Below are 206,712 nucleotides of genomic sequence, written 5' to 3' on the forward strand. Positions count from 1 at the left end.
AAATAAAACGTTTCCCCTGTCACTGGCAAACTTTGTTTATTTTGCATTTGTGAAAGAAAAGAATGCCGCTTATTTCAATCTGGCAATCATTTTTACAACTGCAAATCTAACTTTGTCGAAATGACATTCCAATGTTGACATAATGCGACCGAGTTCCGTTTCTCAAAATATTAGTTATCTTGCATCGATTTATGTTTTGTCCTTTTCTATCTCATAGTGTAGAAAGAGACTGCTACTAGAGAAATGTTAAACATTCAACAAATTTCTAATGCTGTGATAGAAAATTAATACATGGCGTTTGTCGTCCAGGGAACTATTTTTCATTTCTATGTGTCCCAAATAAAGTTTATTTATAATGTACACGAGTTAATTATGCCAGTGCTGATTTCGGCGTGAAGTTGCACGGTCTGGGCGAATACAGATATGTTCAACATAAACAAACTATGTCTGTTTTCTTGTCTCTGCGTTATTGTTATTATTGTCCTCTATTTTCAATCAGAAATCGCTCGTTTGGAGGATAGTTATCGTAAATTAGGTAATATAGCAGATCTGTAGTATGTTAAAAGTGAGATTTTTGGTGCTTATTGGTTGAAATTCTGTTAAATTTTCAGAGTTTAGGCTGGTGCAAACTCATTCGGAATCTCGCCAGTTTTTCCCTAAAGTACCGGAGAAAAGTGACGATGATACTGTGGTGATATACAACAGGGTCCCGAAGACGGGATCGACGAGTTTCGTGGGCGTAGCATACGATTTGTGTAAGAGGAACAACTTTAAAGTGTTACATATCAATATAACTGCAAACAGACATATCATGTCTTTGAACAACCAGTATAAGTTTGTTCAGAACGTGACCAAATGGCAGGAAGTGAAGCCAGCCTTGTATCATGGGCACATGGCCTTCCTCAACTTTGATAGGTGAGTTACAAACTATTTTTGTAAAGTTAATTCAGTTTCCGGAAGAACCTTTATTAGTGTTATGCTTTCTCTGTTTCAAACCATAGATTAAAGTTACAGTAAAACCTTCATGGTCAAACCTTCATGTTTACTGACATAAGATACAAAAAGGATAGGTAATATGTAAAGTTATTCGTTTTTGGAAAGTAATTGTGCCTTATCAATAGAATAGAATAGAATAATAGTTTATTTGCAGCGGAATGCTGAAGGAAAAACTGACTGTTTAATATGTTATGTTAATAATATACTTACACACATGTTTCTGGATATTATGCCATATTATTATTTTGCTACATTATACCAAGATTTCTAAGAAACATTGCTGGCTTGAGATAAAAACATTATGTCATAAGTTTATGATATGTTTTGATAGTAAAGTAAACACAATTCTTTGGCTTATAGTAAAACAAAGGACAATTGACGATTTTTCAGTAAACATGAGACATCATAGTAAAGGATAAAGTAGTGCTACGATAGAGATTTCTTAAAAAATTTTGAGACTAGAAATTCATACACTTCTATGCTGAATTACTGAACCGGTTTCAAAGTTAAATGTTTTTATTACAAATAGGCCTTTGCAGGCTCTTATGAAACATCACATTAATAATAAACATCAATCACATTAATGCATGGTTCTTTGGTTGACTGTATGCAAGAAGAAGTTCCATTAGGATGCAGGTGGGACTTCATCAAACAGAAACTTTTAATGCCATTTATAAGTAACTGTATAAGCCTAACTTTATGCTATATATAGAACCCAGTAACAAGATATAAGCACTGTTCTGTTCTATAGAGCAAGTTTCATTTGTATTCAAGAACACGCATTCATATACCCATATTAGCCTTTAACATTGAAGATCTTGATAAATATCTTAAGTTCTAGGTATCTGTTGTGTATTTGTGTAAGGAATATCAAACAGCTGTTGTCTTTATACATACATGTATAAGTATTGCATTTTGTATGGCTTCATTCTTATAAATAATTAATTTACCTAACAGAGATAGACTGATCTCAGATAGGATTAACAAGGCTTTCATAGAGGTCTATTATAATTTATACAGAAGACTTTATACTGAGGGGACAGTTGAATACACCTATCTTCTAACTAGTGCCTCTGGTTGTCATTTGAATATAGTTATCGGCACGAATCTTGAGCTCTAACCTACATCTGCGCAGAAGTGATTTATTAGCAAAGAACCAATCCTGAGTGACGGCTATGACGCGATGCACTGCGGGCCAATCACCGCTTAAGTCCGCCCCCGCGCCTCACTTCATACCACAAAAGGGACCCAATAAATAACTTCTGCGCAGGTGAAGGTCAGAGCTCAAGATTCGTGCGCATAATTATATCTTTGGGAGTTGCCACTGGCCGTCAAAGACAGAAACTCTGACCACCTATCCTTTGATAGGATATTGGGATGACCGGGTAACTGGGTTGTGGAAATCAGATAAGCAGTCACTTCATGTAAAACTCTGGTACTCAGCTGCATCCAGTTAGACTAGAAGCCGACCTCAACATAGTTGGGAAAAGGGCATATGAGATGACTTGTGACAATAATTTGTATTATCACAAAAATTCATGGAAAATAATTAATGAAATCCTCTCTGTTTTCAGGTTGGGAGCCACATCAAAGCCTATATTTGTTAATTTAATAAGGAAACCTCTCGATAGACTAGTATCATATTATTACTTCTTAAGAAATGGTGACAATTACAGACCGCATTTAGTGCGGAAAAAGCATGGTGATAAAATGGTGAGTTTGCACTATTTGTTAACCGACTTTACAAAAAAAGAGGTTTTCCAAGGCATTGGTTGCGGAATATAATTGCAATTTTTTTTACTGAAAATTTTATAAATCAGAAGCTGCTTCCACCCTCGCACATAAGATGCGATATAAGCAGAGTAACATATTTATATAATATGCTACCAAGTTTCATTAAAATCCATACAGTAGTTACTAGTATGAAGAGTATCAAACATACAAACATTGGCAAGGACTATATGTATTAATATTTATCACATTGTTGTACCAATTAATCAATATAATTGTGAACAAACGGTCGAGCCTATTATTAAATGTTTGTTACAATTTTAATTAATCATTAGTGCAAGGCTAGATTAATCATATAGTTACAAATATAATGATGTAGCTATGGTATGTCATAGAAACAATATATGGGTCAATGACCATAAATTGATTTGTATGAACATTATGTACAGCATTATGTGTTAATCGATAATCGTACTAACTATATAAGTCCAAAAGTTAAAAGTATGACTATTTTTCGCGGTTTCACGTCAAAACTACTGAACCGATTTCAAAGTACACAGATACACTAAAGAATGACAGGTCTTAGACTACTTTTTACCCGGTTGCGGGATCTAGTCTCCATGAGAAGTGGGTGGAACCACATTCAACAGCAATCTTTACCTACATACAGATAAATAGAAGACTTTGAAGGAAAACGAATCTAAATCAAATCGAAAGTTTTTTTTTTTGCTCAATTTTCACTAAATGTCTGTGCGGTAATCTTAAACAAAACCTACTAAAATACCTAGCCATGACGTAATCCACAATTCCTAGACTCATGATAATGAGCGTTTATCTTACAGACGTTCGACGAATGCGTGGAGCGGGGTCAGCCGGATTGTGACCCCAACAACATGTGGCTGCAAGTGCCCTTCTTCTGTGGACATTCTGCTGACTGCTGGTATGTATGAGCCCTTTAAATACGGGGTCGAGGGCTGATTTTTTTATCGCCAGATTAGTTTTATCTGAAGAATAGGTTAAGACAGCTTTTGTGGAGAAAATTTGCCATTTGCCATTTATAAACCGCTATGTCTATTCCTTAGACAGAAGTTAACTGATGGTTGAAAAATCGGCCCTTAGTAGAAAAAATGTTTTGAAATCGCAAGCTCTTGGAATACTTAACTTTGCAAACAAATTGTAGAATTATCATTTAAAAATCACGTAAAATATCAGGACCTAACATAGATTCCGCGCCACCAAAAAAGTTTCGATAGATGCGGCGCTAGTATCTATGCCACTGCTTAAAAATAAATAAATCCACAATTTTTCTTCGAGTCGTGGCGCATTCTCTGCACTTCATAAAGTTCTAACATCACATCTTTTCAAATTTTTTTTTACTTTACACATTTCAATTTAACACATACACTTCTATTCTAGGAAACCCGGCAACCAATGGGCATTAGACCAAGCGAAACACAATCTAGTCAACCATTATCTCCTAGTAGGTGTTACAGAACAAATGCTCGACTTTATAACTGTTCTAGAGGCTACTCTACCTCGCTTCTTCAAAGGAGCCACAGAATATTACTTAAACAGTAACAAGTCCCATCTAAGACAAACTAGCTCTAAGATAGAACCTAACCTCCTTACTGTAGACAAAATACAACAATCGACAATTTGGAAAATGGAAAACGAACTCTATGAATTCGCGGTAGAACACTTCAATTTTGTCAAAAGAAAATTGTTAGCCAAAGAAGCTAATAATGTCGCCCAAATATATTTCTATGAGAAAATACGGCCTAAATAAGGATTATTTTAATGTTACTTTTGTATAGCGTTCTTAAGGTATGGACACATTATACCTTTTTGAGGTAAAAATATTTTTTGTCGACTTAATTTTTTTTGTTCCCAATTTCCAGGTGAAATAACTACTTAAATATATTTTTGTGTACTAATATTTTTTTGTTAATTATCAAGTTATTTAGTGAATAAGTTTTTTTTCTTGATATTATTGTCCGGACTATTTATAGAATTGTGTTGATCATTCCAGGTTTAGATTATATTAAAGACATCGGTTTTACTGTGTGGACAGGGAAAGTAGGACGAATTGAAATATCGTGGCTATGTTGAGCGTGGCTAAATAGTTAATCCCATTAACGTGAAACAATGACCTATATTTTCGCTTGAGTTAAAATTAGATAATGGTCACGATTAAATAAACTATTCTGCTTTATGATGCTATGAAGGAACACAAAACAATAATAACCTACAATAATGTGTTTTTGTCTATGGCAAGCACAACTGTTCCAATTTTGAATTTAAAAAATGCTGGCCATTAAAAAAAATTCTTGGCACAGAAAAAAAAAGTTAAAAAAATGGCCCAAAAATGTTGTCACGCTCAATAGCTACAATTAACTTTGTGTTCTTTTTAGAAAATATCTTATTAGGTACTTAAACTTAGGCCTTCTAATAAATTAGATAACGAAATTTAGTTAGTAGAAAAAGTAGGCCTTAATACTTAATAGACAATCATAGGAATTAGTTCCTTAAATTATCGAATTTAGAGTTTAATTTCCAGTGACATGTTTATACTTACACGAAAAGACATTTTTCATAAAGATTTCTCTTGTAGAAAAATCTTTGTATATGGATTGTTAATCATGGAGAACAAAATGACTAGCAGAGATGTCATAAGAAAGTAGCGCGCCAAAATGCGTACTTGGTGCTTTAAAAAGTATCTCATCTAAAAGCACAAACAATAATAAATATTTTTTACTTTTGTATATTATTATGAACTTTATTATGGAGCTAATTTCTTCAATAAATAATTATGAAATCGATGTCATAAGAAAGTAGCTCGCCAATATTCGGGGGACGACGAACGTTACTAGCTCCGCCCTTACATGCCTTTTATGGACCCCGCCCATTATTTTCAAAATAAAATCACCAATCAATCAAGACCAATCTATGCCAGATTGGTTTTGATATGACAAGGAACCCGAACGCTTCGTTAGTTCTTGTAACTGATCACACCTACCATACGTTACTTGACCTACAAGAAGGCGCCCGATCTACCTTCCTTATGGCATCTCCGCTATCTTTCCTTTCTCTGTGTTGTTAATCGATTGGAATGAAATAAATCGTCACCTTATAGATAATTGTAGATTTTATGTAAATAGATTGACGATATTATTGAATATATTTTTGTGCTTAATTTTTTTATTTGCGAACATATGATATTAAGAACTGTTAATTTTTCAACATGTAAGTTACCTGCAGAACTTTATCACAAGCAAATGTACAGTCAGACAGACAGACATATTTTTTTGTAAACAGATTTTTTATCTAATTTATAATTTCCTTGGTGCTTTACAGTTACTCAGTTAAATGCACAAACAATAATAAATATTTTTTACTTCTGTATATCATTATCAACTTTAATACTGAGCTAATTTTGAAATCGATATTATTTTCATGTATTAATTTTTCATTGGTGCTCATTGTCTCTTTAATATGTTTTACTATCAATATCTATATTATTATAAAAAAATGTGATATTTTGAAGTCCATCCAACGACTTGTTATCTCAATATATTGCTATAATTTGTTTAATGTTATTGAATTTATTGCAATAGTCTTTATTTGATATTTTAAAGAGTTTTGTAAGCGTGTGTTGCGGTTTCAGACCAATAGATGGCGCTGATTCTTGGGCATGTACGTGTAGCATATAAAACAATATTGTATCTCCGTATAATAAAATACGATAAATATCGCACCACATTATTTGTTTTGCGAAAAATAATATCATATAATTAAAGCATAGGTATGTATGTACCTACGCATAAAGCGTAGGTACATGACTCATGACTAGATGTTATTTAAGACACTTTCTCCGTAATTATCATGTATGAAACAATATAATTATTTCAGATTTTTGTATGCCATACTATTTCACTGAAAGCCATGAAAGTTATTTATACATTTATTTTTTCTAACAATTTATTATTATTATTTTACAGTTATTTTTGTATGCTTATTAATCATTAAATCGCTTATTTGTCCTAAATTAAAGACGTAGTTATATTAGACAATATTGTAAGACATTGTATACTCATTATGTAGTATATAATAATTATTATTGTAAATAAAAAATACGCATTTATTTAGTGTAAGTAAACAAGTTCTTCCATTCGTGTTATCTTAGTTAGCTAATCTTTCTATGTATATAGACTTTTTATGTATTATATTTTGTATCTTGAAACCACTGAAACAATTTCATGAAAAGCCCCAATTTCTCTCAACACTACGAAAAAAAAATAGTGTCTGATAGGAGTTCTAAACCCTTTCCGTCGTACCACAAAAACTTTTAAACGTCAGTTTAACACTTGTCTAAAAATGACAGATTATGACGTTATTATAAGGTCCATATTACAGCCACACTTTTTTTTTTTTATTATTTATTATTCAAAATATCAGATTTACAATTTGGTTACATAACAGTAAATATACCGACACAAACCATCGCGGGTTTAACAGTGGTATGTCAGCCACGGCAACTCGGTGACACATTTATACATAGGTATACATTATATATACATAAGGAGTTACTTTCTAGATCTCACTGCAGTCTAGAAAGTACTTCTTTAGTATCTTTTGACAGTTTTTAGGATTTATTTTACTGCAGAGTTCAATGGGCAGGTCATTTAAATATGATGGTAGCATACATTCCCACGTCCTTGCTCCATAGATATTATTAGATTTAGGTATGATAAATGTAGGTAAATATGTTAAACAACGCAACGACTTTAGCCTTTCGTATTTACGGATTTTGAGAATATTGTGACAATTTTCACTTATAACGCGTAAACGTACCTTATCAAATACATTAACAATTTGACAGTGCTTAAATAAACCCGAGTCATCATCTTGGAATTGCTGTTTTATTTTTTGGGTACTATCGTTTTAAAATGCGTAACTGTAACTTGTAAATGTCTTCAATATAAGTCTTGTATGTTCGTCCGTAGCTACTTAGGCCGTAATCAATTACGGAATCAGCCAATGCCAAGTACAATGTTCTAAGTATTTTATATGGTAGTTTATACTTAAGTATCGATAGTTTTGCTATTATAGACCTGAGCTTATTGCATACATGATCGATGTGCGGCCTCCAGTGGAAGTTACTATCTATTATCAGACCAAGGTACATATGCTGAGTCACTAGCTCCAATGAGGAGCAACTACACGCTTTGACCGGTCGGTGAAGACACAGGTGCTCATGAGCAACGACAGAAGGCACACAAGACGCTGTCAGGTAAGGTGAGTGTATGTAAATTAACTTAGTTTTTGTATTAATTACAAGACCAACGTCATGGGCCCACTTGCATAAGAGGTCGAAGTTACACTGCATCACTCTCTGCGCCTCACGTATGTCTTTATGTGCAGCAACCAAACATGTGTCGTCAGCAAATTGGTACACGGAGCCTTCTGTGAAAATGTTACACATGTCGTTCACGTACAGTAAGTATTCAGTTGGCCCGATAATTGAACCTTGTGCTGTGCCTTTATCAGTTGAGACCATGCTACTTAACGAACCCGCGACACACACCGACGTGTAGCGGTTCTTGTGGTAGTTTTTGAACCAATCTAATAATGGACCCCGTATACCATTTTGCTCTAATTTATTAAATAGTGTATTATATTCCAAACAATCGAAAGCTTTACTAAAGTCAATGAGGACAACAAGTACATGTTCGCGATTGTTCAGGCACTTGTTGACCCCATTACTAAAATTAGATAATAATTGTGAGGTATTTTTATTTTTTTGAAATCCGTATTGTTTATCATTAATAACATTATTTTTTGTCAAGTAATTGTTAATTTCTAGTCCGAGATACCTCTCAATTATCTTATCGATACATGATAAAATAGTAATAGGCCTGTAGTTGTTTACATCTTTGTACGAACCATTCTTATGGATAGGTCTTACTATACCAATCTTTAATTGATCAGGGTACGAGGACGTGGCAATGCATCTGTTAATTAGGTGCGTTATAACGGGGTAATTTTTCATGAATATATTTTAAATCTTTGACGCGGATGCCATCGAAACCTGGACATTTCCTCTCATTGAGGTGTTTTATAATAAAAGATACAACCTCCTCTTTGGCCTTCTGTAGTCTCATTGATAAGTGACATTTATTAATATAGCAATTATCGTCTAAAATAGGTGTGTTACACTGAAATTTGCATGTATTTTTGACATTATTTCTGAATTCAGAGGCGAATTTATTGGATACAACATTTGGCAATAATTTAAAGTGTTTTATAATTATTTCATCTATAGATTTATTTATTTTTCCACAAAGGGTATTAATAGTTGCCCAAATTTTTTTAGAATTATGAAAATTTGATTTTACCTCTTTCATAAAGTAATTATTTCTTACATTATTAATATGTTTATTTGTTTTATTTCTGTACTTATTATATAATAGTCTGTTTGCCAGATTACTTTTATCTTTAAGCCAGATATCTAATAATTGATCTCTTTTTCACACATTTTTCTATTCTGGTACTTTTCCATATACAAGTTTGTCTTTTACTAGTTTTAATTTTTATATTATACTTGCATTTCTCGTACACATCAGAAAATTTATCCAAGATAAAACATAAAATATCTTTAGGGTTGTCGTAATCCAAGGCCACACTCCAATTAATATTAATCAATTCATTTTGTAGCTTACAATTATCTAATTTACTAATGGTTTTGTATTGAGTGGCTTTGTTTACATACGTATTGTCGACTAGCGCGCAACCGGTTATGAAGTGGTCGGCTAAGGCATTTTTTATAACAGCTGTTTGTGCAGTGCGACAGTCGACACTACGTATAAAAATATGATCAATACATGATTTTGTTATGCACTCACCTCGCTTATCTATTCGGGTAAACTGGTTTATTCCACATTCTAGACCCAATTCACAGAGTGTGTTTAAATAATGATTTGTTATCGAAGATTTTTGTTTCAAATCGATGTTCATGTCACCTACCAGGATGAAATTATTTTTTTGCGAATATTTGTTTATTAGCCTACCTAACTCTTCGATGAACAGTCTCTTATTTGTATCAGGAGGATCTATACACAACACACAAACCAACAGTTGCACCATAGTCCGTTTTTAGCTCGCCGTTTATAGACTCGAAGTTTAGTGTACGCGAAGGTAGTCTGGTGAAGCAAATGCTCTTGTGCACATACACGATGACACCGCCTCCTTCCTATTATCACGCAGCTGAGTCTCCATGTCGTAGTTGTCGAGCTCAAACAATGATTTCGTCCAATCAGAGATGTTTGCCTCGGTGATAATGACCAGGTGAATAGTCTGAGGGCAGTTCGTAACGACGTATTCGAGTTGAGAGAAATTCTTCAACATCGATCTGATATTTACGTGAAGCATTGTTATTGAGTTATATGTATATGGTATATCTTCTGTGAATTCATTCCAATGTTTGTATGTATTTTCAAGTAATGTATTATCTAGAGTGTCATCCATTTAAGGTGTTATTTAATTGGCAGGGGGTAGATAATGTGATGAGGAACATCTTCAAGTTTCTTGATTATTTTAAAATCGGAGACAAGTTTATGTATGTCCTTCTCCGATCGAATGTTATATGTTTTCCCCTTTTCGTGCCTTTTGACTAAAATGTGACCATTTTTACACCAAACGAATTTACATATGTTTGTTGTTTTTAGAGCATTCTTAGTTGCCCAAAGTAGGTAGGCCGTGGTGGGTGATAGACTTTCTCTTAGATATATTTTAGTATCCTCACCGCTACCTAAATCCTTTCCAGAGATGGTGTGAGTCTTAGCGACTTGCAGCCATGAATCCCGACGGCCTTCCTTAAGGGTCACGACAATTGGTGGGGGGAGTTTCCCTTGTTTGGCTTCAGGTCGGTTACTTTTCTTGCGATAAGTGCAGACGACATCCTCCGCTTTTAAATTCAGTTTAATACATAAGTTCTTCACCATGCCATCCACATCCTCTGTTTCCTCAACACCACAAATATCAATATTGTTGGCTAGTTGGCTTTGTTCAAATGCGTTAAGTTTTTGTTCCACTACCTCGTATTTAAGTTCGAGGTTTTTATATTTATGTTTTAGCTCCATGTTCTGGTTATCGAATAATTTTATTTTATTTTCAAATCCATTTATCTTTAATTCGTACTCATCGATTTTGTCCGAGTAGAACTGTAGGGTACTTTGCAGTTCTTCTTTAATTATGTCCCGTACCTCTCGCCGTATATCGCTAAGGATGCGTTGGGTTATGTTATTATCCATGAGGTTCTCCGTATCTGTGATGTCTTCGTCATCAACGTCGGGCAGGATGCAGGATAGACGTTTGGGTTTGCCGTTACCCATACACGGTCGACATTTCCAATCGACAGCGTCCGTTGAATACAGTACGTTTAATTGATCTGCAGTTATTGACGCACATGATGCATGAAACCATTTACTGCACTTTGAACACTGTATACCAGGATTTTTTTTCGTCACCATTTTTCCGCACTTAGCACATTTCACCATGTTTATAGATCGATGGGACGTGCAAGTTGTTTACGAGTAAAAAGTTGGAAGCGTACGCGCACGTAAATGAGCGATAGATAGTAGATACACGTCTAATTGCTTCCGCACCGAGTGCGCGACTTTTCGACAAGTATTCAACAGATAAATTTAAGTTGTCGTAGTAAGGCTGTTTCGGTTTTAAAGTCTCCCCTTGGACACTTAAACCTTCTTTTAGGGTCACAGAAAAAAACATTTTAGAATTTAGGACACCAATTTGACTTGAGATGTCAAAAGAATAGAGGTGTGCTTCTCTAGGATTTATTTTTATCGATATTAATATTTGTAATCGATGATGACTTATGGACCTGTATTCATATTTTGTTTGTAATTATTTCCCAATTGATGTGCATTTTGTGTTTTTCAAATCTGTATTTGGTTGTGTCATGGAAATATCAATTGTCAATTTCTATGTTTTTATATTATTCAACAAAATTAATATTAAACATTACTTAATTAAGTATAGAACAATTTAAAGTAGTTATTCGTTTTTTAAGATACCTATATCAAGGTATATTAAGTATGTAACGAATTTCCAAACTGACTCACGCCAGAAAAATTGTTAAGCACTATGTGACTTCTTACTGTAAATATTACATTAATTATTATATAAAAAATGCTTCAAAAATGTTAATTCTATACGTACAAACATGTACTTAATTTTTAAAGCAACCAGAATTCTAGACCTTACCCACTTAGACTTAAGGTTGATATTTATATAATTTATAAAACAAATGTGATTATAGAATCTGTTATTTTTAATTTTCATACTGTTCCGAATCTCTGCACTCACTAGTTTACCGTGCAATGGAGTTTCAAACGAAATATAAACTTAATGTTTCATAAAAATATGTATTTTTTATTTATTTTTTTATCCCAAAATCGTTATGATTTCTTTTAATTGTGCCTGCAATAACTGTTATTTAATTCAATATTTTAATTTATTTTTTATAACCCACACATTTCCTCGTGCCACAAAAAAATTGTCACGAAAAGCTTAGCCTACAACAAAACAAGGGCACCAGCCACTATTCAAACAAGAAAACACTCAAGGAAAACTTTCCCGGGCACCAAGAACCGTGAGCTGTCGATGAATCATTCAAAATAAAATTTTAATAAGGTAATTACACACCAGTACAAACTTCTACTGTATTGAATATTTACCAATCGTACCCAGTAATTGGGAGCATACTTTTCATAGAATTGAAAAGTTTTGAACGTGACAATTATCGTAAATGTAACAGTTATGAATAAAATATTATCACCTTGGGGCTGTCGATCTGAAAAATTATTATGACCCTAATCGAAAGTGTTTCTTAGTGAGCAAACATCGTCATCAGTCACTTGCAGGAGTTGCTCTTGCAGTTTGAACTGTAATTACTTTGTTTCAATGAAGGGGGACGCGGTTTTAATTATTCAGCCGGTGACTTGTCCCACTCCCACGCCCGTATTGTCACACGTCAGACAGAGACAGCTGGTGTTCTGTCAGACGTGCCCGCGAGGGAAGGTGTTCCTTTCAGTCGTGTGTGAGAGCTGCGACGGAGCGGTTGGCCCGCGATGCCATTAAGATTCAAACCGCTCGCAGAAATGCTATCACGAAGGCACAACTTCCGAATAACTCAAACCAAGTCGATCAGTTAAAAGTTTTGTAAGATGAGATAATTTTCCATTTAAAGAGTTTTATGTTTAGTTTCGTTTTGAGGTTCGTCCATGAAGGTCGCGTCCTTCAATCGATAAACTATTAATTGCCGCGTGTGATTGCCCGTGGCCGGTAGACAACGGAACTACACGCGTGTTTTGGATGTATATTTTATTTGTAAAGTGCCAATTAAAAACATTAGTTAAGTATTTTTTTATAACGGACCCTGTGTCGAAAAGTTTGTTGGTGGAAAGACTTTGAAATTAATTCGCATCTTCATGGAATATGGGCATCTGCTTAGACACTGGTAAGTGTATTTTTAAAACTGTCCTTACACGTGTGGTCCCAGTGTGGGCGCCAATAGCAATGTACAATTATGTTGATAAGATCGGCGGGAAATAGAGAGAATAAACATTTAGGTACAGTAATAATGATTTTGTACGCACATGAACGTGCCCGTTTGTTGTTTGTTTGTCAATAGTTCGATAACAGTGGGGTCCCGGTTGGGCGCCACTACAAACACTGACTTGCTGTTTCACGTATCTAAGGTTTGTGATACGTTTGTCTAATAAATAATCCTGATAATTCTAAGTAGCGTATTATTATTGATTCTCATACTGCCAGGATTAGTCATTGCCCGTATTGGCGGTGATCTATTATATAAAAATAAGTCGGGTTTTCCTCCCTGACGCTATAACCTTAGAATGCACGAACCGATTTCCACGGTTTTGCATTCGTTGGAAAGGTCTTGGGCTCCGTGAGGTTTATAGCAAAGAAAATTCTGGAAACTCGATGTCCGAACTCTACGCGTGCGAAGCCGCGGGCGGAAGCTAGTGCTTAATAATAATACTAAAGAATTTGTCAGTTTTGATTACAATCATAATATTCCCCGATTAATTTGAGTGTAAGAATATTTGTTTGTCACGCTTTTTAATCATGACCGCTACTTTTATCAGAACGTAAACTTATTACCTAGGGGTGCTGGAAAAAGAAAGATGAAGGCACCTTCTTGTTAATTAACTACTTAACTATGCCTAAATATTTCGAGATTATGCAAAAGGCAAACGAAAACTCAATCCGTAACCTGTTCTTTAGATATTTTAGTCCTAAACACTTACCTGGCAATAAAGTGTTTTGAAATTTCAAACTAAGCGTTTCATCTATTCACTAAATGCCGTCAGGTTGCAGGCGGTTATCTTGAGACATTTAAGAAAATGTACTGAACAAGAAAACACGATCAAAAACAATCCCCAAACTTTCCACGTACCTACTAAGTTTTATCTTTCAATAAATGAAAAAGGTATAATTTGCTTTAATACATACTTCATCTTATCTAAGACAGTTCTAATAGTGTTTCGCTGGCGAATGCAAAATCAAAATATTTTTATTTTACATAGGCCTTTGCAGGCACCTATGAAACGTCACACTATTTGCACGGTTCCAAAAAGTTGGTCTCATGGAGAAGAACCGGCAAGAAACTCCATAGACACTCTTTATGCTGAATGATAAGCGCGGAAAACAGCAGAAAATCTGCCAGTCTGAAAGTGATATAAGACTGTTTCGTTGTTAAAGAAGTCGCCTCGCGCAGCTTCTACGCTCAGGATCTCGGGTTCGATTCCCCGTTCTGCCCGGAATAACTTTGTAGGTATTAATAATCTTCATAAAACAGCCTGAAGTCTGATACATGTTGTAAAAAACGTAAATAATAAGAAAATGCAAAGCCTGTCAAAATTACAATTAAACAAACAGACTTCTGCAGCGTCATTTATTCATTGAATCGAATTTGCAATTCCTAGTAGCCAATGGCTGTCATTTGAAATTGAAGGTATTTTATATACGTACCAACCCACGTATTTCTTTTGGAATGTATACGTATTTCTGTAGCTCAACGTATTATTTTGAAGTTTTATTCAATGTTGGCTATATCCCCGTGCTTTTCATCTCTTTGGCTCAGCCATTTTACCGGGATGGCGTAAATAAGAAACTTACTTTCTAGTTTGTAATAAGTAGATAGGGATTGTGATGAAAAATTTGCCACTTAGATTTATAATTTGCAAGCTTATTGCCTCCCTGTTTTGCAAAGAACAAACTTCTGTATTTCAATCTCAGCATGTTCTTTCAGTTTTGGATATGATCAATCAAGTTAACTTTACAAGGTATTTGTAAATCTCTCTTTTCTAAAATGAGTTGAAAGTGTGTAAAACTAAATCTTGAACATAATGCAGAATAACCAACAAGATATTTCGATATATAAACGAAATAAACTATCGCGAAATATCCAAGAATTGCTATTGGCGCCCAACAAATTTCCTATGACAATTCTTACAACACACATTGATTTCATTTATTAATGACTCATCATCTGGTATTATTCCTGGTCAAATAAAGGAAGCATGATCCTCCAAACATTGTTATTGGCGCCCAACAAATCTGATTGTTACACTGTGGACACACATAGAAAATGGCTTTAGGTAGCGATGACACAAAGTGTGGTCATATAGAGTGTGTTCTAAATGATATTTCTTATTGAAGAAAACATGTAACGTGTAGCATCTCCAAACATGGCATGCTATTGGCGCCCAACATATTTCGTATCCCTTCAGATCTTATGTAATAAAATTAAATGTGGCAATCTCCCCTGACGTTGCGATGATCCATAGGTATTCTGATACATTCCGAGTCCCATAAAGTTCATAGTTTAAATACCAACCATATCTGGTAATTGTCCAGAACAAAAAAATGAAGAGTTGGAGACGACAGGCGGGGAGCACAGCCGGGGCGAGAGTGCGTGGGCCGGCCGCGCCACGCCGTCAGTCGCCGCCTTCCCGATGCAGAACTCTAGCCACGTCAAGTTCGAGCCGCCTAATGTGCCTGTTATATTTGTGTTGGGTAAGTTATTAGAAATGTAGAATTAGGGAAAAGCTCCCCTTCGGACAGTGGGCCTGATTGCATGGAGTAATAACAATTGGAAAAAACTCGGCCGAATGTGAGGGCCAAATTACCATGAGAATTAAGTAACGTAGGTAAATCGACGCATTGGGATTTGACTTATACTGTAGGTCAACAATGCAATGTGTTCAGGATAGTTAACTTTTCACCTGTTTCACCAATTTTGTGAAAGATGAAAATCTTGGTTAAGTATTAACTATTTTTCAATGTTGAGGTTCTGCATGAATAGTACCTATACATATAAAAGTTGTAGATCTTTTCATCACCATGTTTCAATCAACTTTTTGCATAATTTTGCCAGAAATTATGATAACCCGTTTGTTTGACTCTTCAGACCCGGTCTCGGAAGCCTAGGTATGTATTAAAATCGTATCCATCACCTATACAAACCTATTTTAACCCCAACCTACTTCCCAGGCGGCCCAGGCAGCGGCAAGGTGACCCATTGCGACAACCTGATGCAGGAGCGTCGAGGAGTGGTGCACATCAACATGACGGACCTCCTGCAGCAGTACGCCATCGGCAACGGTACTGCTAACCCCGGTTTGCACTTTATGTAGTTTAGTTTAGAGTTCACTTTTGTTTGGCGTGGAAGCGTTGGCTATAACGGACTTTAATAAAAAAAGTATTAGTGACATGGTGGATCTTCTACCCGAAACGATATAAAAGAAATTATATTGTTAACCGGAAATAGTGTAGCTTCTCAACAGTGAAAGATTTTTTCTAATCGATTCAGTAGTTTCGAATCCTCTGGGGTACAAACACACATTTATTAAATGTGTACCTATATAATTAATACAGCAGAACTTCGTGTATAGTCAAACGCGGCTATGCACAACATCTATTTTTCTTTCTTCAGTTTTTCTTTACACGACTAGAATAAAACCTACTTAGATACAAACTTCGTAATACACAAACGTAGAATAAAAACACCGTAATTGGAAAATAGCTAACAAATTCGCACCACTATAGAGTAGAATATGCATCACAGTTATGTAGCATAGTTTGTAATTGCACCCACGAAACTTAAAATACAAAACACCCAAACCAATGAACGTGAACCTTAACTTGTACTCCTTGTATGCTGCAAAGAATTTTCAGTACCTAAGTACAAAAGTAGATTGTAATTGAACCATGTAGCTTATAATAATAAGAACCCCCAAAATGTTGTTTTCCAACTCTAAACAAAATAGTGTCATATTCATATTTTTTTACGACCTTGGCAATGCTACTAAGTTTATAATTGATCAATAAACAAATAATACTATAAATGATGTATTCATACAAACATTTAAAATAGTTAACGAGCAACAAATTCATAGTTTCGTGACTATATTAATAAACAATAAAAGCATAATGCAGTTCTAATAATTATAACTATGAAAATAATGGCACCTACGTCAGTAACGTGTTTAAATTCCGCAATAATTATGTGCTAAACATTTTATATGTAGTTACTTTTATTTTGTGGTATTTGTTTCATCATTGTTTCCTTCCTAAACTATGTATTTTCATTCGATAGAACTTTGACATACAAAAACTAGTACCCGTACTGGGATAAAATCTATACTTAATATTATAAAGCTGAAGAGTTTGTTTGTTTGTTTGAACGCGCTAATCTCAGGAACTACTGGTTCGATTTGAAAATTTCTTTCAGTGTTAGATAGCCCATTTATCGAGGAAGGCTATAGGCTACTTTTTATCCCGGTACGGGAAGTAGTTCCCACGGGATGCGGGTGAAACCGCTGGCAGAAGCTAGTAAAGCCTATGTTACTCGAGAAGAGTGTGGCTTTCCGACATTGAATAGAATTTTTCAAATCGAAGCAGTAGTTGCAAAGCCTTTAAGAGTACCAGCAAACAAACAAAAAAATGTTTCCTCGTTATTATATTACTATATAAAACACTGCTTTAAAACCTAATTACAGAGCCCAGCAGAAAGTCCTTGTTTGAGCGTTAAAAAATCGCTACGCGTGTACTTCTGTGTAATTAAAGCAAAGAAAAGCATTTTAGAATTTATTTTATGCAAATCAAGTGCATGTGGCGTATGGTATTTATACTAATTAAATATTTGCGAAAAATTATACATCAACACGAGACTTAAAGTTTCCTTATTAGTAGGTACACTTTTAAACGCCAAGGGCTATTTGGTTAAAATGAAATAAAATATTATTCTTATGTCAGGGTAACATCTTGTTAAAAAAACATTAGCATCTGTATAATAATGCGATACCGAAATAAATATCAATGAGTTCATTTTTATACCATTTATAGCTACGCTACGCCTCGTAGCACGCGTCTACGGCGTAGCACTTATTGCTACGGGTTGGTAACTTTTCAATTCTAAACAGATAAATTAACATGTGAAGTCAAAGTAATTTCTTCATGAAATCAATGATTCTTCAAATTCTTGATATAAGTAAATTACTTTATAAATCACAAACAAAACAGGCTTCTTATTATTTCCATGTATGTAGGATATAGGTAACCATCTAATTGGCTAAAATGACAAAAACACATCCCAAGTACATGACCAACATTGAGTTCAAAGAACCCCAAAAAAAAAAAAACAATAACAATGCCCACTGAAACACAAATGAAAAGAGATCTTATCGCCTTGTGATAGTCATCAAAATTGATTAAAAGTACCTTTCATTTGTTTGCTAGAGTACCTACATGGTTATGTGAAAGTACATTTTTTTATTTTGTGATATCAACTGTTGGAAGGGTTGTGTATTACTATTGATTGTATATTAATTTACGTTTGCCCTCGACTCCATCAAATAGGAGACGAGAAGTTTTTAAATGACTAAGAGAATTTCGTTATTTGAACAGCTCGTCTTCTCCTACATAGTAATATTCCAAAGTGGTGAAAATCTATGGGTTTTGCAATATTGAAATTGCAAAAAAAAGTCGCAAAACAACTGGTGAGGGGGTTTCGGGCTTGAGTCCCGGAGCGGGCCGAAATCGCTTTGTAGGTTCTAAGACGACCTCGATGGCGCAATGGTCACCATGCCGGACTGCCGAACCTGAGGTCCCGGGTTCGATTCCCGGCTCGGTCGACATTTGTGTGATGAGCATGCTTGTTGGCCGTGGTCTGGGTGTTACAATATGTATTTATAAATATGTATATGTGTAGCTATATGTAGTTTATCAGTTGTGTTAGCACCCATAACACAAGTTAATCAATAACTTACCATGGGGCTAACCAACCATGTGTGAATAAGGTGTCCCAACATTATTTATTTATTATTTATTTATTTATTTAAGAAAGTTTCAGAAAGCAGCCAGTTTGAAAGTTGTTGGTCATGCTCCAGTATATCGGACAGCACGTTAATGTGATTCTGTGATGTAATTCTCTCGGTGGTGTCGGATTGCTATTCCCTCGGTCTATGAGAGTTGAGGAATAGTGAGTGCATCTATGTCAGCGCAAATGCTTGTGCCTATAATATATATGACCTGTGTAACTTGCTGATCTTAGGGGCAAGAACAGATGCCGTGGTTGAAATTCTGCCTAAACACCATTAATATTGTTTGTAAAACGATGACTTAACGATAATCAAGGGATTCGTCGTTCTTTATGATTATTTATTCATACTTTCACAACGATAGTTTAGTGTTCTGTTGTTTTGGGGGAAAGACATAAGTAATGCATTTTTAACTGATTCCTAAAGTGATGTCATGCTTTTGTCGAAGAGTTTATCGATTGAATAATGTTTACGGATGGTATTTTTTGACGGTTAATCCGTTGAGGCTTGACCAAGTAGAAAACAAACAGGAGAATTTTTTGTTGAACCAATTTTTTGTTAAATAAGAATGTTATTCGAAGAATGGATATACCTATGTTCTCTTGATTTCTATAGTTAAGGTACCTAATAACGGCTATTTAAAATATTTTATTTATCTGTTGCTTGGTTTACATTGATGATAGAATTTTGTCAGTCGCTCCAAACAAGTATGGTCTAGTATGCAAAACAACAGATGCATACAATATTGGAAAGTAAATCCTCTGTATCAGTATGACTGCAACAGTTTTTGCCGTGTACTTAATAGTAAAAAGCATAGATGATGACGAAAATTACGTAAAGCTTAAACTTTTTGAGCCGCGTTAATTCCAGTAGATTGACAGAATGTCTTGTCCTAAATTGTGAGCTTTATATTGAACCCAAGCTAGACCTACTCGAGGTCTCAAACCAAGGCCAGCTTTACAAAAGACGAGGTTGGAATTAGTCGGAAACTATCAAGTTTAGGATATAAAGACTGCCTAGTAGATTTAATAATAACTTTAGAAGGCATTCAAAATCCTGCTATTTCCTTGTGAATATTCATTTTGACGAATCAAGTTTTTATTTACTCAACTGCATTCCATATCCTACTATTGTTTCGAATCATCATCATACCCAGCCCAGATAGATTTCCAGGTAAAAAAAAACAAAGTCAAATTATTTACTTCATCTTTAAGCCACACAAGATTATTAACAATCATATGGTAGCTTTTAGCCATCACGGTTTTTGTTCGTATTCACAGACTTTCGGGGACTGTACCTACAAAATACAGAGACATACTTACCTACATCTGGTCTTCTCAACAGACATGCAAGACTTCGGCACGCTGTCCAGCAAGACGGTGACAGAGGTGCTCATGCTGGAAATGAAGATGGCTCCCACAGCGAAGACCTACCTCGTGTCGGGGTACCCGCGCTCCATGCGGGATGTTGCTGAGTACTCTGATAAGGTGAGCTGCGTTGTAGTACCTTTAGCTTTGCCTAGCTTTTGATTTGACAATGGTTTCAGGCGTGTCCCGCGGGAATTATACCGCGTAGCAGGATTAAAAACCTAGCCTCTAGCCTTCCTCGATAAATGGCCTATCTCCTATAACTCCGAAAGATTTTTTCATATCGGTCCATTTCCTGATATTAGCACGTTCAATATACTGGGTGTCCCAAAAGTACATTAAGTATAATACCTATACATAGAGGTATGGAATATATTAAAATTGATATATATTATTTTATTACTTAAAGATTGGGTATTAATCTGAGGGAGTTGGAACGGTCAGAAGATAGCGGGCTGACCATTGATTGATTTTTATAAAACTTACTAGCTTCCGTGGTTTCATCCGTATTCCGGGGGAATCACTCCTATTTCCAGGATAGAAAAGTAGTCTATGTATCTTTTCACAGGCTCTAGATTTGTGTACCAAAAAAACAACCAGTTTAATAGTTTTAGCCTGAAAATGTGACAGACAGACATAGTTACTGTTTACGAGTTACATAAGGATAAAAATAACATTTGAAACAATATTCTGATTGCTATTGTCTAGTAGACGAAATAATTATCCTTCCAAAACAAGTATGGCGGCTGTCGATTTTATAAATTGTTACTTTGGCCGTTGGGCCCGTCCTTGACATAAATATAACGATTTTTATATCCTAACCGTCTTCAAACTGTCGATTGAAGTAAATCATTGTGTGTGTTTAAATAAAGTTTTTATCAAGATGGTGAACTTGTTTAAGGGTGTGTCTATCAAGATTAAATTGGCTTATAAATCGCGAAAAAAATATGCCTTGAAGTTTATTTCTAACGAAAACAAAAAAAGTGAGGAATTCAAAAAAGTTTAAAAGCGTATGCTCGGTCGGGCCGTGGATGGGTGACGTGTATCATGAGAGTTCCTCCGTGTTTCGAAAAGCACGTAAATTAGTTTTGTGATGCCGACTTCAACATATGTAGTTGGGAAAAGGCTTGGCAGATGATGAGTTCAATACCTACTGTTAAATATATTAAACCCTTTATACACGAGTTCCATTGAATTAATATCCATTATCATTAATTCTATCAAGTACATGACTTTTCAATTTAACATAAACGCTATACATTTTATTCTAATGGAAATACTCCCAGAGGCAGGAAGAATTACTGCACTTTCTTCTTAACAAATGGTGATGGGGTATCATCCATATTGCTAGTTGATAAAAGGTCAAAGGCCTTGTGTATATAGGGTGTTACGATCATTGTAAAGGGTGTTCAATAAATGCAAGTCAAGTTGTTGATGACTTGTGACTTGTGAGTCATAGGTTGCGTTATGTTGGTGTGATTGATGAAATATTGGATGATTTTGATGTTTTTTTTTAATTTGATGTGTCTGGTAGTTGCTGTCGTGGTAGACTAGTGGTTTAGAGCACCTGTCTCTCAAGATGAGTTAGCAGGCTGGATTCTTAATCAGGCCGGGGTAAATGTAACTTTTCTAAGGTAAATAAAAGTCAAATGTAAAATGATTTACAAATGAAGTTGTTAAATTATTTATTCATTTTATTAAAGTGTAGAAGCAGTGGAGGCCTTTGCCTATCAGTGGGACATAATATTCTAAAAATAATAAAAAAAACAGAGACTGAATGTAAAGGTGAAGGAAAAAATGTTGAGGAAATCTCTAGCACAAGTCTGATATCCTTGCCTAGTCTTGAACAAGCATGGTGATTACCGCTCATTCTTTCTCCGTATTAGAAGAGACCTGTGGCCAGCCGTGGGACAATGAAAATGCTGATGACGATTCTAATAATTGGTTACCTGCAACCATATCACTTCACCATTTCACAGTAACCGCCAACAAAATTGATATAATTCACGGTGTTAATAGCCAACACAACGCAACCCCTGATTATATATTAATTTGTCACTGTATTCGCATGAATCGCGTGTGTGATTCACTGGTGGTATCGACTGATAGTTGATGATACAGGGATGGACTAGGAAGTGTGAGACCTGTAGAGATAAAACGGTAACCCGGGTAGCGGAAAGCGAGGCAAAGGCTTTAGACGACAATTTTCACTGAATATTTTTTTCTCAGTTCGGATGCTTTCGTTGAGTATCTAGATCTCTTATGTTCATTTTCATTGGTTGACGATCTTTTAGCAGAATGATAATGAATTGACTTAATAATTACCAAAATTCGCGGGTCTGAAAATGACTTAGGGCGTTTTTGCATCATTAACTTTCCCAATTCTTCGTATCATTAAGTTTAAGACTGTGCCCACTTTGCGGTTGTCTTTAAACTAGGGTTAGTAACAATTTCTACTTTCTCTACGATTATAAATCCGTCCCTGTATAAAACACGTGCTACATATGTGACACGGCAATAATGACGTGTTTGCTCCGCCGTGTATTTATTTACAAATGTTGCTATATAATATTTATTTAGCTTTATTCCATAGAAAATGTTTCCAATATTTTTTAGGTGTAGACTTTTGGTCTGATTGAACTTGGGTGCTATTTTCGTAATAACAAAATTCTGATATCTTAAGGGTCATCATTCTAAGACTATTTTAACTTTGAACTAAAATATTGATAGTAATGCTTTGCCACACCAATCACCATGTTCAAGTTATCGAAGAACATTATCAACTTAAAATTGAACTCGAAGTAAAAAAACGTTCTGAAGTGTTGCAAGCTTTAGTATATCAGTAAGTAAATAAGTAGTGCCTTCGTACTTGAATATTTCTATTGGTATTGTCTTGTCAACTCTTCTTCTTCTTCCTCCTGCCCTGTTTTCAATTTTATTTGGGGTCGGCGCAATATGTCATCCTCTTCCATTTTCCCCTGTCACTCGACATACTCACACTCACTCCCTTCCTATTCATGTCATCTTTCAGGCAATCCATCCATCTTTTCTTAGGTCTTTCTCTTCCTCTACATCCATCTACATTCATACTTAGCACACACTTTAACTGTGTACAAAAAATGTAAAAAGAAAACTATGCACAGATGACGAAGAAGCGTGTATACCACATACATACAAACACGCAACTATTGAACTAGCTAAACAAACCATACCATGACATTACTATGAGTCACAACACCCTTGTTGTAATTATTCTGCAAACCATGACAGTGCGAATATTGGCAGCTTAGAAGTCTCATCATCAAGTCTAATATTAGGTATCTTGGCTATTGTAGGGTGTAATGATGTCTTATGACGTCAGGGGTCTATAGAAAAATACACTAACCTATTGAGAAAAGTGCTTATAGCTGTCGCAATGGTTGTACGAACCTACGTCAGTAAATTCTTGCTAATATCAGGCCTCTGTCACTCGACGTACTTGCGCGCGATAAATGCCTACCGCTCGCTGGGTTACCGGTAGCCCCACGCGGCACAGGGCTTTCGACAGCCGCTCGCGACGCGCGCGTTTTATGTTTATTATTTTTATTAGTGGAGATGTCGACCTCTGGCCAGTTATGTACTGTGCTTGGTTGCATGCAGATCTAGTAAAAGAAAAAATATAAAGCTTTCGTTTTTCCGTTTACCTAGAGATGTAGACAAGTCAGTCATTGTTTATTTTTTATTAGGTTTTTAAAATTATTTAATAAACTGAAGAACTATTTTGATTTGTGTAGGTAGGAACTATTTAGAAATATTTTATACCTATGTTTGAATATACATAGGCTTCTATATTTTTTAAAGTAAAAATACTTATCTTCTTTGTCATTTTAAAAATAAGCGACTTACTTTAGATACTTAAATTATAGATACTTATACCTTATACTTAGTTATACATGCAATGATTACCGAGTTCTGGATAAAATGGGAAAGAAAGAGGCAACCCTACGCTCGCTGTCGGCATGATCGCGGTCACTGAACTGTGCGCTATCGCATTGAAATAACAATCGAGCGCTGGAGCTTTTAAGGTTCATTTTCTAACGCAGCTATGAATTTGTAGGTAGTTTAGGAACTTGTAGGTGCTTATAACAGTAGGTATGGACTTTTTTGTATGGAGTGATTTATCTGTTACGTAGTAACTATTATATAATCTGTGCTAATATTTATAAATGCGAAAGTGACTGTCTGTGGTACTTTCAGGTTGAAACTATTGAACCGATGTACTGATTTTTTTGGTACATAAATAGTCTTAAGTTTCAGAAGTGATATAGGCTCAACGACTATAAAACCATATGGCTATAACCTTTATAGGCTCCTTATTACCCGGTTGAAGGAAAATGGTTCTCTAATAAGGCGATCCGCGGGAAACAGCTAGTTGAAAAATAGGTAATTGCGTCTAACCGGTACCTATTTGAGATACATACTTGTGTTATTCGTAAAGATATATTTTACTTATCCATCCGATTTTTTTTACTAAAGTTAATAATTGATGTTTCCAATTAAACTTAAAACTATTTTACGGTTTATCTTTCAGTTTTTTAACCTTTATTTCTATCTTTTTCCTCCTAGATCCAGACAATAAACGGCGTAGTCCTCGTAAGCTGGCGACAACGAGTACTGGAGCGTCAGATAGAATATGGCGCCCGACTGGGCCACGTCGTGCTGAGCCTTGCTAGAATGGAACTCAACAACTTTTATAAGAATGTCATGCCGGTCGCCGATTATTTTGATCAGACTAATATGTTGATTGCGGTGAGTGGATTTTGTTAATTAATTTATTTTGCTTGAAAAATAAGGTGTAATTTCAATCTGTTATCTATCAGTGGATTTCTAATCTGCGATTATAGATTGAATATTGGCATTAGCTATCCATGTCACTTTATTTTCGATCTCTAATTGCCAAACAACGGATACTTAGACAGGTAAAAAAAATCTGCAGGAAAGCATCTTAGGCACCAAACGGAATCGGATGTTGAAAATATGTTTTTGGTTTGCCTACTTTACTATGTAAGAATGTTAAACATGGTATGAATCTTCACATAATGACAGCAAAAAAATATCTCCCTTTAAAATTGTTTCGTAAATTTTCCAGCTTTGTTTTGTAAAAGCGTGCATTTTATTCAAATCTTGTATGATAGTATTAACTTAGTAAAACTGCTTTCTTCTTAAAAGCCTTGAGAACTCCTTATCCTTGACCAATGGGATTGTCTTTACGTATCAAAACAAAACGATTTGTCGGCCAAGGTTCTCAAGCTTTTCGAAGGTTGAACACATTACAATCATTATGTATTTAAAACATGTGAAAATCATTATCGTCTTGAAATTATTATCTTTTAAAGTTATCATTTTGCAAGTTGATTATCTAAATCCGCATTACGTTGAAACTTCGTCAGTATGAAAGAAACAATTACCTTCTGTCAGTTGAATTAAAACCAACAAATCTTTCAGAAACTACTGAAACTGAAATTCCCTGAAAACTAACCGCCTTTAGTACCTATCTATCTAGCAGACAAGACAGTGGGATTTTCTTGTATGTGGTAGCTGTAAATAAATAAAGGTTAGAAACTATTTGGAATGTTTCCAAATATACATAAACACAACGTACAGAATTACATCTATATCATCATTATAAGCTGTAATAATGTCCAATGTATGCAAGATTTGGCAACTGGTCACCTATTTCGACAGTGTATGCAACGGCCCATTAGCTCAGTTGGTTAGAGCGTCGTGCTAATAACGCGAAGGTCGCGGGTTCGATCCCCTCATGGGCCACATAATCTTTTTGCATTTTTAATTAAATATAAACTCTTTTGCAAAAAAAACGGGCACCTATGCGAAATCTTAGTTTTAAGGACTTTACGTGTATTTCAAAGGGTTTTAATGATTGTTGTATGTTTCTAGCATCGAAAGAGTTAGCCGAGCATGCATGAGAGTGTATTCTAAATTTGAATTTTGTACAATTGCTAAGAAATTGGTTAAACCTTGTTTTGGACTAATTGCTGGCAGAAAGTTCGTCGGTGTTTTGAAAAGTTTTTGAAGTGATTTTCAGGAAAATGATAATGCAGTTTTAATTAATGATTAATGTACTTTTTTGTTAGATCAAAACATTTTTGAAAAACTATGCGTATTTGATAAAATTTTCACCTGCTCTAAATGGGCTATACTGATGATTGATGGCAATGTTAAGAGTTTCGGTATTTTAGTGTAAACCGTTCTATTGATTAGATATTGTACCCACGTGTTTTAAAATATGGCTTTTTCATAAATAAACACTATTTAGAAGAGTATCAGTACCTTTGGCTGCGACAAAACAAAATTAAAGTAAGCAGTGCCGATCACAACCCGTCTCCTTTTGACTTTGACATTTAAAAAATACCAAATTTTGTGATAAATGTTAAAATTAACCACATGAAAAATGATGAGGAGGGTTAAAGCTATCTAAAAAGTCAAATTATTGCCTCGTTAAAGCTCTCGATAACTCCATAGGTATCGGGTTACTAAACAACGATTTAGCTGAAAGGGAGTCAAGAATTCAAAATTATTGGCCAAACGTATGTTTCTTAAGAAATGAGCAGCTAGCCAATTATTGTTATGATTTAAGCAGGAAAGTGCTGCAGATGCCAGAAAATCTCGGTGTAGGCAAGTTTATTTAATAAAATATCCGTGGGATGAAAACACGCTATTTGAACGCTCAGACTCATAGATCTTCAGAGGTCTACGGAGTTTCCCAAGAGACGGGGTTGTTTAAAAATCAGTAAGTACGAGACCTTAAGACCTCGTGCTCACAGTCTATGCGCTATTTTCTGTATTTTAAAGAATTTCAAGACTTTTAAAAATGTCAAAGTCCTATAGGAGACGAGTTGTGATGGCACTGCTTACTTTAAATTGGTTTTATCGCAGCCAACGGTACTGATACTCTTCTAAATAGTGTTTATTTATGAAAAAGCCATATTTTAAAACACGTGGGTACAATATCTAATCAATAGAACGGTTTACACTAAAATACCGAAACTCTTAACATTGCCATCAATCATCAGTATAGCCCATTTAGAGCAGGTGAAAATTTTATCAAATACGCAAAGTTTTTCAAAAATGTTTTGCTGTAACAAAAAAGTACATTAATCATTAATTAAAACTGCATTATCATTTTCCTGAAAATCACTTCAAAAACTTTTCAAAACACCGACGAACTTTCTGCCAGCAATTAGTCCAAAACAAGGTTTAACCAATTTCTTAGCAATTGTACAAAATTCAAATTTAGAATACACTCTCACGCATGCTTGGCTAACTCTTTTGACCGTAGAAACATACTACAATCATTGAAACCCTTTGAAATACACGTAAAGTCCTTAAAACTAAGATTTCGCATAGGTGCCCGTTTTTTTTGCAAAAGAGTGTATTTTTACTTTTTCCATGTTTATTTATAAATTCCCGAAACAGGCTTTCTTTTTCTTATGTAGCATAAATTATGACAGACTTCTAGCAAACGCTTATTAAGTTATCTACGTAATTAAAGCACCTGAAAAAGTTTTCAAATTCGTTCTGAAAAATGTAACTTACACCTTACACCATCTTACACTAAGTTTCTTCAATCTTCAGTAGTTGAAGGTGTTTAAAACTTATAAATTAGACGCTAAAGCTTTCAATGCACCCCTCATGCTACTTCGCGCACCTGGATAAAAAGCAACCCCTTTACAATAAATGGGCTTTCTAACACTGAAATAATTCTGTGAAATCTCAAACCTGATCTTTTCTGAAAATACTTTCACACAAAAAACAAACTAACTCTTCACCTATCTAAAATATCAACCACATCGTTAGTTAAATAAAAGCTTGTAAAATCAAACAGAAACTGTAGCGTCACATCGACATTCACAGCAAGTTGATATTAACCAAATTGTAGGTTATTATACAAGCAGCTCTTGCATTTATAATGACAAAATCACCAGTTAGCTGCCCATCGCACGGCCGAACGTTTTACTTGCACTGGTTAAGGATTTAGCTGTCTTTCTAGAAAGTTCCAAGAGTTATGGCAGGCTCGACAAAAAGCTTTTAACCTAAAACAAAATTAACACTCAAACCAGATTGACTGATTGATTGATGGACTGAAGAGTTCGTGGCTAAGTAATAGCAGCACTGGTCCATCGGTCATAAGGTTAAGCAACGCTTGACACGGTCGATCCTTGGATGGGGTTACTTATTATGATGAATTCGGTAGTAGGGGAGACCGGGGCAAAGCCGTATAGCTAAGGGTTTGTGGATGCTGATCAATAATTTTAAAACACAGATGTACTAAATCAACATTTATTTTTAACCAGTCTCATAAGGTACGCAATCACAATATTTTAACTTAGATAATTAAAGCGTAAATTGAAAAAAAATTGCAAAAATAATTCTTCTACGTTTTACGGTTTTGCCCCAGGGCATGGACAAAACCGTATACCGTATGGATTTCGGCACCTGATATATTTGAGCAGCTTTGAAGTACCCCATAGTGCCATCAAACACGGCTTGAACAGCTTTTTTCATGTTTTCCGTGTCCCACGATTGTCTATTAGTCGTCCTTTTATAATCACGAGGCATCGTGGCATCTGTCTTAAAAAATAAAAGGTTAATACACTTAAGTACATCCGGGTCAAAATCGTACATGTACGATTTTACCCCATACGATTTTGACCCATACTATTGTATGTATAAATACGTTACTCACTACTACATTCATAATTGATTTCACCGGTACAAATGTACTGAATTACATAAAAATATACACACTTTTAACATGACTATTAGTTACTTACCTATTGTACACGTAAATTTAACGATTGGCACTTCTTATTGCACATAAATTACATAAAAACCACTAAAAGTCAATAAAATAAAATATTTAAAAAACGCGCGTGTCTGTCGCGACAAGTGTTTGTTGACAAATAGCTGTGATTGGTTGACACCGCTGAGCTGCAATGGCGCGGGAAAGGACAATGGGCACTTTGTATGAGATTTGGTACCCGATCCAACAGTAACGTATGATATATCATTAGAAAGGTATTTACGTGAAGAATAATAAAAACTATGGGGCTTGCCTCAATTAGCTGTCCGATCCGAGTAACGACAAAAATTGAATCGACATAGAAACAAGTATATCATCCATATATGCAAACTCATTAAGAGGCAAATGTCGTCAGTGTAATAATTTTAACCTCAGTTAATAGACATCTTACATCGTTTGAGATACACTCTATTATAATCTAGAGGTTGTAATAGTCTATGGAGTCATACTACGGAAACACAATCGTCATCTGATTTGACAAAAGTTCAAAACATTTCTATTCGTCTTTTTTTAAGAAGAAATTCATCATTATCTCAGCACCTCTTGAGGAGCAAGATTAAGTCGTAATATGTACTATGTTAACATCGTCTCCTGACTTTTCAACCTTAATTGATTGTAAATACTGAAAGACTTTCATCAAATACATAAGCTAGTTCTGCGTGAACTGCAAAGGTTTGCACAGTCTTTTTTTAAAGCAGTCGGCAGGCAAACATTTTAAGAAGGCCAAATTCCTGTTTTTTTGTTACTTTACCAGTTTTTATTCAATACAGTTGGATTTAAGAACTACATCTACGTTGATGATTTATGAACATTACACATTCTATTAGTCGATGTCACGCGAAATGGACAAGGATTTGGGACAAGTCGTCATAGTAAACATTTTTTGCCTTGCCAAAACCTACGCAATGGTACTAGAATCAACACTGTTGGATAGGGTACCAAAACGCCCATCGTCCTTTGAATTATTAACAGAAATACATACGCTATACGGTTTTGCCCGGGTATACGGTTTTGGACAGGTCTCCCCTACGTTAAATTGGTGGGTTCCAGCTGTCATTTGAACATCTTTGGCAGTACTTACGTGTAGCTAGTTTAACAAGTTTAACAGCCAGTCTTAAGAAGGACCCAGGTCACTGGATTGATAAATATTGGGAAAAGGCTAGGCACATGATAATACCTGGACTGTTACAGCATATTTTTTGCAAATAAATAGATAATTGTCTCCTAGATTTTGAGACTACATAATTAATTAAGATGACGTTTACAAATGAAATACTCCCTTGAACTAAAAATAATTTGACATGTCATAGCTCACTGGTTATCATGCAAATAATTTCTTAAAACAAACATAAAAAAGTATGTATTTCTGTACGGATACTCCGCTTGATGAGAAATATTTGTCGATTATTGAATTTATTATGAACGTTCATGATACCATTACGGAGCTTTATTGCTGACTCATTTTGTTTATGTTTTTACGTAGATTATGGTTTTTGTGACCCTGCACTGTTGGAAATTTGAATATTAGTTGGTTTTTATTAAACTATGTAACTCCTTTTATATGGAGGAAATCATAAACTACTCACAACGTTTTTGGTAATTTTTTTCATAGTCGATTTTGTTAAGTGATTTTCAAGAACTTGTATCTTGGAGGAAAATTATCGGATCAGCAAATTGTACGTTCAAATGCCTAGTTTTGAGATCTGTTTGTGCATATTTTTTAAAATCATAAGTTTTGCTTATCTTTTCATCGTTTCAAGATATACCAAACTAAGCAAAGCACGTGGCCACCAAGAATACACTAACAAAAAACAATTGTTATTGACATTTTTTATTCATAAAAACACAGACAGTAAACAAATCGATTATGCATTAAGTATAGAATAAATTCTCAACATTTGTGAAAGACTATTAATTTATACTTATGAATCGTAATATTTCTACAACTGCGTCATTATTTATTGTTGCGATAGAAATGCAATATTGTTGTCTGTAGTGACTCATTATTATATATTATGTTGTCATTTCAGTACATAACTAGGTATTTGCAGCATATTGTGAAAGTAATCACATACATAGACGTAGGTACAGTTAACTTTGACAGCTTACAATTAAAGATCTAAAAGATACAAAGTTATGCTGAAATATATGTTTAATTCTCTCAAGAATTGATCAATGAAATTTTGCAATTAAGAATTCGTAAAAAGTTGAAGATTAAGAATCTTACAATCATCGTAGGTATTTTTAACAATCCAACTGTCCAGTACTGTTGTTATGAAACTCCGGAATTGGTTGTTACTCTTTTACGCTAAAATTACTGGATGTATTTATTGTAAAACTTGGTAGGTACTAATTGAGCCTAAATATCAGCATATCACATAGGCTTCTTTCTCTATCCGTACCTATGCGAGAAGTAGGTACTTAGTTCCTTCAGGACGCCGAGCCAGTGCTGCGCCGAAGCAAGTCATCTATCGACTATCGCAGCTCAAAAAATCTGCTCACATTATCAAAATCTTGTGACACATCAAAAATACTTTTTCCAAAATCTAAAGATAAAGTAAGTGGCATCATTAAACGCCAGTAATGTCCTACCATTGTCAATCACATGTATTGAATAAAACACCGAGTGTGTGTCGCTAACAAACCCTAAAAGATACTTACAAAATTTTGCTGTGCTCAAAGAAGTAGCGAAAACTAGAAGACTCAACTTTAAAATTATCTTAGGTATTTTAAACAGTCCAACTGTTCAGTAAAGTCATAACTGTGAAATGGTTGTTACTCTTTCACGCCAATACTACGGGATGAATTTTAATGGAACTTGATAGCAATACGAATAGCACATAGGATATATTTTATCTGGGTGCGGGCTGTGTAGTACCCTCGGGGCGCGGGTAACATCGCTAGCGGACGCCCTCATCATCCATAAAATCTTGTGACACATCAAAAATACTTTCTCCAAAATCTAAAGATAAAGTAAGTGGCATCATTAAACGCCAGTAATGTCCTACCATTGTCAATCGATGGTATTGAATAAAACACTCGTGTCGCTCGCCTATCGATCGAGTCGTGACGGTCAATGTACAATGTCACTAGTGGTGGACATGATTTTACTTCGTGGTTTGGTGGTGGTGGTGTCGGGTTTTAGCCGACTTGTCGAAAAAAGAGGTTTTTAAGTTTGGTAATGGGATTTGTGGTTATTTTGGTGGTTTAATGAGTACCTACAAAGTTAAAGTCAAAAATGATTGAAATAGAGTTTGGAATGTTTTGAGGGGTTTATTTATTTATTATACTTTTTGCAGACATTTTCACAAAAAAATAATGTACAAAAGCGGACTTAACGCCTTAGGCGTTCTCTAACAGTCAACCTTTAGGTGGAGGAGAAATTTCATGGTTTAAAGTTGCGAAAATATATTGTTCTTAAAAAGAAGGGGTTATATACGGTTTCACTCGGTTATTTTATGAGGTCATTAATATCTAAGTCCAAATCATCATCATCATCCTGCTGCCCTTATGCCAATTCTTATTTGGGATCGCCCTACGGAGAATAACCAGCAAGAAACTTCATGTAGACAATATAAAAAAAATGCAATTTTTATTGTCTTCCCAAAAGGAATCAATCCATACCTTCCGTTTGCCTTATGAATCCTTCTAGACTCTTCTAAAACTTCTTTACGACATTCTACGTATTTCCATCCTGCCCTTTTGATCATGTAGTGGTAAGTATCTTACCCACGCGACATCCATCACCTATTCTCCCGTTATTTATGCATGATAGTGATCTTTCACCTCTACACGATACACCTACCTGTGGCTTCTGTCTTTTGTTCAAATTTTTTAGGTCCTGTAGATTATTGCAGGGTTTTTTGAGGGTCCAATTTTAGGGTCTTTTGATTTCTCATCTTCAAATTAATGGAGGATTCCTGTGAAGTCAAGTATTTAGCACATCATGCATGGTATTGTTTTGTTTTACATTTTGACTATCATGAAGTTATTTGTGACTAACTTCGGAACAGTAAAGATATGTGATGAGAATTGTTCTTCTAAGGATAGGTACTTCAGGCACAATCAAATTGCAATGAAAAACATAGGCAAAACAACACCTACATATAATTTCGTATAGATAAGGTACCTATGTATCATTTCATAAATATCCAACATTATGAAATAAACTGCGCCTTTCTATTGTAAAACAAAGCCCACCAAATGAATTTACCTATTAAAACGTTTGTTTACAAAAGGACCTATCAGTACAATGTTAACATTCAATATTGACTCTTAAAGTAAGAGTTTAAGGTCGAATATTAGTTTGGTAAACATATTTGTCCAATTACAGACTAGTTTCATGCATTTTTAATAGATTCTAGGGCTAAGTATGACGAGACTATCGATAGAGAACTGTCTGTTTGATTTTTTTTCATGTAGGTTTTGTGTCTATGGTCATGGACGTTCTTTGCGTGTTCTGTGAAGCCTTGTTTGTGGTCAGCGGGTATCTGCTCTTTGAAGTTATGTAACCGGTCTTGAACTTTGTGGTACTGATAGTTCGCTTAGCAAAACCCTGTGACTTTTTTAACACGCTTTTTATTAGCTTCACCTGTATGTTTGTATGTTTGTAGGTTTGTATGTTTGTATGTTTGTTTGTAACCGACTTCTTTGGGCGCGATTTTGACCCACTTTAAACGGCCAGATTTCGTTCAAACTTTGTAGATTTATTGAGGACCGATGACAATACACTAATTTGATAAAATTATTCCATTTTAACCGACTTCCCAAAAAGGAGGAGGTTACACAAACACATCGATTACTCCGAGGTTTATAGACCGATTTACGTGATTCTTTTTTTGTTCGACTTGGAATAGCTGCCAGTTGGTCCCATATTCATCAGGTCAGGATCTGATGATGGAAACCTTGAGAAATCGAGGGCAACCTTCAAAACTTGTAGGCATACATAGGGTAAAAACTTGACGCTTAGGTGTACGCCTAAAAGCACTATTCAACTGTGAAGATTTGGAGCTGACCTGATGATGGAGACCAGAGAGGGTCGAGGGAACTCGACAACTGAATATGTAAACTACCTCGTGTTTGGGCTTAAATTATTTGTATTGACAAGACCTTTGCAACAGTGAAGGTTTGGAGCTGACCTGATGATGGAGACCAGAGAAAATGGAGGGAACTCGACAACTGAATATGTAAACTACCTCGTGTTTGGGCTTAAATTATTCGTATTGACAAGACCTATGCAACAGTGAAGGTTTGGAGCTGACCTGATGATGGAGACCAGAGAAAGTCAAGGGAACTCGACAACTGAATATGTAAAATACCTCGTTTGGACTTATATTCTTTGTATTGATGAGAACTTCCCACTTGTATGGATAGTGACAACTATTCGTATCACTGAAAAGCTTTAAATAAATAACCTTTTACAAAAAATTAAACCGAGTTCCCAAAACACTAAAAAGCAAAAAAAACTAATTTTAGGTGCATCGGCCTAGAAGTCGGTGGCAAAATTAACTTAGTAACATCCATTAGACACCGACTTCTAGGCTTTTCAATTTGCAAAATATGATCTTTGTTAATTTATATAATTTTCATCTATAGTCGATAAGGTAAGAAAATTAATTAAAATTTTCTAGAATTTTTCTCTACAGTCGATAAGGCAGGACTCGATGTTAATTTTTATTTCCAATAATTATCTTTAGCCGTTTTCTCTAATATTGACAAATTTTTGTATACTAAAGAGAATTTTAATTCTACAAAACAAATAATAGTTTGAAAACAAACTAAAAAGTAGAAAATAAATAATAGTTTAAAAAAACTAAAAAACACGCTTTTTATAGAACAACGAACTAAAAAATAGGAAATAAATTTTAATGAATTTAAATTAAGAAAACAGTGTTAAAAATTTCAATGAATATAAATTAATAATAGTGTGAATACAAAAAACAAATATTTAAAAAAAGCGTGGGGTGCTTTTTAAGATATTATCGAAATGAAAATCACTGTACTCATATCTGTCAATAAAATATATAACTATTGACACCATGCACCCCACGCTTTTTTTTAATATTTTTTTTTTGTATTCACACTATTATTAATTTATATTCATTGAAATTTTTAACACTGTTTTCTTAATTTAAATTCATTAAAATTTATTTCCTATTTTTTAGTTCGTTGTTCTATAAAAAGCGTGTTTTTTAGTTTTTTTAAACTATTATTTATTTCTTCCTCCTTTTTCCTAATCCTGAGCGGATAAAAATCGTCACAATTTTAACGGTATCGAATTATATTTGCTTGCCTATCCTAATTTCTAATTTGGGGTCTTCACAGCTCGTCTTCCGAACCTTACTACTACTAAATAAGCCCATGTGACAACCAAACTAATAGGTATATCTTTTCACAAAGTTAATCAATACAACAAAAAGGATTAAGCCAGAAAAAGGCAAGTTTTACTCAGTGACTACTAGAAGAATAAGGACACACACTTATTTTTCACGCTAAAGTACAAACTAGGATATTTCTACGTATAAAAACATAACCGTTGATATCCTTCTACATTAGTTCTTTGAAAACAGTGTAGAAGCGTATATAGTGAAACAAAACACGAGCTACAGCAATCGATTACTGTAATTGACACTTGTACAAGACAATTAGTTGATGTTTGACGAGCTTTTACATACATTGTCTCTGTTTCAATATTTTATGTAGAGCGAATGCTACTGGGTACTGGTAAGCCAGTAAAAATGGCAGCAGCAGTGGACCGGTGGATCTTACCAGCATGAAAATACAGAGAGATAGGTAGACACACTGTTTTTTATTGTACACCATGGTAAAAAACTATTAAAAATAAGTAAAATTACGATTGGCGGTCTTGTCACTGAAAAGCAACTCTTCCAGACAGGAGCTTTAGAAAATTTTAAGATGATATTGGCGAAATTAAGTAAAGACCCTGATGATACGTTTTATTACAGTTTCTTAAAATCTTCCCTCTAGAATTATGGGGTCAATGTAGAGTCGTAGTACAAAGTATAATTAAACACAGAATGGTATTAAACTAAAAGTCTGATAGATGCACAAAAATAAGCCTGAGTCTGAAATCACCTACCAGCATTGAGCAAGCGAGCGTGGTGATTAATGCTCAATCCTTCTCCGTGCGAGAGGAGCCTGTGCCAAGCAATGGGACGATAAAAAGGCTGTAACAGTAATAGATGCCCAAAAGATACCTAAAACACGTTATATTTTCATAGAGACAGCAATTTGAGGCAGCTACCTGCAAAATGCGTTACCTTGAAGGTAATGTGTGTATGTAATGAAAATATCGATACATTCCACCGTCGGTATCGAAAGTAAATAAAGGGGTCAGCTGGCATGAACTAATTAAAAATACAGGAGCCGTTCGATTACTTCGTCTTTGTGGAACACCTATAATGTTGGGGCGAAAAATTATTGTTTTTGTGTCGAATAATTTTATATGTTCGTAAAAATATATACCTACGGATTTTGAAAACAAGTAGGTAAGTACTGTTAAGTGAATATAGCTAATAAAAAAAAAATAGCATACCTACCTAAGGCATAGTTCGTGCCAATTAACTTCCATTTCTCAGGATTTTTACACCTTTCGCATTTGTTTATACAACTCTTGTTGAGATTCTTTGCTTGTCCAAAGTTTACCTACTATTCATTTCATAATAATGATCATCTAAGCATACTATTTTTTTACAACTGAAGAGTTTGTTCGTTTGCTCAAGCATTGTTATGCTATGATTAGTGCGTTCAAACGGTACTAATCTCAGGAACGACTGGCCTGAACGATTTGAAAAATTTGTGTTAGGTAGCCTATCTATCGAAAAAGCTTTAAGCTTTTTATTCGGGTTTATGCAGAAGTTCACGGGATGCGGGTGACACCGCTGGCAGAAGCTAGGAAATTATATTAACAAAACATTACTACGCATTCCCAGAATTGGCGCAAATTGTACCTACCTGTATGGAGATATTTTAATATAAAATTATTGACAGTTTATTCAGCATAAACTGTGAACGCGTTAGGCAAGATTATTGATAAAATGAATGATTGATGACAGCCATTCATTGTAATAGCAAAAGATTTGATAAAACCTGCTTTTGTTGTGGACTGTTTGGTTTGGTGTCGACACACATGTTATTTGTTAAGTAATTAATCTTTCCCGCCTTTTCGAAGTCGGAGTTAGAAAACCTATTGAACGTTTCTTCATGTACTTAAGAAAATGTATGGAGAATTTTCTTAAACTCGAGTCGAACGACTGTTTAACTTCTTGTAGTAAGACCATGACAGTTTTAACATTATTTCAGCTGTATAGACTGTAATTGATACTTATTCATCTGTTTAGCCTTTTCCCAACTATGTTTAGGTAGGCGTTCAGTCTACCTGGATTCAGCTGATGAGGTACCAATATTTTGCCTGGACCAACTGCCTATAGACCTGACCTCCATAACCCAGTTACTGGGACAATTGATAATTACTTTTTTAACAATAATTAATTACTAAAATCAAAATCTTTTTATTTCACATAGGCCATGAAACGTCACATTAGTTGCACGGTTCCAAAAAGTTGGTCTCATGGAGAAGAGCCGGCAAGAAACTCCATAGACACTCTTTTTAAAAAGTAATATAGTCACAGTACAAACAGTCTATTACATTACAATAGTAAGCTCACAGAATTATACAATGCAAGAAAGTTAAACTGTAAATCTATACAATGCAAAGGGAGAAGAAAAAGTCGTTTAATTGCCAGGGAAGCCACACATGGAGAGATGAGTTATCGCCATATAATATCTTTATCGTCAACAAAGTCTTGAATTTTATAATAAGCTTTTTTAATTAGGGTGGATTTTAAAGTGTTCTTAAATTTTATATCCGTGAGATCGGTTACACACTTAGGCAGCTTGTTGTAAAAACGGACACAATTCCCTAAAAACGATTTATTTGATTTCGTTAATCTGAATCTCGGAACTACTAGCTTGTGCTTGTTTCTTGTATTAATGGAATGTATATCACTTTTAACACTAAATTGATTTAAGTTTTTGCGTACGAACATGATATTTTCTAGTATATAAAGAGAAGGTAGTGTAAGTATATCAATTTCTTTAAATAATTCTCTTAATGACTCGCGAGGGCCGAGGCCATAAATTGCACGAACTACCCTTTTCTGGAGAACGAAGACTGAGTTTACGTCAGCCACTGCCCCCCACAGTAAAATACCATAGGACATAATACAATGGAAGTAAGCGAAATACACGAGCCTAGCAGTAGCAACGTCAGTAATCTGTCTTATTTTTCTGACTGCATAAGCTGCGGAACTCAGCCTCTTTGACAGTGCTAAGATGTGGGCACCCCATTGCAATTTAGGGTCAATGATGATACTAAGGAACAAGACTGCTACGGAGTTACGTAACTGTTAAGAATATATTTATGACTTTGCCACCACAAAATAATTCGTAACAAAGACACCAAAAACTATATAGATATCCCTCTAAAAGAAAGCATATTTTTTTCGAAAATACGAGAATAGTTATTAATTTCTAGACACGCGGCATAAAATATTTATAACCACTTATGGCTTGGAGTTTTCGTCACTGACCCCAAATACTATGGAAGAGGCTCGAAACACGACGATACCATGAGAAACAACATATGTAATTGTCACTCCATGTTTTAACAATTATGTCTGAATCACCAAGTTTGTCCATTGATTTTTAACCGACTTCACAAAGAAGGAGGTTTTATTTTGTGTTGCGTTATATGGAACGTGGGCGTCAGAACGTTTTGTAGAACTGTAGTTCGTTGAACGTAAAGAATTTCGGATACTTAAGTGTTTATTTTGGTGGAGACATCGAAGGCATTTGAGGTGTTGTATTGTAGATAAAAAATATGACGAAGAGACTAGGAATCCCCTTTCTCGTCTATTTCTTTTGTGTCACGTAGTAGAGATACTTATATTAGGGATGCAATTTTTATGAGATTTTTCCCTGAATTTTGTGTACCTTCCTTTTTCGCATGAAACTTTGTAGATTTAATTTATTTAGATGCGAATATTTACTCCTTTATTTTTAGAAAATATACAGAGAGGTTATTTCATTTTCTGTGACCTTCGGAACTGCATAGGTACTTATTACTTTATGTGGGGACCACATATGCGTTGGTTGTTTGCCTAGAAATACAAATGCAAAAATTATCTGACTACGTACGTTTATAGATACATTTTGCGAATAACTTTAGTATTACATGTTAATTAAATCCATGTGCCGTATCTCAATGTATCTGTAAGCTAGATTTTAAGAGATTTCTGCGTGAAATACATAATGAATAAAATAGAAAGGACATATATAAAGGGCGCGGAAAATATTCGTTTCCTATGGACCCTACAGAAACCGCCATGATCAGGTTGCATATAACCAAAACTTTTTCAATAATTGGAGTTCCAGATTTTTTTTTCATCACCGTCATAAAAATTAAAGCAAATGATATTGATTTGTTAAAAAAAATAATTGAAACAAAACTCAACATTACGACTCAAAATATGAATCACTATTAAGTATAGGACTTAAAAAGTAAGTAGGTACTCCTATACCAGCCCTACAGTCTGATGCATAAATAATGCAACATTTGTAGGTTTACGGTACACCGTGGGACACACCAAGTGTACCTGATAGGCCACTGACATTTTCCACATAAAACAGTGGCACTTTGATGCTAGGGGCCACTTGGAACAGGGTGGGGCCCACTTGAAAGGTGGGGCACATTTGAAAGAGGGGGCGATGTATTCCAATATTTGCGGCCGATATTATTTGCAGAGCATTAGCTATTCGACTTGCAATTGATTTGAAAATGCAAGGTCGTGTGTTTTTTTTGTTTAAATCGGTTTTTGCTAAGAATTTACAATCATACGTTTTCCATCGAAAATGCGAAAATTCTGACCAGTAGATAAATAGGGTATTAATCAAAGACAATGGCAATTTGTTCCTGATTTTATCTTGGCATTTTATTTACGTTTAATTTATCCGACATTACTCGAATTGTAATATTTGTAATGCCATTCTAAAACATGCCGATTAGGCAGTCGAATTTAAGTATTATTCTAAAACGGTTTTCAACATTTTCCTCAGAAAAAAACAAAACAAAAGAAAAATATAAACAATGGGCCGTTCCATTTGACAGCAGCCTTGTAATATGTTACTTCATAACCGAAAGGTAATAATCAAGAAGTTAATAAATAAAAAGGCAGCAAACAGTTTGTTTCCTTGAAAGCTCATGAATTTTTTGTGATATCATTTCGACCTGAATTGGCTTTTACTCGTGCCTTTTAGAATTATGAGGAATTATTTGTTTTGCTGTTTTGCTGACTCGTGGCTATGGGCTAAGTAACAGCTGGGATCGATCATAAGGTTAAGCAACACTTGGCGCGGTCGGTCCGTGGATGATGTCTATGTTTTGAAGAGTTCCTCTGTGCTTTGGAAGGCTCGTTAAATTGGCTAGGTTCGGGTAGTTATAAGCCAGAGAATCTGGCAACAAATGTTACCAAAAGCACATAACTGCGTAGAGGAGGTAATCAGGAGCCAGTCGCTCCATGTAAAACACTGGTCCTCTGATGCGGTACGGTTACACTGGAAGCCGATCTCAATTTGTTGGGAAGTCTAGGTAGATGATGAGTAGTATAAAATTATAACTTTGGCTGGCGTTAAATACATCCCATTACCAATCCAAGCTCCTGGTCCCGAGATATGTAACTTCTTGAAAGTTTTTCTTTACGGTTGTAAATTGGGTTATTGGCTAACAAGATCATTAAGGGCTGTAGTCCAACGGGTCACATATATGATGCATGATATACCTACTAGCCCGAATATCTGTGTCAACGGGCGTGCATCTTTAACGTGCTCTTAATTACCAGTAACTCTGTGGTAATCAAGAATTCAATGTACCTCTATGTATGACTCCAGTTAATTTGTTAGGAAGTTGGCTGTGGTAATTGAATGTACTTATATCATGTTTTGTAACTGTGTGAAGTTTTTACTTTGCCACTGAAAGTGTAATATCTAGGTACCACATGCCGTATGTAATGATATTAAAAAAACTCTTCCTCCTTCTCTCTTATTGTTTCAGATCCCTCTTTAAAAAATATTAGTTACATAGGTATATGGTGGAATATACTCGTATTGAAGTGACAAAATAAACATACTTTTGTCAGCTTCATCCATTTTAAATCAAAAATTATTTTCCAAAAAGGAAATAAACCATATTTTTTTCATTTCCCAATTCCGTTAGCAGTTAAGCCCTCTAGGGTTTCCGAAAGATCTATTAGGCTACAGAGCCTACAGATATTTCCAATTCAAACCAAATTCCTCATTTCATAACTCTTCATCAAAATCCACAGGTAAACGGCGAGCGCAACCCCGACGAAGTATACAAGGACTTCCGAGCTGCCGTACTCCAAATCCTGGGCACCACAGAAGACCAGTCCACGATGAACGGCGTCAGCGGCGTCGGAGTCGGGGCTGGTGGTATACCTGGAGAGATCGTTGGAGTAGAACCAGCGCCTGCACAAGAGAGGAATAGGAGAGAAGAGAACGTGGTACCTGCTGTGGTGCCTGTAGCTTTGCCTGTGATGCCGGCGATGCCTGTGATGCCAGCTGCGCCGGCGCCTGTGAAGGAGGTTTCTGAAAGACTGGTTTCGCCAAAGGTACTTTATGGAGCAAAATCAATTTCTAAATCTTATGTGTTTTCAAAAAACAACTTAAATTATTTATGCCTGATTCAGGAGAGCAATTTTCAAAACTCACTGGATGGAATACCACCAGGATCTTTGAGTAGATAACGAAATTCTATTTTTTGTTTAAAAACTTCTCCTGTCCGTCTGGGCTTGTGACGCAAAATTTATACGAGAGGCAAGGATAACCTGAAACTGTGATTATTTTATTAATCACTATAATTACCATAAGGAGGACCTCAATTATTATCAAAGTCAGACTACCATCAAAGAATCCGCAACCATCCACCCACGACCTGTCGATTATAACGATTTAAAAAAAATACATCGCCCCATAGACAAGGGCGGTGACTAAACAGAAAATATGTTTTGTGCATTTATCAACCTTTGGAACTAAAGAGGTCAGAGCGAACACCTCCTTGACCTAAACACGTGTTTTGTAGATTTTCTTTATTAAACTTATAAAATAAACTGAAATTTCGTATCACAGGTGTCTTTTCCCACAAAAAATGGTTCGATTTAAGTGTCAATTCGGCCCACGTTTATAGAAAAACTGTAGAAAAATATTACCGTTTCTAGGTACTTTTCTAGGCATACTTAAGTCCTAGTATTGTAAGATATAAGTGATTTGTTCAAGGTTGATAAGAACCTTCACCGTAAATGGAGACAATCGGAGCATTTTATCTATTTTTGCCGATGTTGTTGATTTAAGAGTTCTACGCTACTTCTAATGGTTGCTTTATCGGGGTCGCGATTGAGAATATTTTAAAGCTCGGACTCGGGTACATTTGGCTTAGATTACGAGGCTTTTAAGTTACAAAAACATGCCAATAAATAATTGTATACAAAAATCATTTTTTAACGACTTTAAAAATCATCAAACGACCCTCCCGCTGTGGGTTAGCAGCGGTGAGGGAGTGTCAGACTCTTACTGACTAAAAACCGTCGTGTTCCGTCGTAGGCCTTTAATGTACCACGGCCGCGGTAACTCTTTCAAACAATCCCGCAGCCCCGGCAGACCTTGGCCCTGTTGGGCACCGCTGGAAGCCTATGTATTAAGACGCACATATATTCGTAGGACCGATTCATTGAAAGATTGTCATAGTGTTATAAATGCTTTCTCTTCTCCCTACAGCCTGAAGTGATAAGAGTCCGTGGAGAGACGACCACGCCGCCGCTGCTGTGGGTGGTGGGCGGCCCTGGCAGTAACAAGGCGACGCTCTGCCAGCGAGCAGTCGCCCAGAGGCAGGGATGGACGCATTATAGGTAAATTATTACTCATCTGTTAGTCTTACTGATTCGAGGAGACATAATCCTGATAAGAAAACAGATGAACTTCTATGTTCGAAGCATAGAAATATTCCGTCTTGGACTAGGTGTGCGTTTGTCGGTAGTAAAGACTGTTCTTTACTTCGTAGTCAGATAATATTAGTGTACATACTAGTAAAATAAGTTAAAAACTGAAATATTTACCTATAACGAATATTAAAGAAATGGAACGGACATAAATTCAAATCATGAGCAAGGAGAGAAGAAAAAATTCAATATACCTACAATTATCTATATATGTATAAAAATGGAACCCGCTTTCCGTTGTAACATAACATGAAAACGGCTTGACCGATTTGGCTGAAAATTAGAGGGGAGGTAACTTAGACCCGGGTTTGAGGGAAGGTTTTAGGGTAGTTTTTGTCACCATCCGGCTACGGGACGCGGGTGAAACCGCGGGCGGAAGCTAGTAATATTATATAATTCAGCCATTAAGACTTTGATATTCCATAAACCAACACCACTAATTACCCAACTTCTTCCAAACCCCCAGCTTAGGCCAGCGTCTGCGCAGCCTAGCAGACGCGGGCGGTAGACCAGCATCAGACGGCGCCCTCGCCCGCTCCGCCATCAGCGGCGGTGAGCTGGCTCCCAAGGAGCTGGTCAGCAAGCTGGTGAGGAATGCCGTGGGGGATGCCGGGAGAATGGGCCATGGGTTGGTGCTGGATGGATATCCTAGGGATATGGAGCAGATGGAGCAGTTTCAGACTGAGGTAGGTAACACATATTTTCATAAGCAATAAGAAGAATAGAATGTAGGTGAATTTTTACCTTTTAGAATTTAATACGTATCTTCGTGGAAGAGCCATTATGCACTTTTGTGTGTTTTATAACTTCATATGAATTATTTGCTAACGTAAAATAGTATAACGCAGTATAACATCTGCACAGCAGCCTATCAACTTCCTCGAAAATTAGTAAGTTTGTCTTCGCTCCTTCACGCGTCTTGCTGTCTGTACTAATTATTGTATCCTTTGTAGCTTACCTAGTAATCAACCTAAATAATAGAACGCTGAAACGTCCAAGTTAAGAAACTCTCCTTGAGAATTCAGTTTAATAACTTGCTCTCCACATTCCAGTTCCGCATATCCCCTCGCATGGTACTCCTGGACTGCTCCAAGCTGCAACTAGGGCGAGGCAGACGCGACGACTCGGTGGCTGCCTTCCGACGGAGGCTCGAGGTCTTCCGGGAGCTCAGTCTGCCGATGCTGAAGAGCTTGGACCAGGATCATCGGCTGGTTATTGTAAGTTGATTATCAGTATCTAGTGGATAGTCAGGTTATATCAGAAATGGAGTATTTTCAAATATGCTGTTTGTGTTTGACGAGAAATTGTGCTCTAACAATCTATAGTAAGAAGTTGGTTAAAAATACGACAGCAATAATATCGAATATCAGCAACTGACAAAAAATTAGTTCCTACACAATTGCTTATGTGCCATGAAAAGATATAAAAAACTAAAAAATGGCATTTACAAAGCTTTGAAATATTACACAACTTATTCTTCTGCAATCTAAAGTGTCTACATAACTTACTTACCTCAACCAGCAGAAGTTTCACAGGTAACCATATCCCGCACTCGGATAGTTTCTTCAAAATCCGTTGAGCCGCTTGCGCGAGAAGAAGTAACAAATATTAGTCTTTATAACATTAGTGTATTGATGATATGATGTAATAACCAATCCCCAGGTGGACGGCGACACGGATTCTCCAGAAGTGCAGGCGGAGTTCTCCCGCGTGCTGCTGGAAGAGATGGAGAAAGCTGAAGCGTTGGCCGCCATGCCCCCACAAGAACCGCCCAAGAAAGGTGTAGTAAATTTAGAAATATAGGCCATTTACTTTTTCTTGACAAAACTTCGTCAAATCAATATGCATTAAAAACCAGTAGGTAAGTACAGTTCAGTCAGATAATGGCTACGGATCTTTTCGGGTATAGTTCAGCGAGCTGTTGCGATTATTTTCTTATAGGTTTTGAAAATGTTAACCTACAAAATATACCTTGACGATTCATTCAATCGTCATAATACATATACATTGTTTTTTCATCCAGAATGTATATTATGCTTGAACGAGGAATTGTAAATGATTTTCATGCAGTCATATAAATTTTGAAATGGATATTCGAATCGCCAGTCTGAATGGGAATTACCTACTTCACGCACCTGGATAAAATGTAGCCTAAATAGCTATTTATCACTGTACAATTAATTTTGTGATCCAACCAGTCTTTCCTCAGATTAGCATGTTCAAACAAAAAGTGTAGATAAATCAGTCCTAAAGGCTTTTCTATTCTTTCGTTACAGAAGTATCAAGCATGCAGCAGTTCGCGACAGCGGTGTCTCGTATGGGCGGCGCGCTGGCCAACGGGCACGCCAACGGTGCCGTGCCGAATGGGAACGCGCACAATGGAGTGGGGAATGGATTCATTGGGATCACTGGGAATAAGGTACGATTGGGAACTGGTTTAGTTTTTAGTTTGGTGGGTTGAAATCGAGCAATAAAGATATAGCATATTTGTTACTTGTATCAAACTAGCGACCCGCTCCGGCTTCGCACGGGATAACAGTATTTCCCCACTATTTAATGTATGTTTTTATACATGTAAACCTTATAAACCTCTTTAATCACTCTATCTATTTAAAAAAACACATGAAAATCGGTTGCGTAGTTTTGAAGATTTAAGCGTACAATGGGACATGGGGACAGAGAAAACGACTTTATTTTATACTATGTAGTGATGCAACAAAGTATATAGGTACTAAATTCCTTAACAAATTATATAGACCTTTATGAATGACTAGCTGTCCCTCTCTTTTCCAACTGCGTCACGATGGTCCTTCTTCACGCACCGGGATAAAAAGTAGCTTGTGTACTCTGTCAAGCTGTAGAGTCTAGATGAAGTATATTGGTTCTGCCTGGGCTGCGGGTTGTTCGAAAGAGTTACCGCGGCCCTGGTACATAAAAGGTCTACGACGGAACACGACGGTTTTTAGTCAGTAAGAGTCTAACACTCCCTCACCGCTGCTAACCCACAAATGACCCCTCATTTGATGATTTTTGACGTCGTTAAAAAAAGTATATTGGTGCTTTTACAAAAAAGGTAAAGATACGTTTAACAGGTGCTTAACGCATTTGACTAATTTGTTTGTATTATCATGATCTGTGTAACAAATCTCATTTAAATCGGTTTACTAATTTCCACGTGAAACCCAAAGTCGAGAGGGATAAAGTTTCTTTCGTATTTATTATATTAGGTACTATGGAACTTATTTATTTGTTTTTCAGGTAAAACCCCTTCTGAACAACGTGTCAAAGATCCCGACAGTGTCGCAGATGACACACGACGACGTCCGCGCCCTCTATGAGCAGGGCACCGGAGAGATAACACTGAACACACACATTTAAACTATTTGCCTAGCCAGGTGATTAGTCAGCGAGCTAAATGGATGATGATGTGTAAAGTTGCTGTTTTTATAGTTAAAAATACAGATATAATTTATGTCAGAAATGTTATGTTGCAGAAAAATAAAAATAAGCCACATTTTAAAACAGACAGTAAGCAATTTAAATTTGAAGAAAGTGAGGCAAATCAATTTATGATTTTGAGATAGATAAAAGAACAACTTCTCTTGTCAACGGTTATTAAAATTTGTCAATATGTGGCTTATTGCCGTGTCAATTTTGGCGCCCGAACAGGGACAACAATACCAATATGTAAGCCAGTAGGTATCTACAATTAAATTGACTATTGAATTCATGCTTTTCATAACACGTCGTATGTCCTTAAAACAACTACAAACTATTAAATAAAAGGTAAAAAACATTAAGATAATTGAAAAAATATTGTATTAAATAACTAATAAACTATATAAAGCAACGACACACAAAAACAGTGCTAACTATTGATATAAAATATCAATAAGACGGACTCTTCGAGAGCAGTGAAAGTGCCGAATAAGATAGATTTAGATTTAACATTAAAATATCATACAAAAAACTGGGATATAAATTATTATTACATTTTAGAAGTAAGGAAAAATTTAATCTGTAAGAAAAATAATTTAAAGTTAAAATTAAAAGACTTGACTAAGTTTGATTTAGTCGACGTTAATCACTAATTTACATCTTTACAGAAATATAAAAAATTACATAATAAAACTTTAAGGCCCGGTTTCACTGGTTAGGGTCCGTTCAGATAGACCGGGTCGGAGAGCATCGGCGCGCATTTTTCTTTTCACACAGACCGGAGCCGATCGGCTGCGCGAGCATTAAAGAGCATGCAAACGGAGCCAAATGTCAAGAAAAAATACACGATCGGAGCCGGTCGGCTCCTCTTATAATTTCCCACCGAGCGCATTCGAGCATTCTCAATGACAAAAGCAGTGAGCATGCAAAAATAAACCTTACTTCAAATACTAAGTACTCAATTTTCAACGTGTTAAGAATTTGCTCTGCTCTCCGAGCCGGTCTGTCTGAACGGGCCCTTACCGACAAAGCGCCAGTTGGTTATCTGATAGTTAATGCTATCTGCCAGATAAAGGCTGCTTATAGTTTCTGCCAGATTCAAAACCTGTGAAACCAAAACATATAGTTCAGTGAAGTTCTTAATAGGCTTTCAGAGACTTTATCAGTATAACCGGTGAAATTGTCAGTTATTAATTTAGTGACTGACTATTTAAAAATAACGGACTACAAAATCCAAAATGGCCGGTCACTGGTCAGTGATGAAGTCGACAAACCAAATTCAGTCGTAGTCAGCACAAAAATATAAGATATAAAACACGTTTATTATAATATATTTTATATCCAAAATATTTTGTAAAAACGACGCACACACATATGTAAGAAGTGCCTTAGTTTAAGATCCGTAGCTATTTTTAGAGCAATTTAAAAAACATACTGTAGTACTTACTATTATTAATTTACCTAATTAGTTTTTAAGAAAAATCTTTTTAAAACAATAAATTGTTTAAATGAAAAAAATATTACACCTTATATCAAGTTTGGTGTAATTACCTATGTTTAGTTTATTTTAATTAAAATTTAAGTACTTATAGATTTTTTTAAATCGAATCTTTGAAAGCAAACTTGTTCTCAATATTTAATTAAGTTGAAACTTTTATGGTCCAATCGAAACAACAAGTCATCGAAGTTAACAGCGTTTACAGTCTAGCGGATTTTCTGCGCGGAATGTGTCGCACGTTAAAAAAACTAGCTGAAAATCCGCTCGTGTGAAAACGCTGTAAATGTCAAATGTACGAACGCACCCCGCTTTTGAAATTGTTGAGAAGTATTCCAAAAGGACAAAAAGATGACGTGGAGATCAATTCAAGATTGAAAATCTAAAAAACTATTGAGAAAGCCTGGATATTCAAGTGGTTAAATAACCAAAAAAGTTGATAGCAAGTTTGCTTTTTTACAAAATATAGCGTGCATCACACACACACGTACAAAATATAGATTTAGTTAGTCTATAACTTAGTTAGACTAAGTCACGTAGTTAGTATCACTAAAGGGGCCAACTTAGATTTAGTAAATAGAAAAATATTTAGAATATATTTATTGTAGATAGATAATATTTTCACTCGTAACTTTATCGAGCACTTTTTATATGAAATGTCATAATTGTGAAAAAATTAGAATATTTATACATTTACGTTAGAATACTCATATGAAATGAAAAATTAATAATAATATTTTTGACGCTACTGCGCACATTGAAGTGACAAAGATGGCATTAAAAATGGCCGCTCGAAACTAAATGTCATGTTGACATTTGGGTAAAAGTCATATTATTATCTGCAAGTTTATAGGTACTCAATTTGAAGATAATCTACCATTTTAAGTAATTTTTCATGGATTTGTTAATTTGAAAAGCTTATTCTTAGGTGCTCCAGAATAATTATTGTCCCTCAAATTATTGTTTTCCCCTTAAAGATTTTGGGGTGTGTCCCCAAATCCTTGTATAAAAATATGCCGCACAAGAAAGGGTTTACAAAAGGTTCTTGATAATTGGAGATTTTAATACAATTATATAATTATTTTAAATTAATAATTTATTACTTTCGTTATTAAATTGAATTTAAGTTTGTTAATAGAGGAGGATATAAGTTAGATACCTGCCTATATTTTTTAAAATCAATGTAAAAAATCCATAAATAATCACTTCAGTTGTGATATCATTTTGTTAAATTACAATAATAACTAAACTAATGTGTTAGTAGACGTCTTATTTACCATCATAAAATAAATAAGCACACTTTTGTAACATCGAGTTTTATTTTAGTTTACTAGCGGTCGCCCGCGACTTCATCCGCATACAATTTGTTATATCCCCTATAATTTCCTTATAATATAATATAATGTCTGGACACATTTTCACACACGGTCGGTTAGCCCCATGGTAAGTTATTAATTAACTTGTGTTATGGGTGCTAACACAACTGATAAACTACATATAGCTACATATAGTATACATATTGATAAATACATATTGTAACACCCAGACCACGGCCAACAAACATGCTCATCACACACATGTCGACCGAACCGGGAATCGAACCCGGGACCTCAGGTTCGTCAGGACCTTATGTACTCCCCAATGTATTTCCTTATGTACACACTATAAACTGCCCTATGTATACTCTATGAACTGTCCTATGTATTTCCTATATATACTTTATGTACTCCCCTATGTATTTCCCTATGTATACTTTATGTACCTACTCCCCTATGTATTTCCTTATGTACACTCTATGAACTCTCCTATGTATTTCCTTATGTACACTATGTACTCTCCTATGTATTTCCTTATGTACACTCTATGTACTCCCCTATGTATTTCCTTATGTACACTCTATGTACTCCCTTATGTATTTCCTTATCTAAACTCTATATACTCCCCTATGTAGTTATTTCCTTATATACGCTCTATGTCCTCCCTATGTAGTTATTTCCTTATATACGCTCTATGTCCTCCCTATGTATTTCTCTAACTATCACGGTTCATGAGATACAGTCTGGTGGTTCGCTCCTCTGAGCGAAAACAATAGGGTCCCGTTTTACCCTTCTGGTACGGAATCCTAATAACAAAAAGATACCCAAATAAAAATCAAATCGTTACCAAAAAGTTTGCTACGCCGCCATTTCCAGTTTAGGGCGGAACGCGACGCACCGAAAAGCATTTCCCGCCATTACACCGAAGTTTCCCGCGCATCAGAGGTCGATCCGTAGCTCTTTGGCACAGTTTCACTGACCTTGACCGAACACGACACCGCAGTTGGTCCGCATTGCTCGCGGCGTACGGACGTGCCAATCTTATTTATATACGCACTGGATTACGCGCCGACTTTAAATCAAAATGGTGAGTTTTATCACTTAAGTCTTAATAAATATAGTTTATGTTCAAAATAGGGATGTGTTTTTAGTCGATTCAATGATTTTTCATAGTGATGTTACAGTTTTGTAGGTGTGAGGAAGATTTTCAGTGATTTCAACTGGTTTTCAGTGTTACGTCACAATACGTAAGAATAGAAAGTGTTATCTCGAGATGTTTGTTTGCAGAAATAGCTCGATACGATGACTGGGTAATAAAATAAAAATAGTTGCTGAACATAACAATAATAGTTTTGCTTCAGTATTTTACAATATCTAGTTAATACATTTGGTTTGAAGTCATCAATACAAGGCAATAATTCACGCCATAAGGAAAAGAAACAATTTGGTAGGTATGTAACTGCAATATAATAAAATATGTGTCACCTACATATCTAAAAGTATATTCATAATGTATTTGGCAAGAAATAATCACTCCAGGACATGATTTAGCTACCGATTCATAAGATATGATTACAAAGTCATAGATAAAAACAATTTGCGTGCGTTTTTTACTAATCCATTTGATAAAATCCTACTGCAGTATAGAGTTTAGGTCATTCAACTTGAAGTAGAGCACAATATAGGCAAAGGTATTTTATATTCAGCCTCGTTTAACCGCAATAAAAAAGTTGACATGCGATATTAAAAAAAAGTAATGGGTTTTATTTTTGAGCAGGTATGCACGTTATTGTGTCTAGATTCGTTCTAGAAATAAACTACATTCCTTCTAAAAATGTTTGTGTCAATTTTTTTGTGAGATAAGGTAATTAGTGATTTTATTACTACAAGTAATGCTCATGGGGTTTTTAAACACATTTTTGAACAAATCTTCATAGAAAATTGATGTTTTTCCGCTGCACTAAAAAAATGATGCTACCTTTAATATTACCTACCTACTTATTACATTCCTTTTAAGTTCTTTCTTTCTTCAAATCTCTTGACTCCATAGCAAGCATACATATTTCAAAAGTAACATACAACAATCACTCGAAATATTCATCATCATCTCGTCCAGTCGCGTCCAGTCTAACCGGATGCAGCTGAGTACCCGTGTTTTACAAGGAGCGACTGCCTATCTGACCTATTCGAAATATAAATAATATTATATTGGAACCCTTTTACAGCAGTTAATAAATAAGTGTGGTATACTGACCATGGACTGTCAATCCTATTAATTACCTACCACATGTATTTTCCCAAGACATTACCTTCGAAACGAGTTACTAACAAACATACGGATAGTTTTACAATATTAAATATTAATTTTGTATTGATTATTCAGACTTTGTACTTATGTATGTACAAGCGTGTGTGACGATAAGATCGATTGAAGTAGTAGAGCGGAACTAGATTGAAAGAAGAAATTATGTTGATCAATATGTGCCGCTTTAGACATATTAAAGACATGGGAAATCATCAAACGATTTCTATCTTGGTCAAACAAGCTAGTCATCTGCCTAGCCTTTTCCCAATTATGTTGGGGTCAACTTCTCCTGTCATAGTCAATGGAAAAGTGGCAAACTCATTATCAGCCTAGTCTTTTTCCAACTATGTTAGGGTCGGCTTTCCGTCTAATCGTATGCTCCTGTGTCGAGCATCTATCCCCTCAACCCAGTTTCCTGGACAAATCGAAACCTTTTGACTTTTGACTATTCGTAACGACTGCCGAAGATGTATTACAAATTCAGTCGGTTCTCGGGACCTATAAGCCCCAAGGCCTTTGCTTTTGTGTTAACTCGCTAGAACACTTCTACCATTGCCATTTAAATACCATGGTGTTGTGATGGCACAAAGTATGGTTTCATGGTCTTTGTATGATGGCATTGAAATGTTACAATTATAAGTGACGCGACCTTTTTCCAACAGTAGAAAAATACATCATTTATGACTAAATTAACTGAACCAAAACTTGGAAATATTTTGCTAAGCCGTGAATCTGTTAACAAAATTTTTTACATAGGACATTCATAGCCTTTTCAAGCAAGAGCATATTCAGAAACCTGAGGTGACCTGAGGTCATAAAGTATTGAGATTAGGGTTCACGTCCGGTGGGAAAGCCTTTCTCGATAAACGGACCGAATTTTTCTAATCGGTCCAGTAGTTTCTGAAACTTAAGCAAACTCTTCAGCTTTACAATATTAGTAGGATAAATAAGAGCAATAAGATAAACCTCACGCTTTATCAGAGAAACCTTTATAGCTACGTTCATGTATAGTGTGATGATAGAAGCAATAACAAAAACAATGCACAATTATCCGTGCCATCGTTAACTCACCGTCTATTAAGACTTACATATAGGGTTGTAACACACATATCAAACTTTTAATGGGATTGTCATTGTATCAATCAACTTGAGCCATTCTGTAGTATTTGTATAAAACAAAGCACTAATCAAAATCGTAAAGGCAAGAAGGCAGTTTTGCACACAAATGTTTCTTCTCGTCTACTCACTCTGCCAAAGAGTAACAAATTGCGTGCAAACATTTCTAAACTGTCCTCAAAATAGCAACCTTTGCGTCCAATACTCGCACCTAAACGTACACAGTTTTTATTTGCAAACAAATGTTCGCGAACAATAATTTTGGTAGAGTCCCGGCATAACATAGGTAGGTATTTTATTGCCTCGACTCAACCCCTCGGTACAATACGTTACGTTTATGATCCGTATCCGAGCTAAAATGTGTAACGACCATTAGACGTTTATCAACGAAGAAAAATGGCGAAGTGTTGAAGATAATAATGATGTCTATATAATAGTAATTTGGCAAAGAAACCGACACTCGAGGTCAATGCTTCAATGTCTTTGGTTAATGTTAAAGGATATTGAGACAAGTAGACTTTTTATTAGTAGGTATTTGGTCAACATTATAAAGTGGAGGCAAATGTTTTTATTTTTGTTTGTCCAACTTCTGTAGAGTATCATCTGCCTAGCCTTTCCCAATTATGTTGGGGTGGGGTTCCAGTTTGAGGAGATGCAGTCGAGTACCAGTTTGTTACATGGACTGACTGTCTTTATGACCTCCTCAACCTATTTACCCGAACAATGCAGAGACAAGTGACAGCACAGTTTTATATTTTAAACACGTAAGGAACTCATGATAAAAGAAAGCTTCGATTAAATAATAAATAATTATTAAACCCTTAAATGTTTTTAAGGAGTTGGTTTCGCATCCAAAATTGATGTTTGGGAATGAACAAATTCCTTTAAGATTTTGGAAACTAACCTTTAGGAAGGTTAAATATGAAAATAGATATGCAAATCTCAAGGTTACTAGTGATTACAAATCTCACCTGCACGTGTTGAAACATAAATAAATAGACTAGACAAATCGTTGGCCATTCACTACTGCGACATATGAAAATAAACAGAAGATCTTACAGGCAGTTTGTAAATATTTAAAATTATTGAAAGTGTTCTTACTATATTGAATTATTTATTTATACAATATTAAGTGTTCAAAACAAATCATATAGAAGCTTTAATAAGCTTTAGGATTTTAAGTTTTTACTTTTAGCATCAAAAAAGTTTATTTTTACATGTTATCGATATCGGCTTATGTTTCCCTTTTAAATGACAGCACGAAAAAAGTACCTAAAAAGGCTGCTAAAGGGGTAGTGGAAGACTATGAAAGCGACAGTTAAGTTTGGTGGTTTCTGAAAAACCTAAAAGGCCTATGAAATATGCCTAAAAAATACAGTTTCCCGTAGTGAGAGCAAATCCACATACCAAAAGCTAGTCACCATATAAGACGTCAGACTTTCAGAACAGCCAAACGTGGGTGTACATCTGAAACACAGACTATTGCTATAAGACGCATTTCTCCAAAATAATCCAGTGTGAAAGCGTGTTCAGCCGCTGCCAGTCGGCGGGCTTTTGGCAGAATATCCGAAAACCTTGTTTATTTAAAGGCTTGGAAAACTAAACGTGTTTCATGATAGAATTCTTAAGGCCACTGGCCTGACGTACACGCAGAAAAAAAATTGATACATTTTATTTATATATAAAAGTTGTAGTGTGTAGAAAGTGTTATAAAAAAAGTTTGGAATGAAAATCTATGTTGGTGAAAGCTACAAATCGAAGTTGCGTTTTGTTTTTGTTATTGTGTTCGCGTTTTGGATGGATACGAAGAGATTTAGAATTCAGGAGAGAACGTTGAATATTGGAATTCAGGTATTGGACTTGTTTTCGTTTATTTTGTTTTATAACAGTTGAAACTGAAAACAAATGTTTTGGCTTCTGGCCGTATCTTCATCTGTGTGTTCGCAATAAACTATAAACCTATCGAACGTTTAATGCGATTTTCAACATGTCACTATATCTAGACACTAATTTTAAATCGCAGGACCATTACCATTTACAAAACTAATTAAATAAAACCAAAGCGTCTAGATACAAAACAAATAAAAATCTCAAGCACACGAGCATTCTTTTGCAGAATTTTCTTTTCTTTTCGTATCATAGTCATCATCAGCTTTTCTATGGTCCCACACACCTCTCACAAAGAGAAGGAATGAGCGTAATCACCACGCTTGCTATACGTTGGTGATTTCAAACCTCTTTTCATATCAAATTCTTTTCATTCCCTCTAAATAAAAGAATTTCATAGACGTGATGTTTTCGCCCACTTGCCATCTACCACCACCAACCTTGCTGTCACGCCAGTTCCGCTCATTAACGAACATAAAATAACATTGTCCGTCCCTGTACGTTCACTGTCAATGTTACGCTGGTACTGAAATAGACGCGACGACAGCCGGCGTCGATACGGAAGATGTGGCGTTTATGTAATACCTACTGAGTTGGTGTTTTGTTTTTAGGTATTAAAATGTAGTAAAACTTTTAGTACCTACTACTGATGACGATTTATTTAATTCCATCAGTCTTTGTAACAAAACTAGCTTCCGCCGCATTAATTTCACCCGATCAGATTCCTAGATAACTATTTCCCGTAGCCGGATGGTGACAAAAACTATACTAGACCTTTTCCCGGGTCTAAGCTACCTCCCCTCTAATTTTCAGCTTAATCGGTCCAGCCGTTTACGTGTGATGGCGGAAACAAGGGATTTGATATATAGGTATAGATTAATCTAGATTGGAATTGCGTATCAACCTGTTGTGAGAAACTATTATATCATTATATATCTGTAACACCCACACCACTTATATTGTATGGGCCCCTCTCGTGATGGAAGTGTTCCTGATCAAATTATATATATGGGGAGACCCTCATGGCGAGGTTTCAGAATAAAAAATATAGACTTGTCGGCGCGAGTCCAGTGCTAACATGTGCTGTTTAATGTGATAAAGAAAAAACTTTATGCCCAAGTATATATTCATGGTTGCAGTTTTACGGACATCGCAAATATGTTCGCATGCACATTTATTATTGTGTCTATGTGTGCCGTAACCGGTGGAATCTCCCTGTTGTTCGTGCATAGACGTCTTTATGTTTATGTTGTAAATCTACTTGAATTTTAATTTCATACAAATATTCAAGACTTAAATTATAATAAAAATAGCTTTGCTCTGCTGACATGGATCCCAGACTACCTATATAGACCATTCATTATCATCATTAACCTTTTTACGTGCCACTACAGGGCACAGTCCTCTTCTGTAGATCGTTAATATTGGACAATGCACAAGTCCCTACTAATAAGTTCTACTTAGAACATTAACTCCCTTCAGGCCAACTAAAAGCTTTAAGTTTCTAATCTCTTCGCCCTGTAGGTACTCTTATAAAAGTGAGGTCATAAATGACGTCAGCCTATTCTAATTCATCTCACACTCTGCCAAATCCTTGACACTAAAGCGGATCCCATTATCTGGATGAACAACCGCAAATAAACACGTTTCAGTCTATTATCTAATTAAATGTGTCAGTCAGTAAGGAGCTTTTAACGATTCACTGAATTCAGGCTCACTGGAAAATAAACATAAAACTTGTTCTCCACTCATATTTTTACACAGATTTTTTAACTAGCTAGTTCATCGAGGGTTAAGAGGATCTGAAGTAACTTAAATCGGTGTATTTGAAAGGGTCTTGCTATGGAACCAAGTCTCTTAAGGAATACAAAAACAATAACGTCACAATATCTACAGAAATAATTTTATATCTATACTAGCTGATCCCGCGAACTTCGTTATCGTTTAAACCTTCCCTGGACCTGTACAAACATTTTAAAACCAAAATAAGATAAATCGGTTCAGCCATTCTCGAGTTTTAGTGAGACTAACGAACAACAATTCATTTTTATATATAAGATAAGATAAGATTTTGGTGTAAGAAAAATATCTCTTCTTTTAAGATTTTATTTTTTGTTGATTAGCCCATTTAGGAGGAAGGCTATAGTTTCCACTACGATGCGGGTAAAGCCGCTGGCAGTAGCAAGTTAGTAAATAAATATCGTAGTGCAAGAATTGCAAATAGTAAACCATACATGATACAGTTTTTGCGTTTCAGAATATTGATTGGCTGTCAGTATTGAGCTTTACTGAAGGCTAATTGGCTTAGCGGAATCAATATTGCACTCACTTCAAAGGAAAAACGTATATAAAATGATATTACTTGAACACACGCTATAAACATGAATAACATTAAAGAAGTATGCTGTTACGATTTGGCACAAGAAGCATTACAAATTATAAAGCCCTTCGCAAAAACATAACATTTAAGAAAATCTAAGAACCAACGTTGGTAAACCAGCTTTCAACTAAAAAACTGCATCCAAATCGAACAAGTTTAAGAAATAGGTTACTACAGACGACACACAAAGCAGTACAGCTAAAACGTATGTATATGTACTTATATATAACACCAACACTCTTTGCAAAAAAAAGCTATGTTTCCCACACCACTCAAATTACCATAAAAAAATAAGATCGAGTTGGCCACAATGACATACAAATGGATTGACAAAAAATATCATCACGATGAAAACACAAGGACTTTGAGTTGTACATTTAATTCTGACCACTTCTAAATACTCTGCTGACTTTCTGAAGAAGAGGAGTGTTGTGACGTAAATTATGGCTAAGGAGTGTAACAAAGGACGGGAGGATGCTGATCCGGAAGGCTGTCCTTATATCTGCAAGTTACAGAATTGTAGAGCTATGGATGATATGGTTAGAGCGTTTGTATTTCCACTGATGGTATAGAACTCGCCAAACTTTTTGTCGACACGGAGAGTTGCGCGAGTAGCTGCGCAGAACCCATTTCACTTGTTAGTAGAAGGGGTATGGTTAAAAGGGGCGTACTTGTACTCGGAATTTAGCTACGGACCGACATTAAGTATTGCCATAAGTATAACTGTAAAGTGAAAGATGTAAGGAATTAAATATGAGGCTTTGCAAACAAACATCTTGAGATACTTTGAATTGATGAGGTTCGTTCAAGTCACAGCTGAAAATCTTAGCTTAGGTCACCAGACTGTAGTTCGTCAAAAATATTTTGTTAATAATGTTCACCTTAGAAATTGATGATGTAGTATAAGATTATGAACTGAAAATACTTCATTATACTTTCAGGCTCCCATTGACTCATCAAAGAAACCCATCGTTTGGGTGTTGGGCGGCCCAGGATCGGGCAAGGGCACCCAGTGTGAGAAGATCATAGCCAAGTATGGCTTCACCCACCTGTCCACTGGTGACCTCCTCAGGGCTGAGGTGAAGAGTGGCTCCGAAAGGGCGAAGAGTCTCACTGCTATTATGGAACAAGGTTAGTCAAAAATCCTTAAAATTTAGTGGCGTTGCAGTATTTGGCCTTTTAGTCTCTAAGCTTAATTTTTAAATATATTTTTTTATCAAGGTATCCTACTTGATTATATATCCTATGATGGTGTATTTATCCATGTGCAGGAAGTAGTTTCCTGTTTCCTCGGTACGCGGGTAGAATCTCTGGGAACAGCTATCGAACCACCTTTCATATTTCCTAAAGCCTATCAATTGATCCTATCACTTCACTGATGAACCTTTTTTGATGAGAAATCATTAAATGACCCCTCCAGCTTTATGTTAGCAGCGTGAGACAGTGTCAGACTCTTCTTGAATAAAACCCATCATGTTTCTTCTCAAACCCTTTATGTATCAGGGCCGCAGTACCTAACTCTTTCGAACAATTCCACAGCCCCGGCACTAATGAACTTATGTCACATTTTTCAGGTGGCCTGGTCCCCAATGATGTTGTACTGGAACTGCTGAAGGAAGCCATCATCGCTCGTGCAGCTGACTCTAAGGGTTTCCTCGTCGACGGCTACCCTCGTGAGAAGTCACAGGGCATTGCTTTCGAACAAGCCATCGCACCTGTCTCCGTGAGTAATATCACAATTATTCGCAATTTTTATTCTCTGAACTGTTATAAAGCTGAAGAGTTCGTTTGTCTATCTAGTCTCAGGAAAGGTCGTGTTTTAAGAATTGAACCTGTATTTTCAGTATCTCATAGGCCTCTTTTTATACGGGTGCGTGAGATAGTAGAACTGCGAGAACACAACTAAGTGGTTAGTTACATTTTCTGAAGAAGAGTTGCAACATTGACAATGAACTACCATGTTAGTTCTAACTACATCATACTTGCCAAGTCCAGGTTTCCTCAAGACATTATTTCCTGATGCTATTACAGTTCCACTTGCAATAGGACAAGGAACCGATCTTGTTTACATAGTAACAGACTAGATAATACTTGCCAAGTTTTGGATGTACATCCACGTTGGCAGCAGATCAATCTTCGTGAACTGACGGTCAATAACATCCGACATTGTCTGTCAATGTCTTCTTCATCCAACGTTTCCGTAAAAGAAAAGTAATCTTCGACATTCACAAAGATCAGATAATGTACTAGTTAGGTAGATTTGCCTGCCTGTCAAATCGGAGTTTGCGGTTTACGCTTATAAGTTTTTGCTGTCATTGGTATCGAAGATACACTTAGAAAAGTTACATTTGTATATGCCTGACCTGGAATCGATCTCGCATCTGTTAGTTGACGCCCTGAATAATTATCAGAAGACTAATTTACCCATAATTCTACTGCAGGTAATCATCTACTTCGAAGCGACAGCAGAGACTTTGACCAAGAGGCTGCTGGGGCGCGCCGCCAGCTCGGGCCGCGCTGATGACAACGAGGAGACCATCAAGCTGCGCCTCAAGACCTTCCTCGACAACAACCAGCAAGTGCTGGACCAGTACCCTGACAAGATCAGCAGGGTAAGTCAGAATCTTTACATGTAGCTTAGAAACTTATCATCACCTCCCGAGTCTTTTCCCAACTATGTTGGGGTTGGCTTCCACTTTCCTCGGATGCAGCTAAGTACTAGTGCTTTATAATGAGCGACTGCCTATCTGACCTCCTCAACCCAGGCAACCCAAAACCCCTTGGTAAGACTATATCTCAGACTTACTAGCTTCTTACTACCCGTAACGACTGCCAAAGATGTCCAAATGTCAGCCGGGACCTACAGTTTATTGTGCCCTCCAAAACACTGTCATTGGTGTCGAAGATAACTTTAGAAACTTAGTACTTGCCTGACTTGGAATCAAACTCAAACTCATAGATAGGAAGGTTCTTTACCCACTAGACCAAGATACCGGTAATTGCAAATACAGTATTATAATTTACCTTATATATTAAATATTTACAGATAAACGCTGAATCGTCGGTGGACGCCATTTTTGAAGAGGTACAGAAGATTCTAGACCCGATTGTAGCGGCCGCGAACTGAATGCACAACTCAACATTTTATACGCTCTGTACATAAGCCTCTATTCTACGTTAATTTTAATGACTGTTGATTAAATCATGTTTTTATTTTACGGACTTTTTTTCATTTTTATCTAACGATTATCTGACTTCTCTAACAATATTGCAAAAGGTAAATAAGTAGAATGCAATTATTTACTGACTACTAATGACTGCCTCGTTGGTCTAGTGGTCTACGGAGGTCTCGGGTTCAATTCCCGGGTCGGGCCGAAATCGCTTGGTGGGTTTGAGTGGTTTTGAGTGAGTTGACTTTGTGCAAACTTCACCCACGCCAAGTCCAAACAAATACATTTGGTTTGGATAGGTGAGACTGTTCTTGAGTTATACAATAACAACGAAAAGTGGCATTAATTTTATATCATACATAGATTTTATATACCAAGAAGATTCATAATAAAAATACTTCTCAATGTCAAAAATAACAAGACAACTCTGTCACACAGATCACTGACACCAAAGACTACAATGTATTATACTTAGACTGACACCAGAAAAATGGAGCAACCAAAACAGTAATCCTCGTTCTCATGATTTCCCATTCCCAAATCCATCTGACCAGCCCCGTATAGCTCGCTGACCGAGCTTTTCTCCTTCAGGACAATAACAGAATCATATAAAAAACAGTACAAATGGAACGGAAGAAATGCCCTGGTGGATGTGACGGCTCTAAACTAGAAAAGCTGCAAGCTGGCCCTTGCGGACCCGAGATAGTCAAGGGCTCTCAGAAAAAGGTTTGTGATCGATTAAATGCTATGAATTAGGAACTGATTTATATTTCACTAGCCGTTTTCCCGCGGTTTCACCCGCGTCCCGTGGTAACTACTGCCCGTACCGGGATAAAATATAGCCTATGTTACTCGTGGATAATGTAGCTTTCAAACGGTGAAAGAATTTTTAAAATCGGTCCAGTAGTTTTTAAGCCCATTCATTACAACCAAACAAACAAACAAAGTTTTCCTCTTTTTAATATTAGTATAGACAAACAACATTATCTCCCCCAATTTATCCCAAGTTCCTTACCAAATCTATAGGAGTGTGTGTTTGTTTTATTCTTTCACATTCAAATGGCTGAACCGTTGGATTCGTTGTGGGTTAAAGTGTGGCCCAGAAGTCGCTAGTCTACTTCTTACCCTGGAACACAAAGGAGTTCCTCAGGAAACGGCTTATATTAACGTCACATTTATATATCATGTCTAGTCAAAAGTCCATCCCTCAACACTTACAGACCAGTAGTAGACTATAAGTTATTCGCTAAATATACTTCACCATCTACACAATATTTGCAGCCTGCCATCGACTCATCAAAGAAACCCATCGTCTGGGTGTTGGGTGGCCCAGGATCAGGCAAGGGCACCCAGTGTGAGAAGATCATAGCCAAGTATGGCTTCACCCACCTGTCCACTGGCGACCTCCTCAGGGCTGAGGTGAAGAGTGGTTCTGCTAGGGCCAAGACCCTTACAGCTATCATGGAAAAAGGTTAGTCCAACTGTTGGTGTTTGTGAGAGACTTTAGCGACTTACAGGCTCTTCAAGAGCCTCTTACGCTAAGTTCTGAATAACCTTTATCAACAAAGGTTTTCGACTTTTTACTCGGTGAGGTATCTTTATATCAGGACGTCCAAAAAAAGGCATGTTTGTCTAAACTAACCTAACATCAACCTCATACCTTTCAACTAATTTTAACTGATCAATCTCTATCTCTTAACTTGGTTTGATTACCTACATGGTTTTATTCACAAGGTGGCCTGGTCCCCAATGACGTGGTCCTGGAACTGCTGAAGGAAGCCATGATCGCTCGTGCAGCTGACTCTAAGGGTTTCCTGGTCGACGGCTACCCGCGGGAAAAGTCACAGGGCATCGCCTTCGAACAATCCATCGCACCTGTCACCGTGAGTAACATAATACATAGGAATCTGTACCTAACAATTAATGCTGACGAGTTTGTTTGTTTGCTAGACAGCGCTACTCGCAGGAACTACTGGTCCAATTTCATAGTTCTTTCAGTGTTAGATAGCCCATTTACTACGGGACGCGGATGAAATCACGGAAGCTTGTTATGTATTTCTACATAGTAACATAAGAGACTAGCTGAAGCTTGCCAACTTTTGATATACATCCACGTTGGCAGCAAATCATTCTTCATGAACTGACGGTCAATAACATCTGACAATGTCTTTCAATGTCTACGACATCCAAAGTTTCCGTAAAGAAAACCGGTCTTCTAGAATGTCGAATTTTTAGTTTCGTATCAAAGACCAGATAATGTAGTAGTTAGGTAGATCTGTCTACCACACTGGAAGTCGTGGGTTCTATCCCCGCAAAAGTCAAAGATATTTTTCTCTATCTTTACTCAGTCTATGGTGTCCAAGATAGATTTAAAAAATACCTATACCTCACAAAAGTTACATTAGTACTTACCTGACCTGGCATCGGAGAATAACACAATTATTTGAGAAGCAGTTGCTAGAACCAAGGGCACCACAAAAAAGGTTTGACAGAAGACTTCATTCTACTCCAGGTAATCCTCTACTTCGAAGCATCAGCAGAGACTTTGACCAAGAGGCTACTGGGGCGCGCCGCCAGCTCGGGCCGCGCTGATGACAACGAGGAGACCATCAAGCTGCGCCTCAAGACCTTCCTCGATAACAACCAGCAAGTGCTGGACCAGTATCCTCAAAAGCTTAAAAGGGTAACTTTGGTTCTTGTACGGTAATACTTAGGCCCGAGGCAGACCGGAATGGCAGAGGCCTGCAACGATGCAGCGAGCATTCTCAGTGTGAAATAATTTAACTTCAACTACATAATTAAAAGACCAATATGGCTTGTCGGGCGGCTACTGCCGGCCACTGCCATTCCGATGTGACTCGGGCTTTAATGGTGTTTGAATTCGCTTGGCCCTAGCGAGGGAGAACCTAATGTTGAATTAGGCTTAAATTAGATAGTAATGTTTAAAAAAAAAGAAACCTTGTTCCATTTTAATCGGTAGTCTTCGGTAAACTTAGATCAAAATCTTAACTAGCTTAAAAAAAGTACAAGTTAAAGGTACCTTTGGTTAAGGATAAGTTCATAAAAGTTAAAAAAAAAAACTGGAGAAGTTTGCATGCTCGTGAATATAGTGTAAATATAGCAAATACACTAAATATATTAAAATTTATCTTTTTTGAATGATATTTACAGATAAACGCCGAATTGTCTGTCGACGCTATTTTCGCAGAAGTACAGAAGATTCTAGACCCGATCGTAGCGGCAGCGAAGTGAATTCACAACTCAACATTTTATACGCTCTGTATATCGGGTGTGTCGTTCACAATCACATTAAATCATATCGCATATACTTTATGATATTCTAGGGCGAATTGTAAAAAAAATAACCTAATCCATTCAGTGGTTTAACCACAGGAGTCATTTTTCGTTTTTATAATTTACAACATCATGTGTAAAGCAGAGATAAAGTTAGGAGTATCGTATGTTTTGATCAGTTGACAGCTGTCAGTTTTCAAGGGAGAATTTCAGTTGTTTGTAATAACTGACTTTTATATGGGTGTTCTAATTTTTGCACATTTTTATTCCATTTACTTTGTTTGAAAAAATCATTTTTTTATTTTTACGTATTTTTCTTTTATCTTTGTGTTGATCGACAGATATTAACCAGTATATTAACGCATTTAATTTAATGTGATTATGAACGACACACCCGATATACAATCAATATTAAATCATGTTTTTATTTTATGGGTTTTTCATTATTTTTCTTAAGAAATATCCAACTTATTAAATTATACCTAACTCTATTGCTTAAGGTAAGGACCTAAGTAAGTAAGTAAATACCTACATTGAAATGAATTTAACCAGAATATTGATAAAATTTTGTTATTGGGAAAAGGCTCGGAAGATGATGATTGATAAAATTTTGTGCATCAAGAAGCATTGTAAAAATAGTTTCTGAACAGCGACCCACGCTAAATTCCGCGCCGATAAAAAGTTTGGTGCGAACAAACTATTGAAACGTTCAAATCAATAAGTTTTAACCAAGAAGATTCATAATAAAAGTCTTCTCAATGTCAAAAACAACAAGACAACTCTCTGTGTGACACTGATCACTGACACCAGAAAAATGAAGCAACCAAAACATTGATCCGCGTTCTCTCAATTTTCCATTCCCAAAACATCTGACCAGCCCAGTGTAGCTCGCTGATCGAGCTTTTCTCTTCCAGCACAAATCCATATTCATAAAAAATACAAATGGAACAGAAAATATGCCCTGGATGCGAGGAACCTGAGGTAGAAAAGCGGCCAGCATGCCCTTTGCAATGCGGGTCTGATAAGTGTAAGGCCTATCAGAACAAGGTTTGTGGTCTTCTGACCTTTACATCAAACGCTATTAATACATTTTCTAATAAGTAATCTCTTTCAATGTGTCCTAAGTTCCTAACCAAATCATAAGGGTGTGTCATGTGTGTTTGTTTTATGCTTTCACATTAAAAAATGGCTGAACCGTTGGGTTCGTTGTGAGCTAAGGTATTGCCTTGACGTTAGGCTACTTTTTATCCCGGTGCTCGAAGGAAGGCTAATATTAACGCCAATTTCGTGTATCATGTCTAGTCAAAATTCGACCCAGCAACGAAGCCAATAGTGTGGATTCTGGGTGGTCCAGGCTGTGGTAAGTTCACCCAATGCAAGAAGATCATGGCAAAGTATGGCTTCACCCATCTGTCTACCGGAGATATAATACGCGCTGAGGTGGAAACCGGCTCTTCCAGAGCCAAGTGTCTTGCTTCCATCATGAATCGAGGTACGTAAAGGTTGTTTTATTTCGTAGAGGTTTACTCCTAGGTGGAAAATTGCCTACTGCAATGGAGAGAGTTGATAATTTCCAATCCAAACGCATCTTTGAAAAACTGTAGGACGTATCATCGTTCGTTAGTGAACCTCATTATTTGAAATCGCTAATCCTCGTTTCGCTGAAAGGGTCTGATGATGAGTGTCTTTGTTTCTCTTGTCTTGTCCATCGGTGAGAGGGCACGGGTGCTGATGATGAGACGATGTAGAACAAGGCTTCTAAGCCATTTCTAAAAGTAAACATGACGATACATTGACGATTGATGGTCCTTGAAAAAGAGCACATCATAGGGTAACTTTAAGTCGTGTTTATAACTAACGGTTTACAGGTGGGCTGGTCCCAAATGACTTCGTTTTGACTGTGCTGAAGGAGGCAATGGAAAAAAAAGCCCAGGAAGGAGTACGTGGCTTCCTCATTGATGGCTACCCTCGCGAGAAGTCGCAAGGCTGTGAGTTCGAGAAAGCTATTGGGCGAGTTTCAGTAAGGAACTTATATATAATTTAGAATTAACTGTCTGAGGGTTGTGTATAAATAAAAATCGATACAAGCTTTGTGTCGTGACTAAAAATGGAGATTTGAGGATGAAGACGCGACAATAATTGACAGCTTTTCCATCTTTAAATAATTCAGTATTTGTGAAAAGACATAATGTTACATTATTCTTATTTAGAAGCTTCATCTGATCATGATTTTTCATAGTCATCGTTGTCTCAGGCCATACTATTCTTCGACGCGTCAGTGGAATCCCTGGTGTCCAGGGTCCTAAACCGAGCACAAACATCAGATCGTAGTGATGATAACATGGACACTTTGAAACTCCGCATCGCGACCTTCTTGAAGCACAACCAGGGCGTGATTGAACCTTACGGGGACAGGGTCTATAGGGTACGAAGATAATTATATATTTTTTAATTGTCAATAGTGTAGTGATTGCCAAAACAATTCATTGACCGTAAAGGACAATGGGCGATTCCGGTCCAAATGTCCACCACGTGGCTAGATAGCCCGTTAAATGTAGAACATTTTTTGTTATGAAAGTAAAAAAAAATATAATGCCAGAAAAAAGTTATAGCAAAATCAAATACAACATTTTACAGATTTTTTAAATTTCATTTTTTCAATTACTTTTCGTGATGTTCGATTTTCGTACTTTCTGTAACTTCTGACAAAATAGAATTGTTCATTATTAGAGAGAAGACACCACCAGTTACCGCTGGAACCTCAATTGCACTTCGCACTTCTGGCGCCTCAATTGGTTAGTGATTCGTACATCCATCGGGCAAAAATATGGTCTGTTTATATGCAAATGTGTCTTACTCATCTTAGTTTTAGATAAAGTGCGGAAATGGAAGTGGAATAAAATAAAAAATTATAATGATAACATACAAAAACTACCGAAAATTAAGAATACATTTTTGGCTATAACTTTTTTTTGGTATTGTTTTTTTTATACTTTCTTAGTAAAAGTTACTCTAAATTAAGTGGACTATTTAATTATATAGGTGTCGTTCGTGGTGGACATTTGGACCAGACTTCATACATTCTTGCCCAATCTCCTTTTAGAATGGAGTAGGTGATGTCGATCAAGTGTTTCTTAAAGACCAATCTAAGGTTTGTCGATTGACGAATTGAGCGAAACATTTACCGCAATTGTATCTTTAACTACAGATAAATGCAGACCAATCACCAGATGAGATCTTCGTGGAGGTAGAAAAAGTGTTAGACCCCATAGTTGCCGAAGCTGAGGCAGCTGAAGCCGCATTACAAGAGGCCCGCGCTAACCAGATGTCTGAAGCTATGCTCGCATTCAAAAAATCTGAAACCAAGCTGGCTGGCTACCGATCTTTGAGCCTCGATCAACCGGTGAAACCCAACAAGCCGGCTTCTAGACGCGAAAGTCATAACAAAATGAAGACTGGTAGCAACCACAAACGCACTCCAAGCAGATGAAAGTTAACGACAGTCTGAAAATCATTTGAAGCAATAAATACCTACATATTTACCACGTTATTAACGTTTAGATTTGTTTTCTTTTTAACGTATAGATGGTTTAAGTTCATTACTGCTACATTACAATCATTTGCGAATATTGCCAGACTAAAATGTCCCCGGCAAGTTCTACATATTTCTATCACATTGACGGAAATGGCTAGTATAATAAAATATCATTTTAAGTATCCAATTTATTAACGATTAACTTTTAACAAAACATTCGATCTTATTCTAGTGGGAATTGTATTCCAAATAACAAAATATTAAGTTAATAATATGCTTAACTTCTAGCTAGGCTTAAACAAAAATATCTCTTACGACCACGAAACTTTTCCCAAGTTATGCAGCATAAACTTTTTCGTTCATCTTTTTTCAAGAAAGTTTTTATGCTTATAAAAATAATTTGGTAAAGATACCAGGTTTTTTATGACATAAAATAATTTCACTTAATATATTATGTCCAAGTGTCCATACTTTTCCTAGTTTCCTAAAAATATCAGAGACAATGTATTTTATCTTAAAGTTAGGGTTGGTTTGTGTTAAGGATGATGTGCTAAACAGGGAGCATAGCCTCCTCTTGTTCCTTCTCCCTCTGACGCACGGCTACTGCGGTCTCCACGAGGAGATACAGGCACTTGAACTTATCCTGATCGCCCTCCGGCCTGCTCGGCACCACCTGAAGTTATACCCCCAAGTCAATTTTACACAAAAACTTTCCAAAAAAAACCTGCTCAAGGAAATTTTTAGCTTAGTATAGTGACACAACAAAAGCACTTTGGTAAAGAACAACTGTCAGGTGATGCCGGCATTAAAACACCCCGCGCCCGGTTCGGTGGCGTAACAGAACTACTTGAATGAAAATCAGTAAGTTTAGTATAAAAGTTTATTTACACAACAAACATAAACTCGTCTCTAGGCTAAAAACAAAACAAAAACACTAACATCAGTTCTCTTAACTATATAAAAAGGAAAACTTGATTTTAAAGGGAACTTAAGTGTTTTAACACCGACGTCGCCTACAGTTAGATATGTACAAAAACATATTCAAATCCAAATCGGGGCCGCAGCAACCGCTCGGCCAAATTATATAATTAGTCTCCAAACATATTTTATTTTTAAACAAAGAGACAAAGAAATTCAAAACGAAATTTTCTGAAAATGAAACTTCTCTTTTTTGGCAATATGCAAATAATGTTGTAGAGTTTAAATGTTGGATCAATCTGGGATTGATGGATTGGTACAGTCCTGGTGTGCTGGTGCCTAGGTGTGGCACCACATGTCGGTGGTGGCCACTTCGAGCTCGACGGCGACGGGGGGCGGCGGCTGCGGGGGCGGGCTCACCTGCATGCGGCGCGCGCGCAGCGGGTGCGGCAGCTGCGGCAGGTGCGCCAGCTGAGGGTGTGCTAGCGCCTGCCACCCGTCCTCACTGCTCGACACCGGCTCCGGGACCTGTTCCACCATCTCCTCAGTCGTGGTCACTGTCACCACCGACGCCGTACTGCTACAGTTGGACAAAGGAGAAACAAGTTCAACATCGCATGTTTCGAAGCTCATTTTCGGTCATTGAGATTTTGTAACCCCTTTCGTTTTTGTCTTGCTGAGTCGAAAGAGAAGTCAAGGGCTAGAAAGACGTTAGAGAATAGAGATGGTACCAGCTTTTGACAATAGCCCGCGCTGCTCGCGAGCAGAACTGTTCGGAATCAGTGTCGTGCGCCTCGCTCATCTGGTCTACCATGTCTTTGGAGGTGGACATCGATACCACTGATGGTCTGCTGTGGGAGGGAAAAGGTTTCGTCGCAATGACTTTCACTTAAGTCTTCCAGGTTGATGCACAATTTTGAATCATTATGATCGCTTCTTTTGGGGGAGAATTGCCTGGCAATTTCGAAGGGTCCACAAATAAAAATAAATAAGACTCGAAGACTCGTTTTTAGGTTGAAATCTCGAGTTCTTCAAAGAGCTTTCCAATACTCAAGGCAAAACACTAGTAATGCTGGATTTTTTATTCCAAAACGAATGACAACGATGAACAAAATTGATGACTGGTGACTTCCTATTGCAAAAACTTTCAAATTAGTAAAACAATTCTGTCTACTTACTCCCTGGCAGCTGGATGCAAGTCATGGTCCTCTGGTCCATACCGTATAACGGACTGCCAGACTGAAGGATCGTACTTGACCTCCTCTTCGCTGATGGTGCTGGAGTAGCCCTCTTCCCCGTCTCCCAGCTCATCACCATCACTTCGGTAGACTAGAAGACCGTCTCCATAGTCGTGGGAGCGACCATCTGGTCCGTTCTGTGGGTAGATTTTGATTAAGTACCTATGTCTGATCAGAATTTCGACGAAATACTTTTAGTTTATGTTTTAGGTCAGATCTACTGATCTATATACAAATATTACTGGATTTAGATTTTACAAGTGGTAAGGGAGAAAGTTTCCAATGACGATTCTAAAGATATCTACGCCTGACATAAGTTAGGTACTCCAAGATCACCACAAACCTCAACAACAATCCCATCCCACGACGCTACAGTGACATTATCCCCACCAGGGACCCCTAGACCCGAAGTGGAGGCTCCACCTAACCCCACCATGGGTCCCACGCCAGCCATGGCGCCAGGCTGCTTCCTACCGCGACGGGATATGGTGTAGTGGAGCGGGTCGTGACCCTCGCGTCTGATCATCTCGGGCAGAATGCGCCGGCGTGCGTTGATGAACCAGTTGCAAACCTTTTGGGGGAAATAGGGGATGGTAGATATTTTTGGAGTTGAAAATGGTATATTTTTATCGAATTCAATATAGTAACAGGTTTAAATCTTGAAGGGTATTCAAAATGTCTGCAATGACATTGAAGTGGATGAGTTAAATACATAAATAGGTTTAAACTTTTTTTTGTTATTGCTGAAGTAGGTTTGGTGGCGTGGCGAAACCAAAAATACGTAGAATTATGCTGTAATTTGAATAAAATTCTGTTCTGAACATTAGAACCTACTTATATTTTATTTCAAAACTTATAAATTAAGCAGGTAACATTTTCCTGGAAAAGTTAAAGTGGATTAAGCACCATAATCTAGTTTATTTGATCTCACCTGTAGAACAGTGAGGTTAGCCTCTTGGCTGAGCGCCAATTTCTCGGCATCACTGGGGTACGCATTGTAGCGGTGATCATACAGCCATCGCTTCAAGATCTTCACAGAATGCTTGGGCAAGTTCCCGCGGCGTTTGCGCACCGACCCCACTATCACCGCCTGGGTTACATGACAAATATTTTCATCTATAAAACCTGGGTTTAAGGGCCTCATCATTGACTGATTAACTAAGTTCTCTAACTTAGTTGAAGTCAGCTTCCAAACCCCCTTTAAGACTGATTCTCAGACTAGCTTTTGAGTAAGGGTAGGGAGAAGTCTACAATTTTATTCCATACAGGTTTTTATGAACGTCAAGCTAGTTGCCCGGTTACAAGGGATTGGTCTGATGGAGTAGAATCGGCAAAAAAACTCTATCTACTCTTTTGAAATAAGTATTTTGTTAGGTAATGTTAGGTATTGGGTATCAGTTGGCAATTAATTCTAACCTGGGGTGGCGGTGGGTGCCGTTGGTGAGTCATGGCAAGATGACGGCTGTCCGGATTCCAATCCGTACTATCTATTCTTTGCTGTAAAGTTAATATCTATGAATGAACTGAAGTAGAATTATTATAAGGTTTGAGTGACTACGAAAGCTTGCTACGAAATGCTACGCTGTTTCTGCTTAATCGCGCGTTTGTAGGAACTGCATATGGAGTATATATTATGAGTACTTAACTAAAGAAAAACAATCTTTGTAGGACGAAAATAGTGTAGCTTCGATGATTTATTTGATATTATTTACATTCAGCTTTAGAAATTTAGCTATGTTACAATCAAAAGCTTGATAAGACACGACGAAAGTAACGGCTACATTTTTCCCCTAAGCTTCCTAATGATATTTCAGAAGTTTGAACTACTTGAGCATACATGAAAGCTTTTAATGATTACATAGATACGAGGTTTGACTCTGGGGGTTCACCTGGGGTGGTGGAGGATGACGGGGATGCGTCATAACGGGATGGCGACCCTCAGCATCCCAATCATTGCCGCTCTCGTTGTCCTCCGTCGATGAAGTCGACGGGAAACGGTCTCGCGCTAGACAATTGAAAAAGCAACTAAAAATATTTTTGGATCTAACAAAAGGTAGGTATTGCTTTTTTGTGGGGATCGAACCCGCGACCTGAAGTGCGACTTTCAGACGCTGTATCTCTATTTAGTCACTTGCGTACATTGTAACTACATACTTTTAAACATTAAATAGAAAAATATATAAAAAGAAACATTAGCCGCATTTATTATTATTAAAAAAAGTTAATTAATAACTTGCAAAGAAAATACTAAAACCACTGAATGAATTAATTTTTATGTGAATAGCTGTAACAACTAGTTAGTTGAAAAATATTTATTTATTTGCCGCCATGTTTAGTTAAAAAACGAAAATTAAACAGAACGATTTTCAGCAACAATAAAAAATCAATTTTTCAAAATCACCTTTAGCTTTAGACAATTAATCCCAACTTATTGAAATTATATACATCTTGATAAACAGGAACCTATGTTTCACATACGTCTAGGTAAGTAAATCAGATCAGTATTTTTATTCTAGTACCTTCCAACTAGTTTTTCAATAGTGTGTAAAAAACATACTTTAATGGATAGGTATTGTCAACTTATAAAGAAATATATAGGAATAGATCTACACGTTTTTCAGGATTTTTCAGAAAACTGAAACGTGTGTATCTACAGAACTGATTGTTTACCTACTCATGTATACCCACAACAGGCGGAACTAACTACATTTTTGTAACTGAAAGTTCTAGAGCTTAGCATGTTTAACGTCGAGTCTACTATACTCACGCAGTTTGATCTTCATAACTTTGATCACCGACCTAGGCAGCGTGGCGAATTTACCAAATAATCAACAAAGTGCAATTCCCGCCACCAAACTTCAGGCTTTTGACATTAGCTGCCAATTAATTATGATATTTACAATTGACATCACAGAAGTACACAACTTGTGAAAAATTATGATGAATTTAACAAAATCGGTGGACGATGATTAGCCAAAGACTGCTCTGTAGGGAATGAATTCGTTTTATTTATGTTTTGTTTCGAAAATCGATGCGCTTTTGTGACAATTGACAACGACGTGCACTGTCACTTGTCATTGTGATTAAATTTTTGAAATTTACATAAAAAGAATTAATTAACGGCCAGTCCGTCGCGGTAGCAACCTCTTTTGTATACAGACTTTGCAGACCGAAAATAGTAGGGCGTCTTCGTACAGGATTTACGCAGTTTTTTTAGGGAGCTTTTTTTTAATTTGTTTGTACCTATCAGAATAATTAATTAATGATAATGGTTCTATGAGCATCCTACATGAAATTCACTTTGGTTTACTGCAAACATAGCACAGTCAAGCGATGAGAGTGATGACGAGCGGAGATCTACTTACGTAGGTAGGTAATTTTATTTGATAATAGGCATATCTACTCATTACGCTAAACTTGCTAGTTATAATTACTGGCACTTTGTACCTACCTACTTAATTTTTTTCGTGACTGTAAGGGCTAACACGAACGATTATCGCTTTCTTCCCAAAAGTACTTATATTATTTTTATTGTTTCGTTTGTCTTGACAATCAATTTAAATTAAGACGGAGACTAGATACGCTAACTGGATATGCGAGAGTAAAACAAGGTCAAACATTGAAGTTAAATATTGAAAAAACTATCTAGCATTACGGCAAAACGTGAACACGGCCTAACGAAGTTTTTCTGAAGGCTTTTGCGTCTCTTTATAAATTGTTGTGGCCTAGTGGTTGAAGCCTCGATCACGCACCCGCCTCGCAAGTTCCTGTACGGATTCGATTCCAGGCAAGTTCCAATGTTGAACACCGATGACTGAAGGAAAGCATTTCGAGATTATGATTAGATAATGATATATTCATTCCTATCTCATTCCTTTCTGTATGTGATGACGCCTGTATCAAATCAAGGGAGTAATAAAGGACTAATGATGATTATGAAGTTACCATGTGTTTTACCAATGGTTTTACCCCAAAACTAAGGTTGATAAAAAATTATCCCAAATTAAATACTATCCCCCAATAAAACACCAAAATAAGAATAGTAACATGTATTATAGCAAAATTTAAAACAAGTCACAATAATTAAACGAGTAACCCTATCACTTGTCCCCGTCAGTGGCTACTTCCGTGGGGGCGATGTCTGGAGACAGCGCCATCGAGATGGGGGCGACTGCGGGCGCAGAGACGACGGTTGGGGGCCGGGGCTCGGGTGACTCTGGCCGCTTCTGACACTTCTCTATAGTGTCTGATAGTATCTCCTTGAGTGTAGATGCTAAAGCTTTTGGATTGCCGCTGCTATCCAGCTGTGGAGAAGTACGGAAGAAATAATTAGGATTAACATCTATAATGGTTGGATAAAACGAATATAAACAAATGCAAGTGAACTAAATCGTGCTATGATGAAAAGACGCGACGTTCTTACTAAACTAAAAAAAAATGGCATTCGTTCGTCTGACTAATAAAATAAAAATGATTGCTTAGCCGTTACGTCCAAGACCATAAAGTTCTAATTGCTGTAATTTTGTGGACTTTACAAAGTCTACAGAAACGGCAGTCTTACCTAGAGCTATCAGGCTACCCAAGTGAGTAGGTTGAGGAGACCAGATAGGCTCCATGTATGTAAAACACTGGTATTCAACTGCATCCGGCCCGACGCAGCAAGTAAAAGGCTATGCAGATGATGAACTACCCCAGAGAAAGAAGGGCAGGTATCTTTGTTTAATATCTTACCGTTATAACATGTCCCCCGAACCGTTTATGTACGTTTTTGACCTTGTGCGCCGCGTCCCTGACGATCTGCCGCGCCGCGTTGATCTCGGACTCCGGCCGGCCTAACTCTGACAGCTTGTTCTGTAGTCTTGTTGCTGCTACCTGAGGATTTCAGGAATTAAACGGCACTTTAGACAACCTTATGCAAGCTAGTTTTTAGTCTAAAAAGTTCGCGGAGTGAGATGAAGAGCTTTAAGGCAAAAAACAAAACGTAAGGTACAAAGTTTCAGAACTGTTGAACTCAATAGGTAATACTCTTTAAAAGGATTTCTTTGATAAGTACTTGGATACGAGATGACAATTTTTTCGATTCGCAGACAGTTTGCAGCTTATTCTGTTTTTATTATTCTTGTGCCTAATAACCTTGCCGTAACGGTCGTTCAGAAGAAATAACGCCTTACCTCATTATCAACTTCGAGAGCAACAATCTTCTCAGGCCACTTGACCTGCCTGTTGAAGATGTTAGACATGCGAGGGTTCTTCGGGAAGCCAACGAGGATGAAGCCCTTTGCATCTTGCTGCATTAGCATCGCCTCCTTTATCAGGTCCACTGTTAGTTGCTGAAATTAAGGACACTCCTGTTGGTACAGATTTTGTCGTTCCTGTTGGTATAGTTGGTAAACTTGACGACAAACGTCTTGGAACCGATGCAGAAACCATTTTTGCGTATCAATGTGGGTGGTGGAATTGAGAGAGGACCTGGACTGTAGGTCCACTGTCTCTCACTGTTAAGACTAGGAAATTTATATAAGTCCTCTACGTTACACAATATTTGAGTTACCTGGATACCCTATCGTACCGATTGATCGCTCCGAAAGTGTTTACATTGTTTTATAGACAGATAGAAGGATGGATATCCCTATTCCCTAGCTGTTCGAGACAACCTTATGAAAAATAAACCTAAAACCCACCTCAGGTATATCTTCCTGTGCCTGTAACTTATCTGCAATCAAGCGCCCTCTAGCGGTGTCCTTCGCCGCTTCAGCCCTGACCAGCTCTCCAGGCCTTATCATGGTATATCCAGTTATATTTGAGATGGTCTGCGCAACGGTCTGGTTGCCGGCGCCCGGGACCCCGTTCACGAAGATCACGGGTAAGTGCCGGATCGGAGACATGTCGTAGACCATGTCCTGGAGAGCAAATAAATTCATCAATGCAACTGATTGTATTGATTTAATATAGACGGAAAACATCAACCATATTTCTTAACCTAGGTTTTATTTGTAGGTACCCTGAATGTTATCTCCAATTTAAAGACAATCCTTTCAATGGATATTAAGCAGATGATACAAAATTGCCAAAGCCCTCATAGTTTTGTAACCAAGAATACCATACAATAGAAGTTGTAAAGGGATCAAACTTTTACAACTACTTTTGATTTGACATTTTTGGTTTATCTGACCGCGACTCAGTTCCCTCAAGCATGAAAAAATATTCTTTAGCGAGATGGATAAACATAAGGTCTCTGAATATTTGTCAGACAGAAATCGGTCTTCAACAAGCAAAGTGCTTACGTCACACGTTATATCTATGACCCACATACGATCTGATACAGAACTTACCTCCTCCGTACCCCTAGAGTAAAAACATCCCATTTTGATGTCACGCGATGTCTGCAAGCTTATTATTGTGTAAAATTAATTATAATAACTATAATCTTCAATAAAATTGGAGTAAAATGACATTTCCAAATAAATGACACTTGTTTGAATGGGACAACTAGATTTTTGACGGTTTTCGAATTAGCTTTACTTTTCAGGCAGTATTTTTGAATAAAACCTGTTGGCTGAGAATTGTTAAGTAGGTTGCATTATGTATTGAACTTTAGAGTTTACTTTTTAGAGTTTCACACGTCACATGATCTGAGGGATTGCTATCAAGTTGCCGTTACACCCCGTTGGTGATCAAAGCCGCAAAAAATACTATTCTGGCAAAGTTCAAACTCAACGGCTATATGCAATGATTTCTATTGAACATTATGTAGGCGAACTACACAAGTATGAACATGAAAAGTACAAATGCGCATGAAACTAGATGACCAGGGCCCCGATTCTCCTAAGTTAATAATGTCAAAATCGAATATAAATCGAATCGCAATATGATCGTAATAGCAGTGTTAACCATATCGGGCATTCTGCTACTAATAAAAGACCAATCGTATTCGATTGACATTTGATTGGTGTGCGATTGGTCTGCTATTTTGATGATTTTGGTCTATACGGTAGTTTGCTGTACAATCATTTTGCAATCGTAAATCATTTGCAGATAAAATGATTCATTATTGAATGACAGAAAAGGATAAAAACGTTTCTTTCAAAGACAAAATAGCGGAATGCCACATACGCTTCAATCGTAATCGACTCGGGATTGGATATCAGTCGAATCGAGTCGAACGTCAATCGAATGGCGCTTAAGTAAAATTAGGAGAATCGAGGCCCAGGGAAGGTCACAGTGATCATTTTCATTGCCATACCACCACATACTTGGATTTCATTAGATAATCATCACGTCATCTGTGATGACGGCAGTGACAGATTAATAAGCCCTTAATTAGGAGAAACGACCTACATATTGTATTGTGGAAGGAACTATATCAATCCAGTTACTGTATAAATCCCGCTGTTATATAACGCGTTTTATATACGGTTACATTTTTCTTGCCTAATTAGTTTTAGTTCGCATTGCTATGAAAAAAGTGGTAGGCGTTTAGAAATGTCGAAGTAAAATGCAGTTTTAAACACCCCCCTCACAAATTATTAACAAATCATGTTCCTTATTCTTTTACTAATATTATCAATTGATTATAAAACAGTTAACGCGAAATCGGAATGCTCAGTCGACGGCCAAGTACGTTCCCCAAAATATCACCTCATTGAAAAATGCTTTCGTTCCAAGCTTGGCATAGTTACAAAGGCTAACTTCACGTCTTTGACCAGTTGCCAGCGACTTGGCTTCGAGAAGAAAGCCTTGGCAATAAACTTCAGTCCTCAAGAGGCTTGGCAGGACTATAATGTGACTGGTAGATACACTTGTGAAGTGCTGAAGTGTGCTGAAGCAGATGGGGGATTGTCCATGGTGAATGATTCGAGATATGATTACTACAGTATTTATGGAAAGCCTGTACGTAAGTAAACCGTTTTAATTCAGTCTACCTATACGTACCTACTTGTACTGTACACTAACCTATATCGTCAATTATTTTTTTTTCTGGAGACTTTCTTGTTTTCGTACCCGAGGAGATGCATTTTTTCTTCGTTCGAGATATCTTCAATTATTTTATTGTTCTTAATAAGTTTCTCTATTAATACTTTCAGCCCACGTAAACTCAACCTGCGTCCCGACACTAGGCATGTTCTTCATCTTAACAAAGAAACAGAACTACAGCCAAGGGTTCCGTGACTGTAAGAACATCAGTGGCTTGCCTGCTGATGTCACTAGTGAGCAGAGGACTGATTCGCTGGCGCAGCTGATCGCCGGAGCCAGTTTGGAGGTTGCATTTGTGGGGTTGAGAAGCAAGAATGGAAGTGGCTTTTTTAGTGTTACTGGTGAGTTCCAACTCCAACACGATCTACTTATCATCGTCTTTTTTGTCGTTCCACTGTTGAGCACAGACACCTTTAACGCAGAAAATGATTGAGCCGTAATCACAAAAGGCACCAACTAGGTATCTACTGACTGAAACATTCATTATAAAATGCTCAATTTTTTGGTATCCTTTGATTACGAATATCAGCCCTAAAATCTTCACATTATTGATCATAGCCTGTATGAATAGAAATTGATTTATCCTATTTCCTTTTATTTTATAAAGGTGATGCTTTAGACTGTACCACGTACCGTGCGTGGCAACCAGGTAGTCCAAGGAAGGCACGTGACAAATATGATTGTGTGCTCCTCACGAGATCCAGGACGTGGGTAACAACGCCTTGTAAGAAAAACTATCCTATGATTTGTGAGATAGTTCCTGGAGGTCCTTATAAGAGAGGATCCATATTTGCGTCAAGAATGAAACCAGCTAACGGTTAGTATTTTATGTGTAAAAGTTTTGTGCCCAATGATGTTATAGTGTTATAAAAACTTTATCTTTTACAGAGACTAATACGGAAAATAAAAACGATGAGGAGTTTTAAACAACCATTTATTTTATTTATTTTATTTATTTTGGTTTACCAACAATTGTATACACTGACACAAACAAAGAAACAAGCAACAAATAAGAGTAAAGTGTAACAACCACTTACAGGTAAACACTGCATGCACACAAATCGTTGCCGTAACTTACAATTTTAAATACTTATAGGTATATAAAAAGATAACAAAATAAATTAAAGAAATTAAACACTAGGTACTATAAGATAACAATTTTATAACAAATCCTTCCCAGCGAGACAATGCGGGAAGGGAAAGGAGCTCAGTGATCGGGGAGATACTTGTGAAAGCTGGCTTTCAATTTTCCCAATCCATCAAAGTGGAGGTCGATACGGTCACTGCAGCTGTTAACAACCCCGCAAAACCTCGCGTAGGGAGAATTTGCACCCAGAACAGTTCTTCTCTGCGGAGGACATAGTGGTGTTATAGGACTGCGAGGAATTCTCGAGGGGGCACGGAAGCCGATTTTTTTCAATAATGGCGGACAGTCAATTTTATGGGCCAAAACCTTGCAAACAAACATTGCGTCATTCAGACGTCTGCGTTTGTCTAGGGTAACCATATTAAAATACTTTAGCCTATCTTTATATGAGCGTATTTTTCTAGATAAACCATTAACAAAGGCCAAGTGCCCTAAGAATCGTTTTTGGATACGTTCCTACGCAATGAGTGAGTAGCATAGTGTGGCCGCCAAACTACGCTACAATATTCTAATATGCTTCGAATCAAACTGTTATATAAAATTAACCATCGCCTATGATACTGATGAATTAATTTATAATATAGTTGTTTTTACTTATAAATGTTATTCTTATTCCGATAACAAAACGCTTCTTTGGCATTGACACTGATGACGAAATGTCAATGGCCGTTACCCCTCCCGCTTCCTCAGTTCCCAAAGAATCTCGATTTCCAGATCTGTTATTGTTTGAATAAAATAAATAATAGCCATATAAGAAGTTATTTTACATAATGGGGCAGGGGAAAAGCCAGTTCACAGAGGAAGAACTTCAGGATTATGAGGTAGGTTACAAACGAGAGATTTAGTGAGGTTTTGCATGTGTAAACAATAGAATTTTGGCTAGATGACTAATATTTTTCTCATAATTTGCAGGATCTCACCTATTTTACCAAGAAAGAAGTATTATAGTAAGTAGCAGACGCTTATTTTTCAATGTTTAACTATTTTATTTCAAGATAGGGAACTCTATGTGTACAAAAGAGTGAAAAATTTGATTCTCTCAGTTTGTCCTGTTGAGAACATCATATTATGATCTATTTTAAACTAGCTTCTGCCCGCGACTTCGTACGCGGATACTGTCCTTTATGCCAGCGACTACGAGGTCAGCAAAATCAAAGATCTGAAGATCTGATGATGATCATAGTCTGTTATTGAATTTTAAGGGCCCGTTGACTTGAAAACAACGGAATACGCATAACCATTAGAAACGTTCTATATATTTAATTTTTGTAGTTTAACGGCAAAAGCACAGCAGACTAAACAAAACGCTGAGAACTGAACCGCAGTAGACGTGACCATAAGGATAAAAGTAGTGATTCTAATTAGTCCGCATTTAAATTGTGTGTGGCAAAAAAAAAACACGTATGATTACGTAAAAAAACATTAAATAGATGACAAAGTCGCGGTGACTTAGTGGAAGTCGTGGTGGTTTAGTGGGTAGAGAACCAATCTCTCAAGTATGAGCGTGCGTCTTTGATTCCAGGTCTGGCAAGTACCTGCCAATGCAACTGTTCTAAGTTCGTATGTACTTTCTACGTATATTTTGGATACCAATGACCGTTATTTGGAGGGGATTTTAAACTGTAGGTTCCGGCTGTCATTGAACATTCTTGGCAGTCGTTATGAGTAGTCAGAAGCCAGTAAGTCTAACCAGTTTTACCATGGGGTGTTGGGTTGAGCGGGTAACCGGGGGGCGAGTCTCCACCTGCCATTTTTACATGTATCTAATACATTGTCATCCACTAACATCCCATCACAATAGCCCAAGTAGTTTTCCTCCATAGTTAGCAATAGTTTAGCACAGAACCGGGGATTGTCTTTTTTTTAACGACGTCCACCGGGGATTGTTCTTGGGTTCATTTCTATAGTGTATAAAGGGATAATCGTCTGTTTTGTGTCACCATTTCATTAAAAGTTGTCTCAAAAGGGCTTCAGCGTGTTGGCTTCGGCCCCACGTTTGCCTCCCAAAAATTCGGAACTCTGTAGTCCCGAGGTCTGGAGAGACATACAAAATAATAATGAGATATAACGCAACAAAGTCGGAGAGTGGGGGCTCGTGACGCCACGTCTAGGTATGTAAAATTTGTTCTAAGCAGTGACTTAAGACAAAATTCAAGCGTGTTGTATCTTTGTTATTATTTGTTTGTGAGAGAGAGAAAACAAAAATACGTGTCCATTATTTTAGGGTTATCTAAAAGACGGACTAATTACTTTTTTTGATTCACCATACCTATTTCATAACATTCATTTCTATACATTTCAAGTGTAGTATTGCTCTTGAAGTTCCACATCAGATGTTCCAGATCTTCGATGTTTAGGTATACGTCAATAGAGAGTGCTTATCAGATTGAACCACTTTTGCTAGAACCTCATATCTTCATATGCTATAGTCTAGCTGGGCCCCTGAAGTTACACATCAGGTGTTTTAGATCTTCAATTTGTATAAGTCAATAGAAAGTGCTTATCAAATTGAACAACTTTTGCTAAAACGTCATACCTGTATATGGTACAGAGAAGCTGGGCTCTTGGGGCTCCACATCAGGTGTTCCAGATCTTCAATTTGTATAAGTCAATAGAAAGTGCTTATCAAATTGAACAACTTTTGCTAAAACGTCATACCTGTATATGGTACAGAGAAGCTGGGCTCTTGGGGTTCCACATCAGGTGTTCCAGATCTTAAAATTTATTATCTCAGCTGAAAATGCTCATCAAATGAAACAATTTTTGCCATGGAACCATTTTTGTATCTCTTATAGTTTTGTTGATCTGTTGGAGTTCTGCATCAGGTCTTCAAGTTTCGAAGATAAATTATAGCCTATATGTTGACCAGGCTTAATACTGATACAACAAAGAAAAAATCATTAAAATCCGTTCAGTAGTTCCGAAGATTAGCGTGTACAAACAAACAGACATACAGACATACAGACAAACAGACAGAATTTTTTTTTTGGATTTGTGCTCCATTACTGTTTCTGAACCCCACCCAATTATTATTTTTTTAATATATTCAATGTACAGACACAGTTTTTTTACAGATTTATTATATGTATAGATAGAAGTTCTTCCAGATATTTTTACGTATTCTATCCCGAATTGTATAGCTAATATCTATGTCTGTCATAGCTGATGATAAAATTAATTTTCCTCTATAATAGTTTTAGATAGGATTCTGTTCATAACCACACCCAAGGAGAACTAAACATAATAACTAACAAGACATCTTTCACATTTTACAGTGCTCATCAAAAATTCAAAGCCTTAGCTCCAGAGAAAGTGGGTCACAACAAGAACGCTAAACTACCAATGACGAAGATTCTTCAGTATCCTGAATTACGTGTGAACCCGTTCCGAGATCGAATATGCAAGGTCTTCAGCTCCAGTAATGATGGAGACTGCACGTTCGAAGACTTCCTCGATATGATGTCTGTGTTTAGTGAGATGGCACCAAAAGCGGTTAAGGCAGAACATGCTTTTAGGATATTTGGTAAGATGTTACTTCAATACTACTTAAATATAACTCGAGCACCCACTACAAGTGTTTCTTTTGCTGTATTATCTATAAAGCCCTTAACAGGCTACTTGAAATTTACTGATGTACAAACATCAGTTTGGAAGTAAGTCATAATTTCAGATTAATCCTATTGTCCCGCTTTTTCACTCTTGTCCCGTGGGATTACTACCCTTACTGCGATAAAGCATAGCCTATTTCTTGCAGATAATGTAGCAAAATCAATCCAGTTGTTTTTTAGTTTATCCATTACAAACAAAAATATAACTCTTTATATATTTTATGAGTCTAGAACTTTTATTTTCTACTTCCCCAGATTTTGATGGAGATGACATGATAGGAGTTTCAGACTTACGAGAAGTGATAGAGAGACTGTGTGGCCCTGAACTAAAGCTTGGCGACTCTGAGATCCAGCAGTTGGTACAGAATGTTCTAGAGGAAGCAGACTTGGATGACGATGGGGCACTCTCATTTGCAGAGTTCGAACATATCATTGATAAGAGCTCGGATTTCTGCCAGTAGGTTTATGAATAACTAGCTTTTCCCTGCAGTTTCACCCATGTCTAGGGGAATACTGCCCGAACCTAGATAAAAGTAGCCCAAGTCCTTTCTAAGGCAAATTGTGTAGCAAAATTAATTTAAATTGGTTCCATCATTTTGTTGTAAGAGCAACAGACTTTTTCCTTCCTCATTTTAACATTAGTAAAGATTTTTATTGTATTGATAAAAGTTACATTTATCTTTATCCATTTAAACTTATCTAAGTATAGGATACAATAAAAATTTGCATATATGAAAATAAATGAAGTAAAAATTTTACAGTATTTATACATGTGCACAAATTTTTATGCTCATTAACATTTTACTAATTTTGTTTTCTTTGTTTCAGTGCATTTAGAATAAGACTGTGAACTAAGAAACTGGAATACTCAACACTCTGCAGCAAGATACTCAAACATTCTCAAAATAATAATAAACTTGTGTTTGTCTCAAAATAACAAAAACTATACTAAAAATTACCTAATTTAAGTCAAATAATTAATTGTAAGGTAAATAACAACATGATCTTTGCATAATAATAATTGCATTATAGTGTTGTCCATACTTCTATATTAATAAATACAAATAGTGAATTTATATCTAAGTGATAAGGTTTTACATGTATTAGAAAAAGCATTTAATAAGTCTTCCTAATCAAAAATGTATTTTATGTTGTCTTTAATAATAATTATTTATGTTGTGAAAAGTAATTACATAGGTATTTTATTTTAATTAATTGTGGTGTTCCTGATCTATAAAACTTTATACTTTCTTGTATTAAAATGCCAAATATTTAAGTATTAAATTATATTTCTTTTGGTGGTACATATTTTTTATAATTTATTTCTATCAGTATTTCAATACAAATAATATTCATTATCTAATCACATACCTATATTGCTGATTGCATACATTTGTTTTAAAACAAATTTCAGAAATAACATAATGTTAACAAACAGTTGCCAGTGATATCTACATCATTGGTGAAAATGAAACACCATCATAATGGATATAAAAAATATTTAATAAACTTATTAAAAAACATTTTGTGACTTTGCTTAATCTATTAGCAATCAGTTCTGTAGGTAACCTGGCAGCTTCATCCTCATGAATATCCAGGTTGTAAAGAAAGATACAAGAATACATAGGAAAGCTACTGAGATTAACAAAATTCGATTTAATTTTGGCGTCGAAGGGTTGTGTGTGCGGTCCAGAATGATGAAGCCGAGCCCGCCCAGAGAGAAGAGGAAGCTGGACGCCAAACCCTCCATGATGTATTGGCCATTTACGCGATTTGGCATGAAGGCGACCGGCCTACTGTGCCCATGTTCGTCGGTCGTTGAACCCACGCTCGGTGGCTCCACAATCACGTCGTATATTATCCCTACAATAAAGCACACGTATTACAACAAGCTGACAATGATTCCTATAAGAAAATAACTGGAAAACGCACAAAACAAGCCTCTAACCTCCTGTTACTAAAAAGTATGATAGCAGCACCAATGAGAATGTTGTCATGGCAGACGGAGCCTGAAGCCATGTCGGCTTCTTAATTTTAATATTAGGAATTTCCAGGACCGTGAATGGTAGTGCAAATAAAGCCTCCATTTTTCGAATTTACTAAAACAAGAACCGACAAAATTCCAATAAAAACGCCTGTTGACGTCGATGACAAAATGTCAACATTATCTGTGTGTGAAAGCTAGTGCTGTGAGTTCTGAATCAATTTAATCTACTAATCACATGGACACTACTTGAAAAAAAAGTGCCTAGGGGATTAGCAGACAATTACATCTGATATACAATCTGAAACTATTATTTGCGTATTCTCCAACATGGATAAATCATTAGATAAAATATTTTATAGGATTTATTATCATTAAAATATTTTCTCTGATTATTTCGTTTAGTATTAGATGAACAGCACTAGGAGAAGTTGATACATTCCAGTTTCCGATTTTATTTAAACTTTTTTTGATATCTTTTTTAAGTTCTATGTAATGTAGATTTTCAGGTATTGCATTCTAAAGTTTTATTATAGTTTGTGATCAAACGAGAAAATATTAAACATGATAATTTCAGCGTAATTTCAGGAATTAACGTAAACAGCTGAGAGAAATATTCATTATGTTTCTGCTTGGAACAAAACGTTTTTACGGCTAAATATGTGGGCCAATAGAAATCGAGCTTAAGCATTAAATGTTTACCTGGTATTGGTGCATTAGCATGAATCGATTACATTTTATTCTGTTCGCCAATAGAATTTCAGTATTCGTCCAACGGCAAAGAGAACAAAAATTTTGGCTATTGTCAAATTACACGATTCGATTTTAGTAAAATTGAGCAAAAGTTCGTTCCCACATTTTTATCCGTTTGGCGACGGCAGCTAATTTTTAATTATTATTCAACCCCTCAAAATGTGTTAATTGTGCTCGTGTTTTGTGTGATAAGTAATAATACTCGATTTACATTGTTGAGTTTGAAGGCGTCGCGAATATGTGTTAATTTTACGCACAAAATGATATGGACTGTGGATATTTCACTGATATTACGATGAAGGGTGGTTTATGTGTTATCTACACGTCTTTGCTGACTATTTCAGTGCTATCCAGGTAAGGGAGCATTTTTTTCCATTCTGAAATTTAAATTGCAACAGATGGCCGATGAAACTGATTCGTTTGGTATTTCACAGTTGTGCTCTCTTCATTTTGGTGGTTTCGGAGGCTCTTCATATGAGGGTGTCGACACGAATGTCGACCTGTCGGGGCTGCATAATGTCAGTCAGAAAGTGGGGGTTGGGAAGCAGGATGTGCCAGGGAGTCAGGAGTCGCCTGAGTCACAGGTGGCTGAGGACTCGAAGACGAAGGAAGACCATGAGATGATATTCGCGGAGACATTGTCGTTGAACTCAGTCACAACGGAGGGGTGAGTGAAACTTGGAATTTTGTTAGCATTGCAGTGAAAGTGAGTTGTTCTGTTGAGTGCTTCCACTGGCCTTCAGTTTTTTACTTATTATCATTCCATTTATAGCCAATTGTTGTTGTTGATTTATTCAGCAAGGTCTTTTAAACTTGGAGTAATAACTTATGTAGGTTCTTTTTATGAATGAATATGATTATAACTGTTATCTTTCTGATGCTGTAAAACCAACTGTTGCATGTACATGCTGTACTACAAAATGTTTATCTTATAAAATGATTTTCAAATAAAGTATTGGATTGAGCAATGATTATAATGATTAAATTACTCTTTAACATTATAATATGATCACGTAAACACATTACTTTTTAATTTGTCTATATTTTTCAATTCTAAAAGGAAATAATTATTAACTTTCTTATTGGAAAATTATGAATTTATTTATTTAATAATCATGCAGTTGTATTAATTTTATTTTAAGCAGAAATTGAGTTCTTTACCTGTTAAAATATTCTGTGGATATGGTTCATAAACTCTTTATTTCAAGTCAGTGTTAATAGTCTAGGAAGTCAAGCATGCAGTTCTTATGCACAAGAAGTACTTATGCAATCTGTAACGTAACATTTAAAAAAGAAACAAATGGTAGTAATTTCTACTTTTATTTTCACCAGAGCTGGGCTTTATGAAGTTAGCCTACCATAATCCTCTTGCCCGATACCAAATTTCTTGTTTGGGATTGGCACAGTATATCTTCATATCTTCTGCCATCCTACTGTCATTCTCCTGCCCGCATACCAATTTCTTGTTTGGGATTGCCACAGTATATCTTCTCCCATACTTATCTGTCAGTGATCAGTAACATTATTTCAACCCGTATAATAAGAGTTTTCTTAAAAAACCAATCTTTAAAATATAATTAAGAAAAAATTTATTTTCCAACATTTAGTTTATTCAGTGGCCCTGACAAGTATGCTACATGTGGGTGAAATTATTACTTAGTAAAGATGTGGGCATGTCCCCATTCTTACCAACCTGCATTGTATTGTGTATCATACTGTTTGAATTTATAATAAAGTTTAAACATAAACAAGAACAGTTGACTGATAATCCTCCTAGTTTATGGCCCGGACAATTCTTGACTTAAAAACTATTTGTTTCAACAATCAATGGTAATTTATGTTCTTCAGAAGAATAAGGGCAAAATACTCTTATGTAAAGAATACAAAAATATTCTTTAGTTACCTATAGTTATTATGATGATTAATGCTCAATCCTTCTCCATGTGAGAGGAGGCCTGTGCCCAGCAGTGGGACGATAAAAAGGCTTTAACACCTATAGTTATTAAATACACATGCTGGCATTATACTCTTCAATATATATTTTTTTATGGGAAATACCTTTAATCCACATAATCATTGAAGGACAATATGTGGGTGTTCATTGATGATAACACAGCAATACAATTCTGTTATCATTGTGGCTTACTGGGAAAGTAATCTTCACTGTCAATCAACTCTTTATCTATTGTGTGAACACGTGTTTCACATCTTCTACTATTTTTCCGATTTTTGGAGATGGGAAATTCTGAGATGACCCCTCTTACTGGTGTTGGGAGTGTGGGGTCGAACTTTTTAATCTCATCATAGTAAAGTAGCCAGATGTAAGAGATATGGTGTTACAAAACTGCATGTATAGACACTGCACACTTAAAACCGGCGTGTGTCAGCGACCTCACTTCATAAAAGATTAGGTCGTCGACACAAGATCCTTAGCGACGTATTAGATATTCAGCGACGATTCAGCTTAACCCTCAAATGGAATGGATGGACTGAGCCTCTAAGACACCCAAAGTCGTGGTTTAACAAAAATGTCAGTGCAGTAATACTATAGCTTCCGATACCGAATCCGTGAGTAAAAAAGAGAAAGGCTTACTTTCGTGCTTCAGAGAACTAGAGCAAGTTTTGTCATCTGTCAACCTAAAAAATAATTCGAGCTTTTTATGACCATAATAAACTATTCTGTTATCTAAATTTATCCTGGTAGTGCAATCGGATACAGCACGACCCAGTTCCGAAATATCTTAACGTTGCCACCTGAAATTCGCGAAATATTTTGACAGAAGACAGGCGAAAGTAGTCTCTATTTCAAAGAGTACCTTACGTCCCAGCAATGTGGTACCTGAACCATATTCTGGCTTTCACTGTATTATAGTGTAACTGATAGTCACGTTGAAATATTTACCACTGTTAAGTATATTTTTCGGCCAAAATCGAGCCGTGAAAATAAGATCCCACCCAAAACAAAAATGTGAAAGACTGCCAAGTTCGATATGGGAATGCTTCGCCTATAAAAGAGGTGAGATCTGAATAAGTACCAAGTTCCATACACATACCTCAGTTAAAAATAGTTACTTTTTAATGATGTTACTTGGCAAGTTTTCATACACCTTGTGATAAACCTACTAAACGCAATGAATCAAGTATTTAATTTTCTATTAAAACTTGCCAAGTAATCATCATTAAAAGTAACTATTTTAACTGAGGTATGTGTATGGAACTTGGTACTTATTCAGATCTCACCTCTTTTATAGGCGAAGCATTCCCATATTATCGAACTTGGCAGTCTTTCACATTTTTGTTTTGGGTGGGATTTCATTTATTTTTGTAAGGTTGTTTATTTTATTTTTTTCTTATGATGAAGTTAGTTAAAGAAATGTCTCATTTATACTATTTTTTAGATTTTTTAATATGCACTATGTTTCTTACAAAGAAATGAACTACATTAACTAAATGGACTAGATTTACCAACTGACTGACATGACATGTTATCATATATTATGTTCGTGGACCAAAGTTACACATTCGTTATTTTCGAAAGTGATTCACACTTGGCCGTTTTCAGATTTTTACTTTACTTTGACTAAATACAAACCTTTGTACCATTCGAAGATATATTATATAAATATAGATAAATTTAGTTCGTTTTAGTTCCTTAGGGGTATAAATTTACACCGGGTATAAAACACCTTCATTATTTTGAAACCGACTCACACTTGGCCATTTTCAGATTTTTCCCTTTACCTTGACATAAAGACCTACCTCCATGCCAAATTTCAAGTCAATACGACCATTGGAAGTGGTCTAGGTTTTTGATGAGTGAGTGAATCAGTCAGTGAGTGTATAGTAAAAATAGCGATTTTCTGACGTCAATATCTCAAGACCTACAATGGGTATATTAATGAAATTTTGTATTTTAGATAAGTGAGGGGGTCTCAACAGATACTAGAAATTTGATATGCGTAAATAAAATAGATTTTGAGTTACAGGGGGGTCGAATTTGGCCCGAAATGGTTCGTGTAATATAACCCACGGCCGGTGTGTCGCTTTTTTTGCTCGAACTTGGCGGACACACTGCCGTGTGTCTAGATGACAAGTTAAAATATCAATGGGAAATGACGTTGGTAGGCGTGGACCGGAACCCGCATATTTTTAGACGTAATCATTTGGCGTTTAACCTTGCCCAGATTGTATTTTTGTCGTTAAACTGATATTGACGATGAGATATTATGTTTTCGTAACCTATTTACTTATATATTTTCTGACACTATTGGACTTACTACAGAAAAGTTAAACAGACATTCGTCACGTGTAAGTATAAGAAATAATTGTAAGTAGGTATGGAGAATTTCCCTCAAACACGTGTTGAACCCCTGTTAACATTTTTGAGACCATATATTAACACATATATTGTTGTAAAAGAGGAAGAGACGATAATGGTAGTAAGCAAGGAGAAATTGAATATTCAGAATTGATGTCAGTGGAAGGTGTTTCAGTTTTGGGGGCACTTACTTTTGCCAAATAAATATTTTTCCCATTCTTTACCTTTTTATTCCTAAAAGCAACAGTTTCTTACTTCTACTATAATTTCTTTTATAACAAGAAAGTCTTCGGTATCAGCTTTTTAAGCTCAAGTTGAAGCCATACGATGGGAGGCCTTACAAGTACCTATTAAAGTGAACATATGTGGCCCTGATATGCACCAGTATAAAACAGGAAACCGGCTAAAGTACATTGGCATTCGAAGCGTGAAATGTGCAATCAACATGCGTGTACCAATTCGTTCAGTCTTTTTGAAGTTTTATTTTGATCCTTATTATTATTCTTTATTGCACACTTAATATAAAATACGCAAAGACTGTAAGACTTACTTCATATTATAAATGTACGAAAGTAACTTCTCAGTCTGGCTTTTAGTCCAAAACTACTAATAGTCCGGTCAATTTAGACATAAAAGTAGTGGTCAAATAATAATTCCCGGAAAGCCAAATTTTGGTACAGAGCTGGAGTTTACCATTACAAATGATATTTTAAAAGTCTTCATCGATCCCATGAGTGCGTCAAAAGTTATTCGAGGACTTTTAACATTTTATTTGTAATGGTAAACCCTAGCTCTCCACCAAAATTTGGCTTTCCGGGAATTTGTGATTTAAACAAATGTCTATTTTGACCGGACTATAAACTGGTTTAAATTATTTTTTGTTCAGAGATTGTCTAGACTAGAGCCTACTACGCCTATATATTTAGGTATACTTTCACTACATAGACTACTTTTTGTACAGGTGTGGGAAATAGTATTCTCAGGACCCGGGAAGAACTGCGGGGGACAGCTAGTTTCCCCTAATTCTAACTTGCAGCACATATTACTAAATAGTTACTACGCTTGAACTTAGTGGTCTTTGAACTGAATATACCGGACATCACATTAGTAACTACATAAATACTTTTACATTAAGTAACAGATGACTTCCTTTAATGCCCGTTTTCACCAACGAATACCTAAATTTAGGGAGCATTTACGGAACACTTAATAAGAATTTCATTTTCACCAAAGCCTAGGTGTCAATTTTAACCTAAAAATTTCACTTAAACTTGGGAGCCCGATTGATGCCTGCTTAAACAACTCCTATCATTATCATTACAGAATACAAACATATTTTGAACCGTTTCTGGCGATGGATAGTGAAATGTACCTTTATATGTTATGTAACACCAAAAATGCCATGTTTAAAAAGCAAAAAAAAAATGAAACGTAAACTTTTAGAAAGTTTAGAAGCTGTGGAGGTTGTGGATATGTAAAATAATAATCATTAGAAGACCACGTACCTATCTTACGTGAAAGAGCAGATGTCTGAGAAAAAAGTACGATGATCATGACTTTTTTATAAGATTATAGGTTATCACTTGCTATGAATGCACTTGCTAGGTCGTGATGTCGCTGAATTATTCAAAAATAGGAAGTCCTGCATGTCCATAAATATACAGACCATAACAGATGCAAATCTGGTCATCACTGATGTAGTTTCGCGGTGGCCGGGACAACTATAGGCCTATTCAGACCTAAGCGGTATTCGCTACCGTCTACGGCAGAGAAACCCCTGTGGGTATGCGGTAATATGACTGTTCAGACCTAAGCGGTATTCGCTACCACCTGCGACAGAGAAACCCAGTGGGTATGCGTTAATATTACTGTTGATGTTCGGGATGCATGCCGCTGCTGCCGCGCGGTATGTACTTCTACCCACAGCGGCAGTGGATATCGCTCAGGTCGTTCTAGCCGCGGTATAGTTATCGGCACGGATATTGAGCCCTGACCTTCACCTGCGCAGAAGCCATTTATTGGTTTATTGCCTTGTGTACAGTGCGCAAAGCGATCCCCACTCTTCCGCCGAGAGCTCAATATCCGTGCCGGTAACTATACTTGATACTAAATACCTGAGCGAAACCGGCGCGGTATCTACCTCTACCCACAGGTAGGTTCAGGTTTGAATAGGCCTTAAATACCAAAACTGCAATAGATACCAATGATTCGAAAATGGTGAATATGGAGGAGCCTATCTCCTAGGTGATAGGGGATACCCTCTGGAGGTAAGAAGTAGGCTAACATTGAACATAATAAATTATGTAAATTAAAACAAAGATAGTAAACAAATATTTTAATATTAGTCCACATATGATGTACCAATCATTATCATCATCCTCCTGCACCAATTCAATTTGAGGTGGGCTGGGCACAGCATGTTCTTACACGTCTTTCCAATTTCTCGCACCACCTGAAACTAAATAAATATAATAAATCTATAATTTTAACCCCATACTTAAATCCATCAACTCATGGAGAACAAAAATACAATGAAGCCGACAGTAAAACAAGGAACACAGTTGTACGGCAATATCTTAATACACTATATTATTATACACAGATATTATTCACATTTACCTGTAAAGGGTTCCTGTCGCATTAAAACTATTTGTGACTGGATCCAAGCTTTGTTTTTGGCTTCGTTCGTGGTCCCATCCGTTTTTTGTTTAATATTGTGTCTCTATGAGACGTCAGCAATTTCACTAGCTTGTCTTTTTCTTCTGCAAGAAAGGTTTATCCTCGTTCTTCTCTGCCAAAATAAACTTATCTATTCAACAATAATAAACCCAAAATTAACCTCACTCTATGTACACATACACATCAGTCAATTTGACAAACGCGAATGACATAGGTAAAAATTCACCTATAGAAACCTCTTTACTGTTTTATTGCATAAAACATAGCGTAATGTAGTTTAAGTTAAATTAAAATAACATCACAAGAAAAAAAACTCACAGGCTTTAGTAATATATACTCGATAGACGTTTATTTCTTAAGAAGTACAGAAAAATCATTTTATCGATAAAATATCGACTTTGCATTATCGTTTGTAGAACTAGTAATCTGTCACTTACTTAAGGGATCCATGTACAAGTGTGGTGAAAATGAATTTAGGTAGGTGTCAAATTGGGAGGGATCCTTACTAAAAGTAGCATTTAGATAGGGAAACGGTAAGAGGTTGTTGGTGAAAACGGGCATAAGTCTCGTAACTGAATTCTTTGAAATCCCAAAATTCTATTTTTGGAGAACCACGTTCCGCTGTTTCTGGGAGTTGGAACTTTAATAGCTATCTTCAAACAAGTTGTAGCAACGTCGACTTTATAAAAGAATTGTAGTAAGTACCTACTTTGTAGCTCGTTGACTCTTTAGTTTAGAGGGACTTCCAACCATATATTTTTTAACAATTTATCTAATTATAATGGTGCCGTTTACTCTTCTGACTCTCACTCAACTAAAAATGAGGGGTGTAACTTTTAGAATGCAGTTTTTCTGATTGCGGAATTTTTACTACAGTCTAAACAGAGCAAAATTTCCCAACTACTAAAAGGAGGAAAAATACAAACCATAGAATAGAGTTATTAAAGAAATAAAGCAGACATATTCCACACTACACAATTTCCAGTCATTGTTGATGTTTGTTCAACACATTATTATGTTCGAGCGTGACTGATGCTACGATAAACTGATAGGCGTATTCCGTTCGTTTATAGATTCACGACATAAAAATTAAACAGGCTATTGGCACTGTTTCGAAGAATCAATTGGTAGATGGGGTTTTTGACGCCGCGTACGATCATTTTTTCAATTTCATAAGTACTAATTTCTGTCAAGGGTTTCACCCGTATCCCTGCAAGAACCCGGATAAAAGTAGCCTATAGCCTTCTTCGATAAACGGGCTACCTATAGCAAAACAATCACTTTTCATCATCATTTAACAAAAATCCTGGTCAACAGCGGATCAGTTTCTCCCAAATCAAAGAAACCACAGAACTTAGTATATAATATTCAACCTACTAAATACCTCTATGTACTGACGTACAGTTCCTAACAGATCTACATGAAAATGGAAAATCTTTACTACCTATAACTCAAAAGCGCAGATAAATTATCACAAATATGCAGGTACTTCTAATACCCCCTCAAGATTGAGTGTACTTAGAATTAAATGCCACTTGTCACAACTATTCTGAAGTTTATAGGTACTTAATACTGAGTGACTTTTCAGTAGAGAAATTGCGTCTAAATTGACATAGCTTTCTATTTCTCTCCTTATTATCTCATGAATAGACCCCGGTTTTAATTTATGTATAACCTAAATCTTCCTCATAAATCTGTCGATGGAAAGCTCGTGAAAATCTGTGGTGAGTTTATCGCAAACAGACCGAATATTATTATAATTTTAAATGTAAGGTACTGCATAACTCAGCATCATATTTGTCTTCATGATCTCCCGAGCCTTTTCCCAACTATGTTGAGGTCGGCTTTCAGTCGTACCAGATGCAGATGAGTACTAGTGTTCTACAAGGAGCTGTCTGACCTCCTGTTGACCTCCAATTTAAGCTGGCCACCGGGTCCATATTGTGTCCACCTAAGCTGTGTAACACATGTATAATGATATATGCTGATAAAGAATTGAGTATTGACCTGATGATGATAAAATTTATTGTCATGATATGTAATGACACCTTAGTCTGATGGAACCTTTGTATTCTGATGACAACTGATAAGTCAGTTTCTGGCTCACTTTATAATAAATGCAGTTTGAAAAGTTGCATGATAAAATAAAGCGCAGAACGAGCGCTAGTGAAACTGCGCATTCAACACCTACACCATTATGTGCCTGAAAATCGCTTTGGAAAATCCGTAAATTTTCCGCCAGACTATTATTTTATTATAACCTACCATTTTACGGCGATTTGAATAAATTATGTTTTATAAAAAAGTAGTACGAAACATTCTCTATTTCAACTTGTTGATACTTACACATTCAATCAAGTTAGTAGAATTAAATATAGATTTCTATTGTTCTTTATACATGTTATGTGTATAATTTTCTATTAGTTTTTGTCTGAACTTGCCATCTGTAATGATCTGCATCATCACCCACAGCCTTCGTATCCCAAAATTGTAACATCATGACTATCAGCAAGTCCAATCGACAATGACTGCTAAAATAACAAATTGTAAATCTACTAAACGCTACTAAATAATAATGACTTGATAAAAATGACTTATCATGATTATCTAAGCAGGAATGTGTGTTTATAATGGGTGTACTATGCCCAATCGAATGACAAATAATCGAATGCCAATTGATCGACCACTATAAATCGAAATTCTAAATACTCGAACATTCATAATATCGAATGGTTATTAAATCGAACATTCAATACATCGCGCAGTCAATACGAGAGTGTTCAAAATATCGAATCGTTTGATCGAGCGTTAAATGCATCGCATATTCATCCTATCGAAAAATCTATATTTTATGAAAACAAGAAAACTCGAAATTTACTAATAAATCACATTTTAATCTTTAATTCTTGTCTTTTAAAGGTAAATTTTAAAATTTTGTGTGAATTGAAAAGGAAAACGCGGGATTGGGAAGACCTACTTTACAAAAAAGAGGCAAAAGGGATGATAAAGCGATTGAAAAAATGTTAAGTAATGATAAAAACTACATTAAAATGTGCTTTATTCATAAATTATGAGTTTTTCGTGTATTCATAAAAAATATAGATTTTTCGATAGGATGAATATGCGATGCATTTAACGCTCGATCAAACGAACATTCGATATTTTGAACACTCGATGTATTGACTGCGCGATGTATTGAATGTTCGATTTAATAACCATTCGATATTATGAATATTCGAGTATTTAGAATTTCGATTTATAGTGGTCGATCAATTGGCATTCGATTATTTGTCATTCGATTGGGCATAGTACACCCGTTTATAATACGTGCATAGATAAAATGTACGTTTCGTGAATTAGCAGTTTTCTGAATGATCTCTTCATTGACAATTCAAGCTACAAAAAATTCTGCAAGCCAGACTTTCAATTCTGCTCATGAACTTTTCGTAATTCTGCTTAATGTATTTTAGTTTTGCTTTGAGACCAAATGTAACCATAAATTATTTTGTTCACATTAAAACCCAGTTGTTTAAAAAAACTGATTAGTTACTCTGCCGATGTTGCGGTGTCAATTGAGGCTTCCGATTTAAGTGATTTTTGCTAGAACCTCATCTTTTCTGTCATTTGAACATATTTGGCTGTCGTTACGGGCAGACAGAAACGAAAAAGTCTGTCAATCTGTCTATCCAACGGGTATTTATTGGGTTCACATAGGCATTCCCTCCTTTTAAAACACTGGTACCGATACAGATGATAATGACGCTTCATGAATTCATTTTGCAATTTCCAGATTCTCAGCCTAGACTAGGCTAACATAAAGATGTAGACTTAGTTAATCACAGAGTACACGCTGTATTCATTGTGTTTCAAAATCACGTTGGTAAATATTTGCTCACGTGCGTGCCTTGTAAAGCCCTTTATTGTTATACAAATCTCTGTTTTATTGTTAAATGACAATGACTTTGTTAATGACGTTGTAGTTGATATCTTATCATTCTCTGCTCTCCTGGTACTTCTGTAGGCATAGTTTGTTGTTGTGCCTTTAGTAGAATTTTGAAAATATTTCAGAGAAAAACATCTACTCGGCTGACCGTTGAAAAAATATTCCACATATTCTTTTTAGTTTATCTTGTATTTTATTATGTCCACTGGGATTTTATTTCATTATTTACAGACTTATAAATGGCGCTTAAGAATTGGTACTCATCCCTTTCACCCTGTAGTGTACCCAATTTAGATAGTTCTATTTCCTTGATCAGCACTAATCAGCAGTCTATCTGATATAATCTGCTTGTGGTAATTTTCATTATGTATCTTGGAAATTCCGTGATCATGGGAACGGAGATACCAATAGTCATTAAGAGTCACTTTAATCAAATTATCAGGATTATTGTTTATTTATCGTCAAACTGTCCAATTTCAGCGCGCATTAAATTATTTGCAAGATAAATCTTATCTTTCTGAAAACAAATGAGTGATGAATAGCGATAATTCAGAATTATCTGTAGGGCTGTATGCCAAAAGTATCTGAGAAACTGATATGCAAACAGGTATTTCCAGCCAATAATATTCGCAATGAGTTATAATTTAGGGCGCCAACAGATCCGCATATTTTTGTATCAGAAGGTGAAATGATACACGTAGATGAATTTATATTTATTGTAGTATATCTCGTCCAGCGGTTTTTGGGTTTTGAGTCTCCTCTTGACATTTTTCCCTCAGATATTTTTCAGTAATGAATTGTCCTCTCATTATAATCGATTATTGCATAAGATCTATCATTATATACAATAGAATTCTGAGCATTAACGAAACACATCAACCATAAAAAGTTAAACGATTTTTCACTCGAACTCCGATTTAAGCTTGAAATTGAAAGCATAAAATTTACATAGATGCTTTTTCAATTTGAACGTCTAATGTAGCATTTGATTTGTTGCCAAGTGGACTTCTATGACAAAGCCTTAAGTTCAATTTAACTTTGTTAAAAACTTAGCTCTACTTGTCGAAAGTAACACTGCATATCTGTTAGGAAATTTCTTGGGTCTGCAATGGTCGACATATTTCTGAGTAAGTAAATTCTAGTCGAAGTATGGTTAGCTAAAAAGGCCCAAATAAGGCCTTATTTAGCACAGGATATTTAGTTACGAACACACAAATTTGGGTCCAATTTCAGGCAACGCAACCAACTAAAATATTTGTACTGTCGATTCAAAATTATTGGTGCCAGAAGTCGAAGTAAATTAGTTAGTGCTAATGAGAAGTGATAAACGATCAGTTGCTATTACAAGAGTGGTAATTAAAATTTCGCTTGTTACAAGCCGTTAATTTTGTGGGAAACTAATTGAGCTGATTGGAAAGATTGGGTCGGCTGTACATGTCTTTGAAATTTAGATATTTTGGTAGCGTATCTGAATTTAGTCCAGTGTTGGTAGTGCTGTCACCAAGAGAGATATCATTCTTCGTGTGCTCTGTCACATTTTGCCTTACTGGGGTCCTTTGGTATGTTAGAATGAAAGGTACTAGGAAGAACAACGGGTTATAAATTTATTTATTTACAAATTTTTACCCACGACGGAACGGAGCAGGTATATGCGTTTAGGGTGAGAGATGTGCGTTTGTGCGTTTGTGGCGTTTTGTACACACACATAATAGAGAAAGATGACAGGAAAGAAAGAATTTACAAAGGTAATGCTATATTTAATAACTATAATCCTTATGTAAATAATTGGGTTATGGGTCAAGGCATTGTTGATATTATGACATTAATCCTATCACTCGTAGAAATATGAACAGAATCGTAGATCAGAAAGAAAAATATTATAATTCGAGAAAAAAAATTTCTTCAGTTGTTTGTTAGCCCAGAGTCTACGCATCATTTTCCTTCCAGTAATATTCTATGATAAATAAATTGTTTTCGTTTTGTAGTATGAATAATAAGGAATGTTGTATTGACGCATACAATGACACATGATCGTGACGTACCAGTAAAAAGTATCGATTTACCGTAGTATAATGTGATCGTTAAATGCATTTGCAAAATAATTACCATAATTTGTGAAGGTAGAAAATGCAATTTCTTTAAGTATTTCATTGATTAAAGAATTCTAACTGCCTCTAAGTCTTGTAGTTGCAAGCGCAGCTGCTGTGCACAATTTATCGTATGTAGTATATTCCATAGAATATGGGTAAACTAATATGCAATTTAACTGGGCTATTAATTAATTAATTTTTTTTGTGGTACTGATACACTGCCACATTGTTTTGAGTCCATACTAATAGAATAAACGTGAAATACGTTTTCGCAAGCAAAACGAATCGTTTCTTGTTATAGGAACCGGGCGTTAGATAACAAAATGGATTGTAGCGCAAGCGCCCTCTTAATCAACCCTCTATGGCTTGAGGCACTTGAGAGACGAATTACTGAACGATAAAATTATTTATAGTAGATACAGTCAGCTTCAAAAGTCAGTCGCTCCTTGTAAAGCACTGGTACTCAGCTACATCCGAAAGAAAAGACTCGGAGGATGATGACAGTCAGCTTCAAAAGTAGCTGAACGAATCAAAACTGCTAAATATCGTCTTGTCGATAAGTAACTAGAGTGTTCATCCAGTTTTTTTGCCGTTTAGGATGTTAAATAAAGGTCATTGGTATGGAGACCACACCCATGGCAGACACAAACCAAATATAGATCAGGTACGATCCTGTAAATTCTCCATGGTATTTTAATTGAATTTCTACATTAAATGAAACGGCATATTATTCCCCGTTATTTAAAACTATTATGATTAATGTCTGCCACTTTTTGCAAAGATCTGACCCGATACGCCTAACGAACTTTCAGCATTTGTCGTCATAATCCTCCGAGCCTTTTTCCCAATTATTTTGGGGTCGGCTTCCAGTCTAACCGGATTCAGCTGAGTACTTACCAGTGCTTTACAAGAAGCGACTGCCTATCTGACACAGTTTAACGTGCCATCCGAAACAGTCAGAAATTATTGTTAAGAAATTATGACCCTTTACGTTTAGCAGTTTTTTTTTTTAATTTTGATTTGCCAACCACTTTTCACGCTGGCTGTACCACAACTTATATAACTTACTTACATAATAAGTAATAGCTAACATAATTGATTATTTAGCTAAAACTTATTATATCGATTGCAATTACAAATTCTTGTGTACTTCTTTAATTGTTTTTTGTACTTTGTATTCGAGTAAGTGTAGATGTTGTCTTTTAATTAATTTAATATAATGGTTTGTCTTTTATATAGTGAAAGTGGTTATAATGGACATAAAAAGTATTCATCGCAATTGTTGTCTGTTACTGAATGAGTTTTTTGTCTTAGCTATTGATTTAAGTAAGTGTTAAGTAATAAACATGTTTTTATATTGCTATTATGCTGCTTGTATTGCATCTTATAATGTAGTTCCGAATCAGCTAAAGTAAATGTAAAGATTTATAAAGAAGATATAGATTACTTAGGCCCATTTTCGCCGACAGCATAAAATGACAGTTTTTCTCATAGTAACTGTTTAGTTTGACATGTGTTTATACATACTGTTGATGAAATTGGGTCTTAAAATTGTACATATCATAGTATACTAATTAAACGGAAATCGACACCCTTTAAATTATCAACATAGCAAACATCGACAAACAAAAATACAAATTTCAATGTCGCTACGTCAACAGGTGTAAGTTACCATTAAACTGAAATATGCGCAGTGTCATAAATATGTGTTATATTACGTTCGACGTTTGGCAGTATAGCTCCACGAGGTCGCTTCAGATAATATTAGATCCGTGTTTGTTACATTTTGCAATACCTTGTGTCTGATTTGAAGTGTTTATGATACTTTGTTGGTGGTCTATTTTTGTGCGGAAAAATATTTTTGAACCGTATTATCATATCAGCCAATTGCCGTCCACTGCTGAACCTAAGACTCCCAGGAACGCCGACCATCCCGGTCATGGGCAGTTCGCATCCTTCCTTGTGCTGTATAATTAGATATATATTTTTTTCTATAGCTTGGACAGATCTGCCTTAGTAAAAAGTCTTGAAGTTAAGAAAAAAAAAAACATGTATTTTGAGTGTTACAAAATGTCATGTCAATCAGATCGGAACCGTCTCTGCAACTGAAAAGATTGGTGGCCATCACCATGTTATTACCGACGCAACAAGTCAATATAAGTACGTGGATGCATTAATTATAAGGCCTACATACCTGATGTATTTAATTACCCGATAAACAGTTAATAACGACGTTCAAACTATATTTAACTCGCCTCGTTATACAACACTTTATAGTACTATTTAAAGGAGCCATGTTTAATTTTAAATAACTTTACATAATTTAATTGGAACCAAATATACGCTAATTGCCAACTACTTGTATTTTCTATGCAAATGTAACGTAGTAGTAGTTTACTGATTGTGAATGTGGGCCAATAGTTTAACGGTCGCATTTTCTGCGCAAAGGCATCCATTTTACAAATTACAAGAGCAAAGTATTTTACGCTAAGAAAACTCCCGTCTTTTGTTTATGTTGCAAATTGACCATAAATTAGGATTATTTCTATTTTAGTATTCTGCGCTTCAAGTAACATTACGAGCTATTAAATATTTAAATACAGCCATAAAAATATTGTGTTCTGTGATGATAAATGTGAAAGCTTATGCTTAAACATACACTCGTAAAATACTTGCATACGATTTCTATGAAGTGCAAAAGAATTGAAAGTGAATAATCAACTTGGAGATTGAAGTCAATCATTATCGGGATGAATATTGTTACAACCTTTCTAAAAAAAAATGATCAAGAAAATCGTAGTGTGAAATCATCCAGTGAAAATACCAAGTCGTTATATGCTACAGTTTTCATTAACACCCTCAAGGGATTTGAATATAATTGCAGGACTCTGAGCATCCTAAATAAAGCAAGGATCAATAAAGATCCAACGATATCACCACTCGATAGTTCAGATCTAATAATATTTAGTCTTCCAACACCTCCACCATATAGTTCCGAGATAACTATCTATCCATTCATATATCTCCAGATAGAGCAGCCATATTTTTCAAAGTTTCTATCCAGTTTCTCTCGATATCAATATGTATCTCGCGATCTTATCCTGGCCATCGTCTCTTTGAACCATGTTTCAGTTATGCCAAGTTCTCGCGTATTTTATACCTAAGAGGTTTTGAAAGTCCCCCGCGTTTTGTTGTTGCTTTCCGTAGTTTGTAAAAGGTATTGCCTCGGACGTTGCAATCGGTCGTTCAACTGTCTGCTAGGTGAGACAAGTTACCATTGGTCCGTTTAACTTTCGAGTTTCAGTCGAGTTATTGAGATGTCTCCCTAAATGGTTCTGGTCACCCCATTGATTTTCATTCTGGTGGTACACAATGCCTTGTTAGGTATAGATTAAATTGGTGTAGGTGTTTCCTAGACGGTAATTGGAATTTCAAATTCTTTTGAAAGTACGTTTTACGTTCTTTTTATGTCATTGTATTGTATTCGTGACCTATGTAAAATATGAAGACCGAAGGTTATTTTCACTTTGACATATTCCAGAAAGATTTTTCTAGAAAATCTGTCAGTATGTCGTCATAAAATTGGATTTCTAATTAATTTTCAATGTAATATGCAACAAATTCCGTCTGCAACGTGTTAATAAGGTGCTATAAACAGAATTACTGCTTAGTGCCATGGTTACCATGGTAATTTGCCATCGCAATTACTGAGAGTAATGGCGTTTCTAGAGTGATAAAAAGCCGACGTATTAACGTCTAGTACTAATAATTTAATGGCTGTTATTATGGGTCGGTTATCTGTAAAAGATTATTACTTTGGAAGGCTACTTAGTAGCTGAAGAAACTTGGCGTTACTACAAGTGGACCTGACCAAAACAGAAGTGAAATAAGAGCCCGGTATCGCAGTGTTTATTTGCCTACATTTACTTTGCTTTTTCTTGCTCTTCAGACAACTGTCAACAAGACAAGGCATGTCTATGAATAAATAGGGAAAATCAACATCTAGGCAGAAGATGATACATATTGGCATGACATTGACGTATCATTCAAACATTTTAGACGAGACCTTCTAAACTCTAAAGAATCCGACAAGTAATAAGACACCAACAGATCAGGATAATTAATTAAGCAACAACTTGAATAAAATACCGCTAGTTAACACTAAGCCTCCATAAATAAGTTGACACGGTATACCTGTTGCCGTATTTGGCTAAAAGATTTGCATAACCGTAATGTTCTGAATAGGCTTGCTTGAATTTTATTGGCTTTCGTTGACATCATACGGGTCGTCGGCTGTATTTGATGCTCAATTGAGAGGAATGCGAAATTGATCGGCTGTGATGACAATTTGCTTCTTGGTTAAGTGGTTTCAATTGTTTTGTGTGTAAATTTTGGTGAAGATTTAGAAGCCCCTCTTAAATAGAGGTATGAGATTTTGATAGGAGGCGTGAAGTACGTCGTTGTATAACGTGCAAAAAGTATTTTGTGTATATTTATAAGCATTTTAAGACAGGCAATCAAAAAATATTTTAGTTCATGAGACGGTGAGACGATTGTCAACGTAGCTGCTGATGTAAGTATATTGAAAAAATATGTCTAAAGCATTTATAAGAAGAAAAAAAAATCGAGTACGATTCGCAAGCATGAAGCAGTAACCCCAAACCGTAACGCCTAGTCCCGTTTCTAACAAATGTTCCCGTTTGTATAAATATAAAAAAAATATAATCACAAAACAATTTACCGTCGAGTTCCATTCTAGTTACCATAGTAATGTTATGTCAGACGCACGATTAACAGTCGTTAGTCCTGCTCAGCTGGTGTTCGATACAGGGAAAGTGATAAATTCAATGTTATACAAACACCGACTTTTTGCCATCATTAGCGGCTCAACTTACGTACGTTATGTACGCACGAAAATCACTCTTATTTGTGTGCTAATGAAGCTTAGATTCCGTTTGAAGGTGGTGCATGTTCCGCGGTTTTTGTCGGTTTTAATACCTATCATTCTGTAGATGAAGATTGGTCATTCTATCAGGCGGTCTCGTGGCTACCTTTAATTTTTTTGTCGGAACTAAAACATCGTATAGACTAGTCATTGCAAGTTAAGAAATGAAATCTATTTACAATGCCAAACAAGAAACACAAATTATTTCTTATAACAAGCGATTTCTAATCCGGCCGTTTGACCAAAACAATTATTTGTCCAGCTATTCGAAGAGACACGTTCCATTACATGCAATATCATAAAGTGCGACCGTCTTTCCTTACTAACTAGAACAATCTCGGCTTTACGGCACATTTCAGCTTTATAGTGGCAATGAAAATCTAATCTCTGGTACACCACAATAAAACAACTAAACGGTTATGTTATTCGTAATGAATTCGTAATTTACGATTGTTGTAGGGAAAGCCGATCGGCTTAATGTTGAATCGGCTAACAGACAGGGCCTTCTACCACTTGTTTGCGTTTTCTCGTACACGATTCCGAAAGTGAAATGAGCGTGTTTAATGTAATAAATCTCTTAGTTCTTAGTAGGTAATTGCGAGTTTAGTTTGATTCTCACGTTCGTTCGGTGCCAACTGGAAGATATGCTGAAATAGCCCAAGCTTGCCGATACAACTGTCACGTGCTAAGGTTTGTGCTCCATCGGCTGCGCCCGCTCACATCTTTATAAACTATTTTATTTCACGTGATTATATGTCACACTTTCTTACGCAGTTTTTCTTTTCTGGGCTTTTTTCATTTTCGTTTAAATAACCAAATCTATCTTCACCTGCGGCTAAAGAACTACAAAAACTTAAATATTTTGTATCAGACGTACTTCAATTCTCAAAGGTATTATTCCGTTTTTACGTCCCATTTTATTATCCAACTCAGAGGCGAGGTTTAATTTAACTAAATGAAGACAGTCCTTAGGGCGTGTTGCGCTCGGACTGAAGGTCAGGCCTTCAATTCGAACTCATTGAATTATTGATTGAACCAATTCCAAAATAGACTTGTTCGCTTCTTAAAAGCAATTTTCTAAATCCGAACCTTGATTTCAATGCTAGGTTAGTAGGCAAAGGTAGGTAGCAATAAAACTATATCAAATCAAAATCTTAGATGGCGTCCAGTAAGTGCGGCCATATAACAACACTGACAGATAGCATTGTACACAGAGCCGAGCGGAAATCTATTACGCATTGGGTGAATTATAAGCATTATTACTGAGACTAGTACCATAAACCGCGGGATAAATGTTGCTTTCTCCCCGCCTACACATCCAATGACAAATGCATATAAATATAAATAATCTATGTAATTACAGACAGCTTGAACGCTGCGTATCAGTAAGGCTAGGATCGTTTGGAAAAGCTCTCAGTCTGAACTTGATTGTTTGTGTTTTCACGCAATGTGGCGTGTTTTAGTATTGATTTTCCTCTTTTAGATTTGTTTCTTTTATTGAAGTTTTGTGCTGAAGTGGCTTTTGAAGAAGTATTGTTTTAACTGTAGGACTGAAATGAACTAGGGCAGTTCTAGAGAAAAGAAAGGCGTTTTGGAAGAGGATCTTTTTCAATCAAAATTATGTTTGATCTGTTTACGGAAATAGATCAGGTTCATATCAAAGATACTGAAATTGTACCAGACATAAACGCACCCCACATAAATATTCGTGACCTACACTGGACACAATAGACAAGAGACATTTATACATTGCCCAAAGTAATTTATTCAAGGCATTAAATTTCATTACGAGATCCGTAAACTTAGGTGCAAATCACACTATAGAAATCTGACGCTTGGCAACAGTGCTAAAAGTAACATGTATAAATTTTAACTTAGGTTTTCGCATAGCAATCGTAAATGTGTAAGTGTCAGAAACGAAATACGGCAAGTTGAAAGCCCTCGTTCGTTTAGTTATGAGAACGGTGTTCTAGGTATGGGGTTTAAAGTAACGTGGAGTGAGTAGTAAAGTTATGTGAGGATATAACAATTAGACTATTGAATGTTGTTTAACTTGAAGCATAATCCGGTAGTGGATGACTAGGAGTATCTTTAGCTTATTTATGTGAAAATAGCAATTAGAAGAAAAGTAGAACAGGGTTCCAAGTCTGCTATGGACATGTTAGCAGTTAGATGATCTATCGCAGACATCAGAATATTTGATTTCATAGTTTTGGTAGTCCGTACGTCGCGTCGTATCAAAAATCTAAGAAAATCAATGATAGTCAATGATAAGTAGCTATATTTTGACACAATTGTTGTAGCTGACTTTGGACCAGGATTAATGACGAAAAAAATAATTTTAATTATGTCTTCATGTTTCTGGTTTTAGTAAAGAATTATGAGTTAATAGTAAAATGACGTTTATGAACAAACAAGGCTTTCTATTATTTACTTCGTGTGCTGAAGTCGTGGTATGATCCCGGACGTTTTGGATGTGTACAATTTATAGCCCAGTATTTATGGTGAATAGTGAATGATTTATTGAGGGAAACACTAGCTTATAATAGACAAGGAGTTTTATTGCTGAAATGGTGATGATGACAGTTCTCAGGCTAAAGTCAGCTGCGAATGAGGTTTTGAGTAAAACTAGTCAAAAATCTGATGGGAAAGTAATAGTACATAGTAAAAATGTTGTAATTGATTTGAATAAGTTTGTAGAGATAACTTCTGATTAAGGTTTGTCGATGTTCCAGCTTGCTCATGACAAAAATACTTCTAAAATCGTTAAATGAAATAATAACATTTTCTAAACTGTATTACGAGTATTACGACATCGCGTCTTCACCGACAGAAGACCTTGGTCTATCGATTTAACGTCCAATAATGATTAAGTAACTTTTCAATGGTTATTACTTATTTCCTTTAGCGTTTAGAAATCGATAATAGTGTCCAACATTGTTTCTTTTTACATCCTGACATGGAAATATTGCTACTTGTACAATTACGAACATTTTGATGCATTTCTTGAATAGCAAAACTACTTATGTCTAAAATATTTATGCAAAATATTCATCAATCTCAATTGGTGTTATCAGCTCATCATCTCCCGAGCCTTTTCACAACTATGTTGGGGTCGGTGTTATCAGCTATAATATTAAAACTATTTCTATCTACTACGTCTAAATTGATCTGTATTCAATATTTGCAAGTCTGACTCTGCTAACGGTCAATGTGAAGGCCGTTCAATGGCTGTCGGATGGAGACGATTGCTAAATTGTAAAGTGGACGCCTGATGGTAATGACTTCGATAAACACGCAATAGTATTGCGCAGTGCGGAAGATGAGACCGGTTGTTATGGCGTAGATTTTAAGAGATCTATAATTGTTTATGTACTCAAAAATGTTAAAGTAGTGGCCAGTGTGTGATTCATTCAAAAGGCAAGTACTAGGCAGGATAGGCAATTTAAAGCTCAAAATTTCAAATGAGGAGGGAAATATTTAAAAGAGGGAAATATCAAGTTGAATTGGAATTCATCAACGATTTTCAAAAGAAACAGGGTTATGTCAATAATATATACACGTGTGTCTTCGAAATCGACTGGTTTTTGATTTTGCAGTCCTAAATCGTCAGCTATGCAAATTTTCAACCAAATAAGTCCATAATTTGCAAAGGAACCTGTTTAACCAGAAGAATTAAAATTAAAGAGTCAGTCAACTCGCATATTTCAAAGGAATTCAAAATTATACTGTTTTCGATAAAATGTGCATATGTTGACGAAGTTTTTGTTTCATAAATATCACGTAGTCGATCTCGTTTCAAATACTAAAATTGTTTAGTTATATATCTTCAGAGTATTAAAAATATTAATTAAAGACATGATAGTAACTGATTCTGAAATAGAAGTAGCTACTGTTACATTGCCAGTAATTAATACCTTTTTTGAGAGAGATAGACAACTTTCATTTTCAAGAAAAACAAAAACCAAAAGCTTCTTTACGTGCTTAGAAATTTTTATTTTTGCTTTGTTTCAGTACTTCAGTTTTCTTTTCACTTTTGCAACCTATATGTTCACTATCTTTACTGTTAAGTCTTATTCTCTCATGATTGTATTTTCATTATAATCAGCGGAAACTATAGCTCGTCTGTCTTGAATGTTGCTAACATTTTATAGTTTCTTTACCAAGATCAAGTTTAAATTCTACTAATCACTTTGTCGTAAGTCTTGTATTAAAGATGATATACTGCCTGTCATTCAATTGCTATCGGCCAGGCATGTCGTTAATTCCAAGGAAAGTAACTACACAGTTTTCCAGTTACAAGACATTTAGTAAGATACTTCCACACCTTGGGCATTGGTTTTATCACCAATAACACCATTATGCTCTGCTTAATTGCAATGCAGTAAAGCGTTAAGGTTTTGCATTTTAATTGGTCGTAGAAAATATTCTCTATCTGTTTCTGCATTATGACGCTTTCTAATTACCGTAAATATTTCATTGTCTGCGACTTGTCTAAGGTTATATTGAAGTAAAGCCTTGGACTCTATATTACATTACATATTAACATTCAAGCACTAATCAAGTTTTATTTGTAAGTTTTATTACATGCTACAAGATTCAAAGAATATTAGGTAGATTATCAGAATAACAAAATATACTGAATATATCTATTCTCATTATGCTATGACAAACAAAAGCAACTATAACAATACCCACACAAAATATCGTAGTAGCAAAAGGAAGCTTCTATCAAAATCCCCTTAGGCGAACCACGTACGGAATTTAAAAGCACAATTTGCACTATATCAAACATTTGAACAGCGCAGACGCTTGGCGGATTGTCTCACAAGATTCATCTGTTTGAGGCACGCACTGTTTTGCCTGCTACTGATTTGCTATCTGAACTGGCGTCATAATTTCATTCAGAAAGTGGTTTAGACCAGCAGGAAGCTTTATGAACTCCCACTCGACTTTTAGAACTTAAATGTGGGACTGAAGAAAGTATTTGTCAAGTATTAATCTCAGAACCTTCAAGAATGTCATCAATCCAAGTTGACAAAATATAAATCTAAACAAGTAAAATTATTTTGAAAAATCACACCTATCTACACTTTCAGAACTAGAAATTGATCTAACACCTCATTAAGATAAAAAACAAGTAGCAAAATAAATTTATTTCCGATTTTATCGCTTCGGACCTTTCTAATGTTAATCTTAGTGGACACTTGATAGGAAGCAGGCTTATTATCAGTTCCACTGCCATATAGGGAGGAAGTGGCGACACTGCGGCTATCCCGCCTGATGCGTTTTAATGATTCCATTATATTGTTTACTGCACTTTGTTGCACTATAGTTAGTGGTTGCAGTAGGGTTGGTGAAATTGGCAAATGATTAGGAAGCTTATATGGACGATGTGCTGGTTAATGCAAAGAAAGTTGATTTGAAAATTGCGGCTGTTGCTAGATATGTTTTCAAGCAATGTAATTAAACGTATTAATTTGCGTAGAATAGTAATGATCGTAAAACTTAAGATACCGTATTGTTAGAGGCCATAAATGATAATAATGTGCTTTATGAAAACAATGTTTACAATATTAATTAAATACACAAATATGCTTGAGAAACTCTAGTTAAACTCATTTACAAAGCTCCAGCACCGCTGAACGGTATCTATGTGCCAGCCGTTTACCATAATAGTATGTTACATTGATGATACAACCAGATATATGGTGATTTAAGAAGAAAGTGCACACTTTCACACAGGAAGCCTTGTTCTCAACAATTTGCACTTGCAAGCGAAAAGCCGTGTAACTCTTCTGATTATTATTAATAATAGAAAGCAGGTATAGAAGTTTGTTCCATATTGTTTCCAGTATTACCATAATAATGTGACGATAATGAGCAAGATGCCGTTTTATTTCGCCTCAATAGGTTGATCAGAGCACGATGTTAATGGTGCTATAAACATTGTATCGCATTAAATAGGGAAAGGGCCTAAATCCGTCACTTCAGAATCTTAATGGTTGACTTTACAACTTTGTTAGACCATAAACGTTTTGATAAATCGTACTCGCCGTCGTTATGTTATTTTCAATAAAACGATATCACAAATACCGCCGTTAAGTACTTCAGACGACCCAATTTCTATCGTAGTTTATGGCGCGATTGAGGTATCAGAACAGATTAAGAACAGTTTGATGTGTGTTTCAATTTGCTTTATCGCTTTGTCGGTGTCCATCTGATTTCTTGTGATATACATCAAGAGTTTCCTTATTTAACCTTGTTTATTGTAAAAAGATCTTATCTAGTCCAAGCATCTGAGATCGGTGTACCTCGAACGAGATGAAGACAAATTGAAATGAAGCCATAGAGATTCAATGCGGTCGCGTAATTCAAGGCTTACGCAAATAAATTACCATATTGATAAGTCTATGAAAGAAAATCATAACGTGTCAGCGGCCTATCATCTCAAGATGTAAAAGTCAACTGAGGGAAACTAGAACATGGCGAAAAAGTAAAAATACGGCTTTAAACATAGGTCTGTCGCTGCTGTTAGCTCTCTCTTATACAAATAACTAATATCAAGCTCCTGTAGAGTAAGACCAGTAATTATAATAACTATTAACTCTCCCTTGCAAGTAATTATGTTGGTTTTATACAATAATCGAGTGTGGTCTTCAATCAGCCACTTCCTAATCATCAATCTTCGTGGGGCAATGCGGGATGCACCGGTGCACTTTCTCTTTCTTTACAAGTAGCAATAATATAGATTGTTGCTTGTTTTGGTTTTAACGTTGATGGATTTATTGATTTTGTTTTGTGTACATCTGCTATTTGTCTGGGTCTTTCTACATTATACATGAGGATACGTACCTTATTAGGTTCAGTTGTATATTTATTTTCAAATTATACGGGAGATTTTGTATGGTGTGGTTGACCATGATCAAGTTTAAGATCGTTTCTCTACCACCAAAAGAGATTCTCTGATTCTCGTATTACAGTAGGTTGCTTCTCACGCCCAACGTAATTAGATTCGACAGTTTTTGATTAAATACCATTTGACATTACTTAATCTCTGCTTGGCTCCTGAACCTCTGAACGCACCAACGTTCGTTAGAAAGCTTCCGTTCATGTTATTTATTTGAGGGTCGCAGTACCACTAGTTTCCAATAAAACATGTATTATTCAGTAATATTGAGTTTTCCTTCTACTGAAACATCACGTATTCATTATAGCGGGTCATTATTAGCTCACATTTGTAACGTAAGTCTAATGAATTATAAAAATTATGTAATGAGAACTTTCGCTGTTCTTGAATGAGTTATTTAATATCTGTAACGTGATAGATAGAGTATTTGCGGATGGGTGTCCGAAAATAGAAAGAAATATTCCTTTTGCTTAGGTTTGTATTCTCTGAAGAACTATGTAGTGGATAGTAGTACTAGTGGTGGATGTAACATTGCGAGCATTTTTGATTTGCGTTTAATTATAATTTCTTTAAACTGTTTATCTACTATCTTGGCAAAAGCATTGTCAGTTTCACGTGAATTTGAACGGTATACAGTTTCTAAGAAACTAAATAGGTCAGTAGATACTAGGGTATTGTCTTTCTTTTTAGAGCAGACATTAACGTGTGGCACGTGACTTTACGTAGACAATAGTTTGCTACTGACAAAAACAATGTAGGCGTTAATGTACTCAGACAGGCTAGAAAAGACTGAAAATATATCGATATTTCGGAATGTCACGCTTCGTGATTGGTACTGAATGCGGTATTTTTGTTTCAAGGTTAAGGTCCCGCCCTATTCACACAAAGGGCCTAGTAGTCTTTTGAAATCAACAGTTACTTTCTTGCAAAGAAAAACACTTACTTTTAGTAATGTGAAGGTTATTCTGGTGTTTACAAAGTCAAAAGTATCATCATCCTCCGAGCCTTTTCCCAAACTATGTTGGGGTCGGCTTCCAGTCTAACCGGATTCAGCTGAGTACCAGTGCTTTACAAGAAGCGACTGCCTATCTGACCTCCTCAACCCAGTTACCCGGGCAACCCGATACCCTTTGATTAGACTGGTGTCAGACTTACTGGCTTCTGACTACCCGTAACGACTGCCAAGGATGTTCAATAACAGCCGGGACCTACAGTTTAACGTGCCATCCGAAACACAGTCATTGGTGTCTAAGATATACTTAGAAAGTACATACAAACTTAGAAAAGTTGCATTGGTACTTGCCTGACCTGGAATCGAACCCGCGCCCTCATACTCGAGAGGTTGGTTCTTTGCCCACTAGGCCACAAAGTCAAAAGTATTAACTGTAGAAATAGTAAGATGAGCAATAAATAAACCGATGTTCATCGTCAGTTTTTTATCGAGCTCGACTGACTAATTGACGTCACGTTCCGCGTCGATAATACTTGTATCAATCAAACTCAACTCATTATTCTTAAGGGCTTTGACTCCGTAATCATTGAAAGCGCAAGTGCCACACCCATCTTTAACACTAGTTATTATTATATAATTGTTATGTACAAACTCGTCTATCAATCTGCTTGAAGTTAGAAAGCTTACGTATCTTCCTCTATCCGTCGTTGGTTTTATCACATCGTTAATTTCACTTGGCAAAATATACTAATGGTTGTAGATGCTGTCTGTTTGTGTTATTGTGTTTATGTATCATAAATATTATGTGTTTAGAATTTTATGCCGTGTTAAGAGTTGAGGCACCTGCTGCATGTTGCTCAGCTGGTTCAAAAGTCTTGTCTGTCCAGTTCATTAGTGCGTAGTCATCTGCCTCCTAAATTAAGTAATCATTTTCATTGGTGCTATCTCAACTTAGCGTAGGTGTTGTTTTAGGTATTGAAGTAGGCGTTTATTTGAAGTGTTTTTGAAAGTTATTCCTGCTTCAGGAGCTCAAGTACGCTTTGCTCAGAGAGCCAGGGTCGCAGTTACTCTTTTAAACGATCTTGCAGAAGTATATACTACCCATTGGGAGATCGTGCCTCGGGAAGCACATTAAACTGTCGCTACTGTGCATCTCTCTCCGGTCGTGTCGGATTGCCGTCCATCGGACTAGAGCGTGGAAATGGAGATTGTACCTGTGTCTGCGCGTATGTTTGAGTACTTAAATAGGTCTTGCGGAGCTGGCCGATCTCCCTATAAAACATCCGCAGTTGAATGGGTAAATTTCATGCAGATTCAACCATTATTCCTTAATCAGATTTAATATCTTAAACAGGTGGTCCAGAGCTTATTGAATGCGTGTTCACGATACACATGAAATATTTTTCCGTGCAAAACCATGTACTCGCCATTGTTCTGTGCTGGTGACCCGTATTTTATCGTCGTGTGGCAAATCAAGCGTGTTTATGCTCTAGAAGTAAATAGGACAAGTATTTTGTCTATGGTCCAGTGATACTTCTTGGTAAAGGTGACTAAGGTTTACCTTAGTCATTACTTCATTTCAAAGAGCTACCTTTATAGTTACCGAGTTATCATTGATCGAAATTATAAATGTTGGGATTGTGTGTTTAATTAGGGTAATTAACAGGCGTAATTTTAATTATAATGTTTACTTGGGTATGCAAGGTTAGTTGTATGTTAAATAATATTCCTTGTTGCTCTAGTTGAAGTTTTGAACTATGTGTTCTAACACATGAATAGGATGTTATAGTCAGTGTTTAGGCGACCCTACGTCTGCCCAGACCTATTTTCTTTGCTTTGTGTTTTAACCATAAAATATTGTTTGAAAGCTCAGTGAATACTACATACACATGATAAATTAAACACAAACGTTTGCACTGAAGTACACCCACGTTTTTGTTTGTACAGATGTTCTTATAGTGTGTTAAAATACGACACGTCCTCTCGCGTACTCTGCTTTTAGGTGATCTTCACACTGCCCCGCATCACGCTGCATCTTGCGTGTTGACGCACCTACGCGCGTTCCTGCGGGAGTGCAGATCTGCATCATCGTGCGGGTTTTTCGCGCACTCACGCGCGTAGGTGCGTTTTGTAATTTCACGCACGGCGGCTTCTATTTTCAAATATACACGTCACGCCCATTCAAAATCACGCGCAGCAATGCGGGATTCAGTGTGCCATACCTTGCGTCTCGCCCCGCACCTACGCGCGGGGGTGCGTGTTTCTCCGCATGTATGTGCGTGATCCGCATGAACGCGCGTGGATGCATTTTCAGTGTGTTGGACTATGCGTGTTTTCCATACAAACGGAGATATTTCCATACAACGGAAAAAAACGCATCCACGCACTACGCTGCATCATGCGGGGCAGTGTGATAATCGCCTTATATACCTACTTGCATTGTTATTTTTCATCCTTATGACGAGATTTATAAAAACGTTTTCCTTTGTACAGTCATTGTCTGGTTAGCATAATGACTATGACTTTAAAACCGTGCGTCGTTTCGATTAAAAATATTCTTCTACTATACATTCTTACACCATTTAGATCCTCAATTCATCTTCATACTCCAAGTTATGTATAAAAATGGATTTTGACTCCTTCATTGAAATCTATAGTATTTAAGGTTGCTAGTTTGTATAAACTGGCTAGACTAGAACCAGGAAGCTTCACCTTGCTTAACAACAATGAGTTAGCATTTTCAACGAAATCAGCAGCATAAACCACGGGAAAGTGTTGACAATACTTATTTATCTTATTAGCTGTTCCCTGTCAATTGTCACGCCTAAGATCCTCGTACAAACAGATCTGTCCGTCAGCGCTGTGGTGCAGTCCACCAAAGTATTTATACTTTCTCACTCTTGAACGATATGGCTCGTTCAAGCCGCTAAAATTCAAGTCTTTTGATGAAGTGTTTTCAGAACTTTCTTTGGTCGGGAAAAGGACAGTGCTGTGGCTTTGATATGGTTTCTCCTTTTTGCAATGTTGAGTGGTATTCCCTGTTGCGGGGAAGGAAATATAAATCACTGAATTCAGTTGTATCATCATCCACATTTAGGACTCTGTATTCGATGTCAAATATCGCTTCTAAACGTGGATTTTAGATTATCTAAATAAAATTATCTTTCTTGTCTTTATCTACCTGTAAGTCAATATCCATGAATCTAGTCAGTATCTAATGAACCTATCTAGTTAGTAGTCACAACAAATGAATTGATTTTCGATGTTAGATACAACAGAATAGTATCTATTTTAGAAAACTATAGAACATAAAACATAATTAGCATGAAACTGTCTTGTTGTATATTATCAATTAACGTTTACGACATAAGTGAAATCTGTGCGTCGTCATTATTTAGTGGCGCATCAAAACTCACATAAATGTATGATGATCAATTTTACATGGCGGGTGTACTGAAATACTGCTACCTGTTTAATTAGATAAGTGAAACTTTGCCTTGTTAAGCTAAATAACATGTCGTAATGAACATGAACGATCAAATGGTGTAGTAGCATTAATAGAAGTGTATTACCATGCCGGAGGTTACGGATACGATTCTCGCAGTTTGGTTTATTCTCGGTACTTTAGTTTCTGTACATGAAGAAAAGGTATTAAGTACGTCTATCAATCGTCTAGATCCCATAGTAAAAGCTTCGTTTTGAAATAAATGCCTCGAGGACATAAACTCCTAACAAAGAAAGTATCCTGGCAAATGGCAAGCACTTTTATTTTTTAGGAAAGTAGCAAAGTTCCCCGAAAGTTTTAGGTATGTCTGGGTCTGATATGAAATCAGCTGATCAATACACGAAAAGCTTGGCAAACACCCAAACTCTAACAGCCTCCGCGGTCATGACCGCTCGCAGGTATCGATTTTTACTACCTAGCCGAATTTGTTTGCCTTTCATATTTAAGCACTAAGCGATATACCGTCTTTGCATGAGTGTTCTACTGTTGTAAATGAATCTTCTTCTTCAATCTCTCTGATTAGTAGCTACCTCTATATAGTGATACCCGCATCATGACTCATGAGGAGTCTTTGCTGGAAGCTACTTGGACATTTTTGGAACATTATATTTGGCATTTCTAAGCTGTTGGCAACAGTCGTGAGACCACATTAAGTTCCTCATTCTAATCATGATCGTCAGCCTTTTTATTGTCCCACTGCTGAGCACATGCCTCCTCGCACATGGAGAAGGATGTCCTAACATACGGACATAATTGGTCCCAACTCCGTAAAAGCTTACATGCCATCCAAAATGTAATTGCCAAATAAAAGTTATCTCTTGAATTTAAATTAGGGAAATTGGAAGGAAGTACTGGATTTGCTGATGGCCCTAGCGGATTATTGTTCGTTCATGGTTTTAAGGAAACAGTCATAATTCAAGGTAAATCAGGTATTAGCCAAGGATTTTGATTGACGTCAAAATCTATTAACAAAATCATGATTGCAAAGTTTTTTTCTACATTTCCTGTATTTTTTCCTTTTATTGTGTACAAAAGGATCTTGTTTTTTTCGTTTCAGGCTGCTGTATAAAATGTCTCTTGATCTACCTCTTTACTGACATTTTAACCGACTTCCCAAAGAGATTGAGGTTCTCAATTTTAACATTTGCAGGTTTTAGTAACAAGAACACGTTTTGAAAATTTTCCTCTTCTTACCTACTCTTCCGAAAATATTTTCACAAAAACAAAAGCTTGTTTTCCCGTATCTACGCACTCGGCGCTACGTACTTACGTCTAAATGTTTTGGCATCAAATTAATGAGCATGATGCATCGCTCCGACATTCTCCAAGTGATTTCTGCTATGATCGATGCCTGATTTATCTTAGTGCCAGTGACATCAGATCGTTTGTGCACCTGTCTTGTTACTGGCTTTAGAGAGTGCACCTGTAAATTGTTATTGGTTGTTTGTCAGTTTTAATGAAAGTTGCTTATTTTGGAATGATGTCTCCTACGGAGCTTTTAATACTGCGAGTGTTTCTGTCTTTTCCATCACCAATGTGAGATATTTATTAACTTCAGTTTTTGGTCGATTCTCAAGCCACGGTCTCCAAGGTACAATTTTTTTTCTAGTCACTAAAATTATTTCTTGACATGATGAATTTCTAAAGCTACATTAGAAATATCGTACAGATAATAGAATTGTTTCTAATCACGCACGTACAACAGAAGCCGTGTTATTTTATCAGCAGATAATTGCGAATCGCAAGTGATTACCGACATTCTTCGCCAAATTAATAAGAAGCTCGCACGATACTCGCGCTATCTGTCACGGAATGTAAACAAGACATTCTTTGTTACAGGCACTTTTGGGAATTAGGGTGTTTTGAAAATAACTAATTTTTTTTTCTCTTTTTTTGTGTGAAAAAAAAAACATCAACGAAATTTTGTTTCCGAATAAGTTTGGTGCGAGGAGAGGAAATCGTGGGAAATAGAAAGAATGTAGAAATAAGAAATGTGTGATTGCGTATTAGGTACATAAGAGCTTTATTTGCTACTAGCTTCTGCCCGCGACTTCGTACGCGGATCCTGTCCCTTATGCCAGCGACTACGGGGTCAGCAAAATCAAAGATCTGAATAGTCTGATATTGAATTTTAAGGGCCCGTTGACTTGAAAACAACGGAATACGCATAACCATTAGAAACGTTCCATATATTTGATTTTTGTAGTTTAACGGCAAAAGCACAGCAGACTAAACAAAACGCTGAGAACTGAACCGCAATAGACGTGACCATAGGGATAAAAGTAGTGATTTTAATTAGTCCGCATTTAAGTTGTGTGTGGCAAAAATATTACACGTATTATTACGTAAAAAAACATTAAATAGATGACAAAGTCGTGGTGACTTAGTGGAAGTTGTGGTGGTTTAGTGGGTAGAGAACCAATTTCTCACTCAAGTATGAGCGTCTTTGATTCCAGGTCTGGCAAGTACCTGCCAATGCAACTTTCTAAGTTCGCATGTACTTTCTACGTATATTTTGGATACCAATGACCTTTATTTGGAGGGGAAGTTAAACTGTAGGTTTAACTGTAGTCGCTCCTTGTAAAACACTGGTACTCAGTTGCATCGTGACTGGAAGTCGACCCTAACATAATTGGGACAAAGGCTCTTGAGATAATAACTACAATAATAATGAGTTATAAGCACCGCAGGACATCTGAGGCTGATGACGGGGAGTAGCGACTCCGCGGGGCTATATATACTGAGTTCTCCAGGGAGAACAGGGAGTATACTGTCCCCCATCTCCGGCCGGTCGAAGTGAACCATGACGGGGGTAGGTCTCACGCCTCTGGCTTGGCTTGGCCGTCCAGAGTGGAGTCGCTAGAGCAGGATTAGTAGCCCTGCTTGGAAGGTAGGTGCCTCATGGTAAGTGACCCACAGGGAGCGCGTAATCTGCGTTTAAAATCCGCCGAGGTATCCTCACACTTTAGCCGCTCATGTCCCTCTTGCCCTCTTGTTGCTATTCAGTGACTGATTCCCGGGGGCCCAGTAAGTGAGGTGGCGAGTCTCCACCTGCCATTTTTATACGCCTTCGATGTTTATACGTCAATAGAGAGTGCTTATCAGATTGAACCACTTTTGCTAGAACCTCATATCTTCATATGTTAAAGTCTAGCTGGGCTCCTGGAGTTCCACATCAGGTGTTTTACATCTTCAATTTTTATAAGTCAACAGAGAGTGCTTATCAGATTGAACAACTTTTGCTAAAACGTCATACCTCTATATGCTATAGTCTAGCTGGGCCCCTGGAGTTCCACATCAGGTGTTTTAGATCTTCAATTTGTATAAGTCAATAGAAAGTGCTTATCAAATTGAACAACTTTTGCTGAAACGTCATACCCGTATATGGTACAGAGAAGCTGGGCTCTTGGGGTTCCACATCAGGTGTTCCAGATCTTAAAATTTATTATCTCAGCTGAAAATGCTCATCACATGAAACAATTTTTGCCATGGCACCATTTTTGTATCTCTTATAGTTTTGTCGGTCTGTTGGAGTTCTGCATCAGGTCTTCAAGTTTCGAAGATAAATTATAGCCTATATGTTGACCAGGCTTAATACTGATACAACAAAGAAAAAATCATTGAAATCCGTTCAGTAGTTCCGAAGATTAGCGTGTACAAACAAACAGACATACAGACATACAGACAAACAGACAGAATTTTTTTTTAATTTGTGCTCCATTACTGTTTCTAAACCCCACCCAATTATTATTTTTTTAATATATTCAATGTACAGACACAGTTTTTTTACAGATTTATTATATGTATATGTTATGGACCATGTGATTAATTCGGGCATTATTTATAATGCCCGAGCATTATGAATAATGTCTAGCTTTATCGGGCCAAGTGATTAATAACTATCTTAACTTCATTATTTATCACATTGCACGGGCATTATTATATTGCTACATGATAGTTGGGCAATTTGATAATAAAGATATATTTTATGCGGTGCGAGGGTGGCAGTTGTTCTAATAAATAAATCCTGTTACTTGCTACATGTTTTATGATTATTGTTTTAAATTATATGTTCTATTTTAATGGGAAATTATAAGTCTAGCCACAAAATTATTAATTGGACAATTGTCATCTAATTTACTAACTCGGCCTCGTTTTTCTTGATCTCATTTTTCTTGGCTCGTTTTTTTTTATGGTAGAATTTAATTTGAATTCAAAACATTGTATTAAAAACTGAACTTAGTGACGAAAACGAATCGCTGCAAAACCGACTCCACGTAGTCTTGTCTGCCCTACCCCTAGAGTGCAATTCAAAACCGTGTAGGCGCGGAGGGGCGAGGCGGCCTGCGAGCTGAGGCGCAGGTAGTTTCAGCGCTCACCGCCGCGGCTGAGGCTGGCCGGCGGGGCCGGCCAGCAAGCCGAAGCTGCGGTGGTGAGCGTGAAAACTATCTGCGACGATAAGCTCGCATGGGACCGCCGGAGCCACGCAGCGCCGGAGCCGTGACAGAAGCCATGCTTGCTGCATGTTGCATGCTTACTTCTATGCTCTGTCAATTGATATGGGATGTGTTATATTTAGTTTATTTTAAGTTAAATGTCAATAACAATAAAAAAAATGAAATTAAATATGTTTGTATTACTTTGCCCAAAAGGTCACGGGCAATATGTATAGTGCCCGGTCAATTTGATTGTTTGAATAATTATTATCAAATTGCACTCTCATATTGGGCATTATTCATAATGACCGGGCATTATGTATACTGCCCAATTTATCACTTGGTCCATAACATATAGATTAAACGAACAATAAAAATAAATACTTAAATGTTTGTACACGCTTGAAATACAACAGAAAAGAAGATTCTGAGCAGTAGAAAGATCACATGATGCAAAGAAATTAATTGATGATTTAAAATTGCAATTTTTATTAAGAGGTTATCGCACTATTTTGAAGCTAAGTTTATCGCGTGTACGAAAATAAATTAAAATTGCTCTGACCTCAATTCCGTTACATAAATTGTATTCAGTTATCTATTATTGTTTATAAACTTTTTTTGTTTTAGTACTCAATTATTCTGTCGGATCCGACACAAAATATTTGTTAAACAAAACATTTCATACAATGTTTGCCTTTATTGGATTATACAAAGTATTTTTCTGTACATTAGTGGGTTAATGTAATATTTAAGTAACATTTTTGCAACCGGGCGCTTGCAAGCAGGCTTTAAGGCAGCAACTAGCCTTTATCAAGATGTATTTCTAGAAAGCGATTGAATTTGAATTAAGTTAATTTTGACGATGATGATGTAGGCGACTTAAAATTAACTTTTCAGTCAGTTTACAGAATGTCAAACTATCATTACTTCCACTACACAATGACACCTAACATTCAGGCACGAATCCAAACAGGTTCTGCCAAACAACACGCATGAATGACGAAAAATTAATATGCTTTCATCGCTGCGCACGCGCATGGCGAGCCAAAGTCCGAAATATTGGCTCTAGGAGTGACGTTATGCACATATGCACGTCACTTGTGCATCATGCATGCATGATTGATCGTGGTCTATTTAGCTGTAATTGGCTGAGGGCTGATATGTTTGGAAGAAGGTTAGGTATGATGTATAAAGGTCTATTCTGTGAGTCATTAGGTGTGTGGCCGCTGATATATTGAAAAGTTCATACTGCCAAGTCATCAGTCTCATAATTAAGGTTACTAGTGTTGCGTTACTCTGAACAGTGCTATAAGAAACAAAAATAGTAATACATTTATTTTATAATTGATGCTACTTCAGAATTAATTTAAACCTTTTATTCAACTTCAATTCATCTTCTTCTTCCTCTCCTATTCCCTACTTTTAGTTAACTATGCTACCATATTAACACAAAATGCAGTTTTTTCGTTTTTTTTTCTGAATCCTCATAGATGTAAAAACAGAGGTGTGTATACCTAATGGTAATACACACACGAAAACACATTAACAGCAACTATGAACACAACCATACCACTCAAACGTGTCAAAATATCGAATACCAAAAATAATAACTATATAACCAAAGGAATAAACAAATCTTGTAAACATAAAAGACTCTTAAAAACATTCGTAAACCAATCAAAAGACAAAATATTAAAGAACCACTACAAAAAATATTCTAAACTCCTAAAAAAATGTGTAAAATTATCTAAAAAACAAAACTACTCACAAGAAATGGAAAAATCTAAAACCAAAACCAAGACGATGTGGCAAATAATAAAACGTATAACAAATAAATCTAAAAATATTTACAATGAAAACCTAAAACTAAAAATAAATAACAACACAACTAATTGTCCCTACACGATCGCGAACGAGTTTAACCAATACTTTGCTTCCGTGGGCTCCCCAAACATACAGAATAACAATGCGCGTGCCACCAACGACCATGCAGTAATTGCGCCCGCCACTAACTCCATGTTCCTAGAACCAGTCACAGAACAAGAAATACTCAAAGTCATTCTAAACCTTCCAAACAAACACAGTTGTGGAATCGACGAGATACCCCCCACACTCATAAAAGCCTGTGCCACAGAACTTACCCCTCCACTAACATTCCTTGTAAACCAATCCCTAGAAGAAAAAACTTTCCCGTCCCGACTCAAAATTGCGATAATTAAACCCATACCAAAAAAAGGTGGAAACTCTAATGACCCGAGCCAATATAGACCCATAGCACTTCTCCCCGCATTTTCGAAAATATTCGAAAAAGTAGTTACCAAACGTATGTGTAAATTCCTAGAAAAATACAACATTCTTGACAATAACCAATTTGGATTCCGGACAAATCGGTCAACCACCTTAGCAGTCTATAAATACACACAAGAAATACTGACATATATAAAGGACAAAAACTATGCAATAGGCCTCCTCCTTGACATGACAAAAGCATATGACAAAGTATCCCACTCGATCCTATTAACAAAATTAAATGGAGTTGGCATCAGGGGAGATGCACTTGACTGGCTTAAGTCGTATCTTGCTGATAGGAAGCAGTATGTGCAGGTGGAACACCTCGATCACGACACATGTGAGCTACAAAACGTGCGCTCGGACATCCTGACCACGAACTGGTCGATTCCACAGGGAAGTGTGATAGGGTGTATACTATTCCTAGTATATATTAACGACCTGCCCAAAATATGTGACCACCTTTGTGTATTATTTGCTGATGACATCTCCATCCTCTTTAAAACCCCAACAAACAACCAAGAATACACCTATAAAATAACCGAAACATTTAACCTAATAAAATCTTGGCTCTCACATCACAACCTTGAAGTAAACAATAAAAAAACTAAAATAATACAATTCAAACCATACCAAAAACAAAAAATCAACCTCAAAACCATAACTAGCAATATCCAAATTGAAGAAGTAGAAGAATTTAAATTACTAGGAATCACACTGGACTCACATCTAAACTGGAAAAAACATGTTGAGCAGATAAAAACAAAATTATCACAATTTTCATACGGACTTGGTGTTCTCAAAACTAACACAAAAGCCGAGTGTGCTCTCACTGCCTACTACGCGTATGCCTACGCATGGCTACGCTATGGTGTGATCATGTGGGGGCACAGTGTAGATGCCAAAGATCTATTTATAGCCCAGAAGAAACTTATCCGAATAATATTTCACATAAAACCAACAGATAGCTGTAAACCCCACTTTATAAACAATAAAATACTAACATTGCCATCAATATATATATTAGAAATAGCCATTTTTGTTAAGAAAAATATAAAAATGTTCAACTTCGAAAAACGAGCGACGCAAAATAAATTAATTTTACCTATACCTAGATTACAAATGTTTAAAAATAGCCCAGAATACCGAAGCATTCAAATTTATAATAAGTTACCTGAAAGTATCCGTTCCACCGAAACCTTAGGTATATTCAAAGCTAGACTTAAGTTATTACTGATTAAAAAATGCTACTATAATGTACAGGAATACCTAGAAGATAGAGACTTAAAGTGATAAATAACTATAATTAATAAAACAACGAAACAGTATTATATTGTTCCTATAGACACTGTGCAATAAATAGTCGATATAATAATTAAGAAATTAATAACAATGTTAACTTATTATACACAAATGTAATATATATATATACATATTTATGTATGTATTTAATTATTAAGTCACAATTGTAATGTAAATAAATAACTATAATTATTGTCCTTTTAGATGTAAGAAGAATTAAACAGTATATATATGTTGTGTTGAGATAGTTTTAAGTTAATTTGCTGCGCCCTAACAGGGTAATGTATACCTAGGATAAGGATGTATTTCTGTAACTGTATACATTTTTGCAATAAATAAATAAATAAATAATATAATATGTGGAAAGCTTGTGAGCAATGAGCTAAGGTTGGCGCCACCTATCATTAAACGATTATTAGATTAGGAGTTAGACGACACTAATTACTGTTAGTGACTAATTGCTTGATACGCAGAAGCAAAGTATGGCCTTAGATGACATTCCTAAGCTAGGGTTCATGGCTCTTTTCTTTAAAATCCACTATTGATGCAAAATGATATTGGATGTATCCAGCTGAGGAATAGGGGGTTTGGAGCATTAGGCTTAACCTTCACTTTACTTAGGTAGAAGCTGATAATTCTTTCGTAGCCCCTTAGCATTGCTTCCCCATCAAATTCCTTTAATGTATAAATACGCAAAGCATTCTTTCGTTCTTGGTCTCTAAAAAAAATTACTAAAGGTTCGGTTTAAAGGCCCCAGCGTAATGTCATCAATGTAAAATGACTGATGATTTATTGTATTAGCTTTTCCTCATTTGTTTTGCCAAAATTATAAGGAAGGTCATCGATTCCCACTAGGTTATCATCCATGTTTTTTTTTTAATCAGTTTTTTCAGCCTTGATAGTAAAATTATTTCAAGGCTACGTTATGACAGCGAAATGTACTTTCCCACCAGTAATCTAATCAGCAACATAATAATGTTATCTGCACTTGATTCCTTATTATTTAAATTGGACCTATCGTGTTGGTGCACGTTTTCATTAATCACTTATCTCCATCTATTTGAATTAAATATCGGAATCTTCGTTGTAAATATTGCTCTGATAAAGATGGGGATTACCTACAATCTTAAGTTTAAGTTTTACTGTTACTTTAAAAAACTCAGTCAAGGCTTTAGACTTTTAACTTTCTTGTAAATAGCGTGGGGGCCTCCCTTTAAAGTAGATGAGTAGACTTTTGTGAATTGGTCTTCTTATAAATAAAACAATACTATTGTTACACAAATAAGTTTTACGTTGCGTAGGTTAGTAATCTACGTAGAGCACGCATAATTGTTCAAACAAAAGCAAACACAAAGCTATTTACCAAAACAGAGAACAAGCTTAGACATGAAACAGATTCTCAAAACAAAGACGCGATCTGACGAACAAATGTGTGCAATAAAAGTAACTTCAGGATGTGAGTCACAGGAGCAAAAGGATTTAAATATGCCACACGACTAAGCGTACTCACTCTGTCTTGGATATAAATTCAAATATTCATAGTATGTTCAGGGTTGCCTCAAACACAGCATTCGATTTAACCAAGGAGAACACGGAGATGTCATAATGCAAAAGCTCCTATGTAGCGCTCCAGAATGCGGGTGAGACTAATCATTAACAAATTCGTCTTGATTTGACAAGGAACGGGAACGCCTCATTAGTTCTTGTAACTAGTCGAGCCCACCGTAGATTACTCGAGCTATAAGAAGGTGCGTTACCTACCTGCTTTATGGCATTTCCACTCATATTTCTTTCTTCCGTGGATCAAACCTTGTTCCTAAGAGACAGCCTAAAATACGTATTATGCTTTTATTAACCGTGTCGAGTTAATATTGAATAGCAAGCTAATCAATGATTTTAAGCGACTTAATTTTTTTGTTGTAACATTGCGCAATTTTAATTGATCGTCTAGGCTGCCCGCTACACAAGTGATTTGTAAGTCCGGTTTGAAATTCTTCAGATACTAAAGTGTCCAGTTCACTCGAGAGTTCAAAGAATGTAGATATCCTTGAATTGTAAAGGGATAAGAATGCTGAATCAATGCACTTTTGCTGTAGTTTCAAAGGACTTTGGATGGAAGGACCATTCTTTGCCTTTTTTAAAGTAACTACTTTAGCTTAAGAAGTATCTGAAATCTCATTATTATCACCTGTATTTTTAGCTCTATCTATGTAGGTATTTAATTCATCCAGTATTATAAAGTTCCCATAATATTTATTACATATTTTAAAACAAAATTGGCTACCCTTGAGACGTTGTGTTCATCTGCGTCATTCATAAACTTCACAACATATAAACTTAACTCATTTAGGTATGCGTTTTATTTGTGTTGGAATTAAATATAATCTGTAAGCCTACGGATATACTGCGGTATGGTAATTGGCTTCCGTTTAGGTCTTTGTACTGACTTCATTGTACACCGATTTGAAGTCTATTCAAACAATTTCTATTGTTGTCTCAATCTAGTATTGTGTCTGAGAATCTGAAACGTATTATGTGAAATTCATTCCAGATTTATTGAAACGAGCCCAGCCTATCGGTTGACAGTTTTGACAGTAAATTCCATAGTGTTGGACAGTGGAATGATAATAAGATATTCAAGTCAATTTTATGTGTGTTCTTGAATATTGTAGGAGGCAATTTCGATTTATATCTAATAATTCTGTTTTCTATTACAGGTAAGTTCCTATCGTAAATCATATTTACTAGCTGTAAGAGTGGGTAAGTCTACATTTTAATTTGAAATAGAGAAATTCAAAGCTTCCTTAAACAAAAAGATATGTGTAACTGTGAAAGAAATTCCTCAGTCGACCTTAGAACATCCGAAAATAAATCCCTTTCTCCGATTTATTTTTAGAGAAAATTGAAAACTGAGACTTGGCACGCCATTCCTGAAATGTATCGGTCATTGTTTACATCGCTATTTTGTATCTGGCATATCATGTCTATTTGTTACGTTAGTGGCGTCTAGCTACCGTGCCAAGTCTTCTTTGTAGGTTGGCATGCCAAATAGGTAAACCACGCTAAGGAGGATTTACACGAGTCGACGGAAACGGCCGGTCTTGTCTCTTCCTTTGAAGTTTCTCACGCGATCTGTTTGTTGTCGTTTTCCAATTTTGCAAACATTTCATCATTGTCTACTTTGTTTCACATTCTAACATTCGGTTTGACTGCTACAGCCTTTTCTTCCACTTCATCAGTTTTCGTAACATCAGCCTCTTCATTAAAATCCGTAGCATCGTTTATTGAATATGTTCCTTAATTGTGAACTTTCGTCTGCACGTCTGTAATGCTAACGACCTGAAAGAGTTTGATAAGCAGTGCGTTGAACTGTTTCAGGAACAAATGATTCAGTTTGTGAAATGGATCAATGGACCAAGCTTGTTATTCATTTAGGTTACTATCGTGTTAATTGTTTCATTGTTCTCTAGTTTTACTTCAATATATTTTTCTTAAAAGTAACCTTTATTTAACCCTTGCCTTATTTCATTCTGTTTTAGTTTTTGGTTGTTTTCAGGATCGTCGTAAAAAGAGTTTTCCAGTTTATTGACTCGTTATTGTTCTTAGGTTAAAACCCTTTTTAATTAATTACTTTCGTAATACTCTAGACTTACTTTAATTATGTGTCGTGACTAAGTCGACACAATGGCTCAATTTAATCGGTTATGAACTGGTGACCTGCCACTCCTCAGACGGTTATGCTTCAAACAATATTGTCGTTATACTACCTAATTCTTTCTGACTTGAATCATCGTTGTCTTCCATTGTAATGAATGCATTCATAAATAAAAGCTTGTAATTACTCCTCTGTATTATGTGCATTAAGTGGTATATTTATCTATTCATAATCAGGTTCTTGTTGTGTCCTTACCAAATATTAAAGTAACCTACCTTACAGTCCTGTTATATTCAGCAATATAGTCAGACCATTGACTATTACGTTAAATCCAACTATTTTGGACTCCAAAAACGATCTTTGGTGTCCATGATATACTTAGGTAAGTTGCATTGGTACTTGCCTGACCTGGAATCGAACCCACACTGCCCACATTCATATTTAACAGGTTGGTTCTTTACCCACTTGGCCACCACGACTTACATTAAACGGTAGTACATTTATACGGATTCTTACTACTCATATTAAATCGCTACCAATCGGCCAGCTAATCTCCTCGCGTCCAGTGCATACATACGTAAATCTTAATAAGATCAGATCGACACGTGCTGATGCGGCGTGGCGAGCCCCGTGGCTGCCAGGGTCGTGGTGTTCCTCTAATCACGTAACCTGGCTTAGGGCTGTTCAGGTTATGAAGAAACGGATAGTTTATTCAGTAGTATATAGAACTAGCGGCAGTCAACAGTTTCACCTTCCCGTGGGAATTACATGGATAAATGGCTATCTAACTCTGAGGGACCAGACCGGACAAACAGACTCTTCAGCATAATATTTGTATTGATTGGGAAAGTATGCCTACTTCTAAATGCATGGCCTTATAAACAGTTTTGCGTCTTTTCGATTTATAGTCTCTTTTCTACAATTATATGACAGCCCGGTCCTTCTTTTGAGATATTTTTTGCGTATAAGAAGCTACATGACCGCTGTTTTGGTAATTTAGGCTGATCAATTTCTGTCTTTCATTGAATAGGCGAAGTACAAGCGTTGTCCGTCCTCCGAGCCTTTTCCCAAACTATGTTGGGGTCGGCTTCCAGTCTAACCGGATTCAGCTGAGTACCAGTGCTTTACAAGAAGCGACTGCCTATCTGACCTCCTCAACCCAGTTACCCGGGCAACCCGATACCCCTTGATTAGACTGGTGTCAGACTTACTGGCTTCTGACTACCCGTAACGACTGCCAAGGATGTTCAATGACAGCCGGGACCTACAGTTTAACGTGCCATCCGAAACACAGTCATTGGTGTCTAAGATATACTTAGAAAGTACATACAAACTTAGAAAAGTTGCATTGGTACTTGCCTGTAGTACAAGTACAAGCGTTGTACAAAGTGACAATTAGTATTATTTGAATATTTGATTTACAACAATCTTCTGTATTTCAACGTACAATGCCAAAGTCCTAGTACAAAGTCTGTAATGAATTTGAATAAGTTACATCGCCATCAATTTACGCACCAATTTTAGTGTTCATTAATTTAATGAGGAATAATTTACGAGTATGTATTAACGTCGTAAAACTTTCAGTGGGTTATTAAGATTGGAATCGATATTATAGTGTAAGCTAGTTTATTAGAGAAATCATATTTCCTTTTCTGTGTGAGAAGATATTATAACCCTGAGGATATACAAAAGGCTGATGATGATCTGTAAGTTCGAGCTAAGTAAATCCGGTATTCTGAAGTTGGCCATTTGATTTCTCGTGCATTTGTTGCAAACTTCGGTCCAGTTTTTCGACTTCTACAGAAGTTCTGTTCTACAGAAGTCGAAAAACTGGACCGAAGTTTGCTATTTGGCTTTAACAATATTAACAAAACACTAGTGCCATGCGTGAGGTGTCAAATCGCTAAAATCAAATAGCAAAGTTATTTGGTGATAACTACTTATATCTACATGACAGATAGTCTATTGTACTCCGGTTCATAGTTATTAATAGACACTAATGATACGCTAAGTGCATTTATCTACTAATTATAACGTGAACTAAATACTGACTGAACTTTAAATGTCAGATCGCAGCGGCTATGGCGGAAATCGGGATCTGTCAATATTATTTTTGGATATTGGTCCTAAGTACCGTAAGTGTTTTGTTTCAAAATGATATCTTTCTTTCTCCTGCCCTGTTCCCAAATTTTACTTGGGGTCGGCGCAATATGTCATTTTCTTCCATTTTCCCCTGTCACTCGTCATACTGACACTCACTCCCTTCCTATTCATATCATCTTTCAGGCAATCCATCCATCTTTTCTTAGGTCTTCCTCTTCCTCTCCATCCATCTACATTCATACTTAGCACACACTTTGTTGCATGCGTATCATCCCTCCTCATTACATGTCCATACCACGACAATCTTCTACTTCTCATCTTTTCTGTAACTGGCGCTACTTTCAGACTTCCTCTAATGTAATCATTCCTCACTTTATCCATTCTTGTAACACCACACATCCATCTCAACATTCTCATTTCTGTTACATGCACTAATTGTTTCAAAATGATATCCACATCATTAAATCAAAAAGTGCAGGGTAAATACTTAATTGTTATTGCGTAGTTGATATTATTTATTTTAAACTGGTATGAAAAAAAAATCCATAATAAAGAAAAAGATGAAGTAGGCATATAGCTATAAATTAGAAAAATGTTGTGGATTGTATCAAGTTGTAAATAAAATTAATTGGAAATGAGAAAAATTCTTATTTACTGAACAAGTTTTTCCGATGATTACAAGGGTTCAAAACAAAGCATTTTACTTCCCTTCGCTTAAAATCCCTGGAATATGCAAAATTACAATCGGGTGCAGCGGCCGGCTCCGGTAACCCAGTTAACCCGTGAACTGTATACGGGACGCGGACGTTGACTCGTTTATGTAAATGGCACTTTGTGAGCGACTGTACTCATAGACATATGTGCACAGGCACAGCGCGGCAAAAAGAATATTGCATCCATTTCTTGAAGAAGGATTTCTCTTAAAGGTTGCCTAGATCGTTCACATCATCATATCAGCCAATTCTCATCCACTGCTGAACATAGGCCTTCCCTAAAGATCACCATCCCGGTTATGGACAGCCCGCATCCATCCACTGCCCGCCATCTTGAAATTGTCGGCCCTCCGAACAGCAGGACTGTTTATACCATCTTTTAACTAATTTCTAATTTTACGAAACTATGGCAAGGTATACAGAAAGTGCGTGCTCTGAAAACGCCCTGAAATGCGACTAGGAAATTCATGCAACATTACACACTGCAACGGCCCATTAGCCATTAAGTTGTAAGGACATATTTCATAGCATTCTGTTTCTCATATGAATATTCAGCACCCAAAACGAAGCTTACAATAATGTTACAGAATCTACATAAGAAATTAGTATTATGTAAGGTCAGAAGTACATGTGATGTTAGGACCAAATACCAGGTTCCCACACGAGGGTCTAGATGCAGACGATGATAAGATGTATGCTTGTAATCTGGCTTACATCGAGGATTAGCAAACACTAGTCGCATTTGTAACCGAACAAACTGATCTTACTGTCCATGGTTGCAAGAAAGTAAGAAACATATACTATGCAAGTTTTATTAGCTCTAGAAATACTCCAATTTAATTGCTATCTACCTGAACTATTAATGTCTACGTAAACTAGATAATCCTCAGATAGACAAGACAGTTTGGCGGCAATAGATGCAAGCCACTTAGGACCAAAAACTAGGCGTGGCTCAAAAGCCTATACTCTCTGAGTGAACGTAGGCTCGATACTAAACACATGTACAGCCAGATTAAGGCGTGGGTTAGGTCACGTTTTCCTTCACCGTTTGATGTAGTTTATTTATTTATAGTCAGCCTAGTTTCGTGAATTGTCTGTTTCTCTAGATTTTCCCCTTTATGAGGCAGGGAGGTACTAAATCAGAATACCAAGTAAGTGTAGTGTACATAGCTGGAAGCTATTACTTCTTGTAGGTTACAAATTGAGTTAGTTAGCTTGAGTCCTTGTACTACTGTTATTGTAATGATTTGTTAGGAATATAAATCATGTCATTGTAGCTTTGCTGCGCTAGATGGGTGTATTTAACCCCCATTTTCGTATCCCTTATCTTATGGAGCTTATCGCCAGCATGTACAAGTATAGATATGTAAATGTAGACAAAGTTTTATTCGATCCTGCTCATGTGTATAATTACGAAGCTTCCATCCATGTACAAACATTTGTACAAAATGTTTCGCGTACTTTCGCGCGGAACTTTGCACCAAGTGCTCCAAACATTGGCTTTCCAACTTTCTTCGCTTTGATGTGCGCGAGTATCCGACTCGCATATTTCAAATGCAACCAATGATATGCCTACGCATTCGTGAGATTGTGCATTTGCATATAATAAGTCTCTTGATCGCCTATAATGTTCTGGAGTAGATAATGTTGTGTATAATAAATCATAAGTCTTTTCATTTAAATGGATCAAAGAATCAAGGAATGCATTTCTGTTGATACATTTTGTAATATAAAAATCCAGTCACATTTAAGCCAAATATAAAAAGTAAAGAGAATGTCAATGACCCAGTAGATACCTAAACGATTCGAGAATTCTGGAAAAAACTCGAAACATATTTTTTTCTGCTACTGTATAAGATTATAAATTAAATAAATACGTGCCACGATCACTTGTGCTGATCCCAGGGGTCAGGATTTTGACCGCATACTTACGTAAACCATTGTCTCCACGTAATTAATTCTAAATAGGCTCCATATAAAGATATTCACGTCTTAGAAAGCAGTACATGATTCATAATTAAGTTCATCTGGTTTACGTGGGTTTAGTGGGAATTGCTTTGTTCTGTTTGACTTTGAGAACTTAATTCTTGGCTTACTGTAACTTCATTTTAAATTCTAAGTGGTTGCAGAGGATTAGGGTCGGATATGAGACCTAAACAGACTTGTATGCGAATTGGTCCTTGATACGGAAATAAGGACCCATTGGAACTTTATGAGACTTGACCAGGTTATTAGATAGATTCTGTTTTACTACACGAGATATGAAATCTTTAGATAACCTCTACCCTTTTTACTGCAGTAGTAACTATCAATACAGTTAAACTGCTATTTGAACTTAACGTCTTTCTATAAATCGGACTCTGTTAAGCTGTCTTTATAAAGTCGTACGCAGCTACAGTAATCCTGTTAGCTTTTACTATACACTAGAATATATAACTTTACCTTTTATTGCTTTGAATCAATAAACTTGATGTTTACTACCGTTCCCCACATCCAATTCTAAAGTATTTAATTCTTGTTTGCTCTTTGACATGTGACGATTTATTTCTGCTATTAAGAGTGAAAGTCTGGACAACATGGTTTAACAGAATCATGTTCTTATTTTACGTCTAGTCTGTATTACATTACATCGTGATACTAATTAAATTGGCATGCAAAAATACTGTACATTAATCAACGTATCTCTGTCTACTACTTTTAATTCTTCATTGACATCTATAACGCTATCTAGAAATGAAATACCATTGTTCTTTGAATAATGAAGAGTGAAAGTCCAAGTTTTAACACCACATAACTCCATAGGAACAAATCTGTACACATCTCCCATCTGCTAGATAGTTTAATTCCCCTTTTACGTCTTGATTATCAGGCGCGTGAGTCACGATTGGTGCCTCTGACCTCCGACCAGTGACGCAACAGTGGGAAATGTATGAACTGTTATGAAGTTATTGTTTTAGTGCAATATTGTTATGTGTTTCCGTTACTGCATAAACTGTGAAGTTCTGTCTTTGAGGTTCATTAATCAAATCTTCACCACCTTATTGATAAACGTGTCAATTCAATTTATTAAAGTAAGTTTCGTTCCATACAAGGTTACGAAAAGGGGCATTGGGTTACCCGGGCGGGTAACTGGGTTGAGGAGGTCATATAGGCAGTCACTCCTTGTAAAACACTGGTACTCAGCTGCATCCGGCAGAGGCTGGAAGCCGACCCAATACAATTCTGAAAGGCTCGGAAGATGATAATGTACGGTTATTCCTTTCATACACATTTTGTAACTTAATCTGTGAAAATACTGTTACATATAAATTCCAACATCACGTGCACCTGAACCAACAGATGCCTTGTTAATTTTATTAACTTCATCTCTAGTAACTCCCAACTCCCAACGAGCCTAAAAATAACCTAGTTGTCATTTAAAATAACACCAACCTTCACTATTTGCGTTTACGAGACGCGCCGCGCCCACTGACGACAAAATCATCGGTTTGGACGAAATCGTCTGCTTGACGTATAAATACGTGATTGACGTCACTGTTCACTGTTGCTATGTAGTTATTATGTAGTAGAACAATACTACTTCTAGTAAAGTTAATGATTTATTGGTGAGGGCTTCTTTAATTTAAGGAGAATCTTAAAGCTTTGAAAAAGAGACTGCACTTGTTAAATCTTGTTAACTTCATTCTTGGATCTGTGTAAGTTTTTATGTTTTTGAAAGTAAGGTTAAAGGAAGTTTCCTTACCAATCCTTTATCTATTGAAAATACACAAGCGCTTTACTCGAGACACGCTCTAAACATTCCTAAAGCAGACAGTATCTCTTGAGACTTGGTATAATTTAGAAATACATTAACATGTCTGATGCAATCCAAATATAGCGTGTCGCATGTGTTGTGTCCTCAGCTTTAAATTAAACAACAGCTTCAATAGTAATTACTTCAATGAATAGAGTCATTAATCAAGCAAATAGCACTACCACAGAACAGTCTGCATTTGAAACTATTTACTTACAGAATAACGTCATTAATGAGGATGTTTCCAGTTTTATTTCCTTAGGTATGTTTTTCGAAGTTTTGTATCTGTAAGGAAAATGTGTCAAAAATATGACGTAAGTGCGTATTTTCATATTCAAGGTTAACTTTGTCTTTATATTGGCCATGTTCAAATGTTCAACTTTGAGGACGATCATCAAATTATTAGTTTTGTCTATGTCTATCTGATATTGAAAGACTTTTGCTTTTAATATGATTTCACTATATACAATATTGTCATTAACCATTCTTGCCTTTTCTTCAAGTACACAATTTGTTATTCTTCTTTATAATTGTCGCCCTATTGTTAATTAGCAATAAAATCTCGGACTTTACCGTCGTTCATCTGGCGTTTCCTTATTAATATTGTTTGGTTATATCCTGTTAGATTTAATTTATGTGGTCTTTACTGGGACAATGCGACAGACATGAATAGAACAAAATCTCATTGTGATGTTGGAAGCTGCTTGCAAATGCAGCTACTAATTTGTAAATGGGATTAATTTGTTCGTCGTTGTTAGCTTTGTAATGTAGTTGTTGTTGTTGGTATTAACTTTCAATTTGTCTTGAGTATTTGATGTGTTTTCATTATCAAACTTGTAGGTTTTATTTTTTGTATTTGAAGCAAATATATGACTTGAAAAAGGTTTGATTTAACCAAGATCATTCGTGGTTTCTTCTTGTCAAAGAAATTATTTCTTTCCTTAAAGGACACAAATAAAGTTAATGACTTCATTCCCTTATATTGTGCTAGCAGTAATTATTTACTAATTATACTAACTCTTCATTAGTTAATAACCATTAGTCTTCTACGAAATAATTTGCCGTCCCCAGTACGACAGTAAGCTAATTACAGAGGTGTTAATCCTCATTTAGACTAACATACGAGTTTTTATCACGCTATATATTATCATCAGCATTGTTCACGTCATGTACAATATTAGAGAACCGTTAAAAACCAAACAACATCAGTTTTGCATTAATTTTCGTGTTCCAGTATGTAAATGTATACATGCAAGCTTTTAACCTAAATTATGAGATGGTATGTCCAATAACATTGTTGTTGACCGTTAAAAGGATGGAAGTGGGACAAAGCAAAATTTGGCTTTTTGTTATAGAAATATGATTTTTTCATTTAAATTGTCCCAAAATTTTACGTACCCCAAAAATTTATACAAGAATGTATCTCCTTTCTGACCCTGTTCAGTATTCCAGACCTCAGATTAGCGAGATTAGTCCTCAGACATATCCAGAAAAATCCACCTTCATCCTAGAATTCCAAGAACGGTTGTGTAACAGCGGGATCACAAAGACCCTTCCGGCACTCGAAACGGCACACAAAACAGCTGGTCTGACATAATGAGGACATGGCCTTTGAGCGCAAAACTGCATCCACTGCAATGACATAACACATGTCACCGAGCTATATTTATCTCAATAACAACAGTTTGTATATTGATAACCACGAGTTCATAGACTAAACATATAAATTGTCTTAAGAGAAGGTTCATATCTCTCGGAACATGCGTCGCGTCTAATCTGTCGCACGCTAAAACAGACAAATATACGATTAAACGTTCAATCATTCACACCTAACCAATGATGCGTTAGAGCGTCGATCATACATTTACCATATGCTAGACGCATTTCCTGTCAAAAATGAACCTTCCCTAAAGCCTTTTCCGATCTATGTTGAAGTCGGATTCCAGCCGGAATCAGCTGAGTACCAGTGTTTTACCTCGAGGGGCTGCCTTACCCCCATAACCACGTTATCTAGGCTTGAAAACTGGTTGTCAGACTTTCTGGCTGGCTAATACGACTGCCAACGATGTACAAATTGTCTTTTCCTCACCAAGGAGTCTTAATACTTCTTCCATATCAGCCAGTGACATCATCGAGGTAGTTGTAACAGATCACAAGGTTTATCCGGAAATAAATTACTTCTTCCATGTCCAACAAGACCCAATAAACTATCGGCTACCCACCACTCCATCTTTAAACTCGTTGCGTTCGCCGTAAGTAGTTTCTAACGGGAACCGATTATTTGTAACCTCGGTATTCCTGTTTGCTTTGAAGAAAGTAATGGCGTACAAAGATTTTGGTGCTGCAAAATTTTGATCTGCGGAATCTGCAGCGCTTATATCAAGCTTCAATCGAAAAATCGTTTCACAAAGACAAAATTTTTCCTAAATTAAAAGCTTGCTAAAAATGTCTTTATTTTCTGTTGATAGATTTTAATTTAATTGAGAACCAAAGTGCAGCTAGAACAATTAGAATGTATGGGATGTCTTCAGCGGTGTAACAGATGTGCAAAGATTTAATTGCCCAATAAACTTTTGTTAAGTTTTAGCGACTTTAAGAAGTTACAGCTGATTGTCATTTATAGGCGCGTAAAACTAAACTGATTACAACTCACTATCGGTCAAAAAGCTAAAGACCTACGTGTCAGTTTCCTGGCAGACTGCGAATTTCTCGTGTCCAACCTGTTTGCACGTTGTAGCGAAAAAATATTAGTTCCTCCAAAAGAATAGTGAACTCTAAATTCTAATGAATCAAGGTCCATTTTCTATTGATAGGATTAGTCGTTCGAAAACCAATTTCGCTCTCAACAGTCTGCGCAGTACTCAGTAATAATTCAGTAAGGCGCGTGACTGCGCGTAAGACAGACGTGCATTACGTTCGGACGGAAAATACACTATATATTATCCGACGCGATCGTGAATTTTGCGAAGTTTAAATTTCGTCTAAAGAAAGCGTGTTTGAGCTTTCTATTTTATTCGCATCCTTTAGTGTTAGTGCTTGGAATATCTTTAATTTGGATTGTGGTATATCTTCAGTAACGTGAGTTTTTCCCGTGGATAGGGTAAATCCCTTTACGTGTTTGCAAAACATTGACTGTTGTTCACGTAGGGTGTTTTTAATTATTCTATATATTATAAACCTACCTTTAAAATCACTTTTCCTATTTATTTTGTATGATAAGAACCGCTCATGACAGTTAAATCTATCAACGTAACTTGAGCAAATAATACTGATCGTTCCAGTGCGAATTTCCTTTAATTGTTTTTCCAATTAGGTCCATTGCCTTCATGTTCTAGTTTCAGAGCAAACATATTTCCTAATGGATAACAATGCGTTACAGCTATAGAAATAGAAACAATATTTTTTATTGATCTTTGTACATTTTGACCTTCATCAATGTTTATTATGGTTTCCTCATTAATTTTATTAGTTTCAAACTCACACTTGCCTCGTCTACTTATATTATTAAATTAAGAGTTGACGTATTTAAAATACTAAGCTTATTTAACTTTCTTGTATTTATTTACCCAAAAGTCGATACTGCAGTATTTACTACTTATGTTTATTTACTTTTTTCTAACCTTGCTTTTTACTGTCTGGTTATTCGACTGCAGTGTAAATGTTTACATATTGTTCTTGTTAAAATAACATATATTTCAACGAATTCGTGTGGACCTTGCATTTATGCGCTATTAAATTGGCATTTAATAGTATTAAGAGATTTAACTTGATTTATCAATGATTTGGGAATCAGGAACAAATATACTAGAGATCTAGTTTTTATCTACTACTGTGTGGTTATGAAATAAAAATTAGCATGTTATTTAGACCATATTGGCTGGCTGAATTGGAAGCTGGCCTAGAAAATTTGGTTAATCATCATGCAAGCTTCGATAGAGATTTTTTGTTCGTACACAGAATTCACACATTTCTCATTGTTCAGTAACGCTGAAAAAGGTATATTTGCCAACCGAAATTATTGAAAGCATTATGATACATAGGTGCAGGTATCTTCCTTGATTATTGATTTATCTATTTTTTTAAAGGAACTTAAGTATTTCAACTAACGATACTTTTTACGTCAATTGTGAAATTAAATCCATTTACTAGTATTATGTAACCTTTATCATATTTTCCTTAACATGAAATTGAAAAGACATCTTAAAAATTTTCGTTATTGCACTTTTTATCTTTAATACCTACTTAGATATTATTATAACGAAAGTATTTCTAAAATGACCACGTTTATTCTGATTGGTGATAGCATTGTTATCAAAAGGCATGCTGTGTAAGCCACATAATATCTATCTATAATCTATAATTAGCTCCCATTGATGACATCTATGATAATATGAAATTACGAATCAACGTGTTTTCCTGTTTTGTAGATTACTTTTCTGAGTATATTAAATTAATAATTGTATTTCCAAGTAATTTAACTTTACCTATTTTATTAGGTAGGCCTGTACGAAACTATGCAATGGAATCGCTTCCTAGGATCATAGCGTCATGAAAATTGGCAGTTGTTTGTAGTTCTGATGAGAATACAATAATATGGTATTGTCGAACTGATCTGATGATGGGGCCAGGATATAGAATTGGAACTTCATTATGACCATATCATAGCCGTGTTTGGACCCGTTAGAAAAGTCTTGTCATGATTTTTACGTGCAAATATAAAAGCGTGTTTTTCTCTACAATTTTAGCGTATAATATTTTCATGTGCCCTCTATTTAACCCTTTCGGCGCCAATATCAAATTGTCTTACACTGTCTACTCCAAACAACGTTATTTTACTAAGATTACATAATGTACTTGTGATGTAAATAACGCTCTTAGGCGTCACTACGGTTCAAAGGGTTAGACTTGAAGATAGGATTATGTAAGTGTAACAAAATTTTACTCATTTTAGTCCTTTGAGATGAGCGAAGTTGCTCGATGTGAGTGACAGCGCAGATAAAACTTTTTACAGACTTTTGTCTATCGATTCATTGCTAGTCGATCAACTGGTTGAGTTCAATAGTAGAGCTGATTTAATAGGCTTTAAAATTTAAAGAGCAGGTTCTTGTGTATGTGCCTGTCGTTTTTGAGAGCATAAAATCTAATTTTGTAATAGTGAAGAGTTGTTGTTTGTTTGTCAGCTGCTAAACAACGGGACGCGAGTAAAACAGCTGGCGGAAACTAGAGTCTCTAAGCAAGGACTGTATGGATCAGTATTTCCAAAATAATCCGGAAATGTTTATTCGATTGAATTTCCACTGATGTCATGCAATAATCAGGAACTCGAGATATCAACAGGAGTGTTTTTACCGAACATATCAAAACACCGCAATTAAAGTGCACCGCATAGCTTTGACTCATTATTATTTTATAAATATCCATCGTTTATTATTTCACACTTCGCAGAAACTGATGGTCACACCTTTATGTAATGGCATTCTGTAATAATATCTATACGTACCTACTTGGCAATAGTACATGAGATGTTAACTGCTTTCTTCGGAGAACAGAGGTTACACAATATTTTAGTTTTCCCTTGAGTTTGTTTCGGCATTTCTTCTCAGGGATCAGTCATTAGGAAATGCCGACCTCAGCGTTCTTAAAAATGACGTGTAAAAGTGATTTAATGTCCAACTTGCAAAATAAACGATTTCATTTCATTTCATTTATGTTCCCTAATATTTTCTATGGTATATTTGGTTTTATTATCTAGACTAAATTATAAAGAGGCTAAAGGATAGAAACTACAGGACCGATTTGAAAAAACAAATTCGCTGTTCGGAAGCTACACTATTCCCGGGTGGCATAGGCTATATTTTATCCGAGCTTGGGATGTAGCTTCCACGGGACGCAGGCGAAACCAAGGGAAACAGCTAGTAATCGATATTTACAAGATTAAAATTTGAAAATTATCTGCAATGCGCTATAAATACTACAAATATAAATGGTAGCGTTCGGACAATCGCCCACAAGCTTCGCAATGAACCACTTCCATCAATGGGTGTCCTCTTTATTATGTTCAATATGCTGAAAGCATAAAATTATGACATTCGTTTTCAAGGGAATTCTCTCGTTCTCTGTACATTATTGAATTGTTTTCTGTTAGTATTTGACTTGACCAACACTCATGCACTCATGATTAATTATTCGTTTGAACCTATCCCCCATAAAATTTTTTGCCATACATAGTGTAAAAGTATAATTTTTAACAATTTGTCGCCATCATCTAAATTAACTGCAGCCTTTTCTACATAATTACATCCATCAACACCTGGTCTCTAATTAAATTTACTTAAAGAACTTGCTCTCTTTGTAATTGGCTAAATGCCTTGCATAATAATCTTCGAACAGGACTCAAGGCGACTGGCAATCTAATCCGTCTCAAATGGCAACAAGAACTAGTTTGGACTGATCGCTCTGATACCAGAGTGACAGTGAAGTGATTAATATTGTTGTAATGATAAATCATCGCAGCTTACATGGATAGTGTCAAGTGCTCTTCTTTTTAAAAGGAAAATGTCTAAACAAATATACATATACCTAAAGATGTTGGTTAAAATTAAAAAAAAAAAATGATGAGTGTACACCATAATTTGAGGCAAATCCACACAGCGAAATGAAGAGACTCGTGAAAATGTTCACACCAGTTTAGTCAAAGGCTGAGAGTGCACAGGTCAAAAAACTCTTGACCTAGTAGCAGAATCTCGCCACGTAAAAGATTAAAGAGCTAACAGAGCCCTAATGAGCGCAGAAAGTTACTTTGAGCTAGCAAACCTGCTGAATTAAAGGCACTTGTGAATTATCGCACCTACATTTTCACCCATCACGTAGACCAACGGTTTAGCCGACCAATCCTCAGAGCGATACCGCCTGAAGTTTTGTTCACCCCTTAAGGCAAAATAGATTGACAATCATACAATACTCGAAATAGTTGTAGAAGGCGCGAAAGCCACCTAATTGACGTTTCACGGGCACTGTAAATCTGTATTTTCTCCTTGAAATAGAAAACTTGTTCGGTCGGCCCCATGGCACGATTTACATAGCTTGCGCCCACCGCGGACTCGCAGCCGCTGGTGGGTGTTGGACATAGCTTAGTAATTATTGTTAGAGAAATCTATGTAGCACCAGATTATTGGTATTGTATGGTAAGCATGAATGCGTGCCTGATTGAGTTGCCCGTTCCGTGTTCCCGAAACCGTTTATTCAGATATTTCCATTGCTACTCTAGCCAGATGTCTAGGATTAGTATAATCCACAGATCTTGCATTACCAGTAATCTTGTCATCTTTCTTAAGTTTGAACGAACCTGCCCAATCAATTTCATCATTAGCATTACTTATGTCCCTCACCTTTTCGTGATTATATATGCACTCCAGCGGTGCATTGGCAATGCTTTCTACCGGTATTGTTTGTGTTGTTTCGTCATGTGTATACAAAGACTGACATATTGTTTTTTCATTTGAACACAAGTAACAAATGCATGCAATCGTTTTTCAGTTTGTTTACGCAAGAATACTTTGCATGTTAAACAACTTATTCTGCTGGTTAACGTGCGTTAAACATCCTGAGTGTTGGGGCATAGTACTTGAAATAACTTAAATAAGAATAAATGAAAATGAATATAGAACTGAGCTACTCGAAATTGATGATAGTTTATAGAGTCAAAGAATGTCAGATATCGCTGCCTCGATTTTTGCAATAAATTCCGTCCGTATTTGTTTGGATCGGCCACATTCACTATACAAAATGGTCATACAACCTACTAGACTTTGAACATTCCTCATAGAATTCTTCATTTTATTAGCAATCATAGACGTGACAATTATGTCGTGTTAAAACTATAAAATTATTGACGCAATCACACATATTGAAACATCGAGTAAATGCCGTAAAAATAAGTTATTTCCTTTCACTATTACTTTACGTTTGAGTAATGTCAATCTTCAAATCATTCAGTGTTATTCTGATTGACAATACCCTGAGGATTCTCTTAAACGCGTGTCTATCGTCTAACTTTTACTTTTATGTAATGTCTATGTTATCAATCATTTGGGGTTCTTATTTCTTCTTAACAAGTTGGATTAAGGTCAAGTTCAAACTGTATTGAACTTGTGCCAACGACTATAGCTTAGTCTAGATTAATATTGCAGCTTTAGGCTTTTGTTTGTCATTTTTCGTCTGCAGTGTTATATCATTGTCTAAGCGTTTTATCGTCTACTTGTTCTCTTGTTTTAAATTCGTTGATATTTTCGTTATCTTCTGTCTCGTGTTACTTAAGTGTAGTATGGAAAAACGTGATTTTACATAAGCATTTGTTACTAGTGACTGTCATCTGAACTGAATTCATTGCAGTAACAAAACGTGCTTGATGATAACAACCTATTCTTATGTCAAGTAAATCCTATGTGATAAATTACAATTATTGCAGAACCGCAAAGAATCTGCTAATATTATTTCCATCTTACCTCAAGCATATATGAACATAAACCTAAAACTTACGGTAGTTTTAATGAAATTAACTATAACGATAACCATCCATACTTGCCGCCCATTGATCGACGATATAAAAACTGAAAATGATGAAAACATTTCATAATTTATAGATAAATTGGTTATTGTTATAGATTGTTGTTCAACCCACCGTAAAAGTTGCTACTCGCCTTACAAACGGACCACTTAACAGTTAGCCTGACATGAAAACTGCAATATAACACAGCACGCTACGCTGAAGTTAAAACAGTGCATTTAGCTTATCTTCAGTGCAACTTGTTATAGTAGAAGCGTGCTCAATTGATTATGACACACCTCTCGGTTCGATAACGCTCTTCGATAAAATTTCATCAGGTGCCAACACCTTTTGGGATTTTATGTCGATACTTTTATTTAGTGGTATTAGAGCATTAATTTGATTGGTTTTTGGAATAGACATTATAATATTATTTCCAGGGTTAGTGTCTTTGGGGTTTTGAGCGTTAATGGGTCTTCTATTTGCATACTTGCACTTAAGGATCATATTTCATGAAGTCTTTTCTCTAGTTCTTTTGGGAATATTTTTATCTGCTGGAGTGTCTTATCTACATAATACTTTTATTTTAATAATGGCCTTATGCATATCTCTGTTAACATTGGCACATTGCCGCTTTTTATGGACGGAAGGCTTAGTTGAATTGCCAATTAAAATATGCATTGATCCATTGCGGTAAAATACACTTAAGTAATGCTGCGGATTTTTTTGGCATTCTATCAATTTATTATATAAAATATAAATACCGTACTACTGCACACTAAAAATATTATAGACATTCTCTCACAATACAGTTAATCCTTGAGTGAAATAAAAAATGCATATCGTGGATACCAAAAACAGCTGGGCTCCGATTTGTTGAGTCATTCAAAGTGGGTGTTACCTGAATATTGAAGTGACGTCACATACCCAGTTCTTATGAATATACAGAAAGCCAGACCTTATGAATATGACATAAACTTATCTGTTCATATTGTTCTTTCACCGTTCTCGATGTTTCGTGGTTAATAACAAAACAATAGATCTTTTGCGAAATCTGAAAGCCTATACATTATGCAGCATTATATTTTTGCCCAAGATCAAAATCTCTAAAAATATTATTTAAACCCATTACAATGTTAAACAAATTACATATTACGTCATAATAGGTAGCTATAACGCCGAAATGATTGCCTTGACTTTTTATATAAAACTTAATAGAGAGTGAAAGTCTAGATACAATGAGTAAGATTACTTTCGATGAATAAAGTTCTTTGGGTGCTGTCGGCTTAAGACGGTGAAGTTTTTTAACTTACAAAAGATAAGAAGTGCTTTCCTTGAGAATCTCTACCTTTTGACGCTCTCAAGATTCTAAACAATGCATATGAGATTGCAAATTGCGTAAATTCTTGTGTAGCTTCAGAGAAAAATTATTTTGATTACGTTACGCGTGCTAAAGTCTTGCTTGTTGAGCCAGACTGAGTATTAGCAGCGATTAGCACTGACCTTTCCAAAATTATTGAATACCTAGGCTTTAATGTCAACTGTCTGGCACAAAATTCAGGTAATCAATAACTTGGCACGTAAATAGTACCTTTTTTTAACGTTGTCAAAAATCCTCAAATGGTGTCATTTGCCCGCTGTGGGTTAGAGCGGTGAGTGTCAGACTCTTACTGACTAAAAACCGGCCAAGTGCGAGTCGGACTCGTGCACGAAGGGTTCCGTAAATTACAGTTAAATCAACCTATCTCAAAAACTATAAGAGATACTTTGATCAAACCAAAAATCGTTGAAAGAGTTAATTAGCATGCATCACCTCTATTTTTTTAGAATTTTATACCCCAGTTATATAAAATAGAGGGGGACATACTTTTACGACTTTGAGAGCTGATATCTCAAAAACCGTTCACTTTAAGAAAAATGTTTTTTAGAAAACTTTATATCATTTTAAAAGACCTTTCCATTGATACCCCACACGGGTATGTACATCGAAAAAAAAAATTTCATCCCTCAGTTACATGTATGGGGGGCCCCACCCCCAATTCTTTTTTTTACTATTTAGTGTCATATTTTTGTAGCGGTTCATACAACACATATTCCCATCAAATTTCATCACTGTAGTACTTATAGTTTCCGAGTAAATCGGCTGTGACAGACGGACAGACGGACAGACGGACATGACGAAACTATAAGGGTTCCGTTTTTGCCATTTTGGCTACGGAACCCTAAAAACCGTCGTGTTCCGTCGTAGGCCTTTTATGTACCAGAACAATCTCCTCTTCTAAACCTCTTTCGAACAATCCCGCAGACGTAAATAACACCCTGGGTACTAGCTTTTCCCATAGCAAAACTACTAAATCTATAAGATCTTTGAAGGGCCCTTACACAAGTTCATCCAATGATTCTGAGATAGAAGGCTGTTACAAAAAGTTTAACCCGAGTACCACAACCAATTTGTGCTAACAAAGTCATAAAACTTGAAGAGATTTCTCACAATACACGCCCACATAATATAATGCATGTACAAACTTATACATATATGGATCAGAATCGGGGTCACCACTCGGTAGAGAACCTTGATAGCTAGATTAACTAGCAACTGTTTTAGGACTTGGTACGCCGTCCTGTACTATTCAATGTAGATTTTTAATGCAGTTCTGAAATTCTTTGCGTTGATTCTTCTGTGAGAGCATTTTATTGGGATATGTGAATGTAGGTTTGCAATTGAAAGGTTTGTTCAATCCGCTTTGGAGAATCAGGCTTAAATTTTTAGTTTTTGTCAAATGTATGCTCTTAACTAAGAAACATATTTTATGGTCACTTTATCACAAAGTCCAACGATAAAAACGTAATAAGTGTATCCTAAAAATAATTTTCAGATGGCTGATTTTGTATAAAAGAACTTGCAATTTTGCGGTCACAGTATATCCATCATGTGGTGACGACCCATTAAAACGATGGGTTTTACGCCACCTGTCCTCATTTAAAGTATTTAATAATGGCACATAACATGTACAATATCTACCATTAACAGGAACTATAGAGTAGCTATAACCAATCGCATTAACAGCTCATGTCGATTCTCTTTCGATGTCTACAACTAAGTCCGTTATAAGTAGCTTCTGATCACGAACGTGTGTCAAGTCAAGGTCTTCTACATAAACTAGGTTGAACCTGTTTGAATCAGCTCATAACTCTTCATTGGAAAAGTTTATAATAAAAACATCATCAGCAATAGATCGTGGGAGATGCCTACCTAGACCTATTCACAGTGTTTAGTAGTTGATCTCATCATTGATATCGCAATGAATAATATTGCATGCTTCATGCATCAGATCATGAAGATAGCAAACATCGAATTGCACAAAATAATTGGATTCCGAAATATTTGTGATTTCATGCACAGTGAGCACATATACATTTTATAATTTCATCACCGTATCTCAATTATTGATTACCAAGTAAACAGTAGCTTCATTTTTTAAACAATGACGAAACTTTGCAATTGGTCAATATTACAGTATTGTGTGTGGATAGCTCATCTCAAGAAAATTTCTGTCCTATTCTACAGCTGTTTCTATAATACCTATCCTTTTGCTTAACTTCTATTGTGCTATATTATTTGGATGGTCTACCTTTTCTAAGAAATGTAATGCTCCATTGTTATTGACGGCTAAATCCGTTTCTTTAGCTGGAAGTTAAACTTCCTCAACATTGTACTTTTGCACTTCAAATTTTTTCTCTCGAATGACTCATGAACGTCATCATATCAAAAAATTCTTCACCGTCTATAGGCTTCCGTTCATCCATAATGGAGTGTGTGTTTACGGTATCGATATGCGGTGTTACCGTTCGAAAGTCACGTTTGACAAATAATGCGGTTGTTTTGAATATTAGTGCGGCGCGTGCGACGAGGTTTCTAGATCACTGGCGGTCGCGTGGTCATCGAATCTATTAACTATGCGGATTTGCGATGACAGTCATATGTTTTCTTTATTAGTTGTTTGTTGTGGCTACAATCACGTGCTAGTGTACGTCGTAGGTACTATCTCATTACACTTATCCTATCTTCTTGGCAATTTTTAGCTCCTTAGCTTCAGATATTGGGCTTTAATAGTTTGTAACTCATACACTTTATACTTTAGCGTTTATAGCATGTGTTGGATTATCGTTTCCAGATTTTCTCACGATGTTTTCGTTCATTAATCGATAGTGTCGAAGATAAACTTGAGAATACATATGAAAATTGAAACAAATTGCTACACGCTTGCGTACGGTAACTTTTGACCCCTCGCCACTTCGACGCAAATGAGAAATTATGTTCTCTGATAAAGAGAGTACTTACTATAGTAGTTTAATATTATCAGTGGGATTATGTGACTCGTGCGTATGTCTCTTGCCTATATTAATATCTTAATTATCTTATTGACTGCTAGCTGACATAAATTGTATTATTGTCTCATTTATATCTAAGTATTTCTCATCTTACTCTTCGTGGAGAAAATACTAGAACGTCTTTAACATATCATTTCTGCTTATCATAATTAATTAATATACTAATAAAATGTTATCTAAATGTCTTATATTTTCCATATCTTAATACAAATGCAGAATTGTTAAAAATAGATTACAAGACTGGTTTTGGAATGTTGAAAATCAAGATAATTATGTGGAATAGATACGTACTTAGTGAGATGTTGTTCTAAAAACTGAATACCTATCAGTATTCAATAACAATCCTATCTTCGAACTGTAATACTAAATTGAAGAGGTACTTGTTGGCTGAACACCGAGCTGTCAGTATTTATGATAGTACCATTTCAATTGCCATTGCAATACTCGAGTGCAACGGTAATCGCGAAACGCAATGAATATAATGTTAGTCGAATAGCGTAATTGAAGAATCAAAACATGAATGGGAAACTTGTGAATGTTCTAAGAAACATGGCAGAACTTGGAGAATTTAGGGATTGTGATAATAATTGTTGCAATATACGTAGGCTAATTACGCACGGAAATTGTAGAAAACAGCTAAAGGGATTGGTATAACAGATAATAATAATAACGATACCACAGATTCTTAAGATGTAGGAATAATTAAGCTGCCTAGTGGGTAAATGACCAACCTCAAGTACGAGGGCGCGGGTTCGATCCCAGGTCAGGCAAGTACCAATGCAACTTTTCTAAGTTTGTATGTACTTTCTAAGTATATCTTAGACACCATTGGCTGTGTTTCGGATGGCACGTTAAACTGTAGGTCCCGGCTGTCATTGAACATCCTTGGCAGTCGTTACGGGTAGTCAGAAGCCAGTAAGTCTGACACCAGTCTAACCAAGGGGCATCGGGTTGCCCGGGTTACTGGGTTGAGGAGGTCAGATAGGCAGTCGCTTCTTGTAAAGCACTGGTACTCAGCTGAATCCGGTTAGACTGGAAGCCGACCCCAACATGATTGGGAAAAGGCTCGGAGGATGATGATGATGATGATGAAGACAAGAGGAAGATGAAAACACTAGCGGCAGAAGTTCTAGAATCGAAAATGAACAAAAGAAATGCAAATTCAGATGACGAATACCAAAGGTCAATAAGCTAATCTTACTCTATTTCTATCGATCTTTAACCCGGTTGTTATTAATCATTAGCAGTATGATGAACGCGCTGATGTAATTAATGTAACAAGAAACGTTCATTCACTTAATGACTGCTCATCAATAAATAGCTTAATCAACTTTTACTATTTCAAATAATTCCTCCGTAGCTTTCTCTTCAGTTAATAAAATCATTGTTTATATAAATTGTATTGAGATTAGATCGTTCCCGTCTTGTTACACAAATCATTCAATGGTTCATTCGTTCCCTCGTTCAGTAGGTCAGCTGTTTCTGCGCTTGCGACTGTAAAAGCACCCAGATTAGAATTGGCTTTGGGATATGATGTCACCGTATGGTTTATTTCACAGTTTATCATGGACGCGAAATTTGGGGTAAATCAACGTTTGCTTTTAATGTTTTCCAAGTAGAAAGAATCAAGTGTCATCGTAAAATAGTGAAGCACATTATAAATATGATTAGGTGTTTGGTAAATATTAAAAATGGGTGTCATATTTGTTAATCTTTTGCAAATATAAGAAGGCTATCAATAAATTTTGCATGCATATGTCAAGATTGTAATTTTGTAAATATTATCTGCAATTTGATGTTTCTTCTCGCTGTTTGTTGTTGGTAAATATAAGTTTTAGCCTCGCTTGCGTAAGACCAGTGCTATGTTATCTTAAGAGTTTGCCTAGTCTTTTAAGTGGTACGGTGCTTGCGGCAGTTTCGAAAATTGCCTGTAACATTAAAATATGGCCAATTTATATCTAATCAGCCGCATTTGTAACTAACAGTGACCAATAAACAAAATATTCAATTAACAACCTAGATTGACCCGTGGACCTCTCAGCCATCCACAATAGCTGTCACTGCGCCGCTGATTTCGCCATGCTAAGACAATGGGGCAGTAAACAGTAGTATTGCAAGCTTTGCAGCGACAGTTCGTAATGACTCGCCCACTGACTGTGGGCGTACGTGGGATTTGACTTAGCACCGTTCAAATGCCGTTTCAGTGTCCTTTACGAACTTATTATATTCAGATCTTTCAATTTTGCCAAAAAGGCCTTCCATTCTTTAATATTCTTTCTTTATAAAAATTCTCACGACTTAAAAATCAGTCTGGTGGTCTCGCTTTTCCCGGCTGAAACCTTGCTCAAACTGGTCTTAGAATCGTTAACAAGCGCTCAATACATTCGCTCATCTATAGTACGGCGAGATTCTAGTTTTATCACAGGTGTACCATGAGACGAGAAATCTGGCCATAATAGATAAATTTCATCCAAGTTTTGACGTAAATGTACCTGATTAATTTGATCCTCCGCTTGAGCATGAAGAATTTCTATAACCATCTGTCTAAAGTTAGATGATTTGATTGAGAAACAGACTTCCCAACACATTTTCTCATAGTTATCGTCAGGATTGCATGTCAAAACTGCATTCTCTGCATTTGATTTGTTAGCACCAATAAATTGCTTGTGGATTTTGATTAATTATCTGACTGTTCGGCTGCAGCACAGATTTATTATTGCAAACGACTTTAGTCCCCTTTTCGTTCTATGAGACTTCAAAGTCATCGATGGCATTATGATCTTTATCTGTTATGTCATAAAAACTATTTTTGACTAAAGTTGTTAATATCTGCGGTCAGGATCTGGGCGATCTTATAGATAAAGCTTAATTGGTGTTATTTTGATTGCATTTACTTTGTCTATTTTTGCCATTTGCCTGAGGTCAGCAATTACTTGTGTTTATATTGGTTTATGTATTGCTTATTGATTGCTATTTTAATTACTATCTCTATAAATTGTGTACCTACATGATTGAGTAGCATGTTAAATTCCGGGAAAACTTAGCTGCTTGTTTCCACATCTTAAGTACCTTTGGTCCCCATAAACTCCATATTCAATCAGACAGTAACATTATTCCTGAATTTACTAATTGTAAATGTAATAGTTATCAAGATATTTATTGGCACTTGAGTAACTACTGTGGTATCGATAAACCTGGTTTCGCATAAAGTATCCCGTTAACCTAGAGTGGACGCGGATTCTGTCGAAGGCTGTTGAGTGTACGATGCGAGTTCTTCATATGAATAGTTTAGTTTTTGCGACATTCCAACGATGCAGGGCGTTGGATGCACGACTGAACTCGCTAATAATATCTCTCTCTACCTAGTAACAGAATGCGAGGGGGATCGTCCAGTAACTACGTCGCCGCGTCGTTAGCTGGTGTTTAAAAATTATGGAATATACTTAGTTTTAATTTTAAAACAAATTCGTATTTATTTTGTTTCTTTAGAGTTTTTTTTTCTTAAGTTTTCTTTAAGTGTTTTTTATGAGATACTTCTTTTCCTTATTATAATAATAGAGGTAAATTCCAATATATTCCAACACTAAATATAGATTGAAACAAATCGTGAATATTAAATATGATATTGTCTACACGTATCAGCTTCCGAGACGATTTTTCTTCCTAGATGATGCGATCAATCGTGATGTTTAATTGTATAATTGATTGTGATGGGTAGACATGCGCCGTTGTAGACACGACATGAATATATTAATTACATAGCATCAGTTACATTGATCATTTGCAACGTTATTGTGTAATATTTGTCATTAGAAGAACGCAAACAAATTGACATTTAGAGATGTAAAGATTAAAGTCGAAAATATAACAGATTACAGAAATAGAATCTTATGCAAGATATCAGTGTTTTTGTTTTTATTTGTAGGTAAACAACAGCTGTTCTAGAAATTTTAAATTGACTAGATGACCTTTAGCTCATGATAGATATCTTATCTATTGCATAATTTGATAACTCTCAAAAGGACACTAAAATTCTATAAATAAAATTAAATGACATAATATTTTGCTACAAGCAATAAAATACGTATAGCCATTAAGAAATATTTATATTTGAGTGTTATGTAACATCATGTAATGAAATCGGCTAAATAAAAAACATGATAAATAACCTACCAACGAAAAGGTAAACAACTTCTAAAAATATACTTACCACGACCACTACTTTTTTTTTATTTTTAGGTTACTTAAACATCATGATTTTAGATACGATAAAACATTACAAAGTCAGTCAAAAGGAAATATATTTCGTGCCAAATTTTTGAGACGAAGAAAAAACATTTTTTATGAAAAAATAAAAAAAAAATGATAAAAAAATTCACACATAATTAACGTCCTTACCCTTACCAACCGACTGCCTATGCAACCTGGCCGCCCACTTCGGCCATTGCTCCCAGCGAAAGCTATACTATAGCCACACAGCTTATAAATTGATACGGGCTGAACCAATATTGATATATGCCTGATTGAAATGGAAAGTACGTGATCGATGCGTCGTTAGTCTGATGGTGTTTTATAAAGTGATGGTTAATTTAATTAATAAAACTTGTACCTAGAGGTGCATATTATACATGGGCTTTATGTATGTGCAAAAAAAGTGACGTAAATCTCCATAGATTTACGTCTTTTTAGTTAGTACGACCAACGGCCGTGTAAAATATTCCACTGTTGCAGTACAGTTTGTCCAAAGCATCCCTCGGTAATGTAAAAAGAACTGGGATTATATTACCCGAATTTAGGGCAACAAAAAATCTAAAAAATAGAACGGTAACCTATTTATCAAAAGAAAGATCATTTTTGGTCTCATAAACATGTCATCTAATCACAATGAAAACTCCATTAATTCCCACAACACACAATTTCTACAGATAAAATCTTTCTCAAACAGCTTCCACAATTGAGACAAGTTGACCCATTTCTAACCCAACCTGACCTACTAGGTTCGCTGGGCAGCTGATACACTCTGCTCCACTTTCATACTACATGCCTCGGCTTCTAGGAAAGCCTCGACTGTGGCCTTATAAATAGATTTAGTAGATAAAAGGAAATTAATTTAATAATGGCTGGTTTCTCACGGCTTTGTACGTGGCGACTTTTAGTTATAATAATCTGACATGAAATTGAAAAGATCAGATTTCTCTGTGAAGTTGTGTTTCCCTAAATTTTCTTTTAGTAAGGATTACGGCAAAATAGGCTATAAACTGAGAGCTAAATTATCGAATAATCCAAAAATAAGTTCAGTGACAACTTTACTTATAATTTCACACTTCCAAACAGCCAATTAATTTCAGCTTATCCTGGCGTAAATAAAACTCTGTCACTTTAAAAATATTTCACTTAAAAGCTTTCCTATTACAACTCAAGTTAATATCGCAAGTTTCGAACTCCCGACCCATAGCCCACGCTACCGCGGCCATATTGCCAAAGACAAGCTATTTATTGGTCGAGATACTAAAACAAATTCAAATAGAACCACGCGAAACTAACTGAATTCCGAATCAGTTTACAATATCTACGTCACTCGATAAGCTAGAACTATTCAATAATTCATAGTTTACAGATAAGTTGGAACTATTGCAAGTAAACTTAATTAGTTTATTGGCCTACTGATAAAGGCTATGCTCTATGGTACCGTAGTGTTGGGAACTTGCGTAATGTCGACTAGTCGGTAACTCGAGGTGGCGGTTTTCGGATAAATATCCGAATTGTTGTCGATATTGCGTTCGGATAGTTTAATATCTGTTTGCAATGTTGTTTGCACATTCATTTTATAAAGTTAGTGTTGTTGTTTTGTTAAAGGTGCTAATTATTTATCATTGAAGTTTTGTAATTGTTTTGTTTATGCATAAATTGTCTGGTGAGATTGAGACAGCGTTTAAATGGAGCTAAGTACTGAGTTTATGATAGCGAACCTAGGCGCCATATTTTAAGTGTGGATTATGATACTTATATGTGAATACTGATAAAATTACACTACTTACATAGAAAATAACTACAAAATTACTCTTTCGCAAATAATTGAGTTTACAGTCTTCTAAATAATCTTGTGTTGTTAAAGTGCTCTTACAGATAATACAAATATTGATATGATGAAACGTCTGATACCGCAAAGCTAATTAATTGCAATGACAATATAATTAATGTACATTAATTACAACATTTACGTTTCCTCATATTTTTATTATGTTTACGTAATTTTGCACTTTTTTTCCGCAGTAGATATAAAAAATAATTTTAAATACACAGCTTGATTACCTAAACTAAATAATTTTACATATTTTTTATGTCGCTTGTTGCATAATATGAAGCCATTTAAACTTCCTTCCTATCGATATAATATAAATAAATAATTGGAATTTTATTGAAACTTATACTTTCTTTTTCATTCTTGCCTTATTGCCAATATGAGATCGATGAATGGGTACCAAGTTCCATACACATACCTTAGTTAAAAATAGTTACTTTTTAATGATGTTACTTGGCAAGTTTTCACGCACCTTGTTATAAACCTACTAAACGCAATGAATCAAGTATTTAATTTTCTATTAAAACTTGACAAGTAACATCATTAAAAAGTAACTATTTTTAACTAAGGTATGTGTATGGAACTTGGTACTTATTCAGATCTCACTTCTTTTATAGGCGAAGTATTCCCATTTCATCGAACTTGGCAGTCTTTCACATTTTTGTTTTGGGTGGGATTTCATTTATTTTTGTAAGGTTGTTTATTTTATTGTTTTCTTATTATTAAGTTTTGAATATGCACTATGCTTCTTACAAAGAAATAAACTAGATTAACTAAATGGCCTAGATTTACCAACTGACTGACATGACATGTTATCATATATTATGTTCGTGGATCAAAGTTACACATTCGTTATTTTCTAAAGTGACTCACACTTGGCCGTTTTCAGATTTTTACTTTACTTTGACTAAATACAAACCTTTGTAATGAATTTCAGATCGGTACGACCATTCGAAGATATATTATATAAATATAGATAAATTTAGTTCGTTTTAGTTCCTTAGGGGTATAAATACCTTCATTATTTTGAAACCGACTCACACTTGGCCATTTTCAGATTTTTTCCTTTACCTTGACATAAAGACCTACCTCCATGCCAAATTTCAAGTCAATACGACCATTGGAAGTGGTCTAGGTTTTTGATGAGTGAGTCAGTCAGTCAGTCAGTGAGTGTATAGTAAAAATAGCGATTTTCTGACGTCAATATCTCAAGACCTACAATAGGTATATTAATGAAATTTTGTATTTTAGATAAGTGAGGGGGTCTCAACAGATACTAGAAATTTGATATGCGTAAATAAAATAGATTTTGAGTTATAGGGGGGTCGAATTTGGCCCGAAATGGTTCGTGTAATATAACCCACGGCCGGTGTGTCGCTTTTTTGCTCGAACTTGGCGGACACACTGCCGTGTGTCTAGATCAGTAATCATCTTTATTTGAATACACAAATTAAATAATCCGCATATCAAAATTAATTATACAATACGTAAAGAACACTGACAGCACAGTTTTTGAAAACTTCTGGGCTATCTATTACACCAAACACTTCATTATCTTTGTGATTGTGCATTTCTAAATAAATAATATCAAGTGACTATTGTCTTCAGTGCAACTGTGATTTATTGTAAAGACGCACAATATGTAGGTAATACGTAAATGTCTATTATATATTATGTATATCCATGCATGCATGACATGCATTGTTGTATAGTTCTGTTTTTTTTTGCTGTTGCAATTTTCATCAAAGCAGTATAATATTTTGCTAATCGGATACATGACTTTTGATAAGATAATCTTATAAGATTTTTTTTTCTTTTTTTTCTGAGGCATCACCAAACGACCCCTCCCGCTCTGGGTGAGGTCCATGTTCATTCTAAAGCCCTGTAGGTACCAGAGCCACGGTAACTCTTTCGAATAATCCCTAAGCCCCACACAACCTTTTACCTACAGAAACAAGTCTAGATCCCAGCCGTATCAGAAATAACACACATGTAAAAACACAAAAGGATTATAAAATTTATAAACTGCCCCGTAAATAATAGATTTTCACATAGAATATGTGTCTATCTATGTGAACATTGAGTGACATTTCACACGTTAAATAAATAAAACCGCACTGAGAAAAACCGCGTTTATCCGAATGTGCACGTCACTACTCGTTACGCAATTCCCACGGGTGAGCGAAACGTCATCTGATATGTTACATTGTAACCGATGCTTATTGTTTAGTCCAACACACGTGGAGCGAGGAGTTATGTGTCAGTCGACAACCTTAGTTATGCGGAGCGATAATATTACTTAAATTACTTTGTAATCGGGGGTTTTAAGATGTGACTTGCGTTTTAAGTTTGTGCGTATTAATTTGAATCATGTCTTTTGAACATCTTTGGCAGTCTTTACAGGAAGTCAGATGCCAGAAAGTTTGATAGTCTAACCAAGGGGTAATCGGTAGCCCGAGTGACTGGGATAAGTAGGTCCGATAGGTAGTCGCTTCTTGTAAAACATCGGTACTTAGCTGCATCTGGTTAGACTGAAGCCGACCCCAACATAGTTGGGAAAAGACTAGGGAAATTATGATTTGTAAGGCCAAAGACTTCAGATAGGCCATCTAATATGCAGACTTTGTAGAATCTAAGTATCTTATGACACACTTTCAAAAGAGTAGTACCTACTAGTTTTCGTGGAAAACCTTTCAGAAATAAGCCGTACAATAGTAAATACTTTTCATTCTTACCATAACCAATACATATTGTACAACTGCTTCCACGAAATTGACTTAAACAAGAATTTCATTCATTCGGTAGTCACTGTTTATGCTTTGCTCTGTTACTGCGTCAATGTTGTTACCAATCATTGTTTCTCGTATTGCTGTTATGTACGATAGAAGAATGTTGTACTGTATTCAGAGGAAATTTACATGAAGCTAGTATCGGTATCGAGAAGCCGAAAATCGATCTCAGTGGCGTGCGCTTGGAGAGGCCTATGTCCAGCAGTGGACTGCGATAGGCTGATGATGATGATGAATGATGATGGTATCGGTTACTTACCTACTATAATTTTGTGTTGGTCTATGACTTAATATTTGTTAGTAAAGACGGGTTTTGACTAAGCAATAATTTGGTATTTACAAGTTGGTAAAGGATGTAACTAGTAGGTTAATGACGAATTTGTGAATGGGTGTCGAAAAATATATATCGACTTAAATGCTGCAACTATTGGACATGCAACAGAAAATAAATAGGTAACTATTGTATTCAGAAATTGCTTTCATTTGAGATGAGGTAAAAATGTAGACAGACAAAAGTATAATAGCAAAAAAAAAACAATTAAAGGAACATTGACAGAGGATCCAAAATGTGTAAATGTAAATAGGCTACTACATGTATAATTGTACAAATTGACACTTGTTTCCAGTGTCACACACAACATTAACAGATTGACACAAGACACTGCCAACAAGGCTTTGTTGTCATCTGTTGATTGTTGTAGTTGTAAACATACGCCTTTATGATCTTATAATACTACACACACTTGCTCTTTTATTTTCTCTTTGCGATGAGTACAAACCTTCGTACATAACAATTTAGTGAACTGATAAATTGGACCATGATCTGATATTTATGACGGAAGTAGTCATTCGTATAAATAACGCCATTGCTTAATATATTATTGACTTGTCACGAGCGGTTCAAATCTAACCATACGCCGATTATAATAACCCAAAACTTCCCTATTCAGAATTCGTCATAGCATTTCTCAATATCCTCGTTTGACCAAACAAAACACCAGATTTAAGACAAGACAAAACCTATTGTGTACCGCCATTTCACACAGTCCTTGTTTTGCAAACATCCGTAATACATTACCGATTCCTTTAACAGGCTATACTACTTCTGAAAGACGAATGGACACTACCAGAACTAAACTAAACTTTAAAATAAAAAGGTGAAAAAACTGTGTCGCACGACTTTATCTAGAAACTCAAGTGTGTAATAATAATTGTGTATAAAAGTGTGATTGTTGTCGTGTGCGTCGCACGGTTGTGTCGTGTCGTGCGTTTGTCGTGTCGTGTCGTGCGTTGTCGTGTCGTGTCGTGATAGGTGTATCGGCGCGTCGCCAATGCGCCGGCGCCGGTTGCAGGATGTCGCCGGCGCGCGCGCTGCTGGCGGCCCTGCTTATATGTCAACTGCTGTCGTACGGTGGCCACCAAGGACTCACCAAGATATTTTGCACGTAAGCATTTTTTGTTTGAGAATATCTTTGGAAGAAAGGTGTTTTCTCCAGACTTGATTCATGGCGGTCTAACTTTAAATAACTGACCATAGCAAAGACCCATAGACATATACCAGGAGTTCATGTCCCAAGAGTATGTGCATAAGGTTTGGAAATACCAACACATGCTCAGTTTACCTTCCAGGAAATATCAATGAAAAGGCTTTTCGTGCTCTCCGAGGTAAGGGAGGGCCTTGCCATGTTTATTAGTCATAAATCCGTGGCCTGACCAAGCTAGTGCAGCTTAACATACTTACCTGCCTAAGTACAATCGGTTCTCAGTTACCACAACCACGAAGTTGAGCTGAACCTTATAATTTCCAAAGCTTTGAGCCAGTTTTCTTTTGTGTAGAGTTAAAAATACCATTAATTAGAAACAACAATATACCTCGGCCAAGTTTCAGGGTTTTCTGTCAAACACAACTGTTCATTTTACAGCTATTTCATAGCGACCTCTGTTTTAATAGTTTTTCAGTACAAGGCTGGCCACACCTTGGTCGCAAGGCCCTTTTGGAAAATGCTTCATATTTCATAAATATCTCGATGAATGACAAATTGACAGCATGTAATTTGAAGCTTCGCTGAAACTGAATATTTTTGTTGTGTAGTTATATTTCTATATAAAAAAGTTGCTGTTCATGTCCTTGTAAGCGTTGTGTATAAAAAGGCTGAGGTGTAGGTGTCGTATCATACTTACATGTACCTTAGTAGAGTTTGTCTTAGCTAAAATGGCGTACCGCACTTTTCTCGGTGCACCGATGGGGCTCATCAATTGAGCTTAGACAATTAATGACAAAAAAGAAATACAATAAAAGCAAGCCTTTTGCCATTAATTTGACATACGAATAAATCCATTGGCCAGCCGGAGAATCGAATCCAAAGGTCAGATGTAGCGCTAACCGAGCTGCTTACATTAAAAAGTCGGTTTTATTGCCAATTATGATTCAACTAGCTTCCGCCAGCGGCTTCGCCCGCGTGGTGTGTTGGTAAAAAGTAGCCTATGTGTTAATCCAGGGTATCACCTATCTACATACCAAATTTCAATCAAATCGGTATAGCCGTTTTTGCGTGATTGAATAACAAACATACATCCATACATTCTCACAAACTTTCACATTTATAATATAAGTAGGATATTGGAGTAAGTATATGTTCATGCAATTTGATAAGTAGTAGGCTTCTTTGCAATTTTCCAAAAGTGACACGATATTAAACTAAAATGGAATATGAATCAGCGCTTCCTACATATCGAATTATGTCTGTCTGTCACTCGATATATTTAACTTTATTGTAACATCGATATTGTTGTTCAAACTATAGGTAATTGATACAGTAATTAATCATTGAAAACGATATTACCTTTGTTTCTTAAAATAATAAGTACAGTTTTTTTTACTGTAAACTTATTTGTTGGCAATAATCTCTGCAATGACTGATTCAATCTTAATCATTCCTTCCGTGGATAGAAAAACTATGCAGTATTCGAGCTTTTTCCGGCATAAACCGTCGTTTTATCGTTATATTTTTAGTACCTATGTTATATTTAGAGCAGTTTTATTTTCGTTTAGTAACTACTTTCATAGTGTTTTATCAAAACCCTGACCGATTTAAATCAACAATGACTGCGATATATTGTTTGTGATGCGTATCGAAATCAAAAATATTACAAAATGTTGTAATAGTATTAACATTATGCAACCAGTATAATTGCTATGGGATATTACTAAAATACATAATAAGTGCATTATAAAAATATCAGTCGTACCTATTATGATATTGCGCATTTAGGTCATTTATGTGCTCAAAATTGTATCAAAATGGATTTCGTTTTTTTTCTCTCTTTCAATTTTCGAAATGAAAGAGAGAAAAAAAACCATCAACCGTTAATTCTTTACATGTATTTCAGAGCGACTTTCCAAATTGTTTCAATATTTTATAAGAATACTTTCTATAAACAATTTTACTCCAATACTGCATACTTACCTGTTCAAGTATACCTCTGACCTCATTTCCACAAAACCGAAGAACGTTCTTCGGTTTTTAATTCGGAATCCACTTACAGAAATTAAAATCGATCTCCAACTTATTGAAATTAAATGAGCCTTTCGACAGTTGAAATCGAGAACCTAGATTGGATTAGTGCTGTGGTTTCGAAGTACGAAATTTAAGATAGTTTGGTCATACTTAATTCTTAATTATTACGCCACGTTATTAAGATATTTTAAGCTGCGTAAATATACATAATATAGAATAATTCGTCAACAAAAGTCATTCCTAGTGAAAAACTGGTTCTCAGCTGCATCCAGTAAGACTGGGAGCAGACTCAAACATAGTTGGGGAAAGGCAAGTTGCAAGTTTATCTTAACCTAATGCGATAGACAGGACACAATACTACACAATAATAAATGAAAACATAAACAAACAACATCTATAAAATTAAAAGGGACAATAGAATATACAAATAAAGAAGGCACAATGAAAACAACACAGTCTTAAAATTTTGTTACACAAAAGATACAATAGTACACTTGCGAATCCACTATATTGACATGTAAACACATTTCCTGTTGTATGAAGCATATTTACGTTAACTATCTCTCTGGCAAGATGATGAGTCGTAACTCCAAAAGATACATGTTTTTATAAAGCACACATATCAACTTGAAACAGTCTTGTCGCAAATAAACATAAAATAAATCTACATACCTACTGAAAATGATCAAAGTAAGATAACCAGACGTTTTCCTTGACACGGTCACTCGGAACATCTGAAAATGAAGACTGTGTCTAATCATGAAAATTGTCCCCAATTACACATGATTGGCTCTTACAACACGAAACCTTGAACCCAATACACGATAAGAGAAAACGAAAAAACTAGGGACGAAAGCAAAATTCATAATGTGGAAAATTGTGACCTGATTTTTTGGGATCGATTTAACGCTTCAAGCTATCTTATGCGAGGCAGATTTGAACACGAAAATAGGTTCTTAAAATTAATGTATTATTTTGGACGCAAAATTGAGGCTGTATTTTTTCGAGTACTTTGGTCAACCCAGTTTTATGTAATCACTGGGCCCACTTATTATTTTATTGAAGAAAAATATGAGACATCCTCCTGCGCTTATCCTAATTTTATTTGAGGTCGGCGCAGCATGTTTTCTCCTTCCATTCTATCCTATCTGCCGTCATCTCACAAGTAACATTCTTTCATACCATATCAAATTTCACACAATCCATCCATCGTTTCTTTGGTCGTCATCTTCCTCTATATCCTTCCACATACATACTATGTGTAAAACAATATGGGTAATTTATCATTTAATAGGACTACAAAGTATACCACGTCAACACAATAAAATCTTATAGACCAGTCCATCGCCCTCCACAATTATTTAACAACATCACATCTCTATAGTGTTCGCAGGAACGCTTGTTTCAATTGCGCTCATTGAAGCCAATGATCATAAATCGTATGAAATCTTGGCGAGATATTCCGTCCCATTGTCGGCTGTGTGGTCCGACCAGCAATGCGGTATGGGCGCGCCCTAGCGAACCGATATCGGTAGAATGCGGCACATTTTTTATTGGTCTATCTAGTTTATGTAATGGTCTCGGATTGGTAGATTGTTTGCTGGAAATCTGATATGTGTACAGATTTTCATAGGCTTATGTTTAACTGATCACCAGATATAGTAACAAATAGCAGACAAAAATAGTAAATGATCACCAAAATGAAACTCGCATTTTAATGTAAAACTATCACCAAAGTTTTAACAATTTGCTATCCTATTTAAGTGAAATTACTCCAAAATAAATCATGTGTAAGCCAAAAATAGTAAATGATCACCAAAATTATACCACCATTTTAAAGTAAGATCATAGCCAAATATTTAAGCAAAATGAGTCCAAATAAATCATTGTTATCCCAAAAGTAGTAAATGATCACCAAAAGTAGTAAATGATCATCAAAATTATACCAGCGTTTTAATATAAAATAAAAATCAAAGTTTTTACATCTTGTATCCTGTTTAAGTAAACTGACTCCAAAAAAATAAGTTCGGTCTGATACAATAAGAGTTATAACATTATGGGGACCCTTTTCCTGCACTAGGGTGGACAATTGTCTATTACATGCCTCTAAACAGTGCGATAAGAGCGTGTTTTCGAGGGAGTGTATTGAGAAACACATTCTTCTTCTTCTTTCTCCTGCCCTGTTCCCAATTTTACTTGGGGTCGGCGCAATATGTCATTTTCTTCCATTTTCCCCTGTCACTCGTCATACTGACACTCACGCATGCATTGCAAGCCGGACACATAACTTAATATGGCATCTTAAGACTTTATTTGGTAATAAGCCTACATTTTATGGCAATCACAGTGACTTATTTAGGCAAAAATAATACATTAACTTGGTCGTCAAGAGTTGGTGATCATTTACTAAATTTGGTGGTCGAATACAATTTAAAGTGAAGTCGTGACTAAAATAGCTGGTACTATTACATTTTTAGACTTTATTTTTCTGGTGTTCAGTAGATATTTCTGGTTACAAAACTTAGGGTATCAAAGCATTTTATGGTGGTCATTATATTTGTTCCCATTTTCATACTGTCTAGTTATCGTTTGTGTTGCAAAATTCATATTATGTGGAAGAGATATGAATCCAAAGCTTATTAAAAATCGTCTGCAATATTGTAATTTTTGCGGTTAATTATTCGTGAATTATGGAAATTAATATCATTAGAGATTTAATGAAGCAATAAAAAGTAGACTTTATGATGTAATTTCAAAATGTAATGTTTTATGCAACATCGACGAAGCGGGAATATCTTAGGTTTTTTAATTAGGTATAATTTCCAACTGTACTTACTAGTTTTTAATAATTTCTAACAAGTACTGTTTTCCTCTATTACAGATTACCTGACACCGGGCAGCCTCCAGTGCTCATATCGCTAGCAGACAACGCCAAATTGGAATTGAGGCATCCAGACGAACTTCTGTTCGTCAACGACTCGGAGGAACACAATGACACCAAGATATTCTCCATCATCGACGGCGACGCCGTTGAAGATGACGCAGAGAAACCACCGGAAGACGTGGAGAAGGAAAGCACTGAACCACGGCTCGTCGTCAAAGCCAAGCCCGTGCAGCATGAGACCAGACAGGTAGAGGAAGCATTTCAAGCGCCGACGGTGGACATAGAAATCATCACAGAATCTCAAATCGACGAACCGAAAGAACAAGAAACAGAAAACATTCCAGTCAAACCAGAAACACCACAAGAGGACATACCCTCGTTCTCAGAGTGGGCACAGAAACAGCTGGCCGAAGCCGAGAAAAAAGACACAGTACTAAACCACTCGAGTCAACCTAGTCATAGTAATACGAATTTTAGTAGTAAAAGCACTAAATTGCGATCGAAGAACTACGCTTCGCTCGCGTGCGGCGCCAAGATCGTGGCCGTGAACCCCGAGGCCGGCTCCGCCAGCTCCATCCTGTCGCCCAACAGGGACGAGTACATGCTCAACACCTGCAACAGCCGCATCTGGTTCGTCGTCGAGCTCTGCGAGGCTGTGCAGGCGCAGAAGATTGAAATAGCCAACTTCGAGCTATTCTCCTCTACCCCCAAAGATATCGCTGTATATTTCAGCGACCGGTTCCCGACGAGGGACTGGGCTAGCGTCGGCCAGTTCGCGGCGCAAGACATGAGAGACGTGCAGAGTTTTGATCTTTACCCGCATTTATTTGGAAAATTTATCAAAGTTGAGATGCTCTCTCACCACGGGTCCGAGCACTACTGCCCGGTGTCCCTCTTCAAGGTGTACGGCACGTCAGAATTCGAAGTTTTAGAAAAGGAGAACTCGCAGCATCCCGCTCACATTGACGAGGATGAGGATGACGAAATAATAGACGTGCCAGACATTCCTGCTGCTGAAACAGAGCCCTCCAAGAATCTGTTCGGCTCTGCGAGAGACGCAGTGATGTCAATAATGAAGAAAGCGGCACAAGCGCTGGTGAAAACTGAAGTTCCTAAAAACGTATCCTTAGAACACAACGATACGTCGACAGACGAAACGTACAAACGGTGTTGTTCGCCCAGCCATATTATAGTGTGTGATAATTGCAGTGAGACGCTTTACAATGAAGTGTACGAACTAATTAGCTGTAGCTCGGACAAGTTAGTGAGTTTAGTGCGTCAGGTGTTCCTCCGCGAGACTTTGAAGTGTACCGGCATCTGCCAGCAGTACGGACTAGATTTTAAAAGTACAAAGACAATAGAGTTTAGTGATGAACGCGTCGCTTATATGAATGCTTTGTTCCCTCGAAAATATTTAGCCGCCCTCTGTAATATCTTAGCTATTAAAGAAAAGAAAGTTGTTTTAAACACAAGTTTTGAAACAGAACTGAATGTTACCATGAATGTAACTGTTGATGAGTCACCGCAAGCCGTAAGCAGTGAGACAAATTCAGAACTAGAGGTGAAATTAGTTCCAGATAAAAGTACAGCTTCTGATGATGAAAAAGCTAATGAGACCACTCTTTCGGAAGAGAAAACAACGACGGAAGCTACACCTGAAGGTACGGCTGTTCCCGTGGAGTTGCCGAGAGAGCAGCATGAGTCAGCTGATGAGAAGATCGAAGAACTTCCTTCGACTGAAGAGAAGCCAGTACAAGAGGCGCCAGAACCAACGCCTGAAATAGACAAGAACACTGAAACAGTCGTAGAGGAAAATAAAGATACCGTACAAAAAACTGATCCAAAGTATGTGAAAGTTGAAGTTGTCACAGAGAAACCAAAAGAGAACAACATTGTTGAAGAAGTTGTTGATCCCATAATCATAGATAATGAGAACTTTATGTCAGACTTCGATCAGATGGCGGTGGACCCGACACCCGCCGTCGGCATGCCTTCGTCGCAGAATCAGAACCAGGGGCAGGCAACGCTGCAGAAGGAATCTGTCTTTCTGCGGCTTTCTAATAGAGTGAAGGTTGGTATCGACTACTTCACAGCTTATTTTTTCGATGTACCTCTATAATCAGTTTATTTAATGGTCAAAAATAACTTCTAATAATATAACTTTCACTGATAAAAATAAGAAGCATAGTCACTCACCCATACTTTTTATTCTGCAAAAATATGTTTTATTAACATTTTTTTTTATTCTCAATTCCAGACGCTGGAGCGCAACATGTCTCTTTCGGGGCAATACCTCGAGGAGCTGAGCAGGCGTTACAAGAAACAAGTGGAAGAAATGCAGAAGACCTTCGAGAAGACCGTGCAGCAGATGACAGAGGAGCGACGCAAGAGCAACGAGCGAGAACAGAAATACCTGGAGCAGATGACCAGCCTCCAGGAACAGATGGGACAAATGGCAGCAGCCATGCATATCCTCATGGAGGAACGAGATAGCTGGTTCGGCAACATCAACTTTTTCAAATTCATCGTGTTCCAAACAATAATATTCGCCATAGCATTCTACTTCTTCTCCAGAAGACGAAAACCAGAACCTGTCATTATACCAGTAATAAAAAAGTCCAAAAAGAAACAAGACAGGTTCAGGAGAAAATCCGTGGAAGGCGTCAGTGGGCATGAGACTCCGTCGGCGAAGAAGCGCCGTCCTAGCGAGGAGGCCTTGCAAATTGCTAGACAGTCTACCGAAGAGATGATTGGAGATGAAGAAGACGGCGAGTGGCAAGTCGCTCGCAAAAATAGAAGAAGAAAGACATCTATAATACATAGAGCAGGGGAGATGGAATCCAAAGAGTGGACGCGACCAGATAGCATTGGCAAGCTTCAGGATAATCCCATACCATTAGACGAAGAGGAATTCTTCGCGCCAGTGACCGAACCTAAAGAATTCAGTGAAAGTGACGCTTCCAATCCGCCTAAGCGAGAATTACCAAAAACGAATGGTTCATTCTTCAACAATTTGAAGACGAAGACTATGAAAACGCGACGGTTGTCGTCGCCAGCGTTCCTGAGGACATTGAGCAGACAGAGTAGCAGGAGTACTCCTAGCCCGGTCGTCAGGACGATAGAGCCAGTGTTCAACGGCAACATGAACAAGAAAGCTGCGTCGGAGTCGCCCACCGGCAGCCTGTGGTCAGAATCCACGGAAATATCACAGAACGGACAACCAGAAAACGAGAACAGTGGTAGCAAAAAGAAGAAAAGTCTTAAGAACATACTGAAGAAAGTGTTTTGAGGAACTTATTGTAATTTAGAAGTGTCGTGTATTCCGCTTAATGTATTAAGCGTGTCGCTATTGTAATTTATTTCCTTGCGAATATTAATGTTTAAATTATTGTATATTTGTTGTTAGTAGACCTCATAGGTGCCAATTGTGATAAATTAGGGAGCCTAATTGTTAGCGTGTTAAATTTTAATTTTATGCGATGATGTTTGCTTGTGGATGTATTGAAAGGCGACAATAATGCGAAATTGGTAAGACGAGTACTAGTCTCGAGTGGGGAGCGATCGGTAAACAAAGAAACGGCATTAAATGCATTAATTTTATTCTGTTCTTTTATTTTATTACAAAGTCAATTACACCTATCACAGAAAGTTATACTTAAATAAATTGATAGTATCAACGATTCTACGATAAAATTAGGATAAAACCTACAGTATCCTGTATTTACAATCTCAGTTCATTGTCAACTTCATTCATAGTGTCAAACACAAAATATAATGCACTTAGACATAATATTTACAAACAGCAAGAACATCCTCATACATAATGTAAATATTGATATCTTAAAGTTATTAAACAACTTTAATAATAGCTTTGTTTGTTGAATTTGACTTGAGCACTACAACTGAATACAATCGAAATTGCTGAATAGAGTTATCAATCTGTATTAAATACTTGTTGAGCTTAATCTAAATATAAATAAGATCTATGGCATTAACAATATGATAAAACGTGACTTGCTTAGAGACAAAGTGAGCAAATAGTATTTTTATTAAAAATCTATATTACAGGGGTATTACAGGCCCGTGATTAAACCGTGCTATGGGGTTATCTAAACCTGAAATCGTACGACATTACCATCTATTGGCTTGGGCATAGAATCATATTTCGGCTTACATACCTTACATTTATTTAAGTTTGAGTTCATAACAGAAAAAACTGCTTTATCTCCCAAATCATATACTTCATTACTTGCAACATTATAAATAGCTGTGAGTTAGACCAACATCAACATAATATCTACTTACAATCAAATAAAAAATCTTATGAAATAATAGTTAATGACTGCATAAAATCTTTCAAGTCCACACATCTGATATCTACAAGTTTCTTATTCCGAGCACATGTGTTTAACTCTCTCACAGCTTTGTCAAAACCATCGGCATTATATAACTTAGTACTATTGCTAGCAAATATTATTTCATTCACTTCTTCATACAATTTGACGGATGTTAAATGCTTGAAGTGGCGTTTTAACGTGTCCATTATAGATTGCTGGAGTTCTACGTCGCGGCAGACTAAGTTTAGGATGAAGTGGCCTGAAAAAGAGATGGAGTTATGTTGGTATAAGTATAATGGTAAGTATAGTTTTGCAAAAAGCTCATGGTATCTTTGAAATATTGCCTACTTGTTTTATTATTTATTTTTTTAAGTAGACTCCGGTTGGGCACAGTTGCATCAACGATGCAACAAATGATGATCAAATGATGCAGTTTCGCAAAAGATGTTGGGTCCACATGATAACAAGAGTGATCAACGGACCATAATTTATACTGATTTCCGAAGAGATAGTTCCTACCAGAATTCGAAGCCCTCATAAAAGGCAATGAAAGTACCAGAACAATGAAGAAGTCTTAGTAATGTCTCACCATCATCCGTAAGTATTTTCTTAACATCATCAAGCACTTGGTTGTCGAGGAACTGTCGCGGAGGACACGACAGCCCCACCGTGCGGTCCTTGCTGTCCATGTCGAACATTACTGCCTCGTAGCGGTTACCTGAAACACCATGGAATTATTGTTGAAAGTAAGAACTTATAATTCTGTTATTTATTATGCTTATTTTTGTTGGCGTCTTGAAAAGTAAGCAAGAAGGAAAGTTAATCAATTATAGTAAAATAGTCTAATAAAAAATACTGAGTTAATAAAGTTGATCTGCTATGAATTATTAGCGAGAGCTGAAAAGAGTATTATCTTTAGTAAGTAGAAAAAGTAGATGCTAAGTGTATGTGGTAGAAAGCATATTTGCTTTTTATAGGATGAATAACAGGTAACTTCATAAGGATATGAAGTAATAGAATGAGCATTTAAATTGTTATATAGATAGATCTCAAGTCAGGTGACTTAAAATTAATTACAGAGTTATATAAAAATTTCACCGTAAAAATACCCACCATTCTTAACCTCATCCTTCAAGAAATCCAAGCCATCTTTAATCTGTACTTCCAACTTCTCATCAGTCTGCAACTCAAAATGATTCTTGGCGACCTCTAACATCGCGGGGTCAAGGTCAACAGCTGTGACCTTGAGATTATCGTAGCATTTCCTCAGGAACATACAGAGACTGCCTCCGCCTAGACCCAGGACAGCTACGTTGGTGGTAGGTGACCTAGCGATTTGAACTCCCACACACATGAAAGAGTGGTAGAGTGATATGTGGCCGAAATCCACCACTAGTTTGGTCTTGTTTTTCCTTTTTACTGTAATGTGAGAAAGGTTTTTGTTAGTTTTTGGAAAACTGTGGATGTGTAAGTATTAGGTCAAATCAAATCAAATCATTTATTTCATGTAGGCCTTTACAAGCACTTATGAACGTCAAAATTATAAATAAGTTTGATTCTAGTTGCCCATTCCAAAAGTAGCTTCCTATGGAGAAGAACGGGCAAGAAACTCCATGGTTACTCTTTTTAAAAACATAATAGGTGTTACAATTTGTATGTATTGATACATACGATAACAACATGAAAAAGAAATGTTTACAATATTTTTTGGGTTGACTTTGAGAAAGTTATACAGTACAAGTTGAACTAGGAAGTTATTAGAGAAAATTATTATACAAACTATTTTAAGAAGTTAATAAATTAAACAAACCAAGTTATATAAAGCAAAATAAAAAAGAAATAATAATAATAACAACATAACAGCATTTTGGCGCAACCTCTGGTCGACGCCCGTATTTCACGAGGAGGGTGACTGGACACGTGATGTTGAACGGGAGTGTGAACAAATACCAGAAATGGAGGAGGTCAATATTACCTCCTCCGACGTAGCCTGTGCAGCTCGTCCGATGCAAAACTGGAAATCACCAGGACCGGATGGACTGCACAATTTCTGGTTAAAGTGGCTGCAAAGTTCACACCCCTGTTTAGCATCACAGTTTCAGTCATCCTTAGAAGCCGGGTCGCTCCCACAGTTTCTAACAACAGGAGTTACCCATCTGCTCCATAAATCAGGCAGTACCGCGGAACCCAAAAATTATAGACCGATCACTTGTTTACCGACGGTCTATAAACTTCTTACATCTATTTTGAGATTAAAAATAAACCAACATATTCAAAAATATTCAATTATGTCAGTTTCTCAAAATGGATGTAAGAAGGGGTCCCGTGCTACTAAGGAGCTGCTCCTCACTGATATGGTCATCAGCCAACAGGTTCGACGATCCCGCAAGAATTTGTCGACATGTTGGATAGACTATAAGAAGGCCTACGACTCGGTCCCCCATACATGGCTTAGGCATGGGTACTGGAGTTGTATAAAATAAATACAACTCTACGCGCCTTTCTTGCGTCATGTATGGAGCAATGGAGAACGGTTCTTCACTATCCAGGATGTAGACAAATTGAAGGGACCGGCGATCCTGTTAAGATCGAGCGGGGAATATTCCAGGGTGACAGTTTGAGTCCACTTTGGTTTTGCCTGGCCTTGAACCCTTTGAGCACATTGCTAGAGGGTTCGGGGCTGGGCTATCCTTTGCGGAGAGGGGGTCAGGTTATATCCCATTTGCTTTATATGGATGATCTGAAACTGTTTGCCACTACAGAACTGCAGCTGATGAAGCTACTGAAGATCACTGAAAATTTCAGTAGTTGCATCAGGATGGAGTTCGGTGTGGACAAATGTGCAGTCATGCATGTAAAGCGAGGGGAATTGTGGAATCTGAGGAGTACAACTCTCAGATTCCATAAATCTGAGATCACTCTCCGCAAACGATACATATAAATACTTGGGTATGGCGGAGGGTTAGGCATCAATGTGGCTGTCATGAAACAGTCATTGCGGGAGCTTTGGCTTTGGCCGCCTGAATAAGGTCCTAAAAGTTCCTTATCAGGCGGCAACAAGGTTCGCGCCTATAATGGTTGGGTCATGCCAGTCCTGATGTACTCCTTCGGCATACTCAAATGGACTCAAACTGAATTGGATGCCTTGGATAGGAGAGTCCGCACACTGCTGACCGCAGAACGAATGCATCACCCACGATCGTCGGTGATGAGACTGTACATCCCACGGAAATGTGGAGGAAGAGGCTTTTTAAATGCAAAGACGCTCCACAACCGTGAGGTGTGCAGTCTCAGAGAATATCTTCTCAAAAGCGACGTGGGTATGCATCGTGATATGGTAGCAGTGGACAAAGGACTCACCCCGCTATCGTTGGCAAATGAGAACTGGCGCAGACCTGTGGTACTAACTACCCATGATCGCAAGGAAGTATGGCAGAGCAAACAGCTACACGGACGCTTCTTCGGGGCTCTTCATGGCCCCGATGTAGACTTCAATGCGTCCGAATCTTGGCTACGCTTCGGTGACTTGTTTGGAGAAACCGAAGGGTTTGTATGTGCAATTATGGACGAAGTTATCCTTACGAATAACGATAGATAAGAATAGATATATCGTGAAAGACGGGACGGTTGACATATGTATGTCGGGCATGTCACCATCCGGGTGAGTCTATCAGACATATTATATCTGGTTGTTCTCGTTTGGCTAATGGTGAATATTTGCACAGACATAACCAAGTGGCCAAGATTATCCACCAGCAGCTTGCTCTGCAATACAACCTTGTAGACCTTGAGGTACCGTACTACAGGTATGCGCCCGACCCAGTTCTCGAAAAGGACCATATCACGTTGTACTGGGATCGATCTATCATCACTGACAGGACTATTGTAGCCAATAAGCCTGATATTGTGGTGATAGATCGATTAGCGCGTCGCGCGATGATAGTCGATGTCGCCGTTCCGCATGACGAGAACCTTGTGAAAGCTGAGAAAGAGAAACAAATAAAGTATCTCGACTTAGCGCACGAGGTTGTCGCCATGTGGAGTGTCGACACGGCTGTTGTTGTGCCGATTGTCGTTACGGCCAATGGTTTAATAGCCAAGAGCCTCGACGAACACCTCAGGAGGCTCTCGTTGGGCGGCTGGATCAAGGGACTCATTCAGAAGGCAGTACTCCTTGATACGGCACGTATTGTGAGGAGGTTTCTGTCTCTGGGACCCTAACCACCGGTACCTTGGACCCTGTGCCCGATATCGGTGGCAACCTATTTTTTATATTTTTAAATGTTTTTTATTTTTATATTTAATATTTAAAAATGTAAATTATATGTTAGAAAATAAATAAATGATAATACAACATGATAAGAGCAAGAACATTAATGAGGACAGAGATATTCCTAGACAGCCTGCCAGTCGCCAGGGAAGCCACTTGTGCAATATAGGACTAACACCATACATCCTTGTCGTCAATATAGTCTTTGATTTTATAGTATGCTCTCTTAATAAGAGTAGACTTGACGACATTCTTGAATTTTTTATCAGTAAGGTCTGTTACACATTTAGGTAGCTTATTGTAAAACCGAACACTATTCCCTAGAAACGATTTGTTTGTTTTGCTTAATCTAAGGTAATAAACAACTTATCATTCGGAAGTCAAATCAGCACAAATTGCAAATGTACTAAACAGATGGGATGAAGATAGATGTGATTTGCCCTAAAATCGTGTTTTGTGGAGGTCTAAGATTTGGAACGATTTTTAAATCAAATAAGAATAAAGTATCTGCATATCGGACTATCAAACTGAGAGTCCATTTACCAAATAAAAACTGCTAAACACATAAACCAATTCAAACTTCTCTGAATAAATCCTAGGTCTTCATTTAATGTCTCCACTTTTATAACAGATATCCCCTATCCCCTAAATAGCTAAAATATATCCTCACCACTCTTCAACTTAGCTTCAGACTGCACGAGGAACTGGTTGTCCAAGAACACGAGCCTCCTGTGGGTAGCGCCGTCTACATCCACGTCCTCCACCACGAAGTCCCCGGAGAAGGTGGAGCTACCCTCGAACACCTTCACGCGGCGCCCCACGTCGCTGCCTAGAGAGAGGAACGGGATCTGAAAGTGGAAGTAAGTATTTTTATGAATGAGGGAAGGTATCTTAATAGGTAGAGTTTAAAAGAAATTGAGGAATCTTAAAGCTTTGTAAAAATATATATATGATGTTGAAATAATACGCACTATTTACTAAGTTAGCTTTTTATAAGAGAAAAAGAAGATGTAAAAAATTCCACGGAGCCGCGATAGACTGCTCATCCTTTTCCTAAAAATAGTTGGATTGCGAACAGCTCGGATGCATGGTGATCTTGCAATAAAATACTAGTGTCATTCAGATTGCTAACTGAATTTAATCACGAAAGTTTAACGTGTTTTTTAACGTACGGAGAGTTCAGTATGACAATATGACTTAGTATGGTGCCAAAGTAGATCACTGAACCCGAGTAGCTGTTACTAAAATGAATCTCCCTAAACATTAAACCACAGATTACCTTAATAGTTAATTAAACTCACCTGTCCCGTCAACCCATAAGGAATAAGCATTTTAGCGGCGTGAGCTAGTTCTTCTTTCACGGCGTCTAGAGACTCGAACTTGTGTCCTCTCCGCAGCACCGCCACCACGAGCCTGCCGAACCGTGCTGAGTCCTGCAGCTGACGCCGACCGGCCGGCGTGCCGAATAACCACTCTGATTCTCTGGAATATTAGATAAAATATAACATTAAAGTGGGTTACAAAAACCACATTTATTCAAAACGGATTTCTCTTTCCGGTCGTGTCGGATTGCCGTCCCATCGGGTTATGAAAGTGAAGGAATAGTGAGTGCACCTGTGTCTGCGCAAATGCTTGTGCACTATAATATGTCCTGCGCAGCTGGCTGGTCTCCTTAAATCCCATCAAAAACATTAAATGTAAAAAAAGCCAATCCTCTACGCAATTCCTCCACCGTAAAAAGTTTTGAGATCGCATAGAAGCCAAGTCCTGTTCAACTTTATTTGTAATAATAAATCAGTATTTTGTGACTATATCAATAGTTTTGTTCACATTACAATAATATTGACTTGGCCATGAGCACAATAAAGTACAAATATAATACAGCATATCTTGGAGAGGTGAAAGTCAAACATGAAGTTTAATATCACAGAATTAAATACTTTTAGTCTATTCAATTGTTACTAAATGACCGACAGTCAGTATCATCCAACATCAATGAACTGCACATGTACTATAGCGCATGTTTAGTCCATGGTGATCTCAAATTCCAATCAGTCCAATCGTAAAATCATGTCTATATAGAATTTATCAATTCAATGGTATTTACACATTATTTCAAGGAGCGACTTTTAACTTGAGCTCATGGCCAAGACAATATTATTGTAATGTGAACAAAACTATTGATATAGTCACAAAATACTGATTTATTATTACAAATAAAGTTGAACAGGACTTGGCTTCTATGCGATCTCAAAACTTTTTACGGTGGAGGAATTGCGTAGAGGATTGGCTTTTTTTACATTTAATGTTTTTGATGGGATCTAATTTATTTTTTGTAGGTCTCTTTCTTCTCTAAGTATATAACAAATTAAATTAACTTATATGCAACTAACTAAATATGTAGACCTAAACTAGCACGTAAACAACATTTTTTTAAAATAAATTAAACAATTTCGAAATTGTCGAATTTTTGAATCGAATATCTTTTAGAATAAAAGAGATTTATTTCAGAGGTAGATGGCGCTATCACATGAAATTATTTGTTTTTTTTTTTAAGTACTACTTATACTAAGATATGTAATGAAACCATAGCGCGATTTAGACCAGGACAACGCCATCTATTGAACGAGCATGCAGTATTTATCGCACTGCATTAATATGAAAGATTTTATCATTATTCATTTCATTTTAACCTAGCTTTTTTATTCATATGTATGTATATTTAATACATAATAACAATATACCACGCTACGTAACAATAAAACAAATAGTAACATTTTGTACATAAATAAATAACAAAGTTATCAATGCAGTCAAAATTCATACACAATGTTCTTGAAAAACCGCAAATGTAAATTTGTTTCCTATTTTTTTATTAAGTTTTAGGGTTTTTATAATTTTTTCTTTATATGTAGCTAAAAACCTATCTTGGTGCCAAATTTGAAGGTTCTAAGTTTGCTAGAAGTACCTTAGACTTTTGATGATCGGTCAGTGAGTGAGTCAGTGACAAAATGGTGTAACTTTGATCGCTCATAACTCGTAAACTATGTATTCAAATGTCTTGTAATTTTGAGACTGAGCTTGTTCTAATACTTACTCTTGGTCATCGAAAACCTAAACTCCTAGCTTTGTTCACATGGAAGATACAGGGGGCTGAAATAGCCGCGAAACGCTTCGAGAAAAGATGGTACGGCCGTGCCCGTTTTGCTCGAGTCTTGGCTGGGGCACTGCCGTGCCCTCAGATGAGAACAGCCGCCGTGGCCGAAATCGGCCGTGGACGCCATTACTATTATTATTATCCAAAACGGGTTTTGCATTTGTTTTTAAGTCAACGGTGCGAGAAAATGTAGTTTTGGGTTTGTATTTAATTTTGCTGTCGTCGAAATTATAGCTACTTTGCCACGATCTCCTGTAACTAAATTTTTGAAGGAATTGATTCTTTGCCTGGGTTGGAATAGCATACAGACTAATATTTTAGAAAATAGCTTATACTATTTTAGGGGTGAGCGTGAAAGAAAGAAAAACATTAACATCGATCGTGCAGTAAACACTGATACAGATCATTTTAATTGCACAAACGCATTCAACCGTGATAAATCAGTAATTTGTCAATGCTTCAAGCGAATGTGCTGAAATCTATCAAATTATAATGACTACAACTTCAGCCAGTCACGACGTAATAAACTATTCTCAACATTTGTTTATCAAATTAGCGTCTTTGACGCAAATACTATCATTTGGACCAAACTGCGTTTCGGGAGATGTGAATTGGGCCCAATATTTGCACCAACACTCGCCCTTGGCGTATCGTAGATTTTTTATTTTTTCAAATGAATCGTAAAGTTAATTAAAATAGAAGAAAGTTTTTTTAATTTTATTGATGACTGTTTGATCCCCTTTTAAGCTAGACTAATAAATGGATTCTAATGAAATTTTAGAATCGTCCTTATAGCTTGTATAATGTACAATATGGAATAACAAAGTTTTGTTTTCCAGGTACTGGAATTAGTATCCACGAGATGCAGGCAAAACATTGAGAGTAAGGTAGTCTGTAACAAAGCTCGCGATTCTAACAAACATTGGTACCAACATTGGCCCCCAAAGGCCGGCCTACAGTTGACCGGCGCACGCGCCGATGTCTTGTTGATCAACACTTCTATTAATATTCGAGTGTGCAACTGACTGGTGGGTGTGTCTTGTTTGCGGTATAAAAATATATCTACGTTGGTAGGTGCATGGGTGAAGGGTAATTAGCGGAAAGTAATTTAAAATGTTATTTTCATGACTGCAAAAAATATCCTATTTTTGAAAGCCAAAAGTGTAAACAAAACATACAAAAATTCATCAGTTTTGTATGAAAATAGTTCATAAGCGCAAACAAACGTAGTGTCTATTTTCTAGATCTAGGTTTTAGTCATCAATTATTTTTTTAACAACTGAATTATAACTTCAAAGGACTTATCAATTTTGATACGGGTGCTTTCATTACCAAATCTATAGCTAAAGTCCAAGGGGACAGCAATACCCAGTTCCACTTCCCAGATTGAAGTAAGTACAGTTAATGTAATTAAACCCTGTCATAATTAACAGTAACAAGGACAGCGCAATAATTCCAGGTGTCTATTTCTGGTCACCTATGATGTATGACCGACGGCTGGCGACATTAACGGATTCTCATGCTATGATGCTAGATATGAGGTAATCGAGACGGCAGAGATAAGTGGGGACATTTCGGTTTAATTTATTTGAGTTGTATTTAGATAGCTGAAATTGAGGTGAACTAAAATATTGTGTAGAAGTTACAGGTAAAGATATATTTATAGGTGTATTCAGTGGAAACTATTTTCCGTACCTGAAAAAAAATATAGCCTATGTCACACGTGAAAGAATATTTCCTTTAAGAGGAAATATTACCTAAAGATTTCTAAAGACTGAAAACCATTTTATTTCGATACCTACTCCTTGCCTTACGCCTCACCGTCAGCAATACATTACATTACACCAAACAAATCAAACAGACTGTGTAGTAAACAAGCCAGTAAAAAATAATAAAAACACATAAATTAGATAGAAAAACAACAGTGACTCCCTTAACCAAAGGACCGCCTACACTTGTCCTACAGTCCTAGTGTTTTTGTTGACAACAAGAAATGGCGCAGTGTATTCCCAAGAATAGAAAACAAAATCATAAAAATCATAATGGTGTATGTTGTCTGTTGATGATGTAATGTGTGCAACAACAGTTTTCCAGACGTTTCAGGATTTACCAATGTGTGGGAAGCGGCGAAGAACGCAGTATCTGGCTTGTTTGAAATAACTTAGTCTAGAATTTACTATGCCTGTTTTGTGTTTTTACCATGGAATAGGTGTTTTAAATTACGTGAATCTACGGAAGGTGATTCCAAAAAAAACTGCAGCTGTTCAGTTAAAAAAATTGGAAAGCAAAATATTTTTTTTATTTATTTTATGATGACTTGAGTATATTTTAAAATTGCAAGTTATTATTAATCCATTTTAGATTTTTTGAAATAGTTTTATTTTCTGCAATTCTACAGGTGCATTTTTATTTTCTAATGAAACATTTATTGTCCGAATTGCTGAAATACACAAAAAAGCTCCAGCCACAAAAATGCAGTACCTACCCGAAATTAAACAAATATCCTTGAAAATGCAAAACAAAAGTTTCTTAACACCAAATATTATTTTTCAAAATAGCACAATATGCACAAAAACACGAGCGTCCGAAAGCTTCCAAAACAATTTTATAAGCAACTGCGCTCGCGCCTCACGACTACACCTCTTTTTATATAAACTGAACTTTTTTATATACAAGCAATATATTGCGGCTCCTCACGCGAAACGAACATGAAACGTAATATGTACTTAGATAATCCTTAAAAAATTTTTTTTTTGGAAAATGTAGAAATGCGTCAATGGGGAGACAAACCTGAATACTATAATAATTATAGATCTTTAAAAACCGCAAATGGTGAATATTACATAGAGATCTCATATGTATTAATTTTGTGAATACATAATTTTAGTGTGATTTAGGTTACATTTTTAATCAGATTCCAATTTTTTTTTAAGAAAAATAATACCCAGGAATTTTCCCAGAATTTGGTGCTTTTATTTAAAAATAGGATCGATTATAAAACTCTTCTGAATACAGACATACAGAATAATTTCCTATTTCGCATGTAGAAACAGATCCTCTTTCTCAATAAAACAGTAAGTGGGCGATGTTTACGCGCTGCTACTATTTTTGACAGCCATTCACCAGACCGCCTGTATTTATGTGTTTATGTTGTTATAATTATGTATTCTTTACTGAAATAAACACATACATGGAATGCGGGCAGCCGACCCCAACATAGTTTGGGAAAAAGGCTCGGAGGAAATGGAATATCGCGGGTCGGGAGCATGTACGCCGATATACATATGCGCCGACCCCAAATAAAATTGGGATAAGGGCAGGAGGATGATGGGAGCATGTACGAAGGAACCACTTATAGGTGTCAGTGAATCAAGGAAGGTGCGCGTGAGATGTACATAGTTTGAAGACACTTGCGAGCCGCCATTACCTTTGGCAACAACTATAACGCAGCGTTTGTGGCTAAATGACAGCAGCAACACGACATATTGTAGGTATTTGCAACTTTTATGCATAACTTTAATAATTAATTTTAATAGTAATTTTCGACACTTTATTTTTGCCTATAGAATTTTAAAACTGATCTTAGATCTTATCCCAATTTTATTTGGCACCAGCACTGCATGTTTTCTACTTCCATACTATTCTACCAGTCGTCATCTCACAATCAATATTCTAAAATCAGCTAATCCATATATGTAAGTAATCTCACCTGCCCTGTGGTACTATGAAGACTGCATACTTGTTGATGGCCTGTGAACGCTTCTGGTCTACTACATACAGAGTGTACCGCGGCGTGTCTTCTCCTGGCTGCATCAGGTCCAGAGATACCTTCACAAATATGAATAAAGAAATGAGTTGATAAATAAAAAAAAAAGTAATTTAACATGTACAATGTTTTTATAATAGGAGTTGTTATAATTAACTTATATATACATCCTTATACACTCTTCCTATTTATTCCCTTATGTAATACCCTTATGTATTTATTTATATACTTACCCTACTGCTATGCCACAATCATCTGAGCAAGATGATTACCCTACTTACTCCATTATAATGATACCTACTCATGTACTACCCTTATATGTATACTACCTTATGTATTTTCTATATAAACTTCCCTATGTACTGCACTCCATTACATTCATTCCCAATTTATTCTCTTATGGTATGTGTAATGTGTACCTTTTGTACGTTTAAGATAAAAGAAGAGAGTCATTTTTTAATGCCTAAATAAACTTTGTCCATAAACCTACTTCATTATCTTCATCCAGGCTAGTTTTGGCAAGTCCATTAGTAACAAATGCAGCGTCCTGAGCTGACTTTACATAAGTCTTCAACTCTTCAGGGGTCTGTAGTCTCTGCATCTTCTCACCGGCCAGGCATAATTCTAATATCTGTCGAAATAATACAGTGGTTGTAATTACTAAGAGTTTTTATTTATACTTTGTTGCCCTTACACACATATTTTAGATTTTTTCATGTCTTGTCATTTTAATTAGAATCTTGTGTTTTATCAATATTTTATTACTATGACATTTCAAAAACTCCATCTAAATAATTTAATAGGTTTAAATATGAATTTAAGTTTTTAGTCCACATTAGGATTTACACGTGTTCATCTGAGCATTCATCATGAGAAAACCAATATTTTTTTAAATGATCTTCAAAAATTAGAAACTTCAGCATTACACATTTTTTTATTATTATAGGAATTAACACTTACTAATTGTGGCATTGCCTTGAACTTAGTAGCAACAACAACAAATACAGGTAGTGTAGGTCCATCAGCGTTTTCAGCATTCCTCTCTTCAGCTTCATGGCATCTCACCACTCGGAACATCCAAGACTTATCACAAAATGTCTCCAATAATTTACTTAAAATATGGCTTTGAAGCAAAGATATGCACACAAACCGACCTCCAAGCTTTAGAACTCTTTTGATTTCAGCAAAGTACTTGTCTATGGTCTTTTGCGTTTCTTCCGAATCGTCAGGCATGAGGGCATCTAAAGTACCTTTATCTAAAACTACGTTAAATTCCTCATCAGAGAAAGTTGTGTTCAAAGCATCCATACAGAGGAATTTCATGTTTATTCTGTGAGAATTTATGGAGTTCATTTGCTTGATAGCTACTTCTGAAACGTCTATATTTGTGATGTTTTCATATCCAACGTCGTAGAGGTCCGCGCTAAGGCTCGAATTACCGCATCCTGTTATAAGTATCGCATCCTTTGGCTTGATATACTTGTGTAACTGTCCACATAACTCCAAGTACTCGCCATACCTGGGAAATAATTCAATTAAAAGTAGTAGAATTCATATCTGCGTTTCAAAACAAGAATACAACATGAATATAACCTACCACTCGAATGCCTTGTTGCCGCGTTTTTTGAAGAATTTGTTCCAGTAGTCCTTTTCACTGAATTCCTTGTGGCTTTTAGGTAGTAGATTCATCTTGCTGATGTAATTATTAATTACTATCAAAATAAGAAAAATGTAACGCACATGGATTTCCTGCGTTTGTTTTTCTGTCAAATTCATTCATTATTTATGTGACAGTGACATTTTACCATAAATGCGAAAATATGTTTCGTTTCACGCAAGAAAATGATCATCATTACTGTAGACAGAAGTTTTCTCTGACTTTGATCTTTACAGAAATCTCAAATAAACTTTTTTACTTTACTGAACATTGCTATTTTCACATTTGCATAGATCTCTACACATCAGAACCCATCCTAGAAATTGATTGAGTAAAATAAACAATTTTTATAAAGATTGATACGAATACTTCAGAATACTGCCTATTCTTGGTGACATTGACGTTTCCTTAGTGTTCTACATTGTTCTACGTTGTCTATAGTCAATTTTGTGGACAAGAATCGAGTGTGTGTGAAATTCGCTGTAGTTTTATTTTAATTAGTTAGCGTAAATATCTGGCATTTTATTATTTTGTAGTGAAATCAGAAATTAAAAATGTCTCGTAACTGAGTAAGATGGCTTTTCGAGACTTTAACGAATTAAAGTCTTGGCTGATGTATACTGATCATTGAAAATTGGAAAAGAAAAAAATATATAAACACCATGGATAAACAGACTCAGGACAAGTGGAAGGCCTTAGCGACCATAAAATCCTTTGATTTAGGTAAGTAATTAACATTCAAAAGCTTAAATATAGTTTTAGAACTGCCTGCTGCCCTGTTGTTGAATATAATTAACAAAATAGATTAGCCTTGAGATTCACGTTTGTTGAACGTAAAACACGTAGGTCAATACGTCTACGTCACTATCAAAACTGTAAATTACATATCATCAATCAAAGTAGGCCTACAACCATAAGGTTACATCAACAGACCAACCTTTACATAATAATATCTATATTCATACAAGTTTATAAATGTACTCCCATCAACTAACATGATGAAATCTAGGAAATAATTGCCCACACAATTTAAAATAATTCTATTTTTAATAATTATTATTGTCATAGGTTTTACTGTAAATGAGGTCATTGAACTCGAGTAGGAATGTCCAGTTTGAATGAAATTCTTTTCTTATTATAATGTTGGCCGCACTTCTTAGGCGGTTGGGGGAAAGAAATTGAAACCAGTTTTATGCAGATGCATGTATTTATACAATGTAGGTATGTAATGTATTGTGTAACCTTGTTCATTCTGCCCTTTAAAGAGGTTAGATTTCTAGGACTTGCATACATAACTGTACATTGGATATTTAATTTAGATAGTAAATGTAGTTTTACTGAATAGTGACTTCCGGCAGATTTTAAATCTTTTGCCAATACATGGCGCTATATGTCCAGAATAAATTTTATATTTATATTTTTTTGTAATAAAAACTCCTCTGTCCTGTCTCAAGTTCCAAACTACGTCTGTCTGTGTGAAATCCACACAAATCGGTTCAGTAGTTTAGGCGTTAAGAAAAGACAGGCAGACAGAGTTACTTTCACATTTATAACTAATATTAGTTGGGATTACATAGGTTTTCCGTTTTATCTGTACACTATATAGTTGTTAAGGTGCATTTAGAAATCGTCAAACAATAAGAGCTAGATAATTCTATTAAAGCATTATTTCCACATTTTTTTCATTATTCTCTCTAAAAGAATTGTATAGAATTAAAAATAATAGTTTAAAAAAACTAAAAAACACGCTTTTTATAGAAAAACTAACTAAAAAATAGAAAATAAATTTTAATGAATTTATATTAAGAAAACAGTGTTAAAAATTTCAATGAATATAAATTAATAATAGTGTGAATACAAAAAAAAAATATATTTAAAAAAAAGCGTGGGGTGCATGGTGTCAATAGTTATAAATATTTTATTGACAGATATGAGTACAGTGATTTTCATTTCGACAATATCTTAAAAAGCACCCCACGCTTTTTTTAAATATTTTTTGTATTCACTATTATTAATTATATTCATTGAAATTTTAACACTTTCTTAATATAAATTCATTAAAATTATTTCTTTTTTAGTTAGTTTTTCTATAAAAAGCGTGTTTTTTAGTTTTTTTAAACTATTATTTATTTTCTACTTTTTAGTTTGTTTTAAAACTATAATATTAATATTTTACATATTCAGTTGTCGAGTTCCCTCGACTTTCTCTGGTCTCCATCATCAGGTCAGCTCCAAACCTTCACTGTTGCATAGGTCTTGTCAAAACGAATAATTTAAACCCAAACACGAGGTAGTTTACATATTCAGTTGTCGAGTTCCCTCGACTTTCTCTGGTCTCCATCATCAGGTCAGCTCCAAACCTTCACTGTTGCAAAGGTCTTGTCAATACAAATAATTTAAGCCCAAACACGAGGTAGTTTACACATTCAGTTGTCGAGTTCCCTCGACCCTCTCTGGTCTCCATCATCAGGTCAGCTCCAAATCTTCACAGTTGAATAGTGATTTTAGGCGTACACCTGAGTGTCAAGTTTTTACCATATGTATGCCTACAACTTTTGAAGGTTGCCCTCGATTTCTCAGGGTTTCCATCATCAGATCCTGACCTGATGACTATGGGACCAACTGGCAGCTATTCCGAGTCGAACAAAAAAAGAATCACGTAAATCGGTCTATAAACCTCGGAGTAATCGATGTGTATGTGTAACCTCCTCCTTTTTGGGAAGTCGGTTAAAAATGGAATAATTTTATCAAATTAGTGTATTGTCATCGGTCCTCAATAAATCCACAAAGTTTGAGCGAAATCTGGCCGTTTAAAGTGGGTCAAAATCGCGCCCAAAGAAGTCGGTTACAAACAAACATACAAACCTACAAACATACAGGTGAAGCTAATAAAAAGCGTGTAAAAAGAATGGGAATTCACTCATGGCTATAGATATACCTTAATTGAGCCACCATTAAAACATCCAAGTTTGCTGATAGCATAAACATCCATTTTGCTTTAATACAACTGTTTGAAAATTGAAAAATTGAAACCAGTTTTACAAAACCAGATGCTTACATTGTCGATGAAGTTACTGACTATGCAATAATCACATGGTATTTCACGTGTTTACAACAAAGAATAAACTCAGATATGACAAAGATAAAATAGCTATTGTTTTTGTTAGTAAATCAAAGAAATGATTACTAATATTAAAATTTTATCAGATAAAGGACATGATGTGACTTATTTCCAGCTTTTGCAATGTTATTGTTTTATTTGGCAATTAATTTTGATAAAGTACTTTATTATGTGGCCTATTAGTCATAGGCCTCCAGCCATAGGATGTCCACTGCTGAACATAGGCCTCCCACTTAGATCTCCACAGATACCTGTTGGAGGCGAGTTAGTCATGGCTTATGTTATGTTAATTATTATCTGCTTAGCCTTTTCCCTACTATGCAGAGGTTAGCCTCCAGGCTTACCAGTTGTGATGAGTGTTGTGCAGGGTCTAGCCAGTGTTTTACATGGAGCAATTTCACAACTTTGTTACCTAGGCAACCCAAAACCCCTGGGTTTTCAGGCTTAGGTTTCTGACTATATGTTAGAACTGAAAAATGGGTCAAATTAATTCTATTAAAGGTTGAAGTCAATATAATTTCTTTCGCCATTTATTTAGCTCTTTTTTTAAATGTTCAAAATTATTTTACTCTATTTATCGATCTATTTAATGCTTATATTTAGCATTGTATTCTTATGTTGGCAATGTGCCTATTCATACTGAAAGATTTGTTTACTGACCCAGTTAATGGATGTTGTTTGAAACTGCCCATTCTTTCAACTAAACTAAAATTTATAAATAAACGAAATATATTATCATTTGCGGTTAACGACACATGGTATAGTTATACCAACCGTGATCGGAGTGGGTACCGCAAACCGCGTGTGTACCTAGAATATTCCAGAATCTTTTCATAAACCTAAAAAAGACTTTATGGCTACACCCCTAAGGTTGGTTTTCGTTCAACTTATGTCTTCACTGCTGTAAATTCAAGGAGCTTCAATTACAATACAATTTAAACTTTACCACGTTATAATAAGGTCCATTATCGTTCCTTTAAACTGAGCCTATTATTGTACAAGGCACGCTAGGAATAAAAGAAGCCCCCTACAGTTTATTTTTTACTTTAAATAAAAGAAACATAATCTGAATAAAATGTTGAGGTCCTTGGGTCCTTTAAATAAAACAGGAATGCATTGAATTTTTAACATAAAGTTACGTATTGAGATGTACGCCACGTCAGGCCTTTTATAAAAAAAAATGGGCGAATTCTTTGTAGAACGTTCTTACTAGGATTTCCCGACAGCCTTTTTGAAGGACGTGTGCGTTGCACTGTTGCTCGATATACCTATATTCTACATAATATTATTCTCCTACAAAGGATCGGTCACCGATTATATGTATATCGGAAGTGGGCGGGCAGGGTTAAGCTTTTCAACCGGTAACCAGTTATGTTCAAAATTATATTTCATACAAACATTACGACGGATTACTCCAGAACCCACAAAAGTTCTTCCCAGTTTGTTTACCCTGTTTAGTATGAAATTATTCGTCATTTAAATTCATGGGACCCTCTAAAAACCGTTACCCACAAGATGCAATGCAAATGTCATCCACGATACCATTCGAATGTGAAGTATTAATTTGCATTAATACTGAAGATATAGGGGTGATTATCAACTTGGAATATCGACAGAAATACATCGACTTTCCAAGGCAAAAGTACGAATAGTTGCACTTTAGAAAAAACGTCTTTAAATTCAAGTGTTTTGTTCTCGAAACTTCGACATGAACGATAAGATTGGTACTGTTGAATGTTTTCGTGTAGGAGTCGATAACTTCCACTTGAACGCTTTTAATAACTACAAGGTCCTTCACGGTTCAATCTTTAGCGTAACAAATAAGTTTAATGTGGCATTCATGTAGGCTGTTATAAGTCATCGTATTAGCGTCATCCCCATTTTCTTATCAAGACAATGTGAGGAAAATAAGCAAATTTTCTCAATTTTAGCATCTTTTACCTGTTTATGTAGCCTAATATTCGTTTACCTAAACGTGTATTGTTCTCTAATTCCAGGATTAAATCGCAACAGTCACCATGAGTCCGTATTTCATCAGAGTATCCAGCATATTGACGTCATCAGCTCCGCGGCGACCACGCCCATCAGTCTCCTCGTCCAATCCCTGGTCAAGCAACTATGTTCCCTCCTCGAGAAAGACTCCTTAAGAGCCAATCAACTGTACAACACAATATGTGAGAAACTCCACAGCATGAACCTCATTGATGACTCCTACGCTATGGGTGAGTTCGAAGCCATGAGGAGTCAGTACCAACGAGCCTTGTACCAGCTTGTAGCTGTCTCCAGTGGGTCCGAAATACCTATAACCATCCCAGTGACTTGGCCGATAGTCCAACCGTCGTGCCTCGAGTGGTCTCGATATCATCGCGAATTTGAGGAGCTGTACTTCATAGCTGGTGGCGGCTTTGGCAGCGTCTTCAAAGCTAAACATAGACTGGACGGTGTAGAATACGCTGTCAAAAAGGTTTATATAAAGTCTTCGGATGTAAACTCGATCATGACACATTTGGCCGAAGTGAAAACCATAGCGAGTCTCAACCACCCTAACATAGTGAACTATAAAGCTGCTTGGCTGGAACCCATGATAGAGTCCACAGTCAAAAAGAAGCGTAACTTCAAAATGGATACAGACACTGACGATTTTTCCATCAACTCCAACCTGATTTCATCTGCTCATCCTAACATAATCACGTCTTTCAAAACTCACAATTCCAAGGAGTTGATCAATCAGAAGAGTCTATCAGACTTTGTGATTTCTTTCAAGAATTCCAATAGCTTTGCAAGTTCTCAAGAGGATTTGGAAGAGTCAGAATTTCAGTCTGAAGATGACACGACAACTTCACCACAGGACGAGAACGCTCTCGCTAACATATTCAACAGCAAAGAATTTGAAAACTGCTCCCGAGTCAACTTAAAATGGGCGACTTTGTACATCCAAATGACTTACTGCCAGCAAACTTTAAAGCAGTGGTTGGATGACAGGAACCATCACATGACAGCCAATAGAAAAGGATCTGATGACATGACACTTCACCACTGTGATTCGTCAGATTCTACATGCCTTGAATCCCCTGATTTGGCGTACCCAGTGGCTTGGACACATATTGATGTCCTCATAGACATGTTTACGCAGTTAGTGAAAGGGTTGCATTATATTCATTCTAGAGGGATTATCCACCATGACATAAAGCCTAGTAATGTGTTCGTGGCTCAGACTGAAGGTGGAGTGACAGTCCAATTGGGGGACTTTGGCCTGGCCTGTCCGTTGCAGCAGTCTCATAGTGGACTGGCTTTGGGAACGCATTTGTATGCTGCGCCTGAGCAGTTGGAGGGACAATGTAATCCTAAGGTGAGTTTATCTTTATCACATCTCTAGTTCACTTTAGAAAGGATTATGATTTCGTTATAGTCCTGAATTTTATCTGTTTCGAAGCAAAGTCTCTCTTTCAGAGTTGTCTCGAAAACTTGTTGTATGCAAATTAGTTATTGGACTGTAATATCGTTCATGTATTTAAAAGACGTTTTTAAAGTTTTTTCGCATTTGTAGAAAGAAAGATTCAGATATGACAAACCTTGGTTATTAGAAGACCTACAATCCGAGACTAATCTACTTATTAAATTCGACCCTAGTCCATTCTTAAGAAGCCAATGACAGACAAACACACACACACACACACACCATAATTTAATTAGTAACATTACCTGCAAATAATTTTTATATTATATTTTACAGAGCGACATGTACAGCCTGGGAATAATACTCTTAGAAATGGTAGAACCCTTCAGCACCGATATGGAGCGAGTGAAAACCATCACCGACCTCCGCAAAGGTCAGATTCCAGCCCACTTGACTGCCAACTACCCCAAAATAGCCCATATCATAGGCAAGCTGGTCCAAAGAAGACCAGCAAAGAGGTTGGATACCGCCCAACTTTTGGAAGAATTGAAGGCTTTGGCAGAAAATAAAGATGACACCATTAAGACTTTGAGAGAGGAACTAGCAGCTAAAGATGATGAGATTGCCAAGTTAAAATTGATGTTGGCGAAATTTAACTATCAGAATTAAGTTGTGTGAATGATTGATAGCTTGATTTGAATGAAGTAAACCTTTTTGAGTGTTTTGGGAGGTTTGTTGAAGTGTACTTAAATCATTGGGATTGTGTGTGTGAAATTATTTAATTAATATACGATTAGTTTTACGGATTGAATTGTAGTTTTTTTTTCATCACCACGTAGATATAAAAATCCATCATCATCAATTAAAAATCTTTATTTACAAAATCTAACACGCATATATAAATTATTGTCTTAAACTAACGTTATTTACAGTCTTAAAGTATATTATGATAAGTGACGCTGTCGTGCGACTCGCGCGGCGGTTGCGGGCCGACTGGCGGAGCTTCATTGAAGCTAACTGGCTGCGCTCGCGCACGCTACACGACGGCGTCCACCGCGTGGATGACGCCGTTCGTCGCGGGGATGTTGTGCGTTATCACTTGTGCGTTGTTCACTTTGATGCGTCCTGGAAAGTTATAAGTAAAATGTTACATTTTTTGTTACAGCCTTTTTATCGTCCCACTGCTGGGCACAGGCCTCCTCTCACATGGAGAAGGATTGAGCATGATGAAAATGTTACATATTGTTCGTAAAATGCCTACTAGTTAAGTGCCTGATAGTCTGATCTAGTTATCGGGACGTTTATTCTTTACCCAAAAGGCATATAAAGTCAACCGAAACAGTGGCCCTTCCAATGGCCTTGTTTAAATCGCCTTAACTACTTGTATCTCAATATATATATGTATCTTACTATGTACATGCATCCCCCTAAGTACATGTTTCTCACTATGTATATGTAACTCTATTATATGTATCTCACTATGTATATGTATCTCAATATGAATACGTATCTCACTATGTATATGTAACTCTATCTATGTATATGTATCTCACAATATACATGTATCTCATTCCATATAAACTTTACATGTATTTCCATAAGTCAACTCACCAGCATTCTTCTGCAGCGTCAATGGTTTAGCGTCTTCCATAGAGTTCCTAAGCTGGTAGTACCTCATGCCGGCGCTATATAACGTGCCTGGCAACACATGCCTCGCTACCAACGCTCGCGCTCCCGCCTTTTCTGCGAATCTTGACAGTTCAGCGGGTGACAAGCGCGCGAACGCCGCGTCCGTTGGCGCGAAAACTGTGTAGGTTTTGCTTTCTGGAATAGATAGTGAATACAAGATTAACAAAAGTCAAAATATCGGCTTAAACTGCTTGGACGACGCGACGGTATTCGGAGTTCAGTGCAGATATCAGGGTATACTAAGGGTATACTGTGCTATTGTCGGTTAGGTAGGTACTTTTTGCTCCGAGTGACGAACGCAAACTACCGCCATTTTTATAAGCTACTTAACTAAAAAATCAATTCGGATTCGAAAAAATATTATTGTTTCTAAAAAAGGAGTAGATGCCAAACTTAACGCATCTAGTTACTTCATCTTATACTATTAATTTTGCAAAGATACCACAGCGTAGAAGACGTTTACCAGTGGACGGCAGTTGGCAAAACTTTTGATTATGTCTACAGCCCACTAGGCTTACCTGCAAGAGTTTCCGCAAAGCCACTGGCGTGTATGGCCTTCAGGAATGTGGTGAATCTCCTGTCCCTGTCTGCCTGTAGCGTCTGCACCAGGTCGCCGACCGGCAGCGGGAACATCACGCGGTCTACTGCGTGTGCTATGCCCTGGAAAGCGAATACAAAGTTATAAAAATTACCTACTTATGTAATTTTAGGGACCATTTTAGCCCATTTTCACCAACAAATACCTAAATTTAGGGATCCCCTAAGAGCATTTACGGAACACTTAATAAGAATTTCGTTTTCACCAAAGTTTAGGTGTCCCTTATACATAGTTATTTATGTCAAAATTGGGAGAGCCCTTACTCTAAGTGGCACTTAAATTAAGAGATTGTTGGTGAAAACGGGCATGAATCTCTGAGATATTGGCATTTTTCTATAAGCAAGTGAAGAATGAAATTCACTTTGTGAGTTAACTTTACCAGTCTCATGTTAAATCCTGAGTAATTTCAACAAAAAGTTGAAAACTATAGAATACTTATTTGCCTCACACGGAGGCGCCTGAACAATACCTACTTACTTTTAACAACGTGCTCTGTTACATTCGTTAGGAGTATGGATTCAAGATTGTAACATTTACATAATTAGGTATGTATTTACCTGACTTTATTACCCACCACCCGCGCGCGTTACCACACAGTAGTTAGTGGTAACTACTGGCTGTACCGGGATAAAATATAGCCTATGTTACTCGTGGATAATGTAGCTTTCGAATGGTGAAAGAATTTTTAAAAACTGTCCAGTAGTTTTTGAGCCTATTCATTACAACCAAAAAAAACAAACAAAGTTTTCCTCTTTATAATATTAGTATAGATTAATATCTGCCAGTCAACTCTCTATAGTTGACAAACATTTGAATTGCGAATCTCCTATTTGCGTTGGTGAATATTACCGAGGATATACGCCGTGGCATGGACACCGGGAATCTGACGGTTCTCTGCTTGCTAGATTTTAGTAATGCATTTAATACCGTCGACTTCGATGTCCTGCTTGGCATACTTGGCTCTCTGAACATATCTCCAACGGCGATTGACTGGTTTCGTAGTTACCTGTTTGGCCGCCGTCAACGTATATGCATAGAAGACGCATACTCTTCATGGTGCTATACTTCTGTTGGCGTGCCACAGGGTGGCGTTTTATCTCCTTTAGTCTTCGCGATATTTATTAATTCTATTTCCAAAAATCTTCTTTCTTCCTACCACCTTTATGCTGATGATTTACAAATTTATAGCCAAGCTGCATTCTCGGACTTGGCAGATGCAATCGCTAATATTAACACCGACTTGGCTACAATTTGCGAATGGAGTCAGGCTTATGGTCTCAAAGTCAATCCAGCAAAAACTCAGGCCATTGTAGTTGGTAGCTCTAGATTGATTCAAAAGATTGACTGGCTGCAACTTCCCCCTATTTTTTTTGGTGGCACTGCTATGTCAATCGGGGACAAAGTTAAAAACCTAGGGATTGTCATTGACAAAAATTTTACATGGGGTCCCCAACTTCAAGAAATTAGCTGGAAAGTGTTTGCATCTGTCAGGTCCTTGAGGAGATTACGAAACTTTCTCCCGACAGCCACCAAAATGGCGCTTGCACAATCCCTCCTGCTTCCAATCCTTGATTATGCTGATGTCAGTTATCTCGATCTCACTGAGGCACAGCTTGATAAACTTGAGCGACTTCAAAACGTTTGTATTAGATTTATATTTGGCTTGCGCAAATATGATCATATTTCTGAATTCCGTTCAAAACTCAAGTGGCTTCCTATACGTCTTCGCCGGAATACTCATATCCTGTCTTTACTGTACAACATTTTGTTCAATCCAAAAAACCCATCCTATCTAAAAGAACGTTTTAAGTTCCTTAATGACACACATGCAAAATGTCTAAGGTCATCTGAGAATTTGAGGCTAGAGATGCCATTGCATTCCACTAACTTCTTTGATAAATCTTTTACCGTTCAAGCTGTGCGGTTGTGGAATGCATTGCCCGTGACAATAAGGCAGGCTCAATCTCTAGCAATCTTCAAGAACCTGGTGAAAAAGCACTACCTTTCCAATTTATAATCCAGTAAAATACCTACGGAGTAGGTATCACTAAGTTTATTGGCAACTTTCATTATACATTATATATATACATATTTGTGCTATTTTATAAATATATATTTATTATATGTATATGTATTTATTTATTTTTTATTTGTCTATTTTTAGGTATTAATATTATACATAGTACACCAAAAACTACCTGCAATACAGTTATTTCTTTTTTATTCTCAATCCATCCAAAGGTTGTCTGTAAGAGATCGCTTTTAGCGATAAGACCGCCCATTGTGTCACCGACTTTTAAATCTGTGTGTTTTGTTGTTGTTTTTGTTTTTTTTTAAAAATTGGTGTACGTAATAAAGAGTATATCTATCTATCTATCTATCTATCTATTTTTTCAGAAGTCGTTGAAAAAGGTCAATAGGATGTTTCTTTTAAAAATAGTGTTTATTTAGTGTGTACCTGTGGTATATGAATATCCTTCTTATCATCGAGCACCCTGGCGCCGTTGATGGTGGTGACTCGGACCTCGTTCCACTCAACATCGTGCATGTCATACTGGTTGACCCTGAGCTGTGTGCCGGCGAGAGAGACGCCCGTCATCTCGTCCTGCAGGGAGCCGATGTCGAACGCTCCTGGGATCACGTGGTGGAGTAGCAACTGGAAATAGCCACGGGAGATGGTAAGTGATAGAATATTAAGTTAAAATATATGTATTCGTCGACAGCAGTCGTTTACTACATAGTTATGTAAATTACTAGTCTATACTTACACCACTAAGCAGTCTAGGGTTGTCACGGAATTTTTCCTCAGCCTTATCCGGACCTCCGAGCTGTACGAGCAGAGTTCTAAACGCCTTGTCAGTTGGCACAAAGATGGTATACGGACCCGTCTCATTCAAGATCGAGTCCAAACCTGACTGGCGCAAGTACTTCGCCGTCGCAAACAGACCATTCTCCTTCAGAATGTCCACCAGCCCCGGGTTGGCTGGTGGGGATGCTTGCCTTGCTAAGTTCAATGAGCTTCCTTCACTGATGGTTGGAGCAATCGTGCTGGAGCCAATCACAACTAAATCTTTCTCAGAGGAACGGTAAGGGGTAGTGTTGATGATCGTAGAATGAGTCGAACTTGGGAAGGTGATTCTTGGACTTTGGTTGATGCTGTTCCTACTTGAGGTGTACTCATAACTTGGGGTACTGGACTTGGTGTTGTACCTTTCGGTGCTTGATACGGTTACGGTGGACGGGAAGTGTGTCTGAGTTTGGGCGGTGCTCCTAGAAGGCTGGATGGAAGGCTGGAAGTGTGGCGTCGGTGTTGTATGGACGATAGGGTTGGTATGGCCAGTTGATCCGTGGTTAGAAGTACTAACGAATGTCGAGTAACTTGATGGATGATGGGACGAGGCAGCAACGTAGTCAGTTGTTTCAGTTATTGGGCTGGCGGTGGTTGAGCTAAAGATAGAGTTAGAGATCTTTGTCTGTCCAGGCAACTGAATCTCACCATTCTTTATTTTCTTCAGAATGTTTTCTACTTCGGGACCTTCTTCAGTCTGCTGGCCATTCGCCTTGACACCCTTCACCTTGAATGAACCGTCTTCTTGTTCCTCAAGGAAAACGAATGTAACTTTCTTTTTGTTTTGCAGTTCACTTGGTGCCTTGACTTCTTCAAGTTTACCGTTTTCCGCCTGTTTGATCAACTCGAAGTTTGCACCAGGTGGCAAGATACCTTTCGTTAGATCCTCAATCGAAACTCTGCTTTCCTTCTGAGGTTCAAGCTGAGCGGCTGCCATGATTTGTGCCAAGTTCGAACTATCAGCGGTGATAGCACCTTTGGGAATCAGATTTGGGTTATTAGTCCTAATCACTTCATATTTATGCCCGTTAAGAGAAATCTCTCGGGACGAGAAGTTCTTTTCAGAGAAGTCTGCGGCGTTTTCAGCGAGAGCTACTTTCAGTTGTTTAAGAATGTCTGGTTTCTTTAATAATTCAGCACTCTTGGCTCTCAAGCTGTCGTCGAATCCTTTAGTTTCGCTTTCCTCTAAGAGATTCTTGATTTCGTTGTACAGTTTCTGCTTGTTTCTGTCTTGTGGGGGGTTCCTAGGTTTGGGTTTAGGGCGGGGTCTGTACCTAGGAGTGGGGGGCGGTGGTGGGGGCGGGGTAGTCGTGGTCGTCGTCGTGGTGGTCGTAGTGGTAGTAGTAGGGTGCTCCCTCTCGTACATTTCAACAGCTTTCTTGAATAAATCCGTCTCATGTGGTAAAATGGGCCTTCGCCTCTCAGAATTCCTGTTATAATATTCCTCATAGCTTTCAGTCGTCGTGAAGCTGGGTACTGATTTCGTGGCTTGTTTCTTAACAAACTCCTCGTGCAGTTTTTCGACCTTTTCTTGTTGCTTTTGCTGCTGTTTCTGCACAAACTCCTGGTGCTTCTGGATAATCCTAGCTCTTTCCTGCAACTCCTTTAGCTTTTCCAAGTTCTCCTTAGATTGCTGTTCAAGAATGTCTTGAATTTGTGAAGCTTGTCCGTTAGAGAAGATCGGTTGTTGGCCCAGATTCGATTGGAATGGGAGCTGTGCATTGTTTTGGTTCTGGTTGTAATTCTGAGGAGCTAGGTTCGGAGCGGGCTGAATAGTTATGGGATTCGGCTGGCTGAAGATAGGTTGGTTGATAGGCTGGCTGTGTGACGTCGAGATAGTGGGGAGGAAGGCTTGCTGCGTAGGCCTTTGTGGGTTGATGTTAACCGTTGCCGGAATACTTGGCTGGAAGGTAGGATTTTGCTGCAAGTGTCCATTCTGATAAGTCGGTAATGTAGGAATGGGCTGTTGCAGGATATTCTGAGTTTGTTGCGGGATCTGCCTCAAGTTCTGTTGCTGCTGGAAGTTATTGTTCTGCTGCAACAGAGGCGGGTTGCTGGCTTGAGGTGTGAATTGGAAGTTGCTGTTCTGTAAGGGTAAGTTGTTGTTGATATTCGGGATATGGTTGTTGAACTGTGGCACGTAGGATTGCTGCTGTTGAGGAAGCTGCTGCTGCTGCGGCAGCTGCTGAGGCTGTTGCTGGGGGAACAAGGATGGCTGGAACTGGACTGTTGGTGGGGGGTTTGTGATTAAAGCCTGTTGCTGTTGGAAGCCCTGAAGAGGCGAGTTCAAGCCGAATCTTGTTTGATGTTCTGTGAACCCGGGGTGTGGTAGCGTGGCCTGTCTTCTTCTGTCGTAGTCATTCTCTACCTGGAAACAACGAAAGGAAGTCGTTAATATACGAGTAATTTAAAGAATGTAATATTTACGTAAGAATTTATTGTACATTGTTTCCTCAAACCAATTAGCGATCTAAAGTTTTCAAAAGAATTTAATTCCGCCAATTAGTAGAACGGTACACACAGTGTTACAAAATACGGGACATAACAATTTTACGATTGTCTATTGTTGCCAGCCGAAAAAACTATAGTTAATTGACAATATTACATAAGTTTACTTATGAGTCGGAAGTGGATGTTACGAAATGTTGATTTGATCAAAAAGCTTTTTATTTATTATCACACACTGTTGCCAAAATGTCAATGCTCTCACTTATATCAAAAATGTAAACATAAGGCCGATTCACACTAACAATATGCTAAGACTTTGCGATCACGGAACTGGTGAACAGAGAATTATACCTACCTACTTTCGTCATGAGTTATCATCATTGTAAAACCATGGGAATCAGAATAATTATCTTTTAACCACATCGCAAGGGAAGCGCTTACGCACCTTAATGAAGTAGGACTCAAATATATTTTGCAAAATAAATCGGCTGTTTCTCAGTCATAGAGCGTAATAATTTTAAACCCATTCAACTGTAGGTATTGTTAATTTTACTTTATCGTGAATAAATACTTAATAGAAATTGTAAGTGGTAATTCATAAACCTATTTTATTCTTAATTTATTATAATAGTATCTCATTGCGTGAACTATGTTTTGAGAAACTTAACTTTATTTAAAATCTTTTACCGAGGTACCTACAATATGGACTCAGCTTTACAAGAAATATGTAAAACTGAGTAAGTATTTCTCTCCGAGGTGAGAACAAAAGTTGACAATTTAGTTGCAAAACTGGTTTGAATACTTGCATAAATTATGTCATATTGTGCACTATGCAAGTGGTTTCAAAATTGTATAGTTCTAGCTAGAATTTGCATAAACGAGTAGCCGCTAAATGGTTGAAATCGTGAGAATTTATTACTTAACTGTGAAATGGGAAGATACATTCTAGATGGTTCTGAATGTTAAGAGACTAAGTGTAAATTGTTTATGGTTGAAAGTGTTCGCTGGTAGCGGTGCAAGTAACTGCAACCTAGTGCCCTCTTACCTAAAACACGGTATATCGCCCAAAGATAGAGGTACCTATTGGTTTACTTCTGGCAATGTGGATAATTAAGGTAAGTAATTGGGAAGTTTCCGAAATTGACATCATCTATGCTTAGTAGGCTTTGATTAAACATTTTAGAATTATTTTGACAGCAAAGTTTCAGTTACGAATTGCAATAAAATATTTTTAGGCGCTTGACAGCATTTTGATAAACCCGACTCACATCAGTTACCTACTATGACAAATATTCAGAATTAAAGCAGAGATAGGTTGATTGTAGGCATTAGATTTAGCAACGAAAATATGTTAGAAAATAAGACCTACATTGGAAGACACGACTTTGTCTTTCAATACATCGTAAATTACAACCAATTTACAAAAACAAGCTGTATTTCCCAATGTCTGACACTGACACTTGACAGTCATTCAATTTCATCATAAAATATCACTAAATTTCAGCAATTCACACCGTCAAGTCCAATGGGTATTAAAACTAATATTTAGTAGCAGTTGGCTAAATGGCCCGTTAAGTAGCAAATGCAGAGAGTGCGCAAGAATGCACTTTCTTGCGGCTGATGCGTCACGGACAGACGAATCTAGTGCGAGATGCGACTCCGTGCTCCGTGTATGATCTATGTTGTTTATTGTCTATTTATTGCATTGTTGTGGAGGGAAATTTTTAAGCGGGAAATGTGACGTGAGCTGTCAAATTTTGGCGGTAAATAATGTGAGAGAACAAAGTATTTCTTCTTAATAAAATCATCACTTTTGGCTTTTCCTTCTAAACATATTTAGATTTATGATAAAGTTTTAATATTCTCCGTTTTAGACCGAGATTTTCATGTCCGCAATAATAGGAATAGAAAAATCTGTACAAAATGTCCGCTTAATATCCGTACAAAAAATTCGAAACCGATTATTACGTAAATTAAACAATAATAATATCAGCTCCCACATTACATAACGTTATGGCAAGCTTTTTCCATTAAATATCACCAAATCACCATAATATAAATAAATTAAAGACCCCGTCATTATGAATATTAAAAAGCATTTAAAGAAAGTAGCGAATCCAAAGATAACCATTCTGATGTCGACGCAGCGGAGAAAATGATTATACAATAATGAATAATGCATTTTAACGATGTGTGTCGACAAACTTTGAAAATACGTCATTTGGCAGAGATAGACTGCGTCAGAAATCTGTGAGTTTTATTTAATTTGCGATTTTTACCAGCAGTTTTTGAGTTCGTTATGGTAAAATCTAGTGAGTTAGACGAATTAAAATTGTATTAATATCATCATCATCATCATCATCAGCCTATCGCGTGCCAAGTGCACGCCACTGAGATCGATTTTTAGCTTCTCGCATCCAGCTCCTGCCAGCTGTCTTGCGCAAGTCATCACTCCACCGTGCCTGAGGACGTTCTACACTACGTTTGCCGAGGTGCGGTCTCCACTCTAGAACTCGTTTACCCCAACGGTTATCGGTTCTTCGGCTAATATGGCCAGCCCACTGCCACTTCAGCTTGCTGATTCGGTGGTATTAATATGTGCCTACATATTTTTATATTAGATATAAGTAGGTATTAAGTATATAGGTATTTTCAATTTAATTAAGTTATTAATACATCACATAAACTGGCGTTAAGGACGTCATGTCTATTGTTTTATGTAATTAGGTATTCCATCATATTAATTTTCATCGGATCAGCCCGAGACAATATCAACCTCAAAACATATGTACTTATCTTAATATCAACAAAACGGTACCAAAAAAGTAAAACAGAACATCTATTCGTAGCAAAATGCAATGCGCTAACTAGATCAAACCACTTAGCGCTCATTCCCAGCTCTAGATCGTCGACCTGCGCAAGCGCACGCAGGTGTGATGAGACGCTGTGACGTCACTGCGGTGAAATTACAGACGCGACGGCTATTGCCTTTGCATACGTAATACGTAAGTTTATAACCGTGGTTTATAATATAATCGTGGATATTGTAGCTAAGTCAAAGCCTCTTGGATCGATCGATCATAAGGTTAAGCAACGCTCGGTGCACTCGGTCTGTAGATGGGTGACCATCTTGTCATAACGAGTTCTTCCGTGTTTTGGAAACCATGATAAACTGTCACGGCTGCCATTTGAATAGTTTTGGCAGACAGTGCAAGTAGTCAACGCCAGAAAGTCAACCAGTCTTACCAAGGGGTAATGGTAACTGGGTTGAGGAGGTGAGATAAGCAGTCGCTTCTCGTAAAACACTGGTACTCAGCTACATCCCGTTAGACTGGAAGCCGACCTCAACGTAGTTGGGAAAAGGCTTGGCAAATATAGATTCGGATTCGGGTCACTAGTGTGGGAAAGTGCGAAGTACAAATTGATCTTTTGTTTTTCACGTAAAAATTGCCTGTAAGGTACTGACGTATAAATGAATTAGGCCAAGTTAATGTAGAATTACGTAGATCTTGCCAGTTCTTATAAGTTTTACCTACACTATAACAATGAGATATTATTTTTGCCATCCGTGAATCTAAGAAAATTAGGTATGACGAGATTAAAATTAATTAACGTAGACCTTGTACATAAAAGTATATTTTTCAAGACATTGTAAAAGAGATGACTTTTTTGCATTAGGTACTGACGATCAGGCCACCGACCGTTTCCTAATACGAGTTCTAGTTTAAGAAAGGGTAATATAAGATAAGTAGATATCGAAAGGGAATGTAGGCAGTAGATTCATATCTTATATCAAGTGAAAGTACTGCTTTACATAATCAACTGTTGTTGGAAATCCAATAATCGGAAATAGAGAACTAGTTTATATCGAATACCGGTAGTGCCTGTCTAGAGCGTACCTAAGCGTAAATACTACTAGAAAATAATGCTGAAAGAAAACCTGTACCTATATTTAGGTAAAGGATGAGAATGAATGTGTTATATACTTACATTGTAACGTATGTAAAACATATCATTTGAACATCTTTGGCAGTCGTTACGGATAGTCGGAAGCAATTAAGTCTGACAACGACTTTTACCAAGGAGTATTTATTGGGTTGGCCATGTAACTGAGTTCAGGAGGTCAGATAGGCGCAGATACGCAACACTCAGCTACATCCAGTCTCACACCAAGTCTCCTGTCTAGGTATCTAATAGGTATAAATTATTTAATTCACACTGTTAGGCAATAGTATAAACAAACAACGGACCTGCTTTTGTTTAACCAATAATAACAAGTCTATTGCACTATGGTCGCTGTCAACAAAAAAGCGCGCCATAATAGCAAAGAGATTTGTTACAGATCTCATTCGTAAATGTCGCGTGTAAATATGTGTCTATGATCTATATGGCGTCGCGTCGGTTACAAAACTTTCGACCATATATTATGTTTGAAGACATACATTACTTATATCTGTCGAGTCTGGTCTTTGGTCTGAGTGTTGACAACTAGATTGAATGTTATTGCCAATTTGATTGATTTTTAAAGCTGACTATAATTAGCTACAAAATTAGCCCGAGAGCCCATCAAACCATTGTCTGAACTGTCGGCCGAGAGTTACCTCGATGGTTGGTTAAGTAACAGTACCTATATCGTGAAGGTATGGAATCGGTAACTTTTAATCGGTCTCATATCGGCTGAATACCTGATCATTGTAACATGTGCACTTTCATTCATCTCCATACTGATTAATGAGCCCGACCAGACTATCTTCCGACTAATAAGTTTGCAGTGTGCCGTGTGGTCTTAGTTATTAGGTACCTACTGTCAATTCGATTTAATTAATGACTCAACTGCAGCGTTTATGAAACAATGAAGATGAAATAATATTATCCAGTCTAAAACGTTTTTTGTAGTACAATAAAATAACATTGTTGACAATGAGATGATACAATTGAAATCATATCCGAATTTCTACCACAGGAAAGTGAAACTTTTGACTTAAATACTGAGTTTTAATCGTGAATTCGTGACCTGCTCAAAGTCGTGACCCTAGTACTAACCTTCCTAATTAGATACGCAAGTAAAGAAGTCTTGCTTTTATTTTCGCAAGTTAGGTAAAGAACTTTTAATTCTCTTTAAAAATGCAAAGGAACACGACATTCAGCCAAAACTGTCACTCAAGTCTCTCTCACACAAGTCAAATAAAACGTGATTAATTTGCAATCACTTTCTTGATTGTTTTGGCACTTAAAATCTAGACAGTGCGTAACTCAAGTGAGGTGCTGCATCAACAAAACGTGCCGACAGAAAGCTTACTTTCTTCATTTTGTGGAAACTAAACGTATTCTGATTGTTATTCCACATATACCTTTGTACTACACGACCGATGTTTTTGAAAACGTTTATAAGAAGTTTAATTTTAATGAAGCGAAAGTCCTACGAAGTTTTGACAAGGTTTTACATAGTAGAATGAATAATTTGCATATGATTTTTTTATCTGTGGTAGAAAGTGTTTGTCGTGAGTGTAGTTATGTGAATACTGGAGTCGTGAAGAAGATCTAGTGTTATAAAAAGTGCATCGACTAAGTAAGAAAACACGGCATAGAACTCAAGTCTTATTTAAGGAAACAATTTAAATTCAAGCATAAAGCGGTTCAGTCGTTTCGGAGTCTTTACATTTTTTTGTTGTTTGTTTATTATCAATCAAACGAACAAAAAAATATTTCCTCTTAATAATATCCCTTTAAATAAATTGCCTTGCAAAAAGCGTGTAGGTACCTAATGTACCTACTCTACATTACACGCTCTTTTATTATATTGGCTGCAATCGGATCATTAACTTATTCTATCATTATTTTCCCTACAAATCAGATCCCAATTGTGTTACGAAACTATGCAAAAAATCTTCCTACATCATCTACAAAAAAACCGGCTTCTGTATATTACACACCTACATAATTTTTATATAATTACGCATAATGTCAGCGACCTAACACAATAGTATGAAGCAGAAAGCTCCGAGAACTTGTTCTGACGGAGAAAGTGAGTATCGTGTCATATAGGTACGTGACTGTTTATTATATGAAGTATAAATATTTGCGAAACTTATAGAAACTGTTAACAAAGTTGATGAGTTTTACTCACGGATGCGTGAAAATGTTATTTGATTTTCTTGAGGAGAAATAAGAGAATAGTTTGAGATGTCTATGTCATTATTATTATATGGCTACAAAAAAGGTGGATTCACAGTAAATGAATCAACAATAACACAATGAAAATTTAAAAATAGCAAAAAAAAAAAAGAAATTATGACATCTGTCAAAATGACGCGAAAAAAGGTTTCCCGCCAAAAGTAAAACTGATTATGAAATACACAGCCAGTAGTATTTGTAATTAACCTAATACATCACAAAACCACAAGCTAATTACAACGAGAACAGTAACAATACTTTAAGAGGAAGATTAATGAGTAAACATTAAACTTGAGACAAGATTTATTTCGAGAAAATGACAAATGGCGCGCTGTGAACGACCGAATGAATGATCTTACATCATCTTTATAATGCACAAATAAGGATGTATTTGTAATACTAATTGGAATACGAATATTCGAATAATTCCGATTACGGTGAACGTAATTCGAATAGCAATTCGATGCAACATCGAGTGGTAAATTGCGTAAATCGAGAGATCGCTAAGATGGTATCAGCGTTCCCCGATTCCACTGCGTTACGCAAAGACGTTCCTCGCAACTGCCAAGACATTTCCTTAGGCTCATTAATTTAGAAATCGCCTACATTTCTCATGATGTTGCATTTGCATTTCTTGTATATTTTAAAAGCTGTTTTTAGATTACATCATTTTTAGTGCAGCGATATTTAAATAATGTTTTAAAAAAATCATAAAATGCAAATTTACCGCGTCCCGTGGGAACTTACTGCCTATAGGTACCGGGATAATTTAGCCTATGCTAGTTGCAGATAACGCAGCTTTCTAATGGTGTAAGAATGTTTAAAATCGATCCAGTAGTTTTTGAGTTTATCCATCACAAACATACACTTTATAATATTATTATTAAAAAAACAAGTTCTAGGTGGAAAGAACACTTAAATAAGTACTTAGACAGCATTCAAAAGTAAAGAAGAGGTAAGCAATTAAAGAGTGTTAAAAAGCCCTTGCACGTTGAAATGCACCTATCATAATTAAATCTTAATTGCCGTGGGAATTTCTAAGCGACGAGCCATGAAATATTAAATAATAGTTAAGCCCATGACTTGGACCGTATAATCTTATTTTTATTATTACCATATCACACGTAATAAGTACCTAGTAAGACCGCGTGACTTTCTTTAAGTAGATATAATAACTTTATGAACTGCGTTATTTAAACTGAAAATTCTTTACTCCTACTAATTTAGAATGCACTAGAAATATAACCCAATTACTCGGAAGAAGTCCAGCCCTTTCAGAGATAGGTTACCCACAGCATGTAAACTAACAAATAATCTTTAACTCTCTAATTATAGACACACTCAGAGACATTTAATTTTTTAATCATCAGTTAACTTTTACCTGAGAAATAAATACATATAGCGGTTAAACATATTTTTTATACATAAGGTGTCAAAACGTCCAATATATTTTTCAGTCATCTGGCGATTGAAAATCGGCCCTTAGATATATTATGAACGAAGATAAATCGTTTTCCGAAGTCTAAATAAGCTATTAAATCACCCTAGACGACACATGAATTGCATTACAGACTATATCCATAAACTACATACACAGAGGCTGTTCATCTGTTTCCTTTGCGTTACAAAAGCTGTGGTTTAAGATTTGTTGATTGAGTTACAAAATGGCGGCTTTATCGATCGCTTATTTGATAATAATTCACAGTAATGGGTTTTTGCAATTGTGAAATTGTTAGCAGATGATGTAAGTTAGTTTTTGCTCAATTTTAATTTTGTTGGAAGTTGCTTATGGTGTCAATAATCCTATTACTTAGATAGATTGTTTGTTGCGTAGACTATTTCATTTCATACAAGGGCTTAATTTTCCGGTAGTTTTGATTGGTTCACACATAAATTGTCTACATTGTTTATTTTTGCACTAGATACAATTTCAATTAGTTATAAATCATTTTGTAAAATAAATTAGCATAAAGTACCTATTTATATTGATTGTTAATTAAGTCTACCTACTTACTTATTGCTTTAAATAAATAAGTTTAAGTATTTTATTGAGAAATGTAATTCTTCTATTTTCTACCATAACTTTTGCCATAACGCTCAATTAAATAAATAATAAGTAGGTATTAGGTATTAGCAAAGTATGTATTTTAATCGATGTTAGCTATTTAATTTTTTGTATATTAGATTGTCAATTTATATTGTCAAATTAGCAAATAAGGTCCTTTTTCGCTTGAGACACAGGTTTAACCTAGTTCAACCAATTATAATGTTAGCACATATGTCTAGATTTTAAGCAATAATGTTGTATTTTAATGTGAACTTTGATAAAAATGAATAAATGATTTGATTTGAATTTCATTTATTTATTATAAAACAGTAAAAATCCTATAATCTCACGAATATAAATAATAAACAATAATGTCACATCACAGAGGTGCGCCCGCGCAGAGGTGAAAGTAGTTGCTTGTCTCACGCGAGATTCACGCTTCACTGTTATTAGGCTATTAATTGCTTACATACAAACAAAGACAATTCAATGTCTATCAAGGAAAGCTGACAAATTGGTATATGTATTTCCTATTTATTTCCTTTTATTTCTTTCTGATGTAAAAAGTTGATATGGTTGTCATTTGATAAGTGGAATTGCATTTTCACTGTCATGTTTGTAAAGAATAATCTAGAATAATCACGCATTTATTAATATTAGGTATTAGTATTTTGTAAACAAAGTCACTGGCTGAATAGTTTAATTGATCGATGCACAAATGAAGATGATAAGTGTTCAATCATCAAAAAGTCTGTCCACAGTCTGCCAACTCGAAAGGGGCGCTCGAAAAACTTAGCACGGCACATAATATAAAGGTGAGCAGTGGCGGCCCTAGGGGTGTGCGAACTGTGCCTTCGCACAGGGCCTCGCGCTTGGGGGGGCCTCGCGCTACAACCCACACTAATATAAAAAAAATATAATTAAAAAATACATATATATCTGGTCCAAGAAAAAAAAGTATTTTTCTTTATTTATTTCTTATTCATTCTGCGTTTACTTTTTGAGTTCTCAATTTAACAAAAAAATTGGAACACCAACGTAACAAAAACAACTGGCTCTCGATCCAGTCACGGATTCTTTTTATTTGTGCTTAATTCCGAGTTTAATTTGAGAGTCCTTAAACAAACAACTTTAAAAAATTCGCGCTCGCTACGCTCGCGGCTGTTCGCTTGTCAGCACCGTTCATTCTAACATGATTAGAGTACTTTTATGTCCCAAAACTCAAAAATTTTCGCGCTCGCTACGCTCGCGGCTGTTCGCTTGTCAGTACCGTTCATTCTAACATGATTAGAGTAGGTACTTTTATGTCCCAAAACTCAAAAATTTTCGCGCTCGCTGCGCTCGCGACTTCACCTTGCACCGTTCTTTAATATACAAGTTTAGGTGCTTTAGTGACCCAAAGCTCAAAAATTTTTGCGCTCGCTGCGGTCCGGGTGCTTTATTTCCCATTTTCTTTTTTTCATCCTTTTTTAGCCGAACCTAGAAGGTAGCGCCGCTTGTAAGTCCTTTTATTAACTAGAAAATAACTCCTAGCTCACAACAGACTTTTCACGTAGGACAAAGGGCCTCGCATAGACCTGCCGCACGTAGCCTCGCAATGGCTAGGGCCGCCGCTGCAGGTGAGATAAATATTCTGTTCGTAGATAATTCAAAAATTATAGCTAATCAAGATGCTTAAAAGTTGACAAATCAACCTCAGATTTAGAACATTTTATTTAGCTATTCACACTAATGCTTATCTAACTTACGTATGCGTATAATGCTCAAATCGTTTGTTATTATTTATAGCTTACAATCAAAAACTACTGAACGTATTGTGACGAATCTTGCTAGTACCATAGCTCAGAGACATTAGACTAATATAAGTACAAACCGCTTGTATATAATACTGTTCGTTTTTACTCAGTACACAAAATAAAAGCTGTCTTCAACCATAGGTACCTCCTCAGCGAAATTGTCCCTTATAATTTACATCCTCAGATCAAAGAAACTTAAGTACCTAAATTCCCGAAAAGATGCGTTTATGTCGCGTGTGGCTAACCGATTTCGATGCAGTTTTCAACATTATATTCATCAAACTTAGAAGAAGGCTTTAGGTATATTATTGAAGTTTTGTAAACGACGTTTTGTAAATAAAAACTAGAGTTACCGCGATCCTGGTCAATAAAAGTCTTCTTCAAGCGTAGAGAGCGAAATTGACCCCTCCAAATCTACATCAATAAAACTAAATTGCCCAAATAACCATCATAGTACTACGATAGCGAATAAATTCGGCTTTTAAACTTAATGTTGGGCAATATCCACGTTATTTAACTTTCTAAGCATTTGTGTGTATCTCATCACATCAGTATTCATGGTTGTAGTTCAAGGCGGCATCATGTTTATTCATAAAACTTCGCATTTTGCATGCGTTACGCGGATTATCTTCATTTAATTTGTGCGATTTATGATGGAAGATTTGTTTATTTGTTTGATTTTTTGTACATACTACATTACTTGTAACAATGTAACTTGAATTCAGAGATCTTTCAGACTCTAAAATTGCCATAAAACTATGTATACAATAGCTTATGGGTGGTTTTGAGCTTCCTTATCGGCTTATTGCCTAATTACTACTTATTTTTTCCTAAAAATAAGTAGGTACCTAGATACCATAAACTTTAGTTTATACAAATGGGAAATAAATACATGTACGGTGCATAGAAATCGAAAATACATTTTTGTAAAAATTTAACCAAATTAACATCCTGTTCCAACAGAAGCGACTGATTACGTAAAGACGGACACAGACGTGCCCATATGCACAGTGGGTTTTCGCAAAAGTCTTAGTCACAAAAATTTCTAAATCGCGACGAGTCGTTTTGCTAAAAATAATTCTGTAGCGTATATTTTGTAAGGCGTATGTTACATCATCGGTTGTGCAAACTCTTAAGTGAAAGAGAGAAAGGTTTGTCCTCTAACTGAGTATAATATGTCCATAATGTATTATGAGTGTATCCGATTATAGATTATAACATGGTTTAGGCGGTGACAGAAGTCGTGACGATAATGTAAGAAGGTGACTATAACTAGTATGCCTGCCTATTCTTAAATTAGGTTAGAGGTCCGGTCAATATATTTAGTTCTTATAAAAAGCTTATTGCTATTTAATTGTCATGTCAAAGCAGGTATTTGATATTCTAGTTTCTAGAAAATACAAAAAACAATATTCTTAAATCCTGAATGTGATAATAAGAAAATAAATGAATAAGATGATGATTGCATTTATTGATGAAATCATATGTAATGCAATATTATTTATTCTTTATACTTATCCTACTGGATAAAACTGATATTATAGGTACTGGCTATTAAATCAGGCATGACTTAAATTTGCCGGTTTTACCTAACCTTAAAAATTGTGAATTCCGAAAAGGATTTTTTTTTAAACTTATAGAAAAATATAGGTTAGAAAACAAACACACTAGGTAATAATCTGCTGTAATGTTCAATCGATAAATAATTAAAATGTTCGTTCTTAAAAAATATATCGTGTTTCGTCTCAATATCGCTAGGTCCAATTAGAATTATAATCAAAACAAGACAATGTAGATAAAGTAAGTTGCACGCAAACAAAATGTAACAATATATATTTGACGAGTAATACTTCGTAATAAAGGTAATAAACATGAAATGGATATTCATAATTGCATATTACCTACTTGTATTTAATAAATAGCCTGAAAGGATGACGTTCATTTTTAGAATTCCGTAACAATTTTTTTTTTTCGGTTGCAAAAATCATCAAATTACCCCCTCCTGCTGTGGGTTAGCAGCGGTGAGGGAGTATCAGACTTTTGCTGACTAAAATCCACCGTGTTCCTGCGTAGGCTTTTTATATACCAGGGCCGCGGTAACTCTTTCAAACAATCCTTCAGCCCAGAATTAAAGTAGGTAACTCAAAAGGAAAAAAATTAAACTCTTATTAGATCACTGTCGAAATTAGGATCAGCAAAACATTTTTTGAAAATTAGTTTGTTTCGTATAAGGTACAAGTCTTTTGTCTCTAGTCGTTAGACATTGTAAAATATCTAATTTTGTTCGGCTTAAACTAACTAATTCTCTGGGAATCTTTCAAAAGCGTAAACTCTTTTTCCCATATCCGTGTATGAAACCTAAAAGTCATACATATTATCGACTCCTTGTCTAACAAGGCTCTATCATCACAAAAAACTAACTCCGTTAAAACTCATTCAAGCACACCTTCGTGTTATAAAAGAAAAGAAAAAAAACACGTTAAAATATTTGTATATTTTCACGCAAGCACCCAGATTCCTCGGATGATAATAACCATAGTATAATAGTTCTATAATGATGATTGATGACAAATTGCGTATCATGTCTCGTGTCCGTAGCTTCCTTTTCCCGCTTTTCCGATGTTATTTTTTTAAACACGCAATTCTTTCGCTTATTTATGGTATTTAAACATTCGTGACCTACTAAACTTCTTTGTGATTTTTTTTACCGGTTTCCCAAAAATGAAGAGGCTCTTGTAATTTTTCTACGAGTATTTTCTAAACCTATCGTCTAAAATGGTTTTGGATTTATCTTCTTGAAATCTTTTCAATGAGAGATGTCCACTTGACCAGGGATTTGTTATTAGTTGATCTAGTTTTTTTTTCGGCATTTTGCAACCTAAGTTAATATGTATGTAAATAAGGGTCCTTTTTTCTAATACTAAGCACCCTTTCAACTTTTAGTACTTAGTTACATTTTTTTTAACACTAAATATTTATTTATGTAAGGCTGCCTGATGATGTGTTCAGCTTACATCGAGATACTTCATCAATTTCATTTAATCATAGATTTTCACAATAAAAAAGAAAATTATCAGACAGCTGAAGATTTTCTGTGAAAACGCAATTAACACGATAAAACTAACTTGCACATTAAATTACCATAACTAGGTGATTCCGATAACTGCTTACACATTCAGATTTGCCGTCAAATGGCCCCGGAATAAATCAATTAATCATTACATATGTATCTGGGATAATAAATAATCGATGTAACACACGCGAATTCATCCACTTTCAACGCATACAGTTGTAATTAGCAGCCGCTTTCTTCCGGACCAGTGCCGAAGATGCGGGAAATAGTTTTTAGGCTGGATACATACTTTAGATAATAATAAAGTCTACTTACTCTTGGTACGGTGATGGCGCAGGCCGCATGCGCCAACAACAAAAACTGACAAATTCTGCCCCTCATACTGCTCTCAAAACCCAGAGCGGCTGAGTACCATCACACAACACACCACTATCCTTAGAGCGTACGTCCTTTGCCACTAAGACAAAAATAAAAAAATCACTGCACGACACTATGTTCCAAAATGGCGAATTAAAAATTCAAATTTGAGCGGGAATGTCGACGTGACAGTTTGTACTGCGTGACGGTCGGATACGCGCTGCGGCAGTCGGCACGGCAATAGCGCGAGCCGCGACCACCTGTCCGTTTTACCACCCCTACTCCGCATACTCCCTTCTCGTTTCGAAAGGATTCATCATAGATGAGAATTAAACAGACGGCTGCAGCATCGGTTTAATTGAATTGAATGTTGCGTATGCTATAGTATTTTTAGGTCAGATGCGTGATGCGGATGATGACAAAACAAAATAGAAAGATAGATAACAGTGACTTTGTTGTTGTAGCTTAGGTCATCGTTATGTCTACGCCATTTTGAATTTAGAAACCCTAATATCTAGGTTTCTGTAACGCTATTACATCTTATAGAATTTTCTAGGCTGCCTAAATGGCAAGGCCGAATTAATTAAATTTATTTTGACAAAATACGCAACATTAGCTGACACTTGGTGCCAAGATCAAGTGTGACCTTTTCAAGTGCCCAGCGTGCTTACAGAAGATCGTTTTGCAATTTAGTGATTTGCCACTTCAGCACAAAAACTTGACCATCAATCATGGTCAAGATAATATTACCAGCTAAATTGGCAAAATTTTAAATTAATTACTAATGGATTTCTTCGATAACAGTGTAACTTTAAGTAATGGTTTAAATCATATACGCAACCTCTACATAAAAATATTCACATATGAAAATCTTGTTCCATTTCTTAAGGCGTCCATTAAATCGCAAAAAAACAATGACCAATCAAACCCAGCAATGAAAACGTGAATTACAATGCGGCTTCGACTACAGCCCTTGCGAGAACCATCGCAAATCTTATGGTAAAATCATTAATCAGGCGAGATATCTGCCGATGCCGCAATAACAGTAATGTTCCATGAACACAATGGCCACAAACCTCGTTGAGCCACAGTTTCTGCGAAAGAA

The 206,712-nt window shown here is 36.4% G+C and overlaps 15 protein-coding genes and 1 non-coding gene across 18 annotated transcripts; 10 read left to right on the plus strand and 6 right to left on the minus strand.

Annotated features, from left to right (window-relative positions):
- Positions 1 to 264: 264 nt before the first annotated feature.
- LOC110379689 (heparin sulfate O-sulfotransferase) lies at positions 265 to 6,590 on the plus strand. Its single transcript, XM_021339449.3, has 5 exons — positions 265 to 535; positions 612 to 915; positions 2,571 to 2,709; positions 3,570 to 3,667; positions 4,144 to 6,590. Exons 1-5 carry the CDS (start codon positions 424 to 426, stop codon positions 4,511 to 4,513), a joined length of 1,023 nt encoding a protein of 340 aa, XP_021195124.2. The 5' UTR covers positions 265 to 423; the 3' UTR covers positions 4,514 to 6,590.
- Positions 6,591 to 10,259: 3,669 nt separating this feature from the next.
- On the minus strand, positions 10,260 to 11,117 carry LOC135116984 (uncharacterized). The gene has a single exon (XM_064035083.1). It carries the CDS (start codon positions 11,115 to 11,117, stop codon positions 10,260 to 10,262), a length of 858 nt encoding a protein of 285 aa, XP_063891153.1.
- Positions 11,118 to 12,827: 1,710 nt separating this feature from the next.
- Positions 12,828 to 16,466, plus strand: LOC135116986 (uncharacterized). The gene is made up of 3 exons (XM_064035084.1): positions 12,828 to 13,264; positions 15,688 to 15,846; positions 16,324 to 16,466. The coding sequence occupies exons 1-3, from the start codon at positions 13,243 to 13,245 to the stop codon at positions 16,464 to 16,466; spliced, it is 324 nt and encodes a 107-aa protein (XP_063891154.1). The 5' UTR covers positions 12,828 to 13,242.
- A 9,786-nt stretch (positions 16,467 to 26,252) lies between these two features.
- Positions 26,253 to 26,326, plus strand: Trnai-aau (transfer RNA isoleucine (anticodon AAU)). Its single transcript has one exon. It is a non-coding gene; the product is annotated as a tRNA-Ile (tRNA).
- Positions 26,327 to 30,286: 3,960 nt separating this feature from the next.
- On the plus strand, positions 30,287 to 49,273 carry LOC110379697 (uncharacterized). The gene is made up of 8 exons (XM_064035085.1): positions 30,287 to 30,316; positions 41,783 to 42,088; positions 43,251 to 43,381; positions 43,938 to 44,157; positions 44,524 to 44,688; positions 45,134 to 45,251; positions 45,748 to 45,890; positions 46,730 to 49,273. Exons 1-8 carry the CDS (start codon positions 30,287 to 30,289, stop codon positions 46,847 to 46,849), a joined length of 1,233 nt encoding a protein of 410 aa, XP_063891155.1. The 3' UTR covers positions 46,850 to 49,273.
- Positions 49,274 to 50,644: 1,371 nt separating this feature from the next.
- Positions 50,645 to 63,845, plus strand: LOC110379686 (adenylate kinase isoenzyme 5). Its single transcript, XM_064035086.1, has 9 exons — positions 50,645 to 50,807; positions 58,350 to 58,539; positions 58,983 to 59,131; positions 59,850 to 60,020; positions 60,455 to 60,526; positions 61,860 to 62,049; positions 62,313 to 62,461; positions 63,091 to 63,261; positions 63,750 to 63,845. Exons 1-9 carry the CDS (start codon positions 50,805 to 50,807, stop codon positions 63,828 to 63,830), a joined length of 1,176 nt encoding a protein of 391 aa, XP_063891156.1. The 5' UTR covers positions 50,645 to 50,804; the 3' UTR covers positions 63,831 to 63,845.
- Positions 63,846 to 64,678: 833 nt separating this feature from the next.
- LOC110379685 (adenylate kinase isoenzyme 1-like) lies at positions 64,679 to 67,372 on the plus strand. 2 transcript variants are annotated; one of them, XM_064035245.1, is made up of 5 exons: positions 64,679 to 64,919; positions 65,175 to 65,364; positions 65,741 to 65,892; positions 66,112 to 66,297; positions 67,081 to 67,372. In XM_064035245.1, exons 1-5 carry the CDS (start codon positions 64,815 to 64,817, stop codon positions 67,360 to 67,362), a joined length of 915 nt encoding a protein of 304 aa, XP_063891315.1. In that variant the 5' UTR covers positions 64,679 to 64,814; the 3' UTR covers positions 67,363 to 67,372. The 2 variants fall into 2 exon arrangements, with proteins under 2 accessions (XP_063891315.1, XP_021195114.3); XM_021339439.3 differs by having other exon boundaries at positions 66,127 to 66,297.
- Positions 67,373 to 67,598: 226 nt separating this feature from the next.
- LOC110379683 (uncharacterized) lies at positions 67,599 to 72,610 on the minus strand. 2 transcript variants are annotated; one of them, XM_049852072.2, is made up of 9 exons: positions 72,331 to 72,610; positions 71,453 to 71,568; positions 70,980 to 71,060; positions 70,495 to 70,653; positions 69,907 to 70,134; positions 69,504 to 69,700; positions 69,057 to 69,176; positions 68,746 to 68,905; positions 67,599 to 68,080 (listed from the first exon to the last, which is right to left on the minus strand). In XM_049852072.2, the coding sequence occupies exons 1-9, from the start codon at positions 72,344 to 72,346 to the stop codon at positions 67,958 to 67,960; spliced, it is 1,200 nt and encodes a 399-aa protein (XP_049708029.1). In that variant the 5' UTR covers positions 72,347 to 72,610; the 3' UTR covers positions 67,599 to 67,957. The 2 variants fall into 2 exon arrangements, with proteins under 2 accessions (XP_049708029.1, XP_049708030.1); XM_049852073.2 differs by lacking the exon at positions 69,057 to 69,176.
- Positions 72,611 to 73,597: 987 nt separating this feature from the next.
- Positions 73,598 to 76,054, minus strand: LOC110379684 (adenylate kinase isoenzyme 1). Its single transcript, XM_021339437.3, has 5 exons — positions 75,896 to 76,054; positions 75,245 to 75,463; positions 74,735 to 74,893; positions 74,295 to 74,435; positions 73,598 to 73,867 (listed from the first exon to the last, which is right to left on the minus strand). Exons 1-5 carry the CDS (start codon positions 75,926 to 75,928, stop codon positions 73,664 to 73,666), a joined length of 756 nt encoding a protein of 251 aa, XP_021195112.1. The 5' UTR covers positions 75,929 to 76,054; the 3' UTR covers positions 73,598 to 73,663.
- A 1,045-nt stretch (positions 76,055 to 77,099) lies between these two features.
- On the plus strand, positions 77,100 to 78,463 carry LOC110379694 (uncharacterized). The gene is made up of 4 exons (XM_049852488.2): positions 77,100 to 77,457; positions 77,648 to 77,878; positions 78,145 to 78,354; positions 78,426 to 78,463. Exons 1-4 carry the CDS (start codon positions 77,100 to 77,102, stop codon positions 78,461 to 78,463), a joined length of 837 nt encoding a protein of 278 aa, XP_049708445.2.
- Positions 78,464 to 79,367: 904 nt separating this feature from the next.
- LOC110379679 (calcium and integrin-binding protein 1) lies at positions 79,368 to 83,515 on the plus strand. The gene is made up of 5 exons (XM_021339429.3): positions 79,368 to 79,505; positions 79,597 to 79,631; positions 81,960 to 82,207; positions 82,548 to 82,749; positions 83,121 to 83,515. Exons 1-5 carry the CDS (start codon positions 79,455 to 79,457, stop codon positions 83,140 to 83,142), a joined length of 558 nt encoding a protein of 185 aa, XP_021195104.1. The 5' UTR covers positions 79,368 to 79,454; the 3' UTR covers positions 83,143 to 83,515.
- A 259-nt stretch (positions 83,516 to 83,774) lies between these two features.
- Positions 83,775 to 84,462, minus strand: LOC110379692 (oligosaccharyltransferase complex subunit ostc-A). Its single transcript, XM_021339454.3, has 2 exons — positions 84,241 to 84,462; positions 83,775 to 84,155 (listed from the first exon to the last, which is right to left on the minus strand). The coding sequence occupies exons 1-2, from the start codon at positions 84,377 to 84,379 to the stop codon at positions 83,845 to 83,847; spliced, it is 450 nt and encodes a 149-aa protein (XP_021195129.1). The 5' UTR covers positions 84,380 to 84,462; the 3' UTR covers positions 83,775 to 83,844.
- Positions 84,463 to 85,067: 605 nt separating this feature from the next.
- On the plus strand, positions 85,068 to 164,472 carry LOC110379687 (SUN domain-containing ossification factor). The gene is given in 5 exon segments (XM_021339445.3): positions 85,068 to 85,383; positions 85,464 to 85,503; positions 85,506 to 85,696; positions 160,870 to 162,943; positions 163,130 to 164,472. Coding segments are annotated over 5 exon segments (3,426 nt in total). The 5' UTR covers positions 85,068 to 85,294; the 3' UTR covers positions 164,162 to 164,472.
- LOC110379688 (eEF1A lysine and N-terminal methyltransferase homolog) lies at positions 164,455 to 178,198 on the minus strand. Its single transcript, XM_049852403.2, has 9 exons — positions 178,000 to 178,198; positions 177,363 to 177,921; positions 176,893 to 177,033; positions 176,346 to 176,464; positions 170,781 to 170,961; positions 170,150 to 170,327; positions 166,323 to 166,628; positions 165,799 to 165,927; positions 164,455 to 165,468 (listed from the first exon to the last, which is right to left on the minus strand). The coding sequence occupies exons 1-9, from the start codon at positions 178,176 to 178,178 to the stop codon at positions 165,194 to 165,196; spliced, it is 2,067 nt and encodes a 688-aa protein (XP_049708360.2). The 5' UTR covers positions 178,179 to 178,198; the 3' UTR covers positions 164,455 to 165,193.
- Positions 178,199 to 178,479: 281 nt separating this feature from the next.
- Positions 178,480 to 185,388, plus strand: LOC110379682 (eukaryotic translation initiation factor 2-alpha kinase 1). The gene is made up of 3 exons (XM_021339435.3): positions 178,480 to 178,782; positions 183,178 to 184,529; positions 184,914 to 185,388. The coding sequence occupies exons 1-3, from the start codon at positions 178,722 to 178,724 to the stop codon at positions 185,244 to 185,246; spliced, it is 1,746 nt and encodes a 581-aa protein (XP_021195110.3). The 5' UTR covers positions 178,480 to 178,721; the 3' UTR covers positions 185,247 to 185,388.
- A 46-nt stretch (positions 185,389 to 185,434) lies between these two features.
- LOC110379695 (uncharacterized protein) lies at positions 185,435 to 205,879 on the minus strand. The gene is made up of 6 exons (XM_049852396.2): positions 205,566 to 205,879; positions 189,633 to 192,080; positions 189,323 to 189,520; positions 186,785 to 186,926; positions 186,189 to 186,401; positions 185,435 to 185,702 (listed from the first exon to the last, which is right to left on the minus strand). The coding sequence occupies exons 1-6, from the start codon at positions 205,629 to 205,631 to the stop codon at positions 185,614 to 185,616; spliced, it is 3,156 nt and encodes a 1,051-aa protein (XP_049708353.2). The 5' UTR covers positions 205,632 to 205,879; the 3' UTR covers positions 185,435 to 185,613.
- Positions 205,880 to 206,712: the final 833 nt, after the last annotated feature.

Source organism: Helicoverpa armigera, chromosome 6 (genome assembly GCF_030705265.1).
Source record: "Helicoverpa armigera isolate CAAS_96S chromosome 6, ASM3070526v1, whole genome shotgun sequence".
In the NCBI taxonomy this organism is placed as follows: domain Eukaryota; kingdom Metazoa; phylum Arthropoda; class Insecta; order Lepidoptera; family Noctuidae; genus Helicoverpa; species Helicoverpa armigera.

Coding starts and splice junctions, on each gene's coding strand:
- LOC110379682 (XM_021339435.3), top strand. CDS start 178,722: ATGGATAAACAGACTCAGGACAAGTGGAAGGCCTTAGCGACCATAAAA. Junction 178,783..183,177: donor CATAAAATCCTTTGATTTAG/GTAAGTAATTAA, acceptor CTCTAATTCCAG/GATTAAATCGCAACAGTCAC. Junction 184,530..184,913: donor AGGGACAATGTAATCCTAAG/GTGAGTTTATCT, acceptor TATATTTTACAG/AGCGACATGTACAGCCTGGG.
- LOC110379697 (XM_064035085.1), top strand. CDS start 30,287: ATGGTACTAGAATCAACACTGTTGGATAGG. Junction 30,317..41,782: donor AATCAACACTGTTGGATAGG/GTACCAAAACGC, acceptor CAAAATCCACAG/GTAAACGGCGAGCGCAACCC. Junction 42,089..43,250: donor AAAGACTGGTTTCGCCAAAG/GTACTTTATGGA, acceptor TTCTCCCTACAG/CCTGAAGTGATAAGAGTCCG.
- LOC110379683 (XM_049852072.2), bottom strand. Junction 71,061..71,452: donor GTCATCCTCCACCACCCCAG/GTGAACCCCCAG, acceptor TTAACTTTACAG/CAAAGAATAGATAGTACGGA. Junction 68,081..68,745: donor TGCGCGCGCGCCGCATGCAG/GTGAGCCCGCCC, acceptor GTATAACTTCAG/GTGGTGCCGAGCAGGCCGGA.
- LOC110379686 (XM_064035086.1), top strand. Junction 59,132..59,849: donor AAGCCATCGCACCTGTCTCC/GTGAGTAATATC, acceptor ATTCTACTGCAG/GTAATCATCTACTTCGAAGC. Junction 62,462..63,090: donor AATCCATCGCACCTGTCACC/GTGAGTAACATA, acceptor ATTCTACTCCAG/GTAATCCTCTACTTCGAAGC.
- LOC110379689 (XM_021339449.3), top strand. CDS start 424: ATGTTCAACATAAACAAACTATGTCTGTTTTCTTGTCTCTGCGTTATT. Junction 916..2,570: donor GCCTTCCTCAACTTTGATAG/GTGAGTTACAAA, acceptor CTCTGTTTTCAG/GTTGGGAGCCACATCAAAGC. Junction 3,668..4,143: donor GGACATTCTGCTGACTGCTG/GTATGTATGAGC, acceptor CTTCTATTCTAG/GAAACCCGGCAACCAATGGG.
- LOC110379684 (XM_021339437.3), bottom strand. CDS start 75,928: ATGGGATGTTTTTACTCTAGGGGTACGGAGGAG. Junction 75,464..75,895: donor ACTCTAGGGGTACGGAGGAG/GTAAGTTCTGTA, acceptor TTTGCTCTCCAG/GACATGGTCTACGACATGTC. Junction 74,436..74,734: donor CTCTCGAAGTTGATAATGAG/GTAAGGCGTTAT, acceptor TGAAATCCTCAG/GTAGCAGCAACAAGACTACA.
- LOC110379679 (XM_021339429.3), top strand. CDS start 79,455: ATGGGGCAGGGGAAAAGCCAGTTCACAGAGGAAGAACTTCAGGATTAT. Junction 79,632..81,959: donor ACCAAGAAAGAAGTATTATA/GTAAGTAGCAGA, acceptor CACATTTTACAG/TGCTCATCAAAAATTCAAAG. Junction 82,208..82,547: donor ACATGCTTTTAGGATATTTG/GTAAGATGTTAC, acceptor CTACTTCCCCAG/ATTTTGATGGAGATGACATG.
- LOC110379695 (XM_049852396.2), bottom strand. CDS start 205,631: ATGAGGGGCAGAATTTGTCAGTTTTTGTTGTTGGCGCATGCGGCCTGC. Junction 189,521..189,632: donor ACCCTAGACTGCTTAGTGGT/GTAAGTATAGAC, acceptor GGCTATTTCCAG/TTGCTACTCCACCACGTGAT. Junction 186,402..186,784: donor CTTTGCGGAAACTCTTGCAG/GTAAGCCTAGTG, acceptor TATCTATTCCAG/AAAGCAAAACCTACACAGTT.
- LOC135116986 (XM_064035084.1), top strand. CDS start 13,243: ATGGGCATCTGCTTAGACACTG. Junction 13,265..15,687: donor GGGCATCTGCTTAGACACTG/GTAAGTGTATTT, acceptor GTAATTGTCCAG/AACAAAAAAATGAAGAGTTG. Junction 15,847..16,323: donor GCCTGTTATATTTGTGTTGG/GTAAGTTATTAG, acceptor CCTACTTCCCAG/GCGGCCCAGGCAGCGGCAAG.
- LOC110379694 (XM_049852488.2), top strand. CDS start 77,100: ATGTTCCTTATTCTTTTACTAATATTATCAATTGATTATAAAACAGTT. Junction 77,458..77,647: donor TATTTATGGAAAGCCTGTAC/GTAAGTAAACCG, acceptor TAATACTTTCAG/CCCACGTAAACTCAACCTGC. Junction 78,355..78,425: donor AAGAATGAAACCAGCTAACG/GTTAGTATTTTA, acceptor TATCTTTTACAG/AGACTAATACGGAAAATAAA.
- LOC110379688 (XM_049852403.2), bottom strand. CDS start 178,178: ATGAATTTGACAGAAAAACAAACGCAGGAAATCCATGTGCGTTACATT. Junction 177,922..177,999: donor GGCAACAAGGCATTCGAGTG/GTAGGTTATATT, acceptor ATTATTTCCCAG/GTATGGCGAGTACTTGGAGT. Junction 165,469..165,798: donor GAAAATACTTACGGATGATG/GTGAGACATTAC, acceptor TCTCTTTTTCAG/GCCACTTCATCCTAAACTTA.
- LOC110379692 (XM_021339454.3), bottom strand. CDS start 84,379: ATGGAGGCTTTATTTGCACTACCATTCACGGTCCTGGAAATTCCTAAT. Junction 84,156..84,240: donor ATACTTTTTAGTAACAGGAG/GTTAGAGGCTTG, acceptor GCTTTATTGTAG/GGATAATATACGACGTGATT.
- LOC135116984 (XM_064035083.1), bottom strand. CDS start 11,117: ATGGGTAACGGCAAACCCAAACGTCTATCCTGCATCCTGCCCGACGTT.
- LOC110379685 (XM_064035245.1), top strand. CDS start 64,815: ATGGAACAGAAAATATGCCCTGGATGCGAGGAACCTGAGGTAGAAAAG. Junction 65,365..65,740: donor TGCTTCCATCATGAATCGAG/GTACGTAAAGGT, acceptor AACGGTTTACAG/GTGGGCTGGTCCCAAATGAC. Junction 66,298..67,080: donor ACGGGGACAGGGTCTATAGG/GTACGAAGATAA, acceptor CTTTAACTACAG/ATAAATGCAGACCAATCACC.